Source organism: Rhinolophus hipposideros (assembly GCF_964194185.1).
Source record: "Rhinolophus hipposideros genome assembly, chromosome: X".
Classification (NCBI taxonomy): Eukaryota; Metazoa; Chordata; class Mammalia; order Chiroptera; family Rhinolophidae; genus Rhinolophus; species Rhinolophus hipposideros.
In genome coordinates, this window is record NC_138046.1 from 72,852,241 (window position 1) to 73,140,598 (window position 288,358).

The 288,358-nt window shown below is 35.8% G+C and overlaps 3 protein-coding genes across 8 annotated transcripts in view; 1 reads left to right on the plus strand and 2 right to left on the minus strand.

The window, feature by feature from the left end:
- Positions 1 to 5,393: 5,393 nt before the first annotated feature.
- On the plus strand, positions 5,394 to 104,928 carry POF1B (POF1B actin binding protein; the record flags this gene model as incomplete). The annotated part of the gene is made up of 15 exons (XM_081042303.1): positions 5,394 to 5,678; positions 27,351 to 27,425; positions 29,950 to 30,030; positions 37,612 to 37,713; positions 42,290 to 42,472; positions 61,819 to 61,949; positions 73,456 to 73,483; positions 74,901 to 74,975; positions 81,458 to 81,550; positions 82,398 to 82,511; positions 83,343 to 83,495; positions 83,796 to 83,915; positions 85,278 to 85,406; positions 86,658 to 86,740; positions 104,790 to 104,928. The coding sequence occupies 15 exons, from the start codon at positions 5,394 to 5,396 to the stop codon at positions 104,926 to 104,928; spliced, it is 1,791 nt and encodes a 596-aa protein (XP_080898429.1).
- A 9,344-nt stretch (positions 104,929 to 114,272) lies between these two features.
- ZNF711 (zinc finger protein 711) lies at positions 114,273 to 139,673 on the minus strand. 5 transcript variants are annotated; one of them, XM_081042652.1, is made up of 11 exons: positions 139,537 to 139,673; positions 137,696 to 137,815; positions 136,524 to 136,778; positions 136,059 to 136,163; positions 128,768 to 129,331; positions 123,030 to 123,185; positions 122,233 to 122,367; positions 119,782 to 119,919; positions 118,871 to 118,918; positions 117,483 to 117,626; positions 114,273 to 116,968 (listed from the first exon to the last, which is right to left on the minus strand). In XM_081042652.1, exons 4-11 carry the CDS (start codon positions 136,135 to 136,137, stop codon positions 115,791 to 115,793), a joined length of 2,442 nt encoding a protein of 813 aa, XP_080898778.1. In that variant the 5' UTR covers positions 136,138 to 136,163; positions 136,524 to 136,778; positions 137,696 to 137,815; positions 139,537 to 139,673; the 3' UTR covers positions 114,273 to 115,790. The 5 variants fall into 5 exon arrangements, with proteins under 5 accessions (XP_080898778.1, XP_080898779.1, XP_080898781.1 ...); XM_081042653.1 differs by having other exon boundaries at positions 136,519 to 136,778; positions 139,336 to 139,584; XM_081042655.1 differs by lacking the exon at positions 119,782 to 119,919.
- A 47,431-nt stretch (positions 139,674 to 187,104) lies between these two features.
- Positions 187,105 to 288,358, minus strand: part of APOOL (apolipoprotein O like) — a 181,970-nt gene continuing 80,716 nt past the window's right edge. Inside the window, exon 8 of one of the 2 annotated variants that reach the window (XM_081042983.1) lies at positions 187,105 to 187,696. In XM_081042983.1, coding sequence (XP_080899109.1) covers positions 187,620 to 187,696 — 77 coding nt within the window. In that variant the 3' untranslated portion in view covers positions 187,105 to 187,619. The remainder of the gene's footprint in view (positions 187,697 to 288,358) is intronic. The other variant, XM_081042979.1, reaches the window with a different exon arrangement.

Below are 288,358 nucleotides of genomic sequence, written 5' to 3' on the forward strand. Positions count from 1 at the left end.
ATCTGGCCATTCCCCACTTCTATTCCCTCATATAATACTTTCTTCTAGGCAGATTTCTATATGCAAAACCATCGCAAGCCCTTCCTTCCTTTATCACAAGTCAAATCTAGAGCATAATGCTAATAATTGCCATATATTTTGTAGTTACTAAGTACCAGACTCCATGCTAAACACTTTATATGCATTTTATCTAATCTATATAACAAGCCCTTTGTTAGTGGCTATTATCCACTTCATTAAGAATAACAGAAGCTCAGAGAAGTAACATGATTTACCAGCCCATAGCTAATATGTGGTAGAGCCAAAATTTAAATATAGCTCCGTCTGATTGCAAACTTACACTCATCAACACTGCACTGTATAACATTCTGGTATACTCCTATATTCTCTTTTTATTAAAATATATTTTATTTTTAATATTAGAATATCTTAGATACCTATAACTAATATACTACACTATAGTTTGTTCTCATCCTAACTTCTCCATATATGTAGAAAAATATGACTCTTATCCTGGGTTGTAGCTCACCTCTACTTCCTCATAGACTTTTAATGACACATTCCTGAGCTGCTTACAAATTTTTACCTAATACATTGGAAATCTCATCTCTTTGGCACTACCATTTTCTTCTTCTGTCCAAGCCTGCCACCAACATACTGGTAGAATTTGGGGATTTTCAAACTTTAGCTTCTATAAGAATCATCAGGAGGACTTGTTAAACAGATTGCTGGGTCCCACTCCCCAGAGTTTCTGATTCAGTAAATCTGGGATGGGGCCCAAAAATCTGCATTTTTTTAAAAAAATCTACATTTTTAATAATTTCCCTGGTAAAGCTGATGCTTCTGGTTCAGAGACCTTACTTGCAGTATCACTGGTATAGTGATGTGGCTCATCAAATGGTCTTTAGTATGTTTTCATGATATTGGTAGAATAATAAGCTAGATATGAATTCCCACTTACTTTATGAGTTTAGTTTAAAGCGTATGAAAGGAAAACCATAAAGAAAAAATCTGAAGAACATAAGTCACTGAAGTTATTCCACACAAAATACATTCCATCACCAATAAAATTTGAAAAACCCTACACATCATTGATCCATTTAGAAGATCACAGTATACATTAGTTCATGAAAGGCTTTAAGAATTGTCAATAAAGCTACTTCTCAAATTATATTCAACCAAGAATTTCTTAAACTCATTTTGTCATAAAACCCTGTTCTAGGTAGAATATACACTGTAGACTAGTGTTATTCAGGATATAGTTTGAGAAATGCTGCTCTAAAGTAATGTTTCTTATAGGAAAGGTCAGTCATCCCTCAGTATCTGCCAGAATCATAGAGGCTTGGTTCATATTCAACTGCATTCAAATAGCACTGAAGAGTTATTTACTCTGTCTAGAATCTAGGCCTGGTTTTCTATAGTATGGCTCTTGGAACACTGGAATTATTTCTGAGCAAAATAATGCCACAGTTAAAATTTACTTAAAGATAGAGACAGAAAGATAAGGGATATCAAAGGTCTTTCAGGGATCACCTAGTTCTATTCTAACTATGTGTATCATCAGACACCTGATAGTCTGGTAGAGACTTTTGACTTGAATTGATGTCAGACTAAGCTGTTCAGTTTGTAAACATTGCCATTCATTTTTTAAAAAGTCAAGACAATGATTTTTTTCAGAGCTTATATTCTGAAACACTGCCCAGTCTGAAGTTTCCCAACAGCAGTTAAGCAAGCTCAACTTCAAGTTCTGTCAGAAGACTGGAATGGGGTTCTGCTGGATCAAGTAACTTGGACCCATTTAGCGAAACATAAGTGTTTTCATACAATCATCTCACCACCTTAGGCTTCACTCCATCTGACCGATGCTTGTTGACCCTTTCCATATGAACAAGCTTTTCCTTTATCATAGAGAAGGCAGAAGTAGAAAGACTTGAGTAACCACTTTACTTATCCTTTGACATTATTCCATTAGCTTCAAGCAGTGGGCCAGGACTAGAGATAGATTTGAGTGTCATCCCCATAAAATAGGAGGTAGAGTACAGGATTATAAACATAAAAACTCCACTACTGATGCTGATGAAATTCATTTGGTGCTAAATTTATAGTTACTTATATTGTTTAATTCTAAGATAATTCTGTACATCAATTTTGATAAATTAATGATCTATTTTACATTAAGCTTTTCAAAAACCAGGGCTATGGCCTCTTGGGACATTTGTATTTGTTTTTCAAAGCCACAAAAATCACACCACACAATCTTTGAATAACACATTTAAAAATCTTAAATATGGATAGTGTATTACAATTAACAGGTACTTTCACATTTGATCCTAATAATAATCTTATGAGATAGGTGAAATCAAGACTTTTTCAGATGGCTTTCAAAACAGTTTAGTGAAAATATAAATCACTGTTTTTTTTGTTTGTTTGTTTGTTGTTTTTTTTTGTTTTGTTTTACCAATAATATATAAGGTAGACATTCTGGATCCTTACTCCATTCCTTTCTCCAAACATCAATATGGGAATTTTTATTTTCTACTTTATTCATGTCTTCAGTTATTTGAATTTTTAAAGAATTAATTATTTAAATAATCAGAAACAATAAAGATTTTAAAAAATCTGTTGGAATTGAATTAGCTTTTCAAGGGATATTAGTTCTAAGGGGAAATAAAATCCATCATCATAAATGAGGGGTTTTTTTAGTACTAAACACAAAATATCTATATTACTGAGTGAAACAAAATAACTGCCAGAAATATAATTAAGGCTTCTCTGAATGAGTCTGGAGCCGAGAATAAGGAATCAACTCTTACTGTCCTATCCACCAATGTTAGAAAGGTAGCATAATCATGAAGCTTGCAGAACTCAGTGTCAATCCCTTGGATTTTAAGGAGAAAACAGGGCAAGTACCATTATAAAACAGTCAAATATATTTATAGATATTTATTCATCAAAAATAGGTGAGTATTAGCATCATCTACATAAAGGAGAAATAAAACAATTGGAGATGCATGTCTTGAAGGTACAAATGAATTCTCAGAGAAGGAGTAGAAACTTTGGTGAGAATGATTGATAAACCTCTCTGAGGTGAACAAGGGTGGTCAACATGTGCTTCACAGTTAGATGTGATTTGTCTTACAGATTGTGATTAATCTCATTTCTTATATACTATCCATGAGCTTCAAGTTCTTTCCTTCATGAGAGATGGGGGACTCTGATGGATGAGGTTCAAGGATTGGATGTGAGTATCAGTTTCACACATTAATTTTTGCCCAACTACATCTGGGTGGCTGCCTTCAAAATACCATATAACAAAGAAATGTAGAGGGAAAGTATGATTACCATTTAATAGATGAAGGAATTTTTATTCATCATGTAAATCTCTTTATTTACCAGGTCACCTCCTGGCTGTAGATATTAACAGCACTGTGTGTATGTGTTCGTGTGTTTGTGTTTTAAATTCAGATTTCAACAATCAGAGCTGACTACATGACCCCACTTAACATTCATTCCTTGGTCACACATAAAGCTTATTCAAAATGATACTACTAATAATATTAACAAGTTTTTGCTCTGATATTTTGCTAAGCTGTTTGGCAGGTCACATGTTTCTAATCAAATTTTCATTGATTCTTGAGGAACAGCATTCAAATGAACAAGGATTACATTTGAAAACTCTGCACACAACACACAAATTTAAATGCAAACATACAGTAAATTATTTTAAAGAGTTTTAAAGGTTGATTTTCAGAATTTTGGATACTTCTCCCCCATAAAATATCCAAAGATACCTTTCAAAGTCACTTATAAGCTAGCAATTCAAAACTGTTTTTTGATTTTTTCATCTCGATGATTTATTAGATGACCAGATGCAGAATATAATTTTAAAGTTTATCTAGCAGCATAATATAGATAAGAACTTTGACTATAAAATGAATTGCCCTATGTTCAAATCCCAGACCCACCATTTACTCGTTGTTTAACTTTGGGAAGTTTTTCAACCTGTGTCTGTGCCTCAGTTCCTCACCTATCAACCCTCATAAAGTAGTGAGGATAACAGATAATCCACATAAAATTTCTCACAATGCACCTAATCATAGTAAGTGACCAGTAAGTCACTGTCCTTTGGTTCACTCAGTAAAATAAAAACTGGCTAGCCAGCTCTATGATATTCATCTCCCGTCCAGAATGGTGGCGGTATGCTAGATTTTATGATGTATATACATACACACAATGGAGAGACACTCCTTTTCTGAAGACACCCTCAGTGAATATTCTAGAGTTCAGTGGTGCTGAAGTATCTTGCAAGGCAAGATCTGGTGGGTTAAGTAGGCATTATGATTGTAATTTCAAATAGTAATAACTATAAGTGTTGAACACGTTTAAATCTCATTATGTCAGATAAGGCACCTCTCAGGACTTTCAGCTCCCTTTACAACCAGATATTAAAAAGGCAATCAAACTCAGTGTTTCTTAGGACACAAATAAAGTCAGGATATATTCTTTTGTAAAAATGCAAAAGAATGAATATAAATGTTAAAGTGCAAAGCATTTGAGGAATTCTTAGATTTTTCTTGACCAATCCCCCATGTATAAACATCGATTTACTCATTTGGACAAACCCACTTCAATGTAAATTAGAAAGCTATGCTAAAACTGGAGCAAGATAAACAGGTCCATAAATTAGAGAGAGTTGCCAGAAAGAGACTCCATAGTAATCTCCCTTAGCTGCAATTATCAGCTAGGTTTTGTGCAAAGAATGCAAATTTATCTGTGAATTATTATGTCCCTAGGCTAATACCTCACATTTTGGTCTGGGACTCTGGAATGATAATAGTCATACCTTTTCTAAGCTTCAAAAGAACCATGTCAAAGCCACTTTCATGTGATGTTTGTGACTTTTCTTCCTCTAATAAGTATTGGCATGGGCATGTCTTTGTCTGACTACTTAAAGTGAATTTCCAAATCTGTAGACTTGGAAGCTCTGGCTTCAGCCTTAAAATTCCACATTTCAGCTCTTTCCAGATTCCCTTACCTACTGGGAAGTCTTGTAGCTATCTCCATAGCAAAGCAGAGCCTCTCGTGTCCGGTAAACCTGTCTGGTGAATCCACCCCTCAAGGGCGTGTCCGTACCATTTCCTGGAGCAATCTCACAGGGTGGCTCCACTTTCCATTCGCGCTCAAATACTTTGTTGCCTTCTTTACAGCTGCCAGACCTGCTCCTGCTGCTGCTCAGGTAGCTCATTTCTCCCTGGCACCACTATAGGCAGAGGTGGTTGATAAAAGTCTTGTACATGTACCTACCTGTCTGCCTTTCTAGCGCTTCCTTTCATGATCCTCTGTTTGTTCCTTAGGGAGAGCATCTGGAGTGCACCTTGCTGACCACTGAGAAGATGATGAGCTCAAGCTATTGGAATGAGAAAAGCAGCAGCAGCTGTGGGACTCAGCAGCTCTCAGACGTGCTGCAGTGCCAGCCCCAGCATTACCACTGCTACCATCAGTCAAGCCAAGACCAGCAGCCTCCAGAGAAAAATGTATTGTATGAGCGAGTGAGGACCTACAGTGGGCCCATGAACAAGGTGGTTCAGGCCTTGGACCCCATCGGCTCCCGGGAAGTGCTCTCTCCTCTCAGAAATGCTTCCTCCTACCAAAATTTGGTTTGGAGCGACCATTCCCAGGTACCACAAAGAGAGCTGTGCCAGGATAGTAAAGAGGGGAAATCTTGAACTTCATGTCTTTTCTTTCTGCTTCTCTGCCTCTGTTATAAAAGATGTTACTGCTTGGTGGATTACAGCTAAACATGCAATGTACAGTCACCCAAATTTTATGTCTTGGCTGTTCTTTCATTTACTAGTGCCTGTGGTTGTTTACCCGTTCCAATGATTTTCATAATCTAACTAGAGCATGGGATGGCTCGTTTTTTGTTGGATTTAATTGGAATATCTGATCTGAGGTGTTCTTTTGCTCCTACTGCAAAACAATCCTCAACTTATATACAGTAATTTTTATAGAATAGGTTCCTACTGCCTCACTTCATATCAGAAATAGATTTTTCGTATGAAATATGGTGGTTCAGGGACAATGGCATGTATAGAGTGATGAGCAAATATTTGTGTTTAACAAATAATATGCTATTCCAGGATAAATGACGGGCACAAATCCCTGTTTGAATTGCCATATGTGTTTCATCTTCTGAAAATGACACATTGGCACCTGTATAGCTAAGGTGAATAATTTATGAATATTCGTAGAAAGAGTATTGAAAGAGTGGATATAGTCTTAAGGACGGCAAGATGTAAGCAATTGTTATATAAAAGCTTAAAAGGGTGGAGCTCTAAGACACCCTTTGAAATGAAACAAATTTGTTTTTAAAGGGGTTATTTCGGCATTCGTATTTGTGCTAGTAAACATGCCAATGAATATAAAGAAATATTGCAAGAGTATATAAAATTAACAACCCTATATTTTCATTCTTTGACTCTCTTTACATTAATTTTCATGTCTTTAAGCTTGCTGGAAACTTCTGTACAAACTGAAATTATGTTTTCAAGGTACAATTCATACTGTGAAGCCCCCCCCCCCCAAACTGGGATATTATCATATCAATGTGGAATAATATGGATTATTTTCCTCAAAACTACCATTTAAAGTAGGATATGAAGCAACATTTCTGAAGTACATAAAGAAACTATTTTTAAAAGAATTTTTAAAAATTATAGATAACCCAACAACTACAAAGGCCACAATCTTACTCTTTTATTTCACTTTTAGCTTAAATTAATTTGAGGAAAAAATATGAAGAAAAATCCAGGATTTACTGTGAGTAATTTCTTAGTTGAGAAAAACTCCACCTATACTGAAGTTAAAGAGAAGAAAAATATAAGGTTAAAAACACCAGTTTGAAAAAAAAAACACACCAGTTTGTATAAGTGATAATGATGCAAATGTACGTTCCAATGTTCTGTATTAGATGCTGATGAACAACAAAGTGCTTGTCACCTATGTTTCTTAGTAGCCCCAAACCAATGAGAAGGTCAAAAACAACAGTTACTATTATCGTAGGAATGCTAAAACCACCTCATCTGTCATAGTTATTTGAACAATTAACCTCTTTTCTTGTCAAATTGCTAGTAAAAAAAAAAGATGAATAGATAAAAATTTAATAGCAGAATTTTGGCAAATTATAAATATTGACTTCAGATCAATTTTTAGGATAGTATTTTATTGTATGTTCCTTAGTTCAACTTTCCCTTTTAATAATCCCTGGACCAACCTAGTTAAACTTTTTACAAGACTTTCCTTCTTTGTACCTGATATTTGTTAGAATGATCCTTACAAGAGTATTTCCCTCCTAAAACGTTATTCTCCATAGAGGACTTTATAAAGAACCTTAGGGACAGAAAGCAAGGCCACAGAAACAGATAAGAGAATGGAACGGAGGTTGTTGTGAAGTCTGGAGTTATTTATAATTGAAAAGAAAGAAAAGGAAGAGCTGGGTGAGGATGAGGGAGGTGAGGTTCTAGATATGTGGTAAAAGAAAAAGCTTCATTCCCTTAGTGAAACAAGAAAAGAGAAACTTTGACTATAACATTTCAAACTGAGTTAGATGTCAAAAGGCATTCACAAATCCACTGAAAGATAATTTGCCAAGAAGCTTTTAGATAGCTGCCACAAAGAATGTGACTAGGAAACTCTTCTATTTTATTTCCTTTCTCCTTGTTTATTGGCAGGATGGCATTGTGTAAAGTAGGTCCTAGATTTCATATGAAATTACCTTCATGCTAATCAAATGGGTAAGATGTGGTGGCAGCATAGTGTACCAAGCGAAGCATAAGCAAGCAGTAAATATTATTGAAAATCCTTTTTTAGTTTGTTTTATGTTTTAATATAGTTTATCCATAATATGCTATGTTTCCGAGACATTTTGAGTTGGTATGTAGCAATTAATCTGATGCTAGATTTTGTGACCATGGCACCTAGGAAAGTGGGTATTATAATCAATTGTTGGTCATCGTGAACTCAATTAAACTTTTACCTTAATTGATTTTTAGCATTTTGGTGTTTGGATGACATTCAGAGAATTCAACATATATATATAGTGGGGTATTTTTGCCCATAGAAAAGTATGTTCCCTTTGAGAAACCGAAATTGATGCCACTCTGCTTTGCTTCCTGAATCTTAATTGTAGCTTCTGTAGTAGACATTTTAGATTTAACCAAATGCTTTTTGCAGCACTTTAGTATCTCCTATTTCTGGCTTTTTAGCACATGGTTTTCCTCTCCTGCTTTCTTCTGTGCTAAAATAATGCAAACAGATTTTAAATTTCTCCAGATATAATGTTGCTTCATGTCTTGCCTATAATTGATCAGATATATTTTATGAATCAGTTATTATTTTGTCTGATTGATAGAATGTTCCTCAGAGAAAATTTAACGTAGAAACCAGTTGCTAGTGGAATTGTCTAAATTGATGGTAGAATTAAAATTACCAGGTTTATCCATATGAACAGGTAAAACCAAACACAAGCATGATCAAGGTCATAGATGCATTTTAGAACTGAATGTGATATTGTAAATAAATGCAGTTCTAGGATCTACATAACAAAACAAAAAATCCTCCTGGCTCAAACTTTAAGAAGCTTCAGTATTAACCTACCAACATAACTCAAAATTAAATCCTGCCTTAAGTGAACAGCATTGATGTGAATTACTCATTGGACATATATTTTTCCATTCCATTAATTTAGCTTCACATGAAGTTTAAGAGCACTGCTGTGTGAGAGAGAAATGGATCAAAATAAATAAAATATTTTCAATAGCAGCCATTCATTGAATAGTTATTTATTAAGTGCTTATTATGTGGGACGCACTGTGATTATCTGAATAAATACCATTTGCTTATACAAGGAGAGTCTACAATGAGGACAGACATACAGGACAGGACCTAGTCTGTAGGTGTCCCATATGTCTATTTTACTTTTAAATATTATTTTGTGCTTTGGCTATCGATTATTTTATTGAATAAAACAAGTTTTGGTGTAAGAAGGGACCTTTTTAATGTATATGTTGTAGGGCTTACCATTCTTTATAATTTGAAACTTGAAACCAAATTCAACTCTAGAGAGCAGCCCTTGGGAGAATGTGTGTTTATAAAAGGCCTCTGCTCTCAATAATTACCCAGCTTGGGCTTATTTGTGTTATGTTTTTGTTTTCCTTTTTCTTTGTTACAAAGATTGTAGATAGCTCCCTTACTGTGCCAGGATTTCTATATGCTATCAGAAAATTTTCCTGTTCTGTGGGGAGGGATGTGTTGCTTTGATAAATTGTTGTTCAAGGGTGTGGTTTGTTAAAGGGAGTGGTCACTAAAGTGAATGATTGTTCCGGGAAGTATGCTGCCTGAAAAAGGAATGGGGTCATAGGATAAAGAGGCCCAAGTTTTCAGCTTTGGTCATCTTTTTTGTGTTTACAATTAAATGAAGGTATAGAAATTGCGAGTGCAACTAATTGCTGGGTGAAAATGCCGATGCCAGTTTTCTTTGTCTCTTGTTTAAGGGAGGTCGGATAAATTGCTGGGGCTGTTTCCAGTGAATGGCACTCACCAGCTCTGTGTGTGTGTGTGTGTGTGTGTGTGTGTGTGTGTGTGTGTGTGTGTGTGGCAAATGGGGCAAGGGGAAGGGAGGTGAATTTGTCCTTTAACTGTTGTGATCCAAATTTCTTTTCTCAACGATTCATGATAAAACAACTGGGAGATTTGCCATGCTCTTAAAATCCATTTAAAAATTAAAACCTTTCTAAACAAGTCTATTTGAGCTAACTTTTCCTTCATACCAACAGCTATTTAAATAGCTATCCTGTTTTCTCTTCCAGTGGAGCATATATACTTCTCTTTTTTTTTAAGGACAAAATGCATGCACTGCAAAGTGACTGTATACTTTGTTTTCTTTCCTAGTTTCCTTCAGGAAAAGAAGATAAATTATCCTGTAATGGGTCCCTTAAATGAGGATTTCTGTTGGAGGGAAGGGATGAGGGGAAGTAGTTCTATTATTAGCACATTCTAGTAATTTCTATTGCTTTCTTTTTATGAGAACATAATCACATATTTTAATTAAGGAAGTGTTTGTTTCATCTAAAGAGAATTATAATTTACATGTTTCTTTCTGTACAAAGTACAGAACAACATCTCAACAACAACCTAAGGCAGGTGTTCAACCATACTACTGGCTTTGAAAGGTTCTAACAAAAGCATCCATCATTCTATTCAGGGAATTTATTCAAATGGCAGTTTGCCTTGGCAAATTCTGTCAGCATAAATATCAGGTGGTTTTTAAAGATATTGCCCCTTTGGAAACTGTTTGGCCTAGAATGTTCCTAAGTCACTATTGTTGCTTTTAGTGATTTTCATAGTCATCAGGACTGACAAGAGTATCCACAAGGCTCCCATGTTTTCTTCCATCGAACATTATATTATTTATTAGTTTTTAAGTAAAGTTTTAAAATTTAAATTAGACAACACGAAAGAGTCCCATGTTCATTTCAACAAACTTCCAAATATTTACAGACCAAAGTCCTGTACTGTGTATGTAATCTCTGTTTATTACCTAATTCTCATTCCCAGCAGTCTCACCATCTCGCCTGTATCTATTGCACGAAGGTCTTGAACTCTTTGATCAGAGCTATCAATAGGAAAACGAAAGCCAATAGGTATTGACTGAAGAGGTTCATATTTTACAGTCTAAAGATCAACCACAGGGAATATTGTGTAGAGATAATGCCCATAGAAATGAATCTATGTGGAATGTCTCAGGGAATGTTGCAAATAATAAATATGCCGTGAGGAGGCAGACTTTGGCAGAACCGAACTTTGAAACAGTCTAGTGTAGTGGCTAAGAGTGTAGGCTAAGGTTTAAATTTCTTGGGTGTAATTCCTGGTTAGAGAGCTTGCTAGCTATATGCCTCAGTTGCCTCATGGGGCAATAGTATCTAACTCATTGGATTGTTGTTAGAGTCAAATGCAATAATAAATGGTAGAAAACACACAACACAGTGCCTGACATATAGTGTTAATGCTATATTACCTAGAATAAATTACTTGACCTCTCAGGACCTCAGTGTTCTCATTTGTAAAGTGAGGCCAATAATACCTTCCTTCAGGGTTGCAGTGAGTATTGAAGGAGATAACGTGTGAAGGTGTCCAGCACAATATCTGGCATAGAGTTCGCATTCAATAATTCTTTCCATTGGTATTATTAATTTATAAAAATATAACCAACAAAAGCCCCTAGATGCATAGTCAAAATAAGTTCATAAACTAAGTGATTAGTCTATAAAGTAAGAGTTCATTTCACACCAGAAAGATTAGGTGAATGCATGCTTGTAAAGCTTATTAGGGCTCCACTAGCTAAAAAAGACTAATGAGGAACAACATTAAAACAGTTTTCTAATTCTCATGGTATATGATCAAAAGACTGGAAAGCAGGAATATATTTATAATGTTTACAGGTATAAATATTCTTAGGATATTTGGAAGTTTTCATGCTCTTAAGAGCCTTTGAACTTGAACCTCAATATTTGAGATGGAGACTTTTTAGTCCGTAGTTTTTTTTTTCCTTTTCCTTTTAAAATATAGTCATGAAAGCTGGCTTGCTTGTTTGCAGTTTGCCTGTTATCTAACGTTTCCTCTAGAATTGCACCTTCAATAGCATGTGACTATTTACATTTAAATTAATTAAAATCAAATAAAGTTAAATACATATTCAGTTTCTCAGTGGCATGGCCACATTTTAAGTGCTCAAACAGCCACATGCAGCTAGTGGCTACTGCATTGGACAGCCCAGGTAAAGAACATTGTAGACAAGTCTACTGGACACTGCAAATCTATATATTCAAGCTGTACATTTAAACATAGAAATATCTCTAAAACTATCACATTCAAAAAAATTCATGGTGGTACAAATGTGTGACCACAGTGCTGCCAATTTGTGTGATCAGTTATAATGGGCACGTAGGAAAGAAACAAAAAATGAAGCCCCAAACTCTCAAAGTATACGTTTAGAGTGACTATTTCAGTGGGAGAATTAAATTCATAAACCTTTAATAAAACAGCTTGAGTAAAAGAGTTTTATATATGTATGCATGTATGTATCAATCTGTCAATCTGTATAATTTTCCCAGAACCTCACTTTTGACAGAGCAAATTGTTAAGAAGTGGAAAAAAGATGAAAAATAACCCCACTTAATCAAAATGCATTTTCCATTCTTTTAGGCACATGATCTGGGTTTCACAGCTTCTCTGGAACTACCTACCTCCCTTAACATACTGAATTAATTTTAAACTTTAGTAAGTAAAGTTCAAAAGTCATTCCCATTTTTACTGATGACGTAACCAAGGCACAGAGATAGTATGTGACTTGCTCAAGTTCATATAGCTAGTATGTGATAGAACTAGGATTTCAACCTGGAAGTCTAGTTCCAGGTCTATGCTTGTAACCACCACACTATACTGTATATTCCTAGTCTATACATTTGACTCTAATTTATGTCACAGTCTCCAATACCAGATCCTTATTTATGCTTCATGATCATTTTCTTATAAGTGCTCCCTTTATGAACTAGGTAAAATCTTTTGGAACATTAGCCAGGGCATAAATAACATGAATGAACATTTCAATGCTTTTAAAATATGTTATTTATCAAGAAGGAAGATATTTTTTGTCGCTGTTCAGAATTCTTTCTTACATTTTTCTCATATATTTTACTGATTGTTTTGTATCAAAATACACAAGGCTCCATCACTAAGTAATAAGTTGATTAATTCTTGGTTATTTAAAGACTCAAATGCTTTACCAGAACTTTTTTTTTAATTTATTGGGGTGAAAATTGTTAGTGAAATTACATAGATTTCAGGTGTACAATTCTGTATTACATCATCTATAAATCACATTGTGTGTTCACCACCCAGAGTCAGTTCTCCTTCCATCACCATATATTTGATCCCTCTTACCCTCATCTCCCTCCACCCACCCCCCTTACCCTCTCTTAACCACTAAACTATTGTCTGTGTCTATGAGTTTTGGTTTCTAATTTGTTTGTCTTGTTCTTTTGTTGTTTTTGGTTTATAAACCACATATCAGTAAAATCATATGGTTCTCTGCTTTTTCTGTCTGACTTATTTCGCTTAGAATTATACTCTCAAGATCCATCCATGTTGTCACAAATGTTCCTATATCATCTTTTCTTACTGCCGAATAGTATTCCATTGTGTATATATACCACAACTTCTTTATCCATTCATTTATCAAAGGACATTTTGGTTGTTTCCATGTCTCGGCCACCGTAAACAAAGCTGCAATGAACATTGCAGCACACGTGTCTTTATGGATAAATGTTTTCAAATTTTGGGGGTAGATACCCAGGAGAGGGATTGCTGGGTCATACGGTAATTCTATTCATAATTTTTTGAGGAAACTCCACACTGCCTTCCATAATGGCTGCACCAGTCTGCATTCCCACCAACAGTGTATGAGGGTTCCTTTTCCGCCACAGCCTCTCCAACACTTGCTACTATTTCTCTTGTTGATGATAGCCATTCTGACTGGGATGCGGTGATATCTCATTGTAGTTTTTATTTGCATTTCTCTGATGATTAGTGATGTTGAGCATTTTTTCATATGTCTATTTGCCATTTGTATGTCTTTTTTGGAGAAATGTCTTTTCAGGTCCTCTGCCCATTTTTCAATTGGGTTGTTTGTTTTTTTGTTGTTGAGCTTCATGAGTTCCTTGTATATTTTGGATATTAGACCCTTATCGGAGGCACTGTTTGCAAAAATATTCTCCCATTCAGTCAGTTGCCTCTATTTTGTCAATGGTTTCCTTTGCTGTGCAGAAGCTTTTAAGTTTCATATAGTCCCATTCGTTTATTTTAGCTTTTACTTACATTGCCTTTGGAGTCAAATTCATAGAACCCTCTTTGAACCCAAAGTCCATAAGTTTAGTACCTATGTTTTCTTCTCTGCAGTTTATTGTGTCATGTTTTATGCATACGTCTTTGATCCATTTTAAATTAATTTTGGTACATGGTGACACATAGCAGTCCAGTTTCATTCTTTTGCACGTGGCTATCCAATTCTCCCAGCACCATTTATTGAAGAGGCTGTCTTTCCTCCATTGTATGTTTTTACCTTCTTTGTCAAAAATTATCTGTCCATATTTATATGGTTTTATTTCTGGGTTCTCAATTCTATTCCATTGGTCTATGTGTCTGTTTTTCTGCCAATACCATGCTGTTTTTATTATTGTAGCCCTGTAGTATAAGCTACAGTCAGGGAGTGTGATACCTCCAGTATTGTTCTTTTTTCTTAAGATTGCTTTGGCTATTCGGTGTCTTTTGTGGTTCCAAACAAATCTGAGGATTTTTTGTTCTATTTCTTTAAAAAAATGCCATTGGGATTTTGATGGGGATTGCATGAAATCTGCATATTGCTTTGGGTAATATGGCCATTTTAACTATGTTGATTCTTCCAATCCATGAGCACGAAATGTCTTTCCATTTCTTTGTGTCTTCTTCAATTTCTTTCAAAAATGTCTTATAGTTTTCAGGATATAAATCCTTCACATCCTTGGTTAAGTTTATTCCTAGGTATTTTATTCTTTTTGCTGCAATTGCAAAGGGAATTGGTTTTTGTATTTCTTTTTTGAGATTTCATTGTTAGTATATAGGAATGCAATGGACTTTTGTACGTTGATTTTGTAGCCAGCAACTTTACTGTATTCGTTGATTGTTTCTAATAGCTTTTTGGTGGAGTCTTAGGGTTTTCTAGATATAGCATCATGTCATCTGCAAAGAGTGATAATTTAACTTCTTCATTCCCAATTTGGATGCCTTTTATTTCTTTCTCTTGCCTGATTGCTCTGGCAAGGACTTCCAACACTATGTTGAAAAGCTGAGGTGATAGGGGACAGCCCTGTCGTGTTCCTAAACGTAGAGCAAAGGGCTTCAGTTTTTCACGGTTAATTATGAGATTAGCTGAGGGTTTGTCATATATAGCCTTTATTATGTTAAGGTATTTTCCTTCTATACATATTTTATTAAGTGTTTTAATCATAAATGGATGTTGTTTCTTGTCAAATGATTTTTCTGCATCAATTGATATAATCATATGATTTTTGTCCATTATTTTGTTTATGTGATGTATCACACTGATGGATTTGTTTATGTTGAACTATCCTTGTGCCCCGGGGATGAACCCCACTTGGTCGTGATGAATAATCTTTTTAATGTATTGCTGCATTCGATTTGCTAGAATTTTCTTTAGGATTTTTGCATCTGTATTCATCAGAGATATTGGTCTGTAGTTTTCATTTTTTGTGTTGTCCTTACGAGGTTTTGGTATCAGGGTAATGTTGGCCTCATAAAATGAGTTAGGGAGTACTGTCTCTTCTTCATTTTTTCGGAAGAGTTTGAGCAGGATTGATATTAGATCCTCTTTGAACATTTGGTAGAATTCATTAGTGAAGCAATGTGGTCCAGAACTTTTGCTTTTGGGAAGGTTTTTGATGACTGATTCAATTTCGTTACAGGTGATCAGTCTGTTTAGATTTTCCAGTTCTTCATGGTTCAGCTTTGGAAGGCTATGTGTTTCTAAGAGCTTGTCAAGTTCTTCTAGGTTATTGAATTTGGTGGCGTAGAGTCCTTCATAGTACTCTTGGATGATCCTTTGTATTTCAGTGGTGTCTGTGACGACTTCCCCTTTTTCATTTCTGTTTTGTTAATTAGTGTCTTCTCTCTTTTTATCTTAATGAGTCTAGCCAAAGGTTTGTCAATTTTGTTAATCTTTTAAAGGACCAGCTCTTTGTCACATTATGTTTTTCTATTGTCTTTTTGTTCTCTATTTCATTTAGTTCTGCTCTGATTTTTGTTATTTCCTTTCTTCTGCTGACCTTGGGTTTCACTTGTTCTTCTTTTTCTAGTTCTTCAAGGTGTAATATGAGGTTATATATTTGTGATTATTCTTGTTTCTTGAGATAGGCCTGTAGTGATATAAATCTCCCTCTTAAAAATGCTTTCGCTGCATCCCAAAAACTTTGATAGGATGTATTTTCATTGTCATTTGTTTCTATGTATCTTTTGATCGCTCCTCTAATTTCTTCTTTGACCCAGTCGTTCTTTCAAAGTATGTTGTTTAATCTATATGTTTTTCTGTTTTTTTCCTGCTCTCTTTTCGCAGTTCATATCCAGTGTCAAAGCCTTGTGATCAGAGAATATGCTTGGCATGATTTCAATCTTCTTAAATTTGCTGAGGCTGATTTTATGTCCCAATATATGGTCTATCCTTGAGAATGTTTCATGTACACTCGAAAAGAATGTATAGTCTGATGATTTAGGTTGAAGTGCTCTATATATGTCAATTATGTCCATTTCATCTAATGTGTCATTTAAGGCTGCTATTTCATTATTTATTTTCTGTTTGGATGATCTATTCATAGCTGTCAATGACATATTTAAGTCCCCTAGTGTAATTGTGTTTTGGTCAATTTCTCCCTTTCGTTCTGTTAGTAGTTGCTTGGTATATTTCAGTGCTCCCTGATTGGGGTCATAAATATTGATCACTGTTCGGTCTCCTTGTTGTATAGTTGCCTTTACCATTATGAAATGTCCATCTTTGCCTCTTGTTATCTTTTTCACCCTGAAGACTGTTTTATCTGATATCATTATGGCTACACCTGATATTCTCTGGGTACCATTTGCTTGGAGTGTCAATTTCCAATTTTTCCCTTTGAGTCTATGGTTGTCCTTGTAGCTGAGATGTGTCTCTTGGAGACAGCATATGGTTGGGTTTAGTTTTTTGAGGCAATCTGCTACTCTGTGCCTCTTTATTGGTGAGTTCAGTTCATTTACATTTAGGGTGATTATTGATATGTGAGGATTTCCTGTCATTCTGTCTTTGGTTTTCTGGTAATGCTGTGTCTCCATTGTTTCTTTGCCTTTTTGTTGTTGTCTATTGTTTCTGTGTGGTGGTATTCTATGATGTTTCCCTCTGTTTCTTCTTTTATTACAGTATATATTTCAGTTCTGGATATTTTTTGAGTGGTTACCCTTAAGTTTATGTAAAGGAAAGTTTGATATGTGGAGTATTCCATTTTCTTCAGCACGCTTACTTTCTCCATTCCCATATTCCTGTTCAGGCCTTTACTCTCCCCCTTTTTATGTTTCGGTTGCCACAAATTGTCCCTGTTGATGGTGGTAGAACAGTCTCCTTTACTATTTCTTGTCGTACAGGTCGTGTATTACAAAATTCCCTCAGCTTCTGTATGTCTGGAAAGGTCTTTATTCCTGCTTCATATCTACAGGATATATTTTCTGGATATATTATTCTTGGCTCATAATTTCTCTCTTTCAATAGTTTGAACATTTGGTTCTACTCCATCCTGACTTGTAGAGTTTCTGCTGAAAAATCTGATGATGATCTAATGGGCTTTTCTTTGTAGGTTACCGTCTTCTTTTCCTTGGCTGCCTGGAGGATTCTTTCTTTGTCATTGATTTTAGACAGCTTCAATACAATGTGCCTTGGAAAGGGCCTGTTGGGATTGAGGTAATTAGGTGTTCTATTTGCTTCTTGGATTCAAGGATCCAGTTCTGTCCACAAGTTTGGGAAGTTCTCATCAACAATTTGTTTGAATATATTCTCTGTTCCCTTTTCTCTTTCTTCTCCCTGTGTTATGCCCGTTATTTTTATATTCCTCTTTTTGATGGAGTCAGAAAGTTATTGTAGAGTTCTTTCATTTCTTTTATGTGTCAAGTCTCTTTCTTCTTCCTTCTGTGGAATTTCCTGGTTTCTATCTTCGATGTCACTGATTCTTTTCTCCATCTGGTCAACTCTACTACCTAAGCTGGTTATTTCATTCTTCATGTCTTCTATTGAGTTCTTCATCTCCAGAAATTCTATTTGGGTCTTTTGTAAAATTTCAATCTCTTTCTTGAAATGCTCATGTTGTTCTTCAATTGTGTTTCTGGGTTCATTAAACTGCCTTTCTGTGTTTTCTTGCATATCGTTTAGTTTTTTCAGAACTGCAGTCTTGAATTCTCTGTCATTTAAGTCACATATTTCCATATGATTAAGTTCCTTTTCTGGAGACTTTTCACTTTCTTTCTGAGCTAGCTTGTTGCATTGGTTATTGTTGACAATTACTGATTTATTATTTCTCTTTTTAGACAGCTATAGGAGTGGCTTCTGCAACAGGTTGATAGGAAGAGGTCTTTCTTTTGTTTTCCAGTACTTGTCGGTAGAATGTTTCGTTTTCTCTATGACTGCAGCCTTTTCTTTCCTCGCTCTCACAGTAGTGCTATGTTTTCTCTGCACTATTCCAGCTTCTCACAGAATGGGGGGATTTCCTGGGCGATGGGCTTCTCCTCTATTAATAGTTCTCCTGGGTCATAGGGTGCAGTGTCTGTGTGGGTATGCGGAGAGTTTGAAGTTCCAAAGCTCTTTCTCCACCAGATTCAGAGCCCTTATGTTTCAGCAGTTCTGTTTACTCTTGCAGGGATCCGTCCAGATAGGTGGGGCCAGAATCGGGGTGAGTTGTGAGAGGTGGCCCAGAGCAATGGCTCCAACCAACACCACAGCCGGTCCTGCTTCCACAGCTTCCTCCCCTTTGCGGGAACTAGTTGGGCTGCGAATCTGTGTCTGCAGTCCACAGTTCTGAGAACAGCAAACATTCTGTTCTTTTGATCTGACACTGCTATTGTTCCGATTCTAGCACCAGGCAGGTGGTGGCTGGGCGAGCTCTGGGAGGGTAGGGAGGAGGCGGCTAGTCTCAGTGCCTAAGCCTTCTGTTCTCTCCTCGGCAGTGAGGGCTTAACCACCATTTTCAGCCTTCTTCCCTCTGCCTTTTCTCTGAAGTCTCTGCCCTGAGCGTTGGGTCCAGCCGTGTTATATGCTGCCCCCTCAGCCCTGTGGGCCATAAGTGGAGCCCTAGCAGTCTGATTTCTTCCCTCTGCCACAGCTGTGGTAGTTCCGAGAGCAACGAGCTTGGAGCACTGAGCTAGGTCTGCATCCTGTACCCACGCGGCTCTCTCTCCGCACTTCTCCCTTCCCTCCAACCCCGCTCACGCGATTCGCCCACCTTTAGGTGAATTCAGTAGTGGACCTCTTCGTCTTGCCTGTCTGCTGTGCAGGGGGTCCTTTGTGGAGTTATTGTTGTTCAATTAGTTGTAAATTCCAGGGGAGCTTTACAGAGGCTCACCCCACGCCACCGTTTTGATGCTACCATTGCTTTACCATAACTTTCATAGAAATGTTATGAAGAAATAAAGTTGGTTTGTACCTTATTGTGGAATTTATGATCTCAGCAATAAAATGGCATTTGATTTGTAAGGTAGAATCTTTTAAAAATCTTTGATGATTGAGTTCCAAAGTTATATTTAAACTCCTATCCTTGATGTTCAATGTCCTTCTTAGGACAGTGCCATCCTACTTTTACAGTCTTATCTCACCCTACTCACTTCCTCCCTTTTGTGTTCCAGACACACTGTACTACTCTCTGTTTCTTGAACAGTGAGCATTTTGCTTCCCTCCAACCCCCATCTTTGTTCACTCCATTCCTTGCTCTGGAATCATTCACCCTGCCCTCACTTTTCTGCTGGAATTCTACCTATCTCTCAAAATCCATCAGGAAAGTCGTCTCCTTCAAGATATCTTCTCTAACCCTTAATCGTATTACCCTCTCCTCAGTTCTGTCCTTCATTCTCAAATCCATCCCAGATGTGGTCTCCCTTTAAAACGAGTGTCACTTTATTTAACTATAAGTACTTATGATATCAACTAGTATATTATTGCTGCAGTCTTTCTTCCCCTCCACCATGGACTGTACACTTGGAGGGCTGAAATATTTTAAAATCAAAACTCAAAGACAAATCAAAATAAATGTTTGGGGAATAGAATGGAACTGAATTCTCTCTCTCTCTCTCTCTCTCTCTCTCTCTCTCTCTCTCTCTTTCTTCCTCTCTCTCCCCTCTACTCTGTCTCTTTGTGATTATGGCTTACAAAAATGTCTGAATGTGGCTGCCAACACTGGTTTTAATAAAGATATATGACTAGGATTGTTTATGGGTTTCACTCTTCTATGCCCTTTCTTTGAGTTGAAAATGGAAAGTAGGACACAAATTGCCTCTTTAAAAAAGTGAACACATAAAGTAAATATAAGGAAGCCATTTAATAAGTCAATTAGTTTCCTGTTTTGGTTGTTCGGTCCCATTAAGCATCTGGATTTGATTTATTTATATTTGATTTATACTGTTTTTCCCCCTGTGGACAAATATTGATGATTAGTGATTATGGCAAATGCTGTTAAAGGGTTAATGATTCTGATCTGTCATCATTTCATTTCCTTCAGATCTTGTGCTACTTCCTTTAAGCAAATTAGCCTGAAAGTTCTAATTTGCCTCCTTATAAAGATATTCCCTCTACCTCCCCTACTATTGAAATTCTGTCTCTGTGAAGTGTTTTTATTTATTGACTCTTACTCGGTTACTCTGTGATTGTTTTCACATGTCAGTCATAAGTCCTAAGATTCTCTCATAAAATCTACTAGTACTGTTCAGTACTCATTCACACAATAAAACACATTTAGAAATTTCTAAGGAAAGATTTTTGTCCTCATATTATTTACCCATTTCTCTCCTAATACAGACTTCAGCTTGGATGTATGGGTTCCTCCATAAAATTATTTAAAACTCTTCACAAACCTAATTACATCTAAAAATATGTTCTCTAGAAAAGTTGCTTAAATTGCCTATACATGCCTCATCACTATTCTGCCAAAAAAATCTTCAATGACACCCTATATATTTCTTAATCTGACTTTCAAAGCCCACCATTATCTGGCTCCTAGGGACCTTACTTCTTGGAAATACCCTTCTAGTGTTCTATGGTTCAGCCAAAATGTAAACCATTGTTCTCTAAATATAGCCCCAAATTTTCCACAGTTATGCCATTTTCATGTTGCTGTTACACCTGATATGCCCCTAACCCTCATCCTCACCAATCTATATATGCTGAAATTATACCAGTTTTTCAAGGTCTTCCTCAAGTATAATCTTGTGATGAAATCTCAAATTGTCCCAGGCTGAAGCTCTCTTAGCCCTTGAAACTTTTTTTCCCCCTTGAAATTTCCATAGTAAGTTCCTTATAGCTCTTACAGTACTCTACTGCTATTTACAATAGTTTTTACCCACTAACTGATTATAAGCTTGGTGAGAATAGAGAGTATATCTTTTACATCTCTTTCAATACCATTACATAATGAATACCAAACAAATAACTTAGTTGTACATATAACCGATCCAGTAAAAATAATGCCTCACATTAATAGATGGTATGTTTTATTTTTCAAATGTTTTTACATAGGTTATTTACTCACCAGAACTCCAAAAATTAAGTAGAAGAGGCATTATTACACTCATTGTACAAATTATACAGTGTACAAATAAAAATAAGCATCATGTATTATTTGTTGTACAAATAAAGAAATCAAGGCTCAAATAGCTCAAAATAACATTTCCAAGTTAGAACAGCTAGTTAATGAATGCCCTGGGTTTAAGAACCAGCTCTGGATATTCCAATGCACCTGCTATCTCACTTAATTAACCTTACTTAGGTACTAAAGCATTTTCAGTTTGAACAGGTTTATATTTTTTGGCTTCAGAAAATCATTTAATGATTCCCCTTATCGTATTTTTCCCATTCTAATGTTCCAATATCAGAGTAGAAAGTATCAAAAATGTATTAGAGAAAAAAATAATTTCTGTTCTGATTTTCAAGGTCTTACCTTGAAATAATCCTCAGAGTATGTCCTAAATTTTTAAGATTTCCCTTCTACCTAAAGAAGAATAACACTTCTCTAACTTCTGCTTTACCTTCTTCCTCCACTGCACTGAGATACTCAAAAGAGCTCTCACTTAGGTAAGTAACTGAGAAACTGGGGCCATTTGCATTTCATATGATTTGTTAACTCTTAATAACATAGCTACTTTAACAGGAAAAAAAGATAGCTCTATGACTAGTGAATTCATCCAAGGACAAGTAGAGTTTCCCAGTTCTGATGTAGAGTATGCCAAGGTATGGACAATTATCTCAAATGATATAGTGAAATTATCCCTGTCACCCAGAGTGGCCTGCGGGGTCTCGATTCCCGCTCCCCACATAAGAACGCAGGATGTGGAGAGGCCAAAAAGGAACACCCACGGAGCCACAGATAGCGGAGTCATACCACTATGGTCTCACTGGAGGCTGGGTTTACATGACGTGCGACCTGCTGTCCGCTTTTCTGCCAACCTACCAATGACTCTCCTCGACTCCACACCCCAACACAGCCACAGCAGTTATATTAGTGGCCAATGGCTCAAGGGTTACAGCTGACGGACAGCTAGCCACAGCTGATGGCCATCCAATCACAGTTGATGGCCATCTACTACCTGAGCCAGCACCTTTCTATGTGAGGCCGAGAGCCTGGAAACTACTTTCTAGGGTTCTGTCCCCACACTCCCGAAAAGCAGACTGATTTTAATTCACTTTGGTATTAAAACTGGTAATACCATATGTACTTTATACAAGGAGGAGGAGGAAGAGAACTATACAACTTTCCCAAACTTAAAAATCATTACTTCTAGGCAGTGTGGGAAAAGCAGTCCTGGATTTTATACTAAGCCTGAACCTACCTAATTATGACAAATTTATTTTCTCCAGACCTCTATACAAAGAAAGTTACTAACAAGGCAATATTTATGTATTTAGCAAATCTGAGCCACAGGACTAAACTATTCAACACTGTGCTGAAAATTTGATTCGAAAAAGCAGGGCCTTCCTGCAAAATTGAAGGGCTTAAGTGATAGGAGTAGTCAGTAAAAATTCATTTTTTTTAAAGTTTGGAGGCCTGTGAGTCCACTCTGTAAATATATCATGCAGTTTATTTAAAAAAAAATCTATTGAAAACTTGAAAAACAGAAAACATAATGAGTTATGCTATACACGCATATGTGGCAAAGTATAGTGATTAAGAACATGAGTTCTCAAGTCATGGTACTTGAGTTTCAACTCCAATACCTTAGTATTAACTGGGTGATCTTCAGCTAGTTACTTAACCCGTCTTTGTCTAACTTTACTCATATATAAGATGTTGCTCTAGTAGTATTATAGTATCTTCTACATTAGGTTGTTTTGAATGTTAAGGTAATCTATGTAACATACTTGGCATATAAAACTCTTAATAGGTGTTAGTTATTATCATCATGTGGGAACAGAGTCCCAGAGAGCAGTTTCTAGACTCTCTGCCTCGTGTAGAAAGGTGCTGGCTCGGGTAGTAGGGCTCGGATAGTAAGTAGACAGCCATCAGCTGTGACTAGTTGGCCATCAGCTGTTACTGGTTAGCCATCAGCTACTGATATAACTGTCATGGCCGAGCTAGCAAAGGGGGATTGCAGTTAGTTTGGCGGAATGCAGCTAGCAAGTGGGGTTGGTTGGTTGGCCAGAGAAGTGGACGGCAGGTTGTGGATCGTGTGGCTCCTGCTTCCTGCATCTCCAGCCCAGCTGCCAGCGAGAATATAGTGGTATGACCTTCCTATCTATGGCTCTGTGGGTGTTCCTTTTTTGGCCTCACCATGTCCTGTGTTCTTATGCGGGGAGCGGGACCAGAGACCCCGCATAACACCCTGCATGACATATCATCATTATCATCATCATTAAAGGAAAACAAGGCTGACAAGTTTAAAAATTTGAAATTGTTTTCTTCTCTATGGAAAGAGAAGTTGGGAATGATCTACATTCACAGAATGTTAGAAATAGAAAGGAGCTCAAAGATCCTCAATCCACACTAATCCACACCCATATTCCATTTCTCACATGAGGAAACTGAATCTCAGGGAGATGACGTGTTGGTCTATATCACAGAGCTGGTTGATAGTATGATTAGAAGTAGAACCCAGGGTTCCTGATTTCAAGTCCAGGATTCTTTCTACTATATTATGATAGTCACCACCACCCCTCCCCCAACTCTTGATTATTTTGTTATAAGGAATGTGGGGCTGTGGCACAGAGGGCATATGCACAAAAGATGTAACTATTCATTGAATTTAATGATTTTAACATGAAGGATTTAGGTAAGCTATATACAGATGAGTGACACTGAAAATTAAACACTGATATAGGTTATCAAGAGAGACTTAGACTCCTATTCCTAGGGTGCCTTTAAAAGTAAGACATCCTCCTCACTCACAAACATTTTTGAGGCAAGGTCTATTTGTGGAATGACTTGCTGCTGTCCTGCCCAGAGCTAAATACCACTGAAAGTACCTTTCAGCATCAAGATAATGCTCATTTTGGACATTTACTCAGACTATCTTACCTAATTTTGTGGACTTCCAGGGAAAAATGGTTTTCTTTAACAAATCTTTCTGAAATTAATAAACTTTATATTCAGCTAGTTTTTTTCTACCTTATATTCAGCCTAATACGGCTACAATTTGAATTCGTTCTGGTCGACACCATATGTCTTAATCTATTTGACCTATATTAAGCTGCTACCTTAATATTTTACTTTTTGAAGCTATTCCATTTGTCCTGTTACCGTGAGGGTTGTAAGCTACATTTACCTATATCAGTTCTAATAATGAAGGCTCAAAATAATTAAGTAAATTATAATCTATGGAGTTAATGTACCAGCTTTCTAAGTATAAGAAGATTGAATAATTTCTTTATTGTAGGATCAGACTAATCTTTGTGCAAATGCACCAATTTGCCTTTTAAATATCTACTATCTTGGCATCTGAATAAAGTAAACCTGCCTATACTACTATAAATAAATGTCCTAAAGGTGAGATATAGATATAGATATAGATGTAGATATAGATACAAATATAAATATGTGTGTAACTTGGGTTAATTTCTGCAAGTTTATAAAATTTCTCAGTACACTCTTTTATCTTAAAAGCTAGCCCTCTTGGCTAGTTAATTTCATTCTGCTCAATTTGCCAATGTCATCAGATTTGAATTGGTTAAAAGGAGGGGGAAAAACTGCCATTTATAGAACACCTGCCAGGTGCCAGACAGTGTGCACAAACTGTCTTTTCAAAACGATTCTACTATTACTGGCCCCAGTCTAAAAAGGCTAAAAAGTTGCAGAAAAGCATCCTCCAGATGTGAGCACTTTTACCCACTGCTGGTGGATGTGCATTGGTATAGCCATTTGGGAAATCAATCATGCGGTATCTGTTAACATGAAGGATTCACATACTCTGTGCCCCAGGATCCCACTTCTTTGTGGGGTTTTAGAGAAATAATCACACTGCACAAGGATGCTTATTCTAATACAGAAAACCTGGAACAATTTAAACCTTGATAAACAAGCTACCAAATAAACATTATGGGACACTATGTATTAATTTAAAATTATGAATTAAAACATGTATCTAATCTACAATACAAGAAATGTTGTTTAGCTTACTTCGCAAAATAATAAAAGCAATAAATATTGTTATTTATACATGTATACCAGGGGTGCCAAAAAAAAGCATACAAGTGGACACTTTGGTTAATGTAGTGCAAGCAGTAGTTTGCCATAATCCAGGGGTGTCCAAACTGCGGCCCATGGGCCAACTGCAGCCCGCAATCTATTTTTTATTGGCCCGCAGCAAATTCCAAAAATATATTCAGTTTACTTAAATAAACCAGGTGAGGCAATACGTACTTCTCCTCCAGTGAGTGGCCCGGCTGTTTGTGTGTTTTACTGCATATGGCCCTTGGTAAAAAATGTTGAAAAAAGTTTGTGGACACCCCTGCCATAATCTGAAGTGTCTGGATGCTGATGTAACCACTTTGAGTACCTCTTATAATTGCAGAAGTCAAATGTGACTTGTATTCATCTTTTGTTATTGGTATATATTGAGTATTGAAATTTTAATACAGTTTTCCTTTCTTAAAATGTGTATACGTATTTTTGGCACACTGTATTTATGTAAAGATACACTTGACAGTGACGGTTACTTCTGGGTAAGGGATTTGGATGCAGGGAGGACGGTTAAGGGAAGATCTTTGGCTTCATGGTTAAGGGAAGATCCATATAAAATTTTGTGTTAGAAAGTATTCATGTACTATTACATAACTAAGAGATACTCCTTTTTTTTTCTTGTCTCTCTGAACCTTCTCATGTTGGATCTGAGGGCCAAACTGACCTTGTATATATTTGTAACCATTTTCCTAAACTGAAGAACACGTACCTGTTTAGTCTACAATCTTTAATTCTCTGCATTTGTCTGAGTAATTTTCTTCAGCTACCAGCAGGAAATCCGGGAGCATATTCAAAGTCTGCCTTAGAATATTAAGCTTGCAGTAGTGCTGTTGATGTAACGGGGGAAGGGAGAAGGAAACATTACAAGTTAAACAAAGGAAAAATAAAAGAAAAACCACAGTGTGCAGAACATTTGGCAATTTGAGTAAACATATAGTCCTGTTATAAGAACAGCATGTTACACCTACATTATACCTATACTACTTCCACATGAGTCTGTCAGCATTTCCTTTGTAAATCTGTGATTCTGGTTTTCAATAGCCACCTTGTTCTAAAGAAAAAATATATCTATTTTTTTATCATTGTGGGAATATATCCTGGTATTCTGTCAATTGGTTGTAAATTATGTTAATGTAAGAAGAGATTGAGTGATGCTATCAACTTTTTGCACGCTATTAAGCTATGCAGCTTTGCTGATTTAGGAAAACATGGAGAAAATGCCAACATAATCAATAGAGTGACCTTTTATCTAATCATTATTAAAATCATACTTTTACTTTTATGGATCATTTTTAATAGCAGAACCTATTCTTTGAAATTAAACCAGAAGCAGACCAGATAAAGCATAATCAAAAGTCAAGCTTGAAGGCAGTAGTATTAGTTAAGTTTTCAAAGGTAGTTCCCTATATTGGTTTGAGAATTTTTACTTTTAATGTTTTTGATTGATAAATTTTGCATCTTGTTGATTGTAGACAGCTAATACATGGGGGTCCATATTAACACTGTTCTCAAAAAAAGGAAAAAAACCATGCAACCTAAAAGTACAGGAAGAATGCATTATTATAAAAGCAATCTAGAAATTATTTTATCATTAGGTTACTTGCAAAACTAACAAAGGAATTCAGTAATGCACTCATTGCATAAATGAACATCCTCAAAGAAAGCATAAAATAACTTTCTTATTTCTGACAAATTGGGTTATTATAAAAATAAAGAAAAATAATATCTCAAGAACACAGTACATTCAAATGACACTCTCAGTAGCAATTTCTGAACCCTTTTTGTTTCTCTCAACAGGAACTCCAGTCTCCAAGTCTGAAAATATCCACTTGTGCCCCAAGCACTCTGCATATAACTCAAAATACTGAACAGGTAAAAGAATTTATAGATCACATTAGATTTTCTTTTTACAGAAGGCTTGATCACATGTTTAAAGAACCTTTAGGCCCTCCAGGTTCTCAAAATGTCAGGAACGTAAAACTAGAAATGGGATTCTCACACATGAGCATCAACTGAGCCCATTAAAGGAATGTGAAACAAGTGTTGACAGAAGTTCTGTGAACTGATATTTCTGTTTCATTGTCTACTCAATCTGACTGCTTTTAGTTTGAGTGCAGTTTATTTTTAGGCAATGATCTTGTGATTATGTATATTTTAAGGGTCCTTGATTTGAGCACAAATAAAGTACTTAGATCTTGGATTGACTGAGGACCTCACTTTGTGAGTGGTAGTACTCTAAGTTTACATTCGGAGAGAGATTAACTTACAGGGTCAGACCTAGTCCTTCTCAAGTGTGTTATTTAAAAAAGACACACAAGAGTCTGGTTCCCTTAGCATTTATGACCTAATAATCCCACTTTTAAGATTATTCTTGAGTCTTCAAGTAGTACTATGATGATAATGAAATACCATGTTAACAAATATGTGTTTAATGAGCTAGTCACCCTATAGCAACAAGCAAGTTCTAGGAAAATAAAACATCCTAAGTTTGTTCCTACATAAGAGGGGAGTATAAAGGATTGGAGGATAAGAGGGAGAAAGATGCTGTTCTAAGAAAACAGGCCTGCCCTGTTTTGATGAGGTGCCAGGTTATGCGTGTGCACTTGGGCAGTATAGGGATAAATGGACAAAAAGTGGACTTTAGACCTTGGGACCAGTAAGGAAAAGATGATATTATGCAGAACAAATAAGATTATCAAAGAAAAGTTTGACTACCACCTCCCAATTTTGCCTAACCTAGAGCAGGCTAGCATGTGTCACATATATGAGAAAACAGAACAGTGGGATAAGGGCTACAACTGAGTTAATATTGGAGCCCTATGGGACCACCAAGGATTATAATATTACCTTGGAAAAGTAAGTCCACTTGAATCGCAGAGCTGTTCACTATACTCAAATCCAGTCAGAAAATTGCCTTAACTGCTGTTTTTCATGATAAAGGGCTTTAAAATTGGGTTTACTATATGTTTTATTTATGATAATTAAAAAATATGTTTATTGTAGAAAATTGTGAAACTATAAAAGAATATAAATAAAAATAAAAATAAAAATCACTAATTAACCCATCCCTTACCCAGTTACTACTCTCAACATTTTGTTGTTTTCTTTCATTCATTCAAATAAAAACTTTTGATCATTCCATATATGCACTTTTATATCTTCATTTCTCACTTAACCTTATATGATATTGTGAACTTTTTTCATGTAAATTTGTATTACTCAAGATCATTATTTTAATGGCTACTCATTTCAGTTTATGGATAAGTAGTTCATCTTTCCCCTCTCCATAGGAAAGTTCTTCTTTTACTGTACCCTATCAGCATTATTATTTTAAAAATTTCTCCAATTAAAATAGGGTATTCTTTTTTAAAATTAAATGTATTAGGGTGACAATGGTTAGTAAAATTATATAGGTTTCAAGTGTACAATTCTATAATATATCATCTATATATCACATTGTGTGCTCACCAGCCAGAGTCAGTTCTCCTTCCATCACCATATATTTAATCCCCTTTACCCTCATCTACCACCCCCCCTTACCCTCTGGTAATCACTAAACTATTGTCTGTGTCTATGAGTTTTTGTTTCTCTATCTGTTTGTCTTGTTCCTTTGTTGTATATCCCACATATCAGTGAAGTCATATGATTCTCGACTTTTTCTGTCTGACTTATTTCGCTTAGCATAATAATCTCAAGATCAAAAAATATATATGGTATTCTCTTGTTATGTTTATTTGTTTCCTAGTTTGCTTGAATACTTTGTTGTTTATTAACCATTTGCTTTTCTTCTTTTATAAATGTTTATGTTGTTTGTTTATTTTTCTATTACTGTGAAGATATTTTTTCTCACTGAGATATAAAAACTTTCACTGTATTAATACTATCTACTCTTTCCATCAAAAGTTTACAAATGATTTTGTTCTAGTGTTTTGTCTTGCTTTAATATTATTTATGGCCCTCCTACACACAACATTGAAGATTTAAGTGTTTAAGTACACACAGATACACACACACACACATACACACACACTTTTCTCTTTGCATTTCCTTCCTTTTTTCTTAAATATAGGATGTCCTTTTCAAACAGAAGCTCTAGTTAATAGATATTAAGCTATATTTTCTTCTAATAATGTGGGGGTATTTACAACAAAATAAGTATTTCGAAATTCTCATCGATATAATTTAGAATGTGTGATAAATTTACCATGAAATGAGTGTAATAGAAATACCTAGTACTGCGATGAGCACATAAACATGCTTTCATATGTGTTTTTGAAACTGAAATTAAAAAATGACTTTAAAAATTTTACTCTGAAAATTGCTCCCTATTATTATTGATGCCTCCAAGGTCACTAAATAACTATAATTATATGCAACTTTTATCTGTTCTTCACAGGAACTCCATTCTCCAACAATGAAAATCACTACATATCCACAGACCACTATTAGGCGATACATAGTACAAAATCCTGACCAGGTAAACTATGTCATGCAAACTCTTGTCCCAACCTGTAATTCCTTAGAAGCTGATAACTTAAACAAGAAGGGTGAGTCAGTTACCATATCCATAAAATCAAATTGTTGGACTTTCTTCTGGTTATAAAGTTAATTTTTAATCATGTTTAATTCTAGTCAACCATGTGCCTATACTTTCTGACTCAGAGATGCAACAGTTACGAACAGTGGAATTCCTTGGGTTATAAAGTCTTTCTCCTTCTATAGCCCCACCCCTGTGCTACAAAGGATTTTTGTGCACTTTGAACCAAAGAAAAAAGGGACAAAGTTCTTTCATAGGCTTCACATAAAAACTATCTGTTGTTATATCAAGGATTGAAGTCTTTAGTCTATTTAGATTTGCCATGAAGATATGGGTTAGGAAGATGAAAATGAAAGCCAAATTTCAAATGTGTTTGTTACCTATAGTATATCAACTTTTGTGCCTATAAATAAGCTCTTTTGAAAATTACTTAACTATATTTTCTACTAAAAGGTATATATAACCTTATAGTCTACAAACTAGGATATTATTGTCTGTTTAATTTTGAGGATAAAATTAAGAAAGCTGTTTTTCACACAGTAATAAATCTTCCTGAAAACATGTATATACACACACGCGCACACACACACATACACACATACAGCCCTTCTTTAGCTACAACAGGAGGTTCTTCTATGCTTCAGCTGTGGAAAGCAAAAGGTTAAATTAGGGTAACACACTTGGTACTATCTATTCTAGGTGGGTGGGGAGAATGTACTATTCTTCTGTTTGTATCCATGTCCCCTCTTCTTTCTTTTTTATTTTATTTTAAAATTATTTCCTCATGTTTCTTTAGCTAGGGAGGCTGTTAGTTGTGCATGTCTGTATGTATGTGTGTGAACCTGTGACCATGCGATCTCTGTGTTGGAGATGATTATTTTGGACATTTGTTTGAATTTTCATCTATCTATGTAAATGTCAAAAGAGAATGTGATTGTAGTAAAGCAGGTGCTTGTTCCTTCTTTTGCACAATCAAATGTTTAAGCAACAAATCTGAAAAGTGTATGGGGAAGGGGACCATGAGAGTGTGTCTCTTTCTGTAACTTCGCCAATCACTTTACCCTTCCACCCTTCTTCCTCCTCTTTCTCCTTTTCTTTCTTTCACACACAAACTGGAGAATATGCATATTTGGATGCATATTTCACGTGATACCCCTGGCTTTCAAAATATTAATTCTAGATAGTGCTTTTTGTAATAATATGAGAATTACTGTGTTTGCCTAGGATATATCCACAGAGAGATTTAAAATATCAAATCATTTGAATTCCAACCCATTTTGCCAACGATTCTTATGTGACTTTGGATGCTTATTCTTTAGTTCATGGGGAAAGGGAAGATTTAATATTTATTGGATATACACTCCATGCTAGGCAATTTACATGTTTTATCCCATTTAATCCTAAAAAGGTGAGAAAACAGAAGCACAGAGTTCAGTAATTTATTCAATGAATATTTATCAATTGCTTACTATGTATAAAAAATTACCCCAAGAACTTGGGATAGAGCAGTGAACAAAACAAGGTCCCAGTCTTCAGGAAATTTACGTTTTAACTGGCTCCAAACCATTCAGTTACAAAGAAGCAGAGTTGGAACTGAAATTAAACAATGCAGAGCTGGGAAAGAAACATTTACAAATTAAGGACAATTGGTGATGTAGGTGAATTACATCCAGAGGCTCACCTATGGTATATACTACCACCTTCCCTCATCCACTCTCCCCAGCCATAGTGTAATTACAAAGGCAGAGATATTAGAAGTACGTTTGCAAGTATGTAATACATTTGTAATACTGTACCTGCCTCTATAAAGGCTTATTGTTATTATGGCTGTGTTCAAATACAAAGAAGCAAACAGTTTCTCAGGGAGAAGACCCAGTAGACCGTTAAAGAAAAATGATCATTTTTAAAGCTTTTAACGCTTTCCATTATAGAGGAATAAAACAAATTTCAACTCCCATGCTTTGTAAACAAAAATAATCTAACTGGTTTTCTAGAGCAGCTTGAAAATCCTGTCTAGATACAGACCCCCTCTTCTTTGTTTAATCTAAGTACGTGCCTTTTTTTTTGCTCATTTAAATTTCTCCAGGAGATGATTCTGGCTTAATTACAATATTTATAATAAACTAAGCCTCCTAAGTGGCAACTTTATCCTCTTTCACCTCCCAGTTTGTCTAATCATTACTTCTCCTCCCTGTAATTAAACTTATCTCAATCCACTTTTCTCATTTTGATTTCCTTCAACCTCTATTTAGCCTTTTTATTTTTGGTTGTTTCTGATCTTCCTTCTTCATTTATTGTTATTGTAGCCAAAGGATTTACGCATTCTGGCACATAACTTGACCCAGAAATGAAGGAAATGTTTTTGTTCCATCAAGTAGATAGAGTCCAGTTGATATTAATCAGTTCCATTAATTTTCCAGTTGTGGAGCTCCTACTGTAAGGAGAGCACTATGTACAACCTTCAAATGGGGGGAGGGGAGGGAAATAAGACATGGTTCCCAAACCAAAGAAGCTTACAATTCTTCTCATGAAGGGAAAGAAATATATTCACAAATAGCTGTGTAAAATACATGGTGGGGTATATGATAGATGTCATGAGAGAAATGCAGATGAAACCTTATTGAAGTTTAGAGGTTGGAAATAACACATTTGTTTGGGAGGAATCAGAGAAGGGTTTGTTGTAATATTCAAGATATTATTACAATTAACATCATTATTAGTGTCATTTTTCTAATGAGGAAACTAAAGCTTAAATAAGTATGATTTGCTCAGATTTTCTGACTCCAAATCTACATATTTATCTTTTCTGACAGTTATTCTGGGAGTAATTTTGACAAGATCTGATAACTTATATTGGATCTGGAGTTAAAAGACGAAGAATAAATATGATCCTAAGCTTGTTTAGTTTGAGATACTGGGAGTATGGTAGGCAAATTAAAAGGATTAAAAAGTGAGGGGTAGAAGAAGCTGGTTTGGGAAAGGGGGAGATTGGATATTTGATCCAGTAGCATTTCAGGTGCATAGAAGGAAAGATGCCCAATTAGGCAGTTTAAAATGACTCCAAGAAAGGTCACACTTGAGATAGAAACATGGGAGGTATTTCTCTTAAAGTTATCATTGTAGCTGGGGGAATGAGTGAGATCACTGAGGGGTAATGGAGAGGGCTGAGGTCAAAACCTTGAGAAAGTCCTACTTGAAGGGAACAGAAGAGAGGAGCCACGGGCAGAGGAGTTGTCAGTAACTGAAGTAAATAGAGAAAGGGGGTGGTCAGCTGTCTAAAATGACTAAAAAGGCCAAGGAAGATGAGGTCTGAGAATAGAGTTGGACCATTACAAAAGCAGTGGTATTTGACAAACCATTTTTGGTATACCTGTGGAGGCAAAATCCAGATATTAAAAGTTAATGGGTGAATAAATCGAGAAGAAATGGAGGATTAAGTGAGGATTACTTTTCCAAAAGGATACTTGATATTGGTCAAAGGAAGGAGAGATAGGATAGTACCTAAAGGAGAAAACAAAATTTTGGAGATCTGCCAGATTTGTAGACAGAGGGAAAGAACCATCAATAAGAATGACTAAACATGCAACAGAGAATGCGGAGAAATGGGTTAAGATTCTGGAAGAGACATGAGGGCATAGGATTCCAGGTACAGACAGAGAAGCGACATGGGAGTGGGGGAAGAGGAGTATGTCTTTGTAATGAGATGGAAAGAGCAAAAACTAAAGAGAGATTTCTGAGGTGGGGAGGAAAATGAGGGAATCTCACTGGATAGATTACCTGGGTTTTCTTAACAAGTGGAAGGAGAATGTGGCAGCATGAGCATAGGTGAGTGAGGAAAATGAAAATATTTGTAACCACAATTATAAAGAATTTGATGAATACAAGTATGACTATGAAGGTTGGCAGGGCCTCCTACATTTGGATGACTTGAATTTGTACTGAGCCAAATCCGCAAATCTTTTTTTTTTTTTTTCTCCAGCAAGATTTCATGGCCTGGGAACAGCAAAGTAGACGTTGGGGTTTATGTACTTTGTTAGATGTGAGAACTACTGCCAGAGGTTCTAAAAGTAATAATTATAATTATAAGATCAGCCATATTTGAAAACACCTGTTAATTTTTAGGGTGGCTCTGGCACCAATTCAAATGCACAGATAGAAAAAATTAAGCTGCCAAAATAGTAAAACTGTCCAGCAGCTCATTTGTGAGAAATCTAAAACTTCTGATTAAATTTATTTTGCTGAACTGTTTTACACAGAATGATTTATTTATAGTAGTATTTGATTTTACCTTTTATAGATTTTGGGAAAATAACAGTCCCCTAAATTTGGAAGTTTATTTTTTCAATAAATTATTTAAAATAATAAGCCCAACACATTTTAGGAAGAATCAACACTGTCAACACCTAAGCCATTTTTTTTCTTAAAAAATAATAATGGTTCAGCATTTGTAGTGAACTTTAGTTCACAGAGAAATTTTCATGCTTTTGCTAAATTTATTTTTCCCTTCTTAGAACATGCTTATATCCTTAAGGTAAAGATTCATCTCATCCCTTCTCACCCAATCATCTGTTCATTCACTATATGGTATTCAAGAGGGATAAAATCCCTGCCTTCAGTAAGCCTACTTTTGTATATGTTTTAACTTGATGTCCTAGAAAAAATTCTAACAATATTCTTATAAGTTATTTTAAATGCAGTATGGGATTTAAATATTATTGTACTATATTATTAAAAGACAATGTCATTTGTACATTAAAATTATATGTTAAAGGTACTTTAAAACATATTATTTTGCTTGATATAAAGTACTATCCCTATGATAAGAAAATTGATCCACAGAGAATGTAAATGACTTGCCTAAGTTCCCACAGCAAGTACTTAGTTGACAGAGGCAGAACTGAATACAGGTTTTATGACTCCTGATTTTTTTTTCTATTACACCTGTCACCACTAATTTTAGTCATATAATCCAATGAATTTATAGTAGTCCAAATTCAATCCACTTTGTAATTCTGAAGCAGTTATACCTCCACTCACTTTCTCACTGTTTCTTGAAATGTCTCTTCTCTTGATTTTATGGCATTTTTCTTATTCTCATACCTCTTAAGTGTTGTCTACTTCTGTCTTTGATCTTCACTTGCCTTTTCAACAATTGCATGGGTTTAACTAGAACTTCTAAGCATATGATTCTAAAATCTAGAACTGTAGCCATGAGATCCCCATTTAGTTCCATACATGTGTTTTCAGTGATGTGCTGGACATCTATGCCTGAGTGCCCACCTGCACATTTTTTGTAAAAGAGCCTCTTTGATAGTTCTTTGCAATAACTTGACAAATATTTAAGGGGTTACTATGCACTATATGCTTCGCTAAGTGTTACAAGGAATAAAAACATGAACCAGACCTGGATTTTTACCAGGAGCACATAAAATTCAATTATGTCTCAACATTTTTCTGTTTTTGTTTTTGGCACAATTGGCCATACAGTAGATTCCTCAGGTTCAAGATCTCAGAGTCGTCTTTGAAAAGTACTGTCCTTCATGATTTACGATAATCTCCTGACTGTTCTCTTCACCTGTCCTCTTTCCATTCTCCAATTACTCTTCCTGAAGTAGTTTTATCTTTACCTCACACCCTGTTTAAAAGCAGTCAGAGGCTTGTCACTGCTTGCAGAACCAAGCTCCATCTGCCAAGTATGACCCCTACATACAACTTACACTTTTCTACTTTTACACTTGGTATCTTAACTTAATTTGTTTCCTTCACTTGGAATACCATTGTCTTCCATCCCCTCATATCCAAAGCCCATCTTAACCTCTCAAATGCCATCTGATCCAAGTAACCTGACTGAGCACTGCCAAATGATACTCAATTTTTCTCTTCAAATTCCATCCCATAAGTTATTTCTCTGTACCTTATACTTGAAACTTTCTACTTTGTATTCTATATCTATGTATCTATATCTATATTTGTGTTCATATGTCATCTAGACCAGTGATTAGCAAAATTTTTCTGTAAAGGGCCATATAATAAATATTTTAGACTTTACTGGCTACATAGGGCCTCAGTCTTCTTTCCTTTTACTTACAGTCCTTTAAAATTTAAATACCATTCTTAGCTTGAAGACATCACAAAATAGGCTTCTGGCTATAGTTCAATGAACCCTGATCAATATTCAATGCCCCTGGTAATAATCTAAGTTTTATTCATGCTTCATAACATTTAGCAGATTATGTGCATAGTAAGCTCTTAAACATGTGTTACATGATTGCAAATAACTACTAAAGGGGATTTTTTTACAACATCAACAAAAAAAATAGCTTTTATGTTAATCTATCTAAATATATCCATCTTTAGATTTAGTAATTAATCAGCTAGTCAAATTTAGTCAGTTATATTTTTGGTTTTTTACCAAAACATCCCAGGGACATTTAGTTAAAGCACCCTTTATTCAAACGTGAATACAAGAAGTATACAGCTTTAGGTTCAAGAATGTCTTGTCTTTTCAAAAACCAGTGTTTTAGTCCAGTTGTTCTAAGGTATTTTACAACAGCAGACTACAAAAATGCTAGCACATTTTGTTGATTTTGAAATGGTCATAAACATAGTAACTGGTAACAGCCTTAACCAATCCCCTTCTAAACTGTTCCCCTGTATTACAAAAATAGACAAATGCAATTTTTGGTTTGCAGCAAAATAATCCCAACACCCCCTCTACAAGTAAAGACTCATATGAAAACCAAAAGAAGGGAAAGGAATATAGTGCACATTATATTTAATTTAGACTCCCTCTCTGATTCTTATTAGCTATTCCCTGGTTTCTTTCAGATCTCAGACATGTCACCAGCCTTTATTTCATTGGCTGACATCTTCTAAGCACTTGCATAATACTACATCAGTTTAGTTGATTATATGGAGATACAGTGGCTCTTAAAACCTCTGTTTTGTTCTCAGTGTTCAAAACATGTGTTGTACTGAGAGCTTTAGGTTTGATTATAATCACAAGTAAGAATTGTATACTTCAAGAGTACCCATATTGAGTTCCATGAAAAAAAAATCTTTAATATAGTTCTACGTACTTTACTGCTCAATGGTGCTGAATTATGTTTATTTTGCATTTCTGTGATAATAATTTTGCATAGAAATAAACCTGCCAGTGAACACAATTTAAGTGAGGTTGACCTCATGCCTGTCTACCTCAGGGGAAACTTATTATATTAATATCTTGCCTTAGCAACAGAAAAAAATTATCTTTCCCACCCCCTTCTAATTTCCCCCCAAACACTGTGCCAGGCCTAGTTAAATATAGTAAGAGAAATCCAGATTGTTCTGTTTGGGAAAATAGGCTATCTTTAATACTATTTCCTTACATCTCTCAGAGCTTATTGGGATGTCGTTATATTCTTCTCCTAAAATCTGCCACTACCTCTGAGTTTATTAGAGACTGGTTATTTGTTAAAGTTAAGCTTCTCCTGAAAATGTACCTTTCAAAGCAAAACATAGTCTTTTCTGTCTTTGTAGGAACCACTGTCTCCATTCCTAAGAGGAGGCCATTTCTTCCCAGGAAACAATGTTATTTATGAAAAAACAATAAGAAAAGTAGAGAAGCTAAATATGGATCAGGTACGTAAAATTTATTTTAGGGCTTATTTTGTAAGTGTATACTTTTGAAGTATGAATATTTTAGTAGAGCTAAAATGACATTCAATTGTCAGGTGCTAGGCAAGACCACTATGAGTCATAATAATACCTTATTATATCTGCAGCTCTTGATATCATCCTTAACACTTCTATATCCATTTCCTCGTGTGAAATATTATTGTCCCTGTTTTACTGAAAGGAAAACTGAAGTAAAGATATGTCAATTCACATAGAAAATTAATGGTAGAATCTGAACTTGATATAAATATCACAATGCTTTGTATGTTTCTTTTAAACTGGTCTCTCAAAAATCATAATTTAAAACATTATATAACTTTATCTTAATTCATTTAACATGAAATGAAAATTTAAATGAATATTTATGAACAGAAATGTAAAATACTGTATACTGTAAAAGATCTAGACAACTAAAGCTTCAAGTCACATTTTTAAAATTCCATTAAGCTTAATTGTTACAAGGAGAGTACAAAACTGTAGCAGGGTGATAATTCCATGGCACCTAGAGCCTCCAGTCCTTCAAAGCAGAGTTGTTATTGTAACCAGCAGAGGTTTTTACATGATGTGTTCAGTGGATACAAGCATGTCCAGCCCAGACAAAGCCTGTGATTTGTCTCTTGGATATTCTTGAATTGGACAGTGCATTAGTTTCTTAGGGTTGCTGTAACAAAGTACCACAATCTGGGTGCTTAAAGCAACAGTAATGTATTGTCTCACAGTCCTGGAGGTTAGAAGTACAAAATCACAATGTTGACAGGGCCAACCTCCCTCAGAAGCCTCTAGGGAAGAAACTCTTCCATACCTATCTCCCAGTTTCTGGTGACCTCAGATGTTCCTTCACTTATAGATACATAACTTTAAGGTTCCATCTTTACATGGCATCTTCCCTGAGTGTCTTCACATTGTTTACCCTCTATTCATGTCTGTCTCTGTGTCCAAATGTCCCCTTTTTTTATGAAAACACCAGTCATGTTGAATTAAGACCCACCCTAATTACCTCATTTTAACTTGATTAAACCTCTGTAAAGACCTGTTTCCTAATAAGGTCACATTCTGAGGTATTGGGGGTTAAGACTTTAACATATCTTTGGGGGTGGGGGGCAGGAGGCACAATTCAACCCCAAACTGACAGTTAAATAATAACGAGTGAATTTTGATCAAAAAATCATTTTTAATATACAAATGAAGGATTAAAATATACTAAATTCTTTTTTAATTTTATTGGCATGAAAACACATCTTATCTTTATGAGTATTTATGAGCAGTTACCAGATTTATAGGAACTAATATATTATTACTTATATGTTGCTCAATAAAAATAGAGTAAACTCTCAGAATCGTAAACATCCAAATCTTTAACATTCTGGACTGCTTGGAAAGTTGAATATAGTCTGAAGGGTACCCATGTCTTCCAGAGGAACAGAAAAATATTTCTGGACATTATCATACCAAACAGAAAAAATTCATCAAATATGTCAGTTCTTCCTCAAGAACTTTCCTCAAGGGCACTTTCCTCAAGCTATCAAATGATAACATGTTTTCTTTATCCAACTCAGCTGCCAAAATAAGTTTGACACATTTTAAATAGTAAGAAATGTTTGAGGCACATCATTTCATGCCACCGTTTCCATGTCATGCCACTTCCAACTTCTTGTTTCAAAGAGAATAAACAGCTTTTCTAAACCTTGGTCCCTAGAGGAAACGATTGACTATCCTTTACATTATTATTGCTTTGAATCTGGAAAAATTAAAGAACTACTTTAAGAGAACACTGTTGCTACTTATTATTAACATGAATATTTACATTTTACATCCATTTTTCTTATGAATGACTTAAATGATTTGGGAGTTTTAGATTTGCCATGAGGGACTGCCCAAGGTAAAGGGCGCCATGCATATAGAACAAACTACAGCTGCTGTGACCTAGTTGAGTCTCCTCCGTGATACTAGGGACACAGTAGGATGAGCTGGGTAAAGTCAGAGTCTGAACAAATCCGTTTAATGTCACATGAAACTAATTCAAATAGGACTAGCTCTTAGGATATGGGACTAGCTCTTAGGAGATGGGACCTATCCAAAAAAAGAGGTCTTTGTTGTGGAAGGTTGGTAAAGTGGTGCCAGTTGCAAGATATTATCCAATTCATATCAATTGTACTGTGTGTATTTTTTCTCTATCAAAAAAGACAAAATATATGATAAATCAGAAATGTTTGATCTCTTGTATATTAAAAATTCAGCTTGTGGTATGCTTTAAAAGTATGAGTAAGATATGACTGTCTTGCTTTGGAACAATAATTTTAGTAGTCAGGTGTGAGAATTGAAAACTTAAAACCTGTTAAGACTTCAGTGGTACTAATGAGTGGTTCGGAGGCCAAATAGGCTCAGTGAAACCACAAGACCTCAGATGGAGAGAGTGTTAGCATTCTATTCAAGAGTCAACTGATACATTAATAAAAGAACATGATTGAGAATGGGTTTTGTTTTCTTTATTGTCTCACGCTGATGTGTTTTTCAAAATGTTAGCTAACTTGTTAGACCACTATTTTTTCAGGAGTAATTCTATTTCAGTAATATTCAAGCTCCCCAGTTTTCTTAAACTGTCACCTGTCACTCTGACTTTATCCTAATCAGTGTATGAGGTATTTTTTAACATAAAAAACCCCACAGATATTACATTTACCCCCAAAATTTGTGTAAGAGTTCCTGATAGTACACAGTCAGGCTTGTAAACTCTGGACATCTTTAGTCCTGGCATATTTGTAAAGTAAGACATGTTTGGAAAGAGCCTAGAAAAAAAATGATTCTATGAACTGATTCCATGATCTTTATTATCTATATGTCCAAGGCAGCTTCTGTTTGTAAAATGTGTTTCTTTATGTATTTTTTCTTTCAAAATATTTTTGTATACATGAAAAGATAATTTGCACACGTTGTTAACAATTTCAAAGCATAAAAAGTATAAAAAAGTGCAAAAAAGTATAAAAGGAGAATAAAATGTATACAGTGAAAAAAATGGCCTCTTGTTCCTCAGTTCCTCTTCCCAGAGTCAATCACTCTTAAAAGTTTTTTGCTCTATGCATTTAAAAGCTGTCATATATATTTGTAAATATACATGTATGTACATTTGTTAGATGTTACACAAAAGGGAGCATACTATATTCATTTTTATGCATCTTGCTTTTTCATTTAATACAGTTTGAAAAAATTTGAAAAAATTTCCATATATGGAAAATTTTCCATATAAAAATATTCCATATAAAAAAGTACTTTTTTATATTTTTATATTTGAACTGCTTTATTTTATTAATATAGGTCAGCTTTTCAGTCAAAAGAAAATAGAGAATTAAATTCATACTTTCAAAGTTAATTGTAGCACTATGATTCAAAAATAGATTTCTTCCCCTTGAAAGTTGGCTTTCAGATGCTTGTTATCAAAGTAGAACAATAACAAAATAATACAGGAAACTCAAGTATACCTGAACATTTCAAAACTAAAACAACCGGCTATCTTTCCTTATTCTGTTTTATTCAGAACAAAAGCCATGACAAATAAACAAGCAGATAGCAAAGATTATTTTAAATTAAATTCCAGGATATTTTGAGGACAGTAAAAATTCAGACTAATGTTCTGAAAGAACTTTGAGATAGAAATCATAAGTTCCAGTCCCAATTTTGCCACCATTTTGTTGTCATCATAAGTAAACTATCTTACTTCTCTGACTCTCAGGAATTTTTTTCCACCTGCAAAATTAGTGAGGTGGATGATGATGATGATGATGATGATGAAATAATATGATAATAATAATAAATATTTACTACCCACCTACTTTGTGTACTATGTACTTTATAAACATTACTCCTCACAGCAACCCAATGAGACACATACTATTTCCACTTTTACAAATGAGGAACTGAGGCTCATAAAGGTTGCATATACAATTTCCCAAGATCACAAAGTAAGTGATAAAGTCAGAGTTAGAATCCATATGCTATGGATCTGAAGTTTTAGTCAGTTTTTGAATATTTTTCTTACTTCATGCTCAACTTTCGTAAGCATACGAACTTCGCCTGCCTGCACTGTGATTCTAACATGCTTCCTGACATTGAAAATCAATACATTATATTATTTTCTATTTTAAAAACCATCAACATCTTCACTACTATAGTGTTATTATGTAATTAGGTCCTAAAGTATCTGTTGAATAATTGAAGATTAATTAATATTAATATTTATTGTAGTTTTAGTGTTAAGTATAACTGGAATGTTAATTTAATCAGAACATGCAAATCCCTGGCCAATTTAAGTAATTATTTGGATGGTCACAGCCATGTGATCAAATAAAAATTGAATTCAATAAAATTTCCTCCAATGGAATAACTTGAAAAAATAACATATCACTTATTAAAACTACAAATCCTAGGGCTTGAATCATCTTCTGAATGAACACTTTAAATTTAAAAAAAATTGTTTCAGTTGTGTCTTTCTTGGTTAGTAATTTTTATTCTCAGTGGCTGATTTTGGCATATGTATGTGTTTTAGGAATGCTATCCTCTGGTTCAGTGCCATCATCACATTATCCAACAGCCCCAGATCATCCACTCTCCACACTGTCAACAATCCCATTCTAGCCAGCAAATTCAAACCATCACAGGAAGTGATATGATATCTACAAGCACTGGAAATGAACTGTGCCATGATGAATCAAGCCATATACATGAACAGGTAAGATCAATCAACTGATGTCTTATAAAACTAAAATAACACTCTTAAACCCTTCTTATTTCACTGTACAGGTACCCATATTAAATTTTCATCAAAATTGTGAAGAATTATATCACTGGTATTTGTGTTTTGTTATTGCATTTTTAAAACTAAACTTCCCATTTCCCCTCAGAAGACCAAATAATTCAGATCTATTAATACATTAAATCTATGAGGGAAGCTATGAATTGATTAATGAATACCTAATTTCTAGCTGATCCTCAGTTCTAAAAAGCTTCCAATGGTTGTGTAACATTAAATATTTTCATGAGGTATGGCATTTAAATGAACAGTAGATTGCAAATGATATAATCGAACATGATTGTAATGGTCACATTTCACAAGCTGGTCATTACTTTTTATATGTCTTTTTTGAAAATATAGTATATTAACTCAAGTCAGAATACACATACATTTTACTGTATCTTACATCAACAAAATAGAAACTAAAACTTAGTTGCTAAGGAGAAATCTCTTGGGATACAAGTTTTGGTGACTAATTTATGTTCTGAAGACTTTGGAATCTTATAAACATCTGTTATACAAGTGTTAAAGGAAATAAGATTTTCTTGTATCTTTGTAAAACTAACAATAATAACTGGAACAATGAGAAATCATCATCATCTGTATTTTTTTCAGATCTTTTCTCCAGTAAGGAATAAGTTTCTCAAATTGACTCTTTCATAGGCAACTTTTACTACAAGACAAAAGGAAAAGAATAAGAAAAAACAAAGGAACCTGTCCATATAAGATTTGATTGTTTTATGTTAAGTATACATGAGATGATACTTCTAAGGCTGACAATTTGAAATATGCACTTTGGCCATATTAGTCAAAAAGAACTGTAAATGATTTAAAAATCCACATTTTTCCAATCTAAAAGGCCTAAAATTATATTTTCTCTGAATATCATGTATGGAAATGTTGGCCTTTAGAATTACTCTAAGACATGGTCCAGATAATATTGAATTTCTTACATTAAATGGATTAATAATAATCATTAAAAAGCCATTTTATTAGGGTAAATCACTTGAAATTGTCCTTTTTATGGGTCAAAGTTGGTCAAAGAGCAACAATTTCATATGGTTCAATCTGATACTTTGCTTTGCTTCAGTTTCCTCATCGTAAAATAGAGATTTATCATCCATGTCTTACAGGTTAGTCTAAGAAAAATTATATCTTTATGTTAAGCACTTACCATAATTGAGTGTCAATGGTAAGTACTTAACAAATGGTAATTATTAGTTTTTAGTAGTAAATATTATTTATAAACAATAAATCTTCATGCCAGGTACTATGAAAAATACAAAAGTAGGTAAAACATTGTCATATTTCTTATAGGTACTTGCTATCTAATAGGAGAAAGTAGCAAACACATAAAGCATAATACAAAGCAAAGTGTTGTCTGTCATAAAAAAGGAACAAACAATGTACTGTGGGAGCAGTAGAGAAGAAATTAATTTCAGCTGGGAGATCAAGGAAAGCTTTGTTGAAGAGGCAGGGACTGAACTGGGCTTTAAACTATAAGCAGAATTTCCATATGTGGTATTGTGATGTGGCATGGATATGTCATCCTAAGAAGAGGGAATCACATAAAAAAGTCATAGATTTGGAAAAAAGTACATTTTGGGTTTCAGGAATAGGTTTTCAGTTAGTGGTTTGGTTTATATGGAAAGGAAGACATAAGATGAGGAGTAATGGATTGTGGGGTTAAAATGATATTTTAAGGCCAGATCATGAAGTCTGAATATTAAGTTTAAAATTTTGAACTTTATTTAATAGGCAATGGAGAGTAAGTGAACGTTCTTGAGTAGGAAAATACTGACAGGTGTACTTTAAGAGAGGTTAATCCTAGCAGCTTTGTACAAGATAATCATATTGATGAATTTTCTTCTCACAATGATCAGATGAAGAAGGTGTTATTGTTGACCGTATTGTTCAGATAAAGAAACTGAAGTTTAGAGAGGTTAAGTTACTTGCAAAAGCTAGCACAGCTAGCATGTGATGGAGCCAGGATTCATATATATGTAGCCTGACTCCAGAGCTTTCGGAGGGATTTCAAGCTCCCTCTTGATGTTGAGTCAATAATGTGCAGAGTCCTTGATCAATAATGTTAACACAAATAGATCACTGGATTAAGAGTCTGCCAGTGGGGCAAGTATTGGTGATATAACAGAAAGTGGGCTAGCTTCAAGGTTGGAAGACCTGGGTCCAAGATCCAGCTCTGTCCCTTTCAAGCTGTGTGTTCTTAATAAGTACTAAATTTCTCAGAAACATGCTCATCCTTGAAATTTAGGTAGTAATGTCTATCTCAGAGGGTTGATGTGAAGACTAAATGAAAATATATGTTGAAAGTGCTTCAGGCAGAAAAAAGTTGAGAACCATATGATTTCACTGATATGTGGGATATAAAACTGAAAGCAACAAAGGAACAAGACAAACAAAGAAACAAAAACTCATACGCATATGAGTAGACAATAGTTTCGTAGTTACCAGAGGGTAAGGGGAGAGGGGGGTGGTAGATGAGGGTAAACGGCATCAAATATGTGGTGATGGAAGAACTGACTATCGGTGGTGAACACACAATGTGATAAATATAGATGATGTATTATATAAACGTACACTTGAAGCCTATGTAATTTACTAACCATTGTCACCCCAATAAACTTTAATTTTTTAAAAAAGTGCTTCATGTTATAAAGTTTACAACATGAAAAAATGCAATGGAGGATTTGCACAGAGAAGATTATTAGAAGCTTTTTCAGTAGTCTAAGTGTAAAACTTAAACTAAAATAATGACAGTACGAAGGGAGCGAGGAACAATTATCAGAGAAAGGAATAATATCACAGGATTAAGAATCTTGTGCACTGGCAATTGTAATGCTATGATATCCTTTCACTAGCTCAGTACAACTAATCATAGAATAATATAATATAATATAATAATATAATATAAATAATAATATAATAATATATTTGATGTTTGTTTAGAAAATGACCAGAGTTAGGTAACTGATATAGTACTTTTTATTTTATTATTCATACTTCAGTTTGAGATTCTGATTTAGCTTTCTTAAAGGCTGGAGGCTTTTTGTATGGGTAATTTTTTTCTGGTTGTTCAATATTTTGTGAAAATAAAGTTGAGGTGCTGCTGAAAATAGAATACTCCTCTGGGAAGCTTAGAGCTAGTAATTCTACTTACATGGATTACATGGGATTGGATCCATTCCTGGTCAGAGTGAAGATGGGGTAACTTGGTTATGTAGATCTCATGGACCAAGGAGGGCAGAGAATGAATTCTCTCACCTAGCCCCTTTGGTGTTTATATGTCCCTTCTACGTGATGGAAGAGTCTTTTTAAAGAGTAATAGAGTGGACTTAAGTTAGGCTCCTTTTTTTAAAAATTTATTGGGGTGACAATTGTTAGTGAAATTACATGGATTTCAGGTGTGCAATTCTGTATTACATCATCTATAAATCCCATTGTGTGTTCACCACCCAGAGCCAGTTCTCCTTCCATCACCATATATTTGATCCCCCTTACCCTCATCTCCCACCCCCGGCCCCCGTTACCCTCTGGTAACCACTAAACTATTTTCTGTGTCTATGAGTTTTTGTTTCTCATTTGTTTGTCTTGTTCTTTTGTGACAACATGGATGGATCTTGATAGTATAATGCTAAGCGAAAAAAGTCAGACAGAAAAAGCAGAGAACCCTATGATTTCACTGATATGTGGTATGGTATATAAACCAAAAACAACAAAAGTTAGGTTCTTTTAATAAAGATTGGTCCATTTTTAGTTTGTGTTTAGAGTTAAATTGTAATTGGAGGTAGCATAATAAGGTGGAAAGAACATAGACTTTCAGTTCAATTATCTGGGTTCATAAAACCTGATTCTGCTGAGCTGCATGATTTTAGGTGATTGAGTTAACTGGACTGAACTTCAGTTTTCCCATCTATAAAGGGAGAATCATACTTAATGTGCAGCGAATCTACAATAGGATTAAATGAGACAAAATATGTAAAGTACCTAGCTTAGTCCAAAGCACATGGTAGATGCTCAAATGAATGTTCAGTTCTCTACCTAAATCCTCCCCCAACTCCAAGCCCCAAATCTTTCAAAGCATCGATATAATAAATTGGTTCCTATTGTAATGACATTTTTAAATGAAACTAAAGTGCTTTCCACAAAGCAAAAATTATTCAAATATTTTTGAAAATCAGGTATCCAAAAACCTGGTTTCAGAATATTTTTTATAAAACTAATTTGTGTATGTATACCGTGGTCCTCTCTAGAAACAACATCATTTTGATTTCAAAATCAAAACATCACCAAACACATTTCCTTCCTGGAGACATTAAGAATAAAGCGCTGTGATCATTTCCCTGCCATTAGCAAGGAACAGATAAATTCACATATGTTTGTGACAGGGAAAAGCTCAGCTGAACTTAATTTGCAAGTTGTCATACAGGTGGTGTTTATAAGAAAGACTCAAATAATTATGTACAGTGTATGTGCAACTCTTTTCCACTTGGTGTGAGGCTTCCAAGAAATCTTTTGGAGTCATGGGAAGACAGAAAAAGAACAGTCCTGCTCACTTGGATAGTGCTATTGCCAAAGGAAAATATTCCAAATTGCGATATCTTTTTTCTGTCATTTGAAAATTCAATTGTTGTCAACATCAAGACAGCATGGATCTTAGGGTCAGGTGTTTTCATTGGCAGGTATCCAGGAAGCTTGCTATAGTGTTTATTTAACGTAAGCCCTTCACTAATGATAGAATCTCTAGGCTGGTTAGCTCAATAAACTCAGCAATTTTGCCTATATTCTCTTACTTATTAACATGTAGCTCAAGTCCCTCTCCATATTTATTGCCTTTGTCAGCCCCATTATTGAAAATGATTGTCCTTTGTGCAAATCTCTATCCCCTGCTATTCCTTTCAAAAATTTGATCCGTATCTGTTTGGGGCACATCTTTTCCTATCTCTTGCTCTTGTGCCCCTTTAAACTCTTGTTTTGTGGAAAACAGGAATTTGTATTTGCTCTTTAAAAAAAGTTTTTATTTTTTTAATTAAAGCAATGCATATATATATAACTTAAAAGGTCAAATAGTACTAAAAGGTATATAACAAACAGTAATTTCCAACCATCTTCACTCACAACTGATCTCCAGAGTCAATCATTTTCAACTCCTAGCTTGTTCTTCAGGTGTTTACCTCCATGTAGTTAAATAGTAAGCATAGCATATACTTATGCTGCTGTTTCTTGATTTATTGATGTTATATATTATCTCTTGATAATTCTGGTACACAGGATTTAGTTTTATAAAACCCCATTTTTGGCTAAATCAGTATTCAGTATTTATATTATTATTGCTATGAAAATATTATTTACTGCTGGATCAATTTGTATACTGTTTTGCTTTTTATTATTGGCACAACTATTTTTGCTAGTGTTAATATTTCCCTAATTTTTTCATTTGTTTTGTTTTCTATGTATCTATTGCTGATTCTTTTCTCTTATTTTTTTAATTTATTTTTATTTTATTTTTTAATTTATTGGGGTGACATCTGTTAGTAAAATTACATAGATTTCAGGTGTACAATTCTGTATTACATCATCTATAAATCACATTGTGTGTTCACCACCCAGAGTCAGTTCTCCTTCTATCACCATATATTTGAACCCCCTTACCCTCATCTTCACCCTCCAGGCCCCTTACTCTCTAGTAACCACTAAACTATGGTCTCTGTCTATGAGTTTTTGTTTCTCATTTGTTTGTCTTCTTCTTTTGTTGTTTTTGGTTTACATACCACATATCAGTGAAATCACATAGTTCTCTGCTTTTTCTGTCTGACTTATTTCACTTAGCATCACACTCTCAAGATCCATCCATGTTGTCACAAATGTTCTTATATCATCTTTTCTTACCGCCAAATAGTATTCCATTGTGTACATATACCACATCTTCTTTATCCATTCATCTATCGAAGGACATTTTGGTTGTTTCCATGTCTCGGCCACCGTAAACAAAGATGCAATGAACATTGGAGGACACGTGTCTTTATGGATAAATGTTTTCAGATATTTTGGGTAGATATAACCAAGAGAGAGATGGCTGGGTCATATGATAATTCTATTCGTAATTTTTTGAGCAACAGCCACACTGCCTTCCATAGCAGCTGCACCAGTCTGCATTCCCACCAACCGTGTATGAGGGTTCCTTTTCTCCACAGCCTCTCCAACACCTGTTACTATTTGACTGGATAGCCATTCTGACTAGGGTGAGGTGATATCTCATTGTGGTTTTTATTTGCATTTCTCTGATGATTAGTGATGTTGAGCATTTTTTCATATGTCTATTTACCATTTCTATGTCCTCTTTAGAGAAATGTCTCTTCAGGTCCTCTGCCCATTTTTCAATTGGGTTGTTTGTTTGTTTGTTGTTGAGTTTCATGAGTTCCTTGTATATTGTGGATATTAGCCCCTTATCAGAGGCACTGTTTGCAAAAATCTTCTCCCATTCAGTTGGATGCTCTTTATTTTATCGATGGTTTCTTTTGCTGTGCAGAAACTTTTAAGTTTCATATAGTCCCATTTGTTTATTTTAGCTTTTACTTCCATTGCCTTTGGAGTCAAATTCATAAAATGCTCTTTGAACCCAAGGTCCATAAGTTTAGTACCTATGTTTTCTTCTATACACTTTATTGTGTCAGGTCTTATGCTTAAGTCTTTGATCCATTTTGAATTAATTTTGCTACATGGTGACAGAACAGTCCAGTTTCATTCTTTTGCACGTGGCTATCCAATTCTCCCAGCACCATTTATTGAAGAGGCTGTCTTTCCTCCATTGTATGTTTTTAGATACTTTGTCAAAAATCATCTGTCCATATTTATGTGGTTTTATTTCTGGGTTCTCAATTCTATTCCATTGGTCTATGTGTCTGTTTTTCTGCCAATCCCATGCTGTTTTTATTATTGTAGCCCTGTAGTACAAGCAAAAATCAGGGAGTGTGATATCTCCAGCATTATTCTTTTTTCTTAGGATTGCTTTGGCTACTCAGGGTCTTTTGTGGTTCCAAACAAATCTGATGATTTTTTGTTCTATTTCTTCAAAAAATGTCATTGGGATTTTTATGGGAATTGCGTTAAATCTGTATATTGCTTTGGGTAATATGGCCATTTTAACTATATTGATTCTTCCAATCCATGAGCACCAAATGTCTTTCCATTTCTTTGTGTCTTCTTCAATTTCTTTCAAAAATGTCTTACAGTTTTTAGTATATAAATCCTTCACATCTTTGGTTAGGTTTATTCCTAGGTATTTTATTCTTTTTGCTGCAATTGCAAAAGGAATTGTTTTTTGTATTTCTTTTTCTGATATTTCATTGTTAGTATATAGAATGCAATGGACTTTTGTACGTTGATTTTGTAGCCAGCAACTTTACTGTATTCGTTGACTGTTTCTAATAGCATTTGGGTGAAGTCTTTAGGGTTTTCTATATATAGTATCATGTCATCTGCAAAGAGTGATAATTTAACTTCTTCATTTCCAATTTGGATGCCTTTTATTTCTTTCTATTGCCTGATTGCTCTGGCAAGGACTTCTAACACTATGTTTAAAAGCAGAGGTTATAGGGGACAGCCCTGTTGTGTTCCTGAGTGTAGAGCAAAGGGTTTCAGTTTTTCACCATTAATTATGAGATTAGCTGAGGTTTTTCATATATGGCCTTTATTATGTTAAGGTATTTTCCTTCTATAACTATTTTATTAAGTGTTTTAATCATAAATGGATGTTGTATCTTGTCAAATGCTTTTTCTGCATCAATTGATATAATCAAATGATTTTGGTACTTTATTTTGTTTGTGTGATGTATCACACTGATGGATTTCTTTATGTTGAACTATCCTTGTGCCCTGGGGATGAACCCAACTTGATCGTGATGAATAATCTTTTTAATGTATTGCTGCCTTCGATTTGCCAGAATTTTGTTTAGGATTTTTGCATCTATATTCATCAGAGATATTGTTCTGTAGTTTTCTTTTTTTGTGTTGTCCTTACCAGGTTTTGGTATCAGGGTAATGTTGGCCTCATAAAATGAGTTAGGGAGTACTGTCTCTTCTTCAGGTTTCTGGAAGAGTTTGAGCAGGATTGGTATTAGATCCTCTTTGAAAGTATCGTAGAATTCACTAGTGACGCCATCTGGTCCAGGACTTTTGCTTTTGGGAAGGTTTTTGATGACTGATTCAATTTCTTTACTGGTGGTTGGTCTGTTTAGATTTTCCAGTTCTTCATGGTTCAGCCTTGGAAGGCTGTATGTTTCTAAGTACTTGTCCATTTCTTCTAGGTTATTGAATTTGGTGGCATATAGTCCTTCATAGTATTCTTGCATGATCCTTTGTATTTCTGTGGTGTCTGTGATAACTTCCCCTATTTCATTTCTGATTTTGTTAATTAGTGTCTTCTCACTTTTTATCTTAGTGAGTCTAACCAAGGGTTTGTCGATTTTGTTAATCTTTTCAAAGAACCAGCTCTTTGTCACGGTAACTTTTTCTATTGTCTTTTGTTCTCTATTTCATTTAGTTCTGCTCTGATTTTTGTTATTTCCTTACTTCTGCTGACCTTGGGTTTCACTTTTTCTTCTCTTTCTAGTTCTTTAAGGTGTAACATGAGGTTATTAATTCGGGAATTTTCTTGTTTCTTGAGATAGGCCTGTAGTGATATAAATCTCCCTCTTAAAAATGCTTTCGCTGCATCCCAAAAACTTTGATAGGATGTATTTTCATTGTCATTTGTTTCTATGTATCTTTTGAGCTCTCCTCTAATTTCTTCTTTGACCCAGTCGTTCTTTCAAAGTATGTTGTTTAATCTATATGTTTTTCTGTTTTTTTCCTGCTCTCTTTTCGCAGTTCATATCCAGTGTCAAAGCCTTGTGATCAGAGAATATGCTTGGCATGATTTCAATCTTCTTAAATTTGCTGAGGCTGATTTTATGTCCCAATATATGGTCTATCCTTGAGAATGTTCCATGTACACTCGAAAAGAATGTATAGTCTGATGATTTAGGTTGAAGTGCTCTATATATGTCAATTATGTCCATTTCATCTAATGTGTCATTTAAGGCTGCTATTTCATTATTTATTTTCTGTTTGGATGATCTATCCATAGCTGTCAATGATGTATTTAAGTCCCCTAGTGTAATTGTGTTTTGGTCAATTTCTCCCTTTCGTTCTGTTAGTAGTTGCTTGGTATATTTCGGTGCTCCCTGATTGGGGGCATAAATATTGATCACTGTTCGGTCTCCTTGTTGTATAGTTGCCTTTACCATTATGAAATGTCCATCTTTGCCTCTTGTTATCTTTTTCACCCTGAAGACTGTTTTATCTGATATCATTATGGATACACCTGATTTTCTCTGATACCATTTGCTGGGAGTGTCAATTTCCACCCTTTCACTTTGAGTCTATGGTTGTCCTTGTAGCTGAGATGTGTCTGTTGGAAACAGCATATAGTTGGGTTTAGTTTTTTTGATCCAATCTGCTACTCTGTGCCTTTTTATTGGTGAGTTCAGTCCATTTACATTTAGGCAGATTGTTGAAATGTGAGGATTTCCTCTCTTTCTGTCCTTAGTTTTCTGGTAAGGCTGTGTCTCCATATTTTCTTTGCCTTTTTGTTTTTGCCTGTTGTTTCTGTGTGGTAGTATTCTATGAAGTTTCGCTCTGTTTCTTCTTTTATTACAGAATATATTTCAGTTCTGGATTTTTGTTTTTTGAGTGGTTATCATTAAGTTTATGTAAAAGAAAGTTTGATATGTGGAGTATTCCATTTTCTTCAGCACGCTTACTTTCTCCATTCCCATATTTTACTTCAGGCCTTTACTCTCCCCCTTTTTATGTTGCCACAAATTGTCCCTGTTGATGGTAATCGAATAGCCTCCTTTAGTATTTCTTGTAGTGCAAGTTATGTATTAGAATATTTCCTCAGCTTTTGTATGTCTGGAAAGGTCTTTATTCCTCCTTCATATCTAAAGGAAATCTTTGCTGGATATATTATTCTTGGCTCATAATTTCTCACTTTCAATAGTTTGAACATTTGGTTCCACTCCTTCCTGGTTTGTAGAGATTCTGTTGAAAAAGCTGAAGATAATCTAATTGGTTTTCTTTATAGGTTACTGTCTTCTTTTCCCTGGCTGCCTTGAGGATTCTGTCTTTGTCATTGATTTTAGACAGCTTCAATACAATGTGCCTTGGAGAAGGCCTTTGGGATTGAGGTAATTAGGTGTTCTATTTGCTTCTTGGATTCAAGGATCCAGTTCTGTCCACAAGTTTGGGAAGTTCTCATCAACAATTTGTTTGAATATATTCTCTGTTCCCTTCTCTCTTTCTTCTCCTTTTGGTATGCCCATTATTCTTACATTGCTCTTTCTGATAGAGTCAGAAAGTTCTTGTAGAGTTCTTTCATTTCTTTTAAGTCTCAAGTCTCGTTCTTCTTCCATCTGTGTAATTTCCAGGTTTCTATCTTCGATGTCATTGATTGTTTCCTCCATCTGGTCAACTGTACTACCTATGCTGGTTATTTCATTTTTAAATTCTTCTGTTGATTTCTTAATCTCCATAAATTACATTTGGTTCTGTTTTAAAATTTTAATCTCTTTCGTAAAATGCTCATGTTGTTCTTTGATTGCCTTTCTGAGTTCATTAAATTGCTTTTCTGTGTTTTCTTGCATCTTGTTGAGTTTTTTCAGAACTGCAGGCTTGAATTCTCGGTCATTTAAGTCACATATTTCCATATCTTTAAGTTCCTTTTCTGGAGACTTTTCACTTTCTTTCTGAGCTGTCTTGTTGCCTTGGTTATTCATGGCAATTACTGATTTATTATTTCTGTGTCTGGACATCTACAGGAGTGGCTTCTGCCACAGGTTGATAGGAAGATGTCTTTCTTTTGTTTTCCAGTACTTGTTTTTTTTTTTGTTTTTTTTTCAGTTTAGCAAGTGATGTCTTTTTTTTTTTATTAATTAATTTATTTATTAGTTTCAGGTGTACAAAACAAGGTAATACTTAGACGTTCATCATTTATATCCCTCATACTGTGAACCCCCCTCCCCCCATCCACTATCCCTCCGACCTCACACTGAACCATCACATTATATATATAAAATTATAGTTGGCATTCATTAATGTTTAGCTTCTGATGTACAATGCCATGATCAGGTATCCACAGTATCCCTGAGGTGGTCTCCCAAATAGGACGCATGTCCATCGGATACCCAACAAAATCTTTACAACATTATAGAATACCTTCCCCAAATTAATTTTCAAAAGAAAAACCCTGAGGCCATCTTGTGGTTACCAGCTGCTTCCAAATCCCTTCACCTTTCCCCTTATCCCCAACCCCCTCCCACACACCCATCTAACCACTCTCGGTTTTTTCTCTGCGTCCCCAAAACTGACTCTGATTAGTTCATTCACATAGTCTTTTCTTTAGATTCCATATATAAGTGAGATCATATGGTACTTGTCTTTCTCTTTCTGACTTATTTCACTTAACATAATGTTCTCTAGATCCATCCATGTTGCTGCAAATGATAAGATTTCTTTCTTCTTTATGGCTGCGTAATACTCCATTGTATAAATGTACCACAGCTTCTTAATCCAGTCATCTACCGATGGGCATTTTGGTTGTTTCCATATTGTTTTCCAGTACTTGTTGGTAGAATGTTTTATTTTCTCTATGACTGCAGCCTTTTCTTTCCTCTCTCACACAGTAGTGCTATGTTTTCTCTCCACTATTCCATCCTCTCACACAATGGAGGGATTCCCTGGGAAACGAGCTTCTCCTCTGTTAACAGTTCACCTTGGTCATAGGGCGCCACATCCCTGTGGGGATGCGAAGAGCTTTTGAAGTTCCAAATCTCTTTCTGCACCAGATTCAGAGCCCATATGTTTCAGCAGTTCTGTTTACTCCTGCAGGGATCTGGCCATATAGATTGGGCCAGGGGCAGTGTGAGTTGTGAGAGGTGGCCCAGAGCAATGCCTGCAACCACCACCACAGCCATCCTGCTTCCACTGCTCCCTCACTTTGCCGGAACTAGTTGGGCTGTGAATCTGTGTCTGAGTTCCACAGTTCTCAGAACAGCAAATATTCTGTTGTTTTGATCTGACACTGCTACTGTTCTGCTTCTAACACCGGGCAGGTGAGGCTAGGGCGAGGTCTGGGAGGGTAGGGAGTGGGGGCTTGTCTCAGTGCCTAAGGCTTCCATTCTCTGCTCGGCAGTGAGGGCTTAAACCACCGTTTTCAGCCTTCTTCCCTCAGTCTTTTCTCCGAGGTCTGCCGTGAGCGTTGGGTTCAGCCGTGTTATATGCTGCCCCCTCAGCCCTGTGGGCCATAAGCGGAGCCCTAGTAGTCCAACTTCTTCCCTCTCCTGCAGCTGTGGTAATTCCAGGATGCAACGAGTTTGGAGCACTGAACTAGGTCTGCGTCCTGCCCACGCGGCTCCATCTCAGCACTTCTCCCTTCCCTCCTCCCCACTCGCGGGATTCTCTCACCTTTACGTGAATTTAGTAGTGGGCCTCTTCGTCTTGACTGTCTGCTGTGCAGGGAGTCCTTTGTGGAATTATTGTTATTCGATTAGTTGTGAATTCCAGGGGAGCTTTACAGAGGCTCACCTCACGCCACCATTTTGATGACGTCCACTGCTAATTTTTTTTTCAATACAATTTTATGCACTCAAGTGATCTGGGTTTTGTTGCTCAATTATCTCCTCTCTTTAAAACCCTGCAGTCCACATACAACGCCCCTGTTGGCTTGTGTTATCACTGTCTACTGACCTTCTACTCACTCACCATCCTTTCACAATTCCATTGGCAGGACTGCAATCTTCTCTCCATTTCCCATTGACCCTTGTCCTGAAAATATTTATGAGAATTTCACCACTCATATCCGTGTTCTTTCCCAAACTCTGTCCTCATGGTCCTTCATCACCCTTAATTTCTTCATTTCTACTACATCTTCAGTCCTCATAGACTTTGGTACCAATCTTTGAAATATCCTATCATTATTCCAACAGCCAATTGACCATGTGCTTAAGTCAAAGAAAATATTATTTGTACAGTTTAACATTTTACCCAAAAAATGTGATACCTCCAGCAACTTTATAAAGTAGGTACTAAATTACCTACATTTTATAGTTGAGGGAACTGAGGTTCAGAGTGGTTAAGAGATATACTTAACTTATAACTAGAAAGTGGGAGCTCCACTTTTGTCTCCAATTTCCATTCTTTCTTCACTGTAGTACTTTGGCGCCTATGTTTACTCACACGGAAAACTAAATTAGGCCTTTATTTCAAGTACATAACTGTTGTTAGGAGTGAAGTCTTCATTTTAGAATTTTGATTGTTGTAGAGTACATTTCAATTCAGTGACAGCATTTATTGAAAATCAAATATATGTTGATGGAAAGAGAACTGACTCTGTGTGGTGAACACACAATATGATATATAGACGATATATTACAGGATTGTACACTTGTAACTAACCATTGTTACCTCAATAAATTTAATTAAAATAACAAAAATACATGCTAAAAATTAAAGAAAATCTTCCATGTACCAAGTACTGTATAATGTAGCATTTCTTCATGAAAATGTCTATGGAGATTAAAATATTAGTGAGGATTTTCAGAACCTAAAATTCTGACACTTTTTCTCTTGCTCAGATTTTTTCATGTGGTTCAAAATAGGAAGACACCATTTTTTTCTTTTTACCCTATTAGCCAAATGACATACCTAAACTGTATTTAATTTCACAGGGATTAATGTTTATTGGATTAACTATGGTTTCAAACAGTCTGACAGGTATTAAATGTCTGAAATCAAAACAAATGAAGCAGTAGCCTTATTTATTTACAAATGTTACTACATCGTTATAAACTTTGCAGGATACTAATCTATATTTGTAACCTTTTATTAATAGTGATGTTTTCCTTGCCATGTAGCACAAAGTTACTACCCACTGAGGTCTAAGCAAAGCAGACTTTGTTAACATGTTCATGACCTTTTAGAGGGCTAGGCATTTATGTATGATCCCTTTTATATAACAGGGCATTTAAAGCACTTTTTAATCTGCTAAGCAACTCTTCTAAATAGGTGAAAAATACACAAACTTAAGCCAGTTACCTAGTGGGAATAAATTCTACTTTTAGAATTTTGTAGGCCACAAATAAGAAACAAAACCCCAAACTGGAACTAGGACAAGAACTTCCAAGGCAGTGGTGAGTTGAAGCCTAGGATTTCCATTTACAAGGTACCCTGTTAACCTGAAAATAAGACCTAGCCAGACAATCAGCTCTACTGCGTCTTTTGGAGAAAAATTAAGATAAGACCCAGTATTATATTGTATTATATATTATTATATTATATATTATATATTATTGTATATTATTATATATTATTATATTATATTATATTATATTATATTATATTATATTATATTATATTATATTATATCATATTATATTATTGTTTCATTACATTACATTACATTATATTAAAGACCCAGTCTTACACTGTAGTAAAATAAGACCAGGTCTTATATTAATTTTGGCTCCAAAAGACACATTAGAGATGATTGTCCGGCTAGGTTTTATTTTCAGGGAAACACGGTACTTCCTTTCTACAGATTTTCTGAAAAAAATATGATCACTAATTTGCCTCTGGTTTCACACCTAAGCATTGGTGCCTTGCCTTGGGTTTGCAGCAGCAGTCTAATTAGAGGATTTTTATTTATTTATTTATTTACCTGTAGTCAGAGACAAGGAGTTGGACTGCTTGGAAATTATTATAGTCAAACAGTGATCTGATTAAAGGAACTTGACCTTTGCATTCTAAAGAGTCTTTAATAATTCTTTGGAGAAATATCACATTTTGTGTATCTGGGAAGAACTATTCCTCAGCACAGTTTGTACTCCACTCCTGCACTGTTTGTATATAAAAAGCTAAAGCTATTATCCAAGATTGACATTCGAGATAGCTCTCATTCATCAAGCAAAAAAGAGAAGATATGGGGTACGGGTATATCTCAAGTATCCTATCAACTCAATAATTTCACAGGATGAAAATCTCCATCCATTAAAGCTACTGGTATTCTATCATTATTTGGACCCAAAACCCATGTTTCCTTGGGAGGTTCCCTATCTTGGCTTTTTTTAGGCAACAAGAACATGGCTTTGAGCCAAATCTGAAAGATGTCCAAACACACCTACAAACAGTTACAATAAAACTAAGAAGCTCTAAGGACCTCTGATTTAGTAAATAGAAAATATTGCTAACTGGCATATCAGTTTACGGTTAGGAAATTTTATTTTATTATTAAATATAATCCTGTCAAAGACCTAACAGTAGATGAGAATCTGACTTCTGTCTGTCCTCGCCCCTCCAAACTTTTGAACCCAACTGGGTTTAGGTTTTTACTGAGTGTTACTTAAATGTTATTATAAATTGTACACTATGCAAAACTGAGAAACAATGTATACACAAAGGCGTAAAATTTTGCTTCCTGCTTTTCCACCTCTTTTGCCAAAAGAATCCATTCTTCATTTCTAATGCTCTTACATTTTCTCTAGCTGATTAAAATTTATTACCTGAACTTCAGGCATATTTTACATAGTTTCACATTAAGAAAATCAAATTTTTTACTGTTTCAAGTCATAGCCCGACTAACCTCCCAAATAATGCAGTTAGGAACAATGTAATTCCAAAGTAACCGAGAAAACAAACAGAAGAGGTCATCTCAGGAGGCAATATTGTATAGTGGTTACAAGACAGAGTTACTTTGTTTAATCTCTATGTAAAGTTCATAGTACAACGCCAGGCACATAGTAAGGGATAAATAAATATTAGTTCTTATTATAATTTCTCAAAATAAATCCTATCAACTCAATATGATTGGTAGCTTTTAACACCTCTTTCTAGCTACGAACACAGACACAATGCTAATGTAAATCACTCCTTGTCCTGAACTGTGTGATTCTTTATTTGGGTACCTAAATCTACCACATAGAAATCATATGAGCAAAACTTTTAGTAATGGCACTAAAGATGCATGTGGGTAAAGACTTGTGTACTTAAAAGATCTACTAGCGTGCGGTGCAATGACAGGAAAATAGCTTTAAGAAATATTTTAAGACAAGTTGAAACTGAAATTACTCTGTCAAATGAATGAAACTGGAGAGAAAAAAAACCATGATTTTCATAGTATTATGAGGGGATTATAAGCAGTTAAGAGAAAAACATACAAAATACTAATCATATCAAATTAGTTGTTTGGAGATTCTAAGGGGATCTCAGTATTTGAGTATCCTTGGCTAAAGAAACGCCCTCTTCTACTTGGGAAAGTGATGATTTCAGAAGGGATATATATGGAAAGAGAGAGAGAGAGAGAGAGAGAGAGAGAGAGAGAGAGAGAGAGAGAGAGAGAGAGGAGGCAGGAAGGGGTTATCTACCTGGCTAGCTACAGCAATGAAATAACCTAAAAATCAATGGAATGACATTGACATGACAGCTAGGTTTCCCTCTTATCCAGTTAATCTTGATTTTTAAAATATTTGAAACCATGATTTTAGGTCATTCCCAGTTTGGTGAATATATAGGTGGCCCAGAAGGGAGAAAGGCATTAATGAAATATGAAATCAAAAGTATTCAGGATTAAGCTCAATAAAGATTTGCCTAATTTTGCCCTCATTTCCTGAGAGGGGTCTGTCACTGAGGAGCTGACTGCCAACATCTAGACATCTAGGTAGAGCTCAAATGTTAGTCTCCAACTCTAAAGGAGTTCAGTTTAGTTGCTGTAATTAGACTTAGGGAAGTTAGACTTAGTAAGTAACTTAGGGAAGTAAGAATAAGGGATCGCCATGATATTTTTGAGGAAGTACTGCCTATGCTCTATTTGGCTTTTTAAATCATTCTTGGTTAGCTGTTTTAAGAGACAAACCATTAAAAAAACAAACAAACAAACAAAAACACAAAACAACTATTTCCAGAATCAGCTAGCATTTTTGGTCACTTCTAACCAGGTAGATGACTTCTTTCAATTCAACAAGTACTTATTGAGCAATGATAAGGCATTCAATCAATACTGTGCTAGATACTATCGGATATACCAAAAAGCACGATTCATTCTTTACTGTATTTTTTTTGTAGTTTTTAAAAAGATTTTTATTAAAATATAGCTAACATACAATATTATATTAGTTTCAGGTGTACATCATAGTTATTTGACAGTACCCACCTAGCATTATACAGAGTTATTTACACATTATTGATTATACCCCCTGTGCTAAAGAAGTGATCACCATAAGTCCAGCAACCCTCTGACACTGTACCACGCTATCACAATATTATTGATCTTCCCTCCCTTTTTAAAATTTTCAATTAGAGTTGACATTCAATATTATTTTATATTAGTTTCAAGTGTACATCCCAGTGGTTAGACATTTATATAATTTAAGAAGTGATCCCCCTGACTAATACCACCTGGCACTATACGTAGTTATTACCATATTATTGATTATAATCCCGGTGCTTTACTTTCCCCATGACTATTTTGTAACTACCAATTTGTATTCTTTACTCTTGAGTTTGTTTATTTCTTTTAGGTAGGGAGAGAGTGCTGAGAGAACAAGATTTACATATGTAAAATAATATGAAAACAATTCAAGACAATTGAGCACAAAGAGCCAAATTAAATTAGCTTGTTGGCTAGCGTAGTTTCAATTTTCATGGTGGTGGTAGATCTTGAGATGGATTTCAAAGGACAGGTGAGATTTGGATACACAGCAGGAATGACAGAGTGTACTAGAAGCAGTGAAAAATGTGAATAAAGACCAGAGGTAGGAATAACATGATGTGGCCCAGGAAAGTGAAATCTACTATGGCTAGAACAGAGAACATGTTGGGAAATAGAATGTGTTACTATGTTCATATAAGAATGTAAATGTTTTATGTTGAATATACACAACTTATTAATTCTATGGCATTTAAACATATTATATGATAATATTAACTCTACCAGTTTGTCCATTTACTTATGCCTTCATATAGAAGACTTTACCCTGTTTAGGAAGCGATCATTACTTCTCTAAGAAAGCACCTTGAAAGGGTACATGGACAAGATAGCATTGTGGTGTTTTCATCCAGACATTTTAAAATGTGAAAGAATATGTATCTTAATAAAAACATGATGATACTATATTGTGTTTTGAATGTTTTTTTCCATTTTCTGTATTTTATAAATGGATTATAATAACAAAGACCTGATTATGAAAGCTCATCTTTTCTTATGTTGCAGTCCTTCCATTTGCCTTAGCATGCATGACTTTTTAGGGTCTGCTTTCAGAAGATAGGTTAAAAACAAAGTATTAGTGGTCAAATTTGAAGTCCATTTATCTCATATATATTCAGGAATAAATGTGTTTATAGGGCACCTTTGGTCCCATATGCAATATCAAAGAGGGTATGGAATGCAATCTAAGTTTTTGACCTCCAGCTAGTGTTGTTTTTGGGATGGGAGGCAAGGTGGTCAACAATATTGAACAGATTGGTACCAAAGGATATGAAGCCTATAAAACAGGTCTTATTTAGGATACCATTCATAGTAATTTGTGTTGATGATTTCATATATCTCTGAGGTATAAGAATTTTCTACATTCGGCCCTGAGCTATACTTTGCCATGTCAGATTGACTGGATATTTAATCCAAATAATAAGTGGAGGGAATCTGATAAGAAATACATAAAAGCACATTGAATTGGGAAGGTTTATTTAATCTAACTTTAAGATATACTAATAAATCAAGCTGACTTTCACTGAGAAGCTCCAAGTCCAAATGAAATTATTCTTCTATAGTCAGCATAATTCGAATAATTTACATGTTCTTTTCCAACAGGGGGCAGATGAATAAGACAAGTGATCATAATGGGTTATTCAGAGATTTTGATTTATTTATTTTATGTAAGCATATATATTCAAGAATTTTTATATCAATTATTCAAGTTTTGCATTCATTATGTCACTTAGACTTGAGTGAAATGAAATTGAAAATGTTATTGCAATGTTGCTTTTTTCTTAAATTTCTCCCACATTGAAAAATGTAAACCCTAGATACAAAGAAAATTTAGCTGCTTAATTCATGTGGTGACTTTGTAATGAGTTACTTGTATTAATGAGCTATTTCCGTTTTTTCATTTCATATCAAAACTGTGAATTTAGAAACATTTAATGTTGTTTATAATTGTGATTGATGTTTTTCTCAGGTGATAATTCAGGATGATGGCCCTGAAAAATTGGACCCCAAGTATTTTGGAGAGTTACTTGCGGATCTAAGCCGTAAAAATACCGATCTATACCACTGCTTATTAGATCATTTGCAGAGAATTGGAGGAAGGTACGATAAACATATAATTTGCCTTGATGTTTTAGCTACCAAACATTTTACAATACTGTAGTATTTTTAAATAGACTTTAGTTTTAGAGCAATTTTAAGTTTACAGCAAAACTCGAGTACTTTTAATGGGGAAATAGCACAACTACATTTTAAGTGTCAATGTACTTTATGAAAATCCACAAAGAGCTGACACCAGCCCTTTAAAGATCAGTAAAGAATTCTGTATATTTTCTTTTATAATGTAGTTTAATGGCAAATGCAGCCTCTTGGTCAAGAAGCTCAAAAAAATGCATGATATACTATGACTTGTTTTCAGATATTACCCTGATGATTTAAAATAGAATTCCACTACTAACACGTTACTGTTTATCTTCCAGTGATATGTGTTCAGTGTATGAAGGCCAGAGTTCAATATACATTAAGTGTTGAATATTGTAAAAGTTATATATTATTTTGTTACATTACGTATATTAAAAACAGATTCTATAAATATCTAAAAGTAATGTAAATATGTATGTTATACAATAATGTATAATAAATAATATATAATTATATATGTGTACACAAATAAACAATTTATCAACTGTTCATGTGTAAATGACAGCATATTATGTCATGAAATAAATTCCATAAGCCACATCCCAAATGTTGCCTTCTACGACTTATTCATATTATATATATCTATCAGACAAAATCTAGTAAAGCTTCAAAAAATCTCAGGTGAAAGTCTGTAGAATATTTTTCTAGTTCAGACTCACTAACTAGATTCTTGTACTTCTTAGAGATCTTTAATCTGTTGTCCATCTCTTTTCTCTCCATTTCTTACATCTTTTTCTTCTATTTATCAGCTGACTTTTCTTGCCTTTATATTAATGACTGCAATCATTCTCTTATCATCACCCAGAACTGCCTTGCTTCCTTATGTTGTTGTCCCTCCTACTTTGCAAAATCTTAACACTGGATTAGTCTACCTCTCTGCTTTATTTGTTTCTTTTTATCACCATCTCCATCCAGTACCCAACCACCACTACCCCGAGAATTCAGAGGGCTTAATGAGAGGTGTTTAATTTACCCTGGTTTCTTTGGTGCTTAGCATAGTGACTGGTTTAGTGTGGTGCTCAATAAATATTACTTAATTAATTTTTATTTTTCAATTGCATTCAATATTATTTTATATTAGTTTCAGTTGTATAGTTTCAGTTGTTTATATATATTATATATATATATATAAATTTTATATATATTTATATATATATATTTCCAATCATCTATCTCCATATCTCGGCTATTGTAAACAGCACTGAAGTGAACACAGTGGTGCATATATATTTTCAAATTAGTGTTTTGCATTTCTTTGGATAAATGCCCAGGAGTGGAATGGCTGGGTCATAGGGTAGTTCTAATTTTAATTTTTTGAGGAACCTCCATACTGTTTTCCATAGTGAATGCACCAATTTGCAATCCCACCAACAGTGCACGAGGGTTCCTTTTTCTCCACATTCTCAGCAGCACTCATTATTTGTTGACTTATTAATGATAACCATTATGACAGGTGTGAGGGGTTATCTCATTGTGGTTGTAATTCGCATTTCTCTGATGACTAGTGACATTGAGCATCCTTTCATATGTCTATTGTCTATCTGTATGTCCTCTGTGGTGAAATGTCTATTCAGGCCCTCTGCCCATTTTTAAATTGGATTGTTTGCTTTTTTGGTGTTCTGCTGTATGCATTCTTTCTAAATTTTGGATATTAACCACTTACCAAATGTGTCATCAGCAAATATCTTCTCTTATTCGGTAGGTTGTCATATCATTTTGTTGATGGTTTCCTTTGCTGTGCAAAAACTGTTTAGTTTGATGTAATCACATTTGTTTATGTTTTTCTTTTGTTTTCCTTGCATGAGGAGATATATCAGAAAAAAATATATAACTAAGATCAATGTTAGAGAGTTTACTGCCTATGTTTTCTTCTAGGAGTTTCATGACATTAGATCTTACATTTAAGTTTTTAATCCATTTTGAGTTTATTCTCGTATACAGCGGAAGAAGGTGGTCTAGTTTCATTGTTTTGAATGTATCAGTCCAGTTTTCCTAGCACCATTTATTGAAGAGACTGTCTTTACCACATTGTATATTCTTGCCTCCTTTATCATAGATTAACAGACCATATAGGCATGGGTTTATGTCTAGGCTCTCTATTCTGTTCCATTGACCTAAGTGTCTGTTTTTATGCCACTACCATGCTATTTTGATTATTATATTTGATTATTATAATTTTGTACAATAGTTTGATATCTGGTAGCATGATATCTCTAACTTTTTTCTTCTTTCTCAAGACTGCTGTGACTATTTGCAGTCTTTTATGGTTCCATATAACTTCTAGGATTATTTCTTCTATTTCTGTGAAAAATGCCATTTGTATTTTGATAGGGATTGCATTAAAACTATAGATTGCTTTGGGCAGTATGGACATTTTAACAATGTTAATTCTTTCTATCCGTGAGTATGGTATTTGATTCCATTTACTTGTATCTTATTTGATTTCTTTCTTCAATGTCTTATAATTTTCTGAGTACATATCTTTGACTTTCTTGACTAAATTTATTCCTAGTTATTTTTTGATGCAATTGTAATGGGATTGTTTTCTTAATTTCGCTTTCTGATAGTTTGTTATTTGTGTATAAAAATGCAATTGCTTTCTGAATATTAATTTTGTATCCTGCTACTTCATTGAATCCGTTTATCAGTTCTAATAGCTTTTTTTTGGGGGGGTATAATCATAGGATTCTCTTATGTAATATGTCATCTGCAAATAATGACAATTATACTCCTTCTTTTTCGACTTGGATGATTTCTCTTTCTTTTTCTTGTCTGATTGCTATGGCTAGGACTTTCAATATTGTGTTGAACAAAAGTGGTGAAAATGGATATCCTTGTCTTGGATGGAAATCACTTTTAGCTTTTCCCTGTTGAGTATGCTGTTAGCTATGGGATTGACCTTTATTATGTTGAGGTATGTTTCCTCTATTTCAACTTTGGTAAGAGTTTTTATAATAAATGGATGGTGAATTTTCTCAAAAACTTTTTCTGCATTTATTGACATGATATGATTTTTATCCTTCGTTTTCTTTACGTGGTGTATCACATTAATTGATTTGTGGCTATTGAGCCCACTTTGGAATAAATCTTGATCATGGTGTATGGTCTATTGAATGTATTGCTGAATTTGATTTCCTACTACTTTGTTGAGGATTGCTGAATCTATGTTCATCAGGGATATTGACCTATAATCTTCTCTTTTGTAACATCTGTGCCTGGTTTTGAAGTCAGAGTAATGTTGGCCTCATAAAATGGTTTTGGGAGACTCCCTGCTCCGGAAATTTTTGGAATATTTTGAGAAAGAGCCATGTAATTATTCTTTGAATATTTGGTAAAATTGTCCTCTAAAGCCATCCAGTCCAGAACTTTTGTTTGTTGGAGGATTTTTGATTACTGATTCGATTTTGTTAGTAATAATCAGTCTGTTCAGATTTTCTCTTTCTTCTTGACTCCCTCCATCTTGGAAGATTGTATGTTTCTAGCAATTCATCCACTTCTTCCATATCATCCAATTTGTTGGCATATAATTGCTCATAATATTTTCTTATAATCCTTTGTGTTTCTTTGGTGTCAGTTGTCTCTTCTCTTTCATTTCTGATTTTTTTTTCCTTTGGATCTTCTCTTCTCTTCTCTTCTCTTCTCTTCTCTTCTCTTCTCTTCTCTTCTCTCTCTCTCAATGAGTCTAGTTAAGCGTTTATCCAATTCATTTATGTTTTCAAAGAACCAGCTCTTGGTTTCATTTGATCTTTCGTATTGTACTTTTAGCCTCTATTTCATTTATTTCCACTTTGATCTTTATTATTTCCTTCTTTCTACTCACTTTGGGCTTCGATTGTTTTTCTTTCCCTAGTTCTTTTAAGTGTAAGATTAGATTACTGAGATTTTTTTGTTTCATGAGGTAAGCCTGTATTGCTATGAATTTCCTTCTTAGAACTGCTTCATCTGTGTCCTATAGATTTTGTTCATTGTATTTTCATTTTCATTTGTCTCAAGGTATCTCTTGGTTTTTTCTTTGATCTCATTGTTAACCCATTCATTGTTTAGAACCATGCTATTTAGCCTCCATGTGCTTGCTGTTTTTCAATTTTTTTCTTATAACTAAGTTCTAGTTTCATACCATGTGGTCAGAGGAGATGCTTGATATGATTTCAATCTTCTTAAATTTATTGAGACTTGTGTTTGTGGCCTAACATGTGGTCTATCTTGGAAAATGTTCCATGTGCAGTTGAAAAGAATGTATATTTTGTTGCTTTGGGGTGAAATGCTCCTAAAACATCAAATAAATCTATCTGGTCTAATGTGACATTTAAAGCGGCTGTTTCCTTGTTGATTTTCTGTCTAAAAGATTTATCCATTGTTGTCAATGGGGTGTTAAAGTCCCCTACTATGACTGTATTATAGTTGATCTCTCCCTTTATGTTGGTCAATATTTGCATTATAGATTTCGGTGCTCCTATGTTGGGTGCATAAATGTTTACAAGGGTTATAGCCTCTTGTTGGATCAAGCCTTTTGTCATTATGAAATGTTCTTCTTTGTCTCAGATCATAGCTTTTGTTTTAAATTTCATTTTGTCTGATACAAGTATTGCTACCCCAGCTTATTTTTTATTTCTGTTTCCATGAAATAGCTTTTTCCATCATTTTACTTTTTCAGTCTGTGTGTGTCTCTTTATCTGAACTGAGTCTCTTGTAGACAGAATATGTATGGGTCTTGTTTTTGTTATCCATTCAGCTCCCCATGTCTTTTAATTGGAGTATTTAATCCATTTATATTTAAAGTGATTATTGATAGGTATGTAGTTATTGCCATTTTATTATTTATATTTGTGTTCTTTTTTCTTCTTGTTCTTGAAGTCCATCTAACATTTGTTGTGATACTTGTTTGGTGGTGATGAATTCCTTTAGTTTTTATTTATTTATTTTTGGTTTTTCAGTCTGGGAAGCTTTTTATCTCTCCTTCAATTTTAAAGGATAGACTTGATGGGTGGAGTCATCTTGGTTGTAGGCATTTGTTTTTCATCACTTCGAAAAGTTTGTGTTTATCCGTTCTTTCCTGCAAAGTCTCTGTTGAAAAATCATTTGACAATCTTATGGGAACTCTCTGTAGGCAACTAACTGCCTCTCTCTTGCTGTTTTTAAGATTCTCTCTCTGTCTTTAACCTTTGGATTTTTAATTATGATGTGTCTTGGTGTGGGCCTCTTTGAATCTTGTTTGGACTCTCTGTGCTTCCTGGACTTGTACATCTATTTCCTTCAGTGCAATGCAGGTTAGGGAACTTTTCAGTCATTATTTCTTCAAATAAGTTCTTGCTCTCTCTCTTCTCCTTTTGGTAACCCACCGATGCAAATGTTGATATGCTTGTCCCAGAGGTCCCTTAAAATTTCTTCACTTTTAAAATTCATTTTTTTGTTTCCAACTGAGTGTTTTCTGCTACCTTGACTTCCAAATTGCTGATTTGATCCTCTGCTACATCTAATCTGCTCTTCATTCTTTAAAGTATATACTTCATTTCAGTTATTGTATTTTTCATTTCTGACTGTTTTTTAATGGTTTCTATGTTCTTTTTCATGCTTACTACCTCTGTTAAAGTTCTCACTAAGTTCCTTGAGCATCCTTATAATCATTGTTTTGAACTCTGTCTCTGGTAGGTTGCTTACCTCCATTTCATTTAGTTTTTTTTCTGGAGTTTTCTCCTGTTCTTTCATTTAAAATGTATTTGTTTGTTTCCTCATTTTGGCTGCTTCTCTGTGTTTGTTTCTATATATTAGGTAGATCTCCTATGTCTCCCAGTCTTGACCAGGTCTTCTGTGTAGTAGCTGTCCTGTGGGGCCCTGGCACAGTATCCTTGGTCACCTGCTCCAAGTACTCCAGGAGTGTCCGTTGTGTGGGTTGTGTGTGCCCTCCTGATATAGTTGAGCCTTGATTGCTATTCGCATGTCAGTAGCTGGAATTGACCTTCAGGCTGATTAGCTGTGGGGTTTGGTCACATCCACAGCTTACGGGCTGCTGGGCAGGGTGTTTACGCCACTGAGTAGAATTCACCCCAGTGGGCTCTGGTGCCTATTGTGACCACCTTTTGCGTATGCTTCTTGTGAGAGTAATTGGGTAGTGCTCTGCTGTGGTTTAAAGCCAACTTCCAAATATGTTGGTTTTAGGGCCTCTTGGGAGGGGCTTTGGTGCCAGCTCAGGTCACCCACTGTCTGTGACTGGCCAGAGAGTACCTGGTAGGAGCTACAAAGCGATCCACAGTTGTTCACTGCCTGTGTTAACCCTGGAGGTGTGTGTGAGAGGCCACACTGTGAATTGAGGGCAGCTGCCACCAGTACCAGGGCTGGGGCAGCTTCCCAAAATGCCAGACACTCTGAGGCCTGCTGCTACCTGCTGGCTCCATTAAGGTTCAGCCACTGATAAAGCCTTGTGAAGTATGTGAGTTTGGTGAGGCAGGGTCTTGGGGAGTCACTAGAGTGGGACAAGTTGTGGTCACCAGGTTAATGTATACTCTGGTTTGGTGCCAGTGCTGAGTGGGGTTACTCAGCAAAAGTCTCTGAGCATACCAAAGCCAGTCTCTTCCTGCTTGGGGCCCACAGATTTTGATAGCTTTCCAAGAAAGAGTGCAATGCAGGTGGAGCTGGTTGCTGGCTAAGAAAATGCCTCAGATGTTAGGGGATTTGGGTGGGGTTGGGTCCCAGCAGAGCTCACTAAACCAATTCAGATTAAGATTTGGCCATGTGGGGGCAGGCTCAACACAAAAAAAAGATAGTAGCCACCCGCCAGCTGTATGAAAGGAGGACCCCACACAGGGAAAATAACAACTATCCTCCAGCCCTCGCCCAAAGCCACACACTTCAGTCTATGCCCTCCCCCCCCCCATGCCTCTGACGCACTCTAAATCACCACCAGAGCCCAAGGTGAGTGCTTGCGAGTGACTGAGTCTGTGCGGACCCTTTAAGAGGATGCTTGGGTTTCCCACCACCTTTCGTCCCACCCAGATCATCAGAATCCCTAGTTTTTCACAGGCAAATGTTGTGGATGGCTCTGCTTCCTGGCACCACTACTCTGGGTTGGGGAAGCTGGTGTGGGGGTATGGGGTCCCTCACTTCTCTGGGGGAACCTCCATGGCTGAGATATCCCTCCTGATTCTCAACTGCCACATGGAGGTTCGAGGCTAGTTCCATGTCTCCCCAACTCCTACCAGTCTCAAAGTGGCTTCTTCTTTATATTTTCAATCATAGGACTTCTGTTCAACTAGACTTCAGATGGTTCTCCAGGTTAATTGTTCTATAATTTAGTTGTGATTTAGATGTGATCATGGCAGGAGCTGAGCAGTGTTTACCCACTCTGCTATCTTGACTGGAGCATCAATAAATATTAGTTGAATGAATGAATGCCTTCTTTGCTGCTACATCCATGCAGTTGAGCACTGTTACAGCAAAGCACAACCATTCATTTCTATTGAAGTCATTATAAATGCATGATCCCCATCTTCAGCTAAGTCTTCATCATTGTTTTGTACTATTACCCAAACAAGTATTTCACACATTCACTCATTTGTATAAGTCACTACCTTAAACTCTTTTTCCTCACTCTGATTAGTCTGTTACTTATTGAGTGTGCACTATATGCCAGACACTGTGCTTTGTCTGTATTATCTATTTCACATAGTAATCCTAGAAAGTTTCAAATGAAGACTCAAAGAGAGTAAGTTGTTAACTTAAGGTCACACAGCTATCAAGTGCTTGGGATAGATTCAAACATTTTTTAGTAGTCTTTACCTATAAACTATGACTTAGCAGTTCTGCAAAGCCTTCCCAAGATACTTATTTTGGTCAAGGTGTTCCTCTTCTGTTCATTAATCATGCCCTGAGAATATTTCTATCAAAGTATCACATTGTAAAATAAAGAGCATATAGAGACATAGTCTTAAGTACCCTGATTCTAGATCCAGAGTTAACTTATTGAAGCCATGTCCCAGTTTTTGTTACATACCAGATATGTAATATCATGTAACTTGTTTAACTTTCTGTACCTCGATTTCTTCATCTGTAAAATAGGGGTTATAATAATAATACTTATGTCATAGATTTTTTATAAGCAATAAATGATTCAAGACATGTGCTTTCAAGCAACATTAGCATCATGTGAGAACTTGGAAATAAACTAACAGAATGAGAAACTCTGGGTATAGGGCTCAGCAACAAACCCTCCACATGATTCTGATACATTCTCAAGTTTGAGAACCATTGACCTAAGGCCACAAAAGTGGCAAAATCTGGGACCATACCCCATACTCTGAGAACCTTTCCTCCTTAGGCAAATCATTTAGCCTTTCAATACTAGATATGTATCTCCGAATTATTTATTATATTAATGACAAAGAAATTATCAATTTTTTGAATCATCAAATTTTAAAAGTCACAAGATTTAGACCAATTTTACATTGTGCAAATTTTGCCTTGAAATAATTATGTTTATATGAAATACAGGACAAGATAATATTTATGTTTTATATAGTCCCAAAACACTTCAGAATGCATGGCCTTGACAAAGTTGTTACTCAATAAAGGTTTATAGAATGGGAGTTAAATATATTCCAAATTTATTTGTCTCATATTAATTGGAAGTAAACAAAGTAACTGATCAGGAAAGTTAAGTTATTTCATAATGATCATCCAGGTAAAGGTGTAATCTGGGGTTTTGAAATAACTTATTCTCATTTAGGCCATTTTGTTAACTATACATGGATGACCTATGTGTAGTTAAGCACTGCAAAGCTTTGAATTTAATTCCTAGAGTAGCAAAAATACCAAAAACAAAAAGAAAGCTCATGTTTCCACATCAGTAAACACTCCAGGGTAGAGAGGGTCTCAAACTTTTGGTGTTTGTTTGTCATAAGTTTGTCAGTTTTTTTCTCTTCATTCCTTCCCTCTATCACCCTTTTCTTTTCTTTTTTCTTTCTTATTACATTCTTTCCTTCCTAGGAGATGAGATGATATATAGTGGGTGCCACTCTGTTTTTTTTTTCTTTTTCCCAATATAATTCTAGCCACCATCCCCCAGTGCTGAATGGAGATGTAATCCACACTGACCTTTCCTGGTACCTGCTCTGCTCTCTTTATTTGTGCTTTCTCCCTCTCTCCCTCCCCTTTTGTCTCCCCTTATCTTTTCTTTCCAAATTGCAGTTTAGCAATGAGTGGGATGCAGGGTCAAATTTAAGGAAGGTTGTCTCATGAAACCATTCTGGTTACTTTTTAATATTCCAATATTAAGTGCTGTTGATTGTTCCTTGCATTGTTTCTTTGGTTTGTTTTCTTTTTTGTGGAAAGAACTAAGTGACTAAGGACACGTATACTAGGTTGGCATTGGAATTGGAATTTTAAATATAAATGGTCTATTAATACAGTGACAATTCCAGTTACCACTGATACAAGACTACTAAAACTTCATTGTGATTCATATTTTTAACTTGTTTTACCTTCCTATATATGCATGCAGTTACTTTAGTAAAACATTAAATAAGTAGAAGACATTTCACTATGTTTTGCTAGGGCCTCGCCACAATTTCTATTTTGAGCGACACAGGAAATACCACACGCATACATACAGATGATTGCACATATGCAGTCATGCCTTGGGAAATGGAATCTTCAGTTCTTTCTCCACATTAGCTTATATATTTTTTTAATTTAATTATATATTTTTTATTTAATTATATGTTTTTTTTGTTTGTTTTTTTTAAATTTATTTATTAGTTTCAGGTGTACAAAACAAGGTAATACTTAGACGTTCATCATTTATATCCCTCATACTGTGAACCCCCCTCCCCCCATCCACTATCCCTCCGACCTCACACTGAACCATCACATTATATATATAAAATTATAGTTGGCATTCATTAATGTTTAGCTTCTGATGTACAATGCCATGATCAGGTATCCACAGTATCCCTGAGGTGGTCTCCCAAATAGGACGCATGTCCATCGGATACCCAACAAAATCTTTACAACATTATAGAATACCTTCCCCAAATTAATTTTCAAAAGAAAAACCCTGAGGCCATCTTGTGGTTACCAGCTGCTTCCAAATCCCTTCACCTTTCCCCTTATCCCCAACCCCCTCCCACACACCCATCTAACCACTCTCGGTTTTTTCTCTGCGTCCCCAAAACTGACTCTGATTAGTTCATTCACATAGTCTTTTCTTTAGATTCCATATATAAGTGAGATCATATGGTACTTGTCTTTCTCTTTCTGACTTATTTCACTTAACATAATGTTCTCTAGATCCATCCATGTTGCTGCAAATTATAAATGCATGCAAGAAGTTTTTCACAGTGAATGACACTTTTAGCTCTGTAAGCAATGTATTACTCATAAGCACTTAGAAGGTAAAGGTAGGAGCTAATGTACTAGCTTATATCTCTAAAATACTTCTGTCATACTGAGGATATTGCAATCATATATCTGATTTTCTAAGACCATCTTACTTTAAGGTATTCTGTCTTGCTGTCAGAAATGTGTACTTTTTTTTTGTTGTTGTTGTTGTTTCAGAAGAATGTTCACCATATGTATTTTGGGCCCAATTCTTCCACTATAGTGTAGAAGGAGTAAGTAGGCAAAAATAAAAGCCTGTCTGTTGCCACTGACAACACTAGAACTGTATCCTTCCCAGCTTTCAACATTCCCCAAGGAAGCAAGAGCAAGACTGATATAATCACTAATAATTCTCTTGCAGCATTTGCCTACCTCATATAGTTCCACAAAGGACCTTCCAACCCCCATGGCCAAACCTTCATTTTGATGCTGGAAATTCCATTATTCTACTAGAATTTTGGTCATGTTGCTTAAGGCTCTGTTCCTATGTAAACATTCAAATACACTTTAAGCTTTCTCACTGCCATATGTTCTGCAGCATGTGTAGATTGAATGAGTTACTCAGTCTTGTCTTGCAAATTTCAATTTTGAAAAAAATTGAAGACACTGTAGAGAGAAGCTGGAATCAGCACTGAAAGAGATCAATACAAGGAGAAAAGGGAGATGGAAATAGAGAACAACTATTATTGTCATTTATTCACTCAGGTAGCATGTACTGCCATGCACTGAGGACTACATCTAGCCACAAATGGACTGGGGCTAATGGATGGTACTGACCAATTCTGCATATTTTACTGGTTTGTTATTTGGATATATTTTTTTTTAATTTTAAACAGATTAGCTAGTTTCAGGAAAAATTATTTTTGTCAAGTACAATTTTAGTTATTTAAATTTTTTTCATTTGGATTATAAACTGAATTGGTGCTTATGATATATGGTAAAGTAAGATAAAATAATTAGAACACTGGCACTTATATATGATCAGTATATACATTTTCTTAAGGTTGTTTATCGTGTGTTTTTTTCATTCTTGCAGCAAACAGGACTTTGATTCTACAGATGAGGTAAGTGTAAAACTATTAAAAATCAAACATAGTTGATAATCAAGCAGATTCTGATATTTGCACTAATAATATTGTTTTAGTTTGGTACCTTCATTAGACGTGAAACACGGGGTAGTGAAAGAAATAATGATCATTTGCCTCTAAAATTATGTAACCATTTATATCTTTGTCATGTCTGTAAAATAATTGTAAATGTAGTAAATCATTCACACAAAAAATGTTTTTTAGCAGCCACTTTGTGATTTAATTTATCTTTGCTTATAAGAACATTTAAAAAATCATTGACTTACTCTGCTTTATAAAACTGAAATCTAGATTAACTAATAAATTGCAGATTAAGTTTTAATGTGTTTTGAAACCTTGTATGTCCCATGACAAAGAGCTAGCAATTTGAAGTATCTTTTCAAATATTAATTCTATTACTGTGTTACCCGAAAATAAGACCTAACCAGACAATCAGCTCTCATGCATCTTTTGTAGCAAAAAATAATATAAGACCTGGTATTATGTATTATATTATATTATATCATATTATATTATATTATACCCTGTCTTATGTTATATAAGACCCGGTCTTATATTATAGTAAAATAAGATCGGGTCTTATATTAATTTTTGCTCCAAAAGATGCATTAGAGCTGATTGTCAGGCTAGGTCTTATTTTGGGGGAAACATGATATATATGCACAGTTTGTTAATAATTACTTTTAATGGACTAAATCGTCAAATAGAGAAATCATTACAATGTAATAAGAAAGCACAATGGCCTATTTTGTATTAATTTTTATCTTTGTTTCCAATGTATTCATATACTGCATTCATTACAATTATTCAGTAAGTCCTAAATTGCATTTAGGAAGTACTAACTTCAGATTCTCACGTAAAATTAGTGGAAGCTTCTCAGTGTTGCTGTGGCAACATCATAATCTTTCAAAAGTCACCACAGCTCTATGTAAATTCTCAATAAACCTTTCATTTTATTTTATTTACCCAAATTTTCATTGCTTAAAAAATCAGCCTCTAAAATGTCATATCTACCACCAATAAAACTTCCAGAAGGCTGTTGAAAGATACACTGAAAAAAAGTGTTTAATGGGATATAAGAGGCCATCCTTTTGTTTTAAATTGCTCTTTTTAAAAAATAGAAATGGAACATCTGACTGGTTGCCCAAAGTTTGTCCCTAAAATGCCTGAAATTCAGAGTTCTTTCCTTGATATATGTAGTATAATCCAAAAATGTTTTAAAGTAGGAACTGATAAGGCTAGAAATGAAATTTGTAGCAACTATTACCCAAAAAGTGAAATAATCTTTTGATGTCCTTAAAAATATGCCCGCTGCACAAAAGTCTGTGGACTGCTGATCCTAAGATTAAAATACTAATATGTACTGTTCAATTGATATTCCTCTCTTTTTCAGTCAGAAGACATTGAATCCTTGATTCCTAAAGGATTGTCAGAGTTTACAAAACAGCAGATTCGCTATATTCTGCAGGTGAGATGAGATCAAGAGTGTGAGAGCAACACTAAAAAACCTCTAGGCTAGGAAGCTTCCCTTAATTAAGAACAGAAAGTTTCTTCTGTTTACAGAAGCCCTTTTAATATTTCCTGCAATGCTGGCTTGGTGGTAATAAATTTCTTTAGCTTATTCTTTTCTGGGAAGCTCTTTATCTCTCCTTCAATTACAAATGATAGCCTTGCTGGATAAAGCAATCTAGGTTGTAGGCCTTTGTTTTCCATCACTTTGAGTACCTCCTGCCACTCCCTCCTGGCCTACAAAGTTTCTGTAGAAAAGTCATCTGATACTATTATAGGAGTTCCCTTGTCTCATTAGGGAGATCACCTCAGGGAAGATGTAGATGCCTGATCACTGCACTGTACACCTGAAGCTGAAGCTGAACAATAATGAGTGTCATCTACAATTTTATAATATATATATATATATATATATATATATATATATATACACACACACACACACACATAGAGAGAGAGAGATAGATATAGATATAGTTGCAAGAAGTGGAGTACAGCATTAGTAACAGAGACAGTGGAAATGTAATGGCTGTATGCGATGTCAGAGGGGTAGTGGATGGGGGTAGGTGGGTTGTCACTGTATGAGGGATATAAATAATAAATGTTTAACTATTACACTGTTTTGTACACCTGAAACTAATAAAAAAATGTTAAAAGAAAAGAACGGAAAGTTTCGAATAAAAATCCTGTTTCACAAGAGTTGATTATATTTTGATTAAATAAAGCTTGCATTATAACTTGGTCAGACCATCAAACACTACTATTGAATAACTAGCATTCAGGAAAGTGTTCTAGAAATACTAACCCTTGCTGTGGATTACCCTTATTCTCTCCTCACTTCTGTAGCACAATCTGACTCTGACGTACAACTTTTGCTCTCTTCTTCTCCATTATACTTTCTAACCCTCCTCACCCAACCCCTGGCAGTGAGAAATGGAAAGGCAAGTGCCTTGCTTTTCCTAAATTGTGGAAGGTTAGGAACCACTGAAGCAGTAAAATCTCCTACAATAAAGAGAGAGACAAATCAAGATTAGTGATAAAGAAGTATGATTAAAAAGAAAAATATATGTGTTTACAAGAAAGGATTCTAAAGATAATCTAGTTTCGTCTAGTGAAGACAATTTCTTTTTTTTTTTTTTTTTTTTTTTAATTAATTTATTTATTAGTTTCAGGTGTACAAAACAAGGTAATACTTAGACGTTCATCATTTATATCCCTCATACTGTGAACCCCCCTCCCCCCATCCACTATCCCTCCGACCTCACACTGAACCATCACATTATATATATAAAATTATAGTTGGCATTCATTAATGTTTAGCTTCTGATGTACAATGCCATGATCAGGTATCCATAGTATCCCTGAGGTGGTCTCCCAAATGGGACGCATGTCCATCGGATACCCAACAAAATCTTTACAACATTATAGAATACCTTCCCCAAATTAATTTTCAAAAGAAAACCCTGAGGCCATCTTGTGGTTACCAGCTGCTTCCAAATCCCTTCACCTTTCCCCTTATCCCCAACCCCCTCCCACACACCCATCTAACCACTCTCGGTTTTTTCTCTGCGTCCCCAAAACTGACTCTGATTAGTTCATTCACATAGTCTTTTCTTTAGATTCCATATATAAGTGAGATCATATGGTACTTGTCTTTCTCTTTCTGACTTATTTAGTGAAGACAATTTCTAAGTTTGATATTTGGTCTCAAACCTTTGTTGATCATCCAAATATTGGACCTGGTATCGTATTTTAAAACTTAAATATTGTTTTTAGTGGCACACAGTCTGTATTAAAAAGCGACAGTGGTGTGGGGGAATACATATGCTCTGCAGAACATGAATCTTGGTGACATCCTGATATTATCTCTGGTGGTGGAATGTCCATCCAAAGAGCATTCAAGGCCTCTTTCTATGAAAAATTCTAAGGATTTTTGCTTCTAAGTTCATGAGAAACATTGGTCTGTAGTTTTCTTTTCTTGTATTATCTTTGGTTTTATTATCAGGATAATGATATTAGTTTCATAAAATGAAATGGGAAGTGTTTCTTCTTTCCCTATTTTCTGGAAGAGACAATAGACGGTAGTGGCAGAATCCTTCAATGAAAATATTTGGACCTAGAGAGTTGTTTTTCAGATTTTTTTTAAATTCTAAATTCAATGCTTTAATACTTATAGGTCTATTCAAATGATCTGTTTCATATTGGGTGAGTTGTAGCTTGTGGTTTTCAAGGAAGTGGTCCATTTCATCTAAATTGTTAACTTAAATGTCTATAGTTGTTCATAGTATTCCCTTATTATCCTTTTGATATCTACAGGGTCTGGATTACTGTCCTCTATTTAATTGCTGAAAAAAATATTTTTTCTTTGTCAATCTTACTGGAGGTCTATCATTTTTATTGGTTTTTACAAAGAACTAGATTTTATATGTTTTACTGATCTTCTCTACTGTTGTCCTGCCTACACTTCCATTGATTTTCGCTCTTGCCTGTATGATTTACTTCCTTTGCTTGCTTTTGGTTTATTTTGCTCTTCTTTGTCTAGTTTCTTGATATAGGAAGTTAGATTATTGATTTGATACCTTTCCTGTTTTCTAATGTAAGCATGTAGTGCTATAAATATCCTCTCATCATGACTTTAGCTGTGTCTCACAAATTATGGTATGTATTTCATTTACTTTCAGTGCTATGTATTTCTTATCTAACGTTACATTTCCACTTTGACCTGTGGATTATTTGGAAGTGTATTGTTTAGTTTACAAGTGTTTAGAGATTTCCCTGTTGTCTTTCTGTTATTAGTTTCTAGTTTGATTTCATTGTGGTCAGAGAACATATTCCATATGAGATCAATTCTTTTGAAGTAGTTACGTCTTCTTGTATAGTAAAGGATATGGTCTACCTTGGTCTGTGTTCCAAGGGCAGATGAAAGGAATTTGTATCTGTTGTTGGATGAAGTCTTCTGTAAATGCTGATTAGATCTTTTGGCTGATAGTGAGTTCTTCTATATTCTTGCTCATTTTCTGCCAAGTAGTTCTATCAGTTGCTGAGAGACAGTTATAGAAGTCTTCAGTTATAATTGTGGATTTGTCCATTTCCCCTTTCAGTTCTATCAGTTTTTGGTTCATACGTTTTGCAGCTCTGGTGTTTGGTACATAAACATTTAAGATTGCTGTGTCTTCTTGGTGAATTGACCCTTTTATCATTATGTAACGTCCCTTTCTGTCCCTGGTATTTTTTTTTTTTGCTCTGAAGACATTCTTATCTAATGTAAATACAGCATGCCTGTTTTCTTTTGACTAATCTTTACACATTACATCTTTTTCCAACCTATTACTTTCATTACATGTATTTTAATTTTCATTATATTTGAAGTAAATTTCTTATAGAAACACATAGTTGGGCCACTTTTTGTTCTCACTCTGTCAATTTCTGTCTTTTAATTGGTATATTTAGACCAAATTGTAATTATTATGTTAGGGCTAGATCTGCTATTTTAATTTTTTGTTTTCTGTTTGTTCTCTCTGTTTTTTGTTTCCCTATTTCCTTTGTCCTACTTTCCTGTGGATTACTTGAACGTGTTTTAGAATTCCATTTTGATTTATCTCCAGTGCTTTTGAGCATATCTCTTAGAATAGCATTTTTAGTAGTTGCTCTAAGTATGACATTATATACCTATAACTTAAACCAATGTACCAGTATCAACATTTTATCAGTTTCATTGAGCTGTAGAAAATTTTGCTTCCTTTATCTCTCTTTACCCTCCACATTTATAATTTAATTGTTTTAAATATTTCCTCTACATGCTTCAAGTCCACATCAGATAATATTATATATATTTTTTTGCTTCAACCATCACACATAATTTAGAAAATACAAGAGAAGGAAAACCTATTGTATTTACCCATATTTTTGCTTACCATGTTATTTATTCCTTCTTGATGTTCCAAATTCCTTTTTTTAAAATCATTTTCTGTCACTCCAAGGAACTTCCTTCAACCATTCTTTTAGAGTAGGTTTGCTAGTGACAAATTATTTTCATCTTTCTTTATCTGAAAATGTGATTTCCCCTTCATTTTTAAAAGATATTTTCATTAGATACATAGTTTGCAATTGACAGTTCTTTTCATTGAGCACCTAAAAATTGTACACCACTTCCTTCTGGTCTCTATGGTTTCTGATAAGAAATCTGCTGTCATTTAAATTGTTACTCCCAATAGTTAAGATTTCTCCTGCTGCTTTCAAGGTTTTAAATTTATATCCAGTTTTAAGAAGTTTGACTGATTTGTCTGGGCATGAATTTCTTTATACTTACCCTACTTAGACTTTGCTCAGCTTCTTGAATCTGTATGCTTATGGGTTTTGCTAATTTGGGGGAGTTTTCAGTTATTATTTCTTCAAATATGTGTTCAGCTCCACCCTTTATTCTTTGTACCTAGGACTCTGATGACATGAATGTTAGATATGTGTTATACTCCCACAAGCCTCCAAGGCTCTGTTCCATTTTTTTTTCTAATCTATTTTCTCTCTGATGTTCAGATTGAGTACTTTCTATTGTTTTATCTCAATTTCACTGATTCTTTGCTCTGTACTTTCCATTCTGTTTTGTAGTCCATCAATTGAGATTTTTGTTTCTTTTTTTCAGTTGTTGAGCTTGTAAGTTCTAAATTTCCATTTAGTTATTCTTTATATCTTCTATTTCTTTTCTGAGATTTTTCTGTTTTGTTGCTGAGACTTTCTATTTTTATTTGTTTTAAGTATGTTTGTAGTTTCTTGTTGAAGCATTTTTATGATGTCTGTTTCAAAATCCTTTTCAGAAAATTCTAACATTTCTGTTATCTTGATGTTGACATCTATTAATTGCTTTTTCTTATCAAGTTGAGATTTTCCTGGTTCTTGGAATGACAAGTGATTTTTTCTTATTGAAACATTGTTATTTTGAGTATTATATTATGACTTTGGATTTTGTTCAGATCATCTGTTTTACCAGGTCTCCTCTGATACTGAAACAACAAAGGAAGTGGGGACACTGCCTGTGATTGCCAGCTGGGGGTGGAACTCCAAGTTTCCCACTTAGCCTCTGTTGACACTGGTCAGGAAAAGAGCTCCTTGTTCCTCTTCAGCAGGGGTAGGAATTGTGTGTCTCTACACGGCCCTCACCTTTTTAGTGTTTGGTATCATTAGGGAGGAGTGCCTCATTTCTGTTCCCCACTTGGCCTCCCCTAGCACTGCAAGGTGAGCGATCTCATTTCCACTGGGCAGTGACAAAAGTCTTTACTCTCCTCTAAGCATCCTCTGTCATCACCCTAACAGGGAGGTGGAGCAGTACCTCACTACTGCTGAGTAAGGTGAAAGCCTAGGCCCTTCATAGTCTCAACTGACACCATAGTGCTTGGGATCTTCTTTTTGACCAGTGGGGATAAAAGCCCCATTTCTCCACTCTACCATTTCTAACACCAACCTGGTGAGTGGGTTGGCACACATTTTGACGGCCTGGTGAGGGGGAATATCTAGGTTCTCCTCCTGGCCTTTGATAGTATGGGTGTGAGTAGAGTTGCAGGTTTTTTCTGAAGTGTTTGGCTGGAGTACAGTGATTATTATCTAAAAGTTCTCTGCCTTGCTAGGCTGCCCCTTTCATGGTTCTTTGGCTACCGAGAGCAGACTTTTGTAGGGACTTTTATTGTCTGTATCTATTAGTGGCTCTGGGTTACTAGTTTCCCCGACCTCAATCTGTGATATATGAAGGAAAAAGAAAACCCAGGAACTCTCTTCTGTGTTATTCCTCAGGTCCCAATGTTCCTAACCAGACTTCTTTCTTGTTTTTACCTTTCAGTCATCTTATGATTGTTTTATAGATAATGCCCAGGACTTTTCATTATACTTAGCAAGAGAAATGAGGAAACATATTTCTACTCCGTCTTTCAGAAACAGTAGTTGCTTTTTATAAACCATTTTTCTTTGAACAAATTAGTTTAATTTAGTGAAAGGGTTTTTCTCCCTATTCCTTAAAATTTGAGATATTTCTGTACTTTACGGTTAAACTTAACTTGTTTTATATTCTTCTCACCTCAGGCAAAATCCATGCATTTGGCAGCAAACTTAGGAAGATGCATTTTATTATTTGAAGGTTGACTGCCTGATATTTTCTAATCTTTAAAGAAAGGATAAAAGTAAATTTGAGAATTTGCTGATAAACTTCTGTCTTGTGAGAATGATGATACTTCATCATGGGAAAAATAATAGACCTTGTTCTATTATTATATAGCTATGATCTCTTCAGGAGTATTAGTTGAACTACTTATGCATTTTATTAACAATATTACCATATCAAAAATAAAACTGTTAATAAGTTTTACTTGTATGAACAGAAAAATAGTATCACTGTCACTTATACTGTGTATTTTAAATGCTATTAAAAATAAACTATCAATTGTTTTCTTCCTGCAGATGAGGAGTATGTCCGATAAATCACTCCGACTAGTGCTGTCCACATTCAGCAACATACGGGAGGAGCTTGGACATCTTCAAAATGACTTGACAGTAACATTTATTTTGATTTTTCTTTCCACAGCTTTTTTAATTCCTATCTTCTTCACATAGAAATCAAGACATTCAGTCTACTTTATAAAAATGTAATAAAACACAACAATATTATGCTCACCCAGACACAGTTATTTTCTTGAAGCGGTTAATTGTGGCTGAGACAGGAGACAAGAAATGTCCCATGTGAAAATGAAAGTTAGGAGTGTACTTCTTAATTAATTTACCACCAAGGTAATTTAATACTTAAAGCCAGGGAGTAGCTTGTAAAATTAGTATAATTAGCTTATTGAATAGCAATTTCCCTCTTTTCTGTAATAATAAAGCACACTCTAAATTTCTTTGGATACTTCAAAACTTCTTTTTCTAAGAAACTTCTTTTCTAAATTTCTTTGGATACTTCAAAACTTCTTTCTATTTTCTATTTTAATTGGTGTCTTGGTGCCATCAGCTAGGTACATTCAGAATACTTTCCATACAATGAATAACTCCTTGAGGACTTTGGAGTAGGTTTTCTGTTTCTGGGTTCTGATGAACACATTTAGACTCTACTTTGAAAATTCACTGCCTGCTGGGATTAACAAGGATTTTTTGTAGATTGGGGCAAAACATCAAAGTTATTCAGAAGCTTCTGCTCCATTGCACTTTGAATTAGTTGACCCGTCAAAGTTCTCTTTCAATGCAGGTTTTTAAAGTTTCAATACTTTCGTATCCCATATTTTGTTTAACTTTTAAGAATTCTATTTTGGTAAGCAACTACAAATGAAAAATGCTTATTTAAACCTTCCAATGTGACTGTGGACAAGTTTCTGTTATTCTTAGTCATAACAAATAATTTTGTTTCTAGTCATTGGAAAATGATAAGTTAAGACTTGAGAAAGATTTGGCATTCAAAGAAACTCAAATAAAAGAATATGAAGAACTCTTGGCATCAGTGAGAGCAAATAATCGTCAGCAGCAGGTCAGTTGTTTTTTTCATTGATGATAAACTAGATGGATAGCTTTTCCTATGCACAATTACTGGCACATTGGTGTTATGAGATATAATCCAGACAGAATTAAAATATGCTTGGAAAAATTTGTTCATGTGAGAATTGAGTGGCTTTGGGTATTTCCAATGACTGAAAACCCTTTCAGAAAAGCAGACAACCTTATATATTTTAGATATAAAGTATATGCAGTCCACAATTATTTGTGCTGTTGGGTGACAAGAATTGCATTAATAATGAAAATCTAAGTTCACTCATTGATTTAATCTACTAACGTGTTGGTGAAAAAAGTTTCTGTATAGATTTTAACATGTGTTTGTTCAATGAATAAATGAAATGATCATCTCTAGAAGTGTTCTCCAGATGTCTGAGCAAAAATGATTCCTAGGAAATTGTAATGGGTGTCTAGGGCTGATCCCTTCCTAATCTTCACTCCCATGACAGTCCCAAATTTTGCTCAACTTCCAGTTGTCACATAAATAATCAGGCATGTGGTCATTTTGTTTCCTACTAGAAGGCAGAGTATAGAACGGTCAAAGAGTAGCAAGAGTCCAATTGCTAAATTGGTACGTTGAAAATTAATCTACTCTTGATTCCTTCTCACTCAAGATAGGCAAGTCAGACTAAGGGCAAGAATCTAATATTTCATATGGCTGATTTAATTTACCACTTAATGGTAAATATATAAGAAAACCAGAAATGGAAAAATATTTGGTTTATTTCACTGAATTAATCAACTAAAAGACCATTCTCCTCCAAAAAGCAGAATGCATTTGTCTTATTTACTTGTGTCTTCTTTACAGCAAGGACTTCAAGACTCAACCTCAAAATGCCAAGCATTGGAAGAAAACAATCTCTCTCTTCGACATACATTATCAGACATGGAATATAGATTAAAAGAACTGGAATACTGTAAACATAGTTTAGAGCAAGAAAATAAAAATCTTAGAATGCAGGTATTAAAATTTTGTTTTAAATATGTTATTGCCTTAGTTATGCCTTTGTAATCCTAGCGTTGGCATATATACATCCTGTTCATCTTGAGAAAATACATGGACTGCTTTCTGATGATCTCACATGCAGCTAGGTCTTATCTCACTGCCATTTAGGCTGTACAATGCAATTCCTAAAAATTGCTCTCACTATTTTAATGTCTCTTTAATCATGTGGTTTCCATTTAATAATAAGTCTTGTAATATAATATATTATTTCCTTCATAACAATTCAACTACAGAAGGTTATTTTGTCTTGGTTAGGTTTCTGAGACTTGCACAGGCCCAATGCTACAGGCTAAAATGGATGAAATTGGCAACCATTACATGGAGATGGTAAAAAACTTACGAATGGAGAAAGATAGAGAGATCTGCAAGCTACGGGTATGTTGATCATACACTGCATAAATGCACAGGCCAGCACAGACTTTCTAAGAAGATAGTGATGGTTTCAGGTTTAAAACTATAGAGAAAAATCAAGGGAAGGTAAAGTTTTAGGAATTTTCCATAAAACCTTTCGTTTAAATACATATCACTGTGTATAAAATGTAGCTAAATTGTTTTCTAACTTAGCTTAATCTTTTATAGGAAAGCAAAAGAAGATAATAAGTTCAAAGTTTTGGTTTTTAAATTTTATTTATTTATTATTATTTATTTATTGGCGGGGGGGGACCCTTTATGATCTTGCCTAAAGAGTGTTTATGCAGGAAGGGAAGAGTAACATTTGAAATTATCCTGTAAAGTCACAATTGGATTCATAAAAATCCTCACTTGACTTTGAGGGATGATACATAGCAAGAACTTTGTCAAGCACAAGGATAAAAACAGTGTTGAATTATGTACCTGTAACTGGCATCAAATTTAGAATGATATTTGTGAGAATAAGTATCCATTGCCTTATCTTGTAATTTTAGGTCAAATTGACTAACTCTTAATTTACTGACTCCTAAATGTATTTAAATATACTTAAATATTGTAATGGAAAAAGTGACCACAGGCTTTTCTCTCCAAATATCACTGTACAATCTTTACCAAAAATCAAAATGAAACAAACAGTAATTTGTTCAAAAGCTTACTGATTTTTTTAGCAGATTTCCTCCCCTGTTTTTTTTCCATTCTGACATTACTAATAACACTTTAACTTAGCAGCCATCTATGCACACGTAATGTAATAAAGAGAAAAATGGATAAGATTTGGAGTCAGAAGACCTGTCTTAGTGTTGCAGCAATGTTTTTCTTGTGAGCTGAATAACTTTGTCCTTTAACCTCTCTGGATCTCATTTACCTGTTTTTGTAAATAAGTATTATAATAATACTTTACATATCTCACAGGGCTGCTGTGAGACTGAGATAAGACATGCAGTTGGAATACTTTGTGAACTGCAAATCACGATATAATATTAGTTATTATTAATATTATTTGGTTTTCCTTAATTAGTATTTGAAGGAATCTAAAGTGCCTGTTTTCTTCACTTTATTTTAATTCTTGTGTCCTACGACTGTTACTCAGGTAATACCTAGCCTTAAATAATAAAGTCACCTTTTCAAAAAATGAGAAATTTCAAATTGGCATTTCAATTCATATTTTACATTCATAAGACTCTATAAATGTTTATAACTATTAATATTTTGCTCTTTGTTTCATAGCTACCTGTATGACTTTATGTAATTTAACCTCTTTGGAACTCAGTTACCTATTTTGTAAATGAAAATTATAATAATTTTTATTTCTTTTTAAATCCTTAGACTCAATTAAATCAGTACCAAAAGGATGTTTCAAAAAGAGAGGGAAGTTGCAGTGACTTCCAATTCAAACTTCATGAACTGACAAGCTTGTTAGAAGAAAAGGATTCCCTTATAAAGCGTCAGTCAGAGGTAATAACAGAAGGGGTAGGGTGGAAAGGAATAATACAACTCAGTCTTGTAGGATAAATACTTCCCATGAATTAGAGGAGAACACATTTCCAAGACTCACTTTATTCATGAAGTAGAATGTAAGTGATTGAGAAGAGGTAGAAGATTCATGTTTCAGGAGAAATAAATTAAACGAAAGCTAGAACTGAAGCCAAAAATAAATACCATTGGGCATTTAACATTTGTAAAACATTGATTTTATGCCTCGTTAGTACTGAAACTCCCAATAAGACTCCTTACTAGATTATTAGCTGCTTCAGCAAGGGACTGTGTTATAGTCCTCTCTGTATCTGTAGCATGTAGCCCAGAATCTATTATAAAATAGGTACCAAAGGAAAGATCTACCAAAAATAGTGGCCAATGTTGTATTGCTGTTATTGAACAAATGGTATTTGTAGTAAGATTCAGTGATATGCTTTCTATTAAGAATACCTGCTTCCCATATTGAAGTTTCATTGCTTTTTCTACTATGGCTATACTTTTCAAGCATTTTAGGATGAAAACTTTCATATCATCTTGAGAACCATGTCCATTCAATCTCATGTTAACCCTCAAATATAGGAATCCTATGCCAGTTAGTTGATTCCTGCAAGACATGTAATGCAACTTATTAGATACTATGAAGCAAGAATATATGGTGTTCAAAAAGTGAGATTAGAACATTTTTACCTCAAGTCTAAAAAGGAAGAAAAATAAGTAATTATTCTTAGTAACCTTGTTAAACCATCAAATATACTTTTTACCTCATGTTTCTACTATGTCCTTTTTTTTACATTTATTTATTCATTTTTTCTTTCTTGTTTTTCAGTTACAGTTGACATTCAATGTTAATTTATATTAGTTTCAGCATAGTTGTTAGACATTTATGTAATTAATGCAGTGATTCCCTCCGATCAGTCTAGTACCCACCTGGTACTATGGTACTATTCATAGTTGTTGCAACATTATTGACTATATTCTTTGTGCTGTACTTTACAATCTCATGACTATTTTGTAACTATTTTGTAACTAATTTGTAACAATTTGTATTTTTTAATCCCTTAACCTTTAATCCCTCATCCAGCTTCCTAAACTCCCTTCCCTCCGGCAACCATCAGTTCTCTATATCTATGAGCCTGTTTCTGTTTTGTTTGTTCATTTACTTTGTTTTGTAGATTCCACAAATAAGTGAGTCTACTATTTTCAAATGATTATCTTGTCTTTATTTGTAAGGAACTCTCGAAGTTGAGACAAGAGATATATTCATCTCATAACCAACCCTCCAGTGGTGGAAGGACTACAATTACCACTAAAAAGTAATGTATTTTAAAATGAAATTTGAATATGACTTTGGTTCTTATATAATCCAATTTATAGCATTATACATATAATGCTATATATATATATATAATGCTATATATATAATGCCATATATATAATGCTATATATATAATGCCATATATATAACGCCATATATATATATATATATATATATATATATATATATATATATATATATCTCTAAACAGACTTTAGTATTTTCATGCAGGCCAGTAATTCTACTGAAGAATGAATATTCACAAAAATATACAGCTATTATGGTCAATAAATTCTGTAGCACACATTTCCTATATTTATAACATATTAAGTACAATGGACATGAAAAGCAGTTAATTGGTTGCTTAATAAACTATATTAGATCAGGACTCTTTCAATTGCACATGCTAGAAACTCCACTTCAACTGGTAGTTAATTCAGTTTATTGGGATTGCTTAGTGTCCAGATGGATTTGTATACTCAAAATACATCATCAGAAATCATTGTCTGTCCCTTGGCTCTGCTCTTTCTGGTGTAGATGTCATTCTTTTTTTTAATAAGTGTTTTATTATTTGATTAGAATTGACATACAATATTTACATTCATTTCACATGTACAACAGTGATATAATTTACGAGGTGATCACCCCAATAAATCTAGTTCCTGTCTGACACCATAAATAGTCATTACAATATTGATTATATTCTGTATGCTATACTTTACACCCCATGACTATTTTGTAACTACCAATTTGTACTTCTTAATCCCTTCCCATTTTTCACCCACCCCCTAACCCCCTTCTAGCTGGCAACCATGAAAATGTTCTCTGTATCTATGAATTTGTTTCTGTTTTGTTTGTTTATTTTGTTGTCCAGATACAACGTAAAAGTGAAATCATATGGCATTTGTCTTTCTGACTTACTCCACTCAGCAATATATCCTCTAAGTCCATCATCTATGTTCTTGCAGATTATAATATTTCATTCTTTTTTATGGCTGAGTAATATTCGTGTGTGTGTGTGTGTGTGTGTGTGTGTGTGTGTGTGTGTGTGTGTGTAATCTTTTCTTTATCTATTCATCCATTGATAGACACCCAGGCTGGCTGCCTCCACATCCTGGCCATTGTAAATAATGCTGCAGTGAACATATGGATACACAGGTCCCTTTGAAGTAATGTTTTGCATTTCTTCGGATAAATACCCAGAAATGGAATTTCTGGGTCCTTCTTTGTCTCTAGTTGTAGCCTTTGTTTTAAACCTGCTACCCCAGGTTTTTGTTTATTTTCATTTTCATTAAATATCTTTTTCCATCCTTTTACTTTCAGTCTGTGTGTGTCTTTCAATCTGAAGTGAGTCTCTTGTAGGCAGCACATGTAAGGGTCTTATTTTCTTATCCACTCAGCTGCCCTATCTTTTGACTAGAGGAATAATTCATTTACATTTAAAGTAATTATTGATAGATATGTAGTTATTGCCATTTCATTATTTATATTTTTGTGTGTTTTTCTTATTATTATTTTTAAAGAATTCCCTCTGAGGTTCCTCATAATACTGCTTTGGTGGTAATGAACTCCTTTAGCTTTTCTTTCATCTGGGAAACTATTTATCTGTCCTTTGATTCTAAATGATAGCTTTGCTGTGTAGAGTAACCTTGGATGTAGGTCCTGACTTTTCATCAGTTTGAATATTTTCTGCCAAACGCTTTTTGCCTGTAAAATTTCTGTTGCGAGATCAGCTGACAATCTTTTGGGAGCACACTTGTGGGTAACTAACTGCTTTTCTCTTACTGCTTTTAAGATTCTTTGTCTTTAACCTTTGGTATTTTAATTATAATGCGTCTGGTGTTGGTCTCTTTGGGTTCATCTTGTTTGGGATTCTCTGCACTTCCTGGGGTTGTATGTCTATCTTCTTCACAGGGTTAGGGAAGTTTTCAGTCATTATTTCTCCAAATACGTTTTCAATTCCTTGGCTCTCTTTTCCTTCTGGTACCCTGATAATACAAATGTTGGTATGTTTCATATTGTCACAGAAGCCCCTTAAACTCTCCTCATGTTTTTTTCTGGGGGATTTTTTTTATTTTATGCTATTCTGATTGGGCTTTTTTACGCTACCTTATCTTCTAAACTGCTGATTTGATGCTCAGCTTCATCTAGTCTATTGTTGATTCCCTCTAATGGATTCTTTATTTCAGTTATTTTATTCTTCACTTCGGACTGGTTCCTTTCTATACTTTTATCTCCATTTTAATGTTTCCTATCTTTTTGTTCTCACTGAGTTCATCTATTCTTCCCCTAAGTTCACTGAGCTTTCTTATAACCAGTATTTTGAACTCTGCATCTGGTGGATTGCTTCTTTCCATTTTGTTTAGTTCTGTTTCTGAAGCTTCATTCTGTTCTTTTATTTGGGACATGTTTCTTTGTCTCCCAATTTTGGCTGCATCCCTATGTTTGTTTCTATGTATTAGGTAGAGCTGCTATGCCTCCTGGTCTTAATAGACTGGCCTTATGTAGTAGGGGTTCAATGGCACAGTCTCCCTAGTCACCTGAGCCACGTGCTCCAGATGTATCCTTTGTGTGAATTGTTTGTGCCCTCCTGTTGTAGGTGAGTCTTGGTTGCTGCTTGCATGTCAGTGGGAAGAATTGACCCTTGGGCTGACTGTTGTGAGGACTGGCCATGACTACAGTGGAGGAGCTGTTGTGCAGAGGCTGACCCTACAGAGCAGGATTCACTTTAGCAGGGCTCTGGTGCTGTCTGCCCTTTGGGTGTGTTGCCTGTGGAGGCCACTTGGTGGTGCTCCAGCTTGGCCTGAAACTGGCCACTGGGCATTACAGTCCTGGGGTCTCCAGGGTCTCTGGTGAAGGGCCTCACCTCAGGCAAATTTCAGCCACAACCTGTGCCCTGCCTGGAGCCACCTGTCATGAGCTACAAAGCAATCTGCAGAAGAGAGCCACCCTTGCTGGGCTTGGAGGTGCCTGGGAGAAACCAAGCTGTGAACCAAAGCCGGCTGCCACTAGTGCCAGGCTTGGGGTTGTTCAGTCAGAGGTACAGGGTATGTCAAGTCCAGATGCTTCTTGTCGGAGTTATGTGAACTTTGAACCTTTGAGATATTTTAAGAAAGTCTGCAGCATGAGCCAAGACAGGCCATTTGTATGGGGAAATCACTGGAAGTGGCTTGGGTAGGTCTGCAAGTTGGGTGTGACAAGGTCTCAGGGAATCACCAGGGTAGAGCAAACTGTGTTAACCAGATTGATGAAGACTCAGATATGGTGGCTGCCTGTTTGTGCACGCTAGGAGGGGGGAGGGCTCACAAGAAATAATGGATTCTGCCAGCACTTCTATCTGGGAGAAAGCTGCCCCTCCAGCCTTCATCCTGAAGCCAGACAATTCAGTTCCTCCTGGTATGTCCCTGGCACCTTTTGAACTGCTGCCCCAGCACTGGAGCTCAGAGAGAGTAAATCCGTCAGTTGGTCCATGTGTGGGTCTTTAAGAGGAATGGCCAGGACTCCAGCAGCCCTCTGCTACACTCAGCTACAATCTCCACTGGTTTTCACAGCCAGAAGTTGTGGGGACTAATCTTCCAGGCACTGGAACCCTGGGCTGGGGACCCTGGTGTGGGGCTGGGACCCATCATTCTTCAGAGGAGACCTCCACAGCCTCCCAATTTTTTACCGCTGGGTGTGTGACCAGCTCGTTCCACATCTCTGCCCTTCCTACAAGTCTCGAAGTGGCTTCTTCTGTACGCGCTTAGTTATAGGACTTCTGTTCAGCTAGACTTCAGGTGATTCTCAAAGCTAGTTGTTCTGTAGTTAGTTGTAATTTTTATGTAGCAAGCACAGTGGAGGTAAGCACAGTGTTCATCTAGTGTGCCATGTTGACCGGAAATTCTGTGTAGATGTCTTCTTTGGCAGGGTCTCCCCTCATTGTAGCAATATGACCACAGCATGCATCCCAGCAATTTAGCAAAACCAATAAGAAAAGTCACTTTTTATGAATATTTTCAGCAAACATCTATTTTGGATATTCCATGTAAATGTAATGATATAAAATGTGGTCTTTTGTGATTGAATTCTTTCACTTTACGTAATGTTTTCAAGTTTCATCCATGATTTAGCATGTGTCAGTACTTCATTGCTTTTTGTTACTAAATAATATTCCATTTTATGGATATACAACATTTTATTTAATAATTTATGGATCTTTGGGCTGTTTTCAATTTTTGGCCATTATGAATAGTGCTACTGTGAATATCTGTGTACAAACAAACTTGTGTGGATATATGTGCTCATTTCTTTTGAGTATATACCCAAGAGTGGAAATGCTGGGTCATGTGGTAACTCTATGTTTAGCTTTTTGAGGAACTACTAAACTGTTTGACAAAGTAGCTGCACCATTTTACATTCCTACTAGCAGTGTATTAGGGTTCCGATTTCTTTCCATTCTCCCCAACGCTTATTGTCCATCTCTTGGATTACAGCCATTCTAAAGGTTGGAAAGTGGTATCTCACTATGGTTTTGATTTGTACTCTCTAATAATTAATGTTGTTTTGTATTTTTTATGTGCTTATTAGCGATTTGTATATCTTCTTTGGAGAATGACTATTTAAATTTTTCCTCAAATTTTAAATTGCATTATTTTCTTTTTAATATGTTGAATTGCAAGAGATATTTATGTATTCTGGATATAAATCATTTATCAGAGATATGATTTGCAAATGTATTTTTCCATTCCATAAACTGTATTTTCACTGTCTCAATAGTATTATTTGCAGCACCAGTTTTTTTATTTTGAGGAAGTCCAATTCATCTTTTTTTTTTTTTTCTTACTTGTGCTTTTGGTATTATATATAAGAAAGAATTGCTTAATCCAAGGTCATGAAGGTTTACACCCATGTTTTCTTCTAAGAGTTTTATAGTTTTATCTATTACATTTAGATCTATGATGCATTCTTAGTTAATTTTTATATAGTGTAAAGTAGGGGACCAAGTTCATTCTTGTGCATGGTAATGTGTAGTTGTTTCAGCACTGTTTGTAGACTATACTGTTGTTTCCCTCACTGAATTGACTTGGTATCCTTCTTATAATCACAGAATCATAAATGAAAAGGCGAATTTGAAGACTCTCAGCTTTACTCCATTGATCTATTTGTCTTTCTTTATGCCAGTACCACACTGTCTTAATTACTATAGCTTTTTAGTTAAGTTTTGAAATCAGGAATGTTATTCTTCAAACTGTTCTCTTCAAGATTGCTTTAGCTATTTTTCATCCTTTGGTTTTCTATATGAATTTTAGGATAAGCTTGACTATTTATGTAAAACAAATCCTTTGGGATACTTACAGGAATTTGATTGAATACGTAGAAAACTTTGAGTATTATTGATTACCACATTAACTATATTATGTCTTCTTAGTCATGAGCATGGGATCCTTTCCATTTAGATCCTCTTTAATTTCTTAAAACAATATTTTCTCATTTTCATTGCACAAGGCTTACACTTACTTTGTTAAATTCATTTCTAAGTATTATATTGTTTTTGATGTTATTGTAAATAGAACTATTTTAGGTTAATTATTTATAACTTATTTTCAGTTTTTAAATTTTTTTTAATTAAAATTTATTGGGGTGACAATGGTTAGTAAAATTACATAGGTTTCAAGTGTACAATTCTGTATTACATCATCTATATATCACATTGTGTGTTCACCACCCAGAGTCAGTTCTTTTTCTATCACCATATATTTGACCCCATTTACCCTCATCTACCACTCCCCTCCCCCGCTACCCTCTGGTAACCACTAAACTATTGTCTGTGTCTGCGAGTTTTTGTTTCTTTGTCTTGTTCCTTTGTTGCTTTCAGTTTTATATCCCACATATCAGTAAGGTCATATGGTTCTCGACTTTTTCTGTCTGACTTATTTTGCTTAGCATAATAATCTCAAGGTCCATTCATGTTATCACAAATGGCACTATTTCATCTTTTCTTATGGTGGCAGAATAGTATTCCATTGTGTATACATGTACCACATCTTCTTTATCCAATCGTCTATCAAAGGAGACTTTGGTTGTTCATGTCTTGATAAGTAAAAGCTAAAATTAATGAATGGGACTATATCAAACTAAAAAGCTTCTGCACAGAAAAGGAAACCATGGAAAAAACAAAGATGCATCCAACCGAATGGGAGAAGATTTTTGCAAACAGTGCCTCTGATAAGGGGCTAATATCCAAAATATACAAGGAATGCATGAAACTCAACAACAAAAAACAAACAACCCAATTGAAAAATGGGCAGAGGACCTGAAAAGACATTTCTCCAAAAAAGACATACAAATGGCAAATACACATATGAAAAAATGCTCAACATCACTAATCATCAGAGAAATGCAAATAAAAACTACAATGAGATATCACCGCATCCCAGTCAGAATGGCTATCATCAACAAGAGAAATAGTAACAAGTGTTGGAGAGGCTGTGGCGGAAAAGGAACCCTCATACACTGTTGGTGGGAATGCAGACTGGTGCAGCCGCTATGGAAGGCAGTGTGGAGGTTCCTCAAAAAATTTAGAATTACTATATGGCCCAGTAAACCCTCTCCTGGGTATCTACCCAAAAAATCTGAAAACATATGTAAAGATACACTCGTATGTGCTCCGATGTTCATTACAGCTTTATTTACAATGGCTAAAACTGTTTTCTTAATTTCATTTTCAGATTGTTCGTTGCAAGTGTATAGGATTAAAATTGATTTTTGTGTGTTGACAGTGTATTCTTTAACCTTGCGAAACTCATTTATTAATTCTAATAGTTTTATTGGATTCCTTAAATTTTTCTATTTACAAGATCATACCATTTTCAGATAAAGATAGTTTGACTTATTCATTTCTAATCTTGATGTATTTTTTTTCATTTTTTTAATCTAATTGTCCTAGAACTTCCAGTAATGGGAAAGAGAAGTGGCAAGACTGAGTATTTATGTTTTGTAATTTGTGTATCTCAAGGAATTTGTGCATTTTATCCAAGTTGTCAAGTTTTTTTAAGCATAAAATTGTTATAATATTTATCTATTATACTTTTAAGACAAAGGCTTTTTTCATTTTTCTTTTAAGACAAAGGGTCTCTCTTTCTAAAAGACTTATTGAGATATGATTGACATATAATGCTATGTTAGTTTCAGGTGTACAACATGATTATTATATGTATATACTGCAAAAATGATGACCACAATAAATCTAGTTAACATCTGTGGCCACACATAATTACAAAATGTTTTTTGTTGTGATAAGAAATTTTAAGATCTTCTAGCAACTTTCAAATATACAATACAGTATTATTAGCTATAGTTACCATGCTGTACATTGCATCCACATGACTTATTTATTTTATAACTGAAAGTTTCTACCTTTTGATCATCTTCACCAATTTCACCCCCCACCCCCCACCACTGGCAACCACCAAGCTATTCTCTGTATCTATGAGATCATTTTTTTATTCCACATTTAAGTTAGATCATATGGTATTTGTCTTTCTCTGTCTGACTTATTTCACTTTGTATAATGCCTTCAAGGTCCATCCATGTTGTTACAAATAGTAGGATTTCCTTTATTTTTATAGCTGTATAATCCATTGTGTGTGTGTGTGTGTGTGTGTGTGTCTAATTGCTGGATCATGTAGTAGTTCAATTAAATTTTTTATTGAAGTATAGTTGGTATGCAATATTACATTGGTGTTATTAGTTTCAAGGTAGTTCTATTTTTAATTTTTTGAGGAACCTCCATGCTGTTTTGCACAGCCACTGCACCAGTTTCCATTCCCATCACTAGTTCACAAGAATTAACTTTTCTCCACGTCCTTGCCAACACTTGTTATTTCTTGTCTTTTTGATAATAACCAGATGTGAGGAGATAACTTCTCTTTCTTGGTATTTGAAAATTGTGTATTTCTTTCTTTGTAATCAGTTAGGTTTGAGCTATATGAATTTTAGTGATATTCTGGAAGAACCAGGTTTTGTTTCAATTGGTTTTCCTCTGATATTTTCCTGTTTTCTTTTTCTTTTCTTTTTTTATTAAATTTATTGGGGTGACAATTGTTAGTAAATTTACATAGATTTCAGGTGTACAATTCTGTATTACATCGTCTATAAATCCCATTGTGTGTTCACAACCCAGAGTCAGTTCTCCTTCCATCACCATATATTTGATCCCCTTTACCCTCATCACCCACCCCCAACCCCCTGTTTTCTATTTCACTGATTTCTTCTCATCTTTATTTGCTTTCTTATGCTTATTTTCTACTTAATTTTCTCCTTTCTAAGTTTCTAACAAGGAAATATAGGTCATTTATTTTAGACAATTTCTAACATAAACTTTTAAAATTATTATTAGTTTCAGGTGTACAAAACAATGTAATAGTTAGACATTTACACCCCTCACACAGTGATAACCCCTTCCCTCAATCTACTACACCTCTGACATCATATATAGCTGTGACAATTCTATTGACTTTTTATTAATTTAATGGTGTGACAAATGTTAGTAAAATTACATAGATTTCAGATGTCCAATTCTGTATTACATAATCTATATATCCCATTGTGTGTTCACCACCCAGAGTCAGTTCTCCTTCCATCACCATATATTTGATCCCCCTTACCCTCATCTCCCATCCCCACCCCCCTTACCCTCTGGTAACTACTAAACTATTGTCAGTGTCTATGAGTTTTTGTTTGTCATTTGTTTGTCGTGTTCTTTTGTTGTTCTTGATTTATATACCACATATCAGTGAAATCATACAGTTCTCTGCTTTTTCTGTCTGACTTATTTCACTTAACATCATACTCTCAAGATCCATCCATGTTGTCACAAATGTTCCTATATCATCATTTTTACCACCGAATAGTATTCCATTGTGTACATATACCACATCTTCTTTATCCATTCATCTATCGAACGACATTTTGGTTGTTTCCATGTCTTGGCCACCGTAAACAAAGGTGCAGTGAACATTGCAGCACACGTGTCTTTATGGATAAATGTTTTCAGATATTTTGGGTAGATACCCAGGAGAGAGATGGCTGGGTCATATGGTAATTCTATTCGTAACTTTTTGAGGAACCTCCACACTGTCTTCCATAATGGCTGTACCAGTCTGCATTCCCACCAACAGTGTATGAGGGTTTTTTTTTCTCCACAGCCTCTCCGACACCTGTTACTATTTGTCTTGATAGTCATTCTGACTGGGGTGAGGTGATATCTCATTGTGGTTTTTATTTTCATTTCTCTGATGATTAGTGATGTTGAGCATTTTTTCATATGTCTATTTGCCATTTGTATGTCCTCTTTGGAGAAATGTCTCTTCAGGTTGTCTGTTCATTTTTCAATTGGGTTGTTTGTTGTTTTGTTGTTGAGTTTCATGAGTTCATTGCATATTTTGGATATTAGCCCCTTATCGGAGGCACTGTTTGCAAAAATCTTCCCCCATTCAGTTATTTGCCTCTTTATTTTGTCGATGGTTTCTTTTGCTGTGCAGAAGATTTTAAGTTTCATATAGTCCCATTCGTTTATTTTAGCTTTTACTTCCCTTGCCTTTGGAGTTAAATTCATACAATGCTCTTTGAACCCAAGGTCCATAAGTTTAGTACCTATGTTTATTTCTATGCAGTTTATTCTGTCAGGTCTTATGCTTAAGTCTTTGATCCATTTTGAATTAATTTTGGTACATGGTGACAGATAGCAGTGCAGTTTCATTCTTTTGCACGTGGCTATCCAATTCTCCCAGCACCATTTATTGAAGAGGCTGTCTTTCCTTCATTGTATGTTTTTAGCTTCTTTGTCAAAATTATCTGTCCATGTTTATGTGGTTTTATTTCTGGGTTCTCAATTCTATTCCATTGGTCTATGTGTGTGTGTGTTTTTCTGCCAATACCATGCTGTTTTGATTATTGTAGCCCTGTAGTACAAACTAAAGTTGGGGAGAGTGATACCTCCAGTATTGTTCTTTTTTCTTAAGATTGCTTTGGCTATTCGGGGCCTTTTGTGGTTCCAAACAAATCGGATGATTTTTTGTTCTATTTCTTTAATAAATGCCATTGGGATTTTAATGGGGATTGCTTTAAATCTGTATATTGCTTTGGGTAATATGGCCACTTTAACTATGTTGATTCTTCCAATCCATGAGCACGAAATGTCTTTTCATTTCTTTGTGTCTTCTTCAATTTCTTTCAAAAATGTCTTATAGTTTTCAGTGTACAGGTCTTTCACATCCTTGGTTAAGTTTATTCCTAGGAATTTTATTATTTTTGCTGTAATTGCAAAAGGAACTTTTTTTTTTCTATTTCTTTTTCTGAGATTTCATTGTTAGTATACAGGAATGCAATGGACTTTTGTAAGTTGATTTTGTAGCCAGCAACTTTACTGTATTCGTTGACTGTTTCTAATAGCATTTGGGTGAAGTCTTTAGGGTTTTCTATATATAGTATCATGTCATCTGCAAAGAGTGATAATTTAACTTCTTCATTCCCAATTTGGATGCCTTTTATTTCTTTCTCTTGCCTGATTGCTCTGGCAAGGACTTCCAACACTATGTTGAGAAGCAGAGGTGATAGGGGACAGCCCTGTTGTGTTCCTGAACATAGAGCAAAGGGCTTCAGTTTTTGACCATTAATTATGAGATTAGCTGAGAATTTGTCATATGTGGCCATTATGATGTTAAGGGATTTTCCTCTGTACCTATTTTATTAAGTGTTTTAATAATAAATGGATGTTGTATCTTGTCAAATACTTTTTCTAGATCAATTGATGTAATCATATGATTTTGTCCTTTATTTTATGTGATGTATCACATTGATGGATTTGCAGATTTTGAACCATTCTTGTGCCCTGGGAATGAACCCTACTTGGTCATGATGAATAATCTTTTTAATGCATTGTTGTATTCGATTTGCTAGAATTTTGTTTAGGATTTTTGCATCTGTATTTGTGAGAGATATTGGTCTGTAGTTTTCTTTTTTTGTGTTTTCCTTACTAGGTTTTGGTATCAGGGTAATATTGGCCTCATAAAATGAGTTAGGGAGTACTGTCTCTTCTTCAAATTTTTGGAAGAGTTTGAGCAGGATTGATATTAGATCCTCTTTTAAGGTTTGGTAGAATTCACTATGGAAGCAATATGGTCCAGGACTTTTGCTTTTGGGAAGGTTTTTGATGACTGATTCAATTTCATTACTGGTGATTGGTCCGTTTAGATTTTCTAGTTCTTCATGGTTCAGCCTTGGAAAGCTATATGTTTCTAAGATCTTGTCCATTTCTTCTAGGTTATTGAATTTGGTGGCATATAGTCCTTCATAGTATTCTTACATGATCCTTTGTATTTCTGTGGTGTCCGTGATAACTTCCCCTTTCTCATTTCTGATTTTGTTAATTAATGTCTTCTCTCTTTATTTTAGTGAGTCTAGACAACGAATTGTCAATGTTGTTAATCTTTTCAAAGAACTAGCTCTGTCACATTAAATTTTCTATTTTCTTCTTGTTCTCTATTTCATTTAGTTCTGCTCTGATCTTTATTATTTCCTTTCTTCTGCTGCCCTTGGGTCTCATTTGTTCTTCTTTTTCTAGTTCCTTATGGTGTAACATGAGGTTATTTATTTGGGATTTTTCTTGTTTCTTGAGATAGGCCTGTAATGGTATAAGTTTCCCTCTTTGACTGCATCTCAAAAATTTTCGTAGGATGTATTTTCATTGTCATTTGTTTCTGTGTATCTTTTGATCTCTCCTCTAGTTTCTTCTTTGACCCAGTCGTTCTTTAAAAGTATGTTGTTTAATCTCCATGTATTGGTGTTTTTTCCTGCTTTCTTTTCGCAGTTGATATCCAATATCAAAGCCTTGTGATCAGAGAACATGCTTGGTACGATTTCAATCTTCTTAAATTTCCTGAGGCTGATTTCATGACCCAATATATGGTGTATCCTTGAAAATGTTCCATGTACACTCGAAAAAATATGTATAGTCTGATGTTTTAGGATGAAGTGCTCTATATATGTCAATTATGTCCATTTCATCTAATGTGTCATTTAGGGCTGCTATTTCATTATTTGTCTTCTGTTTGGATGATCTATCCATAGCTGTCAATGATATATTTAAGTCCCCTAGTATAATTGTGTTTTGGTCAATTTCTCCCTTTAGTTCTGTTAGTAGTTGCTTGGTATATTTTGGTGCTCCCTGATTGGGGGCATAAATATCGATGACTGTTATGTCTTCTTGTTGTATAATCCCCTTTGCCATTATGAAATGTCCAACTTTGTCTCTTGCTACGTTTTTCACCCTGAAGTCTGTTTCATCTGATATCATTATGGATACACCTGATTTTCTCTGGGTACCATTTGCTTGGAGTGTCAATTTCCACCCTTTCACTTTGAGTCTATGCTTGTCCTTGTAGCTGACATGTGTCTCTTGGAGACAGCATATGGTTGGATTTAGTTTTTTTATCCAATCTGCTACTCTGTGCCTTTTTATTGGGGAGTTTAGTCCATTTACATTTAGGGTGATTATTGATATGTGAGGATTTCCTGTCATTCAATCTTTAGTTTTCTGGTAAGAGTGTGTCTCCATTGTTTCTTTGCTTTTTTGTTGTCTATTATTTCTGTGTGGTGGTATTCTATGATGTTTCCCTCTGTTTCTTCTTTTATTACAGTATGTATTTCAGTTCTGGATATTTTTTGAGTAGTATCCCTTAAGTTTTTGTAAAAGAAATTTTGATATTTAGAGTATTCCATTTTCTTCAACACGCTTACTTTCTCCATTCCCATATTCCGGTTCAGGCCTTTACTCCCCCCCTTTTTATGTTTTGGTTGCCACAAATTGTTCCTATTGATGGTGGTCGAATAGCCTCCTTCAGGATTTCTTGTAGTGCAGGTTCTGTATTAGAAAATTCCCTCAGCTTCTGTATGTCTGGAAAGGTCTTTTTTCCTCCTTCATATCTAAAGGATATGTTTGCTGGATATATTATTTTTGGCTCATAATTTCTCTTTCATTAGTTTGAATGTTTGGTACCACTCCCTTCTGGCTTGTAATTTCTGCTGAAAAATCTGATGATAATCTAATGGGCTTTCCTTTGTAGGTTACCGTCTTCTTTTCCCTGGCTGCCATGAGGATTCTTTCTTTGTCATTGATTTCAGACAGTTTCAATACAATGTGCCTTGGAGAAGGCCTGTTGAATTTAGGTATTTAGGTGTTCTATTTGCTTCTTGGATTCAAGGATCCAGTTTTGTCCACAAGTTTTGGAAGTTCTCATCGACAATTTGTTTGAATATATTCTCTGTTCCCTTCTCTCTTTCTTCTCCTTCTGGTATGCCCATTATTCTTATATTGTTCTTTCTGATGGAGTCAGAAAGTTCTTGTAGAGTTCTTTCATTTCTTTTAAGTCTCAAGTCTCGTTCTTCTTCCATCTGTGTAATTTCCAGGTTTCTATTTTCGATGTCACTGATTCTTTCCTCCATCTGGTCAACTGTACTACCTAAGCTGGCTATTTTATTCTTAATTTCTTCTATTAAGTTCTTAATCTCCAGAAATTCTATTTGTTTCTTTTTTTTAAATTTGAATCTCTTTCGTAAAACACTCATGTTATTCTTTGATTGTGTTTCTGAGTTCATTAATCTGCTTTTCTGTGTTTTCTTGCATCTTGTTGAGTTTTTTTCAGAACTGTAATCTTGAATTCTATGTCATTTAAGTCACATATTTCCATATCTTTAAGTTCCTTTTCTGGAGACTTTTCACTTTGTTTCTGAGCTAGCTTGTTGCCTTGGTTATTCATGGCAATTACTCATTTATTATTTCTCTTCCTAGACATATACAGGAGTGGGTTCTGCAACAGGTTGATAGGAAGAGTTCTTTTGTTTTCCAGTAATTGTGGGTAGAATGTTTTGTTTTCTCTTGGACTGCAGCCTTTTTTTCTCTGTCACATGGTAGTGCTATGTTTTCTCTGCATTATTCCAGCTTCTCACACAATGGGGGCATTCCCTGGAAGACGAGCTTCTCCTCTGTTGATAGTTCGCCTGGGTCACAGGGCGCAGTTTCCATGTGGGTATGCGGAGATCTTTTGAAATTCCAAAGCTCTTCCTGCACCTGATTCAGAGCCCATATATTTTAGTAGTTCTGTTTACTCCTGCAGGGATCCGCCCAGATAGGTAGGGCCAGGGGCAGGGTGAGTTGTGAGAGGTGGCCCAGAGCAATGGCAGCGACCACCACCACAACCTGTCCTGCTTCTACAGCTCCCTCCTTTTTGCTGGAACCAGTTGGGCTGCGAATCTGTGTCTGCGGTCCACAGTTCTCAGAACAGCAAATATTCTGTTCTTTTGATCTGACACTGCTACTGTTCCACTTCTAGTACCAGGCAAGTGGGGGTGGGGCAAGCTCTGGGAGGATATGGAGGGGGCGGCTAGTCTCAGTGCCTAAGGCTTTCATTCTCTGGTCAGCAGTGAGGGTTTAAACCACTGTTTTCAGGATCCTTCCCTCAGTCTTTGCTCTGAGGTGTCTTCTGTGAGTGTTGGGTTCAGCCGTGTTACATGCTGTCCCCTCAGCCTTGTGGGCCATGAACGGATCCCTAGCAGTCTGAGTTCTTCCCTGTTCCACAGCTGCGGTAGTTCAGGGATGCAGGGAGCTCGGAGCACTGAGCTAGGTCTGTGTTTTGCGCCCGTGGGGCTCCATCTCCACACTTTTCCCTTCCCTCCTCCCCAGCTCGGGGGATTCTCGCACCTTTAGGTGAATTCAGTAGTGGGCCTTTTCATTTTGCCTGTCTGCTCTTCATGGAGTCCTTTGTGGAGTTATAGTTGTTCGATTAGTTGTAAATTCCAGGGGTGGTTTACAGAGGCTCGCCTCACGCTGCCATTTTGATGAAATCCACTGCATTGACTTTTAATGCTATAAACATCTACTTAAACACTGCTTATGGTGCATCCCCCAATTTTGATTAAGTCGTGTTTTCATTTGCATTCAGTTCAAAATACGTTTTAATTTCTCTTTTGTTTTTTGATCCATCAGTTGTTCAGAATTGTATTCTTCAGTTTCCAAATCTTTGGGAATTTTCTAGATATCTTTCTGTTATTGATAACTAATTTATTTCCATCTTTGGTTAGAGAACATACTTTGTATTTGTTACAATGATTTCAAATTTGTTGAGACTTCTTTTGTTGCCCAAATCTAGACTCTTGTGGTAAATGTTCCATGTGCTCTTGAAAATAACGTGCAATCTGTTGATGAGTGTATTGTTTTATAAATGTCGTTTTGCTTGATTTGGTTAAGTGTTCATAGCTTCTATGTCTGTACTAATTTTCTGTTTACTTCTAATATCAATTATCTTGGAAGGCATTTCAAAATCTCCAACTCTAATTGTGAATTTCTTTATGTCTTCTTTAATTTCTCAGTTTTTGCTTCATGTATTTTGAATTTCTGCTACGAGGTTCATAAACGTTTGGGATTGTTATGTTCTATTGATGAATAAAAGTTAAGGACTATTACATCTGTGGATGAACTGACACCTTTATCACTATTAAATGACCCTTTATATCTCTACTAATGCTTCCTGTTCTGAAGGCTACTTCATCTGATATTACTAAAACTATTGTGGCTTTCTTCTGATTATAGATTGCATGATAAATATGTTTCTATTCTTCACTTTTAGTTTATTATATTAATTTGTTTATATTTAAAGTTTTTTTAAATAAATAACATATATAGTTGGGTCTTGTGGGTTTTTTCCAATGAAACAATATTTTTCTTTTAATTGGAGTGTTTAGACCATTTACATTTAATGTGATTATCTATGTTTGAATTTAAAGATACCATCTTGCAATTTGTTTTCTATTTGTCCCATGTTGTCTCTGTTCCACTTTTCCTATTTTTTTTCCTTTGTATTAAATGGATCATTTTTCATTTTTGCATTTTATCTATTTTATTGGCCTTTTCGGTATGCTTAATTTTTATTGCAAAAGCTTAAAGTATTCTTTATCTTATTACAGTCTACCTTCAAATAATATTATTATAAGTCAACACATGTAGCATACAAACATTATGATAGTATACTTCCATTTCCGCTTCATGATCTTTTTGCTATTTTTGCCATATACATTTACTAAATATATTATAAACCCCCAAACACAGTATAACTTTGGCTTCAATAGTTAATTATTTTTAAATAAATATTAATAGTAAGAAAAACAGCTTTAAATTTACACACATATTTATCTTTTCTGGTGCTGTTCATTCTTTTGCTTAGCTCCAAATTTCCATATCATTTTTTTCCTCTGCCTGAAGGACTTCCTTGTCATTGCTGCTTTGCTGGTGAAGACTTCTCTTGGCTTTTAATGTCTGAAAACCATTTTCATTTTGCCTTCATTATTCAGTTATTTTTACTGTGTAAAGAATAGTGAGTTGATTTGTGTGTGTGTGTGTGTGTGTGTGTGTGTGTGTGTGTTTCAGTTCTTTAAAGTTGTCACTCCACTGTCTTCTGATTTTCCCTGTGTCTGATAAGAAGTTTGCCATTGATCTTAAGATTTTTCTTTTTCCTCTTTGAGTAATGTTCTTTTTTCTCTGGCTGTTTGTAAGATTCTTAATCACTGGTTTTTAACAATTTGATAATGATGTGCCTCTCTGTGTTTTTCTTCATCATTCTTTTTCTTGAGGTTCATTGAGCTTCCTGGATCTGTGTATTTATAATTTTCATCAACTTTGGAAACAATTTGGTCATTATTTTTTCAGTTATTTTTATCTTCTGCCAATCCCATAGTACTTCAATTACTCATATATGAGGGCACCTGATATTTTCTATAACTAACTCATACTCCGTACATTTTTTTCAGTCTTTTTTCTCTCATGTTTTATTTTGGAAAATTTCTCTTGATGACTTCAAATTTAGTAGTGTTTTCTTCTGCAGTGCCTGAATGTTGTTAATCCCATACAACACAATTTTAATTTATAGGAATCTAGTGTAGATCTTCATATTTTCCATTGTTCTCCTCATCATGTTCATGCTTTTCTCTAACTTCTTGAGTATACATTTTATATATTTTTATATTTCTAATAGATGCACCCTTGCCTACTTGTTTCTTTTATCTGTTATTTCTGGGTCTCCTACTTCTAATATATTTTTGTCTTCATTATTAGTCATATGTTCCTGTTTCATTGCATGCTTACTCATTTTTTATTGAATGCCATATATTATGATTTTACATACTTGAGTTCTGGATTTTTTTGGTATCACTCTAAGTATTTAGGGGTTTTGTTGTGAGATGAAGTTAAGTTACTTGGAAACAGTTTCATACTTTCAAGTCCTGCTTTTAAACTCTATTAGAACAACCTGTCGTCTAAGACTAATGTCATCCCACTACTAAGGCAACACTCTTCTGTAGTCTCTGCTTGATGTATCCCCATACTAACAGTTCTTTCCACTCTGGTTAGTGGGACACAAACTATTCCCATCACTATGTGAGCTCCAGGGATTTCCATATTGCTCCTTTCCAGTGGTTCTTTCCCCAGCCTTGGTAACTTTTTCATATGCCTACACTGATGCCTACACTGATCAGTACTCACCCAAAGTGTTGTGGGGAACCCTCTACAAGTCTCCTGACCTCTCTCTATTTATGTAGCTTTCTCACGTCTGGTATTCTGCTCACAAATTCTGGCTACCTTGGCATACCTTATTTGAAATTCTGTCACCTCAATTTGGTGAGACTATTGGGATCTGTTTGGGTTCCCTTTCCTTATCTTGTGACCAAGGAAATTTCCAGGCAGTGAGCTAGGCATTTGTAGGGTTCATGACATTTGCTTCCTTTGTGATCACTGTTTTGTGCTGCCTGTGGTCCATCATTTCCTGAAACAGAAGTACCTCTCTCTCACTTTTTTAAAAATAACAGTAAAATTTTGTACATTGAGAGGGGATTTTCCTTTTAGAAGAAGTTATATCATGCAGAGCCAAATTTATTTAATAAGGGGAATCAAAGTAGGAGTGGCTAAAAAAAGAAAGTTATTTTCTTGTGAAGCTTGTAAACTAACATTTTTTTCTGTATAGGTACAGGACACAATATCCAATCCTAGGCCTCCTGTATGATGACTATGAATATATACCACCAGGTAGTGACACACAGACTATTGTGATTGAGAAAACAGAAGACAAATGGACTTGTGTAAGTTCACTTAGGCATTTCTAATTCTATTAGATCTAAAATTTTATATATAACAGCTTTCAAAATTTCTGGTAAAATATCAGAATGAACTAAAATTTTGTAGAGTTTGTTTTTTTCCTCTTAAAATTTTTCCATATTTCCCTTACTGATATATAGTAAAAATTAAGAAACATTGAAATGATTTATGCATGGGTTATTATCATTCATTATCTAAACTGTAATAAATTAGGTAAGATTTTTACCCTAAAGAGGAAGACAATTAACATTGGCAATATACTAATTTTACTTCCTTACATGTCTTAGTACTTACTGAACCAATTCTATTCAAAAATTTTTTAAAAACTTATTTTTCTAAAGCAGGCAGAAAATATCGACATTTATGAAGGGGAATGAAGGATGGATAAGAAGCATGTTTTAATAGAATTTGTCTTGCCATCTTGTATGTGGTACTTATTCCTGTAGATTATAAATTTTTAGGATTTTGAAAGAGAGGTGTGTCTATCTTCCTCATTAGATTGTAAGATTCTCTAGCTTTAGATCCCATAGTTACAGTTAGGCTGATGAAGAGTACTTTAAAGGTCATGTACTCTAATATCTACCTTCTACAACATTCTCCAAGATGACCAGATGATACAGACCTAAGCATCTTTCTAAGCAGTCCAATACATTGCTAAGAGGGCTGGTTACTAAACCACTCTTCTTATAAAGGATTAAAAGCTACTCTTCTAAAACTTGTATTTATTGACCTATTAACCTTTCTGTAGTGAATATTAAATAAAGGATATATTTTCCCTAGCACAGAGGTTCTCTACCAAGGGGGAATATTCCCCGTTGGATATATTTAACAGCGGTGGGAGAATTTTGATCAGGTACTATTGGCATCTGGTGGGCAAAGGCCAGGGGTGCTGTTAAACAATCCTACAATGTGCAGGACAGGCCCCCACAACAAAGAATTATCCAGCCCAAAATGTTAATAGTGCTGAGTTTGAGAAACTTTGCTAACACAACAGAATGGCCTTGCAATTCTTTTTCTCTCTAATTATATACCCTATAGTACTGCCAAGGGATTGTAACAGTAAGCCATTGGTAGTGATAGGAATGTATGATATCCCTCGGGTGCAATGAACAGGAAAAAGGTTGAGAACCCCCACTCTAAAACAACACAGTATCTGAGTTTCACAGTGTGAAAATGGCAGCCTGTGTTTTGTTAAAAACTGTTCAGGTAATAAAGGCAAGTAAAAATAATCTATGGTTATTAGAGTGAGGAAGTGGTTAACCTCTTCTTCAGGAGAGCAGGTACTTACTGGAAGGGAACATAAAAAAGACTACTGGAGTATTGATAACATGCTGTTTCTTGATCTGTGATGGTGCATGCACCCAGTTTGGGAAAAAATCACTTAGTTGTGCACTTATATGTGCACATTTTTCTACATGTTTTTTATACTTCAATAAAAGTCTTAAAATGCTTAAATATATTGTGATGAGCAATAGATTTATAAATGTCAACCAATCATTCTACATAACTTTTAGAAAATGAAAAATTGCATATAGTTAATAAAATACTACAGATGTATAGTTAACAAATTACTGCAGATGTATAGTTAATAAAATTAAGCATCTGTTAAATAACTCACTTGAAAATTATCTTTTGGTTGAACAAGTTCAAATATTTATGTAAAAAAAAGAATTCAACAAGCTTTTTGGCTCTGAAACCATTCTCCAACTACAATCAAGACACTGATCTTGTAGATATGGTTGTCTGTCATCAATGAAGCAACTAATATTTACTAATCACAAAATAAAAATAATTTCAGCTTTGACATATGTTGTGTTCCTTAGGTCATAATTAGTTGAGAATTACTTATTAATAAATATTAACAATAAAGGGTACTTGGTCCAAGAACCAGATGAGCAGCAAGGGAAAGTCAGCATAGAATTTAAAATTTGTCACTCAGAGATTATTTGATGCTGAAATTTAAGACTGAGAAGCAGTTGCTGCTACTAACCACATGTGCACCAGAGGTGGCATCGATGTAAGGATCTGCCAAATAAAGGTTCTGCAGAATACTTCTCTCTCCATTAAAAGTGCACAGCAATAAATATCAAACTTTATATCTTAAATGACTAGATACTGATCGAAAGTTCAAAGTATATTTAAGTTCACAGATGAAAGATCTATATTTATTAACTATTAGAGATACTTGGACATATTTACTCTCTAAATATGACACCAAGGAAGAAATCTACTGAATCCTCCCTCCTTCCTCTTTGAAGTCATTTGAAAATATATACCTTGACTAAAGTCAGACAAACCATTATTTCATTGAATATACATTTTAAAAAGTACCAAAAAGCTGCCGTGCATTTCCTTTGATTTTTTTATCTATCAATTTAAATCATTTTTCAAATCTGTATGCACATGACAATGTCTTAATTAGCCAGTGTAAATTAACTCTTTTTTTTTTCTTTTCTAGCCATGAATGAATCTCCAACTCAAAGGGTTTTTTGTGTCTGCAGTAGTACTTTCCTTGTTATTTTACCATAACTAAAAGCCATCAAAATTTTGAACCATGCAACTACCTAGCAAATCTAATTGGATGAATTAGTTCTGCAGATGACAATTTCTCCATCTATTTATGAACCCTAAATCCTTTCTATCACGTTCTTGTATTAAACATAGCAACACACTGCTTATTTAAACTTCAATTGCAGATAATGTAGGACATAATTCACTTTTTGAAATAGGGTGCTTCCTAGACACTGAATTAATTTGTTGGGGTAGAGATTTTACATGTTATTCAATTAGATCGTTTTCTCTGATATTAGATGTACGATTCAGTTATAAGAATAGATACTGTTATCGTCAAAAAAAGGCAAAAGACTATTGAATTAAAAAAAAACAGTTTAACTAGTGCATGGTATATATAGCATATTTGCTTTTGTCACATTGAACCTTGTGACTAAAAGAGATGCTTCCTTTCATGCTATTTATATGTCTTAGAGACATAACTAAATCAAAGGTGATGGTTAACTTCATTTAGTAGGGGAGTGGGATAATACATTTTTAAATTACTAAATTCACTAAATTGCACATTGTGCTATTATGGTTCTAAGCACGTATCAGTGGCTTGGCAAATCTGTTCTTTCAAAGCATAACATTCCCAAATGAGCCCACCCACTTCCTTAAAAACATCTAACACTGTATTGTAATAGTCGGTAGAAGGAAGGTGGACTTTTTAAATAGGGGTATACAAAAAATAATATTGAAATATTGTATAAAGCCTTAAGAAATAAAAATAGCAACAACAAATGCTTGAATTTTGTATCCTACTTGGAAGAAAGAGATTTTATAGTAAGGTATTTGTGTACTTAGAAGTTGGTTGATTAATTGGGTTATAATGACCTTACAAAGCAAACAAAAGTATTTTGCAAATACATTAGTAGATAAGAATGAAACTTCTTAATTTCAACACCTCTGCTTTAAAGTTACGAATTAACAAAAATTAAAATGTTTGCATTTGACAAAGTATAGATTAAGGCAACAAATATATTTGGGTTACATGTGAATGAGGTTTTGCACTGAAATGTCTCTGCAAATATCTATATAGAATTCTGTCATGCTTTCTAATTATACTCTAATAATTATTCATTATACTGAGAAACTGTTAAGATAGGAACAGATAAGGCACTGCACTAAATCAAACCATGAATGAGAAAAATGTTTTTAATATTCATATAATTTTCAAAAAGGTCTTGATACGAAGCTAAAAGCCTTATTGTATTATCTTAATACTTTGACTAAAAGGTCAAGCTCTATATTGTGGATTGATACAATTCCAATTCTATCAATATTTTATGATAGAAAAATGTTAATATTCTTCACGAACCATATAGTCCTTACAGTTTTTCCCCTTGTGGGAACAGGGCAGTTTCTCCTTTGTTAACTACTCATATATGTAACTAACAAAACTGTGCCATGTTATCTACCCATTACATGATATAAATGGAAGTTTTTAGTGGTGGTGTAATAGAAAACTGCCACCATAACTGTTTGAAAATTAGAACAAGTGTAATTTCCCCAAAATACTCTTAAATAAAAATAACAATCCAAAATAATAGACCAAAATTTAGGGCAGTTAAGAAGTCAGCACATCATTGGCTCACTTGATACATGCATAGTGAGTGAATAGGGTTGTCATAACAAGGTACTTATTGTACTTAATAAATTTAAATGTATGTATTTCTTTTCCAATTTGTGACTAAGGTCAATAAAAAAAAAGTAGTGGTTTTTTTTTCCTCTCACGTTTCACATAGTTTATATCTGAAAATTGCAAAGATGTTGTCAGGTGAGGAATGACTATTTCTCTCATTTCTATTCCAGTATGTTTCACTTTAAATGTTGAATAAAATGGAGACTGTGCAGTGTGATTCAAAACCATCTATTTAAGTGTCTAAATAAAATATGTGAAGTATCTGTATGGTGTTTGTGGAAGTCCTAGTAAAAAACATGCAGGATGGATCTTAAGCTTAGCTGTACATTTTTGTCAGGAAGTTACTATCATGTGAATGGTTATGTTAGAGCTAACAAACACCCCTCTAATTTAAAAAAAAGTCCTAATGTGTACTACTAGAGACAACACTTTAACTTAGACCTCTGGTTGATGCAGGTTTCTGCTTTAAATGAGAATTTCTTTGCTTACAAACCTAGTCTTCTATGTTCCATAACTCACTTGTTTCAAAGGTGATTGCATAAAGCACTCTTCCCATCCATGTAATGGTGCTTTATTCATTTATTTATTTTTTACAATATTCCCCATGTTGTACATTACATCCCCATGACTTATTATTTTTATATACCTGGAAATTTGAAACTCTTATTCCCACTCACCTTCCCCACCTTTTTAAATTTTTTCAATTACTGTTGACATTCAATATTTTATATTAATTTCAAGTGTACAGCATAGTGGTTAGACATTTATGTAATTTAAGAAATAATCCCGACTAGTCTAGTACCCACCTGGCATTACATATAAATAGTTAGTATCATATTGTTTATATTCCCTGTGCTTTACTTTACATCCCCATGACTATTTTGTAACTACCAATTTGTGATTCTTACTGCCTTCACCTCTTCCACCCTGCCCCCCAACTCCCCTCCCACCTAGCACCCCAATAAATCTAGTACCTATCTTACACCATACATAATTATAATATTATTGACTATATTCCTTATGCTATAACCTACATCCCTGTGACTACTTTGTAACAACTAATTTGTACTTCTTCATCCCTTCACTTTTATTCACCCACCTCCAAGCCCCCTCCTATCTGGCAAACAATTTTATAATTGCTCTGCTTGTTCCTAAGTTTTCTGTATCTATCAATGTATTTCTACTTTATTTTGTTCTTAGATTCCACATATAAGTGAAATCACATTGCATCTGTCTGTCTCTGACTGACATACTCCACTCAGCACAATGTCTTCCAGGTCTATCCATGCTGCCCCAGATGGCAAGAACCCATTCCCTTCTATGGCCGAGAAATATTCCATTATACACACACACACACACACACACACACACACACACACACACACACACATGCACTACCTACTCTTTATCCATTCATCCATCGATGGACACCCGGGCAGCTTCCACATCTTGGCCATTGTAGACAATGCTGCAATGAACATAATGATGCACATGTTACCTCAAAGTAGCATTTTGGGTTTCTCCAGATAAATACCCTGAAGTGGGATTACTGGGTCCTTCTTTATCTCTTGTTATATTGCCTTTGTTTCAAAGTATGTTTTTTCTGGTATAAGTACTGCTACTCCAGATTTTTTTTTCCATTTTCATGAAATATCTTTCTCCATCCATTTACTTTCAGTCTGTGCACTTCTTTTGATCTCTGGTGCTTTAACTGTAATACTTTTTCTTAACACAAACAGTACAAAAAGAACAAAATAAACTTGAAAAATTTCATCTCATTACCCAATTTAGATTACCTTAAGAAAAAGCCATTCCCACTTCTTTCCTATTATTGTAATCTACAAAGATGACATGTAGACATTCTTTTGAATAAGCTGTAAAAATACTTCCTTACAAGGCACCTCACCCCCACCACACACGATTACTAAATTTATTGGATTTTCATAGTACTTTTTGTCCAATAAAAAAATGCAAAGTATTTCATGCTTATCCTAGGATAAAAATAGTAAATGCAGTATTTTAAAATAAAGAATGTAATAAAAATTACATGTTTTAATAAGACCTTTCATATTTAGTAACAAAATAAGACATACCTCTTTTGAATATACAAAGGAACACTGGAATTGTTGTATCACATACTTACATGACAGCCAGGCAGTCTTGGTCATCTTCTTGAATTGGCCTCTTGTAGATGAGATGTTGTTAAGCCCGGGGTCTTTATGTTTGGTTTCTCATTCCATTACATTAAAATAATTTTTTATTATTAAAGTTTATGTTCCAGAGACCCTTTTTGTTAAGGGATAGCCTTTGCAATATAATGGTGTGTTTCAATAGCTGGTTTGCTAACATAATCAGTGTTGAACATTCCTACCTTATCTCATGTGTGCCAAGATGTAAGAAATCAGACCAATTTCTTAAAATGGGACAATATGTAGGCTTTTTGAGGTAGTCCCCTAAAGGGATCTGATGAGCCACCCATGTTATAAGGTGTAGGTGGTGTTGGAGTCTAGGATGACAAGGTTTGGGGGTCAGACGGGAGGTGACTGGGACTTACATTGTGGATTAAATGGGATAGTTTCAGTATTGCCAATTGGTTCAGATTTAAAAATGGAGCAGCATTCCCCTTGAAATAGTTACTTGGGGCAAGTTCAAAGAGAAAGGCATAGCAACTGGAACGAAGCAGGTGAAAACATTTTTCATTTGGGGTATTTAGTGCAGCCTTGACCCTGTGTCCCAATTTCTTCTGCAGGGCTTCTAGACTGCCAGTAACACTAGCCAGTTCATACCTAGGATCAAAGGTTCTAGGAAACCTTTCTTAACCAGTGTCAAATTTACAAGCTAATTATTTTGGAAGGACAGGGTGGAGCTGAACAAAGTTGGGAACATTCTCTAATCCAAAGATATTCTAGGGTACTAATCTTGTTCTGCATTTTCTCCAAATGATGCCTCATTAGTCCTAAAAAGCTTATTGTATAGAATTCTAAGTCTAGCCAGGTTTCCTTGATTCTCACAAAGGGAAACAGATCTAAACAAGATTCTTTTGTTTCTCTGCCGTCTCATGAAGTTAGTCAAATTTTGTGAAGTAGACATATTTAAGAATTTTGCTATATATTCTTTCAAAAAAATCTTAAAAAGATGTCATAGGTTTACTTCAAATTAAACTAGTGAGAGAAGGGGGATTCAAAATAAACCAAAGAGGGGTATGTGGGTGCAGGAAGGAGTGAGGAAAAGTAGAAATGAAACAAAATTGGTCACGAAGTGATGATTCTTGAAACTGGGTGATGGTTATATATAGGGGTTCATAACATTCTTCTATTTTTGTATATGGTTGAAAATTTCCTGCAATACAATTTGTCTATCATATCGTATATCTATCATACATATCTTACAGGGCAATTCAAGGTTCAAACTGGAGGTTGTCCTGTATGAGACATAAGGTGAATGTGAGAGCCATACTTGAAGAACAATTCCAAATCACCATGGTATAGACCATTTAGAAATGAAAATCAGACAAATCCATCTCTACAAAATGGCCCTTAACTGTTTTAGGGAAATACTTTCTAAATTACCAAATTATTTCTCTCTTTTGTGAAAGTACTTTGACCTGCACTGTTAGGTAAAATCTGTTTTGTCATAATAAAACAGGCCTGTGCTGGTAAAATCAGTACTTTTAAACACAATCTTCTGTTTGTAACATGGGCTCAATTCTTATCTGTTTTATCTTAGATGAGGTTTTCCAGACCCAATTTATAGGTGAAAGAAAGAAAATCCATCTACTTTTCTCTAGCTCCATTGTATCCATGAACAACTGAAATAACCTCTTTACATGGCTCCCTACTTCCCTTGGCTCCTCTACATTCCTTACAGACTCCAGAGTGATTTTCAAAATGTAAATCATATCACATTACTCCCTTCCTTAAAACTCTCCAGTGGCCTCCCATTTCAAATTCTCAGACATTTCATCATTTTTCTAATTTTTTTTTAAATTAAAGTTTATTGGAGTGACAATTGTTAAAGTTACATAGATTTCAGGTGTACAATTCTGTAATACATCATCTATATATCACATTGTGTGTTCACCACCCACTCTGGGTGGTGAACATATGTTTTATCTCTTATCAGTTCCCTTCACCATGGCCCAACCAAAGCTTGTTCCATCTCAGGTTATTTCTGTTTCTCTGCCTTTAATACTCTTCCACAAGATCTTGACTGGTTCCTTCTTGCCACTCAGGTCTCAGCTCAAATGCCATGTACAGACTGCCTCTATCCATTCACCCATAACTATCTGTTTAACCAAAGATGCCAAGTGTACCAGAATTACACTGGGAGCTTTTGCCTAACACCTCATTACTCTTATGGTGGTAACACATGGGCGCATGCAGAACTGAAGGCCCATCCCACACCTATTGAATCCAAATATGTATTTTAACAAGATCCCTAGGTGAACTCTATAGACATTAAAGCTTAAAAAGTACTAACATGTAATCGCTAATAGATTTCTTTTTTTAAAATGATCATTAAAGAATAAGTAAGCCAATTGATAAAGTCTGAAACAATAGTGTTATGGCTTTAAAGGATGATGATCTTTAAGGGATATTATTAAAGGAATGCATGTTTTAAATTTATACACTGTAAATTGAATGAATATCCACCTCTGAACTCCATTGGCAGCCTAGTGTTTTGTTAAATACTGCTTATCTAGGTACATGAATTCTATTGAATGCTGACTAGTTTGAATATAGCAGGTTATTTTTATGCTCATTTGAGGAAATCTTTCCCAAATACTTGATTTAATACATTTCCTTTTGAATGTATACTGATTTATTAGGAACATAATTTTAGATTCATTTCTAGGGATGTTTAGTTAAGCAGGTTAAGAATTTTCGGTGTTCTCTATAATACTAAATATCAGGTTTTAAGATGGGCACCTTTATAGCATTCTGTCACAGTTTTAGCGAAAACTTACATTTTTGAGGAATAATCATGCTACAGTCATTATATAATTGTTTAAATTCCCAGCTCATGTTGTTAGTGCACAAAATTCTACAACACGTTAAACTGTGGCCACATTGCCTAAGAGCATTTTTACGTGAAAAGTCTTTTAATAAAGCATGAACATTACAGCAAAACTTTAAATAAATTCATAATACCTTCAAGTGCAATAAATGCTTTTTATTGTATGCTCATTTCAATGAGTAACATTTAGAAATAATAATCCCACGTAACAGTGACAATCTTATTTTACAGCGTGTACATCATTTACAGCCACATAACACACAATTTTAGATTTTCCAAATTTAATATTCTGAATTTAAGAAAGATAAAAAATTTCTTCTCAAGGAATTGATTCTTATCTGGTGCAAAAACAGAAAGGTGAACATTAGTCGAAACACAAAGCCACAATATAGCATGAAGTAAAATTACATTTTAATTATGTTGAACAGCTGAGTGTAAACATGAAGCAACTAAAACTTAAAAGTACACATCATATGCATTACATTTATGAACAGGATTTTCATTAAATTTCCCTAAACCAGCTTTTTATATTAAGCGCCATTTTGATTTGCTGCATGCTAACACAAAGCGTTGTTAAAGGGATGCATATTTTAAATTTATACACTGTAAACTGAATATCCACCTCCGAACTCTATTGGCAGCCTAGTGTTTTGTTAAATACTGCATAAATACTGCCTCATATTGAAAACACATGTTAATAATATGGTATATAGATTTTAAAAATCAAAATTTTCAATAATGGCATAAAATTGCACCTTTAAACATTAGAGCAAGTAAGACTAGAACCATCATACTTGCTAAGACTGTCCTAAAAAAAACCAAAACCCTCTAAACATTACAATATTTAAGAAAACTGTGTTCTCTCAACTTAATCGTTAGATCATTAAGAAATATAGTGCTAACTTTGTTTGCAACACTACTGCTGCATCCGTTTTAGAAATCCATATTTGACTCAAATATACTTTTGTCATATAAGCTACACTGAACAACAATCAACTCGAACATCAGAAAAAGGGGAACTTTAATCCTTAGACTCCACCTTGACGTCAGCACAGAATGCTGTATTTCAAACATCCTGTCCTGCGATAAAATCTTAGCAGCTCTGAAATCGTTAGTAGTATTAAATTAATCTAAACTGTTTTCCAGTGAAATTTATTTTAATGAATACACAAACTTTTGTCATTTCTGGAATTCAATTTCCAGGTACCATATAAAAGGCTCAATGACTAAATGACTGATGGATGACTGCATTTTATTTACGACCCCATATTTAAAATGCATAAAAATGAGGCTTGCTTGCCATAAAAAATTGCTAATCTCCTCAATTATGTATGATCTTTTCAGAATCATGTTTCTAGTATGATCGGCCAAATAAATTCACTGTCTTCGCTCTTCCCCTCTGTAGTTTAATTATGCATATAATCCTATTAACTAGACAATCAGTTTTTCTGCAACCATTCTCTAGTGCTTCTTAAATTCTTTAATTTTCAAAGGGCGATGAGATCCCGTCAATTTATATATCTCAAGCTCTTTACTACAAAGAATGTAAAGTTATGATTTAATATCAAGCTTTGTAACCAGATGAAACACTTCATGAAATTTTCCTCCCATGTAGCATATCGTCTTTTCCAAATAGCTTCTTTCTTTATATTCATCTTATTACATAAGAGCCTCTTTGTGGTGCCTCATAATATGCTGATTTTTTTCTGATGGTCTTCGGAATCCCTTCTTGCAAAATTCACACCTGTGTGGATAGTCTTTTGTATGTATTGATATCACATGTCGTTTAAAGCCAGATGCATCTGTAGTACTGTATTCACAATACTCACATTGGTAAATCTTCCTTCCCGTGTGGGTCTTCATATGCTTTTTGAGCTCGTTTTGTTGTCTGAACCCTCTCTTGCACCTTTTACACTTCAATGACTGATCCTTAGTATGAACTGAAAGGATATGACCACTAAGAATAAATGGATCTGACGTTTTAAAGTCACAGTGCCTACACTGATGAATCTTCCTACCCTTATGGATATCACTATGCTTTTTGAGCTCAGAAGGACGATGGAAACCTTTGTCACAAACCTCACATTTGTGAGGAAAATCCTTAGTGTGGACAGATATGATGTGCCGCTTAAGGTCACTTGAGTTGGTGCTCTTATGGTCACAATGAGGACACTGGTGTGTCTTATGTCCTTGAAACAAATCCAGATGGCGCTGGAGCTCCCTCTCATCACCAAATGCTTGGGGACAATGCTCACATTTATATGGTAAATTGTTACCATGCTTAGACTTAATGTGAGTTTTCAGATTTGATTGATCTGCACACCTGAAAACACAATACTGACACTGATATGGCTTCTCACCAGTATGGGTTCTCATATGTTTCTTAAGTTCAGAAGGATGTCGAAAGCCCTTCCCACACTCAACACAAACATGAGGAAAATTCTTGCTGTGAACAGCCAGTAAATGTCTGTTTAGTAGTCCTTGTTCTGCAGTTTCATAGTCACAGTATTTGCACTTGTGCATCTTCGGCTCCTTGTCTCTTAATATAAGTTTATTTGAACTCAGGGGACTAGCCTCTCTGTATCTTCGTGTGTATTCTGTAAATTCATGGGTTTTGTCAACTTTGTTTATGAGCTTATGGCTTTCTAAGTGGTTATGGAAACTCACTTTCTTGTTAGTTGTAAAGTCACAATCTGTACATTGGTATTTTTTTCTCATCAAATGATCAGGATGATTCTTCATGTGTCTTTTTAAGAATCCCCTGGATTTAAACTTTTTTGTGCAAATATGGCAAGGGTACACTGTCAGGGGCTGTCCATCAGGGCCTATTATAACAGCTAGATTAAAAAAAAATAAGGAAATTGTGTCATTTGGCCAGACTTTTAAAGGATTTTACAACAAAAGCACTAAACTTAGCTGACATTCAGTGTGAGAACTATACTAGTGGAATAAAATCTTATATGATAAAACTTACATTAAGAGCAATTTATGATAAAGTAGCTCTCTAAAAAGTAATGAGCAGCATTCTACTATAGACTACTACAGTACTCACTTGCCAAAATGCTATATTGCATGTACTTTGTAAACTAGAAAAAGGCACCCTTTGTTGTTAAACCAACCTGAAAATTCTCCCTAAAAACATCATTTGGGTAGGGTAAAGAGCAAACAAGCATAATTTTATTAAGTACCAGTCAAGCAGATTAAAAAACCCCAATTATTTAGATCAAACACAAATAAGTACATGGGAGTAGAGCTACACTACAAACAACTGACTTTGTTCTTTAGTCACCAAAAATACTTCCACATTTCAAATCATTATACTATCCTTAAAGAAAAGTATTAGTATTTTACCTGTTTGCCACTGCCTCGTTTCACCCCTTCTCCTCTTCTTGGCTTTTTGTTTAAGTACTTTATTGGTATTAATACTATCACAAATCTGAAGGTACTGTGCTGCTGTACTACTTCTGTTTTCTAATGTTGAATCCAAAGTATTTCCTGAAATAAAAAAAAATGATACACAACTAAACTACATATGTTTATACATTTTTGGTTTTCATTAGATGAATTACTAGAGATGATATGGCATCAAGTTGCCATTGTGATACTAAATTTCACACTGTGGGAGTAAATTTCACAAAGTATACCCATCTTCTCTTCTCTCTCTTTTACACTCTTGCATACACACACGTGTATAAACAAACACTTTAAAAAGGATATCATATGAAATTAACTTTAAAATATCCCAATTTATTCATCCTAAAGAAATTAACTGATATGGTGAATGTAGCATAAAAAACTGAATTTTATGACCCTAAACAGGATTTTGGCATCAGATCAACTCACCAATGAAGACTGATGAAATTGAAGAGATTTAGCAAAGAAATATACATGTGTCAGTGAACCAACATAGTCATGGTGACTATGTGTAATACATAACAACAGATCTCTTGCTTTAGAATAGTTTACTTAATGTAAAAAGCATTAAGATGGATTTTAAGGGTTAAGATAGGCAGGCAGTTAACCACAATTTCAATGGGATCAGTGGATACAGAATAAAGAACTCAATAAAATCTCAATTCTCACAAATCTGCTGTTATGCAATTTAGTTTAAAATTGTAGACCTACAAAACTGTCTAGGTTATATGCTGTGATATCTGACTCTCATCAATTCCTTTGAAATCTACATTTAAATTTAGAGTCAAACACCTCCTAAGGGTAGAAATGGAACAGTCAGACACTTTATCATGAGGAAAAGTCTCCTTGTTTAAGAAAATAAAAAGAACTATCAACCATGCAATAACACTATATGGAGTGTATTAAAACTAAAAAACAGAAAAAAGAAAAAGCTGACACATGGGTTTTATGTAACAGTTACATAAATCTACTGTGTGCCATAAAAAATAAGAAAACAGTTCTGCCCCAAGGAAGACATTAACAAGTAGTTGATATCATGGACAATTTTTACACGTCTGTCAATATAATGTCTATTTTATATATTTTTTTACATAGCAGCCTTTTATGGTCCTTGTGGTAAGTTGCACGATATTTTTATCTTGAAGTAAATTTAAAATGAACTGCATTAACAGAATAACACACATTATGCTGTACAGATTAATCAATTCCCAAAACAGGCAAGTTCCTATGTAACTAATTAGGTAAGATATGACCAACACTTCATTTACCAAGCAGTATACAAAACTGGCTATTAAATTTACATCTCACGTATAATACTCTCTTACCTGATGCTTGACAGTCATCATACCTTCGTGAAACTCTTCTTTCATCTCCTAAAAAAAAAGACTAATTAAAAACTGATATACCGAGTGTATTAGCAGATCACACCTTAATCTACAAAATCTTACTTTGACCAACGTTCCTTAAATAATTTTTTTTCTTGTTGAGTTCTTCCACTCCCATAGAGTAGATAATTTCAATTTCACACACTGAAATTAAGGGCTGCTGTCAGCATCCTTGGCACTGTTAACATCTAGAACCATCTTACTTTCTAAATAAAAACTGGGTGGCTATTTCTGCAGAGTATCCTCAACATTGAAGATTCTCAATAAATGACTGTTGAATGAATGAGCCTTTAGAAAAACCAAGTTAAGATAAATTAATGTATTTGAACACCAACATTTTTCAAAATAAAGAGTATACCTGGATCATCGTGTAAATTAAGTAGGAATGCGATAAAATAAAAAAGAAAAGAATAATTTGATAAATTTACCTTCCATTACGTACTTTCTAGAGCACACCTGGATTTCTGTTCCTTTGCAAAAACCCCAAAATCTTATTATTTGTGGCAGTAGTACATGAAATAAGTTTTTCCTAAGGGGGGAGGGGATCGATTTTCAAAGGATATTCCTATTTTAGAAAAATAAAACTTTTATGGCACTCACTTATACAGGTAGGATTTAAAATAAATCCTACTTGAAAAACAATGCATTAAGCAAGGTTCATTTTAAATAACAAGACATGTGGTAGGAAAGTCAAGTATGTAACTAGAGATGAATCAGTCCACAGCAAAACATTTATAACATTAGCCAACTCATGGGGGCCTTAGCACAGTATATTTAATGACCTAAATAAAGGCTGATCAAATAGATATGTTATGTACTACTTATCAGGTGAAAAAATGCCAGTGTCCTACCATATGCCGCAGCCCAGACAACAGGGACAATTGTTTTATTAACATCAGAGTCCTCAAGCTGAGTCTCAGGGAGAGAAGTTCCTTCCTCTTCCCCTACAATGACTTCCATGTAAACTTCATCTGCTATTTCAGCGCAACCTAAATTTTAGAAATAATTGCTTGTTTATAACCCTAAATATTTAATAAATGGGTAAAAGTTTCCAAACAATTTAAATCTTTCAACTTTCAAGATTTCAATTTGGTTAATTTAAAAATTACATTAGGCACTTTGGAAGCTAGTGCCACTAGGAGACAATCATTTATCAAAACTATTTTTCTCCTCTTAGAACCTAGTATTATAGAAATGACTTTTAGATTACATAAAACGTGCGCTTGAAATATGTTGACTGATTTTACAGTCCACTGGGCATTACAAATTTATAAAAAGGGTTGACTGATGATAATTCTTTGGAATTCAGAAAGCATTTCCCATAGAATCAATACTAGAAAAGTAGTCCACTCTATCCCACATACTGTAATTTAAATGCAGTACTGTACATGCAATGAAAAATAGTCAAAAATACTAGTAACTAAAAAAAATAAATAAAAATCATTAAAATTATATATATATATATATATATATATATATATATATAATACATATTATATTATATATATAATGCTGGTGCTCAAGAACATGTAGAAACCCTTGAAGAGGCAGGGTGAGACCTTACTGAGGAAAAATAATTGAGATTCTTTTTTTTTTTTTTTTAGTTTCAGGTGAGACTCATTTTTAAAAATACAGTATTGAAGTAAAAAAATTTAAGCCTAGAGTAGGGGTGTCCAAACTTTTTTCAATGTTTTTTACAAAGGGCCATATGCGGTAAAATACACAAACAGCCGGGCCACTCACTTGAGGTGAAGTACGTATTGCCTCACCTGGTTTATTTAAGTAAACTTAATATATTTTTGGAATTTGCTGCGGGCCAATTAACAATGGATTGCGAACCGCAGTTGGCCCGCGGGCCACAGTTTTGACACCCCTGGCCTAGAGGGTCACTTAGTATATTTCATGTGAAATAATCCACTTAGATTTAACCTGCTAAATAGAAAATTGGCTTGGATTTATGCTTTTCCTTTGATTCACATACTAAAATCTTCTATCCACTATAGAAGAAATGTGGGGAAAATGTTGGGAAAAAAGTGCTCCTCTTCTAAGTTTCTGTTCTTTCCGTTAACCAAAAAGAGACACTGGAATAAACTTTCCACATCCCCATGGAATTCTGGAATGAGCTAACCTAAGTTTCAATTTCCCACCTTCTATTGTACCCCTTTACTGACCAATGACTAGAAATAAATAAATAAATAAACAAACAAATAAATAAATGATAGAATCTAGAGATCAAATAGAAATCGTTTCATTTAACTCTTTACCTCTTCAACCAAATCCTCTAGACTCACTCATTTTGATATTTTCAGGTGTGGCATATTATTCATGTTTGGGATTGGAATTCAGCTCCCCATGGCTTCTAAGGGAAGGAAATTTGAGGAGTAGGGATCAGAATGCAGTACAGGTAAAACTGAGCACTGTCCAGGTAATGCACTGAAGTGGAGACTCTTACCCTTCTAGGGCAAAACAAAGTAGTTTTTTGTCTCAGCATGGCAAGAAAACAGAAGAAGCCTTAGGGTAGGGCTGCATTCCTACACAGAGGTGAAGAGAAAATAGGCAGAGAATAAAATGTCTTCATAAGGAAATGGTAGGAAAGGAAATCTGAGGATCTCTTTCCATTCTGTGGAACTCAGCCTCAAGAAGCCTTAAGCAGCAACTACTTGGAGACCATCAAAGGCATAATAAGTATAGATCTTGGCAGCTTGCCTTGGAATACTTACTCAACTAATCCCTCAGGGACAGAAGGAGCACAACCAGTTAGCCCTTCCCCTGCTAAATCCAGAGAGAGGCCAACAGTGCTCACTGCCATGTGTAAAGAACTCTGGCGGTAGAATTAGGCAGATAAGAGTTCAAATCCTACCTTCCTCACTTAATATTGGAATGATCTTAGGCAATTACTAAGTTCCCTGAGCATTTTTTCCTTGCATAAAACAGAGATAATACCACCTACCTCAGACATGAGTTGTGAGAATGAAATGAGATAATATACATGCGACATACACACTAACACAAAGTAGCTTCTCTGTATCTTTGCGGGCTGGACTGAGGTCAGGAAGCAAATGTTGCTCATGTCTGTATCACTAGCATCTAAGACAAAGCGTTTCATGTTTGCCAATTGCAACAATACATTTATGCATGAATGGTCAAAAAGACCCTTCCCTTTTAAATTAATTACAGCAAAGGGTCAGGCTTATTTTAGTGAACTTGATTCCTATATAGTGCTTGTATCTCTGAGATTGCTTTATTTAAAAAAAATACATGATGATTAACTGATAAGTCACTACAGTGCCATTTTCTCTTACTGATATCATCATCTTGAGAAGAATCTTTAACTGCCATGTAAACCATCTTCTCCCGCTGCATTCGGCTCTGGTCAAGCACTCCAGTTACAGAATGTCCATTGGTGTACTCACTTTCTGTGACAATTTCTGTTCCGCCTTAAAAATTAAAACACATATCAACATAGAAAAGTATCATGGAACAATTTCCTAAATTTAATAAGGAAGATATACAAGAAATATTTTACTTTAGAAAAATATTTCCCCAATATAAATATCCGTCAAGAGAATTTTCTTATAAATTACACATTAACTTTTCAGTCATCACTAAGAAAGAACAGATCATATTTATATGCCAAGCACTAATAAGTTTTTTACATTTTTTTACCCATTTAATCCTCACAATAGCCCTAATGAGGTAGTTAATATTATTGTGGCCATTTTATGGATGAGAAACCTGAGGCAGAAGATTATGTAACTCCCCAAAAGTCACTCAGCTAAATCGCAGAACTAAGATTAAAATCCAAGCACCCTGACTCTAGCCTGCCTAAAATAGTCATTATTTCCTACTCGGAACCAAATCCTCTCCACTCATTTGTTTTGATATTTCAACTGTAAAATTCTACTCCTGTCTGAAAGAAATCTGAGAATGACATATTCTGCATTACTGCTTTATATTCATAAACAACTTTTTAATATTCCATCCTCAAAGAAACCTACAAAAATCTGCACTTTGAAGACAATTTTAGAACAGTTGCCAGGAAAATAAAGAGTAAGTTCTAATTCCTATTATAGGAGTAAACTAACGTTAGTCTTTGTACCTATTTCAACATCATCTTCAGCCTCAGCTTTAAATATATACACTTTTATTACTTCTGAACCAAATCCATCTTCTTTAACATCTTCTTGTGAACCATCACTGCCGATTTTTAACGGTGTATTCCCCATATGCTCTAATTTCTCCCCAACATCATCCACTGTAAAATATAAAAAGGAAACTATTTCAGTCAAAAAGTACCATTGAAATTTAGTGGGTGTTAAGCATAAGTGCAACATGAAATAATGTGTTAATCACAGACCCACTATATTCACTTAATGACCTACTATGCCACCAGGAAGAGTGGTGTGTTTCATGAAAAAACAGTGTATAAGATCAGATATACTACACAATCACAATTACATACAAAACCTATTCACAGATTTCAATTTATATATATGAAATACTTAATAACCATACAATTTTAATTAAAATGGTTTGGAAAAGATTAAATAATCTTCTATTACGTTCAACATGTTAAGTCAAATCCTAACACCAAAATAATAACAGAAAAATTAAAAACATAAAATACATAGCACTCATAAAATAAGCTCACAGAAACAATTCCCAACTTAAATAGCAATATTTCTAAAACCAATCAACATGTGAAATCTAGGACTGAAAAAAGAGAAAACAGAAAACTGAATGGTTTTATAAAAAGGACTTTTCAGAAATAATTATAAAAATAAAATCTTAGTAAATACTTTTAATTTCTGTTGAGTCAACGGAAGACAACTTCAAACAAGAAATTTTGCATACTTCTAGATTTACTGACATACACTTTACTTCAAAATCATACACAAAAGCAACAATATTTGAGATTAGCTACATTGTATGTATAATTTAAAAAGTTGACTCTCTGTTAGTCTTTAATAACTTAGTTTCACATGAATACTATGCACAAACTATGCAATGAATACATATTAATAAACTTTCTTTTTGACCATAAATATTAAATACTGTATTTCCCTAAATATTACATGCTTACCATTTTTTTATTTCAATGTTCATCCACCCAAAAAACTGAAATTAATCTAAATTGAAAAATCTGTATATCATAGTATGATATGTATACATATATATACACATATATGATGTATATACATGATATATATGATACATATGTATATGTTATATATACATATGTATCATAGCATGATATATGAAAAACATCCTGGCCTCTGACCACATCTAAAAAATTCCAGAACTAATTAAAACAAAATTAGAAGTTAACTCAGTACTCATAAAAAATGAATTTCAGTTAGATCTAAATGGGTCAAAGTCTAGATTTTCCCTACCTGTTTCAAATTTAATATATCTTTCCAAAAATATTCCTTTGGCCTTTCAAAATGGTGAAAACAAATTTCAGAAATTCATTTTGCAATGCAAAGGTATTTTAACTTTATGATTAAATATAAATGATTTCATACTATTTACGAGTTCAAATAGTTTATTTGTGAAAGAAAGAAACTAAATATTTTAATTCCTTCACAGTCCCTAATTCTATTACTGCATTTTTGGCAAATATTTTTCAGGCAATGGAACAGATTAAAATAAAAGAACAAAAGATGATGAAATATCCGTTATTATTGATTTAATAGATTCTCTTCTAAAATATGTTGAATAAAACAAGATCATAGAAAAAATTAAAAGAGGCAAGTTAAGTCTTTAGTAAAAAAACTACTTTCTCATTCTTGAAAATAAAGACATAAGATATACAGAAGCCTCAAAAAGTGTTCAAAATATGAATTTCTTAATTTGGAATAAGTTATAGTAAATTAGTGAATAAAAATACACTCGCGATAGACAGAACTTTATTTGTGCCTGAATGGTTTAAAGTGATTCCAGTTCCTTCTGGGATAAACTGAATTAAAACTATAATTCACAAAATTAAAACTCATGAAATAAAATACACATTTTTTGTCATTTTCAATAGTTTGTGTCATAATTTTCACTTTAAGTATTGAAATTACTGTTGCTACTCTGATTCCATTTATACATTTTTTAAGGTCCATAATTGAATGTATCCATTATTTTCTAATTAGATTCCTCAGAACAAACAATTTTGAAATGTATTGTGTAACTAAACTTGTTTTGTGTTTTAAGTTCATAGAAGGCAACAATGTTATTAAAGATGCTAGTGTGCAATTTCAATAGACAAACCATTAACATCAATATTTATTCTATATCTGGGAAGCCAGATGGTTCAATTGGTTAGAGCTCAAGCTCTTAGCAACAAGGTTGCCGGTTCAATTCCCGCATGTGATGGTGGGCTGCGCCCCCTGCAACTAAGATTGAAAATGCCCTCCACAACTAGATTGAAGGGCAACAACTTGGAGCTAGTGGGCCCTGAAAAAACACACTTTTCCCCAATATTCCCCAATTTTAAAAAAAGATTTATTCTATATCCTTTGTTACAGGAAGTTCAAGATTAACAAAGACTTAATAGGCAAGCAACTAACTTTAGAAATAGATCCTCAAAAAATGTTCTTAATGTAGATAATATTCAAAATACCCCAAATTCAAACTTAACCTTTTTGTTCATTGTAAAGCTTGCAATATTCAAGTCCCAGTGTTGTTTCTCAACCCATATGCCATCTTAACCCAGTAATGAGTTAGTGGTATTATATACACCACAGAATTCTATTGGCACTAAATAGATAAGGTTATCCTATATTACCATTTATTTCCAAATTACTTAGCACAAGTGGGAGAGTCTAACCATCTTCTAAGATAAAGAATTTGTGACGTTTCGCCTGAAAGCGGAAAAAACTCAAACGCATCTCAGATACTGAGAGAAGACAAACTCTCCATCTCCTAAAATTCAGCTACTGACAAGATTTCCTTATAGCATTATACAGAGATTCAGGAACAAATTAAACTCTTTGGTAATAAAGTGGTCTAAAATTGACGTTATGTTTATTATAAATAGTTATAAGAAGGCAAAGGTCTGTTTTAAGTCCTCAACTTTAACTCTTAGATATTTTGAAAATCTCTATTTTGGGGGAAAACAAAAAAGGACTTTTTAAACTAACATTGAGGCCTTTCAAGGCCATTTATTCTCTAACTCCTGAAAGATTCAATGGCCAGCAAAAACCAAGAGGTACAGAATATGAAATAAAGATTAAGAGATAGAAAAAAAAATAAATCAAAATAGAATATATCAAAATGGTAAGAAAGAGTATCCAGTCCCAATTTGAGTATTATATTCATTATTAAAATGGTCAAGGACCTGGATGGTGGGAAAATGGGTGATATAAAAAATATTTAATTTTTGAATATCCCTTTTTCCAAAAAAAAAGCTTGTTTTAAAGAGATTTTTTAAAAAAATGTTGCTTTACTAATGCTTAAAGATTTAATTAATCCCCACTCCAAATTCACCTTAGAATGATCCTACTGCAGTTCCAACATTATTCAAGCAATACCGTGTTATTTATAATTTTCAGTCTATTACAGTAGAAGGACAGAAATCACTTGCATTTGATATATATGGTAATATCAAGATAAATATTCTAAATAAAAATTTTCTAGAAACATTTTTAAAACCTTTTTGCAGAATCAAATCATAGAAGATATGTTAAGGTATGATTATTCATAATACATATGATGTCTAAATTTTAGATCACTTTAATACCAAATAGCGTACTGAATTTATTTTGGTACAGAAAGATTACCAATTTTTGCTACACAATTTTATATAACCATAACCATAGTTTTTTTTTATAATGTCAGGTTAAAATGTAAGTATGTAGTTACTTTAGTAATCCCTGTCAATTTAAAAAAGGTAGCAACATTTACAGTCTTTCAATGGCTTAAATCATTCCCTTAAAAACAATGCAAATAGGTTAATACACTAAATTTCAGAATCATATTTAAAAATTAATCTGTTTTTCATTTTAAATTCAATGATACACACATATAACATACAATCACTTTATATATACATACACACACTCTACCTGGCAATGTACTTCCCAATTAACCATTTTTTATTTTAAAAAGAAAAGAACAAAAATAGATATACCATAAGACCCAGCAATTCTACTTCTGGGTATTTATCCAAAGAAAGCAAGAACACTAATTCAAAAAGATACTGGGGGTACCAAAAAAGGTACACAAGTGGACACTTGTGTAAGCCTTGCTCACGCAGTAGTTCATCATAATCAGAAGTGTCTGGATGCTGATGGTAACCACTTTGAGCACCTCTTGTAATTGCAGAAGTCAAATGTGACTTGTATTCATCTTTTGTTATTGGTATATATTGAGTATTACAATTTTAATACAGTTTTCCTTTCTTAAAATGTATATATATTTTTAGCACCCTCTGTATATGCACACCTATGTTCATTTCAACATTATTTACAATAGCCAAATATGTAAGCAATTTAGGTGTCCATCAATAGATGAATGGGTAAAGATGTGATATATATATATATATATATATATATATATATATATATATATATGTGTGTATATATATGTATATATCACATATATATGTACATATATATCACATATATATGTGTATATACACATACACACACACTGGGATATTATGTATCAATGAAAAATAAAATCTTGCCATTTGTGACAATATGGATGGATCGGGAGGGTATTATGCTAAGTGAAATAAATCAGGCAAAGAAAGACAAATACCATATGGTTTCACTTAGATGCATAATCTAAAAACAAAACAAAACGAACAAACAAAAAACAGACTCATAGAAACAGAGACCAGAGGGATGGTTACCAGAAGGGAGGGGGTGGGGGTATGGGTTGAAAAAGGAAATCAATAATATTGTGGTAAGTTTACACAGTCACAGATGATTACTAAAATTGATGGGGTGATCTCACTGAGTATAAAAATGTCAAATCACTATACTGTACACCTGAAACTAATATAACCAATATAAGATTGTATACCAACTCTACTTAAATTTTAAAAAAATGAATAAATAAAAGAAAAGGATAAACATCCTCCCCGTGGAAAAATGAAGTCTTCATCTAATCTTTACTACTTCCAGCATGATCCCCTCAAATTTTGTAAAGAATAGACATACTTCTTCCTCCAGCTCCATCAATAACTTATCATTATATTTTAACTACTGTTGCTGTTCAGGCAAACCCACGACTTCAAATGAGAACAAGATAGTTCTATCTTCCTCCTTCAGCTAGAGTGTCTTAAGGACATTAGCATTCTGAAATAAACACATTAAAGTGTTTTTGCATAAAATGTACAAACAAAATAAACACAGGGAGAACTGTAGAATACAATCTAGGTTTATGATCTACTTTTCAAGTATTTAATAAAAAACTTAATTACACATTTCTTAACATATTATGCTTAAATTCCTGAGAAAAAGTAAACTGACAACTCCAATAGCTGACATCTTAAAAAGTAAGCAGTGATTACATAAAATAAATTTGCCATTCTGAAATACTATATATATTTACCATTAAAATTTTTTATCAGTTAATCTTCATGTTGAACCTTCCAAACATGTATTTCTGTTCTAAGATATTAATAAATTGCATTATTTTACTTCCTTCTGGGTATAAATTTTCATTGAGTAAATTTTAAAAATGAACAAATTCAAAACAGCATCTCAACAACACAACTTTGAAAAAAAATATTTTTTTCAAGAAGATTACCATGAGTTTTATTAAACAGAAGCCCCATCCCAGAAAACCTTTCCAGGTTATATATAAATCAAATCTCCCAAGTAATTATGTTTCACTTACAAGATATCATTAAGTAGTCTTCAGAAGTGCTCTTGACATCATCATCATCATCGTCATCATCATCATCATCATCATCTTCAGTTTTAATAGTTACTGTAGAACCAGGAACACCACCAGCTGCCTGAATCACAGTTTCTGTATCTGAATTAGTTACAAGAACCTCCTCTGATACCATTGTGGGAGAGTCAACTCCTGAAACACAATCTTGGACCACATGTTCTAAATGTCCATCAGGACCAGTAACAAGGTCAGCCACAAAAACCTGCTCAGGTACTCTAACTGTTTCTGTAATTAGCTCAGAAGTCAAGATGTGATCACCATCATCTTCCTCTAAATCTTCTTCAATGGCAACATCAGCTTCAAGTACAGCTTCAGGAACAATTACACCTTCTGTAACTACATCAGTCTCGGTGATGATATCAGGCCCATGGACAACTTCAGCTGCAAGGCCATGATCAAGAGTTATCCCATCATCTGTGACAACATCAGAAACTAATACAGCCTCAGGAACTGAAACAACAATATGGTCTCCATCGATATGCGCAGTACCAGCCATTCCAGCCACTATAATACAAACAATTATCCAAAAAAGTAAAGTTATTTTATTAATTAAAAGTACTGTATTTAATATATCAGATGACATAAAATACTTTTAAGTATGAAATAGTCCTGGCCCAAACTATCATTTTTAAAAAATCACTGACAATTCTGACAATTTGACTGCAATAAAAAAACATCACCAACCAGGAATTGGGGTGCAGGTGGGTGAAAACAATGTTAGTAAATTCTAAACTAAGACCTTAAAAATAATGTACTTTATTTTTAAGAAAAACATAAAATTCACAGTGAGATATCACTACACACTAATTAGAACAGCTAAAATAAAAAACAATGATAACACCACAGGTTGGTGAGAATATGGAGAAAGTCGATCTCTCACACACTGATAGTGGGAATGTAAAATGGCAGCAGCCACTGTGGAAAATCGTTTGGTAGTTTTTTACAAAACTAAACATGCATTTACCAAACGACCCAAAAACTGCACTCTAGGACCTTTTCCCCAGAGTTATTAAAACATATGTTGATAAAAAAATTGTACATGAATATTTATAACAGCTCATAGTAGCTATTATTCATAGTAGCAAAAAAATTGGAAACAACCTAAAAGTCCTTCAGAGGGGAATGGTTGATTAAACCAACTCTGGCACATCCTTACCATGGAATACTACTCAGCTACTCAGCAATAAAAAGGGATAAATTACCAATACATTCAGCAACCTGAATGAATCTCCAAAAAATTATGCTGAGTGAAAAAAGCTAATTACCAAAGGTTACGATACTGTGTAATGTATAAATGCAATCATTTATATAACATTCTCAAAATTATAAAACTATAGAGACAGAGAATAGATTAGCAGTTGCCAAGGGTGTGTGAGTGTATGTGTGTGTGTGTGTGTGTGTGTGTGTGTGTGTGTGCGAATGAATATATTGGAATAGCATATATATATATATGGTAATGGAACAGTTCTGTATCCTCATTGTGGTGTTTACACAAATCTATACATGGGACACAACTGCACAGAAGTATACACATTCACACAAACAAATATATGATAAAAATTGAATGAAGTCTGTAATCTAGTTAACAGTAATGTTAATTTCCTGTTTTTTATATTGTACCACAGTTATATAAGATGTCACCATTAGAGGAAGATGAGTAAAGAATGCATGGTACCCTATGCACTATTTTTTTCACTTCCTGTGAGTCTATTATTTCAAAAATTAAAATTGAAATAAAAAGCACACATGAACATGAGAGTGCTAATATGTTAAATTAAGTGAGTTAATAAAATGACAATCTTAATACATTATAAAATATGTATCATTAGCATAATGATTTCTTTCACTTATAAGAATTACTACATTCAAAAGTAGACAGCATCTTTCAACACCTGGTTTTGGAGAAAAAAAAACAAACTTATTTTAGACAAAGATCTGGCTTGATTAAAAAAATCATACATATGGACTCTAAATTGTATTAAATTCTAAATTAGTAAATCTGCAGAGCAAAGCTTTAAATGTTTTTCTTGAGCACCATGGTGAACACCAACTCCTACTTCCCTTGTAAATATTTTGAGTATAAAATCCCTTCATGAGGAACTGTTAAATTCTGCCTCCCTCAGGTAGTACAGTGAACAACTTAATAGTTTGTGGACCAGGTTATAATAAAATTACCTACATTAAATAATCCAGTACAAAGCCTTTTCCGCATAATGATCACTTTCTATAAAGTAATACCTGAAACAGTGCCATTTGTTGTAGAGTGTTCACTATTATTAACCAATTCATTATGGAAGTTAATTAACAAGTTGTGATGTAGACCAGTGGACACTGTAAATACCCAAACCCATCAAAAAATAAAGTGACTGGAAAGCTGCCTTTCAGGATTATCTTCCTTTCAACCCTTCTATATCCTTCTCACTATTCTCAAACTCTTACCTAAGCACCATATTACCCCAAAAGAACATGGCCTCAAACTTGAAAATCTGGTAGATAAAACAAGTACGTATGCAATTAGTACTTTCTATTCACTTATTACTCCGCTGGCCATTTCAGAAGGCCAGGGGAGTTTCAAATCCAGTATTCAACCACACTGGAAATATGGTTTTTAGCAAGGAAAAATTAAATGGTAAGCCTATAAAATTCACATTATTGGGAGTATATGTATATAAACAATAAAATTAATGCTGTAAAATCTTTTCACAAAAGTATCTAGTATTTCAAAAATTAAAATTGAAATAAAAAGGACATATGATCATAAAAGAGTTAAATATGGGAAATTCCATTTATTTTAGAGCACTACTGGAGGTTAGTTTGGTTCCTAAGAGTAGACATTAAGGAAGGATGGAAAGATGGAATGCTAGTGCTGCCTTGGTCCAGATTAACATGGTTGGGAAGATTCTAAAAAGATGGAATAAGTGCTTTTCAGTTCACCTAGCCTCTACTCTAGAATAGAAAACCTTATAGGTCAAAATAAATCAGATGTAAACCAAAAAAACTTAAATATGCTTGTTTACGCTGAACTAAACAATGTCAAATATCTTAGACCAAGAATTGATGAGTTCCCCACAGTGTACTGGCAGATTATTCAGACCAAGATCCAAGATGTCTACTATGAAATTTTGCTCTTTCCTTTTATCAGTTCATGTTAGATTCCATTGAATTTCTAAACAAAGTCACTTATTTAGCTTTACACTAAGGCACCTTTATTAAGCACTGACTATGCACCAAACAACCTACTAATACTTTTACATATATTATCTTATTTAAGCCTCAGAACAACTGTATATGCATAATAAGGTGAGTTGTTATTATCCCCATTTTAAACATGAAGTAACTATGGTTTAAGGAGATTAAATAAGCTAGCCCATGACTCAAGCTTGGAAGTGAACTCATTTTTTTCACTCCAGATTGGATTTTTTTCTACTTTCCTAAAAAAGGAGAATAGAATTTACTTACTCTAGGGACTGTTTTTTAAAATATTTATAGGGTTAACCATGTGAGTCACCACTAAAGGAATAGTGTAAGAGTAAAAAGACCTATCACACACTCACTCGCTCATTTAAATTTTAAAGCATTTAAAGCAGCATTAAATGGCGTTAAAATTTTATCTCACTAGGTAGCAAATTATAAACAGTAAGAAAAATAATTAAAAAGTATGAAATCAATTAGATAACCAGGTAACAGTAAGAAACAAGACATCATTTCAAGCATTTGCCATTTTACTAAAGTTATTTTATTTAAATGTGAATACCTGGAATTTCACTAGAGGGGTAGTATAAAACTTGGCATTTTGGGGGTCTGTCTTGGGTCACTATCTAAGACTGTTTTCTGTGTAAGTCCCAAAGCAACACAGACTTTTTGCAACAATAAAATCATAAATAACTATTACATTCAATGGCACACAATCCAAGAAAAACCATTATACTGAGACATGAGCAAGGTTATTAAATAACGTTGCAAATTTTTAAATTTCAAATATCCTTCAAAAGAAACTGGTCTAATGAATTACCAAATTAAATTCATGTTTCAGCTACTTAATACAGTAGCCATGCCATCCAAACCAAGCATCTTACATAATGTAGAGATCCTGTGCCACATAGTATATTTACTTGATGATCTTTATCTATGTATGCTAAACTCTATTTCACAAATATCATTAATTTATGGAATTGCAAACATCTACATTTTCATATTAGAAGAAATTTCAAGAGAATGCATCTAATTTCTTTTTTGTTTTTTATTCTTTTTTTAAGTTAAAGTTTATTGGCATGACAATGGTTAGTAAAATATACAAAAGATGAAAACACCTATGCATGAAATTGAGCTCAGAACTGCATATCAAAAAAATATAAAGAGTTTCTGCCTTCTAAGATTTCAGAATTTATTTACCAAGGACAAATTCCTTTACCAAGGAATATAAGTATAAAGTATAAACCTACTAACTTATACTTTCGGTCGACATGACCCCTAAACACAAATGCGTGAACATTACCCATATTAGCCATTTCTGATCTAAATGGATATTCAGAAAAATAATTTGACCAAAAATGTAAAAACAATTTAGCTGCTATCTATTTATTTGTCTATCTTTTAAAAAGCATAAAAATTAAATTTAAAAATAATTTTAAAAGAATGCCTCCTTTCAAAAACCAATAACTACAAAATACTACTAAGCAGCTGAATCATGAACAGCTGCATAACAAAAAAACTGTGGCTTTAAATTTTTTGTTATAAATAAGTTGATTTGCTCTACTAAATTCATTTTAGAAAGGGCTTTAAATTAAAAGTTTGGATAGTTCTCAAACTTTTCCATTTTATTACCCACAAAAAGGCAGAAGATAGTGAATGAAAATTTTGCTTTCTATCCCATAACACGTTTATGTGAGTATAACTGTATCTATATGTGTGTGTATGTGTGAATTCTCCCCAATTCAAATGAAAAGTATTCCAAGCAGATGGACTATTTATCCTGTGGTTTCAGGTACACCTCGGCACGTTGCCACATGCCTTCAAGGGCACTTACACTCCAGTCTAAGACACAAAGTTTTAGGTCAAACAAAAAAGGCATTCCAATGAGTTAAAAATATTTCAAGAACTCAAATGTCTGTCAACTGATGAATGAACAAACAAAATGTAGAGTACCCATGCAGTGGAATATTATTTGGCAGTAAAAAGTAATGAAGTACTGATACATGCTACAATGTGGATGAAACTTGAAAACATTACGCTAAGCAAAAGAAGCCATATACAAAAGACCACATGTGGTATAATTCCACTTGTATGAAATGTCCAGAATAGGTAAATACATAGGAAAATAGATTAGTGGTTACCTAGGTCTCGGGGTGGGAGGAGGTAGGGAGTGACTGCTAATGAGTATGATGAGATTTATTTTTACACTGACAAAATGTTCTGAAATTAGGTAGTGCTGATGGTCGTACAACATTGCAACTTGTTGAAAACCTCTGAATTGTATTCTTTAACATGGGTGAATTATATGGTATATTAATTATACCTCAGTAAAAATAAATAAGAAAAAAGAATTTACATAAAAATATTTCAATATGCACGTTCCACTTCCCTAGCAGCTAAAAAGAAATAACGTACTAGATGTAATAAGGGAACTAATTAAACTCCAAAACATTGAGGAGGAACAATGAAAAGGAAGGTGAGAGGAATACCTAATAAATATTCACCAGCACCAATCAGATATATATTTTTTTAATCTTTGAAAGGAATCACGTTTTACTTGCTAACAGGCAACTTCTGGAATGAAGGGGGGGTCTGGCACTTAACCAAATGTTTAGTAGGTAACATTTTGTATTAAGTGGAGAAAATACTGTATTTCTTCCATTTCAAAAACATATTTTTAAAGGTAAAAAATTAAAGTTGGCATTTCAACCAAAACTTATTTAACATATTGAAGTTCAAGTGTTCCAGTATTTTTAAAAATCTATCTATAGGAAAGAATTCACAAAATTATTCGTGAAATCTTACTCTTCAGCCCTTTGTCCTAGATTTTATTCCTGTAATTGATTTCCCCCAAAATCACTGCAAGTCATCCATAATCAACACAACTCAATTCTGACTCTTAGCAGAATAAATCCATGATTCCTTTCTATTTCATCAATTAACTAGTCATCTTGATTGCCACTACATTGAATCTTCAACTACACACCACACCTTTATTCCTCAGGCAGAAATGTCAAGGAAACAAAGAATTGGAGAGGTCCTTAAATGTTATCTAGTCCAACCCCCTCATAAAAGTGAATTAAGTAATCTGCCCAAGTTTACACAGACAGTGAATAGACTGCCAAGACCAGAATACAGTTTTTCTGACTTTCATTGCTATGGACTTTATAACAGGGGACAAAATTACATATTTAAGCATATTATCTGAAAACAGTAGTAGCATTTTCTTAATTGAGCAAATAATCCTCATCCTAATTTTATCTTTGACAATTCCATAATACCTCATCTTTTCTGTTTACTTTTCATCCCAATTTATCATTTGTCTTTTGTATTCTTATAACTTTCAGTCTAATGTTTTCTTCAATTCTTAACACCCTATCACTGCCTTGTACTTCAGATACTTCTATCTCTTCTATAATTCAGACTGACACTGCCCAAACTCAGTTTCTTTGTGGATTGTCAATGGAGTCTTAGCATCTTCATCAAAATGATTACTGTTAAGAGGCTTCAGAAAAATAGCCACAAAAGTAGGAAATCTTGTCTAAAACAAACAAACAAATTAAAAGGTAATGCTATCAGTAACAACTTTCTGAGAATATAGCATCAGAATATAATTAATCAACTAGTACATGACTTTCCTATATCACTATATAAGCATCAAACTTTTAAAAATTACTGAATTACTTCTTTTTCCAGCTTTATTAACAATTTAACTAAAAATGTATTTTAGAAAGCTAATTTAATAGTTCCAATGTGTGAGAACTGAGAGTTATTATGCAAATTGAATTTAACATTTCTAATGATATATTACCATTATATTCCAAGTTTTCTTACCTCAACCTTCCCACAAAATTTTAAGAATGAATTTAAGTAGACTAAGGACATACAGCTTTAAGGGAATAAGCCCTACAAATGTATTTTCCTAACAAAAAAACAAGTTTTCATTGTAACTCTCCCCTTCCTCAATGTACTTTTTATATTTAGTTTGTTCTGACTTTTAAAAAAGAAAGAAAAAAATACAACAAAGAAAATGCTTTACCAAAATCCTGCATAATCATGGTATGGGCCATTCTAGAGTCTGATGTGTGCAATCCAAGACTTCCTCCACCTGAATCCATACTTAGCAAAGTTCATTCACAAATCTCTGTAAAAGAAATGGTTTTTAAAATAGTTTAAATACATTTAGGCTGGTCAGCTGTTTGAGAAAATTAATGCAATTGAAAATATGCCTCTCAACCAGGTATGCAAATCTCATTACAAAGGAAAACAAAACCAACAAAAACCTTGATTAGATGTTTTATGTGACAACCATAAATAAAAGAAAGGCCAAGCGGAAGTAAACCGAAGATACTGGAAAGTAAGACACAGTAAGGGTGATGAGCCACAGAGAAGTGATAGAAGCAAGCAAAAGAATGAAACTGGAGTGCTGAGGTTTCAGTTAAAATATAGGTAATAAAAGCAAAAGAACAAGAGGACAACAGACAATAGTTGGGATATACATTACTAGAAGACTCAGGTGTCTAGTATTAGTGAATTTCATCCAGTGGCTCTCATCCATTTCTTCCAGACCCAGATCAGCCCTGCAGCGGAGCTCTGCAGATAAACCTGTGTTTCACCTCTGGCTCCCGGGATTCTACTAATAATGTAAAATGTTCTATCCCAGTTTCCCTGGAGTTCTTTGAGTCAGTAAGGACTTCCGAGCTCACTCTACTACATTCTCGTGTCTTAGTTTTGAGGATTCATGAAACATGACTGCTTCCTAAATATGGTAGAGATAAAATCAATCACATACCAACATTTAGCAAATTGTTTCTTTTAGAATATCATTTACTTGTAATTGTAACACAGACTTTTTTCATTAATGATTAATAAAGTCATGCTAGCCTCATGCTAGTTTTGAAAGCAAGAGCTCAACATATTTCATTTCAAAAGACTTATCCTGTATCTAAGATCACCAGATAATATGGAACCTAAAGTCAGATGTTGTTACTCAACATATTTCTTACAGTTACACATGTGTATTTCCCCTTCAAACATAAGATTCTAAGTAAATCAACCAAAAAATCTGCCAATTTTATAAAACATTTATGTCATTTTTTAGATAGGAGTATTTAATAAATAGGGTTATATTGCACAAAATATCATTAATGAAAGTTTTAGAATGCTGCCATGTAAAACAACTTCATCTATCCTTAAGTAGAGGAGATCACTAAGATTTTGTTTTTCTCTTGTCTTAAAGTTCTATAGGTGTACAGGAGGCAGAAGAGTCTCACAGAATAATTTCTATGAACATTTGAGTCATGTATATAAAAATCCTACAGCAGTAGGTGATATTTCTGTGTATCAAATGATTCAGACAAAATTATCTTATGTTTTATGGATGAGCAAAATTACAAGATTACAGAAATTCTTAGTTACATTTTATCTTTTTTCAAATGCCACATTGTTTTCTGCCTTTAAAATGAAGTCAAGAGAGTTCACAATAAACTACCTGTGTGTTCAGAGATAAATTAAAATGCCATAAGGACTTATTTTTAATATCAGCAATTGCTGTTTGAACCTTAATTAGAGCAATTGCTTTCTTTATCACATAACTAATAGAATTATAAATGTCTTTAAAATGTTTCAAACACTTAATTTTGTTTATTAGATAAAATATTGTAATTTCTTAATCACCTTATATAGTGTCATGGAGAAACTGTAGATTTTCTTATATATTATAAAATAAAATCTGCAGCAATTTCATTTTTATTTTTCCTTCTGAACTGCTGTTTTCTTTGGAAAAACGTTCTTTACCTATTGTAAAAACACATTCAAAATGAGATATTTTAAAACATCTTAAACCACATCTCTTACACAACTTAAGAATTTTTGTTTACATTTTTAATGTGTAGGGTGAGGTTGGGAAGGGCTCATATGCTTAAATTTGTTAATCTATTAATAAAAAGCAACCAACAGAAACAACTACCTATTACAACATAAGCAAGGTTATTACTTAGAATTTGACCGCTTGATTAAACCAAAAGCTTCTCTAAAGCACATTTTAAAAATCACTATCAACACCGTATTTTGGAAAGTGAAAAAGAACCAACCAAGGGCAAGCTTTATCCTTGCCAAATCCGTAGAGAAAAATCTGCACCAGCGCTCAATGAAGTCTAAAAATGTGAACACATAGTGCAACTATTGTGGGAAGTATCACAGTGTGAATACCAAATAAATTGTAGCATCTTTTTTCCCATATAGGAAGTTTCAATAAGACCAATAATAAATGAGGTACGAGAACAACAGTGTAAGTACTCAATAGCCAGTAGATAGCTCGGCTTCTCAATCTTCTCAAGAGACCTTCTCATATCCTTATTGAATAGAGGTAACCACTAAGTACGCTTCAAGTAAACACCTTTCCAGCAATGCACAGGGAGCAGAAATCTCTTTTTCACGCGCGCGCGCAAATGTGCGCGCGCACACAGAGACAGACAGACACACACACACACACACACACACACACACACACACACACACTTTTATCTCAGCCTTCTCCTTTAAACACAGCTCACTCAGGACCCAGCTTATCGGTGATGTAAGGGATGGAAGAGAAATCTGACGCGGCAGAGCAAGAGAATGTGAAAGTACTATTTGCAAAGGTAGAAGACAAAGGAGCCCTGGCAAGTAGCAGTATTGCAGCTTTGGACGCAACACTCTTCCCGCATAAGTCTCCCATTCCCAAGATCATGCCAAGTTTCAATCATTTCGAGCAGAACGCACACACACGTGGCCTCTCATATATTACCCTTCTGAGTGGATCTTAAACCGAACAAGAGAACCCTCGCTGTGGAAAAGCGGAGAGCGAAGAGACAAGAATACCTTTTCCCCTCCTCCCTCGGTGCAGCGGTCGGTACCGCTGCTACCCTCGCGGTACTGCCCAACCCCTAATCCTCCTCCCGCTCCCTCTGCCCCGCTACATGGGATACGGCTGGGAACCAAAATGGTGGTGTGTTAGCGGAGGCGACACTTGCCGCACACGCCCCCCCACCCAGCGGACTGACGGCTCCCTATCCCCTAAAATGCCCGATTCGGCGCCACCTCCTCGCAAACGCCGCCATCCCTCGCGCATTCCAAGGTTACCATTCGCGGCGGGTGGGGGCGGGGTGGGGGGCGCCGAAAAAGAATGCCAGGGGGACGTCGCATTCTTCACTTCACCGTTTTGTTTTCCGCCATTTTCCCGTCACCCTAAACCACCGACGGCCTCAACGACGGCTCTCGCCCCCAGGGCCTCTGGCCTACGGCAAGAAGAGGTCGGCTGAGGAGGATACACTTACCTCAATTCCTCCAGCCACCGCCTGCGGCTGAGGACAAAAACTGTGCGCCCGAGGCGGAGGAAAAGCTTAGAGACTAGACGCCACTTCCATTGTTCCCATCGCCCTACACCACACGCTGGGTGTGAGCCTCTCTCCTCACTTGAGCGACACTGAGCGCCGCGGACCCAAGTCCATCTACTTTCTCCTCAGGAGTCTCCTTACCTGCCGCCGCCGCCGCCAGTGGATTCTGACCGCGCTCCAGATTTCTGCGGGGGGCAGCAGCTGTGGATCCGTAAGGTCCTCACATTCTGGTTTCCGAGGTTCCGCAGCCCGAGCCAATCACAAGCTACTCTGCGTCTGGGAGGCGCGCCGCCTCGTCCTCCTTTATATCGCTGCTGACATGCTGAGGTTGCATTACGTCACGCTACCAATGCTGCAGGGTAGGGGGCCGGAGGGGGAGCGCGCGCAGGCGCGCGCGCAGGAGATCAAGAAGCCCGCGCTAGGTTTGTGCTTAGAGACCCCGCAGACTTGCAGTGGGGGCTGCAGCGTCGGGCGAGTCCAAGTGCGCAAACCTTGATCTTGGCGCGCCACTGAGGAGTTTCTTTGGGAAGATTTTCTGTTTTCCAGGTTTCCCAAGGGAGAGGAAGAGGGGAAGGGGGGGAATCAATGACTGAATGGCCACTTACTGAACCTCTAATAGATGTTGCAAGACTTTTAAAAAAAATCGGTCCTACCCTCGAGGATTTGACCAGTTAAAGCTGACCAGAGTGATAAGAGGTATGCCTTCCCCCAGTAAAACCTGTGTGTGTTTTGAAGTTTCCCTCCCTCCCTTCATTCCTTTTATATTCCGTAATGGTAGACAAGTAAAGAAGAAAGTAAAGCCTGAAGGAAGGCAAGGAAGGCATAAAAGGGAAAGGTGGACAAGGCACCTAAATGGAGTGAACACTGAATATCTCTTAAATGTGTCACTTTCAACTTGTGTTTGCACAAAATGGGAGAACAGTGAGGAATTCAGTGGTGATGGGTGGGGGAAAAGTGATGAGATGTAAATAAAATGTTGCTTTTGCAAAGGGCCTTATACTGTATTCTGAAATTTAGCTTTGGCGCTATGAGCATTTGGAATGAATACCAGTGTTTTAGAAAGGAAACGATTGGATTCTTTAAAAATAAAGAAGGAAACTCACTACCTTTGCCTAAACAATTTGAATATTTTACAAATGAAACATGTTATTGTTCTCAATTAGCTAGACAATTTCTCCAGGTCTCTTAACTTACTATGCCACTAAAGATTTTGAGAAAAATAGAGACATGATGTGAAAGCCCTAGCACAGTACCTGGCTCATAGTAGACCAGGGGTCCTCGAGCTTTCTCTGTACAGAACCAGGTAGTAAATATTTCAGGCTTTGAGGGCTATAGGATCACTGTCACAAGTATTCAAGTCTGCAACTGTAACACAAAAGTAGTCATAGAACGTATGTATACAAATGAGCATGGCTGTGTTCCAGTAGAACTTTATTTATGAACACTGATGACATTTGAATTTTATTTCATTTTAGGGTGTTACAAAAATTCGTCTTCTTGGAATATTTTTCAACTATTTAAAAATGTAAAAACCATTGGGAAAAAAATATATATATATATACACATGCAGCCATCCAGATTTGGCTTGTGGGCTGTACTTTACACATCCCTGTAGGTGTTGTTTATTTACATTTTTACTTTCCCTCCTACCTAGGTAAAGAAAGGTGTTTTTATGAACGTATTCCTATACATGACGTGTTTCTATATTGGATACTCTGGCAAATACTGCTTGAAAGGTCTTCTACCAGTGACAATTCCAATAGGAAACTGAAGGAAGAAAGCTGAGAAAGATGTAGTTTTTACATCAATCACCTTTGTGAATGGTACATTGTAGTAGATAATTTTTAGAACCTGAAGATCATCCTTCCTCCTCCCTCTTTTCTCCAAACATCTGGTCCATCAAAATGTCATCAGAATTCTATTGTCTTAATATCTGTGAAATTCATCCTTATTTTTCCCCCCCATTCCTAGTGTCCTTACCTGTTCAGATTCACATCCCTTGTTAACGTGAATTACTGTAACAACTTCCTACGGTAACTAGTTCTTCTGTGTCCACTTGCTCATCAAACACTGAAATCAGAAATCACCAAATCAGAAAAAATATCTCAAATCAAGGCTCCCCACTCCATTTCCACTTCAGCTGAGGAGGCCCTCAATAAACAGGACTGCTCAATAGCCTCCTGACTCATTTCTCTGCTACAAGTCTCTCTTTACTTCACTTGATTATCTTTTACAGTGTAGAGTCTATACTGTCACAGAGATCACTTGCATAACAAAACTGATTGCCTTACTCTCCTGCTTAAACATTGCTGTCAATTCCCATTAGAAGTCAAGGTTGATACCCAGACAAGGACAAAAGGGGGCTTGTAGGAATCCCAGCTGGGCAGCAATGTGGAAGACCATCCGACATATGTCTTTTAGATATTTGGTCAATATTTATTTAAAAGAGTACATCAGATGCTATATTAAGGGTGGCTGTTTGTGCTATCATTTTAAATAGTGTTTTTATATCTGTGCTTCAGTGCTTTTGCAGTTTCATATTAGCCCCAAGACCAATAATATCACATAATTGGTTGTCACAAACTCTTCGTAATTTGTAGCTTGATTTGTGTTGTAGCTTGCTCACTTCATTCCCTCTACTTCCTGCGGTAATCTTGGCTAACAAATAGTGTCTTGCTGTGGTACATTTAGAAGCTCCATACTCCTGTCTCTTCTTCCTCATATGCCTCTGGAGTCACAGTTTGTCATCAGCTATATTCCCTTTAACCTCAATCTCTTCTATGAAAACTCTCGGCCTTCTTGCTTTACTAGTAACTTGACTATTCCCCAAGTAAATAATCTAAGATAAATTAATATAAGCACATTCTGGGTCTTCTAGAAGACCACCTTATAACTGAACACTGTCATACATTATCAACCCTCACGTTCGTATTTGTATTTACAAGCACGTTGACATCAGATAGTACCACATTAATTGTTTTGGGTTGATTTGAAATGAAGGAGTCAGACTTTTGTTTGTAAATTATATGGTCCTATGCTAGGTGTGCTGTACATGCACGTAATACAATTTCTTAGTAGTTAGAATAAAGTGGTGGGGGAAGTGAGTTATCCCATAGCATATAGGAAGGCAAGCTGCACTTGATATGCCATTGTGGAGTCATATTCATGTTGTGAACTGTAATTTAGTTTCAGTAAAACAATATAATATATAACATTAATGCTGTTAATTTAGTATTATAGTTTGTTGTTTATTGTTTAGGTTTTATAATTGATAAACACAATAAGCCTAAGGCATTTATTTATACATAGCTCAACTCTTATATTCAAATAACATTATAATAAAACCACTTTAAATCAACATTGAGTGTACAATTTTTTCCTTTAAATTAGTCTATAATAAACAGTACAAAATAATGCACAGAAGGTCTCTAAATAATATTCTACATAAAAAGTATCAGGACTTCTGGAGGGAAATAACTAATTCCAGGTTTGAGATAGGAAATAAATAAGGTAAGATTGTGTTATATTGTTGTGTCAGTAAGAAAGAAAACCATCAGAGAATAATGGAATTATCTAAAAAGTACAAAGAGCATCAAAAGTTAATAGCAACTACAAGTGTTTGAACTACATTGAATCTGTTTTAAAAATCCTGAATGTATTAAGGATACTGAAAGAGAAATAAAGATCTGCCTCCCACTCTCAAAGAAAACGTTGGATACTATTTGAAATAAATAAGACATCAACTCTTTACTCTGACAATTAGCAATTAAAAGAAAAGAACTCAGTATTTCATTCTGCTTTTCCTGTACAAACTATTTCAGGACAACCAAATAACCCTAGATTGATGAGAGCAAGTTCTTTTCACAAGATATACAATTAATAACTATAGAAAAATGTAGAAATAAACATTGAAAATCACAATTTTATAATCTCTAGTGAAGTAACAAATCAAGCAGTGATTCTCAGTGGGTAAAACATTAGCTGAAAGACTGGTGGGAACTTTGTAAAGGAGTTCAGGCTGCACTCACTTGAACCCTCTAATCAGTTTCTCAGCATCCGCTCCAGTATTTGGTGTTATGACTATTTTTTACTTCAGCTGGTCTAATAGGTGTGTAGTGATAGCTCATTGTGGCGTTAATTTGCATTTGTCTGATTGCTAATTAGATTAAACATCTTTTCATGTATTTCTTCGCCATAACCTCTTTGGTGAAGTGCCTGTTTAAGTTCTTTTTTTTTTTATTAGTTTCAGGTGTACAAGACAAGGTAATACTTAGACGATCATCATTTATATCCCTCACACTGTGGACCCCCCACCCCCATCCACTATCCCTCCGACCTCACACTGAACCATCACATTATATATATAAAATTATAGTTGGCATTCATTAATGTTTAGCTTCCGGTGTACAATGCATGATCAGGTATCCACAGTATCCCTGAGGTGGTCTCCCAAATAGGACGCATGTCCATCGGATACCCAACAAATCTTTACAACATTATTGAATACCTTCCCCAAATTAATTTTCAAAAAAACCCTGAGGCCATCTTGTGGTTACCAGCTGCTTCCAAATCCCTTCACCTTTCCCCTTATCCCCAACCCCCCGCCACACACCCATCTAACAACTCTCGGTTTTTTCTTTGTGTCCCCAAAACTGTTTCTGATTAGTTCATTCACATAGTCTTTTCTTTAGATTCCATATATAAGTGAGATCATATGGTACTTGTCTTTCTCTTTCTGACTTATTTCACTTAACATAATGTTCTCTAGATCCATCCATGTTGCTGCAAATGATAAGATTTCTTTCTTCTTTATGGCTGCGTAATATTCCATTGTATAAATGTACCACAGCTTCTTAATCCAGTCATCTACCGATGGGCATTTTGGTTGTTTCCATATCTTGGCTATTGTGTAAAGTGCTGCAATAAACATAGGAGTGCATACAGATTTTTGAATTGGAGTTTTGGATTTCTCCGGGTAGATGCCTAGGAGTGGAATTACTGGATCATAGGGTAGTTCCATTTTCAGATTCCTGAGATACCTCCAAACTGTTTTCCATAGTGGCTGCACTAATCTGCAATCCCACCAACAGTGCACTAGCGTTCCCTTTTCTCCACATCCACGCCAGCATTTGTTGTTTGTTGATTTATTGATGATACCATTTTGACTGGAGTGAGGTGGTATCTCATTGTGGTTTTTATTTGCATTTCTCTGATGGTTAGTGAGGTTGAGCATTCCTTCATATGTCTTCTTGCCTTCTGTATGTCCTTTTTAGAAAAATGTCTCCTCAAGTCCTCTGCCCATTTTTTAATTGGGTTGTTTGTTTTTTTGGAGTTAAGTTGAGTAAGTTTTTTATAGATTTGTGATATTAATCCCTTATCAGATATATCATTGGCAAATATCTTTTCCCATACAGTAGGATCCCTTTTTGTTTTATTGATGGTTTCCTTTGCTGTGAAAAAACTTTTTAGTTTGATGTAATGCCACATGTTTATTTTTTCTCTTACTTCCCTCGCGCGAGGGGATATATCAGTGAAAATCTTACTCCGGGTAATGTCCATGAAGTTTCTTCCTATATTTTCTTCTAGATATTTTATGGTTTCAGATCTTACATTTAAGTCTTTAAGCCATTTTGAATTTGTTTTTGTATATGGTGTAAGGAGGTGGTCCAGCTTCATTTTCTTGCATGTGTCTGTCCAGGTTTCCCAACACCACTTATTGAACAGACTGTCTTTACCCCATCGTACATTCTTGCTTCCATTGTCGTAGATTAGATGGGCATATAGGCATGGATTTACGTCTGGACTCTCTATTCTGTTCCATTGATCTATGTGTCTATTTTTATGCCAGTACCATGCTGTTTTGATTACTGTAGCCTTGTAGTATAGTTTGAATCAGGTATCATTACACCTCCCACTTTGTTCTTATTTCCCAAGATTGCTGAGGCTCTCCGGGGTCTTTTATGGTCCCATATAAATTTTAGGATTATATGTTCTATTTCTGTGAAAAACGTCGTTGGTAGTTTGATAGGAATTGCGTTGAATATGTATATTGCCTTAGGCAGTATGGACATTTTAACTATATTAATTCTTCCTATCCATGAACATGGAATGTGTTTCCATCTATTTATGTCTTCTTTCATTTCTTTCTTCAGTGTTGTATAATTTTCTGAGTACAGATCTTTTACATCTTTGGTTAGATTTATTCCCAGATATTTTATAGTCTTTGGAGCAATTGTAAATGGAATTGTTTTTTTAATTTCTCCTTCTGCTATTTTATCATTGGTATATACAAATGCAACTGATTTCCGAATATTAATTTTATATCCTGCTACTTTACTAAATTCATCTATCAGTTCTAATAGTTTCTTGGTGGAGTCTTTAGGGTTCTCTATATATAGTATTATATCATCTGCATATAATGATAATTTTACTTCCTCCTTACCAATTCAGATGCCTTTTATTTCTTTCTCTTGTCTGATTGCTGTGGCTAGAAATTCCAGCACTATGTTGAATAGAAGTGGAGAAAGTGGGCAACCTTGTCTTGTTCCTGATCTTAGGGGGAATGGTTTTAGCTTTTCCCCATTGAGTATGATGTTAGCTGTGGGTTTGTCATATATGGCCTTTATTATGTTAAGATATGATCCCTCTATTCCCACTTTCTTAAGGGTTTTTCTCATAAAAGGTTGCTGTATTATATCAAATGCTTTTTCTGCATCTATTGATATGATCATGTGATTTTTATTTTTCATTTTGTTAATGTGGTGTATCACATTAATTGATTGGCGGATGTTGAACCACCCCTGCATACCAGGGATGAATCCCACTTGATCATGGTGTATGATCTTTTTGATGTATTGCTGAATTCTGTTCGCTAATATTCTGTTGAGAATTTTTGCATCTATGTTCATTAGAGATATCGGCCTGTAGTTTTCTTTTTTTGTGGTGTCTTTGTCTGCTTTTGGGATCAGGGTGATAGTGGCTTCGTAAAAAGTGTTTGGGAGTCTTCCTTCCTTCTGGATTTTTTGGAAGAGCTTGAGGAGAATAGGTGATAATTCTTTTTTGAATGTTTTGAAAAATTCACCTGTAAAGCCATCTGGTCCAGGGCTTTTGTTTGTTGGGAGATTATTGATTACTGATTCAATTTCCCTGGTGGTAATCAGACCGTTCAGGCTTTCTGTTTCTTCTTAAGTTAGCCTTGGAAGGTTGTGCGCCTCTAGGAAATTGTCCATTTCTTCCAGATTGTCAAATTTGTTGGCATATCATTGCTCATAGTAATTTCTTAAAATTTTTTGTATTTCTGTGGTGTCTGTTGTCACTTCTCCTCTTTCATTTCTGATTTTATTAATTTGGGTCCTCTCTCTCCTTTTTTTAATGAGTCTGGCTAAAGGTTTGTCAATTTTGTTTATCTTCTCAAAGAACCAGCTCTTGGATTCATTGATCTTTCGTATTGTTTTTCTGGTTTCTATTTCATTTATTTCTGCTCTGATTCTTATTATCTCCTTCCTTGTGCTCCCTTTGGGTTTATTTTGCTGTTCTTTTTCCAGATCCCTTAAGTGTGAAGATAAACTGTCAATTAGTGATGTTTCTTGTTTCGTTAGGTAGGCCTGCAGTGCTATGAACTTCCCTCTTAGGACTGCTTTCGCAGCATCCCATAGATTTTGGGTCGTCGTGTTCTCATTCTCATTTGTCTCGAGATATCTTTTGATTTCTTCTTTAATCTGCTGCTTGGCCCATTCATTATTTAGCAACATGTTATTCAGCCTCCATGAATTGGTGTATCTTCCTGGTTTTTTACCCCTGTAGTTCATTTCTAATTTCATAGCACTGTGGTCAGAGAAGACAATTGGTATGATTTCAATTTTCTTAAATTTATCAAGGCTTGTTTTGTGTTCTAACATATGATCTATCTTAGAAAATGTTCCATGTACACTTGAGAAGAACGTGTATTCTGCAGCATTGGGGTGAAATGCTCTGAAAATATCAATTAAATCCAACTGCTCCAAAGTATCATTTAAGGCTGTTGTTTCCATATTGATTTTCTGTCTGGAGGACCTGTCCCTTGTTGTCAGAGGTGTGTTGAAGTCCTCTACTATGATAGTGTTGCTGTTGATCTCTGTCTTTATGTCCATCAGTACCTGTTTTATATATTTAGGTGCTCCTATGTTAGGTGCATAGACGTTTACTAGGGTTATGTCCTCTTGTCGGATGGATCCCTTTATTATTATATAGTGCCCATCTTTGTCTTTTAATATGTTCTTCATTTTAAAGTCTATTTTGTCAGATATAAGTATTGCAATTCCAGCTTTTTTTTTGCTTCCATTTGCATGAAATATGTTACTCCAGCCCTTCACTTTCAGCCTGTGTGTGTCTTTTGATCTGAAATGAGTCTCTTGTATACAGCATATACAAGGGTCTTGCTTCCTTATCCACTCAGCCACCCTATGTCTCTTGATTGGAGCGTTTAATCCATTTACATTTAAAGTGATTATTGATAGGTACATAGTTATTGCCATTTTTAAATTTGTAGTAAATTGTTTTCATCTTTCTTCTATTTACAGAAGTCCTTTTAGTATTTCTTGCAATGCTGGCTTGGTTGTAATAAATTCTTTCAGTTTGTTCTTTTCTGGGAAGGTCTTTATCTCTCCATCAACTTTAAATGATAGCCTTGCTGGATAAAGCAATCTAGGTTGTAGGCCTTTGTGTTCCATCACTTTGAGTATCTCCTGCCACTCCCTCCTGGCCTTCAATGTTTCTGTAGAAAAGTCATTTGATAGTCTTATGGGAGTTCCCTTGTATGTAACCCTCTGTCTTTCTCTTGCTGCTTTTAGGATTCTCTTTCTCTTTAACCTTTGCCATTTTAACTATAATGTGTCTTGGTGTGGACCTGTTTGGGTTTATCCTGGTTGGAACTCTCTGCACTTCCTGGGCTTTTATGTGTGTTTCCTTCATCAGGTTAGGGAAGTTTTCAGATATTATTCATTCAAATATGTTCTCAATCCCTTGCTTTCTCTCTTCACCTTCTGGTATTCCTATCATGCGCATGTTGTTGTGCTTGATGTTATCCCAGATGTCTTTTAAACCATCTTCATTGTTTTTTATTCTTTTTTCTTTCTGTTGTTCAGTTTGAGTGATCTCTGCTAACTTGTCTTCTAAGTCGCTGATTCGATCCTCTGCTTCATCTCATCTGCTGGTCATTCCTTCAAGTGAGTTCTTAATTTCGGTAATTGTGTTCTTTAGTTCTAGCTGGTTGTTCGTTAAGATTTCTACATCCTTTTTTAGTTCTAACTGGTTGTTCTTTATGATTTCTATATCCTTCTTTATGTCTTCTCTAAGCTCCTTAAACATTCTTATCACCAGTGTTCTGAACTCTGTCTCTGACATGTTGGTTACCTCCGCTTCATTTGGTTACAGTTGTGGAGGTTTCTTCTGTTCTTTTATTTGGGACATGTTTCTTTGTCTCCCCATTCTGACTGACTCTCTGTGCTTGCTTTGATGTAGTAGGAAGATCCCCTAGAGCTCTTAGTTCTTGCTGGGTTATCTTATGCATTATGTGTTCTTTATATTTGACTTGGACTACTTCGTTCTTCTCTGCATGTGCTCCACGGGTGGTTCGTGTGTTTAGTATATCGTCCTGTTCAAGAAGAACTTTAATTGCTTTTTGCTTGTGAGTAGGTGGGTTTAACTCCTAGGCCGTCTAGTTGTGAAACTTGGCTCTGCCAACCGCAGGGTGTTCTGCTGGGTGAGGGTTGGCCACTTAAATGAGGTTTGGCCTCTATGGGCTCTTGTGCCTTCAGAGAATTCCCTCTGGGTGTGTGACTTGTAGGTCAAACCCGGTAGTACTCTGGTTTGGTTCAGAGTTGGCTTCTGGATGTGTTGAATCTTGTGCCTCTTAAGCTGGGCCCTGTTAGGGCAGTTTCAGCACAAATCAAGTTACCAAGTACAACAACAACAACAACAACAAAGAAAACAAATCAAGTACATTCACATGTAAAATACAACCGACAATCCCCACTCAACATAGGCAAAGATATCAAAGAAATAAAGACAGAACAAAGCACATCACAACAAGCAGAAAGAAAAAAAGAAGAAGAAAAGAAAGAAAAAAAAAGAAAAAGAAAAGAAAAGAAAAGAAAAAAGAGAAAAAAGAGAAAAAAAGAAAGGAAAAGAAAAGAAAACAACACAAAACAAAAAAAAACAAAAAACAAAACAAAACAAAAAAACCACCAAGCAAAACAAAACAGAAAGCAGCACCAGTCTTGGCTTAAGCCCACCAAGTAATCTCCAGGTTGTCCTCCACTGTGCCAAAGAGTTCCCTGCCTAGTGCGCAGGCAGCGCTAGTCACCTGGTGCCCAGAGTGAATTTGGGAGTGTAGATTTAAATGCGAGGGGCTGAGGGGTCTGGATGACAGTTTTCAGAGAGACCGTGCAGTTTCTGTCCTTTCCTGCACAAATGCACGCTGAGATTAGCTCCACCAGCCCTGTGCCCAGTACTCCTGAGTCTTAGGGCCCTCCTTCCGTGGGTGTGTGGGAGGGGGCGGGCGGGAGATCTCTAAGCTGCTGAAAGCCGGGAGCTGCGTCTGCCGCTTACTGCTGAACTTGGAGTGCTTCCGCGGTTGCCCTTGCCCCGCCCCAGGCCAGCCAGAAAGGGTGGGGGCTGGGGATGGAGGGGTCTTCTCCCTCCCAGGCCAGCCACGTCACACTCCTCCCGCAGGCCTGAAAAGGTGGTGGCTGGAGGTGTGGGAGTCTCCTCTCTCCTCGTCCAGCGAAAATCCCCTCCTCCCAGCCTCTTCCGAAGGTCAGAGCTGGCTGCCAATCTTCCCAGAGCCTGAGCACAGACGCCCCTCTGTAATCTGACACTACTCTTCAGTTCAGGGGTCAGTTTAAGTCTCTGGAAGGGCGGGGGGAGGATTCAAAAAGTGCGGTGAGGGGCCCAGGTGTGGCGTCTAAGTTCTTTGTCTGCCCTAGGGCCCACGAGCTGCCCGCCCCGGCGGGAGCAATCAGCTGTGGGACGCAGGGAAAGAGCCCACCTCCTGGACCCTACGCTCTCCGCTGCACCCTGGGCTCCCGTGGGACTCTAGAGCCCCGGGTGCTGCCTGCCGCTGCTCCTGTGGGCACGCTTCTCTTGCCCTCTTCGCTCCTTCCCCGCTTGCCCAACTAGCGCACCTCAAAGCAAACCTTCCGCGAGTTTCTGCTCAGTCCTGGGAGCCGCGCAGCGCAGCGGTTGCTGTACGGCCTGAGCTCCACTGTGGGGGGGTTAGTGTTTTCACTTCGCGACCCTCTCTCCTCTCCCGCTTGCCTAACTAGCGCACTCCAAAGCAAACCTTCCATGAGTCTGCGCTCCGTCGTCCTGGGCGCAGCAGCTGGCCTCGGTTCCGCGGTGGTGGGGGGGGGCGCGCTTCCACTTCGCTGTCCTGCCTCCTCCCCTGCTTGCAATCCGCGCTCACCTTCAGGTAATTCCTCCACGAGTCTCCCCGCTGTTCTGCGTGTTCTATATCTCCATGTGTCTTTAGAGCTGCGGTTTACCGCCGCTGCCGCAGCCGCCGCCACCGCCGGCCTGATTCCACCACGAGACCGCGCGTTTCCACTCCGCTCCCTTCCTTCTTCCCCTGCTCGCCCAATTTGCGCACCTTCAAGTAATCCTTCCCCGAGTCTCTTAGGAGTCTCTTAGCTGTTCTGCGTGATGAGCAAAGAGTTGTTTGATGGGTTATATGTCCCGTTTGTAATAAGATCCGGAGGAGAACTCAGAAAATGTGCCCCGCTGCCGCCATTCCTACGACGTCACTCTGTTTAAGTTCTTTGTCCATCTTTTAATGTGGTTGTTTCCTTATTGTTGAGTTTCCAAGTTTTAAAAATATATATTGTGGATACTTTCTACCCATCATCACCTGCTCTTTTCTTTTTCTTTATGGTGTCTTTGGCAGAGCAAAAGTTTTCAATTTTGATTAAGTCCAATTTATCAATTTTTTTCTTATATGAATTGTGCTTTGGTGTTGGATTCTAAGGAATTCTTTGCCTAATTTCAGCTCATGGAGATGTTCTAAGTGTTGCTTTTTCCCTAAAAGTTTTGTTTTAGGCTTTATATTTTCATTTACGATCTATTTTGAGAGTATTTGAATAAAGTGTAAGATGGTTAATTTTTATGCATATGGATGACCAGAGGTTCCAACATTTGTTAAAAAGACTGTCCTTTCTCCAGTGAGATTTTGTACCTTTGTAAAAAAATCAAGTGGCCATATTTATGTGGGTCCATACCTGTCCTATTTATTAGGTTCCATAGATCTGTGTACTTTAGCTTTTTAGTAAGTCCTAAAATTGAGTAGTGTGATTCTTTCAACTTTTTTTCCCCTCAAAATGGTATTAGCTTTTGGTATTGCCTTGTCTATATCTACAAAAATTCTACTGGGATTTTTATTGATATTGTGTAAATCTTTAGATCTCTGAGGAAAATTAACATCTTTATTTATGTCAATTCTTCTAATTCATATAACACAGTTATATACATTTATTTAAGTCTTCTTAGGTTATTTCATCATCATTGTGTAGTTTTCATCATTCAGATTCTGTAGGTTTTATTAAATTTTTACCTATTTCATTTTGGGGGAAACTCTTGCAAATTATTTTTTTTTAATTCCTCTTTCTAATTGTTCTTTGTCTTTATTTTTAAGCAGTTTGATTATAATGGGTCTGGGCTAGGGTTTCTTTGGGTTTATCCTCTTTGGGGGTTCACTGAGTTTATCTTTATTTGTGTATTTCTATCAGATAATTTGCAAAATTTGTGACACGTTCAGCTATTACATCTTTGAATTCTCTTTCAGCACCATCACCTTTCTCCGGTCCTTCTGAGACTTTGATTAATTTAGGCATTTTGGTGTCCCACAGGTCCCTAAGGATTAGTTCAATTTTTTCTAATACTAATATGTATTTTTTCTTTTAGCTGTTCAGAGTGAATAATTTCTGCTAGTCTAATTTCAAATTCACTGACTCCTTCTTTTGTCATATCTGCTCTGCTATTGAATTCAGAAAGTGAGGTTCTGGGGGTTTTAATGTTTTTGGCTATTGTGTTTTTCAATTCTAAAATTTCCCTTTGATTCTTTTTGGATTCTATTTCTTTGCTGATACTTTATTTTATTTTATATTTTATACAGACACATAGTTTATGTACTATTTTTCTTGTGTGCTTTTATTCCAAAAGAACTGAATTTACTTTAAGATTAGTAAATATACTATTTAAAAAAATAAAGCATTAATTCCACTGATATTTTATTTTAATATTTGATTCAGGAGTGTTCTTCATTGCCTATCTGAGCATTTTTCTCATAGCTGTTTTAAAATCCTTGTTAGATAATTCCAACATCTTTGATATCTCATCATTCACATCTGCTGATTTTCTTTTCCCATGTAAATTGAGATTCTTATGGATCTTCATATGCTAAATAATTTGGATTATGTCCTCAATGTATTTCGAGTAATACATTGAGACGCTGACTGTTATTTATATACTATGGAGTATATTGATATTATTGTTTTAACAGACACTTGACTCGTTTAGGTCTACTGAATGGGGGGAAAATGAGAGAGAAAAAAAAGTCGTATTTTTCTTACTCTCTTTGTGCTTTAGGAGTTCTATTTTCCTCTCCTCCAGCCAGAACTAGTGGATTTCTCGTGGCTGTCTATCTCTGCCTACCAGTGCTCACTTTTAGGTTTCAAGTTACGTGGAGATCAGGTCAGGGAATACTGGAAGGAGTAAAAGGGTCAATTATCACTGGGTCAGTGGTACTTTTATTTCTGGTTTTCCACACTGACCCTCCTGCTGATGCTTACTTCTCTGAGTTGTCAAACACCTTTCCATGAAGTCTGTTCAGGTTTTATACTTGAATTCTATATGAGATAAAGAGAAACACATGTTTACTTTATCTTACCTGGAAAGAGAAGTTTCAAAGTAAACATTTTAAATTGTTTCAAATTTATTAAAAAATCATATTTAAAGAAAAAAACTTTATAACAAAAATTCAAGAAATGCTCAAATATATCAAATGTTCACGACAACAGTTTGAATACAAAAATAGCCAATAATTGATCACTGAATTTAGCAAATAAGAAACTTATTGATAATCTTGACCAAACATTTTTTGGAAAAGTGGTAGGGACAAAAGTCTGGTGGGAATGGGTTCAAGACAGAATTGGATGAGGAAAGTAAATATAATGACTAGAGACAACTCTTGAATTAACCAGTCATTGTTTTAGAGAGCTGAGGCATTAAGGCCTAGTATTAACCATTAATTCATTTAAGCAGTCATTCATTCATTTAAGCACTCATTCACCTGTTCATTCAATAAAGATTTAGTACCAGGCACTTCTAGACACTGGCAAAAGAGATGTAAACAAGACAGCCTCTGCCCTCATGGAGCTTGTGAGGTTTGACAATTAAGATTGAGAAATTCTTGCAATGATGTTGCTAAACATTTATTGATATCGGATTCTTTATTATGAATATGTACTAATTGGACAAACAGCTAACCAAGGTTACTACTTGGAAGTTCTGAAAAAGCTCCGTGAAAAAGTTTGACGACCTGAACTTTCCCCAAACAATTCATGGCTTTTGAATCAGATTTGTGTGGAACCACAAAAGACCCTGAAAAGCCAAAGCAATCCTAAAGAAAAAGAACAATCCTGGAGGTTTCACACTTCCTGATTTCAACTTGTATTACAGAGCAACAATAATAAAAACAGTATGGTATTGGCACAAAAACAGACACACAGACCAATGGAATAGAATTGAAAACCCAGAAATAAACCCACATAAATATGGACAGATAATTTTCAACGAAGAAGCCAAAAACATACAATGGAGAAAAGACAGCCTCTTCAATAACTGATGTTGGGTAAATTGGAAAGCCACGTGCAAAAGAATGAAACAAGACTGCTATCTGTCACCGTGTACCAAAATGAACTCAAAATGGATCAAAGACCTAAACATAAGACTTGAAACAATAAATTGCACAGAAGAAAACATAGGTACTAAATTTATAGACTTTGGGTTCAAAGAGGATTTTATGAATTTGACCTCAAAGGCAAGGGAAGCAAAAGCTAAAATAAATTAATGGGATGACGTCATAGAAATGGTGGTGTGAGGTGAGCCTCTTGAAATTGCCCCTAGAATTTACAACAAATTGAACAACTATAATTCCACAAAGGACTTTCTGTGCAGCAGACAGACAAGACTAAGAGACGCAACTGGTAAAGGTGGGCAAACTGGGCAAGCAAGGGAGGAGGGAAGTGGGAAGTGCAGAGACATGGACTGCTTAGGCACAGGATGCAGACTGGAGTGCACAGCTCCAAGCTGGCTGCATTCCAAAATTTCCATACCATTGGGAGAGGGAAGAATTATGATTGCTAGTGCTATGCTTCTGGCTCACAGTCCTGCCTGAGGGATCAGCATGTAACACGGCTGAACCCAACGCACATGACAGAGACCTCAGAGCAAAGACTGAGGAAAGAAGGGTGAAAACAGAGGTTAAAGCCCTCACTGCCAAGCAGAGGACAGAAGGCATAGGAACAGAGCCTAGCCGACCCCTCCCTACACTCTGAGAGCTCATCCCAACCCCACCTGTCCAATGCTAGAAACAGAATGGTAGCAGTGTCAAATCAAAAGAACAGAATATTTCCAATTCTCAGAACTGTGGCCCACAGTCATGAACTCACAGCCCATCTAGTTCCAGTGAAAGGGAGGGAGCCCTAGCTGCAGAACTGTCTGTACTGGTGGTCGCTGCCATTACTCACAGCCACCTCTCACAACCCACCCTGCCCCTGCCCCCTCCTATCTAGGTGGATCCTTGCAGTGGGAAACAGCCACCAAAACACAAAGGCCCTGAATCTGGTGCTGAAAAAGCTTTGGAAAATCAGAAGCTTTCCACATCCCCCAACAGAGGTGCCCAGAGACCCAGGCAGCTTACTCACAGAGAAGAAGCCACCTTCCAGGGAATCCCCCCATTGTGTGAGAAGCCTGAACAGTGCAGAGAAAATGAAACACTACAGCATGAGAGAGAATTAAAGGCTTCAGTTGGAAAGAAAATAAAACATTCTACCAACACCTACTGGAAAGCAAAGGAAAGACCTCTTCCTACCAACCTGTTGCAGTATTCACTCCTGTAGATGCCCAGGAAGAGAAATAATAATTCATTAATTGCCATGAATAAGCAATGTAACAAGGCAGCTCAGAAAGAAAATGAAAAGTCTCCAGAAAATGAACTTAAAGTCTTGGAAACCTATGACTTAAATGACAGAGAATTCAAGATAGCAGTTCTGAAAAAAATCAATGAAATGAAAAAGAAAACAAAACAAAAAACAACAACAACAAAAAAAACACAGACAGGCAATATAATGAACTCAGAAACACAATCAAAGAACAAAATGAGCATTTTACCAAAGAGATTGAAATTTTCAAAATGAACCAAAAAGAAATTCTGGAGATTAAGAACTCAATAAAAGAAATGAAAAATGCAATAGCCAGCTTAGATAATTGAGCTGACCACATGGAGGAAAGAGTCAGTGACATCAAAGATAAAAATTTGGAAATGACACAGATGGAAGAAGAGAGAGACCTGAGAGTTAAAAGAAGTGATAGAACTCTACAAGAACTCTCTGACTCCATCAGAAAGAGCAATATAAGAATAATGTGCATACCAGAAGGAGAAGAAAGAGAGAAGGGAACAGACACTATATTCAAACAAATAGTCGATGAGAGCGTCCCAAACTTGTGGAAAGAATTGGATCCTAGAATCCGATAAGCAAATAAAACACCTAATTATGTCAACCCCAACAGGCCTTCTCCAAGGCACATTGCATTGAACCTGTCAAAAATTAACAACAAAGAAATAATCCTCAAGTCAGCCAGGGAAAAGAAGATGGAAAAGGAAAAGCCCATTGGGTTATCATCAGTTTTCCAGTAGAAACTCTACAAGGCAGGAGGAAGTGGACTCAAATATTCAAACTGTTAAAAGAGACAAATTATGAGCCAAGAATTATATATCCAGCAAAGATATCCTTTAGATATGAAGGAGAAACAAAGACCTTTCCAGACATACAGAAGGGAGATAATTTTCTAACACATGGCCTGCACTACAAGAAATACTGAATGAGGCTATTCGACCTGAAACAAAAAACCAAAAGAATACAAAACCATGAGTAGTATTGGAAACACACAGACATAAGCAAAAAGTGGCAATCCCTCCACCAAACAAGACACTATACACTAAACATAACATACAGGGTAAACAAGAACATAAAACACTTAAAAAAAATGGAAGAAGACAACTTGCTACTGCAGTTCAGAAATAAACTCACAGCATTAATAAGGATAATTTGTCACACCAAAAATATATAAGGAAAGAGAGTAAAGGTCTGAACTGGCACAAGGGAATGGAGAAGGGAAGCGTGCTGAAGAAAATGGTATACTCTAAATATGAAACTTTCTTTTACAGAAACTTACTGGTAACCACTCAAAAAAAAACCCAGACAAACATCATCAAAACGGCGGCGTGAGGTGAGCCTCTGTAAAGCTCCCCTAGAATTTACAACTAATCGAACAACAATAACTCCACAAAGGACTCCCTGTACAGCAGACAGAAAAGACGAAGAGGCCTACTATTGAATTCACCTAAAGGTGGGAGAATCGCATGAGCAGGGGAGGAGGAAAAGGAGAAGTGCAGAGACAGAGCCTCGAGGGCGCAGGATGCAGACCTAGCTCAGTGTTCGGAGCTCACTGCATCCCGGAACTACTGCGGTTGCCGGAGAGGGAAGCACTCGGACTGCTAGGGCTCCACTTATGGCCCACAGTGCTAAGGGGGCAGCATATAACACGGCTGAACCCAAAGCTCACGGCAGAGACCTCGGACAAAAGACTGAGGGAAGAAGGCTGAAAACGGTGGTTTGAACCCTCACAGCAGAGCAGGGAACAGAAGCCTTAGGCACTGAGATTAGCAGCCCCCTCTCTACCCTCCCAGAGCTCGCCCTGCCCCCACCTGTCCGTTGCTAGAAGTGGAACAGCAGCAGTGTCAGATCAAAAGAACAGAATATTTGCTGTTCTGAGAACTGTGGACCACAGACACAGATTCGCAGCCCAACTAGTTCCGGCAAAGGGGAGGGAGCTTTAGAAGCAGGACCGGCTATGGTGGTGGTCGCTGCCATTGCTATGGACCACCTCTCACAACTCACCCTGCCCCTGGCCCCACCTATCTGGGCGGATCCCTACAGGAGTAAACAGAACTGCTTAAACATACGGGTTCTGAATCTGGTGCAGGAGGAGTTTTGGAACTTCAAAAGCTCTTTGCATCCCCACAGGGACGTGGCGCACTATGACCTAGGTGAACTGTTAACAGAGAAAAAGCCCGTCTCCCAGGGAATCCCCCCATTGTGTCAGAAGCTGGAATAGTGAAGAGAAAACATAGCACTACTGTGTGGGAGAGGACATAAAAAGGCTGCACTCGGAAAGAAAATAAAACATTCTACCAACAAGTACTGGGAAAAAAAAGAAAGACCTCTTCCTATCAATCTGTGGCAGAAGCCACTCCTGTAGATTTCTAGGAAGAGAAATAATAATCAGTAATTGCCATGAATAACCAAGGCGACAAGAGAGCTCAGAAAGAAAGTGAAACATCTACAGAAAAGGAACTTAAAGATATGGAAATATGTGACTTAAATGACAGAGAATTCAAGATTGCAGTTCTGAAAACACTCAACAAGATGCAAGAAAACACAGAAAGGCAAGTTAATGAACTCCAAAATGCAATCAAAGAAGAATATGAGCATTTTACGAAAGAGATTGAAATTTTAAAAAAGAACCAAATGGAATTTCTGGGGATTAAGAACTCAACAGAAAAAATTAAGAATGAAATAACCAGCTTAGGTGGTAGAGTTCTCCAGATGGAGGAAAGAATCAGTGACATCGAAGATAGAAACCTGGAAATGACACAGATGAAAGAAGAAAGAGACTTGGGACTTAAAAGAAATGAAAGAACTCTACAAGAACATTCTGATTCTATCAGAAAGAGCAATGTAAGAATAATGGGCATACCTGAAGGAGAAGAAAGAGAGAAGGGAACAGGGAATATATACAAACAAATTGTTGATGAGAACTTCCCAAACTTGTGAACAAAACTGGATCCTCGAATCCATCAAGCAAATAGAACACCTAACTACCTCAATCCCAATAGGCCTTCTCCAAGGCACATTGTATTGAAGCTGTCTAAAATCAACGACAAAGAAAGAATCCTCAAGGCAGCCAGGGAAAAGAAGACGGTAACCTACAAAGGAAAGCCCATTAGATTATCATCAGATATTTCAGCAGAAAATCTACAAGCCAGGAGGGAGTGGAACCAAATATTCAAGCTATTAAAAGAGAGAAATTATGAACCAAGAATAATATATCCAGAAAAGATATCCTTTAATTATGAAGGAGGAGTAAAGACCTTTCCAGACATACAGAAGCTGAGGGAATTTCCTAATACACGACCTGCACTACAAGAAATACTAAAGGAGGCTATTTACCACCATCAACAGTGACAATTTGTGGCAACATAAAAAGGGGGAGAGTAAAGACCTGAACCGGAATATGGGAGTGGAGAAAGTAAGCGTGCTGAAAAAAAATGGAATACTCTAAATATCAGACTTTCTTTTACATAAACTTAAGGGTAACCACTCAAAAAAAAAATCCAGAACTGAAATACATACTGTAATAAAAGAAGAAACAGAGGGAAACATCATAGAATACCACCACACAGAAACAATAGATAACAACCAAAAGGCAAAGAAACAATGGAGACACAGCCTTACCAGAAAACTACAGATAGAATGACAGGAAATCCTCACGTATCAATAATCACCCTAAATATAAATAGACTGAACTCACCAATAAAAAGGAACAGAGTAGCAGATTGGATCAAAAAACTAAACCCAACCATATGCTATCTCCGAGAGACACATTTCAGCTACAAGAACAAGCATAGACTCAAAGTGAAAGAGTGGAAATTGACACTCCAAACGAATGGTACCCAGAGAACATCAGGTGTAGCCATAAAGATATCAGATGAAACAGACTTCAGGGTGAAAAAGATAACAAGAGACAAAGATGGACATTTCATAATGGTAAAGGGGACTATACAACAAGAAGACAGAACGGTCATCAATATTTATGCCCCCAATCAGGGAGCACCAAAATATACCAAGCAACTACTAACAGAACTAAAGGGAGAAATTGACCAAAACACAATTACACTAGGGGACTTAAATACATCATTAACAGTTATGGATAGATCATCCAAACAGAAAATAAATAATGAAATAACAGCCCTAAGTGACACATTAGATGAAATGGACATAATTGACATATATAGAGCACTTCATCCTAAAACATCACACTATACATTTTTTTTCGTGTGTACATGGAACATTCTCAAGGATAGACCATATATGGGGACATGAAATCAGCCTCAGCAAATTTAAGAAGATTGAAATCATACCAAGCATATTCTCTGATCACAAGGCTTTGAAATTGGATATCAACTGTAAAAAGAAAGCAGGAAGAAACACAAATTCATGGAGATTAAACCACATACTTTTAAAGAACGACTGGGTCAAAGAAGAAATTAGAGGAGAGATCAAAAGATACATAGATAGAAATGAGAATGAAAATATATCCTACCAAAAATTTGGGATGCAGTGAAAGTAGTTTTAAGAGGGAAATTTATATCATTATAGGCCTATCTCAAAAAAGAAGAGAAATCCCAGATAAGTATACGCATGTTACACCTGAAAGAATTAGAAAAGAAGAACAAATGAACCCCAAAGTGAGCAGAAGGAAGGAAATAATAAAACTCATAGCATAGCTATATGAAACAAGAACAAAAAGACAATAGAAAAAAAATAATGCAACAAAGAGATGGTTCTTTGAAAAGATTAATAAAATTGACAAACCCTTGGTTAGACTCACTAAGATAAAAAGAGAAAAGAAGCAAATAAACAAAATTAGAAATGAAAAACGGGAAGTTACAATGGATGCCACAGAAATACAAAGGATCATCCAAGAATTCTATGAATGGCTATAGGCCACCAAATTCAATAACCTAGAGGAATGGGCATGTTCTTAGAAACACATAGCATTCCAAGGCTGAATCATAAAGAATTGGAAAATACAAATAGATTGATCAACAGTAAGGAAATTGAATCAATCAACCAAAACCTTCCCAAAAACAAAATTCCGGGACCAGATGGCTTCACTAGTGAATTCTACCAAACATTCGAAGAGTGTCTAATATCTGTCTTACTCAGACTCTTCCAAAAAATTGAAGAAGAGACAATATGCTTTACCTAATTTATGTGGCCAAAATTACCCTGATACCAAAACCTGCTAAGGATAATACAAAAAAAAAAAGAAAATTACAGACAAATATCTCTGACAAATACAGATGCAAAAATCCTAAACAAAATTCTAGCAAATTGAATTCAACAATTCATTTAAAAGATTATACATCACGACCAAGTGGGGTTCATCCCAGGGGCACAAGGATGGGGAACATACTCAAATCCATCACTGTGTTATATCACATAAACAAAGTAAAGGACAAAAATTATATGATTATATGAAAAGATGCAGAAAAAATTGTTTGACAATATACAACATCCATTTATGATTAAAACACTTAATAAATAGGTATAGAAGGAAAATGCCTTAACATAATAAAGGCCATAAATGACAAACATCCAGCTAATCTCAGAATTAATGGTGAAAAACTGAACCCCTTTGCTCTATGTTCAGGAACACGACAGGGCTGTCCCCTATCACCTCTGCTTTTCAACATAGTGTTGGAAGTCCTTGCAAGAGCAACCAGGCAAGGAAAAGAAATAAAAGGCATTCAAATTGGGAATGAAAAAGTTAAATTGTCACTGTTTGCAGATGACATGATGCTATATATACAAATCCCAAAAAGCTATTTAAAACAATAAACAAATACAGTAAAGTTGCTGGCTACAAAATCAATGTACAAAAGTCTGCTGCATTCGTATGTACTAACAATGAAATCTCAGAAAAAGAAATTTTAAACAATTCTTTTTGCAACTGCAGCAAAAGAAATAAAATACCTAGGAATAAACTTAACCACAGAAGTAAAATACTTATATACTAAAAACTATAAGATATAGTTAAAAGAAATTGAAGAAGGCAGAAAGAAATGGAAAGACATTCTGTGCTCATGGATTGGAAGAATCAACATAGTTAAAATGGCCATATTATCCAAAGCAATATACAGATTTAATGCAATCCCCATCAAAGTCCCAATGGCATTTTTTAAAGAAATAGAACAAAAACCCATGAGATTTGTTTGGAATCACAAAAGACCCCAAATACCCAAAGGAATCTTTTTAAAAAAGAACAATGCTGAAGGTATCACACTTCCTGACTTCAGCTTCTTTTGCAGTGCAGCAATAATCAAAACAGTATGGTATTGGCAGAAAAACAGACACACAGACCAATGGAATAGAATTGGGAACCAAGAAATACAACCACATAAATATATACAGATAATTTTCAACAAAGAAGCCAAAAACATACAATGGAGAAAAGACAGCCTCTTCAATAAATAATGCTGAGTAAATTGGAAAGCCACATGCAGAAGAATGAAGCAAGACTGCTATCTGTCTCTGTGTACCAAAATTAAAATGGATCAAAGACATAATCATAAGATGTGAAACAATAAACAGCATAGAAGTAATCATGTACTAAACTTATGGACCTTGGGTTCAAAGAGCATTTTATGAATTTGACCTCAAAGGCAAGGGAAATAAAAGCTAAAATAAGTGAAAGGGTCTATATCAAACTAAAAAAAACTTCTGCACAGCAAAAGAAACCATCAAGAAAATAAAGAGGCAACCAGCAGAATGGGAGAAGAATTTTGCAAACAGTGCCTCCAAAAGGGACTAATATCCAAAATATACAAGGAACTCATACAACTCAACAACAAAAAACAACCCAATTGAAAAATGGGCAGAGGACCTAAAGAGACATTTCTGCAAAGAGGACATATAAATGGCCAATAGACATATGAAAAAATGTTCAACATCACTAATAGTCAGAGAAATGGAAAGAAAACCCACAATGAGATATCAGCTCACCCCATTTAGAATGGCTATCATCAACAAGACAAATAATAACAAGTGTTGGAGAGACTGTGGAGAAAAAGGAACCCTCATACACTGTTGAAGGGAATGCAGATTGATGCAGCCACTATAGAAGGCAGTGTGGAGGTTCCTCAAAAAATTACGAATAGAATTACCATATGACCCAGGAATCCCTCTCCTGGGTATCTACCAAAAAAAATCTGAAAACATTTATCCATAAAGACAAGTGTGCTCCAACGTTCATTGCAGCTTTATTTACGGTGGCCAAGACATGGAAACAACCAAAATATCCTTTGATAGATGAATGGATAAAGAAGTTGTGGTATATATACACAATGGAATACTATTCAGCAGTAAGCAAAGATGAAATAGGAACATTTGTGACAACATGGATGGATCTTGAGAGTATAATGCTAAGTGAAATAAGGCAGACAGAAAAAGTAGAGAACCATATGATTTCACTGATATGTGGTATATAAACCAAAAACAGCAAAAGAACAAGACAAACAAATGAGAAACAAAAACTCAGAGACACAGACAATAGTTTAGTGGTTACCAGAGGGTAAGAGGGGAAAGGGGTAGTAGATAAGGGTAAAGGGGATCAAGTATATGGTGATGGAAGGAGAGCTGACTACTAATGTATTACAGAATTGTACACCTGAAACCTTTGTAACTTTACTAACACTTGTCACGCCCCATAAACTTTAATTGAGAGAAAAAAAGAGGGTTGTCCGGGTGTCTTAGGCTGTTGGAGTGCAGTGTTCCTAATGCCGAGGTCGCTGGTTCAAGTCTCACATGAGGCAGTGAGCTTTGCTCTCTACAGCTAAGATTATAAACATCGGCTCTCCCTGGAACTGGGCTGCCATAAGCTGCCAGAGTTCGGCGTGAACTGCTGTGGACTGCCACAGGCTGCTGTGTGCTGCCGTGGGCTACTGTGTGCTGCCATCAGCTGCCAGTGGCCAGCGTGAGTGGCTGGGAGCCATTTTGAGCGGCTGGCAGGCGGCAAGAGCTGCAGTGAGCTGCTGTGAGCGGCCAATCGATGACCGGTGACTGACTGCCTCCGCTGGGGGAAGCGCAAGGCTCATAATACCAGCATGGGACAGGGAACTGTATCGCACACTAGTCTGGTTCAAGACTAGGCTTGAACCAGAGTGGGGGGAAGGTGGAAAAAAGGGGGAAAAAAGTATACTTTGTGGATAGCACTGTATACTTCCATCAGGAATCACATAATGTTAAGTTGTCTCTCTTGTTAAAATGTTAGTAGCAATTGATGATTTTTGCTTAGATCTATGAATCCTTTAGTGGTTGCTGAAATTAGCTATAATATGTCTAAGCTGAGAAACTTCCTCTTATTCCTGAAAAGGTTACAGTAGTGTGCAGATGGAAGTTTCATTTTGATCGCTTCAATTTTCTCAGTGAAATTGGAAGGAAGGTCATCAACTCAAATGAGGAGATACAGCAAAGACATTGGAGATTTAAAAAGAAAAAATATGAAATAGACCTCTGGGAGGATGGGAACATGATTGACTCAAGAAATTTAGTGTGATTACCAGGTAGTACTAAGAGCACAGATGATGTTCATGGTCAAGAATTGTAACTAAGACGAGTAAGCGTGGTTGTGTGCTTTTCTCAAGCAACCTTCAGCTGCATGGATGCAGAAAAAAGCAGGTGAAGAATTGGATTTAAGTAGGATATGGTTTTGGAAGGTGAGTACAACCAAGAAGAGGGCAAGAATATTGAGGATATGTGCAAGGGAGTGATTACAATCATGAACCATGAAATTTGAACTAGGTAAAGTGGGAAATGAAGGCATGAGAATGATGCGGAACCATGACAAATGAATACAGTCAAAGGAGTATGTATCCTGTAAAGGCTGAAGAATTTAAAAAGTCAAGTGCTAAAAAGGAATGTGCTGGAGAGACAGGACGTGTTGAAATGTTTAAAAATTGAAATTATGGAGAAGGTAATGACTAGGGCTAGAGAAATATTAGGGGAGTAAGTGGCTGAAGTGGAGTGAGGGACAAGATCCCTGGAAGAGAGGACATCAAGGAAATTAGACACCAAAGTATTGAAAAACTCATTAATATAGATATTGATATCATTAAGTATTATGACATTTAGTGAGCCAGAGCTAAACTCCTCAAGGAATAAGTGGTATAACTCCAATAAACAGGGGTAACAAAATATAAGCTCTATGTAGATAGGGATTTTTGTCTGTATTTATTATTGTTGTATTCCTAGCTCTTAGAATACTACCTGGCATATAGTAGGGTGCTCAATAACTAATCATTATATGAATGAATGGTGAATGAATGAATGACTCTAAATTCAAATCAGGGGAACATTTAGGGAGTAAATTAGAGAGTAAATGGTCTATAAGCAGCAATGAGGTGCAAGAAGGACATCTAATCTACCTGAGGACAATTGATTTGAGAGGTGTGAGAAACAAAACAGCTGCCACTGATAGGACTTTAGGGGATGCAGTTTCTTCATGGGACAGCTATCGTTCGTAGATCAAGAAGGTGAAAGGAATGTTTGTTCAGAAAAGAGGCTGAAGGTGATGTCAGAAACATGGCAGCATGAGGGGCACTCCTTGAGCTCTCGCCTTGAAGGTACAACAAGTTGAACAGCTATAATTCAACAAAGGACTCCCTACGCAACACACAAAGATGTCTGAGAGATCTGCACATCGAAACATATGAAGATGGATGAATCGGGGCAAATGGGACGTGAGAAGTGAGAAGAACAGAGAATGGGACCATGGGACACAGCCTGGAGCTCACTGTGGGCCTGGGAGAGGGGAGGAGTCAAACTGCAGGTGCACAGTCTGTGACCTCAGCCATTCTGCCTGAGGGATGAATGTATAATACGGCTGAACCCAGTGATCGACTGTGGCAGAAACCTCGAGGCAAAGACCAAACACAGAAGTGCAACAACCTCAATGCCAGGCAGAAAACAAAGCAACAGAGGCTGGCCACTGCTCCACACCCTGCTAGAGCTTGCATCCCCTAAACCCTCCCAGTATTAACAATGGGCCCCAGAAAAAATACGATAGCAGTGTCGGATTAAAGAGCAGAATATCAACAGCCCTGAGAACTGGAGAGACTGTTCCTGAGTGGCAGATGCACAGTGTAGATAATTCCAATGACAAGGGAGGAGCTATAGGGGTGAGGCAACTTTAGTCTGGTAGTCGCCAGTACTTGGAGGTGAATAAAGACACAAACACACAAACCACCTCTCCCAGCCCATCACATCCCACCTTTCCCAGCTGATCCCAGCAAAGGCACCCAGAGCTGCTGTGGTGCATAGGTCAGCACTTGGCTGCAGGGGCAGCACTGGGATTTCAGGGGCTCAGAAACCCATCACCCACCACATCCTCTCACAGGGGTGGTGCCCTGATACTGAAGCAACCTGGTCACTTACAAGATGCCCACCTCCCCAGGAAATCTCCCACTGTGTGAGAAGCTGAAATAGCACAAGAGAAAATAAAATGCTCCAGTACTACCTACTGAAAAGAGAGGAAAAAAAAACAAACATCTTCATATGAACCTGCTGCAGAATTCACTCTCATAGATGCCCAGGAAGAAAAATAATCCATTAATTGCTATGAATAACCAAGATAACAAGGCAGCTAAGAAAGAAAATTAAACACCTCCAGAAAATAAAGACATGGAAACATGTGACTTAAATAACAGAGAATTCAAGAGTGCAGTTCTGAAAAAACTCAATGAGATGCAAGAAAACTCAGATAGGCAGGTTAATGGACTCAGAAACAAAATCAATGAAGAAAATGAATATTTTACCAAGGAGGTTGAAATTTTTTAAAAGAACCAAATAGAAATTCTGGAACTGAAGAACTCAACAAAAGATATGAACAATGAAATAGCAAGCATAGGAAGCAGAGCTGAACAGATGGAGGAAAGAATTAGTAATATCAAAGACAAAAATCTGGAAATGATGCAGATGAGAGAAGAGAGAGACTTTAGAGGTAAAAGTAAGGGGGGAGGGAGTGGTACATGAGGGTAAAGGGGATCAAATATATGGTGATGGAAGGAGAACTGACTCTGGGTGGTGAACATACAATGGAATTTATAGATGATTTAATACAGAATTGTACACCTGAAATCTATGTAACTTTACTAACTATTGTCACCCCAATAAACTTTAATTAAAAAAAGAAATGAAAGAACTCTATAAAAAATATCTGACTCCATCAGAAAGAGCAATATAAGAATACTGTGTATACCAGAAGAAGAGAGGGAGAAGGGCACAGAGAACCTATTCAAACAAATAGTTGATGAGAACTTCCCAAACCTATGGAAAAAAACTGGATCTTCAAATCCAAGAAACGAAGAGAATACCTAATTACCTCAATCCTAACAGGCCTTCTCCAGGACACATGATATAGAGGCTGTCAAAAATTAATGACAAAGAGAGGTGACATCATAGGAATGACAGCAGTGGGGCGCACTTTTTGAGTTCTCCTCCGGATCTTATCACAAACGGGACATCTATAACCCATCAAAGGACTCTCTGCTCATCACGCAGAACAGCTAAGAGAATTGTGCAAGGATTACTTGAAGGTGGGCAAATTGGGCGAGCAGGGGAAGAGGGAAGGGAGCAGAGTGGAGAAGCTGCATCTGCGGCGGTGGAAACGCAGTCTGTATCTGTGGTTGTGGAAACGTGGTCTGTACCTGTGGCTGTAGAAACGCAGCCCACATCTGTGGCTGTGGCGACGCGACCCACATCTGCGGCTATGGAAACGCAGCCGGCATCTGCGGCTGTGGAAACGGTCCAGCATTCGCAGTTGCAGAGATGCAGGGGATCCCAGGACGGAACAGAGAACACAAAAGCCAGGAGATGGGCTCTTTCCCTGCATCCCACAGATGATCTTTCCCGCCGAGGGAGTAGCCAGTTGGGCCGTAGGTTGGACAAAGGACACAAATTCCATACCTGGGCCCCTCCCCCCGCTCTTTCAATCCTACCCCCGCCCTTCCAGAGATTTATACTGGCCCCTGACCTGAGGAGTAGTGTCAGATTACAGAGGAGCCTTAGTGCTCTGGGAATACTGGCCTACAGCTCTGACCAAGGAAAGAGGCTGGGAAAAGTGTGATTTTTGCTGGGCTAGGGGAGAAGAGACTCCTCCACCCCCAGCCACCACCTTTTCTGGCCTTTGGGAGGAGTGTGACATGGCTGGGCTGGGAGATAGAAGACCCCTCCATCCCCAGCTCCCACTCTTTCTGGCCTACCTAGGGCGGGGCAATTATAACTGCCGAGGCACTCCCAGGGATCAGTAGTTAGCAGATGCAGCTCCGGGCTTTCAGTAGCTCAGAAATCTCCTGCCCGCCACACACACACACACACACACACACACACACACACACACACACAAACACACACAAACACGCACACGGAAGAAGTGCTCTAAGACTCAGGAGAACTGAACACAGAGCTGGTGGTGCTACTCTGAGTGCACATAGGTGCAGGCAAGGGCAGAAACTGCACTGACTTTGTAGAAACTATCACCCAGACCCCTCAGCCCCATGAATCTAAATCTGCAGTCCCAACCTCACTCTGGGCACCAGGTGACTGGTTCTGCCTGCACAATACACAGGGGACTCTTTGGTACAGCAGAGGACAACCTGGAGATTACTTGGTGGGCTTGAGGCAAGACTGGTGCTGCTTTTTAATTTTTTTTTAGTTTTTTGTTTTTCGTTTTTTCTTTTGTTTTTTTTTTTGTCTTTATACCTTTGATATCTTTGCCTGTGTTGAGTGTGGGTTGTCTGTTGTTTTTACATGTGAATGTGTTTGATTTTTTCTTTGTTGTTGTTGTTGTTGTTGTTGTTGCTGTGCTTGGTGATTCGCTTTGTTCTGAAATTGCCCTACCAGGGCCCAGCTTAAGAGACACAAGACTCAACACATCCAGCGGCCAAATCCAGACCAAACCAGAGTACTACCGGGTTTACCTACAAGTGACACACACAGAGGGAATTCTCTACAGGCACATGAGCCTACACAGGCCAAACCACATTTAAATGGTCAAACCTCACGCAGCAGAACACCCTGCAGTAGGCAGAGACAAGTCTCACAACTAGTCAGCCTAGGAGTTAAACCCACCTACTCACAAGCAAAAAGCAATTAAAGATCTTCTTTAACAGGACAATATACACAACACAAGAGTCACCTTTGGAGCACACGCAGAGGAGAAGAACGAAGTAGTGAAAGTCAAATATAAAGGACACATAGTACATAAGATAACCCAGCAAGAACTAAGAACTCTAGGGGATCTACCTAACACATTGAAGCAAACACAGAGAGTCAGAATGGGGAAACAAACACGTCCCAAATAAAAGAACAGAAGAAACCTCCAGAAATGGACCGAAATGAAACAGAGGTAACCAACCTATCAGAGACAGAGTTCAGAACACTGATGATAAGAATGTTTAAGGAGCTTAGAGATGACTTAAAGAAGGATAGAGAAATCATAATGAACAACCACTTAGAAATAAAGAACATAATTACTGAAATAAATAACTCACTTGAAGGAATTAACAGGTGGTTAGATGAAGCAGAGGATCGAATCAGCAACTTAGAAGACAAGTTAGCAGAGATCACCCAAACAGAACAACAGAAAGAAAAAAGAATAAAAAACAATGAAGATGGTTTAAAAGACATCTGGGATAACATCAAGCACAACAACATGCGCATGATAGGAATACCAGAAGGTGAAGAGAGAAAGCAAGGGATTGAGAACATATTTGAATGAATAATATCTGAAAACTTCCCTAACCTGATGAAGGAAACACATAAAAGCCCAGGAAGTGCAGAGAGTTCCAACCAGGATAAACCCAAACAGGTCCACACCAAGACACATTATAGTTAAAATGGCAAAGGTTAAAGAGAAAGAGAATCCTAAAAGCAGCAAGAGAAAGACAGAGGGTTACATACAAGGGAACTCCCATAAGACTTTCAAATGACTTTTCTACAGAAACATTGAAGGCCAGGAGGGAGTGGCAGGAGATATTCAAAGTGATGGAAAACAAAGGCCTACAACCTAGATTGCTTTATCCAGCAAGGCTATCATTTGAAATTGAAGGAGAGATAAAGAGCTTCCCAGAAAAGAATAAGCTAAAGGAATTTATTACCACCAAGCCAGCATTGCAGGAAATATTAAAAGGGCTTATATAAACAGAAGAAAGATGAAAACAATCTAACAAATTAAAAAAAAGGCAGTAACTATGTACTTATGAATAATCACTTTAAATGTAAATGGATTAAATGCGCCAATCAAGAGATATAGGGTGGTTGAGTGGATAAAGAAGCAAGACCCTTGTATATGCTGTATACAAGAGACTCACCTCAGATCAAAAGACACACACAGGCTGAAAGTGAAGGGTTGGAGTAAGATATTTCATGCAAATGGAAGTGAGAAAAAAGCTAGAGTTGCAATACTTATATCTGACAAAATAGACTTTAAAATGAATAACACATTAAAAGACAAAGATGGGCACTATATAATAATAAAGGGATCGATCTGACAAGAGAACATAACCCTAGTAAACATCTATGCACCCAACATAGGAGCACCTAAATATATAAAACAGATATTGACTGACGTAAACACAGAGATCAACCATAACACTATCATAGTAGAGGACTTCAACACACCTCTGACAACAAAGGACAGGTCTTCCAGACAGAAAATCAATATGGAAACAACGGCCTTAAATGACACATTGGACCACTTGGATTTAATCGATATTTTCAGAGCATTTCACCCCAATGCTACAAAATAGACGTTCTTCTCAACAGCACATGGAACATTTTCCAAGATAGACCATATGTTAGGCCACAAAACAAGTCTTGATAAATTTAAGAAAACTGAAATCATGCCAATTGTCTTCTCTGACCACAGTGCTATGAAATTAGAAATGAGCTACAGGAAAAAAACTGGAAAACACACCAACTCATGGAGGCTGAATAGCATTTTACTAAATAATGAATGGGTCAACCATGAGATCAAGGAAGAAATCAAAAGATTTCTCGAGACAAATCAGAATGAGAGCATGACGACCCAAAATCTATGGGATGCCACGAAAGCAGTCCTAAGAGGGAAACTCATAGCATTGCAGGCCTACCTAAAGAAACAAGAAAAATCACTCATCAACAATTTATCTTTACACTTAAGGTATCTGGAAAAAGAACAGCAAAATAAGCCCAAAGGGAGTACAAGGAAGAAGATAATAAAGATCAGAGTGGAAATAAATGAAATAGAAACCAGAAAAACAGTACAAAAGATCAATGAATCCAAGAGTTGTTTCTTAAAGAAGATAAACAAAATCGACAAACCTTTAGCCAGACTCATTAGAAAAAAAAGAGAGGAACCAAATTAATAAAATCAGAAATAAAAGAGGATGGCCGGCCCGGTGGCTCAGGCGGTTTGAGCTCCATGCTCCTAACTCCGAAGGCTGCCGATTCGATTCCCACATGGGCCAGTGGGCTTTCAACCAAAAGTTTGCCAGTTGAATTACTCGAGTCCCAAGTGATGGTGGGCTCCACCCCTCGCACCTGAGATTGAACACGGCACCTGGAGCTGAGCTGCTGCTGAGCTCCCAGATGGCTCAGTTGGTTGGAGCATGTCCTCTTAACCACTAGGTTGCCGGGTTTGACTTCCGCAAGGGATGGTGGGCTGCGCCCCCTGAAACTAGCAACGGCCATTGGACCTGGAGATGAGCTGTGCCCTCCACAACTAAGATTGAAATGACAACAACTTGACTTGGAAAAAAGTCCTGGAAGTACACACTGTTCCCTAATAGTCTTTTTTCCCTTCCCAATTAAAAAAAAAAAAGAATTGAAAGAGGAAAAGTGACAACAGACACCACAGAAATACAAAACATTTTAAGAAACTACTATGAGCAACTGTACGACAACAAATTTGACAATCTGGAAGAAATGGAAAATTTTCTAGAGGCGTACAACCTTCCAAGGCTAACTCAAGAAGAAAGAGAAGACCGGAACAGACTGATTACCACCAGGAAAGCTGAATCAGTAATCAACAATCTCGCAACAAACAAAAGCCCTGGACCAGATGGCTATACAGGTGAATTTTACAAAAATATTCAAAAAAGAATTATCACCTATTCTCAAGCTCTTCCAAAATATCCAGAAGGAGGGAAGACTCCCAAGCACGTTTTACAAAGCCACTATCACCCTGATCCCAAAATCAGACAAAGACACCACAAAAAAAAGAAAACTACAGGCTGATATCTCTAATAGACATAGATGCAAAAATCCTCAACAAAATATTAGCGAACAGAATTCAGCAATACATTAAAAAGATCATACACCATGATCAAGTGAGATTTTTCCCTGGTATGCAAGGGTGGTTCAACATCCACATATCAATTAATGTGATACACCATATTAACAAAATGAAAAATAAAAATCACATGATCATATTGATAGATGAAGAAAAAGCATTTGATAAAATCCAGCAGCCATTTATAATAAAATCCCTTAAGAAAGTGGGAATAGAGGGATCATATCTCAACATAATAAAGGCCATATATGATAAACCCACAGCTAACATCATACTCAATGGGGAAAAGTTAAAACCATTCCCCTTAAGATCAGGAACAAGGCAAGGGTGCCCACTTTCTGCACTTCTATTCAACATAGTGCTGGAAGTTCTAGCCACAGCAATCAGACAAGAAAAAGAAATAAAAGGCATCCAAATCGGTAATGAGGAAGTAAAATTGCCATTATATGCAAATACCATGATACTATATAGAGAGAACCCTAAAGACTCCACCAAGAAACTATTAGAGCAGATAGATGAATTTAGTAAACTAGCAGAATACAAAATTAATATTCAGAAATCAGTTACACTTGCATATACCAATAATAAAACATCAGAAGGAGAAATTTAAAAAAAAAAATCCCATTTACAATTGCTTCAAAGAGTATAAAATACCTGGAAATAAATTTAACCAAAGAAGTAAAAGATCTGTACTCAGAAAATTATAAGACACTGAAGAAATAAATGAAAGAAGATACAAATAGATGGAAACACATACCATGTTCACGGATAGGAAGAATTAATATAGTTAAAATGTCCATACTGCCGAAGGCAATATACATATTCAACGCAATTCCTATCAAACTACCAATGACGTTTTTTCACAGAAATAGAACATATAGTCCTAAAATTTATATGGGACCATAAAAGACCCCGGATAGCTTCAGCAATCTTGAGAAATAAGAACAAAGTGGGAGGTATAACAATACCTGACTTCAAATTATACTACAAGGCTACAGTAATCAAAACAGCATGGTACTGGCATAAAAACAGACACATAGATCAATGGAACAGAATAGAGAGTCCAGAAATAAATCCATGCCCATATGGCCATTTAATCTACAACAATGGAAGCAAGAACGTACGGTGGGGTAAAGACAGTCTATTCAATAAATGGTGCTGGGAGACCTGGACGGACACATGCAAAAAAATGAAGCTGCACCACCTCCTTACACCATCTACAAAAATAAATTCAAAATGGCTTAAAGACTTAAATGTAAGATCTGAAACCATAAAATTCCTAGATGAAAATATAGGAAGAAACTTCACAGACATTACCCGGAGTAGGAGTTTTACTAATATATATCCTCACGCAAGGGAAGTAAGAGAAAAAAATAAACATGTGGGATTACATCTAACTAAAAATTTTTTTCACAGCAAAGGAAGCCATCAATAAAAGAAAAAGGGATCCTACTGAATGAGAAAAGATATTTGCCAATGATATATCTGATAAGGGGTTAATATCACAAATTTATAAAAAAAACTCACTCAACTCAACTCCAAAAAATCAAACAACCCAATTAAAAAATGGGCAGAGGACTTGAAGAGACATTTTTCTAAAAAGGACATACAGATGGCAAACAGACATATGAAGAAATGCTCAACCTCACTAATCATCAGAGAAATGCAAATAAAAACCACAATGAGATACCACCTCACCCCTGTCAAAATGGCTATCATCAATAAAGCAACAAACGTTTTGGCGAGGATGTGGAGAAAAGGGAACCCTTGTGCACTGTTGGTGGGATTGCAGATTGATGCAGCCACTATGGAAAACAGTATGGAGATATCTCAAAAATCTGAAAATGGAACTACCTTATGACCCAGCAATTCCACTCCTAGGTTTCTATCCGGAGAAATCCAAAACTCCAATTCAAAAAACTTTATGTAGTCCTATGTTTATTGCAGCACTATACACAATAGCCAAGACATGGAAACAACCAAAATGCCCATCGGTAGATGACTGGATTAAGAAGCTGTGGTACATTTATACAATGGAGTACTACGCAGCCATAAAGAAGAAAGAAATCTTACCATTTGCAGCAACATGGATGGACCTGGAGACCTTTATGTTAAGTGAAATAAGTCAGACAGAGAAAGACAAATACCATATGATCTCACTTATATGTGGTATCTAAAGAAAAGAATAAGTGAATGAACTAATCAGAAACAGTTTTGGAAAAATAGAGGAAAAACTGAGGGTTGCTAGGTGGGAGGGGGTGGGGATAAGGGGAAAGGTGAGGGGATTAGAAAACAGTCAGTAACCACAAGACAGTCATGGAGTTCTGAAAATTAATTTGGGGAATGTAATCAATAATGTTGTAAAGAATTTGTAGGGTATCCGATGGACCCTTCTCTCATTAGGGAGATCACCTCAGGGATGATGTAGATGCCTGATCACTGCATTGTACACCTGAAGCTGAAGCTGAACAATAATGAATGTCAACTACAAGTTTGTATGTATATGTATGTATGTATGTATGGATATATGTGTATATGTATGTACTTACAAGAAGCAGAGTACAGCATTAGGAATAGAAACAGTGGAAATGTAAAGGCTCTGTGTGATGTCAGAGGGTTAGTGGATGGGGGAATGGGGTTCACACAATGTGAGGGATATAAAAGATAAATGTGTAAGTATTACTTTGTCTTGTGCACCTGAAACTAATAAAAATAAATTTAGTAGCTTTCAAAAAAAGTTAATGTCAAAGAAAGAATTCTCAAGGCAGCAAGGGAAAAGAAGATGGTAACCTATAAAGGAAAGCCCACTATATACTCATCAGGTTTTTCAGCCCAAACTCTAAAAGCCTGGAGGGAGTGGTATCAAATATTCAACTATAGAAACAGAGAAATTACCAGCCAAGGGCAATATATCCTGTAAAGTTATCCTTTAGATATGAAAGAAGAATAACGACCTTTCTAGATATACAGAAGCTGAGGAATTTTCCACCACAAGGCCTGCTTTACAGGAAATACTGCAGGAGGTTATTCTACCTGAAACAGAAGGACAAAAGAATCCAAAACTATAAGTAAGATTACTAACGGACAGACAGAAGTAGGAAATGACAACCCCTACACAGAATAGGGCACTATACACTTAAACTTAACATAAAGGGTAAAGAAGATAAAAACATAAAACAGAAAAAGAGAAGAAAATTTGCTACTGCAACTAAGAAATGAATTCACAGCCTAAATAGTGACAATTTGTGACAATGAAAACATAAAAGGGGAGGGAGTAAATAAAGATCTGAATTTGCAAAGGGGAATGGAGATAAGACGCATGCTGAAGAACAAGGATTACTGTGTATATGAAACTTCCTTTTATACAAACTTAATGGTAACCACTCAAAAAAAAAAATCCAGAACTGAAACACAGAACGTAAAAAAGAGAAAACAGACAGGAAATGTCAAGAACTATATGACTTCACTCATATGTGTGATATAAAACTGAAAGCAACAAATGAACAAGACAAGCAAAGACAGGAACAAAAACTCAAAGACGTAGACAGCAGTTTCCTGATTACCAGAGGGTAAGGGGGAGGAGGGATGGTAGAAGAGGGAAAAGGGGATCAAATATATGGTAATGGAAGAACTGATCCTGGGTGGTGAACACACAATGCAATATATAGATGATGTATTATAGAAATGTGCGCTTAAACCTATATAATTTTACTAATCAGTCACTGAAATATGTTTAATAGAAAAAAAAGAGGTTGAAGATATATAGTATGTTTCTGGTGGTGGACTGTAATTTCCAGTAGACATTGTAGAAGAAATTAAGGTTGTTGTGAGGGGTGGGAAAAAAGGTCCAAAGGAAAATGTGCAGACTTGTATGCAGATTAGGGCCTAGGGATTGGGAATTTGGGACTTCTGAACATCTTTAATAAACAGAAATAGAGATAAGAGTGTAATTAGATGATCCTAATGATATCAAAGTAGTAATGGTTGTGAGGCTGTGAGTGTTGGGGGTGAGGGAGAGAGAGATGGGGATCCCCCAAGAAGTACAGACATATCTGAAGGCAATTCTTAATTCAAACAATGAAAAGGAGATCAGGGAAGTGTAGGTGGCTGTCTCCTAACTCCTGGAGAACAAGGAGATCTGGGGTTCCCTTTTGATTCTTGCGTATCATAGTACTGAATGCCAGGGATTCCTTTTGACTATTTCCAAATGTTAACATTTCAGGAAAAAAGATATCTGCTCTTTAAGCCTCAGGCATGCTTGAATTATTTGCAGTTCCCTCAATTCAGTACCCTATCTCAGATTTCTTTGCCTGCTATTCCCTCTTCCTGGTATAGCCCCTATATCTGTTCGTGATCTACCTACTCATTCTTCAAGACTTAGCTTACGTCTCTCTATCAATACAAATTCTACCCCTCCCCCACTTCCAAGGAAGATTTTGGTACTTCTTCCAGTTGTATGCCTTAGCATTCTATAAATATACCATCATGACAATGAATTTTTATTGAAATTTGATTGGGATAGTGTACATTCACATGCAGTTGTAAGACATAATACAGGAATATCTCATGTACTCTTTACCCAGTTTCCCCCAATGGTAACATCTTGCAAAACTATAGTACAGTATAGCAACCAGAATATTGACATCAATACAATTCACTGATTTTATTCAGATTTTCTGTTTTATTTGTAAAGGTGTATGTCTGTGAATTTAGTTCTATGCAACGTTATCATATGTGTAGGTTCTTGTAGCCACCACGACAGACAAGATACAGAAAAATTTCATCAACACGAGGATCCTTCTTTTTGCTCTTTTATAATCACAGCAAACTCTTTCCCATCTCCAGCAAGCCAAGCCCTGACAACCACTAATCTGCCTTCTACGGTGTTTCTAAAATGTAGTCATTTCAAAAATGTTATAAAAATAGAATTGTACAGTGTGAACCTTTTAGGATTGGCTTTTTCGCTTAGCACAATTCTTTGGAGATCCATCCAGGTTCCTGAATGTATCAGTAGCTCATTCCTTTTTATTGTTGAACAGTATTACCATGTTTCCTCAAAAATAAGACCTAGCCAGACCATCAGCTCTAATGCATCTTTTGGAGCAAAAATTAATATAAAACCTGGTCTTCTTTTAATATAATATAAGATTGGGTCTTATGTAATATAATATAAGGTCCGGCTAGGTATTACTTTTGGGGAACACAGTATACCATATGGATATATAACAGTTTATCCATCCACCAGTGGGAGGACATTTGGCTCCCCTAAACCCCCAGTTTTGGGCTGCTACAAATAAAGCCTCTATTCATGTACAGTTTTAGTGTGAGTATAACTGTTCCTTTCACTTGGATACTCCTGAGTATCCAAGTGGAATTGCTGAATGTAGTGGAAAGTCCATTTCCTCTTATCAGGAAGTAAAAAATTTTCCCAGAGACTTCTCCCCATTATATTCTCCCTTCAATCTCATTGGCCAGAACTAACTGCAAGGGAGGCTGGAAAAACAGGAACATGCTCAGATGCCCCAAACAAAATTGGGATTCTGTTAGCAAAGATGAAGGGGATACTAGTTATGAAATTAACAATATCTGCTAAAATGTCAATCTCTGAGAACAAAAGAAACTGAGTAAGAGAAAGTGTGTATCATAATAGTCGTAGTAGTCTGAATGATGCACCCTCCTCCCCCCAAAAAAGACCTGTCCATGGTCTAATCCCTGGAACCTGTGAGTATTATTTATATGACAAAAGATGCAATTAAGTTAAGGATCTTGGTTGCCTGTTAAGATAGAAACAGAAGAAGAGACAGACACACACAAAGGGGAAGTCTATGGGAAGATGGAGGCAGAGACTAGAGTGATGAGGCCACAGCCAAGGGATGCCAACGTTATAAGAACCTGGAAGACAGAGGTAAGGAACGATACTCTCCTAGAACCTCTGGATGGAGAGCGACTGTGCCAGCACTTTGAATAAGGGTTTTGTACTCCAGATCTGGAAGAGTATAAATATCTATTGTTTTTAACTCACCCAATTTGTGGGAATTTTTGTGGCAGTCACAGGAAACTAACAGAGTAGTTAAGAGCAATGATATCAGAATCAGACCTGGATTCAAGGCCTTCCTCAACTACTTAGGACTATGACCTGGGAGAAGAGACCTAACTTTACTGTTTCAGTTTCCTCATCTGTGAAATGGTAACACAACATTAAAACGTTTAGTACAGTGACTGGCACACAGTAAGCACTTATTACCTTTTAGCCATTAGTATTATTAAGAAAAGTGAAGCTACAAAGAAAGATAAGAAATGCACTGGCATTAGTTTATAATCTCTCTCTCTCTGTCTCTCTGTCTCTCTCTCTGTCTCTCTCTCTCTCTCCTACTCTTCCAGTGTCATCATTTCCATAAAGAACATGCTGTTTTCATTTTTCAATCTGAAATAGGCAGTATACTCCCTTACTCTGAACTATGATTTATGCCTGAATTTATCTTCTATTTCCAGAGACATAATAAAAGTATACAATGCTTTCTTCATTGCTATAGTTAAGAATATGCTCTTTTCCTCTAGGTCTGAATACATGATCTTTCAGTATTGACAGGGAAAATACCATAATGTATTTAATGTAGTGACAGATATAATTACATCTGTTAAGCTAAGGTTCTGAGCATTGAAATAGTAACCTACTACAGCTACCAAGGCAGTTCTACAATATCAGTAATGAGTTCCCTAGTGACAATTAGTGTTGCTTCAAGGAGCTCTGGGAAAGAAAATAATTTCATATATAGTATAATACTTCATTTTAATTATGTGATTCAAAAACAGGTAATATATGTGTATTGTAGTTGATTTTAAATAGATCTACCTAATCACACACTAAACTGTTAAAATTTGGGGTTCCCATCAGAAATCAATATATTCAGCAGTCCTGTGTTTGAAAAGTAAGCATGCTATTGCCAACTGTCAGCTTTCTTAAAAGGACAACTCTGTAAATTGTAGGCTTCTAACACAGATTTTGTCTCTCATTCAGGGACCATAACTGGACCTTTGTCTGACTTAACACAAAAGGGAAAGCCTGCTAAGCTTATCAGGACTTCAGAGTTTCAAGAACTTTTTGAAAAGACAAAATGTGCTCTGATTTCTTTACAAATGTAAAAAGCTCCATACTTTTCAAATCCATTCATAATGGCCTACTACAAACTTGAATACAGTTTTGTTTTAAGAGCATGAAAATGTAAACCATCTTGCAATGTATCTCAATAGAAACTTATTGCTAAAAGAAAGAAAAATGTTTTCTTTCTAGATATAAGATCTAGTAGTTTTTCAGGCTTTGCATAACTCACTCACAATATAGTTTTTAGGTAGGAATTTTCCTTTTGGACTCATCCCCCATCCCTGACAAATAGCATTGCTATCATGGTCATTATCTAGAACTTTATTTTCCCCTGCTCCTCTAGTCTATTACTTCAGATGGTCTAATCCTACTTTTGTGTCTATAGATTCAAGGTTGCACCTATGACGACAACCATTCTGAGTGACCCTGGGCAGGAGGCATGTAGGAAGTCACTGCTTCAAAAGATGTTTGGCTCACTATCAAACATCCCTTTGGTTGATGATGCCCCGTGCCTCTCTTTCAGATCCCATAATTAGATAGCAACTCCTTTTGGCCCTGATTCTTTGGTGCGGGATTTTTGTTTCCCAGTCAGAAAGTCTGTGTTTCTGATCTGCGAATTGTCCTCCTATCATGTTTCCCCCAAAATAAGACCTAACCGGAAAATAAGCCATAGCATGATTTTTCAGGATGCTCATAATCTAAAATAAGCCTTAATGCGTTTATGGAGCAAAAATTAGTATAAGACCCAGGCTTATGTTCAGGGAAATACGGTAGGGCTTGTTTTATATTACAAGCATCCTGAAAAATTATGTTAGGGGCTTATTTTCCTGTTAGGTTTTATTTTCAGGGAGACACGGTAGACCTACCCACTGACTGAACCTTGGCTTATTTTGGCTCATCCTCCAGGATTTGAATGATGCAATATAATGCCTGGAAGGTCATTTAGTCTAACCTCTTCATTTTACAGTAGAAAAAACAGAAAACTTGACCTCTTTTATTTTTTCTCTTTTTTAAGTTTCTTGGGTCGACAATTGTTAGTAAAGTCACATAGAATTCAGGTGTACAATTCTGTAATACATTATCTATATCTCACATTGTGTGTTCACCACCCAGAGTCAGTTCTCTTTCCATCACCACATATTAGACCCTGTTTACCCTCTTCTAGAGCCCCGCTTCTCCTCCCCCCTTACACTCTGCTAACCCCTAAACTATTGTCTGTGTCTATGAGTTTTTGTTCTTTCAATTGTTTGTCTTGTTCTTTTGCTGTTTTCAGTTTATATACCACATATCAGTGAAATCATATGGTTCTCTACTTTTTCTGTCTGACTTATTTCGCTTAACATCATACTCTCAAGATCCATCCATGTTGTCACAAATGTTCCTATATCATCTTTTCTTACCGCCAAATAGTATTCCATTGTGTATATATACCACAACTTCTTTATCCATTCATCTATCGAAGGACATTTTTGTTGTTTACATGTCTTGGCCACCGTAAACAAAGATGCAATGAACATTGGAGCACACGTGTCTTTATGGATAAATGTTTTCAGATATTTTGGGTAGATATACCCAGGAGAGAGATGGCTGGGTCATATGATAATTCTTTTTGTAATTTTTTGAGGAACCTCCACAATGCCTTCCATAATGGCTGCAACAGTCTGCATTCCCACCAACAGTGTATGAGGGTTCCTTTTTCTCCACAGCCTCTCCAACACTTGTTACTATTTGTCTTGTTGATGATAGCCTTTCTGACTGGGGTGAAGTGACATCTCATTGTGGTTTTCATTTGCATTTCTCTGATGATTAGTGATGTTGAGCATTTTTTCATATGTCTATTTGCCATTTGTATGTCCTCTTTGGAGAAATGTCTCTTCAGGTACTCTGCCCATTTTTCAGTTGGGTTGTTTGTTTTTTTGTTGTTGAGTTGCATGAGTTCCTTGTATATTTGGGATATTAGCCCCTTATCAGAAGCACTGTTTGCAAAAATCTTCTCCCATTTAGTTGGTTGCCTCTTTATTTTGTCGATGGTTTCTTTTGCTGCACAGAAGCTTTTAAGTTTGATATAGTCCCATTCATTAATTTCAGCTTTTACTTCCCTTGCCTTTGGAGTCAAATTCATAAAATACTCTTTGAACCCAAGGTCCATAAGTTTAGTACCTGTGTTTTCTTCTGTGCAGTTTATTATCTCAGGTCTTCTGCTTAAGTCTTTGATCCATTTTGAATTAGTTTTTGTACATGGTGACCGATAACAGTCCAGTTTCATTCTTTTGCACGTGGCTTTTCAATTCTGCCAGCACCATTTATTGAAGAGGCTGTCTTTTCTCCATTGCATTGTATGTTTTTTGCTTCTTTGTCAAAAATTATCTGTCCATATTTGTGTGGGTTTATTTCTGGGTTCCTAGTTCTATTTCATTGATCTGTGTGTCCGTTTTTCTGCCAATACCATGCTGTTTTTATTATTGTTGCTCTGTAATAGAAGATAAAGTCAGGAAGTGTGACACCTCCAGCATTGGTTTTTTTTTTTGTTGTTGTTGTTGTTGTTTGTTTGTTTTTTTAGGATTGCATTGGATCACTGGGGTCTTTTGTGGCTCCATACAAATCTGATGATTTTTTGTTCTATTTCTTTAAGAAATGCCATTGGGATTTTGATGGCGGTTGCATTAAATCTGTATATCGCTTTGGGTAATATGGCCATTTTAACTACGTTGATTCTTCCAATCCATGAACACGGAATGTCTTTCCATTTCTTTGTGTCTTCTTCAATTTCTTTTAAAAATGTCTTACACTTTTCAGCATATAGGTCTTTCACATCCTTGGTTAAGTTTTTTCCTAGGTATTTTATTCTTTTTGTTGCAATTACAAAAGGAATGCGTTTTTTTTTTTAATTTTTTTTTCTGAGATTTCATTGTTAATATATAGGAATGCAATGAACTTTTGTATGTTGATTTTGTAGCCAGCAACTTTACTGTATCCATTTATTGTTTCTAATAGTTTTTTTGGTGAAGTCTTAGGGTTTTTTAAATATAGCCTCGTGTCATCTGCAAAGAGTGACAATTTAACTTCTTCATTCCCAATTTGGATGCTTTTTGTTTCTTTCTCTTGCCTAATTGCTCTGGAGAGGGCTTCCAACACTGTTGAAAAGCAGAGGTGATAGGGGACAGCCCTGTCATGTTCCTGAACGTAGATCAAAGGTATTCACTTTTTCACCATTAATTATGATATTAACTGAGGGTTTGTCATATATGGACTTTATTATGTTAAGGTATTTTGCTTCCAATACCTATTTTATTAAGTGTTTTAATCATAAATGGATGTTGTATCTTGTCAAACGCTTTTTCTGCATCAATTGATATAATCATATGATTTTTGTCCTGTATTTTGTTTATATGATGTATCACATTGATGGATTTGTTTATGTTGAACCATCCTTGTGCCCCAGGGATGAACCCCACTTAGTCATGATGAATAATCTTTTTAATGCATTGTTGCATTTGATTTGCTAGAATTTTGTTTAGGATTTTTGCATTTGTATTCATCAGAGATATCGGTCTGTAGTTTTCTTTTTTTGTATTATCCCTACCAGGTTTTGGTATCAGAGTAATGCTGGTTTCATAAAAGGAATTGGGGAGTATTGTCCCTTCTTCGATTTTTTCGAAGAGTTTGAGTAAGACCGGTATTAGATCATCTTTGAAGGTTTGGTAGAATTCATTAGTGAAGCCATCTGGTCCCGGACTTTTGCTTTGAGGAAGACTTTGGATGACTGATTCAATTTTCTTACTGGTGATCCATCTATTTAGATATTCCAATTCTTCATGATTCAGCCTAGGAAGGCTATATGTTTCTAAGAACTTATCCATTTCTTCTAGATTTTTGAAGTTGGTGGCATATAGTCCTCCATAGTATTCTTGGATGATCCTTTGTATATCTGTGGCATCGGCGATAACTTCCCCTGACCTCTCTTTTCTCTCTGAATTCATCATATTTGCCTGCTTCTCTTGGTCTCAGCTGACCACTTTGACATTTTCATCTTCTCCACTCTATCCATGAAATCTGAACAGTTACATTCAACACTGGAGGCCATAGGATTTCCAAAACCCCAAACAGGTTTTAGGACTTCATAGGGCTCTTCTGTAGGGCTCTTTTGGTAGTACTCTTCCTAGGAGAGATGGACCCAGAAAGTTGGCCTGGGAGAGAAGGGGCAAAAAGGAAAGGGGTGTTGGAAGACTAAATAGAACAAGGGAGTAACAGAGACAAAGAGACAGAAAGAGAAATAAAGAGAGATTTTATAATTAAGGAATGAGGGAGGTCTATTTAGTTCACTCTTCAAAGACTTAGAGGGTAGCTAGATGCTCCCACCTCCTCTACAAAGGAGACCTAATGGGATCTTACCTCTTAGGCAATATAAGGGAGTAGTTTCCAGAAGCACTAGGCTAGATTCTTCCTCCTCCAACTTTGGAACAATCATATGAATTCCTTCTTTCCAGTTGTTAATAAGATTGACAACAAATTCACTGTAGAATACTAAGTGGCAATTGAACATTTTCTTGAAACAACAACTTACCTTGAGAAATAGTTAAGTCAATCCCCCATCTACCCATTCCTGCCTGCGTTTCTGTACAGGAAAAAAGTGCTGCATAGGTTAGTTGTTTATGGGGCATGTGGCAGTTGCTTCTGGATACCATTCCAACATCCATTCTCTTCTTCCCTTTCACTAACATAAACGCTTATTGTGATCAAAGCAAGTTACTAGCTTAGAAATTTAGAATACCTTGCAATTAGGACTGGCCATGTGACCTTTTCTGGCCAATGAGATACAAGGGGAAATTGCTGAACAGGACATCCAGGAACGTTTTCTAAAAGAGAGAGACAGCTGACAGGTATTCTGTCTTTCACACCTTTACTCATTTGCCCTTATCCCTTCCTCCTGAACATGGATGTGAGGCTGTAGGTGAAGCAGTCACCTTGTAACCATGGATGGCTGTCACATGCTGAGGATGAAAGCCAGATGCTGAGAAGAGTGGACTAGAAAGAAGATGTTCTTGAGTATCTGCACCAGTACCAGACTGCCTAGCTCAGGACTTCATGTTATGTGAGATAAATAATCCTATCTGTTGAAGCTACTGGAATCAGGTTTTCTCTTACTTGCACACGGCTATAATCCTAGAAAACACAGGGTGCTAAAGAGATTGACCCTCAGTTTTCTGTCTTGAACAATGCAATAGTCAAAATAATGCCCCTCCCCCAAATTTATCCATGTAATAATTCCAGGAACCTGTGAACGTTACCTTAAATCATAAAAGGGAATTAAGATTTCAGATGGAATTAAGGTTGCTAATCAGCTGACCTCAAGATACAAAGATTGTCCTGGATTTATTTGGGTGGACCCAAATTCTTAAAAGTGGAAGAGGGAGGCAGAAGAGAAGTTTGGAGTGATAGTGTTAAAAGGACTCAACCCACCACTGCTGACATTGATGTGGATCATGAGCCAAGGGACGTGGGCAGCCTCTAGAAGCTGGAAAAGGCAAAGAAATGGATTTTTCCGTAGAGCAGAAGGAATGCAGCCATACCCACACCTTGCTTTTAGCCCAGTGAAACTCATGTCAGAGTCAGACTTCTGACCTACAGAATTATAAGAAAATAAATATGTTATAAACCAGCTAAGTTTCTGATAACTTGTTACAGTAGCCATAAGAAACCAATACATGCAACTAGATAGGTGAGCTCACTTTTAGAAATACTAAGGTTTCAATGCTTTTGAGATATCCAAGTGGAGATATCCAATAGGCAAATGACTACATGGCAAAGTCAGGAAGATGTCTAGACCGCAAATATAGAATTGACAGCTACTGCAGATGATAACTAAAATAATGGAGACAAATTAAATTGCTTATGGAGGATGAATAGGGTTAGAAGAACAAAAGGCCTAACCCCAATAGCTAGTGAATTGAGTAGGGGGAGAAGCCAGCACAAAATGGCTGAGAAGGAGCAAAAAGTTAGACATAAAACAAGAAGAGTATAGTCTTACAAAACCAAAGGAAGAGAATGTTTTAAGGGGGGTCATTGTGATGAATGCTGATGAGAGATAAAATAAAGACTAGAAATCATATATTAGATTTTGTGATACAGAGATAATTGATGACCTTAGTAAGAGAAGTTTGGATAGGGTAGTAAGTGTAGTAGGTATTAAAGCTAAATTTGTGTGATTTGAAGGATGAGGGAAAGGGAAAGAAATGAAGGCAAGGACTAAAGACAGCTCATTCCAGAAGATTGACTGAAGGAAAGGAGAACAGTAAAACTGAAGGGGAAAATAGTGTAAAGGCGTGTTTTTAACTAGGTCCTCCCAAAAGTAAACATTGGGATGGGATCAGACTATGCAAGGATTTTTTAAAAGAGGAAACACCTGTTGAGAGAAAATGGGGAGGAATCTTAAAAAGGCTGAGAGAGTCTGGCCCTGAGTGAGGGCGAGGGGAAGAAAGCTGGAAGTGTCCCAAATGGCTGTGCAATCTAAGGAAGGTTCAACAAAGCCATTAGGGATTCCTCAAGCCAAAGTTAACCACCAGAGGAATCCCACAACTCTCAGAAAGGGACTCACGTTAGTCTCTTGGGCATAAGCTAGGAGCAGCCTATGGGGAGCATAGCCTCCAGGCAAATGCAGGGATGAATTTCAGAACACAGTAGCTTGGGTCTTGGTTAGAGGTCTCTGGAGCACATTATCATAGCTTCCATAGAAGGTTGTTTCTTTTGTTTGTTTTTTTGTTTTGTTTTTAAGTTTAGTGTATATTTCAGCTGATGCGATGGAGAAAAAGAGAGGTTGAAGATAACCAGGAGAAAAGGAGGATGATTGATGCAGCAAGGTCCAGGTAAAGGCTGGGGAGGATGGGATTCAGAGAACAGGTAAAAGTGTTGATGTTAGATGGGATGTGAGACACCTTGAAATAAGAGTATAAACGCAGGACCATTTGTAGGTTTGGAAGTTCCCATCTAATGGGTTCCACTTACTCTTTAAATTACAAGATGAAGTCATCTCCTGAGAATGAGGGTGTGAGAGTGGGGATGGGTCAAAGCTCAAGGAAAGACGTCAAATAATCACTGTGGGGAGTTAGAAAGTGACTTATCCTCTGGTCACATGGCTGGGCGATGTTAATGGCCCATTTGAGTCTGGAGGTCATGGGTTTACATTGGCATAAACCTGCTTCTATTCTTCTAGCTCTTTTATTCTGTTAACCTACCCAGCCTGCTCACTTACCTGCTGACCTGTTAGAGACCTACCTCCATAAATAGTGCTACCATCTTTTCAATCATAACTTCTTCCTCCCAACAGTGACTTCTCATGAACCTCCAGATCTTGTCAATTTACTCGTTATAGGACTCATTGTCTCTATCTTCTAACTGGTTACCCTACCTTTCATCTTGTCTTCTTCAAATCCATCTTCCACACAACTATCAGCATGATCAGTCTAAAACATAAAATCTGATTGTGATTACTTATAATCCTTCAATGGATTCCTGTAGCCAATAAGATTTAGTCTAAACAAAGCATATGAGACCCTCCATGACGTAGTATTTGACCATCTCCTCAGCATCACTTCTTTTGCTATTCTCTTCCTCACTTTTACACTCCATAAGTATTTGAAGTCCCCTGCGTCTTCCATGTTGTTTTTCACTTCAGTGCTTTTTATGACAGCTTAGGTATCATCTTTTATTTTTTTATGGCCTTCTTCCTCTACCATTATCACACTTCTCCCTAGACTTGGTTAATTGTTCTTTAGTTTCCTACTTCTTTGTATATATTTTTATCATTGTATTGATCACATTGAAAAATAATAAGTGATTTTTGCCTCTGTCTGTTCTACCACTCTAAGCTCCAGGGACTATTTCAGATTCATCTTTGTACCTTAGCAACTAACTAGTGCTTGGCACATAGTTGATGTGAAATAAGTGCCTTTTAAAGGAAGGAGGAATAAAGGAAAAGAAGAAGTAATAAGGAAAGAAAGGAAAGAAGGGAAGGAGGAACCCAGATCTTGGGGTCATTCCACTACACCACTCAGTTTACAGAAATCATTTAACAATTCTTAGTTTATGTTAAGGAATAAATTTATAATAAAAGTTCACATTTCAAATAAAAGTCATTATTTATATGCCAATGATTTGGTACAATTCCTTAGATTTATCCAGTAACTCAAAACTATTCAATATTCTCTATAAGCAATTTGCAACGAACCCTCTATGCATTTCACTGAGCACTTTATAAAGATACATGTCATAAATCAGCAACCAAGTATTATGCTGAAATTTGGAGATAACAAATATTTATCATCCCTGCTGAGTTAATGAAGTTGGATATTAGAAATGAAAGTTTTCCTCTGTGGTAACAGGGGGAGAGGGAAGGAAAAATTAAAGGTATAAAGAGATAAGAATTGATGACATAAATATATAAAGAAAGGTAAATTATAATTTACAGTATAGGAAATCATACAACGTTTTCTTAAAGTATCCCTAGTATACTTTCAAAATGATCAGATAAGAGTGTGTGTGTGTGTGTGTGTGTGTGTGTGTGTTTATTTCTGCAGGGAACATTTAATAATTGGGTTTCATCTGCACATGTCCCATCCTATAAGGAATTTCTGGCTCTTCAGAACTTGGGTATCCAAATTGTTGTCTCTCTCTTTGAATGGAGCTTGACTTTGGAACTCCTGGTGTCAAAAAATTCTGTAAGGAAGTTAAAAATATCAAACATAATTAAATGCCATTTAATAAAATTTCTATTCTTGTTTAGGTATGCTTATGTATTAGAAAAATGGACATATAATAACTGAGTGATTTTAGAAATCCATTTAATTACCATTATATATTTTAGTGATTTAAAAAATACACAAAATATTTTTGTTAATCAAATGAATTGCTGACTGATTTTAAATTACCAATAAATACTGTACTTCTAACACAATTTCCTCAGACAAGTTTAGATATTGTGTAATCCAGAATCTCTGTACTAAAGGAAGAAGCAAAAGTTACAGGAACAAATTTATATAAGAGAAACAAATAAATTTTTTCTAAAATTATAGTACCAAAGTCTACACTCTAATCTTGTACAGTGATGGATGCTAGTACTGCAAAATTAAGCTTGTTGCTTTTACTAAGTATTCCAATTTCCTTAATCATATGCACAAGTATTAAGTTACAACATGTTTTCACATTATATGTTATTATAACACCATTATGTGACCAGCTATCCCTTAGCCCAGTCAAGTTGACACATACAATTAACCATTAAAATAATAACATTTTAAAAACAGATAGGGATCTTGAAAAAATGGCGGCGTGAGGTGAGCCTCTGTAGCGCTCCCCTGGAATTTACAACGAATCGGACAACAATAACTCCACAAAGGACTCCCTGCAAAGCAGACAGGCAAGACGAAGAGGCCCACTACTGAATTCACCTCCAGGTGGGTGAATCGCGCGAGCGAGCGGGGGAGGAGGGGGAGGAGAAGTGCGGAGACAGAGCTGCGCAGGCGCAGGACACAGAGGTAGCTCAGTGCTCCGAGCTCGCTGCTCCCGGAACTACTGCATCTGCCGGAGAGGGAAGGACTCGGACTGCTAGGGCTCCGCTTACGGCCCACAGGGCTGAGGGGGCAGCATATAACACGGATGAACATAACGCTCACAGCAGACAACTCGGAGAAAAGACTGAGAGAAGAGGGCAGAAATCGGTGGTTTAAACCCTCACTGCCCACCGGAGAACGGAAGCCTTAGGCACTGAGACTAGCCGCCCCCTCCCTACTCTCCCAGAGCTCACCCCGCCCCCACCTGCCCGGTGCTAAAAGCAATAAAGTAGCAGTGTCAGATCAAAGGACAGAATATTTGCTGCTCTGAGAACTGTGGACCGCAGACACAGATTAGCAGCTCAACTAGTTCCGGCAAAGGGGAGGAAGCTGTGGAAGCAGGACTGGCTGTGGTGGTGGTCACCACCATTGCTCTGGGCCACCTCTCACAACTCACCCCGCCCCTGGCTCCACCTATCTGGGCGGATCCCTGCAGGAGTAAACAGAACTGCTGAAACAAACGGGCTCTGAATCTGGTGCAGAAAGAGCTTTGGAACTTCAAAAGCTCTTCGCATACCTATCAACCTGTTGCAGAAGCCACTCCTGTAGATGGCTAGAAGAGAAATAGTAAATCAGTGATTGCCATGAATAACCAAGGCAACAAGATAGCTCAGAAAGAAAGTGAAAAGTCTCCAGAAAAGGAACTTAGAGATACAGAAATATGTCATTTAAATGACAGAGAATTCAAGATTGCAATTCTGGAAAAAACTGAACGAGATGCAAGAAAACACAGAAAGGCAGTTTAATGAACTCAGAAACACAATCAAAGAACACCATGAGCATTTTACAAAAGAGATTGAAATTTTGATAAAGAACCAAATAGAATTTCTGGAGATAAATAGAAGAAATTAACAATAGAAGAGATTAATAGAAGAGATTAACATTAGAAGAAATTAACAATAAAATATCCATCTTAGGCAGTAGAGTTGATCAGATGGAGGAAAGAATCAGTGACATCGAAAATAGGAACCTGGAATTTACACAGATGGAAGAAGAAAGAGACTTGAGACTTAAAAGAAATGAGAGAACTCTACAGGAACATTCTGATTCGATCAGAAAGAGCAATATAAGAATAATGGGCATCAATATTTATGCCCCCAATCAAGAAGCACGAAAATATACCAAGCAACTACTAACAGAACTAAAGGGAGAAATTGACCAAAACACAATTATACTAGGGGACTTAAATACATCATTGATAGCTATGGATAGATCATCAAAATAGAAGATAAATAACGAAATAGCAGCCCTAAATGACACATTAGATGAAATGGACATAATTGACATATATAGAGCATTTCATCCTAAAACATCAGACTATACATTATTTTCTAGTGTACATGGAACATTCTCAAGGATAGACCATATATTGGGACATAAAATCAGCCTCAGCAAATTTAAGAAGATTGAAATCATAACAAGCATATTCTCTGATCACAAGGCTTTGAAATTGGATATCAACTACGAAAAGAAAGCAGGAAAAAACACAAATACATGGAGATTAAACAACATACTTTTAAAGAACGACTGGGTCAAAGAAGAAATTAGAGGATAGATCAAAAGATACATAGAAACAAATAACAATGAAAATACATCCTTCCAAAATTTTTGGGATGTTGCAAAAGCAGTTTTAAGAGGGAAATTTATATCATTACAGGCCTATCTCAAGAAACAAGAAAAATCTCAAATAAATAACCTCATGTTACACCTTAAAGAACTAGAAAAAGAAGAACAAGCGAAACCCAAGGTCAGCAGAAGAAAGGAGATAACAAACATCAGAGCAGAACTAAATGAAATAGAGAACAAAAAGACAATAGAAAAAATTAATGTGACAAACAGCTGGTTCTTTGAAAAGATTAACAAAATTGACAAACCCTTGGCTAGACTCACTAAGATAAAAAGAGAGAAGACACTAATTAACAAAATCAGAAATGAAAAAGGGGAAGTTATCACGGACACCACAGAAATACAAAGGATTATCCAAGAATACTACAAAGGACTATATGCCATCAAATTCAATAACTTAGAAGAAATGGACAAGTTCTTAGAAACATATAGCCTTCCAAGGCTGAACCATGAAGAACTGGAAAATCTAAACAGGCTGATCACCAGTAATGAAATTGAATCAGTCATCAAAAACCTTCCCAAAATCAAAAGTCCTGGACCAGATGGCTTCACTAGTGAATTCTACCAAACCTTCAAAGAGGATCTAATACCAATCCTGCTCAAACTCTTCCAAAAAATTGAAGAAGAGTCAGTATTTCCTAACTCATTTTATGAGGCCAAGATTACCCTGATACCAAAACCTGGTAAGGACAACACAAAAAAAGAAAACTACAGACCAATATCTCTGATGAATACAGATGCTAAAATCCTAAACAAAATTCTAACCAATCGAATACAACAATGCATTACAAAGATTATTCATCACGACCAAGTGGGGTTCATCTTCGGGGTACAAGGATGATTCAACTCTCGCAAATCCATCAATGTGATACATCACTTAAACAAAATAAAGGACAAAAATCATATGATTCTATGAATTGATACAGAAAAAGCATTTGATAAGATACAACATCCAGTTATGATTAAAACACTTACTAAATTTGGTATAGAAGGAAAATACCTCAACATAATAAAGGCCATATACGACAAGCCCTCAGCTAATCTCATAATTAATGGTGAAAAGCTGACGCCCTTTGCTCTACGTTCAGGAACACGACAAGGTTGTCCCCTATCACCTCTGCTTTTCAAAATAGTGTTGGAAGTCCTTGCCAGAGCCATCAGGGAAGAGAAAGAAATAAAAGGCATCCAAATTGGGAATGAAGAAGTTAAATTGTCACTCTTTGCAGATGACATGATGCTATATGTAGAAAACCCTAAAGACTCCACTAAAAAGCTATTAGAAACAATCAATGAATACAGTAAAGTTGCTGGCTACAAAATCTACGTGCAAAAGTCCATTGCTTTCCTATATAGCAACAATGAAATCTCAGAAAAAGAAATAGAAAAAATAATTCCTTTTGCAATTGCAGCAAAAAGAATAAAATACCTAGGAATAAACTTAACCAAGGATGTGAAGGATTTATATGCTGAAAACTATAAGACATTTTTTTTTCCACATTATACACTTTTATTAAAACACTGGCATTTAGATGGGTCCATTACATTTTAACAAGCTATAAGTTTATCCCTTCTCAGTGAACAAAAAAGCGGAAGGGGAAAGAAGCTATTTATTGAGAACCTGCCATCATAGGCATTGTGCTACATACTTTTATACTAGCTTTCTCTCCTATAATTCTTTTTTTTTTATTTATTAGTTTCAGGTGTACAAGACAAGGTAATACTTAGACGTTTATCATTTATATCCCTCACACTGTGAACCCCCTTCCCCCCATCCACTATCCCTCCGACCTCACACTGAACCATCACATTATATATATAAAATTATAGTTGGCATTCATTAATGTTTAGCTTCTGGTGTACAATGCCATGATCAGGTATCCACAGTATCCCTGAGGTGGTCTCCCAAATAGGACGCATGTCCATCGGATACCCAACAAAATCTTCACAACATTATTGAATACGTTCCCCAAATTAATTTTCAAAAAAACCCTGAGGCCATCTTGTGGTTACCAGCTGCTTCCAAATCCCTTCACCTTTCCCCTTATCCCCAACCCCCCCACACACCCATCTAACAACTCTCGGTTTTTCCTTTGTGTCCCCAAAACTGTTTCTGATTAGTTTATTCACATAGTCTTTTCTTTAGATTCCATATATAAGTGAGATCATATGGTACTTGTCTTTCTCTTTCTGACTTATTTCACTTAACATAATGTTCTCTAGATCCATCCATGTTGCTGCAAATGATAAGATTTCTTTCTTCTTCATGGCTGCGTAATACTCCATTGTATAAATGTACCACAGCTTCTTAATCCAGTCATCTACCGATGGGCATTTCGGTTGTTTCCATATCTTGGCTATTGTGTAAAGTGCTGCAATAAACATAGGAGTGCATACAGATTTTTGAATTGGAGTTTTGGATTTCTCCGGGTAGATGCCTAGGAGTGGAATTACTGGATCATAGGGTAGTTCCATTTTCAGATTCCTGAGATACCTCCATACTGTTTTCCATAGTGGCTGCACTAATCTGCAATCCCACCAACAGTGCACTAGCATTCCCTTTTCTCCACATCCACGCCAGCATTTGTTGTTTGTTGATTTATTGATGATAGCCATTTTGACTGGAGTGAGGTGGTATCTCATTGTGGTTTTTATTTGCATTTCTCTGATGTATAAGACATTTTTGAAAGAAATTGAAGAAGACACAAAGAAATGGAAAGACATTCCATGCTCATGGATGGAAGAATCAACATAGTTAAAATGGCCGTGTTACCCAAAGCCATATACAGATTTAATGCAATCCCCATCAAAATCTCAATGGCATTTTTTAAAGAAATAGAACAAAAAATCATCAGATTTGTTTGGAACCACAAAAGATCCCGAATAGCCAAAGCAATATTTTAAAAAAAGAACAATACTGGAGGTATCACACTCCCTGATTTTTGCTTGTACTACAGGCCTACAATAATCAAAACAGCTTATGATTGGTGGAAAAACAGACACATAGGCCAATGGAATAGAATTGAGAACCCAGAAATAAAACCACATAAATATGGAGGGATAATTTTTGACAAAGAAGCTAAAAACATACAATGGAGGAAAGACAGCCTCTTCAATAAATGGTGCTGGCATAATTGGATAGCTATGTGCCAAAGAATGAACTAGACTGCTATCTGTCACCATGTACCAAAATTAATTCAAAATGGATCAAAGACTTAAGCATAAGACCTGACACAATAAACTGCATTGAAGAAAACATAGGTACTAAACTTATGGACCTTGAGTTCAAAGAGCATTTTATGAATTTGACTCCAAAGGCAATGGAAGTAAAAAGTAAAATAAATGAATGGGATTGTATGAAAAGCTTCTGCACAGCAAAAGAAACTATTGACAAAATAATGAGGCAACCAACTGAATGGGAGAAGATTTTTGCAAACAGTGCCTCTGATAAGGGGCTAATATCCAAAATATACAAGGAACTCATGCAACTCAACAACAAAAAAACAAACAACCCAATTGAAAAATGGACAGAGGACCTGAAGAGACATTTCTCCAAAGAGGATATACAAATGGCAAATAGACATATGAAAAAATGCTCAACATCGCTAATCATCAGAGAAATGCAAATGAAAACCACAATGAGATGTCACCTCACCCCAGTCAGAATGACTTTCATCAACAAGACAAATAGTAACAAGTGTTGGAGAGGCTGTGGAGAAACAGGAACCCTCATATACAGTTGGTGGGAATGCAGACTGGTGCAGCCGCTATGGAAGGCAGTGTGGAGGTTCCTCAAGAAATTACGAATAGAATTACTATATGACCCAGCAATCGCTCTCCAGGGTATCTACCCAAAAAATCTGAAAACATTTCTCTATAAAGACACGTGTACTCCAATGTTCATTGTAGCTTTGTTTACGGTGGCCAAGACATGGAAACAACCAAAATGTCCTTTGATAGACGAATGGATAAAGAAGTTGTGGTATATATACACAATGGAATACTATTCGGCGTTAAGGAAAGATGATATAGGAATATTTGTGACAACATAGATGGATCTTGAGAGTATAATGCTAAGTGAAATAAGTCAGACAGAAAAAGCAGAGAACCCTATGATTTCACTGATATGTGGTGTATAAACCAAAAACAACAAAAGAACAAGACAAACACCATTATGTAATATTAACCAGAGTGTTGCTACTGCTGTAGAATTGTGCTATGATAGGTGTTTCTGCTAAAACTTCATTTTCTCAGCCTAACATGTTACTTTTTTACAAAAATCTCCACTCACAGATGTACTTTTCTGTTACAGAGACTCTGAGAAAATGTTTTCAAGAGCATTTAAAAATACCTTTTTAAAACAGATCTGGGAAAGTATGTATCCATGCTTTATTTTGTACTGCAGTACTACATACTGTAGGCCTTTGAGAATTCTTTATTTTTATTGGAAAATATTGTACTGATCTCCTTCTCCATTTGTAAACAATGATTCAAAGATATATGTCGCGTTTCCCCTAAAATAAGACCTAACTGGAAAGTGAGCCCTAGGATGACATCCCCTGAACATAAGCCTTAATGCGTTTTTGGGAGCAAAAATTAATATAAGACCCGGTCTTATTTTCGGGAAAACATGACAGATATTATATATATTTATATATGATGCTTCGTTTATTTCTGAGCTCTTGATCTATTTGTCCGTTTTTATGCCAGTACGGTACTCTTTTAATTACTGTAGCTTTATAGGATAGCTTAAAATCAGGAAGTATAATGCCTCTAACTTTGCTCTTCGTTCTCAGGATTTCTTCAGCTATTTTGTACTTTTTGTGTGTATGTGTGTGGTTCCATATAAATTTTAGCAGTGTTTTTTCTATTTCTGTAAAAAATGCCATTGGAATTTTAATAGTGATTGTGTTGAATCTATAGATGGCTTTTGGTAGTATGGATATTTTAACATTATCCCAATTGTTCCAATCTGTGAACATGGGATACCTTTCCATTTATTTGTGTCTTCTTCAATTTCTTCCATCAGTGTTTTGTTGTTTACAGAGTAGAGATATTTCACCTCCTCGGTTAAATTTATTTCTAGATATTTCATTGTTTTTGATACTATTGTGCATGGGATCAATTTCTTTATTTCTTTTTCAGAAAACTCATTGTAAGTGCATAGAAATGTTACTGATTTTTGTATGTGAATTTTGTATCCTGCAGTTTTACAGAATTCATTGATTAGTTCTGATAGTTTTTGGGTTGCGTCTTTAGGATTTTCTATATATAAAATCACATCGTCTGCAAATAGAGACAATTTTGTTTTTTTCTTTCCAATTCTGATGCCTTTTGTTCCTTTTTCTTATCTGATTGCTCCAGCTAAGACTTCCAATACTATATTGAATAGGAGTTGAATTGGTCCTAATCTTAGAGGAAAAGTTTTCAAAATTTCACCATTGAGTATGATGTAAGCTGTGGGCTTGTTATATATGCCCTTATTATATTGAGATATGATCCTTCTATGCCTAGTTTGTTAAGTGTTTTCTTTTTTATCATGAATAGATGTTGAATTTTGTTAAATGCCTTTTCTGCATCAATTGAGATTATCATATCATTCATTTCTTTCATTCTACAAATAGAGACAAATAATGCAATGTATCACATTGGTTGATGTGTATATGTTGAGTCATCCTTGCATCCCAGGGATCAATCCCACTTGATCACGGAGAATGATCTTTTCAATTTGCTGCTAAATTCAGTTTGCTAGTATTTTATTGACACTTCTTATATCTATATTCATCAGAGATATTGGCCTATAGTTTTCTTCTCTTGTAGTGTCCTTTTCCGGCTTTGGTGTCAAGATAACGCTGACCTCATAAGTTGAGATTGGGAGTGTTCCCTCTTCTTTGATTTTTTGGAGAGCATTGAGAAGGATTGATGTTAATTCTAGTTTTAATATTTGGTAAAATTTACTACTGAATCCTTCTAATCCTGGGCTTTTCTTCACTGGGAGATTTTTGATTACTGTTTTATTCTTCTTACTAGTAATTGGTCTATTCATATTTTATATCTCTTCTTGATTCAGTCTTTGTAAGCATGTTTCTAAGAATTTTTCCATTTCTTGTATGTTGTCTAGTTTGTTGGAGTATAATTGTTCAAAGTAGCCTTTTATGATCCTTTGTACTTCTGTGGTATCACTTGTAATATATCTTTTTTATTTATAATTTTGTGCTTTTGGTCCTCTCTGGTGTTTTTTTCCTTCATCAGTCTAGATAAGAGTTTGTCCATTTTGTTTATCTTTTCAAAGAAACAACCCTTAGTTTGATTAATTACTCTGTTGTTTCTCTGTTCTCTGTTTCATTTATTTCTGTTCTAGACCTTATTATTTCCTTCCTTCTGAAAATTATGGGCTCAGTTCTTCTGTATTTTTTCCTAGTTCCTTGAGGTGTAGAGTTATTTATTTATTTATTTATTTATTCATTCATTCATTCATTCATTCATTCATTCATTGATTTTTATTGGGGAATATTGGGGAACAGTGTTTTTCCAGGACCCATCAGCTCCATCGTTGATTTCAATCTAGTTGTGGGGAGCGCAGCTCAACTCCAGGTCAAGTCATTGTTTCAATCTAGTTATGGAGGGCGTAGTTCACTGGCCCATGGAGGAATCAAATCCACTACCTTGGTGTTATGAGCACCGTGCTCTAACCACTGAGCTAACCGGCCTCCCATCTGCGGCTCAGCTCCAAGCTCAAGCTGTTGTTTCCCCTTGGGCCATGTGGGAATCCAACCGGTGACCTTAGTGTTATCAGCACTGTGCTCCAACCACTAAGCCAACCGGCTGCCCCTAGTTAGGTTGTTTATTTGGGATCTTGCTTGATTCATAATGTAAGAATTTATTGCTATGACTATCTCTCTTAGAAATGCTTTTGCTGCATCCCATAATTTCTGGTATGTTGTGTTTTCATTTTCATTTTTCTCAAGCAACTTTTTATTTCCCCTTTAATTTCTTTTTTGAACCACTGGTTGTTCAGGACAGTGATGTTTAATTTCCATGTGTTTGTAAATTTTACCATTTTCCTCTTGTTTTTGATTTCTAGTTTTATGCTATTGTTGTCAGAAGATACTTGCTATGATTTTAATCTTGCTGGATTTTCTATAACTTGTTCTGTGGCCTAACACATGGTCAATCCTAGAAAATGTTCAATATGTCATTGAGAAAAATGTGTAGTCTGATGTTGTTGGATAGAATGCTCTGTATATATCTGGTAGGTCCATTTAATTACAGTGCTGTTCAGATCCACTATTTTCTTACTGATTCTGTCTGGATGATCTATGGATTATTGAGAGTATGGTATTAAAGTCCTCAACTATTACTATATTACTGTTTATTTCTCCTTTTAGTTCTAGTAGTTTTTGCTTTACATATTTAGGTGCTCCAATGTTGGGTGCATAAATCGTTACAATTGTTATATTTTTTTGATGAGTTGACTTCTTTATCATTATATAATGATCTTCTTTGTCTATTTTTACAATTTTTAGTTTAAATTATATTTGTCTGATACTAGTATAGCTCCTTGTGCTTTTTCATGGTTACCATTTGCTAGAAATGCTTTTTTTAACCCTTTTTATAAGAGAATTTAATCCATTTCAGTTAAGTAATAAATGATAGGTAAAGAGTAACTATTGCCACTTTGTTAATTGTTTTCTGGTTGTCCTGTAGATCCATTGTTCCTTGTTTCTTATCCTGTTGTCTTTTTTGTGTTTGTGTTTTAAAATATTTTGGTTTTGGTATGCTTTGAGTTCTTTATCATGTTCTTTTCTGTAATTGCTACAGGTTTTTCCCTTGTGGTTAAAATGAAGCTTACATAAAATATCTTAAAACTACAATACCCTATTTTAAGCTAAGAACAACTTAATTTCAAAAGAATTCCTAAACTTTATACTTTTACTTCTATTCCCCCTCACATTTTAAGTTATTACTTTTACAATTTACATATTTTTACATTGCATAACTAATAACAAATTATTCATTCATTTTTAAATTTTTAAACTAGAGTTGTGTGTGAATTACACATCACCATTACCACATTACAGAATCTAATTTTGACTATATATGTATAATTACCAGTGACTTTTATTCTACCTTTTAATTTTTTATGATGTTAAGTAGTACCCCTTTATTTCCACACAAATAACTCCTTTTTAGCACATCTTGTAACATAAGTTTGGTGGTAATGAATTCCCTCAGCTTTGGTTTGTTTAGGAAAGTCTTTATCTCTCTTTTATTTCTGAAGGACAGCTTCTCTGGGTATACAATTCTTGGTTGACATTTTTTTTCTTTCAGTATTTTAAATATATCATCCCATTCTCTACTGGCCTGAAAACTTTCTGCTGTGAAATCTGCTGATAGTCTTATGGGGGTTCCCTTCTATGTAAAGTCTCTTTTTACTCTTGCTGCTTTTAAAATTCTGTCTTTGTCTTTGACTTTTGACAATTTAACTATAATTTGTCTCAGTGTAGCCTTATGTGGACTCTACTTATTTGGATCCTTTAGGCCTCATGGATCTGGATATCCATTTAGCTCCCCAGGTTCAGGAAGTTTTCAGCCATTATTGGCTTAAATATATTTTCTGTCTTTTTTTTCTCTTCTCCTTTTGAAATTCCCATAATGTGAATATTGTTTCTTTTTATTGTGTCCCATAAGTCCCTTAGGCTTTCTCCACTTTTTTTTCATCCTTTTTTTTTTTGCTCCTCTGACTGGATAATTTCAAATATCCTGTCTTCCAGGTTGCTGATTCTTTGTTCTACATAGTCAAGTCTGTTTTTGAAACTCTCTATTGAATTCTTCAGTTTAGTTATTGTATTTTTCAACTCTAGGATTTCTGGGTTTGTTTTTTTTTAATGGATTTTATTTCTTTGTCGAACTTTTCATTTGGTTCATACATTGTTTTCCTAATTTCACTTAGTTGTCTGTCTGTGTGATCTTGTAGTTCACTAAACTTTCATAGAGGATTATTTTGAATTATCTGTCTTACTGTTCATAGATTTCCATTTCTTTAGGGTCAGTTAAGGGAGCTTTATTGGTTTTCTTTGGTGATGTCATTTTTACCTGATTTTTCATCATCCTTGATTCCTTATGTTGGCATATTCATATTTGAGTAATCAGGCTCCTCTTCCAGACTGTATAGGTTTGCTTTGGCAGAGACAGATCATCACCAGTCATATCAGTTTGGGTTTCTGGGCATGTCTTCTGGTAAAGTCCTTAGGCAGGTGGTGCCTGCTATTATGGCCTATTTGGGGGCAAGACAACTGTTCAAGCTCTGAGGTCAGGGGTGGGGTGTGTGCCACTGACTGAAAATAGTTGGATAGGATTGCTGGCTTAGTTCCCTACCCAAGTGAGTCTGTAGGATGGGCTCCATGGTTGCCTAGATTCTCTGGTCAGGCTTATTAGATGGGACTGGTTAGTATATTCTGTAGTAAATGGGGTTATGAATTAGCTTCCCTGCCCTGGGAAGACAGCAGGACAGGACCCATGGTTTATATGGATCATTGTTTGAGGACCCAAATCAGACAAGAGTGTGTACTAAATTTTGTAGTCAGATGAGGCCACCAGTTTTGCTCTGCAGATGGAGAAAGCCACAGGCTATGCTCTCTGTTCAAGTGTCACTGTGAGCAGGGCTGTTGGATAGGCTATGCAGCTTTCCATGTGCTCTGGTTAAGTTCCCTTGTCAGGCAGTCTGAACACTGTACTCAGCAATGAGTGGGTCTATGAATTATTTTCCCTGCCCAGGCACAGCAGGAGAAGCAGTTCTTAAGCCAGCAAAGCTCTTTCTTTGTTGTCTTATACCAAGCCAACTCACACCCCAAGTTCCCTGACTGAACAGGGCCACTGACTTTCTCTGCAGGCTATCATCTCTGTCTGCCTGCCTCTTGGCTGAACTACTGCTTGTTTATGTGGCTTCCAGGTGCTCTCACCAGTCCTTCTGGTCAAATGGGGCTGAGAGATACAGTCCACAGTGGGTGGGGCTCTGTCTCAGTTCTTTTCCTGGACAGGACTGAGAAGGGCCACCCCAGGCCTCTCCCACTTTTTCTCAAACAAGCTTTCCAGTCAGAAAGGGCTGACAGCTACCTTCAGTTTTGGACATGAATTAATCCCTTTGCTGGGACATAGCATGTGAACCCTCCATGCCAGCTACTGTCTTTTCTCTGGGGGCAATCAGCTCTGCCCATCTCTCAGCTGGAGCATTACAGGATACACAGCTTCCAGGTGTTCTCTCACCTCATCTGGGCAGACAGGGCCAGGAGACACTCTCCTCGGTGGGTGGGGCTGTGATTCAGCAACTTGCCTGGGTGTGAGAAAACCAGGCTCAAGGGCCAGCAAAACTCCTTCTTTGAGGATCCAAACAGGCAAACATGCATTCCATGAGTTCCCTGGTCAGAGTGCATCACTAACTTGGTTCTGCAGATAAACAAAACTGCTGGTTGGGATTACTACTTGGAGACTGCAGGTATGAACTGTCTGCCAAGATAGGTGTGCTGCTGTTAATATGTCTTAAAACTAGAGATCTAGCAATCAGCATTAGCTTGAGCAATGTATTATGTAAAGTATTATTTAAGTAAACTAAAACACAAAATAGCAGTTACCTTGTTAAATTATCACAATTTAATGATTATATTAACATAAGACCAGTCTGACCTTTGAGTTAGTCTCATGACATTTAACCAGTTTTCTTTTGATCTCTGATCTCCTTTCTAAAGATTGCAAATTTAAGTAAGTATATATGCATATATGTATATATAGTATATTAACTCATATGAAGTATATATTCCATACCTTTGACTATTATTTCTCATCTGACTCATATATACTTATATAACATTATATTATATAATGTCACATTATATATAAAGTATATTAATATCCATGAAATATTATATATGAGGTCTGACAATTAAGTTTGCGAACTTGTTGAAATGATGTTGCTAACCTTTTTGATATCAGCGGGATTATTCATTATGAATTTGTACCAACTGGACAGTTAACCAAGTTTACTATTGGAAGTGCTCAAAAGTCTGCGTGAAAAACTTAAGATGACCTGATCTTTTCACCAACAATTCACAGCTCTTGCATCACGACAATGCACCAGCTCACAAGGCACTGTCTGTGAGGGAGTTTTTAGCCAGTAAACAAATTACTGTATTGGAACATCCTCCCTACTCACCTGATCTGGCCCCCAATGACTTCTTTCATTACCTGCAGATAATGGAAATATTAAAAGGAAGACATTTTGATGACACTCAGGACATCAAGGATAATAATATGATGACAGGTCTGATGGCCATTCCAGAAAAAGAATTCCAAAATTGCTTTGAAGGGTGGACTAGGCTCTGGCATCAGTGCATAGCTTTCCAAGGGGAGTACTTCAAAGGTGACCATAGTGATATTCAGCAATGAGGTATGTAGTACTTTTTCTAGGGTGAGTTTGTGAACTTAATTGTCCTGCCTTGTATTCTGTACCTTTGACTAATATTTCTTAATCCCATGTTACAAAATGAAGTAGTGACAGTAAGTCTTATAACCTTAATTTTCCACATTTTTATTTCTACTGATTCTGTCATATAATTTTGTTATAACAAAGTCTTATCATCATGTTACCTTTACTTGAATCATGGTGATGATATCATATATAGAAATTGAAATGCATGACACATACAGAGAATGGTTTTGTGTGCGTAGATGAAGAATACTTTTTCCCATAAGTTGTTTCAGGTTTAGCTGTTCCCAGAAAGCCATCCCAATAATGAGACTGATAGACGTAAGGACTGTGCTCTTTGGGCTCATGAATCATAAAGCTATTTTAAATGAAAAATAAAAATAAGGTACTTTAAGATACTTAAAAAATCAGACACATAGTGTTGTGTTATGGTGAAATAAATTGTTCTCACTATATTTTATGAGAAGCAAGTAAATTAAATCATCCAGAAGTCACATTAGATTGATATAGCAGATATAACAAAACAATGGCATCCTTATAAAACCAAGAAAACCATTCTTCTTTTATTCCATTTCTTGCTAAAATTAGGGTTTTTGTTAGGGAATATTTCCTATGTTCCTTCTCAGAATATCTGAGAAATTGCTGTGATACTTAGATAAAATGAAGGAAGAACAATTAAAAAAATCTTACAGATTAATTTTGGTCAGTGCTGACTTTTTTTCAGGAAATGTGTTAAAGAGTTATCTTCTGCTCTGCCATAAAAACAAGTAGATATGCATAGTTAGAAACATTGTTATCTCTTACTATGCTCTTTGTTTCTGCTACACCACCTCCTACTAAAAAATAAATACTAAAACTCTACTAAAATTCTTTACAAATAAGATCCTACTTTCTTTCTTTTTCAGTATTTACAAACTTTCACCTTCCTTTTTAATAGGTAGCTTACTTGTAATTTTTTCCAGAGAACTGTGGTGGTGGAGATACAGGGCTTCTGGTAAGGACACTTTGAAGGGATGTCCAGGGACTCTTCACATCATTTTTTTTAAGGAATAGAGGAAAGGGTTAACCATGATTTTAAGGAAATTTGAAATACAATAGCTCACATTGATACTACATGCTAAATATCTAAATGTCAAGATATTGCCAGGCCTGATCTTAAAAAATGACAACCAGAGGGTAAGGAGGGGAGGGGTGGGAGATGAGAGTAAGGGGGATCAAATATATGGTGATGGAAGGAGAACTGACTGTGGGTGGTGAACACACAATGGGATTTATAGATGATGTAATACAGAATTGTACACCTGAAATCTATGTAACTTTACTAACAATTGTCACCCCAATTAATAAAAAAATGACAAAGGTATTGCTAAAAGGCAAATGTTTAGGTATTACAATGATAACTTTGTAAGTCTCTCCCTCCCTCAACTCTCTCCCCCTGCTTACTACCAAGGATGGCTTACTTAAGGGGAAATGCAAATGGAAGACTTATTTCAGCTGCCACTCCAAGCATTAAGTGACCCTTCCAGCCAAAAGGATTAAATGTAAATCTCACTTCCCATTGTCACTGTGTGTAAAACATCCCCAGAGAAAACACAGTCCACAAAAATAACTTAGGCATGGAACAAATAGGGTGAATATAGAGAGCTACATCATCAAACAGCCATGGCATACTGCAAAGAGTTTTGGAGGGAAGCTAATACACACAAATCAATTGATAAAGACTTGGTACTTAAAGACCATACTTTGAGTAAGTGTAGCAAAGAGTAAATTGGTAATATGGAATTGAGGCAAGAAATTGTCATTTTAACACAGATATGAGGCATATAACAGTGAATCCAGACAAGACCTACCCAGAGCCTATTCTTATAGCCACCCTATAAGAATAGGGTGGGTATAAGAATAGGTGGGTACAAAACATTGTGACATGGCCACTTTGACGGAGACTTAAAATCAAGGATATTTTTACACAGTTACTTTCATAGAGATATTTTGACATGGGGAAATTTGATGCAGACTATAAAATAATCCTTTGTATTTTCTGATAAAAAAAAAGTAGTATGTGAAATATACAGCATGACTCAACCAAAAGTTTTAGTTCATGTCAAAAATCACCCCTGGGGACTGGTTAATCTGGAATTGGTAATAATGTCAATGATAAACGTTGTGTCAAAGATAAGGATTAGGTATCATCTGGAAAGATGAACTAATACAAACAGGAAGAATGAGACAGACCTAATATTTCGCCTCTGTTGTTTAAATATCTTTCTTTTGTTTTCAGGCTTTCCTTTACTGCTTTGATTTCATGATCTTTTAAAATAAAACAAAAAACCCACAACAAAACAAAAAAATGACTATTGAAAGTGTGATTTCAAGCTTTGCGCAGTGGCAGTATCGTAGCCAATGAGGTTTATCCGAGGCGTGATTATTGCTAATTGAAAGTGTGATTTCAGTAAAGCTTGGCAAGAAAGTTTCACTTGTGTCTATAGCCAGCCTCTGTGATATCTGCTTCCTGATGTCATTGTAGACCGAATAAAGGGTTCCTGACCATTCTGTACAGCAGATCTTAAAAGTGGTCACCTTTCCTTCCATGGTGGACTTAATTTCATTGGTCCAGGCCTTTTTCTCTGGCAGGCATAAGAGCAGTATATATCTGATGTGATGGAAAGAAGCCTATGTAAAATTTGGATTTGAGGGCCATAAACCAGATTCTCTAGCTTCAGCAACATGCTATATTGAGAAGGATCCCATGAGAAGCAGTAGGGCAATCTCAGCATGCAGAGGGTCTCTTTTGTACCTTACATTTTTCCAGTTTATCTCTCATTTAAACTCATTAATTCAGACCTAGCCCTTGATTTCAACTAGCTAGATGTAGAAAAGTTTTTCAGGCAGAACTAAAGAGTAGAAAATTATAGAGTAGAAGGCAGGGCCAGACTAACATGATGAGATTTTTTTTTTAAATCAGGCCCTAAGGGTAGTGATGATGGTAGTGTGGCATGCTACTTTTATGAGCACTTGGGGGTTCAGAAAAAAATAGCAGCTAGCTACTGAAGACAAATTTCCCCAGAATCAGTGGCTGTTTTCAGACCTTTGAAGTATGGTGACCATATAATTTATTGTCCAAACAAGAACATTTACAAGTGTGATAGGAGGAACTGTTAATTTTCAGATTGGAACAACTGACAGAAAGTGGAACTATCCTGGTCACCCTACATTGAAATCACTGCTGTTGGACCCAAAGCCTCTCCATGTTTTTTAGAAATTCAGTCAATTGGCTTTCACTTTTTCCATCAAAAGAAATTCCTCTTCCATATCTTATTTTATAAAACCCTGAAACACCCAACTTGGTGTAACATAGGCATAATCATTGATTCCACTGTTTGGCACCCACAATGAGGTCAACGATGTGAGAGTGTGGGACATATGTGTTCAGTATAGCATTAAACCATGTTCCAGCTTGACAATTTCAAAGGACAAAGAAAAAGCCATGTGGAGGGGCCCATTAGGACATGATAATTATGGTAAAGTCAGCATATTTCTATTTAAATATATGATCAAAGAGCAAAACATCATCTAAGGGTTGGGAAAAGTAAATAAATCAACCGAAGTTTCCGGAACTATCTGATGACATTCCAAAGAGTAAAAATTTTGTGTACAGCAAGTCACACAGGTCCATCTAACCTATCTAGGACAGCCTGGCTAGGTGCTCCATGTATTGGAAGTCACCGACTAAGTAGATGTCCTATTCATTCTCCTTTCCAATGCCAATAAAGTTTTACCAATTGTTACAGATTAAGGCTCTATTTAGGGCAGCAGTACTTAGAACCAGAATTAGACTACACCATGAAGAGCTGAATATAAGTTTCTCAGATGAATTTTAGGTTTTAAAAATGTATGATAAAATATCTCCAAAGGGCTCAACAGCACTGCCTGGCCCTCCTACAATTCCCTAATTAATTAATTCTCCTACTCTCTGAGACAGGCATTTCATCACATGCTCCTTCCACAAACTTCCAACTTCTCCATGTTCTTTATTCCCAGTTTGATAACTTCACTTCTTATTTCACTAAGAAAACAGAAACTATCAGAAAGGAACTATTTCATCCTCCCATCACAAAATTTACCAACCTACCTGCATCTGTATCCACATACTCATACTCTATTATGGATAAGCATTGTATCAAAGACCGACGCCTCCAAATGTGCTCAGGATCCCTCTTCTTGCCCTCCCAAGGACTTTATAAAGGCAATTATTCCCATTCTACCCTATCACGTTTTTTTCCTCCTCTACTGGATCATTCCTATTAATATACAGATTTGCTCCACATTATCTCTCAGCTGATGCTTCATTTTGCTACTTCCTATCACTATAAAATATTTCAAAAAAGTTGTCTGCCTTCATTACTATAACAACTCTCACTTCTCTTTCACTTTTCTTTTTTATACATTAATTTAATGGGATGACATTGGTTAGTAAAAGTATACAGCTTTCAAGTGTACAGATCTATAATACATCACCATATATTTGATCCCCTTTTCCCTCATCTACCACCCCCTCTCCTCCCTTACCCTCTGGTAACCACTAAACTGTTGTTTGTGTCTATGAATTTTTGTTTCTTTCTTTGTTTATTTTGTTACTTTGTTGCTTTCAGTTTTATAAAACTTTCACTTTTCAATACATGCCAACCTTGTTTCTGTCCCCCACATTCTGCTGAAACAGCTCTGGTCAAGGTTACCAACCACCTCATGTTGTCAAATCCAATGTTATTTCTCTGTCTTCATCTGACTTTATCTCTCAGTAGTATTTATATAGTGGAGCATTCCCTAAGTCTTGAAATACTTCCTTTTCTCTCTTTGCTTCCATGATACCACACTGTCCTGGTTTTTTCCTGTTGCTCTGTATGATCTATCCCAGTTCCTTTTGCTGGCCTAGCTTCTCCTTTGCTACCTGATCTCTAAATGTTGGAACACCAGAGAGCTTGTTACTAACCTCCTTTTTCCTCTATCTCTATACTCTATCCATAAGTCCAGTAACATGACTTTAAACAGCACCCATATCCTGATGACCATCAAATTTGTATCTCTAGTCCATACTTGTCTCCTGATGTCCAACTGCCTACTCAAGACCTCCACTTGGATGTATAATAGACATCCCCAACTAACCATGTCAAAACCAAAATTTTGACACTCCTCCCCCAATTAAAAAAACCCTGCTCATCCTTCATTGTTCCTCATCCACCCAGTTGCTCAGCCACCATCCTAGGAGTCATCGTTGGTACCTGTCTTTCCCTCATGCCTCATGTCCAATCTATAAGTAAGTTTTGTTTGTCCGGCTTGTGAAATAGACCACTTCTCTTTATCTCCACAGTCACCACCCTAGTTCAAGACATCAGTAGTTTTCTCTTGGACTACTGTCAGACTCTGGACTCTTCTTCCTCCTTCCAGTTATTATTCCCTCCAAACCATTCTTTGCACAGCATTCAGAATCATTTTCAATGCAGAAAGTCCTCCACTGTGACTTTCCACTGAACTAACAACAACAACAACAACAAATATTTTACCATATCCTACAAAGCCCAGCTTGATCTGCCTACTTCATCATCATTCCAGCCATGTTAAATTATTTGAACACATCAAGCCTCTTTTTCTCTTAGAGTTTTTGAACTTGCTACTCTTTCTGCTTAGGAAGTTCTTTCCCTGATTTTTTGTATGGAAGGATTTTTCTCCACTTCCAGTCTCAATTCAAATATCACCTTTTCAAGGAACCTTCCCTAACTTTCCCATCTACTGTTGCCCACCCCAAATTCACTGTTATATCACCCTGTTTATTGTACTTACAGAATTCAACACAATATGAAATTATTTATTTTTTTATTTGATTATTGTCTGACTCTCCCTTTTCTAATGTAAGCTCCAAGCACATAGTAGGCACTCAATAATTATTTTGTTCAATGAATACATTAATAATGGTATCTAATGAACACTACTGGGTACATTTTTATGCTAAAGACCAAAGAGGATAACATTGGTTCCTGTCATATGGAGTCTGCAATCTCTTTGATTGACCCTATACTTTAAAGGCCTCTTGATATATCTATCTTGAAAGAACACCAGGATCAGATGACAAATAATGTGAACAATGAATAAGGCATAATGGGCTCTCAATCAGAACCAGTCTATGATTATCCAGGATTTTTTACTTCTATATCCTTATGATTGCCCACCTTTTGGTACCTTTGTGCCCTCATAAGGAGAATAAGAATGAGAAATAAAATTTGATAATCAAACTCAATTTAGTTTGTATTAGCAGATCTAATCAAAAGTCGGTATGAGGAAAAATATTCTGAAAGGAAATCGGATTCATTTTTTGTTTTGAGATTTAATATATCCATATTTCCTATTCTCTCACTTCTTAATCAAAACTATAGGTAATTAAGCATTTAAGATAGTGGTCACCTATCCAGGGAATAAATGTCAAACACATGGAAGGAAGACAAAGAGATAAGTAGTTTTTCAATCCCTACTCTAGGATTACTTCAATAATCAGAGAGGAACTGTTGTCACGCAGCAGCCTACCCATCTGTCCTCTCGTACCTACCGCTAAAGAAAGGAGAGTCTGTGAGACTAATCCTTTCAGGAACTTTGCTTCACCTTTGTGCTTACACCTTATGTCTCCCTGTTTGGCCCCGGAGGATGGCTGGTTAGCCAATGACGAGTAAGTTTCCCCACAGGGGGGACAACTCAAGCCAGGAACAGTCGAGTGGGGACCAGCAGGAGAACCCATGGGGTTGATAGAGGTGGGCATAGACCACCACCTTCCCCTGGCTAAGGAGAGCTTCTGCCCTTGTGGCTGCATTCCTTCCAACAACCTGCTTGGGAAGAGATTCAATGGTGTAATAACATCAGTTCTCCATCTATCCATTTCAGTAAGTTTCAGCATAAAGGTTTTGTCTCTTGGGGAGGTACAACCTGAAATTGACCATTCAGCTGCTTGCAGGCAAGGGTGATTAGTTCAAATCAGTTTCTTAGTATAATGTGTGAAATTCACAGACCTTTGAGAAAACAATGTTTCTTTCTTGTGTGTGCATGAATAAAAGCCACAAGATGGCCTGATTGGGGGGTCTCAGTCCTTTGAGGCTCTGAGATCCTTGGCCCCTGTTTCATAACTTTCTTGATTTCTGTTTCTTACTTTCTTAACCCTTTGCCGCCCCTTCTCATTCACTCACTGCCTGTGTTGCACTGGATGCGACAAGGAACTGTTTGTTTCCTGCTTCTGCCTGAAATAACAGCCCTGTTCACCCAAAAGAGTGAATCTAGGCTCCTTTTGAGTTCTTTTGGATCAATTGTGAAGTGAATTTTAACATTCTCAATGTTCTTTAATTCATGCTAGACTGGCCTGCAAAACTTAGAGAAAGGTTTCACACTGACGATTGGAAAAAATAAAAAACAGATCCATAAAAACATAGAAAGTATATATAAAAGGAGTTGAAACAAATCACTGAGAGCACAACTTAAAACAGATCAACTACATATTAACACACACTGCAGTCTTAAAATTTGCCTTTAAAACCAGAATAATAGCCTTAATATCCTTAAAAGTTTAATGTGAATTAACACTCTCTAGGCTATGTTTAAATTCTCTCTAGCCAGAATCACAGAAATGTAATGAGATTGAGTATTTTAAAGTTTTGAGGAATACATTTTCTTACGGTTGCTCTAAGTCGCACATACACATGAAATACACACATGCACACACACAAACACATTTATGTGAGTGTGTTGGAAGCTGCATTATAATGCAGTCACCACCATTGGGTTCTATTTAGTACCATGAAACAGTACCCTGAGGCATTGTAAACCAGAAAGAGTTAGTGCATCTGCCAAAGGTACACATTTTACAACTGTTGAGTAAGTGAAATCCTCAGAGAATCTGAGTCATGTTATTCACAATTTCCTCTACTGGCACTACACCTAATAGACAGACCATATGTCTTAACATTTTATAGGTATAACACTGACTTCATATGACATTTTTCAATAATGGAAAATTGCTAAATGTATTACCTAACTAGGATGTCATGCTTGTGTAACAAATACAAAGACGATTTTTGCAAACAGTGCCTCCAATAAGTAGCTAATATCCAAAATATAGAGGGAACTCATACAATTCAACAACAAAAAGCAAACAACCCAACTGAAAAATGGGCAGAGGACCTGAAGAGACATTTCTCCAAAGAGGACATACAAATGGCAAATAGACATATGAAAAAAATGCTCAACATCACTAATCATCAGATAAATGCAAATAAAAACCACAATGAGATATTACCTCACCCTAGTTAGAATGGCTATTTTCAACAATACACATAGTGATAAGTCTTGGAGAGGATGTGGAGACAAAGGAACCCTCATACACTGTTAGTGGGAATACAGATTGGTGCAGCTGCTATGGAAGGCAGTGTGGAGGTGCCTCAAAAAATTAGGAATGGCAGCAGCCAGATGGCTCAGTTGGTTGGAGCATGAGCTCTGAACAACAGGGTTGCCGGTTTGATTCCCACATGTGCCAGTGAGCTGTGCCCTCCACAACTGGATTGAATGACAACAAATTGGAGCTGATGGGCCCTGGAGAAAAACACTGTTCCCTAATATTCCCCAACAAAAAAATTTGAAAAAAAAGAATAGAATTACCATATGACCCAGCAATCCGTCTCCTGGGTTTCTACCCAAAAAATCAGAAAACATCCATACAGACTAGTGTGCTCCAATGTTCATTGCAGCTTAATTTATGGTGGCCAAGACATGGAAACAACCAAAATGTCCTTCGATAGATGAATGGATAAAGAAGTTGTGGTATACATATAGAAAGGAATACTATTCTAAGGTAAGAAAAGACGAAATAGGACCATTTGTGAAAACATGCATGGATCTTGAGATTATAGTGCTCAGCGAAATAAGTAGACAGAAAAAGTAGAGAACTATATGATTTCACTGATATGCGGTATATAAACTGAAAACAAATGAACAAGACAAACAAATGAAAGAACAAAAACTTATAGACATACAAAATAGTTTAGGGGTTACCAGAGAGTAAGAGGGGAGAGAGGAGCAGGGCTCTAGAAGAGGGTACATGGAGTTCAATATATGGTGATGGAAGGAGAACTGACTCTGAGTGGTGAACACACAATATGAGCTATAGATAATGTATTACAGAATTGTACACCTAAAATCTATATAACTTTACTAACAGTTGTTGCCCCAATAAACTTTAAAGAAAAAAAAGAAATACAAAGATTAAAATAAAAGCACAGATTAAAAAAAAAAAACTTTTTCAAGATTACTATCAAAATGGCGGCGTGAGGTGAACCTCTGTAAATCTCCCGTTCAAATTACAACTAATCGAACAACTATAACTCCACAAAAGACTCCTTGCACAGAAGACAGGCAAGACGAAGAGGCCCACTACTGAATTCACCTGAAGAGGGCAAATAATGCGAACAGGGGAGGAGGGAAGGGAAAAGTGCGGAGACCGAGCCGCGCAGGCAAAGGACGCAGACCTAACTCAGTGCTCTGAGCTTGCTGCATCCTGGAACTACCGCAGCTGCGGGAGAAGGCTCAGACTGCTAGGGCTCCATCTATGGCCAACAGGGCTGACGGGACAGCATATAACACGACTGAACCCAATGCTCACGGCAGAGACCTTGGAGAAAAGACTGAGGGAAGAAGGCTGAAAACGATGGTTTAAGCTCTCACTGCCGAGCAGAGAATGGAAGCCTTAGGCACTGAGACTAGCCGCTCCCTCCCTACCCTCCCAGACCTCACCCCGCCCCCACGTGCCCAGTGCTAGAAGCAGAACAATAGCAGCGTCAGATCAAAAGAACAGAATATTTGCTGTTCTGAGAACTGTGGACCGCAGACACAGATTTGCAGCCCAACTACTTCCGGCAAAGGGGAGGTAGCTGTGGAAGAAGGACATGTTGTGGTGGTGGTCGCCGCAATTGCTCTGGGCCACCTCTGACAACTCACCCCACCCATGGCCCCACCTATCTGGGCAGATCCCTGCAGGAGTAAACAGAACTGCTGAAAACATACGGGGTCAGAATCTGGTGCTGGAAGATACTTGGAACTTCAAAAACTCTCCGCATACCCAAACGGACACTGCGCCCTGAGACCCAGGCGAACTATTAACAAAGGAGAAGCCTGTCTCCCAGGGAAACCCCCACTGTGTGAGAAGATGGAAAAGTGCAGAGAAAACATAGCACTACCATGTGAAAGAGAACAAAAGGCTTCAGTCAGAGAGAAAATAAAACATTCTACCAACAAGTACGGGAAAACAAAAGAAAGACCTCTTCCTATCAACTTGTTGCAGAAGCCACTCCTGTAGATTTCTAGGAAGAGATATAATAAATCAGTAATTGCCAAGAATAACAAAGGCAACATGACAGCTCAGAAAGAAAGTGAAAGGTCTCCAGAAAAGGAACTTAAAGATATGGAAATATGTGATTTAAATGACAGAGAATTCAAGATTGCAGTTTTGAAAAATCTCAATGAGATGCAAGAAAACACAGAAAGGCAGTTTAATGAACTCAGAAACACAATCAAAGAACAACATGAGCATTTTACAAAAGAGATTGAAATATTAAAAAAGAACCAAATGGAATTTCTGGAGATTAAGAACTCAATAGAAGAAATTAAGAATGAAATAACCAGCTTGTGTAGTAGAGTTGACCAGACGGAGCAAAGAAACACTGACATCGAAAATAGAAACCTGGAAATGACACAGATGGAAGAAGAAAGAGACTGGAGACTTAAAAGAAATAAAAGTATTCTACCAGAACTTTCTGACTCCATCAGAAAGAGCAATGTAAGAATAATGGGCATAACAGAAGGAGAAGAGAGAAGGGAACAGAGAATACATTCAAACAAGTTGTTGATGAGAATTTTCCAAACTTGTGGACAGAACTGGATCGTCAAATCTAAGAAGCAAATAAAACACTTAATTACCTCAATCTCAACAGGCCTTCTCCAAGGCACACTGTATTGAAGCTGTCAAAAATCAACGACAAAGAAAGAATCCTCAAGGCAGCCAGGGAAAAGAAGACGGTAACCTACAAAGGAAAGCCCGGTAGATTATCACCAGATATTTCAGCAGAAACTCTACAAGCCAGGAGGGAGTAGAACCAACTATTCAAACTATTGAAACAGAGGAATTGTGAGCCAAGAATAACATATCCAGCAAAGACATCCTTTAGATATGAAGAAGGAATAAAGACCTTTCCATATATAAAGAAGTTGAGGGAATTTTCTAATACACGACCTGCACTACAAGGAATACTAAAGGAGGCTATTCAACCACCATCAACAGGGACAATTTGTGGCAACCAAAACATAAAAAAGGGGAGAGCAAAGGCCTGAACCAGAATATGGGAATGGTGAAAGTAAGCGTGCTGAAAAAAAAGGAATACTCTAAATATCAAACTTTCTTTTACATAAACTTAAGGGTAATCACTCAAAAAAAATCCACAACTGAAATATATACTGTAATAAAAGAAGAAACAGAGGGAAACATCATAGAATACCACCACACAGAAATAATAGTCAACAACACAAAGGAAAGAATCAAGGGAGACACAGCATTAGCAGAAAACTAAAGACAGAATGCAGAAAATCCTCACATATCAATAATCACCCTAAATGTAAATGGATGGAACTCACCAATAACAAGGCACACAGTAGCAGATTGGATCAAAAAACTAAACAAAACCATATGCTGTCTCCAAGAGACAAATCTCAGCTACAAGGACAAGCATAGACTCAAAGTGAAAGGGTGGAAATTGACACTCCAAGCAAATGGTATCCAGAGAAAATCAGAGAAAATGCTCAACATCACTAATCATCAGAGAAATGCAAATAACAACCACAATGATATCAGATGAAACAGACTTCATAGTGTAAAAAGTAACAAGCGACAAAGAAGGACATTTTATAATGGTAAAGGGAAGTATACAAGAAGAAGACATAACAGTCATCAATATTTAAGCCCCCAATCAGGGAGCACCAAAATATACCAAACAACTACTAAAAGAACTAAAGGGTGAAATTGACCAAAACACAATTATTCTAGGGAAATTAAATACATCATTGACAGGTATGGATAGATCATCCAAATAGAAAATTAATAATGAAATAGCAGCCCTAAATGATGCATTAGAAACAAGGACATAATTGACATTTATAGAGCACTTCATCCTAAAACATCAGACTATACATTTTTTCTAGTGTACATGGAACATTCTCAAGGATACTCCATATATTGGAGCATAAAACTAACTTCACAAAATTTAAGAAGACTGAAATCATACCAAGCATATTCTGTGATCACAAGGCTTTGAAATTAGATATCAACTACCAAAAGAAAGCAGGAAAAATCAAAAATACATGGAGATTAAACAACATACTTTTAAAGAATGACTGGGTCAAAGAAGAAATTAGAGGTGAGATTAAAAGATACATAGAAACAAATGACAATGAAAGTATATCTCACCAAAATTTTGGGGACGCAGAGAAAGCAGTTTTAAGAGAGAAATTTATATCATTACAGGCCTATCTCAAGAAACAAGAAAATCCCAAATAAATAACCTCATGTTACACCTTAAAGTACTAGAAAAAGAAGAACAAGCGAAACCCAAGGTCAGCAGAAGAAAGGAGAAAACAAACATCAGAGCAGAACTAAATGAAATAGAGAACAAAAAGACAATAGAAAAAATTAATGTGACAAACAGCTGGTTCTTTGAAAAGATTAACAAAATTGACAAACCCTTGGCTAGACTCACTAAGATAAAAAGAGAGAAGACACTAATTAACAAAATCAGAAATGAAAAAGGGGAAGTTATCACGGACACCACAGAAATACAAAGGATTATCGAAGAATACTACGAAGGATGATACGCCATCAAATTCAATAACTTAGAAGAAATGGACAAGTTCTTAGAAACATATCGCCTTCCAAGGCTGAACCATGAAGAACTGGAAAATCTAAACAGGCTGATCACCAGTAATGAAATTGAATCAGTCATCAAAAACTTTCCCAAAATCAAAAGTCCTAGACCAGATGGCTTCACTAGTGAATTCTACCAAACCTTCAAAGAGGATCTAATATCAATCTTGCTCAAACTCTTCCAAGAAATTGAAGAAGAGACAGTACTCCCTAACTCATTTTATAAGGCTAACATTACCCTGATACCAAAACCTCGTAAGGACAACACAAAAAAAGAAAACTACAGACCAATATCTCTGATGAATACAGATGCAAAAATCCTAAACAAAATTCTAGCAAATCGAATGCAACAATGCATTAAAAAGATTATTCATCACGACCAAGTGGGGTTCATCCCCGGGGCACAAGCATGGTTCAACATAAAGAAATCCATCAATGTGATACATCACAGAAACAAAATAAAGGACAGAATTCATAAGATTATATCAATTGATGCAGAAAAAGCATTTGACAAGATACAACATCCATTTATGACTGAAACACTTAATAAAATAAGTATAGAAGGAAAATACCTTAACATAATAAAGGCCATATATGAAAAACGTCAGCTAATCTCATAATTAATGGTGAATAACTGAAGCCCTTTGCTCTATGTTCAGGAATAAGACAGGGCTGTCCCCTATCGCGTCTGCTTTTCAACATAGTGTTGGAAGTGCTCGCCAGAGGAATCAGGCAAGAGAAAGAAATAAAAGGCATCCAAATTGGGAATGAAGAAGTTAAATTGTCACTCTTTGCAGATGACACGATGCTGTATTTAAAAAACCCTAAGACTTCACCAAAAAGCTATTAGAAACAATAAACGAATACAGTAAAGTTGCCGGCTACAAAATCAATGTACAAAAGTCCACTGTATTCCTATTTACTAACAATGAAATCTTAGAAAAAGAAGTTAAAAAAAAAACAATTCCTTTTGCAATTGCAGCAAAAAGAATAAAATATCTAGGAATAAACTTAATCAAGCATGTGAAAGACCTATATGCTGAAAAGTGTAAGACATTTTTAAAAGAAATTGAAGAAGACACAAAGAAATGGAAAGACATTCCATGCTCATGGATTGGAAGAATCAACATAGTTAAAACGGCCATATTACCCAAAGCAATACACAGATTTAGTGTAATCCCCATCAAAACCCCAATAGCATTTTTTAAAGAAATAGAACAAAAAATTTTCAGATTTGTGTGGAACCACAAAAGATCCCGAATAGCCAAAGCAATCTTAAGAAAAAGAACAGTACTGGAGGTATCACACTGCCTGACTTTAGCTTGTACTACAGGGCTACAATAATCAAAACAGTATTGTATTGGCAGAAAAACAGACACATAGACCAATGGAATAGAATTGAGAATCCAGAAATAAAACCACACAAATATGGACAGATAATTTTTGACAAAGAAGCAAAAAACATACAATGGAGAAAAGACAGCCTCTTTAATAAATGGTGCTGGGAGAATTAGCTAGCCACATGCAAAAGAATGAAACTGCACTGCTATCTGTCACCATGTACCAAAATTAATTCAAAATGGATCAAAGACTTAAGCATAAGACCTGACATAATAAAGTGCAAAAAGAAAACATACGTACTAACCCTATGGACCTTGGGTTCAAAAAGCATTTTATGAATTTGACTCCAAAGGCAAGGGAAATAAAAGGTAAAATAAATGAATGGGACTATATGAAATGTAAAAGCTTCTACACAGCAAAAGAAACCATCGACAAAATAAAGAGGCAACCAACTGACTGGGAGAAGATTTTTGCAAACAGTGCCTCCGATAGGGGACTAATATCCAAAATATACAAGGAACTCATGAAACTTAACAACAAAAAAACAAACAACCCAATTGAAAAATGGGCAGAGGACCTGAAGAGACATTTCTCCAAGGAGGACACACAAATGGCAAATAGACATATGAAAAAATGCTCAACATCACTAATCATCAGAGAAATGCAAATAACAACCACAATGAGATATCACCTCACCCCAGTCAGAATGGCTATCAACAACATGACAAATAGTAACAAGTGTTGGAGATGCTGTGGAGAAAAACTGTAGGTGGGAATGCAGATCGTTGCAGCCGTTATGGAAGGCAGTGTGGAGGTTCCTCAAAAATGTAGAAATATAATTACCATAAGACCCAGCAATCCCTCTCCTGGGTATCTACCCAAAAACTCTAAAAACATTTATCCATAGACACATGTCCTCTGATGTTCACTGTAGCTTTATTTACAGTGCCCAAGACATGGAAGCAACCAAAGTGTCCTTCAATAGATGACTGGATAAAGAAGATGTCGTATATATACACAGTCAAATGCTATTCTTTTATAAGAAAAAGATGAATTAATACCATTTGCGACAACATGGATGGATCTTGAGATTATTATGCTAAGCGAAATAAGTCAGACAGAAAAAGGAGAGAACCATATGATTTCACTCATACGTTGTATATAAAACTGAAAACAACCAAAGAACAAGACAAACAAACAAAGAAACAAAACTCCTAGACACAGACAATAATTTAGTGGTTACCAGAGTGTAAGGGGGAATGCGGGTGGTAGATGAGGTAATGATGGAAAGATGGAAGAGAACTGACTCTGGATGGTGAACACACAATGTGTTATATAGATGATGTATTACAGAATTGTACACCTTAAATCTACGTAACTTTGCTAACAATTGTCACCCCAATAAACTTGAATTTAAAAAAAGTAGTAAAAAAATAAAAACTAAAAATTACCATTATAAATTTTTAAAAAAAGTTTTATTGTGGTACAATTCACATACCATAAAATTCAGCCATTTAAAGTGAACAACTCAATGTTTTTTAGTATATTCACAGAGCTGTGCAATTATCACTATAATTTTAGAATATTTTCATCAACCCCAAGAGAAACTGTGTACCCACTACACTTATTCATCATTTCCCCCAAACACTCTCCTTCCCACCCCTGTCCTAGGCAACCATTAATCTGTCTGACTATATGGATTTATCTATTCTACATATTTCACATAAATTAAATTATACAATATGTAATCCCTTGTGACTGGTATTTAGCACAATGTTGTCAAGGGCCATCCATGTTGTAGTGTGTATCAGTATTTAATTCCTTTTTTAAATAATAAATATCCCATTCTATCGATATACTACATTTTGTTTATCCATTCATTACTTGATGGACATTTTGAGTTGTTTCTACTTTTTGGCTATTATGAATAATGCTGCTATAAACATTCATGTATAAGATTTGATTGGACATATGTTTCCAATTCTCTTGGGTAAATAGCTAGAAGTAGAATTGCGGATCACATGGTAACTCTGTGTTTAACTTTTTCAGAAACTGTCAGATTGTTTTCCAAAGTGGCTGCACCATTTTACGTTCCTGCCAGCAGTAGTAAGAGTATTCCAATTTCTCCACATCCTTGGTAACACTTACGGTATTATTGTCTGTCTTTTTGGATATAGCTATGCTAGTGGGTGTGAAACAGAATCTCATTTTGTATTTCTCTGATGGCTAAAGATGTTGAGCATCTTTTCATGTGCTTATTGGCCATTTGTATATATTTTTCAGAGAAATGTCTTTGACAGATTTTTATTTAGGTTATTTGTTATTTATCTTTTTATTTTTGAGCCATAGGAGCTCTTCATGTAGTCTAGACCCAAGTCCCTTATCAGGCATTTGACTTAGCAAAAATTTGGGGGCTCTCTTTTTTACTTTCTTAATGGTGTCTGAAGCACAAAGGTTTAAATTTTGGTGATTTCCAATTTACCTATGTTTTTCTGTCATCACTTGTGCTTTTCTTGTCATATCTAATAAACTGTTGCTTAAACCAATCACAAAGATTCACACCTGTTTTCTTTTTCTAAGAGTTGTATGGTTTTAGCTCTTACATTTAGGCCTTTCATCCATTCTAAGTTAATTATTACATATGGTGTGATAGGTATTCAATTTCATTCTTTTGGATATGAACACACAGTTGTCTCAGCACGATTTTTTTTTAGAAGACTATTCTTTATTTCATTGAGTTGTATTGGTGCCCTTTTCGAAAATCAATTGACTGTAATGTGAGGTTTATTTCAAAGTACTCAATTCCATTCCATTGATCTATATGTCTATTCTTTTTTTTTATTAAATTTATTGGGGTGACAATTGTTAGTAAATTTACATAGATTTCAGGTGTACAATTCTGTATTACATCATCTAGAAATCCCATTGTGTGTTCACCACCCAGAGTCAATTCTCCTTCCATCACTGCATATTTGATCCCCCTTACCCTCATTACCCACTCCCCACCCCCTTACCCTCTGGTAACCACTAAATTATTGTCTGTGTTTATGAGTTTTTCTTTCTCATTTGTTTGTCTTGTTCTTTTGTTGTTTTTGGTTTATATACCACATATCAGTGAAATCATAGGGTTGTCTGCTTTTTCTGTCTGACTTATTTCACTTAGCATTATACTCTCAAGATCCATCCATGTTGTCACAAATGCTCCTATATCATCTTTCCTTAACGCCGAATAGTATTCCATTGTGTATATATACCACAACTTCCTTATCCATTCATCTATCAAAGGACATTTTGGTTGTTTCCATGTCTTGGCCACCATAAACAAAGCTGCAATGAACATGTTCTCCAATGTATTTATGTATAAATGTATAAATGTATAAATGTATAAATGTTTTCAGATTTTTTGGGTAGATACCCAGGAGAGGGATTGCTGGGTCACATGGTAATTCTATTCGTAATTTCTTGAGGAACCTCCAATAGCCTTCCATAGCGGCTTCCATAGCGGCTGCTATATGTCTATTCTTATGTCAGTATCTCACCACCTTGATTACAGTAGCTTTGTTGGGAAGTGTGAGTATTCTTTGTTCTTCTTTTTCAATATTGTTTTGGCTATTCTGGTTCCCTTGCATTTTCATATTTTATATTTCATATTTTAGAGTCAGAACTTCCCTTTTTGGAAAAAAAAGCAGTTGGAATTTTGATAGAGGTTGCATTGAATCTGGGGAGTATCAATTTGGGGAGTATTGCCATCTTAACAAAGTTAAGTATTCAAGTTCATAAACGCAGATGTCTTTCCATTTGCTAAGGTCTTTTTTTACTTTGTTTCAACAATGTTTTGTAGTTGGTAGTTTTGTACTTCTTTTATTAAATTTATTCCTAAGTATTCACTTTGATGATATTATAAGTGGAATTGTTTTCTTAATTTCATCTTAGTATCTTTTGCTGTTAGTGTATAGAGATACAATCTGATCATGACAGTCTTGTATTTAAAATTATTTAATTATTCTCCCAATTTTCCTCCCACTGTCACAGTCTTCTTGATAAAAATCCTTTACCTTGACTTAGATAGGTCTTTGAGCTGGACTGTGCCTCTTTTTTTTCAACCTTTTGCCCCCGTGTTCTAGATTTATTTAAACATGCATATATTGTGTGTAGTTCTTCAAATAGGGTAGTTCCACACTTTCACTCACTTCCATGCCTTTTCCTGGACTCTAGTGCCTGGATTATCTGTCCTGTTCTTTGCCTGAATAAGTCCTACTCATCTCTGGGAATCCTTCTTTAACATTCCCTGGGTTAGGCACATATGAGTTCACATAGCATTTGGTAAGTACTTCTCTGTTACAGAATTGATCACATTGTATTGTCATTATTTTTTGTCCCTATTAGAATGTGACTTGAGTACTATGTAATAATCATATCTTTATCTGTAGTACTTTGTACAGTGTTTGGAATCAATTAGATGCTCAATCAATATCTGCTGAATGAATGATATGGACTACACAGTCTCCTGATACTTCCAAAAATACATAATTCCCACTAAAGCTACAACATAGCTTGCCTTTAACTAAAACTGTTTTATTATCTTTAATTTTTCACTTTTTTAAGAGTGATGACATCAAGAGTAGAGTATATAGGAGGTCAAATACTTAAGATTAAAACTGGTGACCATGATTTTTAAAATGCATATGTGTTTTATTTATGGTATATAGTCTATAACTCATTTAGCAAATACCATCTATAAACCTACACACACAAATTAACTAACAATTTTTGAGAACTTACTAGGCTCTAAGCATTCTGCTAAGCACTAAATATATAAAAAAATATGATACAGTTTCTGCCTTCAAAGAGCTCAAAAACAAATGGGAAATATAGGTGCATATCCTTATAATTCAATGTAGTATACACCGTAGGGAAAGTGTATATGAGATGCTGTGGGAGCAAGTGGACAAAGTAAATGACTGTTTGACTTCATCAGTGAAGGGTTCTACAAAGAATGTGTTTTGTGAACTAAGCTTTAAAGGATGAGTATGAGTTTTTCAGGTATATGGAAGTAGGAATCAAATAAAAGAGAGGGCACTAGAGGCAGAGAGAGTAGCATGTGCAAAGCAGGGGAAGTGTGAATATGTAGGGCATGCTTATGGAACTCCATGTACCTTGAAATGGCTAGAACATAGGATAATGGAAGGGAAATCACAGAAAATGAGGTTAGCAAAGAATGCAAGAGCCTACCAGGAAAGGCTTTATGAGTTATGCCAAGGAATATGGTATTTGTGCTATAGGTTACTATAGGTTTTTAGTCAGGGAAGTAATAGGATTTGATTTCTGTTTTAGAAAGATCAAGTTGGGCTTACTATGGAAAATGTATGGTAGAGTTTGGAGTGGGGCAGTAGTAGAAGATGATAGACCCATTAGAAGGCTATGGTAATAGGCAAGGTGAAAGATGACAGCTAGTAGACCTTAAGATAGTTGCAATGGAGATGGATACAACTGATGCATTTCAGAAATACGAAGAGCTAGCAGGTGGGATTTGGTAATTGATATGACAAGTGAGGAAGAGGGAATAGTTAAGGATCAAGCCCATGTTTCTGGATTCAGTATCACGAGTAGGTGATGATCTCCTACTGTCAATAGATTACACTGTTAGGTGTTTATAATGGATATATCATACATTGAAAGATCACTGAACAGAGGTTTTAAGAATAATGGAGCCATTAGTTTGTTTCAGGGAATGGAAAAGAGAAAACACTAACAAATCCCTAAATCCCCATTCTCTCATATTCTTTCATATAACTTGAATATGTGCCAGGGATTTGACTTCTAGGGCAAGAGCACTGGCACTGACTATTCTCAGCTCTATCTCTGCCTCAGAAGTCAGGCTGTATATTTCACAGGGGTATTTCCCACAAGGTTATAACCCTCAGTCCTAGTTGAGGTTTGGCCACACAATGACCCCACAACATTGTACCCAGATCGTCAGCTACATTCTGGAGAACATCATGTTACTATTACTTGAAACTCCAGCGATACATTCACATTTTTAAAAGAAACAGTTGACCTCAACTGAGGCTGAAAAAATATACTTGCTAAGGAAACATCACCCAGCTACGAGTATGCCTATAATACCGACCTTGATTCTCATTCAATATTTTAGCAAATCTCTTATGACCAGATGTCAACATATGTCACATAATGTACATTTAGTTTTAATTTTTTCATGGTAGTGCATGCTTTATACTAGTTGATACATCATTTTTCTTCTGGACATATATGCATGAGTGTTCAAGTTTTTATCTGGTTAGTCTGGGAGTGAGTTTCTTTTCAATCAAAAACGAATGGGGGGATATAGGTGCATATACTAATAATTCAGTGTAGTGTACACTGTAGGGAAAGTGTATATGAGATGCTGTGGGAGCACGTGGACAAAGAAAATGATTGTTTGACTTCATCAGTGAAGGGTTCTATAAAGAATGTGTGTTTTGAAGTAAGCTTTACTGAACTTAGTCTGTAAAATGAAAACAGAGAAAGTTCAAACCAGGCACTCTATTTAGGCTGAGACTATAATTTCTCTGTACTTAGGAAATAAAAAGTACCACATACATGCATTTGACATTTTAGTTTTTGTGTACTGACCTGGATCTTTTGCCAAGTAAATTGCAATGATTCATTATTGGCACATCTGTGATAGGGTGATCCTTTAAGATCAACTTTAAGAGCAACTCAAGTTCTAACCTCACCATAATTAAACTAACTAGTCTAGCCCACACTGACTTCTCTCTAAACTAATATTGTTCTTATTGTCAGTTTAGCTTTTAACTATACTTAAATGCATATATGTTGTTTTAGTCTTTCCAACTTTATTATAAGCTTGTCAAAGCAAGGAAATACATCTACTACTTCTTGATTATTCCATACATTTAGCATAGAGATGTTGAATTGGTTGCTTGAAATACCATGTATATAGAAATACTGTCTTCTAGGGTACCTGAAATTACTCAATTGACTATATAATTGACATTATTCTAACAATCTCAGTGTTCACATTGGCATCACCTCTTCTGCCATCGTCACAATAGTAGTACCATAACAATTTGATGCGGCTGATTTTTTTTGGTTAGCTTATGAGAACTGGCCTCATTATTTTATAATAGAATTGTGAACTTTCTTCTCTTTTGAATGAATGGTAGGGTCTAGTGATAACACAATTAAGTAAAACTGCTAGCTGAATAAGTTCCATTTTTTAATTAATTTTATTAAATAGCAGAATATTTGTTCTAACATCCAGTATATCTTTTAGTGAGTATTATCTAAGATATTCTGTCATTCATGTTGATAGTTCTCTTATAGCATGTTTGCTAGTGATTGATCTTAACAGTTATAATGCTTGTTAGGGGAATAATGCAAGTTGGACTGAGTTATCTGAAATATAGAACCATCACCTTTACCTAGCTGGGTTAGATGCCAACATGTGTGGATTAACCCTTTGAAGATAATCGTTAATTTTCAGTATTAATACTGTTGTTGTTTTATTTTTATATCAAATGACTATGACTTTAACTTATTCAAACAGAACACATACTATTGGACACAGACATTGGTTATTAGAACAGAATTTTCCTGGTGAGACAAAAATTTTTTAGACACTAATCTTGATTTCTGTTATTTCTAAATTTTATTTGTTATTTCTAACTTTATGTGTCTATCTTACAGGCTACACTATTTTGTCCTTTACTCATTATAACAAATAGAGGCATTATTGGCCAAACATAGCTGTGTTAAAACAGCTATAATTTCAGAATAAATATGTTTTTAAATAATTTTATTAAATACCAACCTGCAATAACTATAAAGGCTGAGACTGGATATTACGCTTATTTGTAATTCAATAAAAGAACATGTAAGTACAAATAATTGAATGCTCAATGAAAGAACATGTAAGTACAAACAACTGAATGCTCAAATTTTTAAGTTCATACATTTTACATAAAAAGGAGCTTGACAATCATATTTTTGAAGTTAGTAATAAATTGGTATGAGAATAAATTAGAACTCATCAGCAAGGAAATGATTAAAGAAGGGATAAGAGGTTGCCTTCTGTGTGCATTCACTTATCAAATGCTGCTATTAGCTATTCTGACCATGCTGTATAACTAGCAGTTGTCTGGCTCCAACTGTGCAATATCCATATTAGAGCGATACATACCAATTGAATATCAAATCCTGCTAAGTAGCATTCATAGTCTTATGTTACAGATGTCTTGCTGTGCCTGATTTCTGAAAACTCCATATATAATTCAAGTGGATATTAGCATTAATTTCACAGAGAACTTTTATCTGAGGGAGGTTTTGAAGTAATAGTTACACAAAGTGGCTCCCTTTTTGGGTGTCAGGCACACACACATATTACACCAGCTGTTTTTTACTTATTTTTTTCTAGTTGAGATATTTTATCAAATGATAAGTTTTACTCTTGTTAAATGATTTTTTGAACTTGGCCAGCACCAGCTCTAACCTTTTCACTTAGGTTGTATTTAATGTCTCCTACAGCAAAGAAGAGGAATTAAAGAAAATAGGGAAATACACTATAAACCTGAAAATGTTTACAAATTCATTTTTGAGTGTTGTGATAAAAAATAAATGATTTGCAAGGGGAACATTGAAATACATGAGACAAGGTAGAATACCTAAGTGATGAAGCAGAATAGGAAAAACTGGATCAGGAATTTATAAACAAAAAATAGCCTCTTACTTCACTGGTAATTTTGAGTCCAGTCTGATAACCTATAAATACCTTCCATCTTGGCCCTACCTACCTCAACATCATTAAATTACGACTTGCATCAGTGATCAAATTTGCAATAAATAAAAATTATATATCACTGACTTTGGTTTTAGATTGAATATCTTTTGATACATTGTATACAATGTGAACAGGGGAGGGAAGGGATACTGAAGAGAAAGTAAGAGCAAAAAATTTTTTAAGACAAAAATCTACTTTTATGTATCTTTACAATCTGCCCATTCTCTACGAGCCTAGTATAGTACTTTGTACATGATGAACACTCAAGATTTATTTTGAAATTGAAGTGTAAAGAAGACCTCAAATCAGTGAATTATTATGCTTAAAGAAAAATGAGGGTGGTAGAAGAGCTGACTTGTCAAATCTTCCTTGACTTTCTAAAACATTTGACCCTGCTAACTTAAAGTCATTTAACCTGTGTTTTATAGTTTCTTCTCTGTAAAACTCATGGGGTCATTGTGGAGATTAAATGGTAACACATGTAAAGTATTTAGCATACTTCCTGGAACATAAGTGCTAACCTATGTTAGTTATTATTACTTTTTTTAAAAAAAAATTATTTAGGAAGCAGCTGTGGTTTAGTGAAAAGAAGATTGAACCTAGACTTCAAAAACATGGTTTTGAATCCTGGTTCAGTTGCTTAGGCTCGTGGCCATGTGTGAGTCACTTAGCTTATCCTTAATTTCCTCACTTTAAAAGTGGGGGAAATGAGACTATGCAGGGCAGTCATGAAAATTAAAACAGATATCCTATGTTGTAGGTCTCTATGATTTAAAAAAATGCCTGGTATATGTAAGTGTTCAATATGTGTTAGTTCTTCTCTAATTTATTATCTTGCTCATATCCCAGAGTACCTTGATCACAGTAAAGGCTTAATGAATATCAAATGGATGGTTGACTGGGGAAAAAAGTCACTGGAACTACTTGATGACCATGATCCAACAGATTCAGATTTTATAAATTCAATATGTAAAAAAATCAAGGTCACCGACCATTTCTCAGACTCTGATGACATGATTCCAAACTCAGAGCTTTTTATACTATAACTCAAAAAAGGAAATGAGAGAACAGACATAAAAGCCACTTTTAAAATAAAAAATAAAAATAGAAAAAAGATTACATGAATTATTTTCATTGGTTTTTACTGAGAAAAATTAAAAATAATACTTGTCTAAAAGTGTTAATAAATCAAATAGGTCAAATGTGACAGAGAAAATTATTTTAAGAGTGTAGGATGGTCTATCCCTGTTCTATCAGATTTGGTAGCCACTAGCCAGATTTGTCTATTTAAACTTAAATTAATTAAAATAAAATAAATCCATTCCTTAGTCAAACAGCTCCACTATATCCACATGTAGCTAGTGGCTGACACATTGGACAGCATAGATTTATATATTGCTGTCATCGCAGAAAGTTTTATTTGCAATCACTTGCCAAGACTTAATGTGCAAGGTGTAGGAGAATCATAAGGGCTGGAGAACATCTCCTGAGCTATTTGCAGGAACTCCAAGTTGAAATTGTGGAATAGATGACCACAAAGTATTAAATTTTATTATAAATGACCACAATGCTAACTCCAATCCATAAGGATAGAATCCTGAGAAGTATAAACCAATAATTCTTATTTGCCTGTTGTGGGTGAGGTGGCTGATTAACAAAGAGTGGTATCATCAAATGCTTAAGAAAAGAACATAACCTACTAGGTACAAGCGATCACAATTTCTGTAAAGGAAAATTATGACTGATGAAATCAAGTAGGGTTTTTTGATCATTTTGAGTAAGGGAGCTTAAATGGTTATAAGTTATATAGACTTTCAAAAATCTTTGACAAGCTTCTACACCAAAGGCCTTTTAAAATTTATGTCATCATGGGGCTAGAGAGTGTCTGTTATTGATGTTTCTAAAATTTCTCCAAAACTAACATTTGATGTTAGTCTTCCTGAAAATGAACTACCAATCTGACAAGGACATCTGCATGGAGATCTCCCAAGGCTGGATGAGCTGGTAGAATTCAGCAGATAAGCTTCAATGAGCTAAATGTTATCTACTAGAAAATGGGTTTCAAACAATAACCTTGGCATTTGACATACTGAGAACACAGAGTTGAAGGATAGCAAAAAACAAGAGCTCCTTTGATTCTTCAAACATGAAGGAAGCTGAAGCAAACTTAAAGTATGATATACCAAAAAGGCTACAGAATCTTAGAGTTGACTATCAAAGAATATTAGCTGTTATCTAGTCTGTTCTTTCACCTGAATATGTAACTCCTGTCTCATCCCAACCTCTTCTGGAATACTTCCAGTTTTGAGGAGTGCATCCGCTCACTAGCACAATCTATTTTAATTCCTTGCTCCAACTGTTAGAAAATAAATGTGTTACATTGAGCTGAAATTTGCCTCCCGTAATCACCACCACTGTTTTTGGTTCTGCCTTTTGGAACTATGCAAATTAAAAATAATCCCTCTTCCACTTAAATGCCCTATACATGCTTTAAGACACCTATCACATGCAACATGTGCATAGATTTCAGTGCTCCTATTAAACTTAGAGTCTAGTGGGGAAGCAGACTTTAAAAATAACCACCCAGTATATAGTTGCAAAGTCAGATGTGTTATGAAGGAAGAAATATTTCCCTACAATAGTGTACAGAAAAGGAACCTGACCTAGACTTGTCCATTGTTTCATGGATCTTTTTCATATCCCCGGATATGAGGGATGATGATGTTCTTCTGTCTTCCCACACATCCCAGCAGGACTGGGGACCAAAAAGATTTTCATTCAATGCTTTTTTTTAAAGTAACTTTATTTTGAAATAATTTTAGACTTACAGACAAATTGCAAAAATCAGACAGTGAGTTCCTGCATTCCCTTGACTTGGCTTTCTCTAATGTTAATATTTTACATAACTGTGGTATATTATCAAAATCAGGAAAATAACAATGGCACAATATTAGTAACTAAACCACAATCCTTAGGTGAATTCCAACAGTTTTGCCACTGATGACATTTTCCTGGTCTAGGATCCAAACCAGAATCCTAGAATGCATTTACATGTCATCTCTGCTTAATCTCTTCCGATCTGTGACAGACCTTCAGTCTTTCCTTTTCTTTTTCTTTTTGTTTTATGACTGTGATGCTTTTGAAAAATTCTGGTGTTGCTTTATAGACTATCCCCTTAAATGAGTTTGTCTGATGTTTACTCATGATTAGATTGAGGTTATTCATTGTTGGCAACAAAACCACAGATGTGATGTGCCATTCTTAGTGCCTCATATCAGAGGGTACATAATGTCGATATGTCTCATTACCAGTAATGTTACCCTTGATCACATGATTAAGGTGGTGTCTGCCAGAATGTTTTTTTTAAGCAGAGTTTTATTTATTCCATTATTAAAAGAAAAGTACACTTTGAAAATATTTGAATGAGTAATACTTCAAATAGTGAACTTCTCACTTCTGTTCCATTCGCTCTAGCCCCCTAAGCACTAATCACATTTATAGTTGCTTGTGTATTCGTCCAGAGTTTCTGTAAATATAAGCAAATATGAATACACACATATTCTAACTTCTGTCCCTTTCTTACACAAAAGGAAACATACTACACACTCTTTTGAACCTTTTTTTTTTCACTGAACATATCTTGGAGAGCTTTTCCTATCAGTAGAGAGTTAACTTTCTTCTTGTTTTGTAAAGCTCCATAGCATTCCATTTTATGGGTGAACTATAGATTATTAACCACCCTCTCTCGATAGGCATTTGTGTTGTTTCCAATCCTGTCCTATTGCAATTGATGCTAGGAGAAAAATCTTGTAAATACATCAATTTGCACCTGTGGAAATATATCTGTGGGATATACTCCTAGAAGTGATACTGCTGGGTCAAATGATACATGCATTTGTAATTGCCAAACTGCCTTCCACCAGCCATTGTCCTCACAGCCTTTTTAATGCCTAGAATACATTATCAAGCTTTTGGACCTTTACTAAAATGATAGGCAAAAATGGTATTTCCGTGTAATTATAGTCACATTTCTCTCATTACAGTGTGGGAAAATGAACATCTCTTCATATGTTTAAGAGCCATTTGAATTTCCTTTTCAGTGAACTGTCAGTTCATCTAATTTGCCCATTTTTATTACGTCATTGAGAGTCTTCACATATTAAGGAAAACTAGTCCTTTGTAATGTTTATGCTGGGTATCTTCTGTTTGCCTTTTTAGATCTACTTCCCATCTTCTCCTTCCTGTTTTTTGCCCCACAATGCTTACCCATATCATATCAGTGGGCTCTTTGGCCTATAATGGGTTTGGTAAATTGGAAGTCTCATTAGGAGATAAGAGGAAGGGAGGAGAGTGGGATTGAAGTATTTATTCCCCCAGTACCCTCCCCACAGAGTTGCCTTGAGATGACTGCATTCCTTGACAATGTGGTCTTCTCCACACAACTCTTTCCTTCCAGGGTCCAGTAACCATTCCCTCTCCTCACTCCTTCAAGCCTAGGGGTTATGAAGAACCCTGATATTACTACCGTGTTTCCCCAAAAATAAGACCTACCCGAAAAATAAGCACTAGCATGATTTTTCAGGATGACATCCCCTGAACATAAGCCCTAATGCATCTTTTGGAGCAAAAATTAATTTAAGACCCGGTCTTATTTTCGGAGAAACACAGTAGCTCAGGGGTATTACTACTCTTGTGGTTCCTACACTTTTCTAAATAGTCCCTTTATTAAACTCTCTTGAATTGACCATGAGATTCTTACTAGGACCCTGATTAGTACAATATGAGTTGCAAATACTTTTTCCTAGCTTTATCATTTGTCTTTGCTCATGATGATTTGACGATATAGAAGTTTTGCTTTTCATGTAGTAAAATTTCAATAGTCACTTTTTATGCCTCCTGTATTTTTGAGTCACAGTTAGAAAAAATTTCCCCATTACGATGGTAGAAAGAATTTCTCCAATGTTGTCTTCTAGTAGTTACATAATTCCAATTCTTTATATGTAAATATTTTATCCTTTTTATTGCTATTGTAAATGGATTTGTTTCTTTTATTATATCTTCAAACTTGTTATTTGTACAAATGGAAGCTACTGAGTCCATGCAAAATCCTCTGGGCTTTTCTTTTTTTTAACTTTTTTTTTTATTTATTGGGGTGACAATCGTTAGTAAAATTATACAGATTTCAGGTGTAAAATTCTGCATTACATCATCTATAAATCCCATTGTGTGTTCACCACCCAGAGTCAGTTCTCCTTCCATTACCATATATTTGATCCCCCTTACCATCATCTCCTACCACCCACCCCCCTTACCCTCTGGGAACCACTAAACTGTTGTCTGTGTCTACGAGTTTTTGTTTCTCATTTGTTTGTCTTGTTCTATTGTTGTTTTTGGTTTATATACCACATATCGGTGAAATCATATGATTCTCTGCTTTTTCTGTCTGACTTATTTCACTTAGCATTATACTCTCAAGATCCATCCATGTTGTCACAAATGTTCCTATATCATCTTTTCTTACCGCCAAATAGTATTCCATTGTGTATATTTACTACAACTTCTTTATCCATTCATCTAAGGAAGGACATTTTGGTTGTTTCCATGTCTTGGCCACCATAAACAAAGCTGCAATGAACATTGGAGCACAAGTGTCTTTATGGATAAATGTTTCAGATTTTTTTGGTAGATACGCAGCAGAGGGATTGCTGGGTCATATGGTAATTCTATTCGTAATTTATTGAGGAAATTCCACACTACCTTCCATAATGGCTGCAACAGTCTGCATTCCCACCAACGGTGCATGAGGGTTCCTTTTTCTCCACAGCCTCTCCAACACTTGTTAATATTTGCCTTATTGATGATAGCCATTCTAACTGGGGTGAGGTGATATCACATTGTGGTTGTTATTTGCATTTCTTTGATGATTATGATATTGAGCATTTTTTCATATGTCTATTTGCCATTTGTATATCCTCTTTGGAGAAATGCCTCTTCAGGTCGTCTGCCCATTTTTCAATTGGGTTGTTTGTTTTTTGTTGTTGTTGATTTTCATGAGTTCCTTGTATATTTTGGATACTAGCCCCTTATTTGAGGCACTCTTTGCAAAAATCTTCTCCCACTCAGTTGGTTGCCTCTTTATTTTGTCAATGGTTTCTTTTGCTGTGCAGAAGCTTTTAAGTTTCATATAGTCCCATTCATTTATATTAGATTTTACTTCCCTTGCCTTTGGGGTCAAATTCATAAAATGCTCTTTGAACCCAAGGTCCATAAGTTTAGTACCTATGTTTTCTTCTATGCAGTTTATTGTGTCAGGTCTTATGATTAAGTCTTTGATCCATTTTAAGTTAATTTTGGTACATGGTGACAGATAGCAGTCCAGTTTAATTCTTTTGCATGTGGCTATCCAATTCTCCCAGCACCATTTATTGAAGAGGCTGTCTTTTCTCCATTGTATGTTTTTTGCTTCTGTGTCAAATAATCTGTCCACATTTATGTGGTTTAATTTCTGGGTTCTCAATTCTATTCCATTGGTCTATGTGTCTGGTTTTCTGCCAATACCATGCTGGTCTGAATATTGTAGACCTGTAGTACAAGCTAAAGTCAGGGAGTGTGATACCTCCAGTATTGTTCTTTTTTCTTAAGATTGCTTTGGCTATTCGGGGTCTTTTGTGGTTCCAAACAAATCTGGTGATTTTTTGTTCTATTTCTTTAAAAAATGCTACTGGGATTTTGATGGGGATTGCATTAAATCTGTATAATGCTTTGGGTAATATGGCCATTTTAACTATGTTGATTCTTCCAATCCATGAGCACGGAATGTCTTTCCATTTCTTGTGTCTTCTTCAATTTCTTTCAGAAATGTCTTATAGTTTTCAGCATATAGGTCCTTCACATCCTTGGTTAAGTTTATTCCTGGGTATTTCATTCTTTTTGCTGCAATTGCAAAAGAAATTGTTTTCTGAGGAACCTCCACACTGCCTTTCATAGTGGCTGCACCAGTCTGCATTCCCACCAACAGTGTATGAGAGTTCCTTTTTCTCCACAGCCTCTCCAACACTTGTTACTATTTGTTTTGTTGATGAAAGCCATTCTGACTGGGGTGAGGTGATATCTCATTGTGGTTTTCATTTGCATTTCTCTGATGATTAGCGATGTTGAGCATTTTTTCATATGTCTATTTGCCATTTGTATATCCTCTTTGGAGAAATGTCTCCTCAGGTCCTCTGTCCATTTTTCAATTGGGTTGTTTGTTTTTTTGTTGTTGAGTTTCATGAGTTCCTTGTATATTTTGGATATTAGCCCCTTATCAGAGGAACTGTTTGCGAAAATCTTCTCCCATTCATTTGGTTGCCTCATTATTTAATCTCCATGTATTGGTGTTTTTTCCTGCTTTCTTTTTGCAGTTGATATCAATTTCAAAGCCTTGTGATCAGAGACCATGCGGCACAATTTCAATCTTCTTAAATTTGCTGAGGCTGACTTTATGTCCCAATATACAGTCTATCCTTGAGAATGTTCCATGTACACTAGGAAAGATTGTATAGTGTGATGTGTTAGGATGAAGTGCTTTATATATGTCAATGATGTCCATTTCATCTAATGTGTCATTGACGGCTGCTATTTCATTATTTATTTTCTTTTTGGATGATCTTTCCATAGCTGTCAATATTGTATTTAAGTCCCCTACTATAATTGTGTTTTGGTCAATTTCTCCCTTTAGTTCTGTTAGTAGTTGCTTGGTATATTTTGGTGCTCCCTGATTGGGGGCTTAAATATTGATGACTGCTATGTCTTCTTGTTGTATAGTCCCCTTTACCATTATGAAATGTCCTTCTTTGTCTTTTGTTATCTTTTTCACCCTGAAGTCTGTTTCATCTGATATCAGTATGGATACACCTGATTTTCTCTGGATACCATTTGCCTGGAGTGTCAATTTCCACCCTTTCACTTCGAGTCTATGCTTTTCCTTGTAGCTGAGATGTGTCTCTTGGAGAAAGCATATGGTTGGATTTAGTTTTTTGATCCAATCTGCTACTCTGTGCCTTTTTATTGGTGAGTTCAGTCCATTTACATTTAGGTTTTTTTTTTTTGATATATGAGGATTTCTTGTCATTCTATCTTTCGTTTTCTGGTAAGGCTGTGTCTCCATTGTTTCTTTGCCTTTTTGTTGTTATCTATTATTTCTGTGTGGTGGTATTCTATGATGTTTCCCTCTGTTTCTTCTTCTTTTACAGTATATATTTCACTTCTGGATTTTTTTTTTTTTGAGTTGTTATTCTTAAGTTTATGTAAAAGAAAGTTTGATGTTTAGAGTATTCCATTTTCTTCAGTACACTTACTTTCTCCATTCCCATATTCTGGTTCAGCCTTTACTCTCCCCCTTTTTATGTTTTGGTTGCCACAAATTGTCACTGTTGATGGTGGTCGAATAGCCTCCTTTAGTATTTCTTGTACTGCAGGTCGTGTATTAAGAAAATTCCCTCAGCTTCTGGATGTCTGCAAAGGTCTTTATTCCTCCTTCATATCTAAAGGACATTTTTGCTGGATATATTATTCTTTGCTCACAATTCCTCTCTTTCAATAGTTTGAATATTTGGTTCCACTCCCTCCTGGCTTGTAGAGTTTCTGCTGAAAACTCTGATGATAATCTAATGGGTTTTCCTTTGTAGGTTACCGTCTTCTTTTCCCTGGCTGCCTTGAGGATTCTTTCTTTGTCATTGATTTTAGACACCTTCAATACAATGTGCCTTGGAGAAAGCCTGTTGGGATTGAGATAATTAGGTGTTCTATTTGCTTCTTGGATTCGAGCATCCAGTTCTGTCCACAAGTTTTGGAAGTTCTCATCGACAATTTGTTTGAATATATTCTCTGTTCCCTTCTCTCTTTCTTCTCCTTCTTGTATGCCCATTATTCTTACATTGCTCTTTTTGATGGAATCAGAAAGTTCTTGTAGAATTCTTTCATTTCTTTTATGTCTCAGGTCTCTTTCTTCTTCTCTCTGTGTAATTTCCAGGTTTTTATCTTTGATGTCACTGATTCTTTACTCCATCTGGTCAACTCTAGTACCTAAGCTGGCTATTTCATTCTTAATTTCTTCTATTGAGTTCTTCATCTCCAAAAATTCCATTTGGTTCTTTTTTAAAATTTCAATCTCTTTCGTAAAATGCTCATGTTGTTCTTTGATTTCGTTTCTGAGTTCATTAAATTGCCTTTCTGTGTCTTCTTGCATCTCATTGAGTTTTTTCAAAACTGCAATCTTGAATTCTCTGTCAATTAAATCAGATATTTCTATATCTTTAAGTTCCTTTTTTGGAGACTTTTCACTTTCTTTCTTATCTGTCTTGTTTCTTTGGTTATTCATGGCAATTACTCATTTATTATTTCTCTTCCTAGACATCTATAGGAGTGGGTTCTGCAACAGGTTGATAGGAAGAGGTCTTTCTTTTGTTTTCCAGTACTTGTTTTTAGGATGTTTTATTTTCTCTGTGACTGCAGCCTTTTTTCTCTGACACACGGTAGTGCTATGTTTTCTCTGCACTATTCCAGCTTATCACACAATGGGGGGATTCCCTGGGAAATGGGCTTCTCCTTTGTTAATAGGTTGCCTGGGTCACATGGTGCAGTGTCCGTGTGGGTATGTGGAAAGCTTTTAAAGTTCCAAATCTCTTCCTGCACCAGATTCAGTTCCCGTTTGTTTTCAGCAGTTCTGTTGACTCCTGCAGGGATCCGCCCATACAGTTGCGGTCAGGGGCTGGGTGAGTTGTGAGAGGTGGCCCAGAGCAATGGCGGCGACCACCACCACAGCCAGTCCTGCTTCCATAGCTCCCACCCCTTTGCTGGAACTAGTTGGGCTGCGAATCTGTGTCTGGGGTCCGCGGTCCTCAGAATAGCAAATATTCTGTTCTTTTGATCTGACACTGCTACTGTTCTGCTTCTAGCACTGGGCAGGTGGGGGTGGGGCAAGCTCTGGGAGGATAGGGAGGGGGTGGCTAGTCTTAGTGCCTAACACTTCCGTTCTCTGCTTGGCCGTGAGGTCTTAAACCACCATTTTCAGCTTTCTTCCCTCAGTCTTTTCTCCAAGGTCTCTGCAATGAGTGTTGGGTTCAGCAGTGTTATATGCTGTCCCCTTAGCTCTGTGGGCCATAAGCCGAGCCCTAGCAGTCCGTGTTCTTCCCTCTCCCGTAGCTGCAGTATTTCCGGGATGCAGTGAGCTCGGAGCACTGAGCTAGGTCTGCGTCCTGCGTCCACGTGGCTTCGTCTCAGCACTTTTCCCTTCACTCCTCCCCTGCTAGTTGTTCGCCCACCTTTAGGTGAATTCAGTAGTGGGCCTCTTTGTCTTGCCTGTCTGCTGTGCAATGAGTCCTTTGTGGAGTTATAGTTGTTTGATTAGTTGTAATTTCTAGGGGAGATTTACAGAGGCTCACCTCACGCTGCCATTTTGATGACGTCTCTCCGGCTTTTCTATATGCATGATTTTGTTAGTTATATATAACTAATGATAGTTATAACTCCTTTTTAAAATTCTATAAGTCCAATTTCTTTGTTTGTGTCATGTGTTGGTCAAATACTGTTAAATAATAGTGTTGACAGTGGTCATCCTTGTCTTGTTCCTCATTTTAGAGGGATTAAGTCTATGTTTCTTATTACTGATGATGAGTTTTGGTTTGGGAGAGATATATTTTATTATGTAATGAAGTATCCATTTTTATTGAGTGCTTTTTTTCCATGAATGGGTAATTATTTTTGTCAATTGCCTTTTCAATATTTGTGGACATAATCGTAATTTTTTTCCTTAGATATATGAATATGATTAATTATATTATATACCCGTGCATTCCTGGAATAATTCCAATCACGATAGGCTATTTTTCAGTATGCCACTACATATTGTTTGTTAATATCTTATTCAGGATTTTAGCATATATATTTATAAAAGTGATTGTTCTATGGCTTTCTTATTTTCACAAAGTATTATTTTTTAATTAAAGTATAAGTTACATACAATAGTGTATGTTTCAGGTGTACAGCATAATTATTCAATATTTATATACCTTTAGAAGTGATCACAAAAATAAATCTTGTAATCACTTTTCTCCAAACCAAGTTATTGAGATATTATTGACTAAAACCCTATGCTGTACATTAAAACCCTGTGATTTATTTGTTTTATATATGGAAGTTTGTACGCCTTATTCTCCTTCACCTTTTTCACACTATCCCGTTATGATTTAATTTTTACATGGAATCTTTTTCAGATTTTGATAACAATGTTATACTCACTTCATTAAAATTATGGAAGTTTTCTGAAACCTATGTAGCTTTACTAACATTGTCACCCCAATAAACTTTTTAAAAAATTGAAGTTTTCCTTCTTTTTATGCTCTGAAATACTTGAAATATCATTGGAATTTCTCAGTGAAACTGCTGGGCCTAGTGTTTCGTGTGTGCATATATGTGGTGGGCAGTGGGGCTTTCTCTGTTAGTTCCGTTGAAATCAGTCTGTTTAAATTTACTGTCTTTTCTGGAAATAGTTATATTTTCCTAGAAAATTATCTAATTCATATTTTAAAATATACCTGTATAGGGTTGAGCAAAGTTGCCTTTTATGATTCTTTAAATTTCTTCTGTTTTGGATGTTATTTCCCTCCTCACAATTTATTTTGTATATTTTTTTAAAAGAAAATAATTTTTAATTTGGAATTTTGAAAAACACAAAAAATTGCAATAAGAGAGGAAAAAAGCACCTATAATCTCCACTTTAAAGAAAAGTATGATGAATATTTTGGTAAATGCATTTGTATCATTTATGTGTATTTTAGAAAAAGGATAGTTGTAGTCATTCAGCATCTGTACTTTGTATTTTCCTACTTTTTACTTGATTGGTTCTCACTTTCCAGTGCCGTTAGTGGAACACAATCAGTTAAAATTTTATCAGAATTGCAATAATTTGACATTCATGGTACAGTCCTCTGAAAAATTTGGCGCTGAGTCCTTACCTACAGGTTTTCTGCTTTTGAATATATTTTTTATTTTTATTTTTTTTAAATTAGAGTCTATTGGGGTGACAATGGTTAGTAAAGTTACACAGCCTCAGCTAATTTAAGAAGATTGAAATCATATCAAGCATTGCTGCTTTTGAATTTTTACAGAGGAGGCTCTTCCTCTCCAAACCGGGATCATCAACAAGGTATAATGGTTATTCACTGCCATCTAGTGGTTAAAATGGAAAATTTCATTCAGTGACTTCCTTATGGCACGGATATTTTATTGTTTATGAAAACATATAAAAATAATTCCGAAAATTTAGGGGCATGATAATCTTAAAGAAAATGGCAAGAAACATAGTAATAAAAATTAAGGAGGCTTAGGACTTTAGTCAAAACATGGTGTTATTTTTCTTGGCTTTCTTTTCAATATAGATGATCATCTAATTTAATCTTACTGCTCTCAAACCAGCTAATAACTCTGTAAAACCAGTTTTTTACGTTTACCACAAGCTATGGAGCCATGCGACCTGAGCAATATAATAATAGTTGTTTAACATAAGGTAGAGATAGAAAATTTAATTTTAATTATTCAGTTTTTTTATTGTTGATTCACATATTTATTTTGCTTAATACATGCCTATCTAAGCCCTAAATTAAGGCAGTCAGTCTAAGAGGCACAGGGAACAGGAGAGAGGAAAGAATAGCAAAACATTTGAGGCATGGAATAAATGAAAGCACTTTCCCTTCCTTCTGCTCTATTACACATACCATTTGAACTCTCTTAGCATTGCCTTCCTTCTAAACGATTATTGCAGTAAGAATTTCACCTTTATTTGTATAATCATTTTATGTATATCTTCTTTTTTTTAACCTAAACTAGAAGCTCCACAAGAGGCAGAGCTGTTTGTTTTATTTGACATTACATCCTCAGTACCTAGAAGAATGTCTGACGTATAGTAGATGCTCGATAAATATTTTTAAATAAGTGTCTATATAAATGAATGTAATGGTTAAACACTGTATACATCTCCCACATACATGCATATATCCTTTTAATAAATGTCCACATATAAAATTCTTTTTTTTCTCCCAGTACAAGTTCCAGAGAGTTTGAAGGAAAGGAGATATAAAATAATGGTTTGATAATTTCCCTTTCTAGCTTTTTAAATGTAGAAGTGGAGAATTCAGTGCACTGTGGCCACATTGATCTCTTCAAAAGGAATGTGGGTGGTATGATTTTAGGGGAAATAATTATCTATTAAATGATATCTCCTTTCAACTTGCCATAATGTCAACCAGAAGTTCTCACTATTAGAGCCATTTCTGTGGCTTAGACATTGTCTTTAAGTCATTCTTGCAGTCTAGACATTCATGCTCACAAACACAAGAAAGGATTTGTTTAGCTAACACAATCCTCTTTTGAATAGAACTTGTAGAAATACTCACAAGGGGCTTTATTTTCCATTGCTTAAGCAAGAGAATCCTAGCTGTAGCTCTCATTTATTGAATGATTTACTTCTGTACATAGGTACTCCAAAGTATGTGGGTTTTGTCCTCATTTTTTAGATGCTAAAAATGGTATTTAGTGAAGTTAAGTAACTTGCCCAAGCTCACACAGCTATTAAAAGTTGGAATTCCTCATTCTAGATCCTCTTCTATTCTCATTCTATATTTTCTCCCTAGACAATCTCATTCACTCTCATTTATATGCCAGTGACTTAAAGCTCTTCAGTCTATTATACCTCTCATCACCTGTTACCTATAGACCAAAACTCTAGCAGTAGCCTGTTTAAAAAATATATCATAGAAAAGTCATAGGATGCAGGCAAGAACATACATCCTGCTGTTCCTTAAGATTAAGATTGTGTGGTGCTGCCCAAATTTTATTATCTGCTGCAAAGTTTTCAGGCTAGAGAATTTCTCAGAGTAGGACAGCCTCTACTGCCTTTTAAAAATTCTGGCTTATGACATAGAGAGCCTGCCTAGTGTTTTTAGCTGCCCCATATGAACATGATGAAGAAGACTAGCCAGTTGGAGATGATGTTTCTATTGTTTGACATGGGCTGCTCTAGGTGATGGGGTTTGGAAGCACCACTACATGGTACCAAGCCCTTTCAAGGAAGTCCTTGAAGCTTCAGTGAAATATTGATAGCCAACAGCTTTAACTTAGAATGGGAAAAGTACCTCCTAGAGAAGTAAACGTGGAGATTATGAGCTAGTATCTGAGTTCCCCTGTAACAGAATAACCTGACTGCTCCATAGCCTTAGAGGCACTGACTCCAGGACCACTAATCTCTTGTCTGGAATTATGATAATTCTTTGGTTGAACAGGGCTTGATACTAGAACGAGAACTCTACTTCCAGGCATTCAGATACATTTCTCAGGATTGGCACAAAGATGGACAATCTAGTACCATCTGATTCAAAGGTTCTAGAGGCCAGGTATAATGACTAGATCAAGATATCATTAGGTAGATGAAAGACCCTTTTGTCTAGATCACTACCAAGTTACTTTACTCTCATTCAGTAATCACCTATCCTGGCAAAAAGATCTGAGCTCTGAGAAGCCTGGAGTCTCAATGCCTCTTGCCCCATCATAGGCCCTTCTGGAATTATGTCAACAGTTCAGGTTCATTCTACGACAGTTGCTGAGCAAGAGGTAATGATAAATCAGGCTACTACCTCATGCCTCCTTCACTATCCCTTTGTCCACTGTCAACATTGTTTCTTTGATCACATATTGGTGGAACATACTATAAGAGTTTGCTTTTCAGCGTACTAGGATTATTCTGTCTGCACTCAAAGACTGCTGGAATGCCACAGTGGTATACCACTCTGCTTGTCTTCTCCTGATACAGCCAACATGGAACATTCTACACTTGCTTACCTACTGCAAATATTAATATCAGACATCATTTTGAGAGTGTTAACTATATTAAGGCATTTCTCCAAGCTTCTTGGAGCAATGCTCCTAAATATTTGATTTAATCCTATCAACAACCTTATAAAATTAATTACTTTAGATATCAGACCCATAATGTTTACGTAACCATCCAACAGCTAATAAGTTCCAGGCCTCTGGCTCAACATGTCATGTACCTGTAACATTATCATGTTGCCCCATGAAATTCAAACTCTGGCTTTACCTGTACAACTATACCCTGACTATAACCACACAATTTGGAGCTAGGTGGTCTAGAGAAATTCCCTGGAAACCTTTCAGGTGCTGGGAGCATCAGAAGCTTGGGGAGAAAGTCAGGCAGTGGGCAGTTTGTAAGTGCAGTGTCAGTTGCTCCAGCTTCACCTCTGCAGCTGTGTGGTGAGCACGCTCAGTGAGGCATGCTCACCCTACAGCACAACAGTGTTACCTGTATAGTGAGATTCATATTTTGGATGTAGGCTAGCTACATAAAGGGCCAAGGAGGGAGAGGACATTTGCCAGCAATGATACAACTGCTGGAGAGAGTTCTAAAAAGAGATAATGTGGATGAATAAAGTGGGGAAAGAAAGATATTGTTGGCTAGTAGGGAGAAGAGAACCTACCAAAGGTGTAACTGGAACATAAAATTTAAATTTATCCAATAAATTTGTGTGCCATCAAGTGAATTAAGTTTTTGTGTGTTTTTTTCCTCTTACTAACTCAGAACAAAAGAAATGATCTACTAAAAATACTTAGGAAATAGAAGATCAAAAGATTTTTTCCCCTCACAGTTTTGGTTGAACATTTCCAAAGAACTATCTCAGGAGATAAACGCTCAATGCCAAACTCAGGTGTTTAAATACCAAAGAGGAAACAAGTAGATCAGTTCTGAGGACAGATTTAAGAAGGAGAAAATATCCCAATGTCACATCATGTGTGGCATTAATAATGTGCTATATTTTTTCTTTTCAAACTTCTCTTATTATCAATTCATGTCTAAACAATTTTTATTGTGAGCCTAGACAAAGAGTAATGTCTTTTATAATGACCCTTTTGATTAAGGAATCTTTAATGATAAAGTTTCTGGATGTGAGAGAAACTTTGTCTCTTGTTTTTTCAGGCTTGAGGTATTTACTCTCTTAACCATATAGGCAAGAAAACATAGAGTTTCTTATCATAGTTTGAACACAAGCATTAGAAGGGCAAAATTTTCTAAACGTTTGTTGAAAACCACAGTGAGATACCCCCTCCACCTGTAAGAATGTCTATTACCAATAAGACAAGAAATAGCAAGTGTTGGAGAGGATGTGAAGAAAAAAGAACCCTAGTACACTGCTGGTGGGAATGTAAATTGGTGCAGCCACTATGGAAAACAGTATGGAGGTTCCTCAAAAGATTAAGAATAGAGCTACTGTATGACCCAGCGATCCCTCTACTGGGAATCTACCAAAAAATTTTAAAAACATTTATTCATAAAGATATATGTACTCCTGTGTTCATTGCAGAATGATTCACAGTAACCAAAACATGGAAACAACCTAAATGTTTTTCAACAGATGATTGGATAGAGAGGATGTGGTACATATGTACAACATAATACTGGTCAGCCATAAAAATAATGAAATATTGTCATTTGCAACAACATGGATGGATCTCGAGAGTACCATGCTAGGTGAAGTAAGTCAATCAGAAAAGGACAAGAACCATATGATTTCACTCATACGTGTGACATAAAACAGAAAGCAACAAATGAACAATCAAAACAAATAAACTCATAGACACAGACAACATTATAGTGGTTACCAGACAGGAAGGGGTCGGGGTGATGGAGGGAGAATGAAGAGGATAAAGGGAGTCAAATATATGGTGACAGAAAGAGACTAGCCTTTGGGTGGTGAATATACAATGCAATATACAGATGATGTATCATAGAATATAATACAGAGCAACTGACACTGCCCTTACAAACTGCCCACTGCCTGACTTTCTCCCCAAGCTTCTGATGCTCCCAGCACCTGAAAGGTTTCCAGGGAATTTCTCTAGACCACCTAGCTCCAAATTGTGTGGTTACAGTCCGGGTATAGTTGTACAGGTAAAGCCAGAGTTTGAATTTCATGGAGCAACGTGATAATGTTATAGGAATATGACATGTTGAGCCAGAGGCCTGGAACTTACTAGCTGTTAGACGGTTACATACAGACTATAGAATATAATTATAGAATATACACTTGAAACTTATATAATGCTATAAGTTGTTCAGGCAGAAAAAAAAGAAAACATTTGAATGATGTTGCCGATTACAGTTATATATTCATTAACTGTATTTCAATAGCACCCTGGAAATAAAGATACCAAGAAAGTACAGGAGTTTCATTATGTGTTGGGGCTATTATAAAAATAAATATTCATAATCAAGCTTTAATGTCATCTATGGATTTAATTTTATGAGATTGAACAGTAAATAACACACAATAAAAGAAATACTAAGTTCTAACAAGATTACTAATCTTCCTTTAAACAGTGTTCTGCCCTTTCTCTTGTGATCACAACACAAGAATGGGAATAGGCTTACCCTGATTTATGCTGACTCTCATGTTTGGTCCCCTTGTAACTAGCGGCTTGCATTTATGGTTTCTAACCATGAGAAGCTATTTATTATTCTATCAGTATTGTGTAGCTTCAAATCACCAAATATGCAAGATTTTCTTGACTCCACAGGTCCCTTTTTTGGTGACCAGATCATCAACATATGACACAAGTGATAATATGACAATTTATGTGTGTAGTAGAATAAAACGTATAGGGGAGTACTGATTCACTCATTCATGCTTTCATTCATATGTTCAAGCACTCACTTAGTTTCTATTGTACTCCCAGTACTTGTAATAGCCAATGTTGACAATAGGGTGAAAAATAACGAATTCACAGGTGATCCTCCACCTAGACCTCTAACAAAAGAGATAACTTCTTTCCTTTATACATGGTTTCTTCTTTAAAAACGATTTTAACTGCATTTGCATTCACAAATGCTTGACTTTCACAGGTTTTGCATTTTACACTAGAGTACAAACTCAGTGAACACTTTCATATGGAAATTCCTGATTTTCTCAAGGTTTGAAATCTGGTTATATACAAATCAAAATAAAAATTTTGAAATGAAAGTGAAAACAGAAGGGTAATTCATGACTTTGCTAATTGTTGTTTCCTACTGTGGAATTAGCCTAAGATCATAAGACATACTATTTGCTTTTCATCAGCCCATACGATAGCTTTCAATCATCTTTTAAGCCAATTAAACTAATATTTAGTGGAAACTAAATATTTCCAACATAGACCTGAAAAATAAAGATAAAACATTGCAGAATAATATTTCCTTTTTAATTACTTAGATTCCTTCACTGTTTCTAGCCAACTTAACATTTATTTTCCCTAAGCAAAACATTGGACTTGAGAAAAAAAATAATCACAGTAAAAGATGTTATTTCTACCTTGCTGATTTCCAGTTCACTTTTACATAACTGGTTGTTTTGAAAAAATTAAGTTCATGAACTGGATAAGTAGCATAACATAAGGCTTTAACTATGGAAATATTCATAAAATTGTGACTAGTCATCTACTAATTAGGTAGAGTTAATGTACATATCCAGTGATAATACATACTGAATATGTAGCAGTGGTCTGGAGATTGTCACCGTTTGCACAGTGCTATCTGTAGTGGAGTGCTTGATAATGTTTAATTATTTGAAGATGATATTAACAACTTCTAATGAGAAATGTATGATAATATTCTCAGGTATGTAAAGGCATTTAAATTATGATAATATTCTCAGGTATGTAAAGAATACTTTATGATTGGATGTTATTTTCATTTATTATCTAGGGAGAATAATTTCCTGGATTTAGTAATGGATAATTTATAGCTTATCTCATCATCTTCCGCTTTCAATTTATTCTGTTTGAAAACACAATAAATCCATCAATTTAGTAAGTTTATGATTATCACTGCCAGATTTAGAAAATCTTATTGTTAGTCAACATTCTTCCTTTTCAGTGAGCATTTCTCAGTCAGTATTTGCTATCTCTATTATGTGGTTTATTATATGCTGTTTAAGCCATATCAGTATTTACTTTTATGCTCTTCAGACTATGCCTGTTCCTGGGTCTCTGTGTAACACATGTAGCATTTTAAAATAACAAAGTTAATGGTGAATTCTTCTCACAGGACTAAACTATACAGCACACCTTCCTGACAGAGATTCACAGAATATATTGGGATTTCTAATTATATGCTACGCTAGGATTGTAACAACTTTGAAAGTAACAAGTTACTTGGTGCTAAATGTAAAAGGAGGTGGGTGGGGTGAAGAAGAGGTAGCAAATATGTAGTCTTATCTCCACCCACTCAAATCTAATTGTTAAGTCAATTAGAAAAGATTAGTGTTGACAATTCAAGAATGAATTTAGGCTCTGCTTATTAATTTCTGGTTCTGTATGTGTGAGCTACCTGAATAAAGAAAATGATAATGAATATGCATGAAAAAGCATTATTCAATTCTGTGGAAACCTGAACTGGGTCTTAGCTTCTGAGAAGTCATCACACGCCAAAGTCAAAATTTTAAATGTTCATTCAGAGCACAGTGCATCTGGACACCTTTCTAAACAGTTTAACTCATTTGGAAAGTTTCCTAGTCCTCCATTACATTGTTAACTTGTAGTCCTTTTCTGCTTCCTAATTCCCCAGACTTTGGGAAACAATCAGGAAGAAAAGAATATGGTAGATTGAGACACGGCATGGTGGTTCGGTTATGGTATCCCAATTTAGGAAATGGTCACAGCACCGAAGAGAAAATGTCTACAGTGGAAGTACTCAGATATATGTAACAGCCACCAAAGCAGGCATTTAGCCACAGGAAGATTGGGTCTGGGGAATGGGAGAGTAATGTAGCCTAAATGATGGGCATTATACTTGGCATCCTTCTGAATTTTATCCACAATCAGAGCTTCTATAGCATTAAGTCAAAAAGAGATGATGAGAGAAGAGAAGATGAGAAGGCCAGCTAGATTTGAAATATAAGTGGGTGGCAGAAGTAACAAGGGAGGCTAAGAAGTGAATCCTTAGAAAAAGAAAGGCACCTCCTACCTGTTCGGTTCTCTAACTTAGGATCCATCTACAAAACAATTGGTCACTTCAAGAGAAAAATTGACAACTAAAGCCATTTGACAACCTTGAAGTAAGACTTTTGGAGACATCAACATTATTTACCACAGTATATTCACCCATAAGAACTTTCTTTTTTGAAGAAATGCTATATATAATAGGCATACATAAATCTCCCCTCCACGCTGTAATTTAAGTCCCAATGTTTAATTGTTCTGACTTTGAGAAAATTTCTGACCACTAGCCTTCGTCATCAACCCTTTATCAACTTTGTATCTGAACCTTTTTATGAGTTTCAGTTTTAACTGTTCTTGATATTATTGAGAAGGTACCATATCAAGACATATGTAGAATTATATTGAGGCTAGAGTTCTTTAATCTCAATGTAGTTGGGCATATTTTAGGACTTAATATGCTATAACAAACAATACTTTTGTGGCATCTTACTGATTTGTTTGATTTAAAATAATAAAAGCATTACTGCTGCTTCTGATACTGGTGGTCAAATATGACACACAGACCTTTTTCTGTATTTAGAGCTGTTCCTGAAGTACAATGAGTTAACAAAATCCCAACAAGTCTACTGTTTCAGAGGACCTACTGAGAACAATTAGATAAAAAGGTATTTTCAGCTAATATAAAAAGAAGCCATATGGTTCAAATTCTTGTTCTCTTATCCATATCTTTCTGTCCCGCCTCCCTCTTTTAGTGACTTCCTTTCCCCTCTGTTACGTGTTTTAACTTTCCTTAAGACTGCCTTTGATACGTGTTTTAACTTGATTTTATCTGGAAACAAATGATGGAGAGAAGTAGAGATCACTCCCATTGTTATTTGCCCCAGGCCTGGCCTGTACTCTACTGATAAATAACCTGTCACCAACCATTCCATATTTGTGCAATTTGATCTTCTGATAACACTTCATTTTGTTGTCTCTGACTACTTCTTTAATCTCCCAAGTTTTTTTTTTTGTTTGTTTCTTCAAGACATTTCTCTCCTGGGTGCCTTCTGTGAACTTAGTTTATCTGATAAATGAGTTTCAGTGTTTACCTGGCCTTGATCAGGTTGAGAAGTTCTCGTAGCAGTATTAAGAGCATATGCAGAATTATGCTGAGGTTGGAGTCCTGATAAATTCCTCTGTTCTCTGGCAAGTTAAATAATAGTAACAATAATAAAAAAAAACATACTTAGGATACAGCGTTTGCTTAATTAGTTATAAATCACTTTTTTGATAAACTCATTTTTGACTACACAGAATGAGTGTTCCCATATTAAGATTATTATTATATTTACCTGAGACAAGGCAATAATAATGGCTACCATTTGTTGAATGATTTCCATGTTCAAAGTGCTTAACTTAACATTATCTGATTTTTCCCAATAATTTATTATGAAAATTTTCAAACATATAGCAACGTTAAATTTTATAGTGAATGCCCATGTTTCTATCACCTCAATTTTATCACTAACATTTTAGTATACTTGCTATGTGTTCATCCATCCATCCCTCTATCCCTCCATTAATCCATCTAATTTTTTGACGCAATTGAAAGTAAGTTTCAAATATAAGTTTATTTCACAAAATTACATTATCTTATTTGAATATTTACAAAAAGCTTGCAAGATAGGTATTATTAACTCCATTTTGCAGATGGAAAATCTGAGGCTGAAAAATTTTCAGGAAATTCCCCAAGGCCACACAGTCAGTGACTTTTAGGGCAGGGATTTGAGCCCCAGTCTGTCTGGCTCCATAACCATACTTTCCTGACTCTAAATTAAGGAATCTCCCAGAGTATCCACAGAATCACTTTGTCAATTCACAATTTAGGGAATGGCAGAGGGGAAAAAGGGAGCTCAAACTAAATTGTATTTTAACTGGAAGAAAACAAGGAAGCTTAAAATTTTACCCAAATGCTTGTGAACACAACTACGATCCTGATTTATAATCAAGCTTTTTGTTTTGCCTTTGCTTCTCAGTGCAATGTTCCACTAATTATTTCATTTGATTCTCGCAGCTATGGAAAAGCTATGGAAAAGTAGGATATGTGTTATCCAACTTCCCATTTACAAAGGAGGAAACAGGCTAAGTGAGCCATTCAAAGACACAGCCAATTAGTAGAAAAGAGAGGACTGGAAAACTAATCCAGTGTTCTTCAAAACTTTGGAGTAGGAAAGCTATGGAGAATGCTTATAAGGTGACTTATTTATATGATAGTATGATTTCTAATTATAATAATTCTTTAAAATCATAGGAGGTTTCCAACCTAAGTCAAGTGGTAATATGAAATTCTCCACATTAATGCCAATTTATAAAGTTAATGTTGATTAACATTGATTTTACGCATATATACATGTAAAATACTCCATGGTATTTTAAAGAGTATGGAATGATGGTCCAAACAAAGATTAGGATTTTTGAAATGATAGAAAGGTTGAAGAGTTTATCTCACCCAGCCAGGGGCAGTTATCTAAGACTATACAAATTGTTGATTTTATTGCAATTTACAAGCCTAGTCTTAGAAGTGTGAGGCTCACATTACCAGTTACTTCCAATTTTAAAGTAATATTTCAAACTCTCTTCAGACTGCATACAGGGTAACATTATCTTGTCATGGAGAATGATACTTCAAAGTAGATGCTAATTTGAATTAACTGGTATAAAAATTGATGAGATTTTTACCCTACTGGTATTTACCCCTCATATTTCTATTGTTCAGAGGCAGTGCAAAGTATAAAGGGTACTGTTTGCTTTTAAGAAAAGAAATAAAGGGGATGTAGCCAGACTTTGCAGTTTTCAAAGCAATGTTCTATCTCATTAGATTCCATTCATATAGCATGAGAGTTAAGAGTTTAACCCTAGAAGCCAGATAGCCCAAATAAAAACAGCCCTATAACCTCAGCCAAGTTATTTGATCTTTCTGTGCCTCAGTAATCTCATACATACTTTCTAGGGTGCTGGTGAAGATTTAAATAAGTTGATAGGTATTAAACATTTATAATGCAGCCTGACATACATATTAAACCCTCAGTAAGTGATTGTTGCTTTCAGTATCATTCTCACTATCTCTGTGAGGTGGGTAGGCCAGATTCTAAAAATCTTTATTTTATAGATGAGAAAATTGAAGCCCAGTGAGGTAAAGAGATTTACCCAAAACAGAGTCAGATTACAGCCAATTTCATTGGATTCCTCTTCGCATTTCTCTGACATTGTTGCTGGGGGTTGGGGGTGAATAGGAGGTACAGGTACAGTACCCCACCCCCTCTTAGGACAGTACGTGTAGTGCACACAAATAGAAGGAAAGCACCAAAGCAGGACAAGTCTTCAGTGAATTACACTTGGCTTTTATCTGTGGAAAGGGCTTTCAGTTTTTACTGTATTCAAATCCTGACCAAAATGTATTTTATTATCCTGACTTTTGTTCAAATGTAATTAAATGTTGATGAATATGAAAGAACATACTAGCTGTACGCATGATAAATTATTTTCATTATTTCTTGATTCATTTGCTGATCACACAAGAAATTTCTTATCATTCTCAGAGGTATTTAGAAATTTCTTACTGTTGATCATTTATATTCTCCTTTGACTTCTTTTTACAGTAGTGGATAGTCTGGATTGTTACACCAATTATTAAAGCCAGTCCTATTCCAGGCAATGTTGCTACTAAAATCAGGTCCAGAGTATTCCAGAGCTGGTCACATTTGGCCCCCAGGTACCAATAATTTCTCCACTGATTTCTGAAATTTGGACATCTAGAGAGACATAAAAGAAATAGAACAAGCTCACAAGTTAGAAGAAACATTGTCTCCTCTGATTGAATCAAACTTTTCATCATTACTAATCCATGAGATTTCCCTTTAAGGCCTTTAACAGATTTATGTTGTCCTATTTTCCACTTGAGCAAACACTCTAAAACCTACAGGTTTGAACACATTGAGTCAGCATGCAGAAGGCTGTCAGGATTTCCCAACCATTAACTAATGAAGATGTGGCATTTAGGGGGGGGGAAAGGAGACCACTTTTAAAACTATCCATATTTTGCCCACTGTTCATACTTCTCTTTACTCCAGCTACTTTAGTTCTGTCAGTACTATGAGAAAAGTTTGAAACAGCCTAGCCTACCGGTTACATAACAGCAGGCTGGGTGTTCTCTCCACCCACTCTTACAGCGATGAATGCAGGTTAACAGACTGACTCTGCCACTCTACAACAAATACAAGAAAAAACATGAGAAGGCAGGAATAGACTGCCAGCAAAATCTATCCCCATCGTTCCCATGACTCTAGATTTTCTTCCTCTAGTTTATAGAAATAAATGACTCAGACAGAAACTTCTAGTGTTTTTTTATAAAGCCTTGACACTCTGCCAAATAACCTGAATGTGGTTTTCTGGTACATAGACTGAACCGGCATGGCATATAACTACATAGAAAAGTCTATGGGTTTGCGGACAGGAATAATACGACTTCTCACTATCCTCTATGGGAGTGACTAATGGCACGGTTAGATCAGGTAGTGTCGTTAGAGATTGCTTCATTGTCTCCTGTAGAATTGATACTGCATTACCCAGTTGAAGAGTAAATGTCAGATCCTAAGTAAGCTTCTCCTGGTTTGTATTATTTCAGTATATTAAGGAGTATTTTCATGGGTGACATGAAGGGATTGATTAGGTGATTATTATAATCTTTTCTACCTCTGACAGTCTAGGATTCTATAAGAAAATGAATCTACCAGCTTCAAGTAGGTAGTAATCTACTCAATAGGACATGGCTTTTAATATGTAACATATGTCATTCATTTAAGGAGGTCAAAATATATTTGAAAATGTCTTATCAATCCTCATGGACTTCTTGGAAAAAAAGACATTAGCAAGAATATATTTCATGTTTAGCTTAGGAATGAATCACAAAGGAATTATCTATTAAACAATAACATTTCATTCATTAATTCAAAAACATTTATTGGGTGCCTACTATGTGCCAAGTACTGTTCTAGGCATTTGAGATAGACCAGTGAATAAAACAAAGATCCATGTCCTCAAGTAGCTTAAAGTGTAGCAGAGAGACAGACAACAGAAATAAGCATAATTACTAAATAATCTAGCATGTTTAAAGGTGATAAGTGCTAGGGAAAAAAAGAAAAAGTAGAGCAGGGTAAGGAGGATTGGAAATGTGAGGGGGAGGATAGTGGGACAGGTTGTAGTGATATAATGGGGTAGTAAAGGGCAGGTCTCATTGAGAAGCTAACATTTGAAGACTGAGGAGGTGAGGGAGTTAGCCATAGGGTATTTTGGGAGAAGAGAGCATTCCAAGCAGTGGAGACAGCAAGTACAAAAAAAACTCTAAAGCATGAGGGAGTATGCCTGCATGTTTGAGAAACACAAGGAAATCAGTGTGGCTGGAGCACAGTGAGTTAAGGAGGTATGGCAGAAGATAAGGCCAAGGAAGGAAAAACAGATAAAATAGCTTCTAGGTCCTTGTAAGGACTTTGGCTTTTACAATGAGAAGAAGAGTGATATGATCTAGGTTGTTTTGAAAGGATCACTGTTTTCTACTGTTAGGGGACAGAGGTAAAAGCAGGGAGAAAGGTCACAAGGCTGTTCAGTAATCTAGGCAAGAGATATCCAGAATAGCTTAGATCAGAATGATAACGGTGGTGGAGAAGGCAAAAAATAGTTTATTTCTACTTTTCTTTTTTAAGGTAGAACCAACAGGATTTTCTGATTGACAGGAAGTAGAGGGTGTGGGAAAAAGATCACTGAAGGATGATTTTAAGGCTTTTGACCTAAGGAAATGAAAGGATGGAGTAGCCATCAACTGAGATGGGAAAAATTGTGAAAAGAAAATGTTTGGGGTGGTAGTGATAGGGGTTGAGGAATTCACTTTTGTACTTACTGATTTTGAAATGGGTATTAGATATCCAAGTGGAGATGCTGATAGGCAGTTATATCTCTGAATCTGGAATTATGAATTTTCCCAGCTTGGATAGTATTTAAAAATGAGACTGGATGAGATCACCAATGGAGGAAGTATAGATAAAGAGGACTAAGTAAGCCCTGGGACACACCGACATTGAGTAGTTGGGGGACTAGAGAAAAGACGCAAAGGTAATTGAGAAGTGAACAGTAAGGCCGAAGAACAAAATAGAAACAGGGGAGAGGGATATCCTGGGAGCCATGGAAATTCAAAGAGGAGAAAGTGATCGATCAAGTGTGTTAAATGCTGCTGATGGGTTAAGTAAGATGAAGATTGAGAATTGACCATTGTGCTTAACACCATAGAAGCCAGGGAAAAGAAATGAACCAACTTTTTGGAGCACCTCTCTGAGCCAGTTACTATGTGAGGGATTTTAAATAATTTATCTTATTTAATTCTCATAGCAATCCTGGGAAGTATGTGAATGGTTTCTTTTGATCATCAATAGGACATAAAACCTTTATGTAAAGATACATTTAAAATGTAGTTTACATTTTTTCCTCAATAATCAGTAAGTATGTGAGAAATGTCGCAATATATACATCAACAATTCCAAATAAAAATAGTCAAACTCATAGAAGCAGAGAATAGAATGGAGGCTGTCAGGGAGGGGCAGGAAGAAAGGGGAAATGGGGAATTGTTTTTCACTGTGTATAAAGTTTCTGTTATGCATAATGAATAAGTTCTAGATATCCATTGTACAACATAGTATCTATACTTAACAATTCAGAATTGTGCACTTTAAAATATGTTAAGAGGATAGATCTCATGTTCTTACTAAAAAAAAAAAAAAAAAAAAAAAAAAGGAGGGAAGGAAGGTATGAAGAAAAGAAGGGAGGAAGGGAGGAAGAAAAGATAAGATACCACAAAAGAACACAAGGAAATTTTTGGAAGTGATAGATACACTCATCAAGATGTATACATTAAATGTGTAATTTTTGTATACTAATTATACCTCAGTAAAGCAAAAAAAAAAATGAATCCTGTTCAGATCTATAACATTAGTGATTTTCATTTTGATGACAGTGATGGAGGTAGGGGGTCAGAGTTAGTTGAATTTTTTAAATAAAATCTAAAATGATCTTTAGTCTTTATTCTATTTGTAAAAATGTAAAATAGAGATTTTAAAAACTATAGAAATAATAAGAAAATATTTTAAGAAAAATGTAAAAACAAAACGACTGAAAATTAAAAATATATATATATCAGGCTCTTGGTTTGGTCAATTTTATTAAGTTCTCTGACTTTAAAAATATTTCAAATTTGGCTTTTGTTCATTTTTTATATAAATGAAACATTTAGGATGTGTGTGTGTGTGTGTGTGTGTGTGTGTGTGTGTGTGTGTGTGATATCTGCCTATACGGGTGTGGGTGCTGGTGATGGTATGTGTATCCTAAGAAAATTTCAGTAATGCCATTAAAATGTTTTAAGAATTTAAAAATAATAATAATATCATTTATTCTAGTATGTTCAATTCTGATTTGTTAGTGCCTAACTCTGATGAACAATGTCAAAATAACTGACCCAAACAGTGTGGTGCTAAATACATTTAGTAATAAAAAATTATCACTTGTCATCAGGTAGACATTCAAAGAAACTAACAGACATACCGTGTTTCCCCGAAAATAAGACCTAGTTGGACAATCAGCTCTAATGCACCTTTTGGAGCAAAAATTAATATAAGATCCGGTCTTATTTTATTATAATAGAAGACTGGGTCCTATATAATAGAATACAATAGAAGACTGGTTCTAATAATATACTATACTGTACTGTACTATACTATACTATACTATACTACTGGGTCTTATATTAATTTTTGCTCCAAAAGACACATTAGGGCTGATGGTCTGGCCAGGTCTTATTTTTGGGGAAACACGGTATATGCAAAGGCACACCAACTCCAGAGCAGCGATGCCCCATGTTGAGATCCACCAGTAAAATAAGTTGAAGTAACTTGTCTTCATCAAATTGGTGGAGAAAATTTTCAAAATAGGCATAATGTCAATGTGACATGGCAATTAACAACTATAAAGACTTGTAAAACAAGTGAGGCAAATATTATAATAAGGATTAGGACAGTAGATAAAGGGTAATTAGGTTTTAGAAAAAAAGTTGAATATATGCCTCCAGAATTCCACCAAATATGAGCTTACAAATAACATTAAAATTATCAGGTGACATATATGTTTCTTCATTGCTGTATTATATTTACTTTCCACTTCTTGGCAGTAATTACACAATCTGGCTTGTATTCTCATCTGAACCTTGGAACTACATTCTCAAAGGTTATCACCTACAATTCCTAAGTGCTAAATCCAATGGATTTTTAAAATAACTTTTCATCTTCAATATTCTTCCAATATTTTCCACTATTGAGCAAACCACTCGCTTTGAATGACTGATTCATTCAACAAATCGTTACAGAACACATTCTATATGACAAGCATCATGCTAGGGGCTGGAGGGACATAAAACAAAATTCTTGTTGTTTTGGTGCTCTCAAAAGGAAATATATACCCTACATTCCATGAAATTACAGTAGAGTGGTTTAAGTACTATGTTAGTAATATGATGGAGCTTAGTCTCAAAGGTTAAACATAAATGTGTCAAGGGAAGAAGAGCTGTGGTGAGAGAAAGAAGGTGAAAGAAGAGTAATAGAGAAGTTGTAGTATATGTGAACATCCAGAGGTGAGAGAGAAAATAGTGCACTTAAGGAACTGAAAATACTGTCATTCAGCATGTCCAAATTACTCACATTTCTGAACACAAAATTCACTGAAACCTGTGTCTTTGCGCATACTGGTTCCTTTGCCTACACCAGGTTTTCTTACTACCAGTTTGCAAAATTCAGTTCAACAGGCATGAACCCTGGAAAACCTTTAATTATTGCCCTCTGACTACCTACCCTCTCTTTCTCTCACAGATGCACTATTTATTTTTTTTAATTTATTGAGGTGACAATTGTTAGCAAAATTACATAGATTTCTAGTGTACAATTCTGTATTACATCATCTATAAATCCCATTGTGCGTTCACCACCCAGAGTCAGTTCTCCTTCCATCACCATATATTTGATCTCCCTTAACCTGATTGCCCACCGCCCACCCCTCTTACCCTCTGGTAACCACTAAACTATCGCCTGTGTCTATGAGATTTTGTTTCTCATTTGTTTGTCATGTTCTTTTGTTGTTTTTGGTTTATATACCACATATCATTGAAATCATATAGTTCTCTGCTTTTACTGTCTGACTTATTTCGCTTAGCATTATACTCTCAAAATCCATCCATGTTGTCACGAATGTTCCTACATCATCTTTTCTTACCACTGAATAGGATTCCATTGTGTATATATACCACGACTTCTTTATCCATTCATCTATCGAAGGACATTTTGGTTGTTTCCATATCTTGGCTATTGTGTAAAGTGCTGCAATAAACATAGGAGTGCATACAGATTTTTGAATTGGAGTTTTGGATTTCTCCGGGTAGGTGCCTAAGAGTGGAATTACTGGATCATAGGGTAGTTCCATTTTCAGATTCCTGAGATACCTCCGTACTGTTTTCCATAGTGGCTACACTAATCTGCAATCCCACCAACAGTGCACTAGCGTTCCCTTTTCTCCACATCCTTGCCAGCATTTGTTGTTTGTTGATTTATTGATGATAGCCATTTTGACTGGAGTGAGGTGGTATCTCATTGTGGTTTTTATTTGCATTTCTCTGATGGTTAGTGAGGTTGAGCATTTCTTCATATGTCTTCTTGCCTTCTGTATGTCCTTTTTAGAAAAATGTCTGCTCAAGTCCTCTGCCCATTTTTTAATTGGGTTGTTTGTTTTTTTGGAGTTGAGTAAGTTTTTTACAGATTTGTGATATTAATCCCTTATCAAATATATCATTGGCAAATATCTTTTCCCATTCAGTAGGATTCCTTTTTGTTTTATTGATGGTTTCCTTTGCTGTGAAAAAACTTTTTAGTAGTTGGTCCGAAGATTGTGGGTTATTGTTAAGCTGATTATTTTCTCTTTGGATGATCTATCCATAGCTGTCAATGATTTATTTAGGTCCACTAGTATAATTGTGTTTTGGTCAATTTCTCCCTTTAGTTCTGTTAGTAGTTGCTTGGTATATTTCGGTGCTCCCTGATTGGGGGCATAAATATTGATGACTGTTATGTCTTCTTGTTGTATAGTCCCCTTTACCATTATGAAATGTCCATCTTTGTATCTTGTTATCTTTTTCACCCTGAAGTCTGTTTCATCGGAAATCATTATGGCTACACCTGATTTTCTCTGGGTACCATTTGCTTGGAGTGTCAATTTCCACCCTTTCACTTTGAGTCTATGCTTGTCCTTGTAGCTGAGATGTGTCTCTTGGAGACAGCATATGGTTGGGTTTAGTTTTTTGATCCAATCTGCTACTCTGTGCCTTTTTATTGGTGAGTTCAGTCCATTTACATTTAAGGTGATTATTGATATGTGAGGATTTCCTATTATTCTATCTTTCGTTTTTTGGTAAGATTGTGTCTCCATTGTTTCTTTGACTTTTTGTGGTTGTCTATTATTTCTGTGTGGTGGTATTCTATGATGTTTCCCTCTGTTTCTTCTTTTATTACAGTATATATTTCAGTTCTGATTTTTTTTGAGTGTTTGTGATTAAGTTTATGTAAAAGAAAGTTTGATATTTAGAGTATTCCATTTTCTTCAGCATGTTTACTTTCTCCATTCCCATACTCCTGTTCAGGCCTTACTCTCCCCCTTTTTATGCTTTGGTTGCAATAAATAGTCCCTGTTGGTGGTAGTTGAATAGGCTCCTTTAGTATTTCTTGTAGTGCAGGTCATGTATTAGAAAATTCCCTCATCTTCTTTATGTCTAGAGAGTTCTTTTTTCCTCCTTCATATTTAAAGGATATCTTTGCTTGGTATATTACTCTTCGCTCATAATTTCTCTCTTTTAATAGTTTGAATATTTGGTTCCACTCCCTCCTGGCTTGTAGAGTCTCTGCTGAGAAATCTGCTGATAACCTAATGGGCTTTCCTTTGTAGGCTACAGTCTTCTTTTCCCTGGCTGCCTTAAGGATTCTTTCTTTGTCATTGATTTTAGACAGCTTTAATTCAATGTGTCTTGGAGAAGAACTGTTGGGATTGAGGTAATTAGCTGTTGTATTGGCTTCTTGGACTTGAGCATCCAGTTCTGTCCACAAGTTTGGGAAGTTCTCATCAACAATTTGTTTGAGTATATTCTCTGTTGCCTTCTCTCATTTTTCTCCTTCTGGTATGCCCATTATTCTTATATTGCTCTTTCTGATGGAGTCAGAAAGTTCTTGTAGAGTTCTTTCATTTCTTTTAAGTCTCAAGTCTCTTCTTCCATCGTGTCATTTTCAGGTTTCTATCTTCGATGTCACTGATTCTTTCCTCCATCTGGTCAACTCTACTACCTAAGCTGGAAATTCTTAATTTCTTCTATTGAGTTCTTCATCTCCAGAAATTCTATTTGGTTCTTTTTAAAAATTTCAATCTCTTTCGTAAAATGCTCATGTTGTTCTTTGATTGTGTTTCTGAGTTCATTAAACTGCCTTTCTGTGCTTTCTTGCATCTCGTTGAGTTTTTTCAGAACTGCAATCTTGAATTCTCTGTCATTTAAGTCACATATTTCCATATCTTTAAGTTCCTTTCTGGAGACTTTTCACTTTCTTTCTTAGCTGTCTTGTTGCCTTGGTTATTCATGGCAATTAATGACGTATTATTTGTCTTCCTAGACATTTACTGGAGTGGGTTCTGGAACAGGTTGATAAGGTCTTTCTTTTGTTTTCCAGTTCGTGTTTGTAGAATGTTTTGTTTTCTCTCCGACTGCAGCCTTTTTTTCTCTCTCACACTGTAGTGTTATGTTTTCTACACTATTCCAGCTTCTCACACAATGGGGGAAATCCCTGGAAGATGGGGTTGTCCTCTGTTAACAGTTTTCCTGGGTCATTGGGCACTGTGTCCCTGTGGGGATGTGGAGAGCTTTTCAAGTTCCAATGCTCTTCCTGCACGTGATTCAGAGCCCGTATGTTTCAGCAGTTCTGTTTACTCCTGCAGGGATCTGCCTAGATAGGTGGTGATAGGGGCAGGGTGAGTAGTGAGAGGTGGCCCAAAGCAATGGCTGCGACCACCACCACAGCCAGTCTTGCCTCCACAGCTTCCTCCCCTTTGCTGGAACTAGTTGGGCTGTGAATCTGTGTCTATAGACCAAAGTTCTCAGAATACAAATATTGTTTTCTTTTGATCTGACACTGCTACTGTTCTGCTTCTTGCCCTGGGCAGGTGGGGGTGGGGCGAACTCTGGGAGGGTAGGGAGAGGGCAGCTAGTCTCAGTGACAAAGGCTTGCGTTCTCTGCTCGGCAGTGAGAGCTTAAACCACTGTTTTCAGCCTTCTTCCCTCAGTCTTTGCTGTGAATTCTCTGCCATGAGCATTGGGTTCAGCCATGTTATATTATGTCCCCTCACCCCTGTGGGCCATAAACGGAGCCGTAGCAGTTGGTGTTCTTCCCTCTCCCGTAGCTGCGGCAGTTGTGGAATGCAGGGAGCTCAGAGCACTGAGCTAGGTCTGCGTCCTGAGTCCGCGTGGCTCCGTCTCTGCACTTCTACCTTCCCTCTTCCCCTGCTCGCGCAATTTGCCCACCTATTGGTAAATTCAGTAGTGAGCCTCTTTGTCTTGCCTGTCTGGTGTGCAGGGAGTCCTTTGTGGAGTTATAACTATTTAATGTGTTGTAAATTCCAGAAGAGATTTCCAGAGGCTCACTTCACGCCGCCATTTTGATGACATCTCCCCCCTTCTTTTCAAAACATCATCCCATTCAGGGACTTTTATTCTTTGGTAGGATTAAAACTCCATTCTGTTCTCCACACTATAATTTATCAAATTGAAAGTCTACTTACAATGGTGGTCAGCAAGGGGCTAGAAGATTCCTCATGGAACTGTAGAAATGGGTTCTTGTGAATCAGACAAGCCAAAGGGTATTTGAATATTTGTATTGGAAGGAGTAAAAATAAGAGTAACAATAACAGTTTTAATGATGATAATAACTCATACACTGGTTATCTTCCCTTGCCTACTTAAGGACTTTTCTCAGCATTTCTCCCCTCTCTCCTCTGCTTTAGGGCTTTTGGTTCTCCATTGGATCACTCACATCAACAAACATGTTCTCACGTCATGCATTTCAAAAACAAACAAAATCTCTTGACCCCCCACATTTTCCTCCAGCTTTTTCCTTTACTGCCATTAATAGTAAAACTCCTCAAAGGAGATGTCTAGACATGTTACCTCTGACTCTTCCCCCACATTCTGTCTTGAATCCACTTCAAGACATGAAGGCTTTCCTTCATCAGGTCATAGAAGTTTTCAGTCATTATTTCTTCAATTAGGTTTTCAATTTCTTATTGTCCCTCTTCTCCTTCTGGTACCCTTATATGCATATGTTGGTACCATTGATGTTGTTCCAGAGGCCCCTTAAACTATCCTCATTTTTTAAATTCTTTTTTCTTTTTACTGTTCTGATTGGATGTTTTGTGCTACCTTATCTTCCAAATTGCTGAGTCAATCCTCTGCTTCATCTGATCTATTAATTCTTTCTACTGTATTTTTCATTTTAGTTATATTCTTCATTTCTGACTAGTTCTTTTTAATTGTTTCTATGTCCTTTTTAATGCTTACCATCTCTTTGTTGAAGTTCTCACTAAGTTCCTTGAGCATCCTTATAATCAATATTTTGAACTCTGTGTCTGGTAAATTGCTTGCCTCCATTTTGTTTAGTTCTTTTTCTGGAGTTTTCTTCTGTTCTTTCATTTGGTAAGTGTTTCCTAGTCGCCTCATTTTGGCTGCCTCTCCACATTTGTTTCTATGTATTAGGTAGATCTTCTATATCTCCCAGTCTTGGCCAGGTGGCCTTATGTAGTAGGTGTCCTGTGGGACCCAGTGGCACAGTCTCCCTGATCATCTGTAATGGGTGCTCCAGGAGTATCCCTTGTATGGGTTGTGTGTGCACTCCTGTTGTAGGTGAGCCTTGATTGCTGTTGGTTCATCAGTAGGTGGGTTGACCCTAAGGCTGACTAGCTGTTAGGATTGGCCTCCAGAGAATGAGTTGCTCTGTGAGGGCTAACCCTAAGAAGCAGAATTCACCCAAGCAATCTGCTGAGACCACTCTTTGGGTGTGCCACTTGTGGGGCTAATCAGGTGGTGCTCTGTTGTGGTCTAAAGCCGGCCACTGGGTGCATTGGTTCTGGGGCCTGTTGGGAGGGGCTCCTACACAGGTCAAGATCAGCTGCTGCCTGTGATCAGCATGGGGCTATCTTTTAGGAGCTACAAAGTGATCCATGGTTGTTGCTGCCTGTACTGAACCTGAAGGCATGTGGGAGAGGCCACGCTGCAAACTGAGGCCAGCTGCCACAAGTACAGTGCCCGGGACATGTCAGCATAAGGCCCAGGGAATCCCGAGGACCGCCACCACCTGCTGGCTGCCCATAAGGCTCAGCTGTTTTAAGAACCTCAGGTGGTAGGTGAGTTGGGTGAGGCAAGGGTCTCCGGAAGTCAGCAGGGTGGGGCTAGTGGTACTCACCAGGTAGATGCACATTCAGATTTGGCACCAGTGCTAAGGCTGGGGCCATTCAGCAAAAGAAACAGAGCATACCAAGGCCAGCAGCTGCCCAACTGGGGCCCGTGGACTCCCAAGAGTTGTCCAAGAAAGATGCAGTGTGGGCCAATTCAGGCTGCCCACCTCTAAAAGAGCCTCCATTGTTGTCCTTAGACAATTCCAGCTCCCTCTAGTCTTCCTTTCTTCAGATATAAGAAGTGAAAAAAGGCTAAGAGATGCTTCTGAAGGTCACAGCCCAAGGACTCAGGCCCTCTAACAAAATGAGATCTAATCACAAGGTTATAGAAGACTCCCTCTCTTCAATTCCTTACTGCCACATTAACAGGGTTGTAGTATAATAACAGTAGATTGCAACTGAGATAGCTGTAAGACACAGACTTTATTTAAGGAGTCTCCACAAAAATCCAAAGACAATAAGGGGAGGCAAAAACAAGGACACTTAAGTACATTTTAGCCGCTGACACCACAGCCACAGCAAACAGTAAGTACTGCCTAACTCCAGATAAACATAATACCTCACATGAAAGGTATATCTACCTTAGTTCCTTTTACCTGATAAATCGTGTCCAGTTCTCAACAACAACAAAAAAAATTACAAAGCATGTTAGATGGTAGGAAATAAAAAACAGTCTGAAAGAAAAACTAAGCATCAGAACCAAACAGATTTTGGCAGAGATTTTGGAATTATGAGATTAGGAATTTAAATTAATCATGATTAATATGCTAAAGCTTCTAATGGAAGCCTTCTAATGGGGCCCATCAGCAGACTAGATATGGCTGAGGAAAGAATCTGAAATGGAAAATATGTCAATGGAAACTTCCAAAAATGAAATGCAAAGAGAAAAAAGAATTTAAAAAAGAGAAAAACAAAACCCAGAACAGAATACCCAAGAACTGTGGGACAATTACAAAAGTGTAACATATGTGTGATAGGAATAATAAAAGGAGAAAAAAGGAGAAGAAATATTTGAAGTAATAATGGCTGATAATTTTCAAAAATTAATGTCAGACACCAAACCATTGATCAGGAATCTCAGAGAACACTAAGCAGGAAAAGTACCAAAAGCTCTATCCCTAGGTACCTAAAATTCAAACTGCAGACCACCAAAGACAAAGACAACCTCTTGAGAGAAGGTGGTGGGGTAGAGGTGAGAAGGAAAAGCTATTACAATAATCAAACAGAGATGTTGATGGCTCAGACGAGAGTAGCAGCAGTGGAGTTAGACAAAAGTGGTTGAATTTAGAGTATGTATTGAAGATATAGCAGACAGAGTTTCCTGATGGATTGGAAATGGGAAATAAGAATAGTGGAAATGGAGGAGGGTAAATGGTGTCAAATATATGGTGATGGAAGGAGAACTGACTCTGGGTGGTGAACACACAAGGTGATATATAAATGATATATTACAGAATTGTACACTTGAAACCTATGAAACTTTACTAACTATTGTCACCCCAATAAACTTTAATTAAAAAAAAATAGTAGAGGTGAAGAGCATGACAACATTTATAGCATCTAGCATCAGACAAAAAAGGAATTCTTCCTAACCCTAGTCATCTCCTTCACATACTATTCCAGACTTTCACCACCACAAATAATAATTTTCAGACTAAAATTGAGGTTATAATGTGATAAATCTTCAAATGCTTAACCTTTGCCATTGAGCCTTCACATATAAACTTCTCTGCATTGGCTTCCATCTTTAACACCTTCATTCCCACCTCCATGGAAGAGGTATTCCCCATTCTTAAAAATTCTCATCCTCCCATTTGTGTTCCAGATACCACCCTCTTCTTTTTCTTTATGGTTCCTCTTCCTTGATTATCTCCTCTCTCCTGAATCTTCAACCTCTTCTTTTCTGTTGGCTCCTTCCTATCAGCATTGAAACATAGTCAATCTTTTCAGAGAGGGAGGAGGAGAGAGAGGATAGGAGAGAAAGATGAAAGGGGGGAGGGAGGGAGGGAGGAACGGAGAGAAAGAGGAAGAAAGGAAGCCAGAGAGGCCTCCATCAAGCTCATTGCCCGTCAATCATCACTACTCTTCTTCATAGCACAGCTAGTTTGAAGAGCAATATTCACTCATTGCTTTTACTACTTCACTTCTTTTATTAAAATTATTTATTTTTTTCAGTTACAGTTGACATTCAATATTTTTTATATAGTCAATAATGTTGCAACAACTATGTATAGTGCCGGGGGTACTAGGCTAATGGGAGGGATAAATTATACTCCTTCACTTCTTATTCACTACTCAGCCTACTGCAGTTTAATTGCATTCCTTTCATTCCAATGAAATTGAAACTGTACTCAGTAAGGTTATATATAATTTACTTGTTGCTAAATCCACTGGGTACTTTTCAATCTTTATCTCCTGTGAACATTTGCAGCGTTTCACACTGGTGACCACTACCTTCTGGAAATTCTCTACTCCTTTGGCGTCTGTGACATCACTATCTTCCTGACTTTCCCCGTATCTCTATAGACAATTCTTCTCAGTCTTCTTCTTCAGATGCTCTTCTTCTTCATTTTAGTCCATATACATTGGTATTTCTTAGTATTATATCATTAGAGTTCTGATATTCTCACTTCTCGTACTCTGTTTAGTAACCTCACTGTGATTATGTCCTCAATTACCATGTCTCTTAAAGTAGGCCTAAATCTACCTCCAGGTCAGATGTCCAATTGCTAACTGAGCATCGCTGCTTGGATATTTCAAATATACCTCAAAATTGACATGACTGAACTCATAATTTTGCCTCCCTACCTGCTCGTTCCCATTTCTATATATGATGTTTCGTTAAACTGCACTCTTATCCATCAACCCAAAGTCTAAAATGTAGGTTTCTTGCTATATCATACCATCTCCCCCCATCCACACATGTAGTCAATCACCAAGTCCTCTCACTTCTACCTCATAAATAATTATTTTTCCTTTTTTAATTTTTCAATTATAGTTGACATTCGATATGAATAATTTTTGAATCTGTTCCTTTTTCTTCCCTGCCTCCAGAGATTTATTTCAGAACCTCATTTTAATAAAATCTAAATTAAAGTAACAACCTCTCCACTGGTTTTGGCTCTTTCCCCTTTTCATTAGATTTATCTTTAAAACATAAAACTCAACATATCCTTATCCTGCTTAAATTCTTTCAATGGGTCTCCATCACTTTAGGATAAAGCCAAACTCCTTAGCAAAGCTGTACCAAGTTCTTTCAAGATCTGGATCCTGCCTATTTCTTTGGCTTCATCCATTGCTACTACTTCCCTAATATTGTAATCATTGAACAAGCTGCAGATAGATATCTGGAATCCTCCTTGCTTTTTGTTATCTCCAGATTTTCATAAATCTTCCACTACCTGGAATACAACCCAATCTCCTTTAATGTAACTTGTATTTCTCACTTATAACTCAGCTCAGACTGTCATCTCCTCCAAAAAGCTTTACTTGACCCTTCAATTTGAGACAGATGTTCTTTTTGTCTGCTCTTGTGGCACCCTCTACATGTCTCTAGCACATCACTTACATTGAATTGTCTGTCTATCTATCTATCTATCTATCTATCTATCTATCTATCTATCATCTATCTATCTATCTATCTATCATCTATCTATCTATCTATCTATCTGTCTGTCTGTCTGTCTATCTATCTATCATCTATCTATCTATCTATCATCTATCTATCTATCTATCTATCTATCTATCTATCTATCTATCTATCATCTATCTATCTATCTGTCATCTATCATCTATCTATCACCTCTCTATAGGTCTGTCTCCCCAACAATACTAAAGCCTTTGAGAGCAGAGATTTATCTTATTCATCTTTGTCTCCTCATGTCCTTAGTAATATCTGTCTGGCACATAGTAGGTGATAAATGTTTTATGAATGAATGTCTTTCCTCGTTTTTCAATCTAATCTCCAAATTTCTGCATTCTCTTCCATTCATGCCTTCCCTTTCTTAATAATCAAACACTTCCTTTTCTGGTTTAATGTTTTAAAGATTTCTGTCTTAAAGTTCTCCATTAGCAGAAAACATAAAAGTGTGTGTGTGTACATACACATATATAAACACATATATATTTGTAGAAGTTTTATGTTATTAATTACTGGACTATAATATTCATTAATTGAAGTTCACATACTTTTGGAGCTTTAATTCTGATTACAGAAGAGATTGTGATCCTGGTGCAAAATTCTTTTATTTACTTCAAGAATTCCCTAAAATATGTGCAGAAAACAGGAGGAATGAAAATAATTTGTTCATGCAAAAGAGTTATATAAGTGGTAACACAAAACAATGATATAAAATAACTTCATGGCATGTAATCACTTTGGCTGGAAAAATTCAGTAACAATTCAGTGTTTTTTTTGGTATCAGAGATTTAGCTATTTGCAAAAAAACGTATGGTAGAAATTAAGATCAATAGATCACAAAATGTTAACTGTAAGCTGCTTTCTTTTACAAAAGGAAAGAATAAGGTTCAGAGAAGTAAATGCCTTTACCCAGACCACACAGCTTAGATTAGGGGCTAATCTAAAATCTAAACTACCATTTCTTTGTTCTCAAGACTGATACTATGAATAATAATAAAACCAACATTTGTTTAGTGCTTTAGGGTTTAAAAGTACTTTCAGACACATTATCTTCTTTGAGCCTCAAAACCATCTTTGAAGTAAGGCAAATACTATTTCCAATTTATAGATGAGCAAGCAGGGGTGCAGTGAGGTGAGGGGGGCATGGCTCAGAGAGACTAAATAACCTCAGAGTTATATAACAAGTAAAGACTTAGAGCTGGGACCAGGATTCAAGTCTTTTGGCTCTAAATCACACACTAAATCACAATAAACTATATCAGAATCTGAATCAGCAAGTTAGTAACAAAAGTTAATTAGCTTTTTATTTCATTTTTATCCTCTCCTTTTTGTAATATACACCACTAAAGAATTATATAATGGCAGACTTTGAGGAAGTTCAGTTGACAAATGAAAATATTCCGAGTCAGTTTTTCAATGTTTCAAAATAACTTTGATTCATGAGTCATTTTAACTACAGTGAGTAAGTTTCTTATAATGGTATATACTGGCTTAATCAAAACGGGAGCTTAGAACTTGAAATGAGTGATAAAAGCTGCCACTGGGTATTTTACCCCTGGAGGTTTGTTCAAGTCTTGGGCAACTGATTAGGTACTTTGCCCTATGCTAGGCGTTCTTAGGGCTACAGAATTCAGATAAGACATAGTTGCTGGTCCTTGAGGATTTTCCAATCAGTTTGGGTTGTGCAAATCAATAAGCATAAAACAATTATATAAAAAGCAAGTACAAAAGCGGTATAGTTTATATGTGCTGAAGGAATTTACAGAAAAGATCAGTAAGGCAAGAGTAGCAGCAGGGTGACTCATTATATTGAGAGCAGCAGCATAGGATAGTGGTTAAAAGCATAGACTCTGGCGCTAGGCTGCCTAAATTTAAATCCCAGTTCTACCATTTATTAACTGTGTGACCTTGGCCAAGTTACTTAACCTCTCCTCTGCCTCAGTATCCTTACCTGTAAAATGAGGATAACAATATTACTTGTATGACAGGATTATTGGGAGTATTAAATGAATTAATGTTTATAATGTTCAGAACAATTCCTCACACCTAAGACTATATATGTGAATAAAACATAAAATAATTAATAACTTGGATACATGGGAAGGGTATACTAAATGGGTAAGGCCTGAAGCTAGGGCAACCAAAAGAGAAGCTGCTGCATTAATCCAGGTTGAAGTGATGCACAATGGGAATATGTGACAGATATAAAATTCAAAGGAATGATGGGCTCATTTAGTGATGGATTAGAGATAATGAAGGGGAGGGAGAGCCTGAGATCTATTCTAGTCATGGGCTGATCCTTAAATTAACTCTTGGGAAGCTAAGTCAATTCTGGGACCTTTGAGATCATTTAGGGTTTCCTAGGCCTGTAATGAAACAGACTCGAAGCCTCTTTTTTTTTTTCTTTTGGCTTTGAAGAGTTCTTCTGGACCAGGAGTAGCACAGGGTTATGAGTGAAGCACACTTGAACGCCCTGAGCTACATCATTGGTCAGGCAATTCTTTTCCTTTGGTGTTCACTAAGTACCTTCAGCAGGCAGTTCAAAAATTAAACACGGAAATTTATGGCATTGCTTAGCAATGGACTGCTTATTAGGTGAGGTCTTCAATGGAATGACTCAAGAATGAACAACTGGCCTGGTCATGGCATTGTACACCAGAGGCTGGACATTAATGAATGCCAACTATAATTTTATGTGTATAATGTGATGGCTCGGTGTGAGGTCGGGGTGGTGGTGGATGGGGGGAGGGGGTTCACGGTGTGAGGGATGTAAAAATAAAAAAAATAAAAAAAAAGAATGAACAACTGGATTGTGTAAGGACAATTTTATTATTGCAAGTTTTATGGTGCTGATGCATTGTAAAGAAAATTTAAAGTTTGCTAATAAAAACATTTTAAAAGTACTTGACAATTCCAGGAAGTTTTCTTTTCCAACAGAAAATTATATGCAATAAATATATATTTTATATTTATATAATATATTATGTTATATATTATATATTTTTGTCAACTGAAATCTTTATAGTATGTGATATGGTACTGTAGATTTTTGGTTAAGCAAATTTCTATGGGCTCATTACAGATCAACTTTGAGGTAAGTTCTTGTATGTGCAGAGTTCAGAAGTGATATTTAATGTTTACATAAGGCAGTAGGTAATTGTTACTTTTTGCTCTCCCTACACACACACACACACACACACACACACACACACACACACACACTCCTTTACATCTTTCCTATGCTGTTCTACTTTCAAGTGGAAGAAAGAAAAAGCATGCTTCAGATTTTAAAAATACAGGGTTCTTTTAGTTTTTGCCTTCATTTTTTGCCTGGTCAACACCTACTCAGCTTAATTGTCACTTCCCAAGGAATGTACTCCCCTTTCCACATTAAAAGAAAACCCAACAAATTAGATATCCCTGTGATACTCTCTGGTAGTTTCCTGTGGTTCTTCTTCACACCTTTTTCTCTAGGCAGATAGATATTATTTAATGTCTGTCTCTCCCATTGTAGTCTAGCTTCTTGAGGGCAAGGACCATGTTGGGTTTGTGCACCAGTGTCTTTTCAGTGCATAAAGTGGTGTCTGGCACATATGTGCTCAGGACATACTTGTTTAATGAATAAAATGGAGAAGAAAGTTGGCATTTATTGAACATCTAGCCCCATGCTAGCCACTTTCCACATAAACACACATTTGTTCTTTACAACAGTTTTGTGAGAAAGGTATTATTAGCACATTTTCAAGAGAAGGAAACCGAAGTTCAGAGAGACTAAGTAACTTTTGTAACATGACAACATTATTAAATGGTAGTGCGATGATTCAAACTGAGGACTGTTTGACTTCCCCTGAGGTAGAGTGCTCTTCACTCTACCTCATTGCTTCTGTTTTAATTGAGATATAATTAACATACAGCATAGTGCAAGTTATATATTGCAATATGATCACTATAGTTAGCTGACACCTCTGTCACATCACATAATTATCATCTCTTTCTTGTGTTGAGAACAGTTAAGATCTAGTCTCTTAGCAACTTTGAAGATTACAATACAGTATTTTCGACTGTAATCATTATGCTGTCCGTTAGATCTCCAGAACTTACTCATCTACTAGTTCCAAGTTTTTACTCTTAACCTGTATCTCCCCAATTCTCCCACACCCAGCCCCGTAGCACATTGCTTCACTATCTGTTTCGTGTGACTTGTCTATTGAATCAATACTGTAAGGGATGTATTTAAAAGTGACAGAAGAAAGGAACAAGTCAAATATTTGAAGCTAAATACTTCAATTTCAATCCTAAATATCTAAATATCACAGAGAACATTAGATTATAAACAACTATCCAAATGCATTTTTGTAGAGCAGTATATTGATAAATCATGGAGTCAATAGCACAGCCCTTGACTTTTTAAAACCATTATTTCAAAGATAATATATGCTCCTAATTTAAAAAAATCAAACAATACCAAAGCCAAAATCCCTTACCAACCCTCCTAATCCCATTCTCAGGCAGTAACCAGATTTAACAGTTTGTAGTGTTGTAAACATGCCTTTTTGGTTTCTGAAAAAATTATCTACAATTTCCATTAGAAGACTGTTATGAAACTCATAGTCAGCAGTCATTATGATAGTGCATCCAGGAGTTGGTAAATGTTTTGCATTTAGTGTGTGTGTCCTCAGAGCACATCTGTTTGTAATAACTGACATGCAGGTTTCAAAAGGTCATGCAGAGTTCACATGGTGTGCCCCACATTTGGAAACCTAGCCTATCCCCTTTTTTTCTTTATTTATTTGTTTGTTCAAACATATATTGAGCACTCACTGTATGCCAGGCACTGGGAGAACAACTGTGAACAAGACAGACACAGTCCCTGCTTTCAGTACAGGTTAGAGGAAAGTCAGGGGGATGAGCAGTATAACAATGTGGCTCTTAAACTTCAGTATGCATCAGAATCATTTGGGATGCTGATTAAATTGAAGACTGGTCCTACACCAAACCCACTGAATCCAGAAACATCTGGATGGTGGATTCTACAAATTTCCATTTTAATAAGCTCCCAGGTGCTTCTGATGTGGGTGTTTTCTTTTGGCAACATATAGAGGAAGAATGGGTGCAACGGGGAGCACACGGGGGGCAAGTTTATTTAAAGGGAGTCAGGGAAGACCTGCAAAAAGTTATGTTTAAATTGAGATTTGAACAATGAGTAGAATTAACTAGGCAATTGAAAGCTGGGGGTTGGGAAGTGGGTAAGAACATAACAATAAAATAATACTGAATGTCAACTGTAATTGAAAAATTAAAAAGGGAGGGAAACAAGTGAAGAGGAATAAGAGATTCAAATTTCCAGGTAGAAAACAAATAAGTCATGGGGATGTAATGTACAGCATGGGGAATATAGTCAATAATACTGTGATAGCGTGGTACAGTGTCAGATGGTTGCTGGACTTATCATGGTGATCACTTCTTTAGTTATATAAATGTTAGAATAACTATGGCGTACACCTGAAACGAATAAATATTGGATGTTAACTATATTTTAATAAAAATATTTTTTAAAAGAACACAGCTATAGAAGAAGGAGGAAGCGGGGAGAGAAGGAGGAAGAGGAGAAAGAAGAAAAGAAGGAGAAGAGAGACTACCCTGAATATGAGAGAGAGGGCTTGCACTCAGGAAATGAAAGAAGTTCAATATGGCTAATGAGTAGTTTGAGGTAGGTAGGAGAGTGGCAAGTGGATAGGAAGCCCCATGGAAAAGGTAGCTTGAGATGATAACCAAGGCTGGTACCACAGGGATCATTAACATTTAAAGAAAGTGCGGAGGAAGGGTCAAGAAGATTAACAAGAACCATTCATTCAATTATTTTCTGTCATGTTCTTGGTCAATTAGCTATTTCTTGTTTTCTACTTATATACAGCATTCTCCCTCTAAATATAATAATAATCCCTTACTTTGGTACCTTCTTCTACATTTTTTTTCATTTGAATGAACCCTCACAACAAATCTATGAGGTAGGTTAGACACATATCATTATTTCCATTTTACACATGAGAAAACTATGGCTCAGAGAGGTTACATTTCTTAAGGCTACAAAGTTACTAAGAAGCAGTTACTAACAACTTTGAATTAGGTTTTTTTGTTTGTTATGTATTTCTTGTGTTTTATTTTTTAATTTTAAAAAAACTTCAATTACAGTGGACATACAATATTATATTAGTTTCAGATATACAACATAGTGATTAGACATTTATACAACTTATAAAGTGATCACCCCATAAGTCTAGTACTCATTTGACACCATGTATGGTTATTGCAATATAGCGTATATTCGCTATGCTATACTTTACATCCCCGTGTTATGTTTTGATTTTGGTTTTGTTGACACAAAATTCAATGTTCTTCTTCTATCTCCTTCTCTATTTGAGGATATTTTGAATTCTGAGCTTATCCCCCAAAATTCTATAGATTCCATCCAACTAAAAGCCATTATAATGTTGAGAATATCATCACCAAACCAGTGGTGATGGCATAAGGCCCCGGGCTAACTTAAGTAGGACCCATTTTTTTGTAACCCTCTCTATGATGGATAACTAATTTTTTTGTAACATATAGGCTTGCAGGAGAGTGTCTTAAAGTATATGGTGTAAAGTCACTAGTGTCTGGTGAGTACTTATTAACTAAGCACAGTATTCATAGTAATAACCTTTTCTATAATAGCCCAAGACATTGTATTGCTATGATTGTTCCAGTTCCAAAGTTCAAATGAAGCAGAATTCCCTCCTCAAACACCACTGACATAAAGTCAGTTTCTAGAAATATGCTTTTTTAAATTTTCTTTCTGCTATTTTGAGTGTTTCCAAATAATCTCAAAGGAAACCAAATTCTCAATTTCATTAACCTTGTTAGTCTTTTTGGTATGCTTTCATCCCAGATTTATGTTCTTCTTAAGAGCTTCTAACCTTACCTCTCATTTTCTCTAAGAATTTCACTTCTTGATTAAAGGTGGAGAAAGACTGTTATTATTCCTCTTTTGGAGCTGGGATTTCCTTTTAAACTGGGGACATTTCAGAAACACAATAACTAAGTGGTTAAAGGTTAGTAAGATTAGTGAGTATAAATAAGAGGAGCAGAATATAAAATTTCCCTGAGGCCGCAGCTGTAGTATCAGTCCCCTGCCTCACTTCTACCATATTCTGGAGAAAGGCTTTCCCAGAGAACTCATGCAGGAGCAGGAATATTTGGAGATTAGAAAAGAAAGGTTATAATAATAGTTAGTTGGGTTTCTAGGCAATTTAAAAGGAAGACTATTTGAAGGGGGAAAAGCAGCATTTAAATTACATTACATTTCCATGTCTTGGCCACCATAACCAAAATGTCCTTCGATAGATGAATGGATAAAGAAGTTGTGGTATATATACACAATGGAATACTATTCGGTGGTAAGAAAAGATGAAATAGGGTCATTTGTGGCAACTGGATGGATCTTGAGATTATAATGCTAAGCAAAATAAGTCAAACAGAAAAGGCAGAGAACCATATGATCACTAATATGTGTTATATAAACCAAAAACAACAAAAGAACAAGACAAACAAATGAGAAACAAAACTCATGGACACAGACAATAGTTTAGTGGTTACCAGAAGGTAAGGAGAGGGAGGGGTGGTAGATGAGGGTAAGGGGATCAAATATATGGTGATGGAAGGAGAACTGACTCTGGGTGGTGAACACACAATGTGATTTATAGATAAGGTAATACAGAATTGTACACCTGAAATCAATGTAACTTTACTAACAATTGTCATCCCAATAAATTAAAAAAAAGATTTTTTAAAAGTTACATTACATTTCTCAATAATTAAGAATTAAAATGCGGATGTTATTTCAAAAATATTTTTTCTAGTACTTGGATTTTTATTATTTTATTCTAGTACTTGGTATTTTTCCTTTAAGTCTTTTATTCACTTCATTAAAAAAATACATTTGTCCTGACTTTGCTCTCTATTATTAAAACAAAACAGTAAAAAAACTAGAAATTGTAAATATCATTAGTTACTACTAATGGTATCCAAACCCTTAAGGTTTCCTCCAATTTCCTCTAATTCTCCTTAAAATACTTCCTCTAATTCTCTTTAAAACATTTAAGGGATTAGAGTAAAAGCACTTTTTTTTTTAAACAGGAAAAGAATGTTGTAACTTGACACTTCCTGGGTATTTGCTGAAACTTGAATACTAAGGGAGATCTTTTACTTACGTGTCATGTGTATCAAACACAAGGTGCACCTTAAACACCTTAAATAGAGCTTTTGTCTAGGCTTCATCTACTGCTGTTTTTCCAAAAAGTTTCTGGGATTTCCAGGAATATTTAAAGTAATGTTTATTTAAAAATATATTGCACAAATATGTTCACTGGAATATTGTTTGATACCACAACATTAGAAACAATTAAAATGCACATCAAGTACAGGATTGATTAAATAAAAGAAAACACATACCGGAGTAGTGAAGTGACTCAGCATCTGGTTCAGAGCAGTGGGCGCAGGAATCACACTAGTCTTGAGTTTGAATCCTGGCTCAACCATTTCCAAGTTGTGTGACCTCAGGCAGGTTAACTTCTCTAAGCCTCAGTTACTTTCTCTGTGAAATTGGGGTCATTATGCCTACCTCATTGTGAGGATTAAATGGGATTATGTATATAAAGCATTTGCCATATTACCTGGTAGTTGATCAATATTCAACAGGGTCTCAATTTGGTACAAGGTTGGTGTCTAATAAATATTTGTTGAATGATAGCAAATTTTGAAAATGTTATATGTAATGCTATAGCAGCTGGGGAAGACTCATGATATATTCTGAAGTAAAAAAGATAGTTCATATGATGTCAATATCATTTAAAAATTACATACATATACATACATATTTATAGAGAGAGAGAGTAGAAAGATAGTCATTGAAATGTAAATAATGGTTATCTCCAGATAGGATTCTGAGAGATTTTTCATATCTATTTTATGCATTTCTTAGCTAACCCGAATGTCTCCCAGTCTTCTGGAATCACTTATTCCTGTAATAACAAAATGTCTTGAGTTCCTACACCAGGTAACAGCTAGGATCTGTACTCTTTACCTATTCCTCTTCCTCCAGGGTAACCTTATTCTTATACACCTGTTCACGAATCTATAACCCCCAAGCTATAGTCAGTTCTCCCAGTCCCTGGGTTCAACTCTTGCAACTGCTATCTTCTTTCAGTACTTCTGCCCAGTATGCAGCCTTCATCCCTCCACTTTCATGACCCCAAACTACCATAAATACAAGGCTAATGTACGTGACTTCCACTAAATTATTGGAGAGGAGTTAGGAATATTTCCACACAGCATCTAGTAGGGAACAAGTTAAAACTGAATACTGACATCTTAAAGAGAACCTTTACCGGCTGCCTGATGTCCTAGGCCTCAGCCTACCACCATTTTTACAGATTTCCTCCTCAAGCCAAGAATTCTTCCTTTCCATTTAACCACTCTTTTCCTAGTTCCTGGAATACTCAGCCTCTTTCTCCAGACTGGTCCTGGAAAAAAATCCAAGTTCTTCTTTTTGGATACAAAGCAATTTATAATTCTCAGTCCCTATCCTAGACCACGCTGTGGACTCATCTTGCGTTTCATAAAAATTGGGGAACTTTTCTAAACAAAAAGGCATATACCCCTGATCTGCACCCTCAGCTAAGCAAAGAGACAACATAAGCAAAGTGATGATTTTCCCTTAATTGGAAATTTGGTGATGATATCTGTGAAGGAAGAAAATTCAAAATCTTGGGTGTGCTCATTTCCAATCAGAGCAAACTCTATAGGTAATTTTTTTGTCTGTTACAGATATTTTGGAAACATTTTACAATGAGCACATATTCTTTAATAAAACAAAATACAGCAAATATTATAAAATATGAAGTGATGAGGCAAAAAGGGGTTAATAAGTGACCCTGAAGGGAGACTGCACAGGACTGCATCCCCTCCCCAGGAACAGCCCAGGCTCATCCCCTACAAATCATTCTAAGATGTCTAAAACCCTCTAGAAAGGGGAGATAAGACCTGACTGGTTTTAACTGGTTCTTTGCACATGCGCAAACTACCAAACACTGTCCTTTAGTTGAACTCTAGCCTAATTATAATGCAATTAGAATGGAATGAACTTAAAGGCTTGGTCCCCCTACCCCCTCCAAGGGTTTTTATGTATGCATTCTAGGTAAGAGCACACATAGAAAGAAACTAGTTATATAACCAACATATGCCACTCAAATGACCTCAGTCTATAGCCACATCTCCTGCTGTAAGGAAATTTACCTACCTTTTCCTGTATAAGAAAAAACATAGCCTAAAGTTAGGTGCAGTCATCTGCCCCAGCAACTTCTATGTTGGCATCTTGAATAAACTTACTTCCTTGCCCTTCTCATTTTGTGCCGAGACTGTGAATTCTTTTCACCTTTTGCAAACGACCAGGAGTTAATTCCAATGACACAGCATTAAGTGTTGCTTATTGATGAATGCCTCCAAAGTACTTTCTTTAAGTTTTTGTTTCAGAAAATGCCCATATGTTCTCTCTGATCCTGTGGCTCCCTGCCTTCAAGCTCTCCCCCAGTCTCCTGCCTTTTCTTTCTTTCTTTTTGTTTGTTTGCATTTTACAGGGGTAAAAACAAAAGGTTTGTGAACTTAAAAGGGACAGGAAAAAGGTATTGGCTCTAAGGTAAAGGGAGATCCCAGCAAATTTAAACTGTGTTTGCTATAGATGAAAACTATACAAATGTCTTTCTCAATTGTGAATATTCATTTAGATGAAACCAATCTGCATTCAGTTCAAAATACTGAATTTTACTTAGCTTGTCTTCAGAAAAGGAGATCTTATGTATTGTAGTCATTAGAATTTAAATACATAAAAATATTCACATTTTTAGATCTATGGGGGTGGCTTTATACATTATATTAAATTTAAAACATTTTGGTAGAGTAGACAATGTATGCACATGTTGAACTCTTAGAAATAGAATTTGGCAGATCTTAGCTTATAAAATTCACGACGTAAACTAGGTCTGTAAAAAGATAGTATGTTAAGACTAAAATTATATTTTTAGAAATTTTCTCATAATACCTGGAAATGACGGAAACCTCAACTTCAAATGATAAGTATACTTTTATTAAATAGAAACAAGCTTACAATATTTATCTTTTAGAATTTCGTTTCCTAAACTGGATAGCACTGCCACCTTATGTCAAAGACATATTGAAGTTTTTGTTTAAATATTTAAAAAGAATGCTTTCCCTTGATGGTATATTAGCTATAGTGTGGAGATATTTTGCATTGCTGATGGAGACAGTCCCATCTAAGTTGGGACAAGTTGCATTAATAAGTAATTGTGAGCAGGAATATGCATTTTTGGTGCATCCCCTTAAAATCACAATTGCATAATGTTCAAATCCAACACTCTTTAAAAAGAAAAAACAAACTAGCACCTAAATGGCCTCCAAGTGATATAAAGTTTCATGGGTCAAAATACAAAGAAACTTGTTACCAGTTCTAGATTACTGAACTGTAATTTCTAATTTTACCCCTTTAAAGCATCAACTGGAAACCTAACACATGCCTCCCCCTCTAAAAAACGTAAAAAACAAATGTCATCTCTCCCCACAAAAAATATGCAAATGGTTTGATTTTGTAAAGCAAACAGCAAAATACCTTCACCTGGCATTTCTCCTGGCATTTCAGGAAAAATAAAACGATGACTGGATTGTCTTTATTTTGCCTGGACTTTTAGTTGTGTGACCTAAGTCAGGTTACCTAATCTCTCTGAATCTCAGTTTCTTCACCTGAAAAGTAGGCATAATAATATCTAACCTACCTAAATGGATTGTTGTAAGGATTAAATGAATTAATGCAAGTAAATTGTTCCTTAGAACCATGCTTGACACCACAGGAAGCATTCATAAAATTTTAGCTCTCATCACTATTACAAGTAGATCAAGATCAGGAATGTACCTGCATCTACCTTGTGTTAGGTTTGACAAAGTTCTGTAATGTGACTTGATTTACCTGTCATGCTAAGAAGATAGCTCTCTAGGTTCCATTTACAGCCAGCATAGGCTGAATGGTAATTGTGCTCTACAGTTCTATTTGAACCCTTCTGTCTATAGGATAGCCCTTGTATTGTGTCCCAATTTTGGCATCTATTAGACTTGGGAAAATTAATTAATCATTCTAAGTTCTGGTTTCTTATTGATAAAATGGGGAACAGCAGTACATATTTCATAAGGTTGCTTTGATGATTAAATGAAGTAATGCATATATAAATCCCTTAGCACAGTGTGAACCTTAGGACAGCCTCAACCAAGGTTCTCCAGTATATTTAAAAAATAAAAGACACTACATCTACAACAAAATTAGCACTCGTCACATAATATACATTGTTGAGGAAATAAACCGACAGATAAAGTGACAGGAGGACTACTCTGTGAGGGGTAATAGGGTTAAAGGACAATGTACCTGATCTTACAGATAATGGGGGTAGAAAATAAGTATAGTGTAAATTCCAGGATGGTATGATAATAAAAAGCTTGGAAATGGTGTCAAGTAGAACTGGGTATGAAGTCAGGCTCTTTGCCAACTGTTGAGGTCTTTGCTGGGTTACCAAATATTTTGAATCAGTTTCCTCAGAATTGGGGACAGTAGGGTGGCTATGGGATTGAATGAGAAAATGTGAAGTGCTTCTCCCTGAGCATAGGTCTTAAAAAAATTCAATAATCCGATAGTAATCATCATTGTTCTTATTTGTAAAGAAATATTTTCTGCATTAGGGACTTGAGCACCACATTAGGACAACTTTTTAAACATTCTAATTTCTATGCTTATGGGAAAGAGGTGATAAGTGGAAGTCAGGACAGAAATAGCAAGTGAATTATTTCAGGACTGGGGCATGGGTAAGCAGAAAGCGTTAGGAAGTATCTTTGGATTTTTAGTTAAAACAACAGGCACTCAGGGTGAGTGCCAAGCATAAACCCTGAGACACCTTCCAACTTTTTGCTTCACTCTCTCTAAGCTCTTGGAGAGGAAGAAATAAAGGTAGTAAAGGAGGCTCTGCCTCTCCCCTCCCTCATCACACGGGGGAGCACGTAGGCCCGTAGATACGGGCATTGTGACTTCATCACTATGACGTAGTGACCGTTCTCGGGACAGTAATACAGCCTCAGGGTCATTTTCTTCTTGTACTCACTTCTGGCCTGTTGGCAGGGAAAGGCCTGATGACATCCTGAAACCCAGCCAAGCCTATAGCTGTGATCGCTGGTGAGGTCAACTCCAGCAAATCGGAGGCATCAAGGATCGTCTTTAGATAGCCCTCCTTTATTTTTCCCATTCTCATCTTGATAGAGGGGTTTCTTGAAGTACGAATTAAGTTGAGAAAGAACAGAAACATCTTACAGCCTCCCACCAGAGCACTGCAATTAAGTGTTTCATCAAGGCACTTAGTCATCAGCTAACCAGTCATCTGCCAACCAGTTCTAAGTCAATCAGGCACAACTTAACTGGGTATGAACCAATCAGGCATGAGCCAACCAGGCATGAGCAAGCTACACAAGAGCTTACTTGGTATGAACGACCTATACATGAACCAACCAAGTACAAGCCTACCTGACACGTGTCAACTGGGTATGAGCCAACCAGGTGTGAGCCAACCAGGTGTGAGCCAACCAGTCAGTAGCCAACCAGGCACATGCCAACCAAGGCCAAGCCAGTCAGGCATGATGCAACCAGACATGAGCCAACAAGGCCTGAGCCAACCAGGCCTACGCCAAACAGGAATGTGGCAACCAGGCCTACGCCAAATAGGCATGAGGAAGCCTGGTACATGGCAACTAGTCCCAATGCAGCCAGATATGAGGCAACCAGTCATGAGCCAAGCTTGCAGGAGCCAATCTAGCACAAGTCAACCAGGTATGAAGCAACGAGGCCTGAGCCAATCAGGTATGACTGAACCAAGCATGAGGCAATCATGCCTGAGCCAATCCAGCATGAGTCAACTAGGCATGAGGCAACCAGGCCTGAGCCAATCAGGTACAAGTCAAGCAGGCCCCAGAAAACTATGTGTGAGACAACCAGGCTGGAGTCAATCAGGCAGGAGACAATCAAACATGAAGTCTTTCCAAATAAGACCTGCAGAGGCTGAAGACTGCCCAGACTTTTCTTTTTCCTTATTTTGTGGAGGCTCATGGCATTAGTTTAAGGCTTAGGGTAAAGAAGGCAAAGGCTAGGTTTGAATCCCAGCTCTGCCAATTATGACCCATGTACATAACCTTCTGGAAGTTACTTAACCTCTCTAAGCTTCAATTTCCACATCTAAAATCAAGGACATAGTGCTATGTATATAAAAATATTGTTGTAATGAGTCAATAATATAAAATGATAACACAAATTCCTTGATTCATAGTAGGGGGCTCAAAAGTCAAGGGGGGACCGATTCATGTAAATTTCAGGGGCCTAATGTATTGCTCCCTGGGGAATTTTTAACTTTAAAAGAGGATCTTAGAGAAAAGGAATGCTTAACTCAAAATGAATGGCAAGTCAGTGACAGAATTTCAGGTATTAATTGTCTACATTTTAGGTGAGGTAGTCTTGTTGCTTTTAGGACCACACCTACTTGTAGAACCTAATGATTGACTGCCCAGAAAACAATATTCATCCACAATAAATTTTCCATACAATTTCAGACAGTTCTTTGACTCCTGAAGCCCATCCATAGATAGACTCCAGGAGTCCAGGAGCTGGGTTAAAAATTTCTGAGTAACAGTCATTTTAATGGTTTTCCTGGAAATCATTCCAGTACAGTAAAGGGGACAAACTAATAGCCATAGTCACTGTGCTGAAGTTCTGTGACATTCAAGACAATCATTTACGTGATACACAACCTAAATAATTCCATATAAAAGCAGTAGCCTAGGTTTTTAATGGAGTAAATACGTGCCTGGAACATGTGTGTGTATTAAGTTCGTGAACTCACCCTAGAAAAAGTGCTACATATGTCACTGCTGAATATCACTACAGTCACCTTAAAAGTACTCCCCTTGGGAAGCTATGCACCGACGCCAGAGCCTAGTCCACCCTTCAAAGCAATTTTGGAACTTTTTTTCTGGAATGGCCATCAGAGCTGTCATCATATTCCCCTTGATGTCCTGAATGTCATCAAAATGTCTTCCTTTCAATATTTCCTTTATCTTCGGGTAAAGAAAGAAGTCATTGGGGGCCAAATCAGATGAGTAGGAAGGGTGTTCCAATACAGTTAGTTGTTTACTGGCTAAAAACTCCCTCACAGACAGTGTTGTGTGAGCTGGTACATTGTCATGATGCAAGAGCCATGAATTGTTGGCGAAAAGTTCAGGTTGTCTAACTTTTTCACACAGCCTTTTCAGCACTTCCAAATAATCAACTTGGTTAACTGTTTGTCCAGTTGGTACAAATTCATAATGAATAATCCCTCTGATATCAAAAAAGATTAGCAACATCATTGCAACAAATTCACGAACTTAATTGACGAACCATATATATATATATGTACATATATATGTGCATATGTATGTATATATATATGCACATATATGTCTACACACACACATATATACATATATATGTATACATATATACATATATATAATGAAATTTAAATCAGGCCAAATTTCTGTCCTTTTAATCAGAGAATGTGTTGTTTCAATGGACAAAATAAAATACCAAAAGTTTTCTAGTGAAACCCATTTGTTGAAATGACACTAGGCACCATTTACAGATCTGTTATTTCTGAATTATCTATCCTTCCATTCTATTCTATCCCCACAAATTCCCACATCAATTCTCCAACTGGAATTAATCTGCATGATTAAACAGTCAATCAGAATACTATACCCAGCATGTCACTTATTCCAGAAGAACATTTTTCCAGGCAGAAAATAATTTTAAAGAGTTTTTGTAGCTTAGTATCTGACACCTGGTTGACAATTAATACATTTATTATTGAATGATAGTGATATTCTCTATCCAGAAAACTTACCTTTCTTAGCTTTCCAAACAGTGCCCACTGCTATTACCAAGGGGAAAATGCATCATTAGATCCTTGTACTTCAATGAATCTGTATCTGTGGAGGTCCTGACGACATTTACTTTTGAATTTGCCTCAAGTCCCTGAATATGAGGAGGATAATTTTAATGAGTATTCACTGTAGAAAAATAATAGAAAAGCTAAATTTATTACTCTGCATCATAGACAAGGATGTAATGATTAATAAGCTTTGAGCTTTATGTTCTTCTCTAATACATATATGTCCACTTATCCTAATTCCTGCTCATTGCTAAGTTTGCAAAACATTCTCTTTGCAAAGGAATTTATGAGGTTATAATTAATATAATAATTCATTCTTTAGCTGAGTATTTTGCAGGTTTTATTTACTATCCTGCCACTAAAATTCTTCCAAGTATCCTCTCTATACACCTGTTTTATTCTGTTCTTAATGTCCACACATGGTATTATTTGGGGATCTAGTCATTTCATAGCTAGACAGTCATAACTTCTTGCTTACCAGACTTCCCATTTAAGCCTTTTATTATGGTGGTTCTCAAAGTGTGGTTTTGGACCATTGATGATCCACAGATAAGTGCTGTGTACTATTAATATCTGATTTTTGTTCATTACACAAACACTGAGTGCATATTAGGGGAAGTCCATGTGCTAACTACTATGGGGAATACCAGGAGTGCTCACTTGCGCAGCATATATACTAAAATTTGAATGATACAGAGATGATTAGCATGGCCCTTGCACAAGGATGACGTACAAATTCGTGAAGCATTCCATATTTTTTTATCATAATGATCACTTCTTTAGGTATATAAATGTTGAATAACTATGGTGTATGCCTGAATCTAATATACCGTGGGTGCCAAAAAATGTATACAAGTGGACACTTTGGTCAATGTTGCACAAGCAGTAGTTTACCATCATCAGAAGTGTCTGGACGCTGATGGTAACCATTCTGAGCACCGCTTGTAATTGCAGAAATCAAACATGACTTGTATTCATCTTTTGTTATTGGTATATATTCAGTATTACAATTTTAATACAGTTTTCCTTTCTTAAAATGTGTATACATTTTTTGGCACCCTCTGGATTATTGAACGTTAGCTATATTTTAAGAAAAATCTTTTTTAAAAAGTGGCAAAAAGAATACAAGGATTCTGGAATTACAGTCACTGCCCTCAGGATGCACACAGTTGCTTGGCGGAGGCTGCTGTGCACGGCAGCCAAAATGCTCAGGACTCCGTTGGGCTCTGGTTGCATTGAGGATAAAAATCCTGATTTCCTACCAATGCTCTACATGATCGAGCCCTTTCTGTCTTCTTAATATATTTTGAAAGCTTTTTATCCATTGTAAATTTAATGCAAGCCTACTCAAAATCCCCAAATTTTCACATGGAAGAATAAACACATATTTCTAGAAAAATTCTGAAAAGTGGTAAGGGGAGATAAGCCCTACCAGATATTCTAAAGTTGTAAGTAATTAAAATGCTATGGTAATCTACTACCATAGATGCAGAGATAAATCAATTGAACAGAATGGAGAGTCCAGAAATTCTTTTAAGTAAGAGAATGTAGTATATAATAAAGGGGACATTTCATGTCAACAGTTAATAAAAGACGGTTTAGTCAAGAAATGTTGTTGGGATAATTTGGGGGAAAAGATAAAGGTGAAATTTCACCTCACCTCTTACATCAAAAACAAAATTGTAATTAATAAATTATTAATATTAAGAGCTTTAAACAGACTGGTGTTTGTCAATGGTTGGAGGTGGGGGTGGGGGACATGGGTGAAGGTGGTCAAAAGGTAAAAACTTCCAGTTATAAGTTCTGCGGATATAATATACAGCATGATGACTATAGTTAACAATACTGTATTGTATATTTGAAAGTTGCTAAGAGAGACTTTAAAAGATCTCATCACAAGAATAAAAATTATAACTATATGAGATGATTGATGTTAACTAAACTTACTGTGGTAATCATTTCCCAATATGTACATATATCAAATTATTATGTTGTACACCTTGGACTAATACAATGTTATATGGCAATTATAGCTCAATAAAACTGGAAAAAATAAAATTTGAAAAAAATTAGGACTAGAGTAAAAGTGACTATTTTCATAACCTGAAAGTGCAGATGCCTTTGCAAGCATGATATGCAAACCATAAAGAATTAATTTGAATGTGTAAAAAATGATATAGCAAAGAACCAAATAAACAAGGTCTAAAATGTTAAACTGAAAACACACCTCACAAACAACATGACAGACTTTTTTGTAAAGTCTACGAACTTTGTAATACATAGACTTTGTGACATCTACCTTGAATGCTCAGAAACCTTTTTGGCTTTACTTCCTCATTTCTGGTTGCATTCAAGGCTAGTTACTTGGACAACTGACTTTTATATAAGTGAGGTATCAACATAGTTAATCTCTCTCTATATATATTCTTTTGTTGCATGTGCTGTTTTAGATTTCAAGTTTCCAGATGACTGGGGTTAAGTCTTACTCCCTCTTAATACTGCCCGGGACAGCATATGTTAATAAATGCTCAGTAGACTTCATGATTATCATCTTAAGAACTTGTTACTAAACCGTAAACTAAGTTTTCTCTACTTTGACAGTAATTGGCTGCCTGTGAAAACATGCTAGATGCAGTGAAGTTAACAGCAATAGGTAAGATGCTTTATGGTATTTTAGAGCTAGAAAAAGAAACATGGCATAATGTGTACACACAGTACTACTTGAACCTAGATATGTGGAAGCTGCTGTTCTTGGTACACAAAAATGATGCCATTAATATCTACATGTGCAGGACATGAGTTTGATAGCTTTGTCAGTGCTCCATTATATTACATTTTCCCATTTTTAGTATGGAATTGTTATTCAAGAACTTATAAATCTTTACAAGTGCAATAAACTTGATCCAATTCTTGAAATTTAGAATGGAAAGTGTAATTAGTCAAAGACAGTATAATTTAATGCCCCATATGTTAGTAGTAGCTCGATAGGATGAATGGATAAAAGAAAAATGACAAGCTATTTCCAAAGATATTTACTACATTTTGATAGTCAGAAATATTAATAAAATAGGCTAGTGTTTCATGATAAATTACAACTTTTTAGGCAGGAGATGTGAACACTGAGAGGAGATGGCTAACACATAAAATTACACACTTGAAATTCCAAATGAATTTGAGGATGAGCTTTACAATTTCTTTGAAAAGGGATGTTGGAAGTTTGATAGGGACTGCACTGAATCTTTAGATCACTTGGGTAGTATTGACACCTTAACAATGTAAAGTCTTATCTGTGAACATGAGATGTCTTTTATTTAGGTTTTCTTTTTTCCACAATGCTTTATAGTTCTCAGTATGCAAGTATTTCACCTCCTTGGTTAGATTTATTCCTAGGTATTTAATTATTTTAGAGGCTATTGTAAATGTAATTGCTTTTTAAATTTACTTTTAGGGTTTTTGCTGGTGTTGATCTTTTTTGTTGATCTTGTAGGCTGTATCTTTGCTGAATTCATTTATTAGATCTAGTAGCTTTTGGGGGGGACTCTTTGGGATTTTCTATCTATAGGGTCATGTCATCTACTATGAATAGACATCATTTTACCCTTCCCTTTCGAATTTGGATGGCTTTTATTTCTTTATTTTGTCTTGTAGCTCTGGCTATAACTTCTAGTACAATGTTGAAAAGCACTGGTGAAAGTAGGCATTGTCTTATTATTAATCTTAAAGGAAATGCTCTGTCATTCACCATTGAGTATGAAGTTAACTGGTTTTGAAAATTATAAGTTCCTTTTATCATGTTGAGGAATTTTTCTCTATTCCTAGTTTTCTGAGGGTTTACATCGTGAAAAGGTGTTTCATGTTTTAAATGCCTTTTTTGCATCAATTGAGGTTGTCATGTTTTTTTCCTTTGTTATGTTAACCTGATGTATTATGTTGGTTTTCTTATGTTGAACCACTCTCTTATTCCTAGGATAAATCTCGCTTGATCATGGTGAATGATCCTTTTAATAGATTAGGTTCACTTTGCTAATATTTTGTTGAAGATTTTTGCCTCTATATTAACAAGGAACATCAATCTGTGATTTTTTTGTAATGTCTTTGTCTTTGGTATCAGAGGACTACTGACTTCATAGGATGAGTTAGGAAATGCTCACTCCTCTTTAATTTTTTAGAAAGAATTTGAGGATTGCTGTTATTCTTCTTTAAATGTTTGGTACAATTCTCCAGTGAAATTATTTGGTGGTCGCTGATTTTTCTTTGTTGGGAGATTTTAGATTACTGATTCAAACTTTACTTGTTATAGGTCTGCTCAGATTTTCTTTTTGAATCAGTTTAGGTAATTTGCAAGCTTCAAGGAATTTGTTCATTTCTTCTATGTTATATAATGTGCTGGTGTACAATTTATAGTATTTACTTATAATCCTTTTTATCTCTGTAAGGCTAGTAGTAGTGTTTCATTTTTCTTTTTAATTAATTAATTAATTAATTTATTTATTTATTAGTGTCAGGTGTACAAGACAAGGTAATACTTAGACATTCATCATTTATATCCCTCACACTGTGAACCCCCCTCCCCCCATCCACTATCCCTCCAACCTCACACTGAGCCATCACATTATATATATAAAATTATAGTTGGCATTCATTAATGTTTAGCTTCTGATGTACAATGCCATGATCAGGTATCCACGGTATCCCTGAGGTGGTCTCCCAAATAGGACACATGTCCATCGGATACCCAATAAAATCTTTACAACATTATTGAATACCTTCCCCAAATTAATTTTCAAAAAACCCTGAGGCCATCTTGTGGTTACCAGCTGCTTCCAAATCCCTTCACCTTTCCCCTTATCCCCAACCCCCCCCACACACACCCATCTAACAACTCTCGGTTTTTTCTTTGTGTCCCCAAAACTGTTTCTGATTAGTTCATTCACATATTCTTTTCTTTAGATTCCACATATAAGTGAGATCATATGGTACTTGTCTTTCTCTTTCTGACTTATTTCGCTTAACATAATGTTCTCTAGATTCATCCATGTTGTTGCAAATGATAAGATTTCTTTCTTCTTTATGGCTGCGTAATACTCCATTGTATAAATGTACCACAGCTTCTTAATCCAGTCATCTACCGATGGGCATTTCGGTTGTTTCCATATCTTGGCTATTGTGTAAAGTGCTGCAATAAACATAGGAGTGCATACAGATTTTTGAATTGGAGTTTTGGATTTGTCCGGGTAGATGCCTAGGAGTGGAATTACTGGATCATAGGGTAGTTCTATCTTCAGATTCCTGAGATACCCCCATACTATTTTCCATAGTGGCTGCACTAATCTGCAATCCCACCAACAGTGCACTAGCGTTCCCTTTTCTCCACATCCCCGCCAGCATTTGTTGTTTGTTGATTTATTGATGATAGCCATTTTGACTGGAGTGAGGTGGTATCTCATTGTGGTTTTTATTTGCATTTCTCTGATGGTTAGTGAGGTTGAGCATTTCTTCATATATCTTCTTGCCTTCTGTATGTCCTTTTTAGAAAAATGTCTCCTCAAGTCCTCTGCCCATTTTTTAATTGGGTTGTTTGTTTTTTTGGAGTTGAGTTGAGTAAGTTTGTTATAGATTTGTGATATTAATCCCTTATCAGATATATCATTGGCAAATATCTTTTCCCATACAGTAGGATCCCTTTTTGTTTTATTGATGGTTTCCTTTGCTGTGAAAAATTTTTTTAGTTTGATGTAATCCCACATGTTTATTTTTTCTCTTACTTCCCTCGCGCGAGGGGATATATCAGTGAAAATCTTACTCCGGGTAATGTCCATGAAGTTTCTTCCTATATTTTCTTCTAGATATTTTATGGTTTCAGATCTTACATTTAAGTCTTTAAGCCATTTTGAATTTGTTTTTGTATATGGTGTAAGGAGGTGGTCCAGCTTCATTTTCTTGCATGTGTCTGTCCAGGTTTCCCAACACCACTTATTGAACAGACTGTCTTTACCCCATCGTACATTCTTGCTTCCATTGTCGTAGATTAGATGGGCATATAGGCATGGATTTACGTCTGGACTCTCTATTCTGTTCCATTGATCTATGTGTCTATTTTTATGCCAGTACCATGCTGTTTTGATTACTGTAGCCTTGTAGTATAGTTTGAAATCAGATATCGTTATACTTCCCACTTTGTTCTTATTTCTCAAGATTGCTGAGGCGATCCAAGGTCTTTTATGTTCCCATATAAATTTTAGGATTATATGTTCTATTTCTGTGAAAAATGTCGTTGGTAGTTTGATAGGAATTGCGTTGAATATGTATATTGCCTTAGGCAGTATGGACATTTTAACTATATTAATTCTTCCTATCCATGAACATGGAATGTGTTTCCATCTATTTATGTCTTCTTTCATTTCTTTCTTCAGTGTTGTATAATTTTCTGAGTACAGATCTTTTACATCTTTGGTTAGATTTATTCCCAGATATTTTATAGTCTTTGGAGCAATTGTAAATGGAATTGTTTTTTTAATTTCTCCTTCTGCTATTTTATCATTGCTATATACAAATGCAACTGATTTTCGAATATTAATTTTATATCCTGCTACTTTACTAAATTCATCTATCAGTTCTAATAGTTTCTTGGTGGAGTCTTTAGGGTTCTCTATATATAGTATCATATCATCTGCATATAATGACAATTTTACTTCCTCCTTACCAATTTGGATGCCTTTTATTTCTTTCTCTTGTCTGATTGCTGTGGCTAGAACTTCCAGCACTATGTTGAATAGAAGTGGAGAAAGTGGGCAACCTTGTCTTGTTCCTGATCTTAGGGGGAATGGTTTTAGCTTTTCCCCATTGAGTATGATGTTAGCTGTGGGTTTGTCATATATGGCCTTTATTATGTTAAGATATGATCCCTCTATTCCCACTTTCTTAAGGGTTTTTATCATAAAAGGTTGCTGTATTTTATCAAATGCTTTTTCTGCATCTATTGATATGATCATGTGATTTTTATTTTTCATTTTGTTAATGTGGTGTATCACATTAATTGATTTGCAGATGTTGAACCACCCCTGCATACCAGGGATGAATCCCACTTGATCATGATGTATGATCTTTTTAATGTATTGCTGAATTCTGTTCGCTAATATTTTGTTGAGATCTTTTTAATTTTTTTTATTTGCTTGCATCTTCTCTTATTTTCATCCGTCAATCTAGTTGTCAATTTGTTGATCTTTATAAAGAACCAACTTTTGGTTTCATTGATTTTCTCAATTGTATTTCTATCCTCTATTTTGTTTCTCTCTGTTCTAATCTTTATTACTACCTTCCTTCTACTAGATTTGGGCTGTTTGCTCCTTTTTTTAGTTCCTTAAAGGGTAAGGTTAGGTTATTGCTTGAGATCTTTTTTCTTTTTTAAACATAGGCATTTGCAGCTATAAGCTTCTCCCTGAGCACTGCTTACACTGCATACCATAAGTTTTTTATGTTGTTTTCATTTTCATTTATCTTAAGTGTTTTCTAGTTTCCCTTTTGATTTCTTCTTTGATCCATTGGTTGTTTAAGAGTGCATTATATATGTGAATTTCCTAGTTTCCTCCTGATAATGATTTCTAGTTTCATTCCATTGTGATTGGAAAAGATACTTGTATGATTTCAATTTTTTAAAATGTATTATGACTTGTTTTGTGGCCAAACCTATGGTCTATCCTAGAGAAAGTTCCATGTGCAGTTGAGAAAAATGTGTATTATATTGTTGTTGAGCAGAGCGTACTGTGTATTTCTGGTAGTTCCAATTGATCTATAGTGTTGTTAAATAATTATTTGTCTTCTGTCCAGTTGTTCAATACATTATTGAAATTGAGGTATTTACCTTTATTTCTTCATATGGCTCTATTATTGTACAGCTGCCTCTATCTTCAATTCTATCCTATTTGCTTCATATATTTTGGAGCTCTGATGTTTGGTGTATAAATGTTTTATTTTCTTGGAGAACTGAACCTTTTATCATTATATATACTTTGTCTCTTATAACAGTTTCTGACTTAAAGTCTATTTTGTCTGATATTAGTACAGCCACCTGAGCTCTCTTTTAATTACTATTTGCATGAAATATTTTTCTCATTATTTCACTATTGACCTTTATGTGTCATTTTTTTTAAACATTTTTTTAGAATATGTTTTTCCAGGACCCATCAGCTCCAAGTCAAGTCAAGCAGTTGTTTCAATCTAGTTGTGGAGGGCACAGCTCATCACGAGGGGATCAAATCATCAACCTTGTTGTTAAGAGCACGGTACTCTAACCAACTGAGCTAACCAGCCGTCACTATGTGACTTTTTTTTTTAATCTAAAGTGAGTCTCTTATAGACAGTATATAGTTGTATGTTTTTTAATCCATCCTGCTAATCACTTATTAGAGCATTTAATCCATTTACACTTTAATTACTGATAAGGGATATCTGCCATTTTGCTATTTGTTTTCTATATGTCATACAGCTTTTTTTTTGTCCCTCATTTCCTCCACTGATACCTTTTTGTGTTTAGTTCATTTTTATAGTGAAATATTTTAATAACCTCATTTCCTTATGTGTACATTTTAGATGTTTTATTTGTGGTTATCATGGGAATTACATTTAATATCCTAAAGTTATAACAATCTAACTTGAATTTATACCGGCATAACTTCAACAGCATACAAAAACTTCTCCATTTCTCCATTCCCATTCCCCCCTTTTAGGTTATTGATGTCACATTACATCGTGTGCCCAATTACATAATAACTAACTTTATGCATTTGTCTTTTAAATCATGTTGAAAATAAAAAGTGGAGTTTCAAACAAAATTGAAATAACATTAGTTCCTGTAATTGCCCATGCATTTATCTTTATTTCTTCATATGGCTTTGAGTTACTAACTTTATTTAACCTTTACCTTCATTTCCTCATATGGCTTTGAGTTACTATCACACTTCCTTTCATTTCAACCTGATAGACTCCTTTTAGCATTTTATGCAGGGCAGGTCTAGTTATAATGAACTCCCTCGGGGTTTTTTTGGGGGGTGGGGTGGTGTTATGAGGCTGTCTTAATTTCACCGTCATTTTTGAAAGACAGTTTGGTGTATACAGAACTCTTTATTGACAGGTTCTCCCCCCCCCA

What these genes read in the sequence shown, in the direction of transcription:
- ZNF711 (XM_081042652.1), bottom strand. Translation starts at nt 136,137, where the DNA reads ATGGATTCAGGTGGAGGAAGTCTTGGATTGCACACATCAGACTCTAGA. An exon ending in TTCTCAAGATGATGATATCA is followed by an intron (nt 119,920 to 122,232) that starts GTAAGAGAAAAT and finishes TCTAAAATTTAG; the next exon opens with GTTGCGCTGAAATAGCAGAT. An exon ending in AACGAGGCAGTGGCAAACAG is followed by an intron (nt 116,969 to 117,482) that starts GTAAAATACTAA and finishes TTTTTAATCTAG; the next exon opens with CTGTTATAATAGGCCCTGAT.